Source organism: Camelus bactrianus, chromosome 4, assembly GCF_048773025.1.
Source record: "Camelus bactrianus isolate YW-2024 breed Bactrian camel chromosome 4, ASM4877302v1, whole genome shotgun sequence".
NCBI classification, from domain to species: Eukaryota; Metazoa; Chordata; class Mammalia; order Artiodactyla; family Camelidae; genus Camelus; species Camelus bactrianus.
Window position 1 is genome coordinate 4135500 of NC_133542.1, and position 288358 is coordinate 4423857.

Sequence of the window (288358 nt, forward strand, 5' to 3'; positions counted from 1 at the left end):
TCACACTTATCTCTCAGAACTGAGCAAGTGGAGAGACGTTCGTTCATCTAGCACCAAGGGAACGGGTTGCAGGAGACAATTTTTCTCTGCTTTCTCAGTCTGTTTCCTAGTGCCGGTTTGAAGTTCCTGCAGTTTTCACTGTAAAACCGAGTTGGAGCTTCTACCTCCCCATATATATGTATGGATTGGAGTTTGCAACTGAAAAGAAACTTTGTGTTCCCAACAAGCTAGGTGAAGAACGGCTTTCACACACTATTATCTCTCAGAACAGAGCAAGTGGAGAGACGTTCGTTCATCTAGCGCCAAGGGAACGGGTTGCAGGGACACATTTTCTCTGCTTTCTCAGTCTGTTTCCTAGTGCCGGTTTGAAGTTCCTGCAGTTTTCACTGTCAAACAGAGTTGGAGCAAGTACCTACCCCTATATATGTATGGAATGGAGTTTGCAACTGAAAAGAAACTTTGTGTTCTCAACAAGCTAGGTGAAGGACGGAGTTCACACTCACTTATCTCTCAGAACTGAGCAAGTGGAGAGACGTTCGTTCATCTAGCACCAAGGGAACGGGTTGCAGGAGACACTTTTTCTCTGCTTCCTCAGTCTGTTTCCTAGTGCCGGTTTGAAGTTCCTCCAGTTTTCACTTTCAAACCGATTTGGAGCTACTACCTCCCCATATATATGTATGGAATGGAGTTTGCAACTGAAAAGAAACTTTGTGTTCCCAACAAGCTAGGTGAAGGACGGCTTTCACACACACTTATCTCTCAGAACTGAGCAAGTGGAGAGTCGTTCGTTCATCTAGCACAAAGGGAACGGGTTGCAGGAGACACTTTTTCTCTGCTTTCTCAGTCTGTTTCCTAGTGCCGGTTTGAAGTACCTGCAGATTTCACTGTAAAACCGAGTTTGAGCTAGTACCTCCCCATATATATGTATGGAATGGAGTTTGCAACTGAAAAGTAACTTTGTGTTCCCAACAAGCTAGGTGAAGAACGGCTTTCACACACACTTATCTCTCAGAACTGAGCAAGTGGAGAGACGTTCGTTCATCTAGCACCAAGGGAACGGGTTGAAGGAGACAGTTTTTCTCTGCTTTCTCAGTCTGTTTCCTAGTGCCGGTTTGAAGTTCCTGCAGTTTTCACTGTAAAACCGAGTTGGAGCTTCTACCTCCCCATATATATGTATGGAATGGAGTTTGCAACTGAAAAGAAACTTTGTGTTCACAACAAGCTAGGTGAAGTACGGCTTTCACACACACTTATCTCTCAGAACAGAGCAAGTGGAGACACGTTCGTTCATCTAGCACCAAGGGAACGGGTTGCAGGAGACACTTTTTCTCTGCTTTCTCAGTCTGTTTCCTAGTGCCGGTTTGAAGTTCCTGCAGTTTTCACTGTCAAACCGAGTTGGAGCTAGTACCTCCCCATATATATGTATGGAATGGAGTTTGCAACTGAAAAGAAACTTTGTGTTCCCAACAAGCTAGGTGAAGGACGGCTTTCACACACACTTATCTCTCAGAACTGAGCAAGTGGAGAGACGTTCGTTCATCTAGCACCAAGGGAACGGGTTGCAGGAGACACTTTTTCTCTGCTTTCTCAGTCTGTTTCCTAGTGCCGGTTTGAAGTTCGTGCAGTTTTCAATGTAAAACCGAGTTGGAGCTAGTACCTCCCCATATATATGTATGGAATGGAGTTTGCAACTGAAAAGAAACTTTGTGTTCCCAACAAGTTATGTGAAGAACGGCTTTCACACACACTTATCTCTCAGAACTGAGCAAGTGGAGAGACGTTCGTTCATCTAGCACCAAGGGAACGGGTTGCAGGAGACACTTTTTCTCTGCTTCCTCAGTCTGTTTCCTAGTGCCGGTTTGAAGTTCCTGCAGTTTTCACTGTAAAACCGATTTGGAGCTTGTACCTCCCCATATATATGTATGGAATTGAGTTCGCAACTGAAAAGAATCTTTGTGTTCCCAACAAGCTAGGTGAAGGACGGCTTTCACACACACTTATCTCTCAGAACTGAGCAAGTGGAGAGACGTTCGTTCATCTAGCACCAAGGGAACGGGTTGCAGGAGACACTTTTTCTCTGCTTTCTCAGTCTGTTTCCTAGTGCCGGTTTGAAGTTCCTGCAGTTTTCACTGTAAAACCGAGTTGGAGCTTCTACCTCCCCATATATATGTATGGATTGGAGTTTGCAACTGAAAAGAAACTTTGTGTTCCCAACAAGCTAGGTGAAGAACGGCTTTCACACACAATTATCCCTCAGAACAGAGCAAGTGGAGAGACGTTCGTTCATCTAGCGCCAAGGGAACGGGTTGCAGGAGACACTTTTTCTCTGCATTCTCAGTCTGTTTCCTAGTGCCGGTTTGAAGTTCCTGCAGTTTTCACTGTCAAACAGAGTTGGAGCTAGTACCTACCCCTATATATGTATGGAATGGAGTTTGCAACTGAAAAGAAACTTTGTGTTCTCAACAAGCTAGGTGAAGGACGGCGTTCACACACACTTATCTCTCAGAACAGAGCAAGTGGAGACACGTTCGTTCATCTAGCACCAAGGGAACGGGTTGCAGGAGACACTTTTTCTCTGCTTTCTCAGTCTGTTTCCTAGTGCCGGTTTGAAGTTCCTGCTGTTTTCACTGTCAAACAGCGTTGGAGCTAGTACCTACCCCTATATATGTATGGAATGGAGTTTGCAACTGAAAAGAACTTTGTGTTCCCAACAAGCTAGGTGAAGGACGGCGTTCACACACACATATCTCTCAGAACTGAGCAAGTGGAGAGACGTTCGTTCATCTAGCACCAAGGGAACGGGTTGCAGGAGACAGTTTTTCTCTGCTTTCTCAGTCTGTTTCCTAGTGCCGGTTTGAAGTTCCTGCAGTTTTCACTGTCAAACCGAGTTGGAGCTAGTACCTCCCCATATATATGTATGGAATGGAGTTTGCAACTGAAAAGAAACTTTGTGTTCCCAACAAGCTAGGTGAAGGACGGCTTTCACACACACTTATCTCTCAGAACTGAGCAAGTGGAGAGACGTTCGTTCATCTAGCACCAAGGGAACGGGTTGCAGGAGACACTTTTTCTCTGCTTTCTCAGTCTGTTTCCTAGTGCCGGTTTGAAGTTCGTGCAGTTTTCAATGTAAACCCGAGTTGGAGCTAGTACCTCCCCATATATATGTATGGAATGGAGTTTGCAACTGAAAAGAAACTTTGTGTTCCCAACAAGTTATGTGAAGAACGGCTTTAACACACACTTATCTCTCAGAACTGAGCAAGTGGAGAGACGTTCGTTCATCTAGCACCAAGGGAACGGGTTGCAGGAGACACTTTTTCTCTGCTTCCTCAGTCTGTTTCCTAGTGCCGGTTTGAAGTTCCTGCAGTTTTCACTGTAAAACCGATTTGGAGCTTGTACCTCCCCATATATATGTATGGAATTGAGTTCGCAACTGAAAAGAATCTTTGTGTTCCCAACAAGCTAGGTGAAGGACGGCTTTCACACACACTTATCTCTCAGAACTGGGCAAGTGGAGAGACACTCGTTCATCTAGCACCAAGGGAACGGGTTGCAGGAGACACTTTTTCTCTGCTTCCTCAGTCTGTTTCCTAGTGCCGGTTTGAATTTCCTGCAGTTTTCACTTTCAAACCGATTTGGAGCTACTACCTCCCCATATATATTTATGGAATGGAGTTTGCAACTGAAAAGAAACTTTGTGTTCCCAACAAGCTAGGTGAAGGACGGCTTTCACACACACTTATCTCTCAGAACTGAGCAAGTGGAGAGTCGTTCGTTCATCTAGCACAAAGGGAACGGTTTGCAGGAGACACTTTTTCTCTGCTTTCTCAGTCTGTTTCCTAGTGCCGGTTTGAAGTACCTGCAGATTTCACTGTAAAACCGAGTTTGAGCTAGTACCTCCCCATATATATGTATGGAATGGAGTTTGCAACTGAAAAGTAACTTTGTGTTCCCAACAAGCTATGTGAAGGACGGCTTTCACACACACTTATCTCTCAGAACTGAGCAAGTGGAGAGACGTTCGTTCATCTAGCACCAAGGGAACGGGTTGAAGGAGACAGTTTTTCTCTGCTTTCTCAGTCTGTTTCCTAGTGCCGGTTTGAAGTACCTGCAGATTTCACTGTAAAACCGAGTTTGAGCTAGTACCTCCCCATATATATGTATGGAATGGAGTTTGCAACTGAAAAGTAACTTTGTGTTCCCAACAAGCTATGTGAAGGACGGCTTTCACACACACTTATCTCTCAGAACTGAGCAAGTGGAGAGACGTTCGTTCATCTAGCACCAAGGGAACGGGTTGAAGGAGACAGTTTTTCTCTGCTTTCTCAGTCTGTTTCCTAGTGCCGGTTTGAAGTTCCTGCAGTTTTCACTGTAAAACCGAGTTGGAGCTTCTACCTCCCCATATATATGTATGGAATGGAGTTTGCAACTGAAAAGAAACTTTGTGTTCCCAACAAGCTAGTTGAAGGACGGCTTTCACACACACTTATCTCTCAGAACAGAGCAAGTGGAGACACGTTCGTTCATCTAGCACCAAGGGAACGGGTTGCAGGAGACACTTTTTCTCTGCTTTCTCAGTCTGTTTCCTAGTGCCGGTTTGAAGTTCCTGCAGTTTTCACTGTCAAACCGAGTTGGAGCTAGTACGTCCCCATATATATGTATGGAATGGAGTTTGCAACTGAAAAGAAACTTTGTGTTCCCAACAAGCTAGGTGAAGGACGGCTTTCACACACACTTATCTCTCAGAACTGAGCAAGTGGAGAGACGTCCGTTCATCTAGCACCAAGGGAACGGGTTGCAGGAGACACATTTTCTCTGCTTTCTCAGTCTGTTTCCTAGTGCCGGTTTGAAGTTCGTGCAGTTTTCAATGTAAACCCGAGTTGGAGCTAGTACCTCCCCATATATATGTATGGAATGGAGTTTGCAACTGAAAAGAAACTTTGTGTTCCCAACAAGTTATGTGAAGAACGGCTTTAACACACACTTATCTCTCAGAACTGAGCAAGTGGAGAGACGTTCGTTCATCTAGCACCAAGGGAACGGGTTGCAGGAGACACTTTTTCTCTGCTTCCTCAGTCTGTTTCCTAGTGCCGGTTTGAAGTTCCTGCAGTTTTCACTGTAAAACCGATTTGGAGCTTGTACCTCCCCATATATATGTATGGAATTTAGTTCGCAACTGAAAAGAATCTTTGTGTTCCCAACAAGCTAGGTGAAGGACGGCTTTCACACACACTTATCTCTCAGAACTGAGCAAGTGGAGAGACGTTCGTTCATCTAGCACCAAGGGAACGGGTTGCAGGAGACACTTTTTCTCTGCTTTCTCAGTCTGTTTCCTAGTGCCGGTTTGAAGTTCCTGCAGTTTTCACTGTCAAACAGTGTTGGAGCCAATACCTCCCCCTATATATGTATGGAATGGAGTTTGCAACTGAAAAGAAACTTTGTGTTCCCAACAAGCTAGGTGAAGGACGGCTTTCACACACACTTATCTCTCAGAACTGAGCAAGTGGAGAGACGTTCGTTCATCTAGCACCAAGGGAACGGGTTGCAGGAAACACTTTTTCTCTGCTTTCTCAGTCTGTTTCCTAGTGCCGGTTTGAAGTTCCTGCAGTTTTCACTGTCAACCCGATTTGGAGCTAGTACCTCCCCATATATATGTATGGAATGGAGTTTGCAACTGAAAAGAAACTTTGTGTTCCCAACAAGCTAGGTGAAGGACGGCTTTCACACACACTTATCTCTCAGAACTGAGCAAGTGGAGAGACGTTCGTTCATCTAGCACCAAGGGAACGGGTTGCAGGAGACACTTTTTCTCTGCTTTCTCAGTCTGTTTCCTAGTGCCGGTTTGAAGTTCCTGCAATTTTCACTGTAAAACCGAGTTGGAGCTTCTACCTTCCCATATATATGTATGGAATTTAGTTTTCAACTGAAAAGAAACTTTGTGTTCAGAAACAAGCTAGGTGAAGGACGGCTTTCACTCACACTTATCTCTCAGAACAGAGCAAGTGGAGAGACGTTCGTTCATCTAGCACCAAGGGAACGGGTTGCAGGAGACACATTTTCTCTGCTTTCTCAGTCTGTTTCCTAGTGCCGGTTTGAAGTTCCTGCAGTTTTCACTGTCAAACCGAGTTGGAGCTAGTACCTCCCCCTATATATGTATGGAATGGAGTTTGCAACTGAAAAGAAACTTTGTGTTCCCAACAAGCTAGGTGAAGGACGGCTTTCACACACACTTATCTCTCAGAACTGAGCAAGTGGAGAGACGTTCGTTCATCTAGCACCAAGGGAACGGGTTGCAGGAGACACTTTTTCTCTGTTTTCTCAGTCTGTTTCCTAGTGCCTGTTTGAAGTTCCTGCAGTTTTCAATGTAAACCCGAGTTGGAGCTAGTACCTCCCCATATATATGTATGGAATGGAGTTTGCAACTGAAAAGAAACTTTGTGTTCCCAACAAGCTAGGTGAAGGACGGCTTTCACACACACTTATCTCTCAGAACTGAGCAAGTGGAGAGACGTTCGTTCATCTAGCACCAAGGGAACGGGTTGCAGGAGACACTTTTTCTCTGTTTTCTCAGTCTGTTTCCTAGTGCCTGTTTGAAGTTCCTGCAGTTTTCAATGTAAACCCGAGTTGGAGCTAGTACCTCCCCATATATATGTATGGAATGGAGTTTGCAACTGAAAAGAAACTTTGTGTTCCCAACAAGCTAGGTGAAGGACGGCTTTCACACACACTTATCTCTCAGAACTGAGCAAGTGGAGAGACGTTCGTTCATCTAGCACCAAGGGAACGGGTTGCAGGTGACACTTTTCCTCTGATTTCTCAGTCTGTTTCCTAGTGCCGGTTTGAAGTTCCTGCAGTTTTCAATGTAAACCCGAGTTGGAGCTAGTACCTCCCCATATATATGTATGGAATGGAGTTTGCAACTGAAAAGAAACTTTGTGTTCCCAACAAGCTAGGTGAAGGACGGCTTTCACACACACTTATCTCTCAGAACTGAGCAAGTGGAGAGACGTTCGTTCATCTAGCACCAAGGGAACGGGTTGCAGGTGACACTTTTCCTCTGATTTCTCAGTCTGTTTCCTAGTGCCGGTTTGAAGTTCCTGCAGTTTTCACTGTAAAACCGAGTTGGAGCTTGTACCTCCCCATATATATGTATGGAATGGAGTTTGCAACTGAAAAGAAACTTTGTGTTCCCAACAAGGTAGGTGAAGGACGGCTTTCACTCACACTTATCTCTCAGAACTGAGCAAGTGGAGAGACGTTCGTTCATCTAGCACCAGGGGAACGGGTTGCAGGAGACACTTTTTCTCTGCTTTCTCAGTCTGTTTCCTAGTGCCGGTTTGAAGTTCCTGCAGTTTTCACTGTCAAACAGAGGTGGAGCTAGTACCTACCCCTATATATGTATGGAATGGAGTTTGCAACTGAAAAGAAACTTTGTGTTCCCAACAAGCTAGGTGAAGGACGGCGTTCACTCACACTTATCTCTCAGAACTGAGCAAGTGGAGAGACGTTCGTTCATCTAGCACCAAGGGAACGGGTTGCAGGAGACACTTTTTCTCTGCTTTCTCAGTCTGTTTCCTAGTGCCGGTTTGAAGTTCCTGCAGTTTTCACTGTAAAACCGAGTTGGAGCTAGTACCTCCCCATATATATGTATGGAATGGAGTTTGCAAATGAAAAGAAACTTTGTGTTCCCAACAAGCTAGGTGAAGGACGGCTTTCACACACACTTATCTCTCAGAACTGAGCAAGTGGAGAGACGTTCGTTCATCTAGCACCAAGGGAACGGGTTGCAGGAGACACTTTTTCTCTGCTTTCTCAGTCTGTTTCCTAGTGCCGGTTTGAAGTTCGTGCAGTTTTCAATGAAAACCCGAGTTGGAGCTAGTACCTCCCCATATATATGTATGGAATGGAGTTTGCAACTGAAAAGAAACTTTGTGTTCCCAACAAGCTAGGTGAAGGACGGCTTTCACACACACTTATCTCTCAGAACTGAGCAAGTGGAGAGACGTTCGTTCATCTAGCACCAAGGGAACGGGTTGCAGGAGACACTTTTTCTCTGCTTCCTCAGTCTGTTTCCTAGGGCCGGTTTGAAGTTCCTGCAGTTTTCACTGTAAAACCGATTTGGAGCTTGTACCTCCCTATATATATGTATGGAATGGAGTTCGCAACTGAAAAGAAACTTTGTGTTCCCAACAAGCTAGGTGAAGGACGGCTTTCACACACTTATCTCTCAGAACTGAGCAAGTGGAGAGACGTTCGTTCATCTAGCAACAAGGGAACGGGTTGCAGGAGACACTTTTTCTCTGCTTTCTCAGTCTGTTTCCTAGTGCCGGTTTGAAGTTCCTGCAGTTTTCACTGTCAAACAGTGTTGGAGCTAGTACCTCCCCCTATATATGTATGGAATGAAGTTTGCAACTGAAAAGTAACTTTGTGTTCCCAACAAGCTAGGTGAAGGACGGCTTTCACACACACTTATCTCTCAGAACTGAGCAAGTGGAGAGACGTTCGTTCATCTAGCACCAAGGGAAAGGGGTTACAGAAAACACTTTTTCTCTGCTATCTCAGTCTGTTTCCTAGTGCCGGTTTGAAGTTCCTGCAGTTTTCACTGTCAACCCGAGTTGGAGCTAGTACCTCCCCATATATATGTATGGATTGGAGTTGGCAACTGAAAAGAAACTTTGTGTTCCCAACAAGCAAGGTGAAGGACGGCTTTCACACACACTTATCTCTCAGAACTGAGCAAGTGGAGAGACGTTCGTTCATCTAGCACCAAGGGAACGGTTTGCAGGAGACACATTTTCTCTGCTTTCTCAGTCTGTTTCCTAGTGCCGGTTTGAAGTTCCTGCAGTTTTCACTGTAAAACCGAGTTGGAGCTTCTACCTCCACATATATATGTATGGAATGGACTTTGCAACTGAAAAGAAACTTTGTGTTCCCAACAAGCTAGGTGAAGGACGGCTTTCACACACACTTATCTCTCAGAACTGAGCAAGTGGAGAGACGTTCGTTCATCTAGCACCAAGGGAACGGGTTGCAGGAAACACTTTTTCTCTGCTTTCTCAGTCTGTTCCTAGTGCCGGTTTGAAGTTCCTGCAGTTTTCACTGTCAACCCGAGTTGGAGCTAGTACCTCCCCATATATATGTATGGAATGGAGTTTGCAACTGAAAAAAACTTTGTGTTCCCAAAAAGCTAGGTGAAGGACGGCTTTCACACACACTTATCTCTCAGAACTGAGCAAGGGGAGAGACGTTCGTTCATCTAGCACCAAGGGAACGGGTTGCAGGAGACACTTTTTTTCTGCTTTCTCAGTCTGTTTCCTAGTGCCGGATTGAAGTTCCTGCAGTTTTCACTGTAAAACCGAGTTGGAGCTTCTACCTTCCCATATATATGTATGGAATGGGGTTTGAAACTGAAAAGAAACTTTGTGTTCAGAAACAAGCTAGGTGAAGGACGGCTTTCACTCACACATATCTCTCAGAACAGAGCAAGTGGAGAGACGTTCGTTCATCTAGCACCAAGGGAACGGGTTGCAGGAGACACAATTTCTCTGCTTTCTCAGTCTGTTTCCTAGTGCCGGTTTGAAGTTCCTGCAGTTTTCACTGTCAAACCGAGTTGGAGCTAGTACCTCCCCCTATATTTGTATGGAATGGAGTTTGCAACTGAAAAGAAACTTTGTGTTCCCAACAAGCTAGGTGAAGGACGGCTTTCACACACACTTAACTCTCAGAACTGAGCAAGTGGAGAGACGTTCGTTCATCTAGCACCAAGGGAACGGGTTGCAGGAGACACTTTTTCTCTGCTTCCTCAGTCTGTTTCCTAGTGCCGGTTTGAAGTTCCTGCAGTTTTCACTGTAAATCCGATTTGGAGCTTGTACCTCCCCATATATATGTATGGAATGGAGTTCGCAAATGAAAAGAAACTTTGTGTTCCCAACAAGCTAGGTGAAGGACGGCTTTCACACACACTTAACTCTCAGAACTGAGCAAGTGGTGAGACGTTCGTTCATCTAGCACCAAGGGAACGGGTTGCAGGAGACACTTTTTCTCTGCTTTCTCAGTCTGTTTCCTAGTGCCGGTTTGAAGTTCCTGCAGTTTTCACTGTCAAACAGTGTTGGAGCTAGTACCTCCCCCTATATATGTATGGAATGGAGTTTGCAACTGAAAAGAAACTTTGTGTTCCCAACAAGCTAGGTGAAGGACGGCTTTCACACACACTTATCTCTCAGAACTGAGCAAGTGGAGAGACGGTCGTTCATCTAGCACCAAGGGAACGGGTTGCAGGAAACACTTTTTCTCTGCTTTCTCAGTCTGTTTCCGAGTGCCGGTTTGATGTTCCTGCAGTTTTCACTGTCAACCCGAGTTGGAGCTAGTACCTCCCCATATATATGTATGGAATGGAGTTTGCAACTGAAAAGAAACTTTGTGTTCCCAACAAGCTAGGTGAAGGACGGCTTTCACACACACTTATCTCTCAGAACTGAGCAATTGGAGAGACGTTCGTTCATCTAGCACCAAGGGAACGGGTTGCAGGAGACACTTTTTCTCTGCTTTCTCAGTCTGTTTCGTAGTGCCGGTTTGAAGTTCCTGCAGTTTTCACTGTAAAACCGAGTTGGAGCTTGTACCTCCCCATATATATGTATGGAATGGAGTTTGCAACTGAAAAGAAACTTTGTGTTCCCAACAAGCTAGGTGAAGGACGGCTTTCACACACACTTATCTCTCAGAACAGAGCAAGTGGAGAGACGTTCGTTCATCTAGCACCAAGGGAACGGGTTGCAGGAGACACTTTTTCTCTGCTTTCTCAGTCTGTTTCCTAGTGCCGGTTTGAAGATCCTGCAGTTTTCACTGTCAAACCGAGTTGGAGCTAGTACCTCCCCCTATATATGTATGGAATGGAGTTTGCAACTGAAAAGAAACTTTGTGTTCCCAACAAGCTAAATGAAGTACGGCTTTCACACACAATTATCACTCAGAACTGAGCAAGTGGAGAGACGTTTGTTCATCTAGCACCAAGGGAACGGGTTGCAGGAGACACTTTTCCTCTGATTTCTCAGTCTGTTTCCTAGTGCCGGTTTGAAGTTCCTGCAGTTTTCACTGTAAAACCGAGTTGGAGCTTGTACCTCCCCATATATATGTATGGAATGGGGTTTGCAACTGAAAAGAAACTTTGTGTTCCCAACAAGCTAGATGAAGGACCTCTTTCACTCACATTTATCTCTCAGAACTGAACAAGTGGAGAGACGTTCGTTCATCTGGCACCAAGGGAACGGGTTGCAGGAGACACTTTTTCTCTGCTTTCTCAGTCTGTTTCCTATTGCCGGTTTTAAGTTCCTGCAGTTTTCACTGTAAAACCGAGTTGGAGCTTCTACCTCCCCATATATATGTATGGAATGGAGTTTGCAGCTGAAAAGAAACTTTGTGTTCCCAACAAGCTAGGTGAAGGACGACTTTCACACACAATTATCTCTCAGAACTGAGCAAGTGGAGAGACGTTCGTTCATTTAGCACCAAGGGAACGGGTTGCAGCAGACACTTTTTCTCTGCTTTCTCAGTCTGTTTCCTAGTGCCGGTTTGAAGTTCCTGCAGTTTTCACTGTCAAACCTAGTTGGAGATAGTACCTCCCCATATATATGTATGGATTGGAGTTTGCAACTGAAAAGAAACTTTGTGTTCCCAACAAGCTAGGTGAAGTACGGCTTTCAAACACACTTATCTCTCAGAACTGAGCAAGTGGAGAGACGTTCGTTCATCTAGCACCAAGGGAACGGGTTGCAGGAGAAACTTTTTCTCTGCTTTCTCAGTCTGTTTCCTAGTGCCGGTTTGAAGTTCCTGCAGTTTTCACTGTCAAACCGTGTTGGAGCTAGTATCTCCCCATATAAATGTATGGAATGGTGTTTGCAACTGAAAAGAAACTTTGTGTTCCCAACAAGCTAGGTGAAGGACGGCTTTCACACACACATATATCTCAGAACTGAGCAAGTGGAGAGACGTTCGTTCATCTAGCACCAAGGGAACGGGATGCAGGAGACACTTTTTCTCTGCTTTCTCAGTCTGTTTCCTAGTGCCAGTTTGAAGTTCCTGCAGTTTTCACTGTAAATCAGAGTTGGAGCCAGTACCTCCCCATATATATGTATGGAATGGATTTTGCAACTGAAAAGTTGCTTTGTGTTCCCAACAAGCTAGGAGAAGGACGACTTTCACACACAATTATCTCTCAGAACTGAGCAAGTGGAGAGACGTTTGTTCATCTAGCACCTTGGGAACGGGTTGCAGGAGACACATTTTCTCTGCTTTCTCAGTCTGTTTCCTAGTGCCGGTTTGAAGTTCCTGCAGTTTTCACTGTCAAACAGTGTTGGAGCTAGTACCTCCCCCTATATATGTATGGAATGGAGTTTGCAACTGAAAAGAAACTTTGTGTTCCCAACAAGCTAGGTGAAGGACGGCTTTCACACACACTTATCTCTCAGAACTGAGCAAGTGGAGAGACGGTCGTTCATCTAGCACCAAGGGAACGGGTTGCAGGAAACACTTTTTCTCTGCTTTCTCAGTCTTTTTCCGAGTGCCGGTTTGATGTTCCTGCAGTTTTCACTGTCAACCCGAGTTGGAGCTAGTACCTCCCCATATATATGTATGGAATGGAGTTTGCAACTGAAAAGAAACTTTGTGTTCCCAACAAGCTAGGTGAAGGACGGCTTTCACACACACATATCTCTCAGAACTGAGCAATTGGAGAGACGTTCGTTCATCTAGCACCAAGGGAACGGGTTGCAGGAGACACTTTTTCTCTGCTTTCTCAGTCTGTTTCCTAGTGCCGGTTTGAAGTTCCTGCAGTTTTCACTGTAAAACCGAGTTGTAGCTTGTACCTCCCCATATATATGTATGGAATGGAGTTTGCAACTGAAAAGAAACTTTGTGTTCCCAACAAGCTAGGTGAAGGACGGCTTTCACACACACTTATCTCTCAGAACAGAGCAAGTGGAGAGACGTTCGTTCATCTAGCACCAAGGGAACGGGTTGCAGGAGACACTTTTTCTCTGCTTTCTGAGTCTGTTTCCTAGTGCCGGTTTGAAGATCCTGCAGTTTTCACTGTCAAACCGAGTTGGAGCTAGTACCTCCCCCTATATATGTATGGAATGGAGTTTGCAACTGAAAAGAAACTTTGTGTTCCCAACAAGCTAAATGAAGTACGGCTTTCACACACAATTATCACTCAGAACTGAGCAAGTGGAGAGACGTTTGTTCATCTAGCAAAAGGGAACGGGTTGCAGGAGACACTTTTCCTCTGATTTCTCAGTCTGTTTCCTAGTGCCGGTTTGAAGTTCCTGCAGTTTTCACTGTAAAACCGAGTTGGAGCTTGTACCTCCCCATATATATGTATGGAATGGGGTTTGCAACTGAAAAGAAACTTTGTGTTCCCAACAAGCTAGGTGAAGGACCTCTTTCACTCACACTTATCTCTCAGAACTGAGCAAGTGGAGAGACGTTCGTTCATCTGGCACCAAGGGAACGGGTTGCAGGAGACACTTTTTCTCTGCTTTCTCAGTCTGTTTCCTATTGCCGGTTTTAAGTTCCTGCAGTTTTCACTGTAAAACCGAGTTGGAGCTTCTACCTCCCCATATATATGTATGGAATGGAGTTTGCAACTGAAAAGAAACTTTGTGTTCCCAACAAGCTAGGTGAAGGACGACTTTCACACACACATATCTCTCAGAACACAGCAAGTGGAGACACGTTCGTTCATCTAGCACCAAGGGAACGGGTTGCAGGAGACACTTTTTCTCTGCATTCTCAGTCTGTTTCCTAGTGCCGGTTTGAAGTTCCTGCAGTTTTCTCTGTCAAACCGAGTTGGAGCTAGTACCTCCCCATATATATGTATGGAATGGAGTTTGCAACTGAAAAGAAACTTTGTGTTCCCAACAAGCTAGGTGAAGGGCGGCTTTCACACACACTTATCTCTCAGAACTGAGCAAGTGGAGAGACGTTCGTTCATCTAGCACCAAGTGAACGGGTTGCAGGGGACACTTTTTCTCTGCTTTCTCAGTCTGTTTCCTAGTGCCGGTTTGAAGTTCCTGCAGTTTTCACTGTAAATCCGAGTTGGAGCCAGTACCTCCCCATATATATGTAAGGAATGGAGTTTGCAGCTGAAAAGAAACTTTGTGTTCCCTACAAGTTATGTGAAGGACGGCTTTCACACACAATTATCTCTCAGAACTGAGCAAGTGGAGAGACGTTCGTTCATTTAGCACCAAGGGAACGGGTTGCAGCAGACACTTTTTCTCTGCTTTCTCAGTCTGTTTCCTAGTGCCGGTTTGAAGTTCCTGCAGTTTTCACTGTCAAACCTAGTTGGAGATAGTACCTCCCCATATATATGTATGGATTGGAGTTTGCAACTGAAAAGAAACTTTGTGTTCCCAACAAGCTAGGTGAAGTACGGCTTTCAAACACACTTATCTCTCAGAACTGAGCAAGTGGAGAGACGTTCGTTCATCTAGCACCAAGGGAACGGGTTGCAGGAGACACTTTTTCTCTGCTTTCTCAGTCTGTTTCCTAGTGCCGGTTTGAAGTTCCTGCAGTTTTCACTGTCAAACCGTGTTGGAGCTAGTATCTCCCCATATAAATGTATGGAATGTTGTTTGCAACTGAAAAGAAACTTTGTGTTCCCAACAAGCTAGGTGAAGGACGGCTTTCACACACACATATATCTCAGAACTGAGCAAGTGGAGAGACGTTCGTTCATCTAGCACCAAGGGAACGGGATGCAGGAGACACTTTTTCTCTGCTTTCTCAGTCTGTTTCCTAGTGCCGGTTTGAAGTTCCTGCAGTTTTCACTGTAAATCAGAGTTGGAGCCAGTACCTCCCCATATATATGTATGGAATGGATTTTGCAACTGAAAAGTTGCTTTGTGTTCCCAACAAGCTAGGAGAAGGACGGCTTTCACACACACTTATCTCTCAGAACTGAGCAAGTGGAGAGACGTTTGTTCATCTAGCACCTTGGGAACGGGTTGCAGGAGACACTTTTTCTCTGCTTTCTCAGTCTGTTTCCTAGTGCCGGTTTGAAGTTCCTGCAGTTTTCACTGTCAAACAGTGTTGGAGCTAGTACCTCCCCCTATATATGTATGGAATGAAGTTTGCAACTGAAAGAAACTTTGTGTTCCCAACAAGCTAGTTGAAGGACGGCTTTCACACACACTTATCTCTCAGAACTGAGCAAGTGGAGAGACGTTCGTTCATCTAGCACCAAGGGAACGGGTTGCAGGAGACACTTTTTCTCTGCTTTCTCAGTCTGTTTCCTAGTGCCGGTTTGAAGTTCCTGCAGTTTTCACTGTCAACCCGAGTTGGAGCTAGTACCTCCCCATATATATGTATGGAATGGAGTTTGCAACTGAAAAGAAACTTTGTGTTCCCAACAAGCTTGGTGAAGGACGGCTTTCACACACACTTATCTCTCAGAACAGAGCAAGTGGAGAGACGTTCGTTCATCTAGCACCAAGGGAACGGGTTGCAGGAGACACTTTTTCTCTGCTTTCTCAGTCTGTTTCCTAGTGCCTGTTTGAAGTTCCTGCAGTTTTCACTGTCAAACCGAGTTGGAGCTAGTACCTCCCCATATATAAGTATGGAATGGAGTTTGCAACTGAAAAGAAACTTTGTGTTCCCAACAAGCTAGGTGAAGGACGGCTTTCACACACACCTAACTCTCAGAACTGAGCAAGTGGAGAGACGTTCGTTCATCTAGCACCAAGGGAAAGGGTTGCAGGAGACACTTTTCATCTGCTTCCTCAGTCTGTTTCCTAGTGCCGGTTTGAAGTTCCTGCAGTTTTCACTGTAAAACAGATTTGGAGCTTGTACCTCCCCATATATATGTATGGAATGGAGTTCGCAACTGAAAAGAAACTTTGTGTTCCCAACAAGCTAGGTGAAGGACGGCTTTCACACACACTTATCTCTCAGAACTGAGCAAGAGGAGAGACGTTCGTTCATCTAGCACCAAGGGAACGGGTTGCAGGAGACACTTTTTCTCTGCTTTCTCAGTCTGTTTCCTAGTGCCGGTTTGAAGTTCCTGAAGTTTTCACTGTCAAACAGTGTTGGAGCTAGTACCTCCCCCTATATATGTATGGAATGGAGTTTGCAACTGAAAAGAAACTTTGTGTTCCCAACAAGCTAGGTGAAGGACGGCTTTCACACACACTTATCTTTCAGAACTGAGCAAGTGTAGAGACGTTCGTTCATCTAGCACCAAGGGAACGGGTTGCAGGAAAAACTTTTTCTCTGCTTTCTCAATCTGTTTCCTAGTGCCGGTTTGAATTTCCTGCAGTTTTCACTGTCAACCCGATTTGGAGCTAGTACCTCCCCATATATATGTATGGAATGGAGTTTGCAACTGAAAAGAAACTTTGTGTTCCCAACAAGCTAGGTGAAGGACGGCTTTCACACACACTTATCTCTCAGAACTGAGCAAGTGGACAGACGTTCGTTCATCTAGCACCAAGGGAACGGGTTGCAGGAGACACTTTTTCTCTGCTTTCTCAGTCTGTTTCCTAGTGCCGTTTTGAAGTTCCTGCAGTTTTCACTGTAAAACCGAGTTGGAGCTTCTACCTCCCCATATATATGTATGGAATGGAGTTTGCAACTGAAAAGAAACTTTGTGTTCCCAACAAGCTAGGTGAAGTACGGCTTTCACACACACTTATCTCTCAGAACTGAGCAAGTGGAGAGACGTTCGTTCATCTAGCACCAAGGGAACGAATTGCAGGAGACACTTCTTCTCTGCTTTCTCAGTCTGTTTCCTAGTGCCGGTTTGAAGTTCCTGCAGTTTTCACTGTCAAACCGAGTTGGAGCTAGTACCTCCCCCTATATATGTATGGAATGGAGTTTGCCACTGAAAAGAAACTTTGTGTTCCCAACAAGCTAGGTGAAGTACGGCTTTCACACACCCTTATCTCTCAGAACTGAGCAAGTGGAGAGACGTTTGTTCATCTAGCACCAAGGGAACAGTTTGCAGGAGACACTTTTCCTCTGCTTTCTCAGTCTGTTTCCTAGTGCCGTTTTGAAGTTCCTGCAGTTTTCACTGTAAATCCGAGTTGGAGCTAGTACCTCCCCATATATAAGTATGGAATGGAGTTTGCAACTGAAAAGAAACTTTGTGTTCCCAACAAGCTAGGTGAAGGACGGCTTTCACACACACTTATCTCTCAGAACTGAGCAAGTGGAGAGACGTTCGTTCATCTAGCACCAAGGGAACGGGTTGCAGGAGACACTTTTTCTCTGCTTTCTCAGTCTGTTTCCTAGTGCCGGTTTGAAGTTCCTGCAGTTTTCACTGTCAAACCGAGTTGGAGCTAGTACCTCCCCATATATATGTATGGAATGGAGTTTGCAACTGAAAAGAAACTTTGTGTTCCCAACAAGCTAGGTGAAGGACGGCTTTCACACACACTTATCTCTCAGAACTGAGCAAGTGGAGAGACGTTCGTTCATCTAGCACCAAGGGAACGGGTTGCAGGAGATACTTTTTCTCTGTTTCCTCAGTCTGTTTCCTAGTGCCGGTTTGAAGTTCCTGCAGTTTTCACTGTAAAACCGAGTTGGAGCTTGTACCTCCCCATATATATGTATGGATTGGAGTTTGCAACTGAAAAGAAACTTTATGTTCCTAACAAGCTAGGTGAAGAACGGCTTTCACACACAATTATCTCTCAGAACAGAGCAAGTGGAGAGACGTTCGTTCATCTAGCGCCAAGGGAACGGGTTGCAGGAGACTCATTTTCTCTCCTTTCTCAGTCTGTTTCCTAGTGCCGGTTTGAAGTTCCTGCAGTTTTCACTGTCAAACAGAGTTGGAGCTTGTACCTACCCCTATATATGTATGGAATGGAGTTTGCAACTGAAAAGAAACTTTGTGTTCTCAACAAGCTAGGTGAAGGACGGCGTTCACACACACTTATCTCTCAGAACTGAGCAAGTGGAGAGACGTTCGTTCATCTAGCACCAAGGGAACGGGTTGCAGGAGACACTTTTTCTCTGCTTCCTCAGTCTGTTTCCTAGTGCCGGTTTGAATTTCCTGCAGTTTTCACTTTCAAACCGATTTGGAGCTACTACCTCCCCATATATATGTATGGAATGGAGTTTGCAACTGAAAAGAAACTTTGTGTTCCCAACAAGCTAGGTGAAGGACGGCTTTCACACACACTTATCTCTCAGAACTGAGCAAGTGGAGAGTCGTTCGTTCATCTAGCACAAAGGGAACGGGTTGCAGGAGACACTTTTTCTCTGCTTTCTCAGTCTGTTTCCTAGTGCCGGTTTGAAGTACCTGCAGATTTCACTGTAAAACCGAGTTTGAGCTAGTACCTCCCCATATATATGTATGGAATGTAGTTTGCAACTGAAAAGTAACTTTGTGTTCCCAACAAGCTAGGTGAAGGACGGCTTTCACACACACTTATCTCTCAGAACTGAGCAAGTGGAGAGACGTTCGTTCATCTAGCACCAAGGGAACGGGTTGAAGGAGACAGTTTTTCTCTGCTTTCTCAGTCTGTTTCCTAGTGCCGGTTTGAAGTTCCTGCAGTTTTCACTGTAAAATCGAGTTGGAGCTTCTACCTCCCCATATATATGTATGGAATGGAGTTTGCAACTGAAAAGAAACTTTGTGTTCCCAACAAGCTAGGTGAAGGACGGCTTTCACACACACTTATCTCTCAGAACAGAGTAAGTGGAGACACGTTCGTTCATCTAGCACCAAGGGAACGGGTTGCAGGAGACACTTTTTCTCTGCTTTCTCAGTCTGTTTCCTAGTGCCGGTTTGAAGTTCCTGCTGTTTTCACTGTCAAACAGAGTTGGAGCTAGTACCTACCCCTATATATGTATGGAATGGAGTTTGAAACTGAAAAGAAACTTTGTGTTCCCAACAAGCTAGGTGAAGGACGGCTTTCACACACACTTATCTCTCAGAACTGAGCAAGTGGAGAGACGTTCGTTCATCTAGCACCAAGGGAACGGGTTGCAGGAGACACTTTTTCTCTGCTTTCTCAGTATGTTTCCTAGTGCCGGTTTGAAGTTCGTGCAGTTTTCAATGTAAACCCGAGTTGGTGCTAGTACCTCCCCATATATATGTATGGAATGGAGTTTGCAACTGAAAAGAAACTTTGTGTTCCCAATAAGTTATGTGAAGAACGGCTTTCACACACACTTATCTCTCAGAACTGAGCAAGTGGAGAGACGTTCGTTCATCTAGCACCAAGGGAACGGGTTGCAGGAGACACTTTTTCTCTGCTTCCTCAGTCTGTTTCCTAGTGCCGGTTTGAAGTTCCTGCAGTTTTCACTGTAAAACCGATTTGGAGCTTGTACCTCCCCATATATATGTATGGAATTGAGTTCGCAACTGAAAAGAATCTTTGTGTTCCCAACAAGCTAGGTGAAGGACGGCTTTCACACACACTTATCTCTCAGAACTGAGCAAGTGGAGAGACGTTCGTTCATCTAGCACCAAAGGAACGGTTTGCAGGAGACACTTTTTCTCTGCTTTCTCAGTCTGTTTCCTAGTGCCGGTTTGAAGTTCCTGCAGTTTTCACTGTCAAACAGTGTTGGAGCCAATACCTCCCCCTATATATGTATGGAATGGAGTTTGCAACTGAAAAGAAACTTTGTGTTCCCAACAAGCTAGGTGAAGGACGGCTTTCACACACACTTATCTCTCAGAACTGAGCAAGTGGAGAGACGTTCGTTCATCTAGCACCAAGGGAACGGGTTGCAGGAAACACTTATTCTCTGCTTTCTCAGTCTGTTTCATAGTGCCGGTTTGAAGTTCCTGCAGTTTTCACTGTCAACCCGATTTGGAGCTAGTACCTCCCCATATATATGTATGGAATGGAGTTTGCAACTGAAAAGAAACTTTGTGTTCCCAACAAGCTAGGTGAAGGACGGCTTTCACACACACTTATCTCTCAGAACTGAGCAATTGGAGAGACGTTCGTTCATCTAGCACCAAGGGAACGGGTTGCAGGAGACACTTTTTCTCTGCTTTCTCAGTCTGTTTCCTAGTGCCGGTTTGAAGTTCCTGCAGTTTTCACTGTAAAACCGAGTTGGAGCTTCTACCTTCCCATATATATGTATGGAATGGAGTTTGCAACTGAAAAGAAATTTGTGTTCAGAAACAAGCTAGGTGAAGGACGGCTTTCACTCACACTTATCTCTCAGAACAGAGCAAGTGGAGAGACGTTCGTTCATCTAGCACCAAGGGAACGGGTTGCAGGAGACACATTTTCTCTGCTTTCTCAGTCTGTTTCCTAGTGCCTGTTTGAAGTTCCTGCAGTTTTCACTGTCAAACCGAGTTGGAGCTAGTACCTCCCAATATATATGTATGGAATGGAGTTTGCAACTGAAAAGAAACTTTGTGTTCCCAACAAGCTAGGTGAAGTACGGCTTTCACACACACTTATCTCTCAGAACTGAGCAAGTGGAGAGACGTTTTTTCATCTAGCACCAAGGGAACGGGTTGCAGGAGACACTTTTCCTCTGCTTTCTCTGTCTGTTTCCTAGTGCCGGTTTGAAGTTCCTGCAGTTTTCACTGTCAAACCGATTTGGAGCTAGTACCTCCCCATATATATGTATGGAATGGAGTTGGCAACTGAAAAGAAACTTTGTGTTCCCAACAAGCTAGGTGAAGGACGGCTTTCACACACACTTATCTCTCAGAACTGAGCAAGTGGAGAGACGTTCGTTCATCTAGCACCAAGGGAACGGGTTGCAGGAGACACTTTTCTCTGCTTTCTCAGTCTGTTTCCTAGTGCCGGTTTGAAGTTCCTGCAGTTTTCACTGTAAAACCGAGTTGGAGCTTCTACCTCCCCATATATATGTATGGAATGGAGTTTGCAACTGAAAAGAAACTTTGTGTTCCCAACAAGCTAGGTGAAGGACGGCTTTCACACACACTTATCTCTCAGAACTGAGCAAGTGGAGAGACGTTCGTTCATCTAGCACCAAGGGAACGGGTTGCAGGAGACACTTTTTCTCTGTTTCCTCAGTCTGTTTCCTAGTGCCTGTTTGAAGTTCCTGCAGTTTTCAATGTAAACCCGAGTTGGAGCTAGTACCTCCCCATATATATGTATGGAATGGAGTTTGCAACTGAAAAGAAACTTTGTGTTCCCAACAAGCTAGGTCAAGGACGGCTTTCACACACACTTATCTCTCAGAACTGAGCAATTGGAGATACTTTCGTTCATCTAGCACCAAGGGAACGGGTTGCAGGAGACACTTTTGCTCTGCTTCCTCAGTCTGTTTCCTAGTGCCGGTTTGAGGTTCCTGCAGTTTTCACTGTAAATCCGATTTGGAGCTTGTACCTCCCCATATATATGTATGGATTGGAGTTTGCAACTGAAAAGAAACTTTGTGTTCCCAACAAGCTAGGTGAAGGACGGCTTTCACACACACTTATCTCTCAGAACTGAGCAAGTGGTGAGACTTTCGTTCATCTAGCACCAAGGGAACGGGTTGCAGGAGACACTTTTTCTCTGCTTTCTCAGTCTGTTTCCTAGTGCCGGTTTGAAGTTCCTGCAGTTTTCACTGTCAAACAGTGTTTGAGCTAGTACCTCCCCCTATATATGTATGGAATGGAGTTTGCAACTGAAAAGAAACTTTGTGTTCCCAACAATCTAGGTGAAGGACGGCTTTCACACACACTTATCTCTCAGAACTGAGCAAGTGGAGAGACGTTCGTTCATCTAGCACCAAGGGAACGGGTTGCAGGAAACACTTTTTCTCTGCTTTCTCAGTCTGTTTCCTAGTGCCGGTTTGAAGTTCCTGCAGTTTTCACTGTCAAACCGAGTTGGAGCTTCTACCACCCCATATATATGTATGGAATGGAGTTTGCAACTGAAAAGAAACTTTGTGTTCCCAACAAGCTAGGTGAAGGACGGCTTTCACACACACTTATCTCTCAGAAAAAAGCAAGTGAAGAGACGTTCGTTCATCTAGCACCAAGGGAACGGGTTGCAGGTGACACTTTTTCTCTGCTTTCTCAGTCTGTTTCCTAGTGCCGGTTTGAAGATCCTGCAGTTTTCACTGTCAAACCGAGTTGGAGCTAGTACCTCCCCATATATATGTATGGAATGGAGTTTGCAACTGAAAAGAAACTTTGTGTTCCCAACAAGCTAGGTGAAGTACGGCTTTCACACACACTTATCTCTCAGAACTGAGCAAGTGGAGAGACGTTTGTTCATCTAGCACCAAGGGAACGGGTTGCAGGAGACACTTTTCCTCTGATTTCTCAGTCTGTTTCCTAGTGCCGGTTTGAAGTTCCTGCAGTTTTCACTGTAAAACCGAGTTGGAGCTTGTACCTCCCCATATATATGTATGGAATGGAGTTTGCAACTGAAAAGAAACTTTGTGTTCCCAACAAGCTTGTTGAAGGACGGCTTTCACTCACACTTATCTCTCAGAACTGAGCAAGTGGAGAGACGTTCGTTCATCTAGCACCAAGGAAACGGGTTGCAGGAGACACTTTTTCTCTGCTTTCTCAGTCTGTTTCCTAGTGCCGGTTTGAAGTTCCTGCAGTTTTCACTGTAAAACCGAGTTGGAGCTAGAACCTCCCCATATATATGTATGGAATGGAGTTTGCAACTGAAAAGAAACTTTGTGTTCCCAACAAGCTAGGTGAAGGACGACTTTCACACACACTTATCTCTCAGAACAGAGCAAGTGGAGACACGTTCGTTCATCTAGCACCAGGGGAACGGGATGCAGGAGACACTTTTTCTCTGCTTTCTCAGTCTGTTTCCTAGTGCCGGTTTGAAGTTCCTGCAGTTTTCACTGTCAAACCGAGTTGGAGCTAGTACCTCCCCATATATATGTATGGAATGGAGTTTGCAAATGAAAAGAAACTTTGTGTTCCCAACAAGCTAGGTGAAGGATGGCTTTAACACACACTTATCTCTCAGAACTGAGCAAGTGGAGAGACGTTCGTTCATCTAGCACCAAGGGAACGGGTTGCAGGAGACACAATTTCTCTGCTTTCTCAGTCTGTTTCCTAGTGCCTGTTTGAAGTTCCTGCAGTTTTCACTGTCAAACCGAGTTGGAGCTAGTACCTCCCCCTATATATGTATGGAATGGAGTTTGCAACTGAAAAGAAACTTTGTGTTCCCAACAAGCTAGGTGAAGTACGGCTTTCACACACACTTATCTCTCAGAACTGAGCAAGTGGAGAGACGTTTGTTCATCTAGCACCATGGGAACGGGTTGCAGGAGACACTTTTCCTCTGCTTTCTCTGTCTGTTTCCTAGTGCCGGTTTGAAGTTCCTGCAGTTTTCACTGTCAAACCGAGTTGGAGCTAGTACCTCCCCATATATAAGTATGGAATGGAGTTTGCAACTGAAAAGAAACTTTGTGTTCCCAACAAGATAGGTGAAGGACGGCTTTCACACACACTTATCTCTCAGAACAGAGCAAGTGGAGAGACGTTCGTTCATCTAGCACCAAGGGAACGGGTTGCAGGAGACACTTTTTCTCTGCTTTCTCAGTCTGTTTCCTAGTGCCGGTTTGAAGTTACTGCAGTTTTCACTGTCAAACAGAGTTGGAGCTAGTACCTCCCCCTATATATGTATGGAATGGAGTTTGCAACTGAAAGGAAACTTTGTGTTCCCAACAAGCTAGGTGAAGGACGGCGTTCACACACACTTATCTCTCAGAACTGAGCAAGTGGAGAGACGTTCGTTCATCTAGCACCAAGGGAACGGGTTGCAGGAGACACTATTTCTCTGCTTTCTCAGTCTGTTTCCTAGTGCCGGTTTGAAGTTCCTGCAGTTTTCACTGTCAAACCGAGTTGGAGCTAGTACCTCCCCATATATATGTATGGAATTGAGTTTGCAAATGAAAAGAAAATTTGTGTTCCCAACAAGCTAGGTGAAGGACGGCTTTCACACACACTTATCTCTCAGAACTGAGCAAGTGGAGAGACGTTCGTTCATCTAGCACCAAGGGAACGGGTTGCAGGAGACACTTTTTCTCTGCTTTCTCAGTCTGTTTCCTAGTGCCGGTTTGAAGTTCGTGCAGTTTTCAATGTAAACACGAGTTGGAGCTTGTACCTCCCAATATATATGTATGGAATGGAGTTTGCAACTGAAAAGAAACTTTGTGTTCCCAACAAGCTAGGTGAAGTACGGCTTTCACACACACTTATCTCTCAGAACTGAGCAAGTGGAGAGACGTTTTTTCATCTAGCACCAAGGGAACGGGTTGCAGGAGACACTTTTCCTCTGCTTTCTCTGTCTGTTTCCTAGTGCCGGTTTGTAGTTCCTGCAGTTTTCACTGTCAAACCGATTTGGAGCTAGAACCTCCCCATATATATGTATGGAATGGAGTTGGCAACTGAAAAGAAACTTTGTGTTCCCAACAAGCTAGGTGAAGGACGGCTTTCACACACACTTATCTCTCAGAACTGAGCAAGTGGAGAGACGTTCGTTCATCTAGCACCAAGGGAACGGGTTGCAGGAGACACTTTTCTCTGCTTTCTCAGTCTGTTTCCTAGTGCCGGTTTGAAGTTCCTGCAGTTTTCACTGTAAAACCGAGTTTGAGCTTCTACCTCCCCATATATATGTATGGAATGGAGTTTGCAACTGAAAAGAAACTGTGTTCCCAACAAGCTAGGTGAAGGACGGCTTTCACACACACTTATCTCTCAGAACTGAGCAAGTGGAGAGACGTTCGTTCATCTAGCACCAAGGGAACGGGTTGCAGGAGACACTTTTTCTCTGTTTTCTCAGTCTGTTTCCTAGTGCCTGTTTGAAGTTCCTGCAGTTTTCAATGTAAACCCGAGTTGGAGCTAGTACCTCCCCATATATATGTATGGAATGGAGTTTGCAACTGAAAAGATACTTTGTGTTCCCAACAAGCTAGGTCAAGGACGGCTTTCACACACACTTATCTCTCAGAACTGAGCAAGTGGAGATACTTTCGTTCATCTAGCACCAAGGGAACGGGTTGCAGGAGACACTTTTTCTCTGCTTCCTCAGTCTGTTTCCTAGTGCCGGTTTGAGGTTCCTGCAGTTTTCACTGTAAATCCGATTTGGAGCTTGTACCTCCCCATATATATGTATGGAATGGAGTTTGCAACTGAAAAGAAACTTTGTGTTCCCAACAAGCTAGGTGAAGGACGGCTTTCACACACACTTATCTCTCAGAACTGAGCAAGTGGTGAGACTTTCGTTCATCTAGCACCAAGGGAAAGGGTTGCAGGAGACACTTTTTCTCTGCTTTCTCAGTCTATTTCCTAGTGCCGGTTTGAAGTTCCTGCAGTTTTCACTGTCAAACAGTGTTTGAGCTAGTACCTCCCCCTATATATGTATGGAATGGAGTTTGCAACTGAAAAGAAACTTTGTGTTCCCAACAATCTAGGTGAAGGACGGCTTTAACACACACTAATCTCTCAGAACTGAGCAAGTGGAGAGACGTTCGTTCATCTAGCACCAAGGGAACGGGTTGCAGGAAACACTTTTTCTCTGCTTTCTCAGTCTGTTTCCTAGTGCCGGTTTGAAGTTCCTGCAGTTTTCACTGTCAAACCGAGTTGGAGCTTCTACCACCCCATATATATGTATGGAATGGAGTTTGCAACTGAAAAGAAACTTTGTGTTCCCAACAAGCTAGGTGAAGGACGGCTTTCACACACGCTTATCTCTCAGAAAAAAGCAAGTGAAGAGACGTTCGTTCATCTAGCACCAAGGGAACGGGTTGCAGGTGACACTTTTTCTCTGCTTTCTCAGTCTGTTTCCTAGTGCCGGTTTGAAGATCCTGCAGTTTTCACTGTCAAACCGAGTTGGAGCTAGTACCTCCCCCTATATATGTATGGAATGGAGTTTGCAACTGAAAAGAAACTTTGTGTTCCCAACAAGCTAGGTGAAGTACGTCTTTCACACACACTTATCTCTCAGAACTGAGCAAGTGGAGAGACGTTTGTTCATCTAGCACCAAGGGAACGGGTTGCAGGAAACACTTTTCCTCTGATTTCTCAGTCTGTTTCCTAGTGCCGGTTTGAAGTTCCTGCAGTTTTCACTGTAAAACAGAGTTGGAGCTTGTACCTCCCCATATATATGTATGGAATGGAGTTTGCAACTGAAAAGAAACTTTGTGTTCCCAACAAGCTTGTTGAAGCACGGCTTTCACTCACACTTATCTCTCAGAACTGAGCAAGTGGAGAGACGTTCGTTCATCTAGCACCAAGGGAACGGGTTGCAGGAGACACTTTTTCTCTGCTTTCTCAGTCTGTTTCCTAGTGCCGGTTTGAAGTTCCTGCAGTTTTCACTGTAAAACCGAGTTGGAGCTAGAACCTCCCCATATATATGTATGGAATGGAGTTTGCAACTGAAAAGAAACTTTGTGTTCCCAACAAGCTAGGTGAAGGACGACTTTCACACACACATATCTCTCAGAACAGAGCAAGTGGAGACACGTTCGTTCATCTAGCACCAGGGGAACGGGTTGCAGGATACACTTTTTCTCTGCTTTCTCAGTCTGTTTCCTAGTGCCGGTTTGAAGTTCCTGCAGTTTTCACTGTCGAACCGAGTTGGAGCTAGTACCTCCCCATATATATGTATGGAATGGAGTTTGCAAATGAAAACAAACTTTGTGTTCCCAACAAGCTAGGTGAAGGATGGCTTTAACACACACTTATCTCTCAGAACTGAGCAAGTGGAGAGACGTTCGTTCATCTAGCACCAAGGGAACGGGTTGCAGGAGACACTTTTTCTCTGCTTTCTCAGTCTGTTTCCTAGTGCCGGTTTGAAGTTCCTGCAGTTTTCACTGTCAAACCGAGTTGGAGCTAGTACCTCCCCATATATATGTATGGAATGGAGTTTGCAACTGAAAAAAACTTTGTGTTCAGAAACAAGCTAGTTGAAGGACGGCTTTCACTCACACTTATCTCTCAGAACAGAGCAAGTGGAGAGACGTTCGTTCATCTAGCACCAAGGGAACGGGTTGCAGGAGACACAATTTCTCTGCTTTCTCAGTCTGTTTCCTAGTGCCTGTTTGAAGTTCCTGCAATTTTCACTGTCAAACCGAGTTGGAGCTAGAACCTCCCCCTATATATGTATGGAATGGAGTTTGCAACTGAAAAGAAACTTTGTGTTCCCAACAAGCTAGGTGAAGTACGGCTTTCACACACACTTATCTCTCAGAACTGAGCAAGTGGAGAGACGTTTGTTCATCTAGCACCATGGGAACGGGTTGCAGGAGACACTTTTCCTCTGCTTTCTCTGTCTGTTTCCTAGTGCCGGTTTGAAGTTCCTGCAGTTTTCACTGTCAAACCGAGTTGGAGCTAGTACCTCCCCATATATAAGTATGGAATGGAGTTTGCAACTGAAAAGAAACTTTGTGTTCCCAACAAGCTAGGTGAAGGACGGCTTTCACACACACTTATCTCTCAGAACTGAGCAAGTGGAGAGACGTTCGTTCATCTAGCACCAAGGGAACGGGTTGCAGGAGACACTTTTTCTCTGCTTTCTCAGTCTGTTTCCTAGTGCCGGTTTGAAGTTCCTGCAGTTTTCAATGTAAACCCGAGTTGGAGCTAGTACCTCCCCATATATATGATTGGAATGGAGTTTGCAACTGAAAAGAAACTTTGTGTTCCCAACAAGCTAGGTCAAGGACGGCTTTCACACACACTTATCTCTCAGAACTGAGCAAGTGGAGATACTTTCGTTCATCTAGCACCAAGGGAACGGGTTGCAGGAGACACTTTTTCTCTGCTTCCTCAGTGTGTTTCCTAGTGCCGGTTTGAAGTTCCTGCAGTTTTCACTGTAAATCCGATTTGGAGCTTGTACCTCCCCATATATATGTACGGAATGGAGTTTGCAACTGAAAAGAAACTTTGTGTTCCCAACAAGCTAGGTGAAGGACGGCTTTCACACACACTTATCTCTCAGAACTGAGCAAGTGGAGAGACGTTCGTTCATCTAGCACCAAGGGAACGGGTTGCAGGAGACCCTTTTTCTCTGCTTTCTCAGTCTGTTTCCAAGTGCCGGTTTGAAGTTCCTGCAGTTTTCACTGTAAAACCGTGTTGGAGCTTGTACCTCCCCATATATATGTATGGAATGGAGTTTGCAACTGAAAAGAAACTTTGTGTTCCCAACAAGATAGGTGAAGGACGGCTTTCAAACACACTTATCTCTCAGAACAGAGCAAGTGGAGAGACGTTCGTTCATCTAGCACCAAGGGAACGGGTTGCAGGAGACACTTTTTCTCTGCTTTCTCAGTCTGTTTCCTAGTGCCGGTTTGAAGATCCTGCAGTTTTCACTGTCAAACCGAGTTGGAGCTAGTACCTCCCCCTATATATGTATGGAATGGAGTTTGCAACTGAAAAGAAACTTTGTGTTCCCAACAAGCTAAATGAAGTACGGCTTTCACACACAATTATCTCTCAGAACTGAGCAAGTGGAGAGACGTTTGTTCATCTAGCACCAAGGGAACGGGTTGCAGGAGACACTTTTCCTCTGATTTCTCAGTCTGTTTCCTAGTGCCGGTTTGAAGTTCCTGCAGTTTTCACTGTAAAACCGAGTTGGAGCTTGTACCTCCCCATATATATGTATGGAATGGAGTTTGCAACTGAAAAGAAACTTTGTGTTCCCAACAAGCTAGGTGAAGGACGGCTTTCACACACACTTATCTCTCAGAAATGAGCAAGTGGAGAGACGTTCGTTCATCTGGCACCAAGTGAACGGGTTGCAGGGGACACTTTTTCTCTGCTTTCTCAGTCTGTTTCCTAGAGCCGGTTTGAAGTTCCTGCAGTTTTCACTGTAAATCCGAGTTTGAGCCAGTACCTCCCCATATATATGTAAGGAATGGAGTTTGCAGCTGAAAAGAAACTTTGTGTTCCCTACAAGTTAGGTGAAGGACGGCTTTCACACACAATTATCTCTCAGAACTGAGCAAGTGGAGAGACGTTCGTTCATTTAGCACCAAGGGAACGGGTTGCAGCAGACACTTTTTCTCTGCTTTCTCAGTCTGTTTCCTAGTGCCGGTTTGAAGTTCCTGCAGTTTTCACTGTCAAACCTAGTTGGAGCTAGTACCTCCCCATATATATGTATGGATTGGAGTTTGCAACTGAAAAGAAACTTTGTGTTCCCAACAAGCTAGGTGAAGTACGGCTTTCAAACACACTTATCTCTCAGAACTGAGCAAGTGGAGAGACGTTCGTTCATCTAGCACCAAGGGAACGGGTTGCAGGAGACACTTTTTCTCTGTTTTCTCAGTCTGTTTCCTAGTGCCGGTTTGAAGTTTCTGCAGTTTTCACTGTCAAACCGTGTTGGAGCTAGTACCTCCCCATATAAATGTATGGAATGGTGTTTGCAACTGAAAAGAAACTTTGTGTTCCCAACAAGCTAGGTGAAGGACGGCTTTCACACACACATATATCTCAGAACTGAGCAAGTGGAGAGACTTTCGTTCATCTAGAACCAAGGGAACGGGATGCAGGAGACACTTTTTCTCTGCTTTCTCAGTCTGTTTCCTAGTGCCGGTTTGAAGTTCCTGCAGTTTTCACTGTAAATCAGATTTGGAGCCAGTACCTCCCCATATATATGTATGGAATGGATTTTGCAACTGAAAAGTTGCTTTGTGTTCCCAACAAGCTAGGTGAAGGACGGCTTTCACACACACTTATCTCTCAGAACTGAGCAAGTGGAGAGACGTTTGTTCATCTAACACCTTGGGAACGGGTTGCAGGAGACACTTTTTCTCTGCTTTCTCAGTCTGTTTCCTAGTGCCGGTTTGAAGTTCCTGCAGTTTTCACTGTCAAACAGTGTTGGAGCTAGTACCTCCCCCTATATATGTATGGAATGAAGTTTGCAACTGAAAAGAAACTTTGTGTTCCCAACAAGCTAGTTGAAGGACGGCTTTCACACACACTTATCTCTCAGAACTGAGCAAGAGGATAGACGTTCGATCATCTAGCACCAAGGGAAAGGGGTTACAGAAAACACTTTTTCTCTGCTTTCTCAGTCTGTTTCCTAGTGCCGGTTTGAAGTTCCTGCAGTTTTCACTGTAAAACCGAGTTGGAGCTAGTACCTCCCCATATATATGTATGGAATGGAGTTTGCAACTGAAAAGAAACTTTGTGTTCCCAACAAGCTTGGTGAAGGACGGCTTTCACACACACATATCTCTCAGAACAGAGCAAGTGGAGAGACGTTCGTTCATCTAGCACCAAGGGAACGGGTTGCAGGAGACACTTTTTCTCTGCTTTCTCAGTCTGTTTCCTAGTGCCGGTTTGAAGTTCCTGCAGTTTTCACTGTCAAACCGAGTTGGAGCTAGTACCTCCCCCTATATATGTATGCAATGGAGTTTGCAACTGGAAAGAAACTTTGTGTTCCCAACAAGCTAGGTGAAGTACGGCTTTCACACACACTTATCTCTCAGAAGTGAGCAAGTGGAGAGACGTTTGTTCATCTAGCACCAAGGGATCGGGTTGCAGGAGACACTTTTCCTCTGCTTTCTCAGTCTGTTTCCTAGTGCCGGTTTGAAGTTCCTGCAGTTTTCACTGTCAAACCGAGTTGGAGCTAGTACCTCCCCATATATAATTATGGAATGGAGTTTGCAACTGAAAAGAAACTTTGTGTTCCCAACAAGCTAGGTGAAGGACGGCTTTCACACACACTTAACTCTCAGAACTGAGCAAGTGGAGAGACGTTCGTTCATCTAGCACCAAGGGAACGGGTTGCAGGAGACACTTTTCTTCTGCTTTCTCAGTCTGTTTCCTAGTGCCGGTTTGAAGTTCCTGCAGTTTTCACTGTAAAACAGATTTGGAGCTTGTACCTCCCCATATATATGTATGGAATGGAGTTCGCAACTGAAAAGAAACTTTGTGTTCCCAACAAGCTAGGTGAAGTACGGCTTTCACACACACTTATCTCTCAGAACTGAGCAAGTGGAGAGACGTTCGTTCATCTAGCACCAAGGGAACGGTTTGCAGTGGACACTTTTTCTCTGCTTCCTCAGTCTGTTTCCTAGTGCCGGTTTGAAGTTCCTGCAGTTTTCACTGTAAAACCGAGTTGGAGCTTGTACCTCCCCATATATATGTATTTAATGGAGTTTGCAACTGAAAAGAAACTTTGTGTTCCCAACAAGCTAGGTGAAGGCCGGCTTTCACACACATTTAACTCTCAGAACTGAGCAAGTGGAGAGACGTTCGTTCATCTAGAACCAAGAGAACGGTTTGCAGGAGACACATTTTCTCTGCTTTCTCAGTCTGTTTCCTAGTGCCGGTTTGAAGTTCCTGCAGTTTTCAATGTAAACCCGAGTTGGAGATAGTACCTCCCCATATATATGTATGGAATGGAGTATGCAACTGAAAAGAAACTTTGTGTTCCCAACAAGCTAGGTGAAGGACGGCTTTCACACACACTTATCTCTCAGAACTGAGCAAGTGGAGAGACGTTCGTTCATCTAGCACCAAGGGAACGGGTTGCAGGAGACACTTTTTCTCTGCTTTCTCAGTCTGTTTCCTAGTGCCGGTATGAAGTTCCTGCAGTTTTCAATGTAAACCCGAGTTGGAGCTAGTACCTCCCCATATATATGTATGGAATGGAGTATGCAACTGAAAAGAAACTTTGTGTTCCCAACAAGCTAGGTGAAGGACGGCTTTCACACACACTTATCTCTCAGAACTGAGCATGTGGAGAGACGTTCGTTCATCTAGCACCAAGGGAACGGGTTGCAGGAGACACTTTTTCTCTGCTTCCTCAGTCTGTTTCCTAGTGCCGGTTTGAAGTTCCTGCAGTTTTCACTGTAAAACCGAGTTGGAGCTAGTACCTCCCCATATATATGTATGGAATGGAGTTTGCAACTGAAAAGAAACTTTGTGTTCCCAACAATCTAGGTGAAGGGCGGCTTTCACACACACTTATCTCTCAGAACTGAGCAAGTGGAGAGACGTTCGTTCATCTAGCACCAAGGGAACGGGTTGCAGGAGACACTTTTTCTCTGCTTTCTCAGTCTGTTTCCAAGTGCCGGTTTGAAGTTCCTGCAGTTTTCACTGTAAAACCGAGTTGGAGCTAGTACCTCCCTATATATATGTATGGAATGGAGTTTGCAACTGAAAAGAAACTTTGTGTTCCCAACAAGCTAGGTGAAGAACGGCTTTCACACACACTTATCTCTCAGAACTGAGCAAGTGGAGAGACGTTCGTTCATCTAGCACCAAGTGAACGGGTTGCAGGAGACACTTTTTCTCTGCTTTCTCAGTCTGTTTCCTAGTGCCGGTTTGAAGTTCCTGCAGTTTTCACTGTAAAACCGAGTTGGAGCTAGTACCTCCCCATATATATGTATGGAATGGAGTTTGCAACTGAAAAGAAACTTTGTGTTCCCAACAAGCTAGGTGAAGGACGGCTTTCACACACACTTATCTCTCAGAACAGAGCAAGTGGAGAGACGTTCGTATATCTAGCACCAAGGGAACGGGTAGCAGGGGACACTTTTTCTCTGCTTTCTCAGTCTTTTAACTAGTGCCGGTTTGAAGTTCCTGCAGTTTTCACTGTAAAACAGAGTTGGAGCTTCTACCTCCCCATATATATGTATGGAATGGAGTTTGCAACTGAAAAGAAACTTTGTGTTCCCAAAAAGCTAGGTGAAGGCCGGCTTTCACACACACTTATCTCTCAGAACTGAGCAAGTGGAGAGACGTTCGTTCATCTAGCACCAAGGGAACGGGTACCAGGAGACACTTTTTCTCTGCTTCCTCAGTCTGTTTCCTAGTGCCGGTTTGAAGTTCCTGCAGTTTTCACTGTGAAACCGAGTTGGAGCTAGTACCTCCCCATATATATGTATGGAATGGAGTTTGCAACTGAAAAGAAACTTTGTGTTCACAACAAGTTAGGTGAAGTACGGCTTTCACACACACTTATCTCTCAGAACTGAGCAAGTGGAGAGACGTTCGTTCATCTAGCACCAAGGGAACGGGTTGCAGTGGACACTTTTTCTCTGCTTCCTCAGTCTGTTTCCTAGTGCCGGTTTGAAGTTCCTGCAGTTTTCACTGTAAAACCGAGTTGGAGCTTGTACCTCCCCATGTATATGTATTTAATGGAGTTTGCAACTGAAAAGAAACTTTGTGTTCCCAACAAGCTAGGTGAAGGACGGCTTTCACACACATTTATCTCTCAGAACTGAGCAAGTGGAGAGACGTTCGTTCATCTAGAACCAAGAGAACGGGTTGCAGGAGACACTTTTTCTCTGCTTTCTCAGTCTGTTTCCTAGTGCCGGTTTGAAGTTCCTGCAGTTTTCAATGTAAACCCGAGTTGGAGCTAGTACCTCCCCATATATATGTATGGAATGGAGTATGCAACTGAAAAGAAACTTTGTGTTCCCAACAAGCTAGGTGAAGGACGGCTTTCACACACACTTATCTCTCAGAACTGAGCAAGTGGAGAGACGTTCGTTCATCTAGCACCAAGGGAACGGGTTGCAGGAGACACATTTTCTCTGCTTTCTCAGTCTGTTTCTTAGTGCCGGTTTGAAGTTCCTGCAGTTTTCAATGTAAACCCGAGTTGGAGCTAGTACCTCCCCATATATATGTATGGAATGGAGTATGCAACTGAAAAGAAACTTTGTGTTCCCAACAAGCTAGGTGAAGGACGGCTTTCACACACACTTATCTCTCAGAAATCAGCAAGTGGAGAGACGTTCGTTCATCTAGCACCAAGGGAACGGGTTGCAAGAGACACTTTTTCTCTGCTTTCTCAGTCTGTTTCCTAGTGCCGGTTTGAAGTTCCTGCAGTTTTCACTGTAAAACCGAGTTGGAGCTAGTACCTCCCCATATATATGTATGGAATGGAGTTTGCAACTGAAAAGAAACTTTGTGTTCCCAACAATCTAGGTGAAGGGCGGCTTTCACACACACTTATCTCTCAGAACTGAGCAAGTGGAGAGACGTTCGTTCATCTAGCACCAAGGGAACGGGTTGCAGTGGACACTTTTTCTCTGCTTCCTCAGTCTGTTTCCTAGTGCCGGTTTGAAGTTCCTGCAGTTTTCACTGTAAAACCGAGTTGGAGCTTGTACCTCCCCATGTATATGTATTTAATGGAGTTTGCAACTGAAAAGAAACTTTGTGTTCCCAACAAGCTAGGTGAAGGACGGCTTTCACACACATTTATCTCTCAGAACTGAGCAAGTGGAGAGACGTTCGTTCATCTAGAACCAAGAGAACGGGTTGCAGGAGACACTTTTTCTCTGCTTTCTCAGTCTGTTTCCTAGTGCCGGTTTGAAGTTCCTGCAGTTTTCAATGTAAACCCGAGTTGGAGCTAGTACCTCCCCATATATATGTATGGAATGGAGTATGCAACTGAAAAGAAACTTTGTGTTCCCAACAAGCTAGGTGAAGGACGGCTTTCACACACACTTATCTCTCAGAACTGAGCAAGTGGAGAGACGTTCGTTCATCTAGCACCAAGGGAACGGGTTGCAGGAGACACATTTTCTCTGCTTTCTCAGTCTGTTTCTTAGTGCCGGTTTGAAGTTCCTGCAGTTTTCAATGTAAACCCGAGTTGGAGCTAGTACCTCCCCATATATATGTATGGAATGGAGTATGCAACTGAAAAGAAACTTTGTGTTCCCAACAAGCTAGGTGAAGGACGGCTTTCACACACACTTATCTCTCAGAAATCAGCAAGTGGAGAGACGTTCGTTCATCTAGCACCAAGGGAACGGGTTGCAAGAGACACTTTTTCTCTGCTTTCTCAGTCTGTTTCCTAGTGCCGGTTTGAAGTTCCTGCAGTTTTCACTGTAAAACCGAGTTGGAGCTAGTACCTCCCCATATATATGTATGGAATGGAGTTTGCAACTGAAAAGAAACTTTGTGTTCCCAACAATCTAGGTGAAGGGCGGCTTTCACACACACTTATCTCTCAGAACTGAGCAAGTGGAGAGACGTTCGTTCATCTAGCACCAAGGGAACGGGTTGCAGGAGACACTTTTTCTCTGCTTTCTCAGTCTGTTTCCAAGTGCCGGTTTGAAGTTCCTGCAGTTTTCACTGTAAAACCGAGTTGGAGCTAGTACCTCCCTATATATATGTATGGAATGGAGTTTGCAACTGAAAAGTAACTTTGTGTTCCCAACAAGCTAGGTGAAGAACGGCTTTCACACACACTTATCTCTCAGAAATCAGCAAGTGGAGAGACGTTCGTTCATCTAGCACCAAGGGAACGGGTTGCAGGAGACACTATTTCTCTGCTTTCTCAGTCTGTTTCCTAGTGCCGGTTTGAAGTTCCTGCAATTTTCACTGTAAAACCGAGTTGGAGCTTCTACCTCCCCATATATATGTATGGAATGGAGTTTGCAACTGAAAAGAAACTTTGTGTTCCCAACAAGCTAGGTGAAGGACGGCTTTCACACACACTTATCTCTCAGAACTGAGCAAGTGGAGAGACGTTAGTTCATCTAGCACCAAGGGAACGAGTTGCAGGAGACACTTTTTCTCTGCTTTCTCATTCTGTTTCCTAGTGCCGGTTTGAAGTTCCTGCAGTTTTCACTGTAAAACCGAGTTGGAGCTTGTACCTCCCCATATATATGTATGGAATGGAGTTTGCAACTGAAAAGAAACTTTGTGTTCCCAACAAGCTAGGTGAAGGACGGCTTTCACCCACAATTATCTCTCAGAACTGAGCAAGTGGAGAGACGTTCGTTCATCTAGCACCAAGGGAACGGGTTGCAGTGGACACTTTTTCTCTGCTTCCTCAGTCTGTTTCCTAGTGCCGGTTTGAAGTTCCTGCAGTTTTCACTGTAAAACCGAGTTGGAGCTTGTACCTCCCCATGTATATGTATTTAATGGAGTTTGCAACTGAAAAGAAACTTTGTGTTCCCAACAAGCTAGGTGAAGGCCGGCTTTCACACACATTTATCTCTCAGAACTGAGCAAGTGGAGAGACGTTCGTTCATCTAGCACCAAGGGAACGGGTTGCAGGAGACAATTTATCTCTGCTTTCTCAGTCTGTTTCCTAGTGCCGGTTTGAAGTTCCTGCAGTTTTCAATGTAAACCCGAGTTGGAGCTAGTACCTCCCCATATATATGTATGGAATGGAGTATGCAACTGAAAAGAAACTTTGTGTTCCCAACAAGCTAGGTGAAGGACGGCTTTCACACACACTTATCTCTCAGAACTGAGCAAGTGGAGAGACGTTCGTTCATCTAGCACCAAGGGAACGGGTTGCAGGAGACACATTTTCTCTGCTTTCTCAGTCTGTTTCTTAGTGCCGGTTTGAAGTTCCTGCAGTTTTCAATGTAAACTAGAGTTGGAGCTAGTACCTCCCCATATATATGTATGGAATGGAGTATGCAACTGAAAAGAAACTTTGTGTTCCCAACAAGCTAGGTGAAGGACGGCTTTCACACACACTTATCTCTCAAAACTGAGCAAGTGGAGAGACGTTCGTTCATCTAGCACCAAGGGAACGGGTTGCAGGAGACACTTTTTCTCTGCTTCCTCAGTCTGTTTCCTAGTGCCGGTTTGAAGTTCCTGCAGTTTTCACTGTAAAACCGATTTGGAGATTTTACCTCCCCATATATATGTATGGAATGGAGTTCGCAACTGAAAAGAAACTTTGAGTTCCCAACAATCTAGGTGAAGGACGGCTTTCACACACACTTATCTCTCAGAACTGAGCAAGAGGAGAAACGTTCGTTCATCTAGCACCAAGGGAACGGGTTGCAGGAGATACTTTTTCTCTGCTTTCTCAGTCTGTTTCCTAGTGCTGGTTTGAAGCTCATGCAGTTTTCACTGTCAAACAGTGTTGGAGCTAGTACCTCCCCCTATATATGTATGGAATGGAGTTTGCAACTGAAAAGAAACTTTGTGTTCAGAAGAAGCTAGGTGAAGGACGGCTTTCACACACACGTATCTCTCAGAACAGAGCAAGGGGAGAGACGTTCGTTCATCTAGCACCAAGTTAACGGGTTGCAGGAGACACTGTTTCTCTGCTTTCTCAGACTGTTTCCTAGTGCCGGTTTGAAGTTCCTGCAGTTTTCACTGTCAAACCGAGTTGGAGCTAGTACCTCCCCATATATATGTATGGAATGGAGTTTGCAACTGAAAAGAAACTTTGTGTTCCCAACAAGCTAGGTGAAGGACGGCTTTCACACACACTTATCTCTCAGAACTGAGCAAGTGGAGAGACGTTCGTTCATCTAGCACCAAGGGAACGGGTTGCTGGAGACACTTTTCTCTGCTTTCTCAGTCTGTTTCCTAGTGCCGATTTGAAGTTCCTGCAGTTTTCACTCTAAAACCGAGTTGGAGCTTCTACCTCCCCATATATATGTATGGAATGGAGTTTGCAACTGAAAAGAAACTTTGTGTTCCCAACAATCTAGGTGAAGGACGGCTTTCACACACACTTATCTCTCAGAACTGAGCAAGTAGAGAGACGTTCGTTCATCTAGCACCAAGGGAACGGGTTGCAGGAGACACTTTTCTCTGCTTTCTCAGTCTGTTTCCTAGTGCCGGTTTGAAGTTCCTGCAGTTTTCAATGTAAACCCGAGTTGGAGCTAGTACCTCCCCATATATATGTATGGAATGGAGTATGCAACTGAAAAGAAACTTTCTGTTCCCAACAAGCTAGGTGAAGGACGGCTTTCACACACACTTATCTCTCAGAACTGAGCAAGTGGAGAGACGTTCGTTCATCTAGCACCAAGGGAAAGGGTTGCAGGAGACACTTTTTCTCTGCTTCCTCAGTCTGTTTCCTAGTGCCGGTTTGAAGTTCCTGCAATTTTCACTGTAAAACCGAGTTGGAGCTTGTACCTCCCCATATATATGTATGGAATGGAGTTTGCAACTGAAAAGAAACTTTGTGTTCCCAACAAGCTAGGTGAAGGACGGCTTTCACACACACTTATCTCTCAGAACTGAGCAAGAGGAGAAACGTTCGTTCATCTAGCACCAAGGGAACGGGTTGCAGGAGACACTTTTTCTCTGCTTTCTCAGTCTGTTTCCTAGTGCCGGTTTGAATTTCATGCAGTTTTCACTGTCAAACAGTGTTGGAGCTAGTACCTCCCCCTATATATGTATGGAATGGAGTTTGCAACTGAAAAGAAACTTTGTGTTCCCAACAAGCTGGGTGAAGGACGGCTTTCACACACACTTATCTCTCATAAAAGAGCAAGTGGAGAGACGTTCGTTCATCTAGCACCAAGGGAACGGGTTGCAGGAAACACTTTTTCTCTGCTTTCTCAGTCTGTTTCCTAGTGCCGGTTTGAAGTTCCTGCAGTTTTCACTGTCAAACTGAGTTGGAGCTAGTACCTCCCCATATATATGTATGGAATGGAGTTTGCAACTGAAAAGAAACTTTGTGTTCACAACAAGCTAGGTGAAGGACGGCTTTCACACACACTTATGTCTCAGAACTGAGCAAGTGGAGATACGTTCGTTCATCTATCACCAAAGGAACGGGTTGCAGGAGAAACTTTTTCTCTACTTTCTCAGTCAGTTTCCTAGTGCCGGTTTGAAGTTCCTGCAGTTTTCACTGTAAAACCGAGTTGGAGCTTCTACCTCCCCATATATATGTATGGAATGGAGTTTGCAACTGAAAGGAAACTTTGTGTTCCCAACAAGATAGTTGAAGGACGGCTTTCACACACTTATCTCTCAGAACTGAGCAAGGGGAGAGACTTTCGTTCATCTAGCACCAAGGGAACGGTTTGCAGGAGACACTTTTTCTCTGCTTTCTCAGTCTGTTTCCTAGTGCCGGTTTGAAGTTCCTGCAGTTTTCACTGTCAAACCGAGTTGGAGCTAGTACCTCCTCATATATATGTATGGAATGGAGTTTGCAACTGAAAAGAAACTTTGTGTTCCCAACAAGCTGGGTGAAGTACGGCTTTCACACACCCTTATCTCTCAGAACTGAGCAAGTGGAGAGACGTTTGTTCATCTAGCACCAAGGGAACGGTTTGCATGAGACACTTTTCCTCTGCTTTCTCAGTCTGTTTCCTAGTGCCGGTTTGAAGTTCCTGCAGTTTTCACTGTCAAACCGAGTTGGAGCTAGTACCTCCCCATATATAAGTATGGAATGGAGTTTGCAACTGAAAAGAAACTTTGTGTTCCCAACAAGCTATGTGAAGGACGGCTTTCACACACACTTATCTCTCAGAACTGAGCAAGTGGAGAGACGTTCGTTCATCTAGCACCAAGGGAACGGGTTGCAGGAGACACTTTTTCTCTGCTTTCTCAGTCTGTTTCCTAGTGCCGGTTTGAAGTTCCTGCAGTTTTCACTGTCAAACCGAGTTGGAGCTAGTACCTCCCCATATATATGTATGGAATGGTGTTTGCAACTTAAAAGAAACTTTGTGTTCCCAACAAGCTAGGTGAAGGACGGCTTTCACACACACTTATCTCTCAGAACTGAGCAAGTGGAGAGACGTTCGTTCATCTAGCACCAAGGGAACGGGTTGCAGGAGACACTTTTTCTCTGTTTCCTCAGTCTGTTTCCTAGTGCCGGTTATAAGTTCCTGCAGTTTTCACTGTAAAACCGAGTTGGAGCTTGTACCTCCCCATATATATGTATGGAATGGAGTTTGCAACTGAAAAGAAACTTTGTGTTCCCAACAAGCTAGGTGAAGGACGGCTTTCACACACACTTATCTCTCAGAACAGAGCAAGTGGAGAGACGTTCGTACATCTAGCACCAAGGGAACGGGTTGCAGGAGACACTTTTTCTCTGCATTCTCAGTTTGTTTCCTAGTGCCGGTTAGAAGTTCCTGCAGTTTTCACTGTAAAACCGAGTTGGAGCTTCTACCTCCCCTTATATATGTATGGAATGGAGTTTGCAACTGAAAAGAAACTTTGTGTTCCCAAAAAGCTAGGTGAAGGACGGCTTTCACACACACTTATCTCTCAGAAATGAGCAAGTGGAGAGACGTTCGTTCATCTAGCACCAAGGGAACGGGTACCAGGAGACACTTTTTCTCTGCTTCCTCAGACTGTTTCCTAGTGCCGGTTTGAAGTTCCTGCAGTTTTCACTGTAAAACCGAGTTGGAGCTCGTACCTCCCCATATATATGTATGGAATGGAGTTTGCAACTGAAAAGAAACTTTGTGTTCACAACAAGCTAGGTGAAGTACGGCTTTCACACACACTTATCTCTCAGAACTGAGCAAGTGGAGAGACGTTCGTTCATCTAGCACCAAGGGAACGGGTTGCAGGAGACACTTTTTCTCTGCTTTCTCAGTCTGTTTCCTAGTGCCGGTTTGAAGTTCCTGCAGTTTTCAATGTAAACCCGAGTTGGAGCTAGTACCTCCCCATATATATGTATGGAATGGAGTATGCAACTGAAAAGAAACTTTCTGTTCCCAACAAGCTAGGTGAAGGACGGCTTTCACACACACTTATCTCTCAGAACAGAGCAAGTGGAGAGACGTTCGTTCATCTAGCACCAAGGGAACGGGTTGCAGGAAACACTTTTTCTCTGCTTTCTCAGTCTGTTTCCTAGTGCCGGTTTGAAGTTCCTGCAGTTTTCACTGTCAACCCGAGTTGGAGCTAGTACCTCCCCATATATATGTATGGAATGGAGTTTGCAACTGAAAAGAAACTTTGTGTTCACAACAAGCTAGGTGAAGGACGGCTTTCACACACACTTATGTCTCAGAACTGAGCAAGTGGAGATACGTTCGTTCATCTATCACCAAAGGAACGGGTTGCAGGAGAAACTTTTTCTCTACTTTCTCAGTCAGTTTCCTATTGCCGGTTTGAAGTTCCTGCAGTTTTCACTGTAAAACCGAGTTGGAGCTTCTACCTCCCCATATATATGTATGGAATGGAGTTTGCAACTGAAAGGAAACTTTGTGTTCCCAACAAGATAGTTGAAGGACGGCTTTCACACACTTATCTCTCAGAACTGAGCAAGTGGAGAGACGTTCGTTCATCTAGCACCAAGGGAACGGGTTGCAGGAGACACTTTTTCTCTGCTTTCTCAGTCTGTTTCCTAGTGCCGGTTTGAAGTTCCTGCAGTTTTCACTGTCAAACCGAGTTGGAGCTAGTACCTCCCCATATATATGTATGGAATGGAGTTTGCAACTGAAAAGAAACTTTGTGTTCCCAACAAGCTGGGTGAAGTACGGCTTTCACACACCCTTATCTCTCAGAACTGAGCAAGTGGAGAGACGTTTGTTCATCTAGCACCAAGGGAACGGTTTGCATGAGACACTTTTCCTCTGCTTTCTCAGTCTGTTTCCTAGTGCCGTTTTGAAGTTCCTGCAGTTTTCACTGTCAAACCGAGTTGGAGCTAGTACCTCCCCATATATAAGTATGGAATGGAGTTTGCAACTGAAAAGAAACTTTGTGTTCCCAACAAGCTATGTGAAGGACGGCTTTCACACACACTTATCTCTCAGAACTGAGCAAGTGGAGAGACGTTCGTTCATCTAGCACCAAGGGAACGGGTTGCAGGAGACACTTTTTCTCTGCTTTCTCAGTCTGTTTCCTAGTGCCGGTTTGAAGTTCCTGCAGTTTTCACTGTCAAACCGAGTTGGAGCTAGTACCTCCCCATATATATGTATGGAATGGTGTTTGCAACTTAAAAGAAACTTTGTGTTCCCAACAAGCTAGGTAAAGGACGGCTTTCACACACACTTATCTCTCAGAACTGAGCAAGTGGAGAGACGTTCGTTCATCTAGCACCAAGGGAACGGGTTGCAGGAGACACTTTTTCTCTGTTTCCTCAGTCTGTTTCCTAGTGCCGGTTATAAGTTCCTGCAGTTTTCACTGTAAAACCGAGTTGGAGCTTGTACCTCCCCATATATATGTATGGAATGGAGTTTGCAACTGAAAAGAAACTTTGTGTTCCCAACAAGCTAGGTGAAGGACGGCTTTCACACACACTTATCTCTCAGAACAGAGCAAGTGGAGAGACGTTCGTACATCTAGCACCAAGGGAACGGGTTGCAGGAGACACTTTTTCTCTGCATTCTCAGTTTGTTTCCTAGTGCCGGTTAGAAGTTCCTGCAGTTTTCACTGTAAAACCGAGTTGGAGCTTCTACCTCCCCTTATATATGTATGGAATGGATTTTGCAACTGAAAAGAAACTTTGTGTTCCCAAAAAGCTAGGTGAAGGACGGCTTTCACACACACTTATCTCTCAGAAATGAGCAAGTGGAGAGACGTTCGTTCATCTAGCACCAAGGGAACGGGTACCAGGAGACACTTTTTCTCTGCTTCCTCAGACTGTTTCCTAGTGCCGGTTTGAAGTTCCTGCAGTTTTCAATGTAAAACCGAGTTGGAGCTCGTACCTCCCCATATATATGTATGGAATGGAGTTTGCAACTGAAAAGAAACTTTGTGTTCACAATAAGCTAGGTGAAATACGGCTTTCACACACACTTATCTCTCAGAACTGAGCAAGTGGAGAGACGTTCGTTCATCTAGCACCAAGGGAACGGGTTGCAGGAGACACTTTTTCTCTGATTTCTCAGTCTGTTTCCTAGTGCCGGTTTGAAGTTCCTGCAGTTTTCAATGTAAACCCGAGTTGGAGCTAGTACCTCCCCATATATATGTATGGAATGGAGTATGCAACTGAAAAGAAACTTTCTGTTCCCAACAAGCTAGGTGAAGGACGGCTTTCACACACACTTATCTCTCAGAACTGAGCAAGTGGAGAGACGTTCGTTCATCTAGCACCAAGGGAACGGGTTGCAGGAGACACTTTTTCTCTGCTTCCTCAGTCTGTTTCCTAGTGCCGGTTTGAAGTTCCTGCAGTTTTCACTGTAAAACCGAGTTGGAGCTTGTACCTCCCCATATATATGTATGGAATGGAGTTTGCAACTGAAAAGAAACTTTGTGTTCCCAACAAGCTAGGTGAAGGACGGCTTTCACACACACTTATCTCTCAGAACTGAGCAAGAGGAGAAACGTTCGTTCATCTAGCACCAAGGGAACGGGTTGCAGGAGACACTTTTTCTCTGCTTTCTCAGTCTGTTTCCTAGTGCCGGTTTGAAGTTCATGCAGTTTTCACTGTCAAACAGTGTTGGAGCTAGTACCTCCCCCTATATATGTATGGAATGGAGTTTGCAACTGAAAAGAAACTTTGTGTTCCCAACAAGCTAGGTGAAGGACGGCTTTCACACACACTTATCTCTCAGAACAGAGCAAGTGGAGAGACGTTCGTTCATCTAGCACCAAGGGAACGGGTTGCAGGAAACACTTTTTCTCTGCTTTCTCAGTCTGTTTCCTAGTGCCGGTTTGAAGTTCCTGCAGTTTTCACTGTCAACCCGAGTTGGAGCTAGTACCTCCCCATATATATGTATGGAATGGAGTTTGCAACTGAAAAGAAACTTTGTGTTCACAACAAGCTAGTTGAAGGACGGCTTTCACACACACTTATGTCTCAGAACTGAGCAAGTGGAGAGACGTTCGTTCATCTAGCACCAAAGGAACGGGTTGCAGGAGAAACTTTTTCTCTACTTTCTCAGTCAGTTTCCTAGTGCCGGTTTGAAGTTCCTGCAGTTTTCACTGTCAAACCGAGTTGGAGCTTCTACCTCCCCATATATATGTATGGAATGGAGTTTGCAACTGAAAGGAAACTTTGTGTTCCCAACAAGATAGGTGAAGGACGGCTTTCACACACTTATCTCTCAGAACTGAGCAAGTGGAGAGACGTTCGTTCATCTAGCACCAAGGGAACGGGTTGCAGGAGACACTTTTTCTCTGCTTTCTCAGTCTGTTTCCTAGTGCCGGTTTGAAGTTCCTGCAGTTTTCACTGTCAAACCGAGTTGGAGCTAGTACCTCCCCATATATATGTATGGAATGGAGTTTGCAACTGAAAAGAAACTTTGTGTTCCCAACAAGCTGGGTGAAGTACGGCTTTCACACACCCTTATCTCTCAGAACTGAGCAAGTGGAGAGACGTTTGTTCATCTAGCACCAAGGGAACGGTTTGCATGAGACACTTTTCCTCTGCTTTCTCAGTCTGTTTCCTAGTGCCGTTTTGAAGTTCCTGCAGTTTTCACTGTCAAACCGAGTTGGAGCTAGTACCTCCCCATATATAAGTATGGAATGGAGTTTGCAACTGAAAAGAAACTTTGTGTTCCCAACAAGCTATGTGAAGGACGGCTTTCACACACACTTATCTCTCAGAACTGAGCAAGTGGAGAGACGTTCGTTCATCTAGCACCAAGGGAACGGTTTGCAGGAGACACTTTTTCTCTGCTTTCTCAGTCTGTTTCCTAGTGCCGGTTTGAAGTTCCTGCAGTTTTCACTGTCAAACCGAGTTGGAGCTAGTACCTTCCCATATATATGTATGGAATGGAGTTTGCAACTTAAAAGAAACTTTGTGTTCCCAACAAGCTAGGTGAAGGACGGCTTTCACACACACTTATCTCTCAGAACTGAGCAAGTGGAGAGACGTTCGTTCATCTAGCACCAAGGGAACGGGTTGCAGCAGACACTTTTTCTCTGTTTCCTCAGTCTGTTTCCTAGTGCCGGGTATAAGTTCCTGCAGTTTTCACTGTAAACCCGAGTTGGAGCTTGTAGCTCCCCATATATATGTATGGAATGGAGTTTGCAACTGAAAAGAAACTTTGTGTTCCCAACAAGCTAGGTGAAGGACGGCTTTCACACACAATTATCTCTCAGAAATGAGCAAGTGGAGAGACGTTCGTTCATCTAGCACCAAGGGAACGGGTTGCAGGAGACACTTTTTCTCTGCTTCCTCAGACTGTTTCCTAGTGCCGGTTTGAAGTTCCTGCAGTTTTCACTGTAAAACCGAGTTGGAGCTCGTAACTCCCCATATATATGTATGGAATGGAGTTTGCAACTGAAAAGAAACTTTGTGTTCACAACAAGCTAGGTGAAGTATGGCTTTCACACACACTTATCTCTCAGAACTGAGCAAGTGGAGAGACGTTCGTTCATCTAGCACAAAGGGAACGGGTTGCAGGAGACACTTTTTCTCTGCATTCTCAGTCTGTTTCCTAGTGCCGTTTTGAAGTTCCTGCAGTTTTCACTGTAAAACCGAGTTGGAGCTTTTACCTCCCCATATATATGTATGGAATGGAGTTTGCAACTGAAAAGAAACTTTGTGTTCCCAACAAGCTAGGTGAAGGACGGCTTTCACACACACTTATCTCTCAGAACTGAGCAAGAGGAGAGACGTTCGTTCATCTAGCACCAAGGGAACGGGTTGCAGGAGACACTTTTTCTCTGCTTTCTCAGTCTGTTTCCTAGTGCCGGTTTGAAGTTCCTGCAGTTTTCACTGTAAAACCGAGTTGGAGCTTGTACCTCCCCATATATATGTATGGAATGGAGTTTGCAACTGAAAAGAAACTTTGTGTTCCCAACAAGCTAGGTGAAGGACGGCTTTCACACACACTTATATCTCAGAACTGAGCAAGTGGAGAGACGTTCGTTCATCTAGCACCAAGGGAACGGGTTGCAGGAGACACTTTTTCTCTGCTTCCTCAGTCTGTTTCCTAATGCCGGTTTGAAGTTCCTGCAGTTTTCACTGTAAAACAGATTTGGAGCTTGTACCTCCCCATATATATGTATGGAATGGAGTTTGCAACTGAAAAGAAACTTTGTGTTCCCAACAAGCTAGGTGAAGGACGGCTTTCACACACACTTATCTCTCAGAACTGAGCAAGAGGAGAAACGTTCGTTCATCTAGCACCAAGGGAACGGGTTGCAGGAGACACTTTTTCTCTGCTTTCTCAGTCTGTTTCCTAGTGCCGGTTTGAATTTCATGCAGTTTTCACTGTCAAACAGTGTTGGAGCTAGTACCTCCCCCTATATATGTATGGAATGGAGTTTGCAACTGAAAAGAAACTTTGTGTTCCCAACAAGCTGGGTGAAGGACGGCTTTCACACACACTTATCTCTCATAACAGAGCAAGTGGAGAGACGTTCGTTCATCTAGCACCAAGGGAACGGGTTGCAGGAAACACTTTTTCTCTGCTTTCTCAGTCTGTTTCCTAGTGCCGGTTTGAAGTTCCTGCAGTTTTCACTGTCAACCCGAGTTGGAGCTAGTACCTCCCCATATATATGTATGGAATGGAGTTTGCAACTGAAAAGAAACTTTGTGTTCACAACAAGCTAGGTGAAGGACGTCTTTCACACACACTTATGTCTCAGAACTGAGCAAGTGGAGATACGTTCGTTCATCTATCACCAAAGGAACGGGTTGCAGGAGAAACTTTTTCTCTACTTTCTCAGTCAGTTTCCTAGTGCCGGTTTGAAGTTCCTGCAGTTTTCACTGTAAAACCGAGTTGGAGCTTCTACCTCCCCATATATATGTATGGAATGGAGTTTGCAACTGAAAGGAAACTTTGTGTTCCCAACAAGATAGTTGAAGGACGGCTTTCACACACTTATCTCTCAGAACTGAGCAAGTGGAGAGACGTTCGTTCATCTAGCACCAAGGGAACGGGTTGCAGGAGACACTTTTTCTCTGCTTTCTCAGTCTGTTTCCTAGTGCCGGTTTGAAGTTCCTGCAGTTTTCACTGTCAAACCGAGTTGGAGCTAGTACCTCCCCATATATATGTATGGAATGGAGTTTGCAACTGAAAAGAAACTTTGTGTTCCCAACAAGCTGGGTGAAGTACGGCTTTCACACACCCTTATCTCTCAGAACTGAGCAAGTGGAGAGACGTTTGTTCATCTAGCACCAAGGGAACGGTTTGCATGAGACACTTTTCCTCTGCTTTCTCAGTCTGTTTCCTAGTGCCGTTTTGAAGTTCCTGCAGTTTTCACTGTCAAACCGAGTTGGAGCTAGTACCTCCCCATATATAAGTATGGAATGGAGTTTGCAACTGAAAAGAAACTTTGTGTTCCCAACAAGCTATGTGAAGGACGGCTTTCACACACACTTATCTCTCAGAACTGAGCAAGTGGAGAGACGTTCGTTCATCTAGCACCAAGGGAACGGGTTGCAGGAGACACTTTTTCTCTGCTTTCTCAGTCTGTTTCCTAGTGCCGGTTTGAAGTACCTGCAGTTTTCACTGTCAAACCGAGTTGGAGCTTGTACCTCCCCATATATATGTATGGAATGGTGTTTGCAACTTAAAAGAAACTTTGTGTTCCCAACAAGCTAGGTGAAGGACGGCTTTCACACACACTTATCTCTCAGAACTGAGCAAGTGGAGAGACGTTCGTTCATCTAGCACCAAGGGAACGGGTTGCAGGAGACACTTTTTCTCTGTTTCCTCAGTCTGTTTCCTAGTGCCGGTTATAAGTTCCTGCAGTTTTCACTGTAAAACCGAGTTGGAGCTTGTACCTCCCCATATATATGTATGGAATGGAGTTTGCAACTGAAAAGAAACTTTGTGTTCCCAACAAGCTAGGTGAAGGACGGCTTTCACACACACTTATCTCTCAGAACAGAGCAAGTGGAGAGACGTTCGTACATCTAGCACCAAGGGAACGGGTTGCAGGAGACACTTTTTCTCTGCATTCTCAGTTTGTTTCCTAGTGCCGGTTAGAAGTTCCTGCAGTTTTCACTGTAAAACCGAGTTGGAGCTTCTACCTCCCCTTATATATGTATGGAATGGAGTTTGCAACTGAAAAGAAACTTTGTGTTCCCAAAAAGCTAGGTGAAGAACGGCTTTCACACACACTTATCTCTCAGAAATGAGCAAGTGGAGAGACGTTCGTTCATCTAGCACCAAGGGAACGGGTACCAGGAGACACTTTTTCTCTGCTTCCTCAGACTGTTTCCTAGTGCCGGTTTGAAGTTCCTGCAGTTTTCACTGTAAAACCGAGTTGGAGCTCGTACCTCCCCATATATATGTATGGAATGGAGTTTGCAACTGAAAAGAAACTTTGTGTTCACAACAAGCTAGGTGAAGTACGGCTTTCACACACACTTATCTCTCAGAACTGAGCAAGTGGAGAGACGTTCGTTCATCTAGCACCAAGGGAACGGGTTGCAGGAGACACTTTTTCTCTGCTTTCTCAGTCTGTTTCCTAGTGCCGGTTTGAAGTTCCTGCAGTTTTCACTGTCAAACCGAGTTGGAGCTAGTACCTCCCCATATATATGTATGGAATGGAGTTTGCAACTGAAAAGAAACTTTGTGTTCCCAACAAGCTGGGTGAAGTACGGCTTTCACACACCCTTATCTCTCAGAACTGAGCAAGTGGAGAGACGTTTGTTCATCTAGCACCAAGGGAACGGTTTGCATGAGACACTTTTCCTCTGCTTTCTCAGTCTGTTTCCTAGTGCCGTTTTGAAGTTCCTGCAGTTTTCACTGTCAAACCGAGTTGGAGCTAGTACCTCCCCATATATAAGTATGGAATGGGGTTTGCAACTGAAAAGAAACTTTGTGTTCCCAACAAGCTATGTGAAGGACGGCTTTCACACACACTTATCTCTCAGAACTGAGCAAGTGGAGAGACGTTCGTTCATCTAGCACCAAGGGAACGGGTTGCAGGAGACACTTTTTCTCTGCTTTCTCAGTCTGTTTCCTAGTGCCGGTTTGAAGTACCTGCAGTTTTCACTGTCAAACCGAGTTGGAGCTTGTACCTCCCCATATATATGTATGGAATGTTGTTTGCAACTTAAAAGAAACTTTGTGTTCCCAACAAGCTAGGTGAAGGACGGCTTTCACACACACTTATCTCTCAGAACTGAGCAAGTGGAGAGACGTTCGTTCATCTAGCACCAAGGGAACGGGTTGCAGGAGACACTTTTTCTCTGTTTCCTCAGTCTGTTTCCTAGTGCCGGTTATAAGTTCCTGCAGTTTTCACTGTAAAACCGAGTTGGAGCTTGTACCTCCCCATATATATGTATGGAATGGAGTTTGCAACTGAAAAGAAACTTTGTGTTCCCAACAAGCTAGGTGAAGGACGGCTTTCACACACACTTATCTCTCAGAACAGAGCAAGTGGAGAGACGTTCGTACATCTAGCACCAAGGGAACGGGTTGCAGGAGACACTTTTTCTCTGCATTCTCAGTTTGTTTCCTAGTGCCGGTTAGAAGTTCCTGCAGTTTTCACTGTAAAACCGAGTTGGAGCTTCTACCTCCCCTTATATATGTATGGAATGGAGTTTGCAACTGAAAAGAAACTTTGTGTTCCCAAAAAGCTAGGTGAAGGACGGCTTTCACACACACTTATCTCTCAGAAATGAGCAAGTGGAGAGACGTTCGTTCATCTAGCACCAAGGGAACGGGTACCAGGAGACACTTTTTCTCTGCTTCCTCAGACTGTTTCCTAGTGCCGGTTTGAAGTTCCTGCAGTTTTCACTGTAAAACCGAGTTGGAGCTCGTACCTCCCCATATATATGTATGGAATGGAGTTTGCAACTGAAAAGAAACTTTGTGTTCACAACAAGCTAGGTGAAGTACGGCTTTCACACACACTTATCTCTCAGAACTGAGCAAGTGGAGAGACGTTCGTTCATCTAGCACCAAGGGAACGGGTTGCAGGAGACACTTTTTCTCTGCTTTCTCAGTCTGTTTCCTAGTGCCGGTTTGAAGTTCCTGCAGTTTTCAATGTAAACCCGAGTTGGAGCTAGTACCTCCCCATATATATGTATGGAATGGAGTATGCAACTGAAAAGAAACTTTCTGTTCCCAACAAGCTAGGTGAAGGACGGCTTTCACACACACTTATCTCTCAGAACAGAGCAAGTGGAGAGACGTTCGTTCATCTAGCACCAAGGGAACGGGTTGCAGGAAACACTTTTTCTCTGCTTTCTCAGTCTGTTTCCTAGTGCCGGTTTGAAGTTCCTGCAGTTTTCACTGTCAACCCGAGTTGGAGCTAGTACCTCCCCATATATATGTATGGAATGGAGTTTGCAACTGAAAAGAAACTTTGTGTTCACAACAAGCTTGGTGAAGGACGGCTTTCACACACACTTATGTTTCAGAACTGAGCAAGTGGAGATTCGTTCGTTCATCTATCACCAAAAGAACGGGTTGCAGGAGAAACTTTTTCTCTACTTTCTCAGTCAGTTTCCTAGTGCCGGTTTGAAGTTCCTGCAGTTTTCACTGTAAAACCGAGTTGGAGCTTCTACCTCCCCATATATATGTATGGAATGGAGTTTGCAACTGAAAGGAAACTTTGTGTTCCCAACAAGATAGTTGAAGGACGGCTTTCACACACATATCTCTCAGAACTGAGCAAGTGGAGAGACGTTCGTTCATCTAGCACCAAGGGACCGGGTTGCAGGAGACACTTTTTCTCTGCTTTCTCAGTCTGTTTCCTAGTGCCGGTTTGAAGTTCCTGCAGTTTTCACTGTCAAACCGAGTTGGAGCTTGTACCTCCCCATATATATGTATGGAATGGAGTTTGCAACTGAAAAGAAACTTTGTGTTCCCAACAAGCTGGGTGAAGTACGGCTTTCACACACCCTTATCTCACAGAACTGAGCAAGTGGAGAGACGTTTGTTCATCTAGCACCAAGGGAACGGTTTGCATGAGACACTTTTCCTCTGCTTTCTCAGTCTGTTTCCTAGTGCCGTTTTGAAGTTCCTGCAGTTTTCACTGTCAAACCGAGTTGGAGCTAGTACCTCCCCATATATAAGTATGGAATGGAGTTTGCAACTGAAAAGAAACTTTGTGTTCCCAACAAGCTATGTGAAGGACGGCTTTCACACACACTTATCTCTCAGAACTGAGCAAGTGGAGAGACGTTCGTTCATCTAGCACCAAGGGAACGGGTTGCAGGAGACACTTTTTCTCTGCTTTCTCAGTCTGTTTCCTAGTGCCGGTTTGAAGTTCCTGCAGTTTTCACTGTCAAACCGAGTTGGAGCTAGTACCTCCCCATATATATGTATGGAATGGTGTTTGCAACTTAAAAGAAACTTTGTGTTCCCAACAAGCTAGGTGAAGGACGGCTTTCACACACACTTATCTCTCAGAACTGAGCAAGTGGAGAGACGTTCGTTCATCTAGTACCAAGGGAACGGGTTGCAGGAGACACTTTTTCTCTGTTTCCTCAGTCTGTTTCCTAGTGCCGGTTATAAGTTCCTGCAGTTTTCACTGTAAAACCGAGTTGGAGCTTGTACCTCCCCATATATATGTATGGAATGGAGTTTGCAACTGAAAAGAAACTTTGTGTTCCCAACAAGCTAGGTGAAGGACGGCTTTCACACACACTTATCTCTCAGAACAGAGCAAGTGGAGAGACGTTCGTACATCTAGCACCAAGGGAACGGGTTGCAGGAGACACTTTTTCTCTGCATTCTCAGTTTGTTTCCTAGTGCCGGTTAGAAGTTCCTGCAGTTTTCACTGTAAAACCGAGTTGGAGCTTCTACCTCCCCTTATATATGTATGGAATGGAGTTTGCAACTGAAAAGAAACTTTGTGTTCCCAAAAAGCTAGGTGAAGGACGGCTTTCACACACACTTATCTCTCAGAAATGAGCAAGTGGAGAGACGTTCGTTCATCTAGCACCAAGGGAACGGGTACCAGGAGACACTTTTTCTCTGCTTCCTCAGACTGTTTCCTAGTGCCGGTTTGAAGTTCCTGCAGTTTTCACTGTAAAACCGAGTTGGAGCTCGTACCTCCCCATATATATGTATGGAATGGAGTTTGCAACTGAAAAGAAACTTTGTGTTCACAATAAGCTAGGTGAAGTACGGCTTTCACACACACTTATCTCTCAGAACTGAGCAAGTGGAGAGACGTTCGTTCATCTAGCACCAAGGGAACGGGTTGCAGGAGACACTTTTTCTCTGCTTTCTCAGTCTGTTTCCTAGTGCCGGTTTGAAGTTCCTGCAGTTTTCAATGTAAACCCGAGTTGGAGCTAGTACCTCCCCATATATATGTATGGAATGGAGTATGCAACTGAAAAGAAACTTTCTGTTCCCAACAAGCTAGGTGAAGGACGGCTTTCACACACACTTATCTCTCAGAACTGAGCAAGTGGAGAGACGTTCGTTCATCTAGCACCAAGGGAACGGGTTGCAGGAGACACTTTTTCTCTGCTTCCTCAGTCTGTTTCCTAGTGCCGGTTTGAAGTTCCTGCAGTTTTCACTGTAAAACCGAGTTGGAGCTCGTACCTCCCCATATATATGTATGGAATGGAGTTTGCAACTGAAAAGAAACTTTGTGTTCCCAACAAGCTAGGTGAAGGACGGCTTTCACACACACTTATCTCTCAGAACTGAGCAAGAGGAGAAACGTTCGTTCATCTAGCACCAAGGGAACGGGTTGCAGGAGACACTTTTTCTCTGCTTTCTCAGTCTGTTTCCTAGTGCCGGTTTGAAGTTCATGCAGTTTTCACTGTCAAACAGTGTTGGAGGTAGTACCTCCCCCTATATATGTATGGAATGGAGTTTGCAACTGAAAAGAAACTTTGTGTTCCCAACAAGCTAGGTGAAGGACGGCTTTGACACACACTTATCTCTCAGAACAGAGCAAGTGGAGAGACGTTCGTTCATATAGCACCAAGGGAACGGGTTGCAGGAAACACTTTTTCTCTGCTTTCTCAGTCTGTTTCCTAGTGCCGGTTTGAAGTTCCTGCAGTTTTCACTGTCAACCCGAGTTGGAGCTAGTACCTCCCCATATATATGTATGGAATGGATTTTGCAACTGAAAAGAAACTTTGTGTTCACAACAAGCTAGTTGAAGGACGGCTTTCACACACACTTATGTCTCAGAACTGAGCAAGTGGAGAGACGTTCGTTCATCTAGCACCAAAGGAACGGGTTGCAGGAGAAACTTTTTCTCTACTTTCTCAGTCAGTTTCCTAGTGCCGGTTTGAAGTTCCTGCAGTTTTCACTGTCAAACCGAGTTGGAGCTTCTACCTCCCCATATATATGTATGGAATGGAGTTTGCAACTGAAAGGAAACTTTGTGTTCCCAACAAGATAGGTGAAGGACGGCTTTCACACACTTATCTCTCAGAACTGAGCAAGTGGAGAGACGTTCGTTCATCTAGCACCAAGGGAACGGGTTGCAGGAGACACTTTTTCTCTGCTTTCTCAGTCTGTTTCCTAGTGCCGGTTTGAAGTTCCTGCAGTTTTCACTGTCAAACCGAGTTGGAGCTAGTACCTCCCCATATATATGTATGGAATGGAGTTTGCAACTGAAAAGAAACTTTGTGTTCCCAACAAGCTGGGTGAAGTACGGCTTTCACACACCCTTATCTCTCAGAACTGAGCAAGTGGAGAGACGTTTGTTCATCTAGCACCAAGGGAACGGTTTGCATGAGACACTTTTCCTCTGCTTTCTCAGTCTGTTTCCTAGTGCCGTTTTGAAGTTCCTGCAGTTTTCACTGTCAAACCGAGTTGGAGCTAGTACCTCCCCATATATAAGTATGGAATGGAGTTTGCAACTGAAAAGAAACTTTGTGTTCCCAACAAGCTATGTGAAGGACGGCTTTCACACACACTTATCTCTCAGAACTGAGCAAGTGGAGAGACGTTCGTTCATCTAGCACCAAGGGAACGGTTTGCAGGAGACACTTTTTCTCTGCTTTCTCAGTCTGTTTCCTAGTGCCGGTTTGAAGTTCCTGCAGTTTTCACTGTCAAACCGAGTTGGAGCTAGTACCTCCCCATATATATGTATGGAATGGAGTTTGCAACTTAAAAGAAACTTTGTGTTCCCAACAAGCTAGGTGAAGGACGGCTTTCACACACACTTATCTCTCACAACTGAGCAAGTGGAGAGACGTTCGTTCATCTAGCACCAAGGGAACGGGTTGCAGGAGACACTTTTTCTCTGTTTCCTCAGTCTGTTTCCTAGTGCCGGTTATAAGTTCCTGCAGTTTTCACTGTAAAACCGAGTTGGAGCTCGTACCTCCCCATATATATGTATGGAATGGAGTTTGCAACTGAAAAGAAACTTTGTGTTCCCAACAAGCTAGGTGAAGGACGGCTTTCACACACACTTATCTCTCAGAACAGAGCAAGTGGAGAGACGTTCGTTCATCTAGCACCAAGGGAACGCTTGCCGGAGACACTTTTTCTCTGCATTCTCAGTTTGTTTCCTAGTGCCGGTTAGAAGTTCCTGCAGTTTTCACTGTAAAACCGAGTTGGAGCTACTACCTCCCCTTATATATGTATGGAATGGAGTTTGCAACTGAAAAGAAACTTTGTGTTCCCAAAAAGCTAGGTGAAGGACGGCTTTCACACACAATTATCTCTCAGAAATGAACAAGTGGAGAGACGTTCGTTCATCTAGCACCAAGGGAACGGGATGCAGGAGACACTTTTTCTCTGCTTCCTCAGACTGTTTCCTAGTGCCGGTTTGAAGTTCCTGCAGTTTTCACTGTAAAACCGAGTTGGAGCTCGTACCTCCCCATATATATGTATGGAATGGAGTTTGCAACTGAAAAGAAACTTTGTGTTCACAACAAGCTAGGTGAAGGACGGCTTTCACACACACTTATCTCTCAGAACTGAGCAAGAGGAGAGACGTTCGTTCATCTAGCACCAAGGGAACGGGTTGCAGGAGACACTTTTTCTCTGCTTTCTCAGTCTGTTTCCTAGTGCCGGTTTGAAGTTCCTGCAGTTTTCACTGTAAAACCGAGTTGGAGCTTGTACCTCCCCATATATATGTATGGAATGGAGTTTGCAACTGAAAAGAAACTTTGTGTTCCCAACAAGCTAGGTGAAGGACGGCTTTCACACACACTTATATCTCAGAACTGAGCAAGTGGAGAGACGTTCGTTCATCTAGCACCAAGGGAACGGGTTGCAGGAGACACTTTTTCTCTGCTTCCTCAGTCTGTTTCCTAGTGCCGGTTTGAAGTTCCTGCAGTTTTCACTGTAAAACAGATTTGGAGCTTGTACCTCCCCATATATATGTATTTAATGGAGTTTGCAACTGAAAAGAAACTTTGTGTTCCCAACAAGCTAGGTGAAAGCCGGCTTTCACACACATTTATCTCTCAGAACTGAGCAAGTGGAGAGACGTTCTTTCATCTAGAACCAAGGGAACGGGTTGCAGGAGACACTTTTTCTCTGCTTTCTCAGTCTGTTTCCTAGTGCCGGTTTGAAGTTCCTGCAGTTTTCACTGTAAAACCGAGTTGCAGCTAGTACCTCCCCATATATATTTATGGAATTGAGTTTGCAACTGAAAAGAAACTTTGTGTTCCCAACAAGCAAGGTGAAGGACGGCTTTCACACACACTTTTCTCTCAGAACTGAGCAAGTGGAGAGACGTTCGTTCATGTAGCACCAAGGGAACGGGTTGCAGGAGACACTTTTTCTCTGCTTTCTCAGTCTGTTTCCTAGTGCCGGTTTGAAGTTCCTGCAGTTTTCACTGTAAAACTGAGTTGGAGCCTCTACCTCCCCTTATATATGTATGGAATGGAGTTTGCAACTGAAAAGAAACTTTGTGTTCCCAAAAAGCTAGGTGAAGGACGGCTTTCACACACACTAATCTCTCAGAACTGAGCAAGTGGAGAGACGTTCGTTCATCTAGCACCAAGGGAACGGGTACCAGGAGACACTTTTTCTCTGCTTCCTCAGTCTGTTTCCTAGTGCCGGTTTGAAGTTCCTGCAGTTTTCACTGTAAAACCGAGTTGGAGCTAGTACCTCCCCATATATATGTATGGAATGGAGTTTGCAACTGAAAAGAAACTTTGTGTTCACAACAAGCTAGGTGAAGTACGGCTTTCACACACACTTATCTCTCAGAACTGAGCAAGTGGAGAGACGTTCGTTCATCTAGCACCAAGGGAACGGGTTGCAGGAGACACTTTTTCTCTGCTTTCTCAGTCTGTTTCCTAGTGCCGGTTTGAAGTTCCTGCAGTTTTCACTGTCAAACCGTGTTGGAGCTTGTACCTCCCCCTATATATGTATAGAATGGAGTTTGCAACTGAAAAGAAACTTTGTGTTCCCAACAAGCTAGGTGAAGGGCGGCTTTCACACACACTTATCTCTCAGAACTGAGCAAGTGGAGAGACGTTCGTTCATCTAGCACCAAGGGAACGGGTTGCAGGAGACAATTTTTCTCTGCTTTCTCAGTCTGTTTCCTAGTGCCGGTTTGAAGTTCTTGCAGTTTTCACTGTAAAACCGAGTTGGAGCTAGTACCTCCCCATATATATGTATGGAATGGAGTTTGCAACTGAAAAGAAACTTTGTGTTCCCAACAAGCTAGGTGAAGGACGGCTTTCACACACACTTATCTCTCAGAACTGAGCAAGTGGAGAGACGTTCGTTCATCTAGCACCAAGGGAACGGGTTGCAGGAGACACTTTTTCTCTGCTTTCTCAGTCTGTTTCCTAGTGCCGGTTTGAAGTTCCTGCATTTTTCACTGTAAAACCGATTTGGAGTTTGTACCTCCCCATATATATGTATCGAATGGAATTTGCAACTGAAAAGAAATTTGTGTTCCCAACAAGCTAGGTGAAGGACGGCATTCACACACACTTATCTCTCAGAACTGAGCAAGTGGAGAGACGTTCGTTCATCTAGCACCAAGGGAACGGGTTTCAGGAGACACTATTTCTCTGTTTTCTCTGTATGTTTCCTAGTGCCGGTTTGAAGTTCCTTCAGTTTTCAATGTAAAACCGAGTTGGAGCTACTACCTCCCCATATATATGTATGGAATGGAGTTTGCAACTGAAAAGAAACTTTGTGTTCCCAACAAGCAAGTGAAGGACGGCTTTAACACACAATAATCTCTCAGAACTTAGCAAGTGGAGAGACGTTCGTTCATCTAGCACCAATTGAACGGGTTGCAGGAGACACTTTTTCTCTGCTTTCTCAGTATGTTTCCTAGTGCCGGTTTGAAGTTCCTGCAGTTTTCACTGTCAAACCGAGTTGGAGCTAGTACCTCCCCATATATATGTATGGAATGGAGTTTGCAACTGAAAAGAAACTTTGTGTTCCCAACAAGCTAGGTGAAGGACGGCTTTCAAACACACTTATCTCTCAGAACTGAGCAAGTGGAGAGACGTTCGTTCATCTAGAACCAATTGAACGGGATGCAGGAGACACTTTATCTCTGCTTTCTCAGTATGTTTCCTAGTGCCGGTTTGAAGTTCCTGCAGTTTTCACTGTAAAACCGAGTTGGAGCTATTACCTCCCCATATATATGTATGGATAGGAGTTTGCAACTGAAAAGAAACTTTGTGTTCCCAACAAGCTAGGTAAAGTACGGCTTTCACACACACTTATCTCTCAGAACTTAGCAAGTGGAGAGACGTTCGTTCATCTATCACCAAGGGAACGGGTTGCAGGAGACACTTTTTCTCTGCTTTCTCAGTCTGTTTCCTAGTGCCGGTTTGAAGTTCCTGCAGTTTTCACTGTCAAACCGAGTTGGAGCTAGTACCTCCCCATATATATGTATGGAATGGAGTTTGCAACTGAAAAGAAACTTTGTGTTCCCAACAAGCTAGGTGAAGGACGGCTTTCACACACATTTATCTCTCAGAACTGAGCAAGTGGAGAGACGTTCGTTCATCTAGCACCAAGGGAACGGGTTGCAGGAGACACTTTTTCTCTGCTTTCTCAGTCAATTTCCTAGTGCCGGTTTGAAGTTCCTGCAGTTTTCACTGTAAAATCGAATTGGAGCTAGTACCTCCCCATATATATGTATGGAATGGAGTTTGCAACTGAAAAGAAACTTTGTGTTCCCAACAAGCTAGGTGAAGGACGGCTTTCACACACACTTATCTCTCAGAACTGAGCAAGTGTAGAGACGTTCGTTCATCTAGCACCAAGGGAACGGGTTGCAAGAGACACTTTTTCTCTGCTTTCTCAGTCTGTTTCCTAGTGCCGGTTTGAAGTTCCTGCAGTTTTCACTGTCAAACCGAGTTGGAGGTTGTACCTCCCCATATATATGTATGGAATGGAGTTTGCATCTGAAAAGAAACTTTGTGTTCCCAACAACCTAGGTGAAGGACGGCTTTCACACACACTTATCTCTCAGAACAGAGCAAGTGGAGAGACGTTCGTTCATCTAGCACCAAGTGAACCGGTTGCAGGAGACACTTTTTCTCTGCTTTCTCAGTCTGTTTCCTAGTGCCGGTATGAAGTTCCTGCAGTTTTCACTGTAAAACCGATTTGGAGCTTGTACCTCCCCATATATATGTATGGAATGGAGTTTGCAACTGAAAAGAAACTTTGTGTTCCCAACAAGCTAGGTGAAGGACGGCTTTCACACACACTTATCTCTCAGAACTGAGCAAGTGGAGAGACGTTCGTTCATCTAGCACCAAGGGAACGGGTTGCAGGAGACACTTTTCCTCTGCTTTCTCAGTCTGTTTCCTAGTGCCGGTTTGAAGTTCCTGCAGTTTTCAATGTAAACCCGAGTTGGAGCTAGTACCTCCCCATATATATGTATGGAATGGAGTATGCTACTGAAAAGAAACTTTGTGTTCCCACCAAGCTAGGTGAAGGACGGCTTTCACACACACTTATCTCTCAGAACTGAGCAAGTGGAGAGACGTTCGTTCATCTAGCACCAAGGGAACGGGTTGCAGGAGACACTTATTCTCTGCTTCCTCAGTCTTTTTCCTAGTGCCGGTTTGAAGTTCCTGCAGTTTTCACTGTAAAACCGAGTTGGAGCTTGTACCTCCCCATATATATGTATGGAATGGAGTTTGCAACTGAAAAGAAACTTTGTGTTCCCAACAAGCTAGGTGAAGGACGGCTTTCACACACACTTATCTCTCAGAACTGAGCAAGAGGAGAAACGTTCGTTCATCTAGCACCAAGGGAACGGGTTGCAGGAGACACTTTTTCTCTGCTTTCTCAGTCTGTTTCCTAGTGCCTGTTTGAAGTTCATGCAGTTTTCACTGTCAAACAGTGTTGGAGCTAGTACCTCCCCCTATATATGTATGGAATGGAGTTTGCAACTGAAAAGAAACTTTGTGTTCCCAAAAAGCTAGGTGAAGGACGGCTTTCACACACACTTATCTCTCACAACAGAGCAAGTGGAGAGACGTTCGTTCATCTAGCACCAAGGGAACGGGTTGAAGGAAACACTTTTTCTCTGCTTTCTCAGTCTGTTTCCTAGTGCCGGTTTGAAGTTCCTGCAGTTTTCACTGTCAACCCGATTTGGAGCTAGTACCTCCCCATATATATGTATGGAATGGAGTTTGCAACTGAAAAGAAACTTTGTGTTCACAACAAGCTAGGTGAAGGACGGCTTTCACACACACTTATGTCTCAGAACTGAGCAAGTGGAGAGACGTTCGTTCATCTAGCACCAAAGGAACGGGTTGCAGGAGAAACTTTTTCTCTACTTTCTCAGTCAGTTTCCTAGTGCCGGTTTGAAGTTCCTGCAGTTTTCACTGTAAAACCGAGTTGGAGCTTCTACCTCCCCATATATATGTATGGAATGGAGTTTGCAACTGAAAGGAAACTTTGTGTTCCCAACAAGATAGTTGAAGGACGGCTTTCACACACACTTATCTCTCAGAACTGAGCAAGTGGAGAGACGTTCGTTCATCTAGCACAAAGGGAACGGTTTGCAGGAGACACTTTTTCTCTGCTTTCTCAGTCTGTTTCCTAGTGCCGGTTTGAAGTTCCTGCAGTTTTCACTGTCAAACCGAGTTGGAGCTAGTACCTCCCCATATATATGTATGGAATGGAGTTTGCAACTGAAAAGAAACTTTGTGTTCCCAACAAGCTGGGTGAAGTACGGCTTTCACACACCCTTATCTCTCAGAACTGAGCAAGTGGAGAGACGTGTGTTCATCTAGCACCAAGGGAACGGTTTGCATGAGACACTTTTCCTCTGCTTTCTCAGTCTATTTCCTAGTGCCGTTTTGAAGTTCCTGCAGTTTTCACTGTCAAACCGAGTTGGAGCTAGTACACCCCATATATAAGTATGGAATGGAGTTTGCAACTGAAAAGAAACTTTGTGTTCCCAACAAGCTATGTGAAGGACGACTTTCACACACACTTATCTCTCAGAACTGAGCAAGTGGAGAGACGTTCGTTCATCTAGCACCAAGGGAACGGGTTGCAGGAGACACTTTTTCTCTGCTTTCTCAGTCTGTTTCCTAGTGCCGGTTTGAAGTTCCTGCAGTTTTCACTGTCAAACCGAGTTGGAGCTAGTACCTCCCCATATATATGTATGGAATGGAGTTTGCAACTTAAAAGAAACTTTGTGTTCCCAACAAGCTAGGTGAAGGACGGCTTTCACACACACTTATCTCTCAGAACTGAGCAAGTGGAGAGACGTTCGTTCATCTAGCACCAAGGGAACGGGTTGCAGGAGACACTTTTTCTCTGTTTCCTCAGTCTGTTTCCTAGTGCCGGTTAGATGTTCCTGCAGTTTTCACTGTAAAACCGAGTTGGAGCTTGTACCTCCCCTTATATATGTATGGAATGGAGTTTGCAACTGAAAAGAAACTTTGTGTTCCCAACAAGCTAGGTGAAGGACGGCATTCACACACACTTATCTCTCAGAAAAGAGCAAGTGGAGAGACTTTCGTACATCTAGCACCAAGGGAACGGGTTGCAGGAGACACTTTTTCTCTGCATTCTCAGTTTGTTTCCTAGTGCCGGTTAGAAGTTCCTGCAGTTTTCACTGTAAAACCGAGTTGGAGTTTCTACCTCCACTTATATATGTATGGAATGGAGTTTGCAACTGAAAAGAAACTTTGTGTTCCCAAAAAGCTAGGTGAAGGACGGCTTTCACACACACTTATCTCTCAGAAATGAGCAAGTGGAGAGACGTTCGTTCATCTAGCACCAAGGGAACGGGTACCAGGAGACACTTTTTCTCTGCTTCCTCAGACTGTTTCCCAGTGCCGGTTTGAAGTTCCTGCAGTTTTCACTGTAAAACCGAGTTGGAGCTCGTACCTCCCCATATATATGTATGGAATGGAGTTTGCAACTGAAAAGAAACTTTGTGTTCACAACAAGCTAGGTGAAGTACGGCTTTCACACACACTTATCTCTCAGAACTGAGCAAGTGGAGAGACGTTCGTTCATCTAGCACCAAGGGAACGGGTTGCAGGAGACACTATTTCTCTGCTTTCTCAGTCTGTTTCCTAGTGCCGTTTTGAAGTTCCTGCAGTTTTCACTGTAAAACCGAGTTGGAGCTTCTACCTCCCCATATATATGTATGGAATGGAGTTTGCAACTGAAAAGAAACTTTGTGTTCCCAACAAGCTAGGTGAAGGACGGCTTTCACACACACTTATCTCTCAGAACTGAGCAAGAGGAGAGACGTTCGTTCATCTAGCACCAAGGGAACGGGTTGCAGGAGACACTTTTTCTCTGCTTTCTCAGTCTGTTTCCTAGTGCCGGTTTGAAGTTCCTGCAGTTTTCACTGTAAAACCGAGTTGGAGCTTGTACCTCCCCATATATATGTATGGAATGGAGTTTGCAACTGAAAAGAAACTTTGTGTTCCCAACAAGCTAGGTGAAGGACGGCTTTCACACACACTTATATCTCAGAACTGAGCAAGTGGAGAGACGTTCGTTCATCTAGCACCAAGGGAACGGGTTGCAGGAGACAATTGTTCTCTGCTTCCTCAGTCTGTTTCCTAGTGCCGGTTTGAAGTTCCTGCAGTTTTCACTGTAAAACAGATTTGGAGCTTGTACCTCCCCATATATATGTATTTAATGGAGTTTGCAACTGAAAAGAAACTTTGTGTTCCCAAAAAGCTAGGTGAAGGACGGCTTTCACACACACTTATCTCTCAGAACTGAGCAAGTGGAGAGACGTTCGTTCATCTAGCACCAAGGGAACGGGTACCAGGAGACACTTTTTCTCTGCTTCCTCAGTCTGTTGCCTAGTGCCGGTTTGAAGTTCCTGCAGTTTTCACTGTAAAACCGAGTTGGAGCTAGTACCTCCCTATATATATGTATGGAATGGAGTTTGCAACTGAAAAGAAACTTTGTGTTCACAACAAGCTAGGTGAAGTACGGCTTTCACACACACTTATCTCTCAGAACTGAGCAAGTGGAGAGACGTTCGTTCATCTAGCACCAAGGGAACGGGATGCAGGAGACACTTTTTCTCTGCTTTCTCAGTCTGTTTCCTAGCGCCGGTTTGAAGTTCCTGCAGTTTTCACTGTCAAACCGTGTTGGAGCTTGTACCTCCCCCTATATATGTATGGAATGGAGTTTGCAACTGAAAAGAAACTTTGTGTTCCCAACAAGCTAGGTGAAGGACGGCTTTCACACACACTTATCTCTCAGAACTGAGCAAGTGGAGAGACGTTCGTTCATCTAGCACCAAGGGAACGGGTTGCAGGAGACACTTTTTCTCTGCTTTCTCAGTCTGTTTCCTAGTGCCGGTTTGAATTTCTTGCAGTTTTCACTGTAAAACCGAGTTGGAGCTAGTACCTCCCCATATATATGTATGGAATGGAGTTTGCAACTGAAAAGAAACTTTGTGTTCCCAACAAGCTAGGTGAAGGACGGCTTTCACACACACTTATCTCTCAGAACTGAGCAAGTGGAGAGACGTTCGTTCATCTAGAACCAAGGGAACGGGTTGCAGGAGACACATTTTCTCTGCTTTCTCAGTCTGTTTCCTAGTGCCGGTTTGAAGTTCCTGCAGTTTTCACTGTAAAACCGAGTTGGAGCTAGTACCTCCCCATATATATGTATGGAATGGAGTTTGCAACTGAAAAGAAACTTTGTGTTCCCAACAAGCTAGGTGAAGGACGGCTTTCACACACAATTATCTCTCGGAACTGAGCAAGTGGAGAGACGTTTGTTCATCTAGCACCAAGGGAACGGGTTGCAGGAGACACTATTTCTCTGTTTTCTCTGTATGTTTCCTAGTGCCGGTTTGAAGTTCCTTCAGTTTTCAATGTAAAACCGAGTTGGAGCTACTACCTCCCCATATATATGTATGGAATGGAGTTTGCAACTGAAAAGAAACTTTGTGTTCCCAACAAGCAAGTGAAGGACGGCTTTCACACACAATTATCTCTCAGAACTTAGCAAGTGGAGAGACGTTCGTTCATCTAGCACCAATTGAACGGGTTGCAGGAGACACTTTTTCTCTGCTTTCTCAGTATGTTTCCTAGTGCCGGTTTGAAGTTCCTGCAGTTTTCACTGTCAAACCGAGTTGGAGCTAGTACCTCCCCATATATATGTATGGAATGGAGTTTGCAACTGAAAAGAAACTTTGTGTTCCCAACAAGCTAGGTGAAGGACGGCTTTCACACACACTTATCTCTCAGAACTGAGCAAGTGGAGAGACGTTCGTTCATCTAGCACCAATTGAACGGGTTGCAGGAGACACTTTTTCTCTGCTTTCTCAGTCTGTTTCCTAGTGCCGGTTTGAAGTTCCTGCAGTTTTCACTGTCAAACCGAGTTGGAGCTAGTACCACCCCATATATATGTATGGAATGGAGTTTGCAACTGAAAAGAAACTTTGTGTTCCCAACAAGCTAGGTGAAGGACGGCTTTCACACACACTTATCTCTCAGAACTGAGCAAGTGGAGAGACGTTCGTTCATCTAGCACCAATTGAACGGGTTGCAGGAGACAGTTTATCTCTGCTTTCTCAGTATGTTTCCTAGTGCCGGTTTGAAGTTCCTGCAGTTTTCACTGTAAAATCGAGTTGGAGCTATTACCTCCCCATATATATGTATGGATAGGAGTTTGCAACTGAAAAGAAACTTTGTGTTCCCAACAAGCAAGTGAAGGACGGCTTTCACACACAATTATCTCTCAGAACTTAGCAAGTGGAGAGACGTTCGTTCATCTAGCACCAATTGAACGGGTTGCAGGAGACACTTTTTCTCTGCTTTCTCAGTATGTTTCCTAGTGCCGGTTTGAAGTTCCTGCAGTTTTCACTGTCAAACCGAGTTGGAGCTAGTACCTCCCCATATATATGTATGGAATGGAGTTTGCAACTGAAAAGAAACTTTGTGTTCCCAACAAGCTAGGTGAAGGACGGCTTTCACACACACTTATCTCTCAGAACTGAGCAAGTGGAGAGACGTTCGTTCATCTAGCACCAATTGAACGGGTTGCAGGAGACACTTTTTCTCTGCTTTCTCAGTCTGTTTCCTAGTGCCGGTTTGAAGTTCCTGCAGTTTTCACTGTCAAACCGAGTTGGAGCTAGTACCACCCCATATATATGTATGGAATGGAGTTTGCAACTGAAAAGAAACTTTGTGTTCCCAACAAGCTAGGTGAAGGACGGCTTTCACACACACTTATCTCTCAGAACTGAGCAAGTGGAGAGACGTTCGTTCATCTAGCACCAATTGAACGGGTTGCAGGAGACACTTTATCTCTGCTTTCTCAGTCTGTTTCCTAGTGCCGGTTTGAAGTTCCTGCAGTTTTCACTGTAAAATCGAGTTGGAGCTATTACCTCCCCATATATATGTATGGATAGGAGTTTGCAACTGAAAAGAAACTTTGTGTTCCCAACAAGCTAGGTGAAGGACGTCTTTCACACACACTTATCTCTCAGAACTGAGCAAGTGGAGAGACGTTCGTTCATCTAGCACCAAGGGAACGGGTTGCAGAAGACACTTTTTCTCTGCTTTCTCAGTCTGTTTCCTAGTGCCGGTTTGAAGTTCCTGCAGTTTTCACTGTCAACCCGATTTGGAGCTAGTACCTCCCCATATATATGTATGGAATGGAGTTTGCAACTGAAAAGAAACTTTGTGTTCCCAACAAGCTAGGTGAAGGACGGCTTTCACACACACTTACCTCTCAGAACTGAGCAAGTGGAGAGACGTTCGTTCATCTAGCACCAAAGGAACGGGTTGCAGGAGAAACTTTTTCTCTACTTTCTCAGTCAGTTTCCTAGTGCCGGTTTGAAGTTCCTGCAGTTTTCACTGTAAAACCGAGTTGGAGCTTCTACCTCCCCATATATATGTATGGAATGGAGTTTGCAACTGAAAGGAAACTTTGTGTTCCCAACAAGATAGTTGAAGGACGGCTTTCACACACACTTATCTCTCAGAACTGAGCAAGTGGAGAGACGTTCGTTCATCTAGCACAAAGGGAACGGTTTGCAGGAGACACTTTTTCTCTGCTTTCTCAGTCTGTTTCCTAGTGCCGGTTTGAAGTTCCTGCAGTTTTCACTGTCAAACCGATTTGGAGCTAGTACCTTCCCATATATATGTATGGAATGGAGTTTGCAACTGAAAAGAAACTTTGTGTTCCCAACAAGCTGGGTGAAGTACGGCTTTCACACACACTTATCTCTCAGAACTGAGCAAGTGGAGAGACGTTTGTTCATCTAGCACCAAGGGAACGGTTTGCATGAGACACTTTTCCTCTGCTTTCTCAGTCTATTTCCTAGTGCCGTTTTGAAGTTCCTGCAGTTTTCACTGTCAAACCGAGTTGGAGCTAGTACACCCCATATATAAGTATGGAATGGAGTTTGCAACTGAAAAGAAACTTTGTGTTCCCAACAAGGTATGTGAAGGACGGCTTTCACACACACTTATCTCTCAGAACTGAGCAAGTGGAGAGACGTTCGTTCATCTAGCACCAAGGGAACGGGTTGCAGGAGACACTTTTTCTCTGCTTTCTCAGTCTGTTTCCTAGTGCCGGTTTGAAGTTCCTGCAGTTTTCACTGTCAAACCGAGTTGGAGCTAGTACCTCCCCATATATATGTATGGAATGGAGTTTGCAACTTAAAAGAAACTTTGTGTTCCCAACAAGCTAGGTGAAGGACGGCTTTCACACACACTTATCTCTCAGAACTGAGCAAGTGGAGAGACGTTCGTTCATCTAGCACCAAGGGAACGGGTTGCAGGAGACACTTTTTCTCTGTTTCCTCAGTCTGTTTCCTAGTGCCGGTTAGAAGTTCCTGCAGTTTTCACTGTAAAACCGAGTTGGAGCTTGTACCTCCCCATATATATGTATGGAATGGAGTTTGCAACTGAAAAGAAATTTTGTGTTCCCAACAAGCTAGGTGAAGGACGGCTTTCACACACACTTATCTCTCAGAACAGAGCAAGTGGAGAGACGTTCGTACATCTAGCACCAAGGGAACGGGTTGCAGGAGACACTTTTTCTCTGCATTCTCAGTTTGTTTCCTAGTGCCGGTTAGAAGTTCCTGCAGTTTTCACTGTAAAACCGAGTTGGAGCTTCTACCTCCCCTTATATATGTATGGAATGGAGTTTGCAACTGAAAAGAAACTTTGTGTTCCCAAAAAGCTAGGTGAAGGACGGCTTTCACACACACTTATCTCTCAGAAATGAGCAAGTGGAGAGACGTTCGTTCATCTAGCACCAAGGGAACGGGTACCAGGAGACACTTTTTCTCTGCTTCCTCAGACTGTTTCCTAGTGCCGGTTTGAAGTTCCTGCAGTTTTCACTGTAAAACCGAGTTGGAGCTCGTACCTCCCCATATATATGTATGGAATGGAGTTTGCAACTGAAAAGAAACTTTGTGTTCACAACAAGCTAGGTCAAGTACGGCTTTCACACACACTTATCTCTCAGAACTGAGCAAGTGGAGAGACGTTCGTTCATCTAGCACCAAGGGAACGGGTTGCAGGAGACACTATTTCTCTGCTTTCTCAGTCTGTTTCCTAGTGCCGTTGTGAAGTTCCTGCAGTTTTCACTGTAAAACCGAGTTGGAGCTTCTACCTCCCCATATATATGTATGGAATGGAGTTTGCAACTGAAAAGAAACTTTGTGTTCCCAACAAGCTAGGTGAAGGACGGCTTTCACACACACTTATCTCTCAGAACTGAGCAAGAGGAGAGACGTTCGTTCATCTAGCACCAAGGGAACGGGTTGCAGGAGACACTTTTTCTCTGCTTTCTCAGTCTGTTTCCTAGTGCCGGTTTGAAGTTCCTGCAGTTTTCACTGTAAAATCGATTTGGAGCTTGTACCTCCCCATATATATGTATGGAATGGAGTTTGCAACTGAAAAGAAACTTTGTGTTCCCAACAAGCTAGGTGAAGGACGGCTTTCACACACACTTATATCTCAGAACTGAGCAAGTGGAGAGACGTTCGTTCATCTAGCACCAAGGGAACGGGTTGCAGGAGACAATTTTTCTCTGCTTCCTCAGTCTGTTTCCTAGTGCCGGTTTGAAGTTCCTGCAGTTTTCACTGTAAAACAGATTTGGAGCTTGTACCTCCCCATATATATGTATTTAATGGAGTTTGCAACTGAAAAGAAACTTTGTGTTCCCAAAAAGTTAGGTGAAGGACGGCTTTCACACACACTTATCTCTCAGAACTGAGCAAGTGGAGAGACGTTCGTTCATCTAGCACCAAGGGAACGGGTACCAGGAGACACTTTTTCTCTGCTTCCTCAGTCTGTTGCCTAGTGCCGGTTTGAAGTTCCTGCAGTTTTCACTGTAAAACCGAGTTGGAGCTAGTACCTCCCCATATATATGTATGGAATGGAGTTTGCAACTGAAAAGAAACTTTGTGTTCACAACAAGCTAGGTGAAGGACGGCTTTCACACACACTTATCTCTCAGAACTGAGCAAGTGGAGAGACGTTCGTTCATCTAGCACCAAGGGAACGGGTTGCAGGAGACACTTTTTCTCTGCTTTCTCAGTCTGTTTCCTAGCGCCGGTTTGAAGTTCCTGCAGTTTTCACTGTCAAACCGTGTTGGAGCTTGTACCTCCCCCTATATATGTATGGAATGGAGTTTGCAACTGAAAAGAAACTTTGTGTTCCCAACAAGCTAGGTGAAGGACGGCTTTCACACACACTTATCTCTCAGAACTGAGCAAGTGGAGAGACGTTCGTTCATCTAGCACCAAGGGAACGGGTTGCAGGAGACACTTTTTCTCTGCTTTCTCAGTCTGTTTCCTAGTGCCGGTTTGAATTTCTTGCAGTTTTCACTGTAAAACCGAGTTGGAGCTAGTACCTCCCCATATATATGTATGGAATGGAGTTTGCAACTGAAAAGAAACTTTGTGTTCCCAACAAGCTAGGTGAAGGACGGCTTTCACACACACTTATCTCTCAGAACTGAGCAAGTGGAGAGACGTTCGTTCATCTAGAACCAAGGGAACGGGTTGCAGGAGACACTTTTTCTCTGCTTTCTCAGTCTGTTTCCTAGTGCCGGTTTGAAGTTCCTGCAGTTTTCACTGTAAAACCGAGTTGGAGCTAGTACCTCCCCATATATATGTATGGAATGGAGTTTGCAACTGAAAAGAAACTTTGTGTTCCCAACAAGCAAGTGAAGGACGGCTTTAACACACAATTATCTCTCAGAACTTAGCAAGTGGAGAGACGTTCGTTCATCTAGCACCAATTGAACGGGTTGCAGGAGACACTTTTTCTCTGCTTTCTCAGTATGTTTCCTAGTGCCGGTTTGAAGTTCCTGCAGTTTTCACTGTCAAACCGAGTTGGAGCTAGTACCTCCCCATATATATGTATGGAATGGAGTTTGCAACTGAAAAGAAACTTTGTGTTCCCAACAAGCTAGGTGAAGGACGGCTTTCACACACACTTATCTCTCAGAACTGAGCAAGTGGAGAGACGTTCGTTCATCTAGCACCAATTGAACGGGTTGCAGGAGACACTTTTTCTCTGCTTTCTCAGTATGTTTCCTAGTGCCGGTTTGAAGTTCCTGCAGTTTTCACTGTCAAACCGAGTTGGAGCTAGTACCACCCCATATATATGTATGGAATGGAGTTTGCAACTGAAAAGAAACTTTGTGTTCCCAACAAGCTAGGTGAAGGACGGCTTTCACACACACTTATCTCTCAGAACTGAGCAAGTGGAGAGACGTTCGTTCATCTAGCACCAATTGAACGGGTTGCAGGAGACACTTTATCTCTGCTTTCTCAGTATGTTTCCTAGTGCCGGTTTGAAGTTCCTGCAGTTTTCACTGTAAAATCGAGTTGGAGCTATTACCTCCCCCTATATATGTATGGATAGGAGTTTGCAACTGAAAAGAAACTTTGTGTTCCCAAGAAGCTAGGTGAAGGACGTCTTTCACACACACTTATCTCTCAGAACTGAGCAAGTGGAGAGACGTTCGTTCATCTAGCACCAAGGGAACGGGTTGCAGAAGACACTTTTTCTCTGCTTTCTCAGTCTGTTTCCTAGTGCCGGTTTGAAGTTCCTGCAGTTTTCACTGTCAAACCGAGTTGGAGCTAGTACCTCCCCATATATATGTATGGAATGGAGTTTGCAACTGAAAAGAAACTTTGTGTTCCCAACAAGCTAGGTGAAGGACGGCTTTCACACACATTTATCTCTCAGAACTGAGCAAGTGGAGAGACGTTCGTTCATCTAGCACCAAGGGAACGGGTTGCAGGAGACACTTTTTCTCTGCTTTCTCAGTCAATTTCCTAGTGCCGGTTTGAAGTTCCTGCAGTTTTCACTGTAAAATCGAGTTGGAGCTAGTACCTCCCCATATATATGTATGGAATGGAGTTTGCAACTGAAAAGAAACTTTGTGTTCCCAACAAGCTAGGTGAAGGACGGCTTTCACACACACTTATCTCTCAGAACTGAGCAAGTGGAGAGACGTTCGTTCATCTAGCACCAAGGGAACGGGTTGCAAGAGACACTTTTACTCTGCTTTCTCTGTCTGTTTCCTAGTGCCGGTTTGAAGTTCCTGCAGTTTTCACTGTCAAACCGAGTTGGAGGTTGTACCTCCCCATATATATGTATGGAATGGAGTTTGCATCTGAAAAGAAACTTTGTGTTCCCAACAAGCTAGTTGAAGGACGGCTTTCACACACACTTATCTCTCAGAACTGAGCAAGTGGAGAGACGTTCGTTCATCTAGCACCAAGGGAACGGTTTGCAGGAGACACTTTTTCTCTGCTTTCTCAGTCTGTTTCCTAGTGCCGGTTTGAAATTCCTGCAGTTTTCACTGTAAAACCGAGTTGGAGCTAGTACCTCCCCATATATATGTATGGAATGGAGTTTGAAACTGAAAAGAAACTTTGTGTTCCCAACAAGCTAGGTGAAGAACGGCTTTCACAAACAATTATCTCTCAGAACAGAGCAAGTGGAGAGACGTTCGTTCATCTAGCACCAAGGGAACGGGTTGCAGGAGACACTTTTTCTCTGCTTTCTCAGTCTGTTTCCTAGTGCCGGTTTGAAGTTCCTGCAGTTTTCACTGTAAACCCGAGTTGGAGCTTCTCCCTCCCCATATATATGTATGGAATGGAGTTTGCAACTGAAAAGAAACTTTGTGTTCCCAAAAAGCTAGGTGAAGGACGGCTTTCACACACACTTATCTCTCAGAACTGAGCAAGTGGAGAGACGTTCGTTCATCTAGCACCAAGGGAACGGGTTGCAGGAGACACTTTTTCTCTGCTTTCTCAGTCTGTTTCCTACTGCCGGTTTGAAGTTCCTGCAGTTTTCACTGTAAAACCGAGTTGGAGTTTCTACCTCCAAATATATATGTATGGAATGGAGTTTGCAACTGAAAAGAAACTTTGTGTTCCCAACAAGCTAGGTGAAGGACGGCTTTCACACACACTTATCTCTCAGAACAGAGCAAGTGGAGAGACGTTTGTTCATCTAGCACCAAGGGAACGGGTTGCAGGAGACACTTTTTCTCTGCTTTCTCAGTCTGTTTCCAAGTGCCGGTTTGAAGTTCTTGCAGTTTTCACTGTAAAACCGAGTTGGAGCTAGTACCTCCCCATATATATGTATGGAATGGAGTTTGCAACTGAAAAGAAACTTTGTGTTCCCAACAAGCTAGGTGAAGGACGTCTTTCACACACACTTATCTCTCAGAACTGAGCAAGTGGAGAGACGTTCGTTCATCTAGCACCAAGGGAACGGGTTGCAGAAGACACTTTTTCTCTGCTTTCTCAGTCTGTTTCCTAGTGCCGGTTTGAAGTTCCTGCAGTTTTCACTGTCAAAACGAGTTGGAGCTAGTACCTCCCCATATATATGTATGGAATGGAGTTTGCAACTGAAAAGAAACTTTGTGTTCCCAACAAGCTAGGTGAAGGACGGCTTTCACACACATTTATCTCTCAGAACTGAGCAAGTGGAGAGACGTTCGTTCATCTAGCACCAAGGGAACGGGTTGCAGGAGACACTTTTTCTCTGCTTTCTCAGTCTGTTTCCTAGTGCCGGTTTGAAGTTCCTGCAGTTTTCACTGTAAAATCGAGTTGGAGCTAGTACCTCCCCATATATATGTATGGAATGGAGTTTGCAACTGAAAAGAAACTTTGTGTTCCCAACAAGCTAGGTGAAGGACGGCTTTCACACACACTTATCTCTCAGAACTGAGCAAGTGGAGAGACGTTCGTTCATCTAGCACCAAGGGAACGGGTTGCAGGAGACACTTTTTCTCTGCTTTCTCAGTCTGTTTCCTAGTGCCGGTTTGAAGTTCCTGCAGTTTTCACTGTCAAACCGAGTTGGAGCTTGTACCTCCCCATATATATGTATGGAATGGAGTTTGCATCTGAAAAGAAACTTTGTGTTCCCAACAAGCTAGGTGAAGGACGGCTTTCACACACAATTATCTCTCAGAACAGAGCAAGTGGAGAGACGTTCGTTCATCTAGCACCAAGTGAACGGGTTGCAGGAGACACATTTTCTCTGCTTTCTCAGTCTGTTTCCTAGTGCCGGTTTGAAGTTCCTGCAGTTTTCACTGTAAAACCGATTTGGAGCTTGTACCTCCCCATATATATGTATGGAATGGAGTTTGCAACTGAAAAGGATCTTTGTGTTCCCAACAAGCTAGGTGAAGTACGGCTTTCACACACACTTATCTCTCAGAACTGAGCAAGTGGAGAGACGTTCGTTCATCTAGCACCAAGGGAACGGTTTGCAGGAGACACTTTTTCTCCGCTTTCTCAGTCTGTTTCCTAGTGCCGGTTTGAAGTTCCTGCAGTTTTCCCTGTAAAACCGAGTTGGAGCTAGTACCTCCCCATATATATGTATGGAATGGAGTTTGAAACTGAAAAGAAACTTTGTGTTCCCAACAAGCTAGGTGAAGAACGGCTTTCACACACACTTATCTCTCAGAACAGAGCAAGTGGAGAGACGTTTGTTCATCTAGCACCAAGGGAACGGGTTGCAGGAGACACTTTTTCTCTGCTTTCTCAGTCTGTTTCCTAGTGCCGGTTTGAAGTTCCTGCAGTTTTCACTGTAAAACCGAGTTGGAGCTTCTCCCTCCCCATATATATGTATGGAATGGAGTTTGCAACTGAAAAGAAACTTTGTGTTCCCAAGAAGCTAGTTGAAGGACGGCTTTCACACACACGTATCTCTCAGAACAGAGCAAGGGGAGAGACGTTCGTTCATCTAGCACGAAGGGAACGGGTTGCAGGAGACACTGTTTCTCTGCTTTCTCAGACTGTTTCCTAGTGCCGGTTTGAAGTTCCTGCAGTTTTCACTATCAAACCGAGTTGGAGCTAGTACCTCCACATATGTATGTATGGAATGGAGTTTGCAACTGAAAAGAAACTTTGTGTTCCCAACAAGCTAGGTGAAGGACGGCTTTCACACACACTTATCTCTCAGAACTGAGCAAGTGGAGAGACGTTCGTTCATCTAGCACCAAGGGAACGGGTTGCAGGAGACACTTTTCTCTGCTTTCTCAGTCTGTTTCCTAGTGCCGATATGAAGTTCCTGCAGTTTTCACTGTCAAACCGAGTTGGAGCTTCTACCTCCCCATATATATGTATGGAATGGAGTTTGCAACTGAAAAGAAACTTTGTGTTCCCAACAAGCTAGGTGAAGGACGGCTTTCACACACACTTATCTCTCAGAACTGAGCAAGTGGAGAGACGTTCGTTCATCTAGCACCAAGGGAACGGGTACCAGGAGACACTTTTTCTCTGCTTCCTCAGTCTGTTGCCTAGTGCCGGTTTGAAGTTCCTGCAGTTTTCACTGTAAAACCGAGTTGGAGCTAGTACCTCCCCATATATATGTATGGAATGGAGTTTGCAACTGAAAAGAAACTTTGTGTTCACAACAAGCTAGGTGAAGTACGGCTTTCACACACACTTATCTCTCAGAACTGAGCAAGTGGAGAGACGTTCGTTCATCTAGCACCAAGGGAACGGGTTGCAGGAGACACTTTTTCTCTGCTTTCTCAGTCTGTTTCCTAGCGCCGGTTTGAAGTTCCTGCAGTTTTCACTGTCAAACCGTGTTGGAGCTTGTACCTCCCCCTATATATGTATGGAATGGAGTTTGCAACTGAAAAGAAACTTTGTGTTCCCAACAAGCTAGGTGAAGGACGGCTTTCACACACACTTATCTCTCAGAACTGAGCAAGTGGAGAGACGTTCGTTCATCTAGCACCAAGGGAACGGTTTGCAGGAGACACTTTTTCTCCGCTTTCTCAGTCTGTTTCCTAGTGCCGGTTTGAAGTTCCTGCAGTTTTCCCTGTAAAACCGAGTTGGAGCTAGTACCTCCCCATATATATGTATGGAATGGAGTTTGAAACTGAAAAGAAACTTTGTGTTCCCAACAAGCTAGGTGAAGAACGGCTTTCACACACACTTATCTCTCAGAACAGAGCAAGTGGAGAGACGTTCGTTCATCTAGCACCAAGGGAACGGGTTGCAGGAGACACTTTTTCTCTGCTTTCTCAGTCTGTTTCCTAGTGCCGGTTTGAAGTTCCTGCAGTTTTCACTGTAAAACCGAGTTGGAGCTTCTCCCTCCCCATATATATGTATGGAATGGAGTTTGCAACTGAAAAGAAACTTTGTGTTCCCAAGAAGCTAGTTGAAGGACGGCTTTCACACACACGTATCTCTCAGAACAGAGCAAGGGGAGAGACGTTCGTTCATCTAGCACGAAGGGAACGGGTTGCAGGAGACACTGTTTCTCTGCTTTCTCAGACTGTTTCCTAGTGCCGGTTTGAAGTTCCTGCAGTTTTCACTATCAAACCGAGTTGGAGCTAGTACCTCCACATATGTATGTATGGAATGGAGTTTGCAACTGAAAAGAAACTTTGTGTTCCCAACAAGCTAGGTGAAGGACGGCTTTCACACACACTTATCTCTCAGAACTGAGCAAGTGGAGAGACGTTCGTTCATCTAGCACCAAGGGAACGGGTTGCAGGAGACACTTTTCTCTGCTTTCTCAGTCTGTTTCCTAGTGCCGATATGAAGTTCCTGCAGTTTTCACTGTCAAACCGAGTTGGAGCTTCTACCTCCCCATATATATGTATGGAATGGAGTTTGCAACTGAAAAGAAACTTTGTGTTCCCAACAAGCTAGGTGAAGGACGGCTTTCACACACACTTATCTCTCAGAACTGAGCAAGTGGAGAGACGTTCGTTCATCTAGCACCAAGGGAACGGGTACCAGGAGACACTTTTTCTCTGCTTCCTCAGTCTGTTGCCTAGTGCCGGTTTGAAGTTCCTGCAGTTTTCACTGTAAAACCGAGTTGGAGCTAGTACCTCCCCATATATATGTATGGAATGGAGTTTGCAACTGAAAAGAAACTTTGTGTTCACAACAAGCTAGGTGAAGTACGGCTTTCACACACACTTATCTCTCAGAACTGAGCAAGTGGAGAGACGTTCGTTCATCTAGCACCAAGGGAACGGGTTGCAGGAGACACTTTTTCTCTGCTTTCTCAGTCTGTTTCCTAGCGCCGGTTTGAAGTTCCTGCAGTTTTCACTGTCAAACCGTGTTGGAGCTTGTACCTCCCCCTATATATGTATGGAATGGAGTTTGCAACTGAAAAGAAACTTTGTGTTCCCAACAAGCTAGGTGAAGGACGGCTTTCACACACACTTATCTCTCAGAACTGAGCAAGTGGAGAGACGTTCGTTCATCTAGCACCAAGGGAACGGGTTGCAGGAGACACTTTTTCTCTGCTTTCTCAGTCTGTTTCCTAGTGCCGGTTTGAATTTCTTGCAGTTTTCACTGTAAAACCGAGTTGGAGCTAGTACCTCCCCATATATATGTATGGAATGGAGTTTGCAACTGAAAAGAAACTTTGTGTTCCCAACAAGCTAGGTGAAGGACGGCTTTCACACACACTTATCTCTCAGAACTGAGCAAGTGGAGAGACGTTCGTTCATCTAGAACCAAGGGAACGGGTTGCAGGAGACACTTTTTCTCTGCTTTCTCAGTCTGTTTCCTAGTGCCGGTTTGAAGTTCCTGCAGTTTTCACTGTAAAACCGAGTTGGAGCTAGTACCTCCCCATATATATGTATGGAATGGAGTTTGCAACTGAAAAGAAACTTTGTGTTCCCAACAAGCAAGTGAAGGACGGCTTTAACACACAATTATCTCTCAGAACTTAGCAAGTGGAGAGACGTTCGTTCATCTAGCACCAATTGAACGGGTTGCAGGAGACACTTTTTCTCTGCTTTCTCAGTATGTTTCCTAGTGCCGGTTTGAAGTTCCTGCAGTTTTCACTGTCAAACCGAGTTGGAGCTAGTACCTCCCCATATATATGTATGGAATGGAGTTTGCAACTGAAAAGAAACTTTGTGTTCCCAACAAGCTAGGTGAAGGACGGCTTTCACACACACTTATCTCTCAGAACTGAGCAAGTGGAGAGACGTTCGTTCATCTAGCACCAATTGAACGGGTTGCAGGAGACACTTTTTCTCTGCTTTCTCAGTATGTTTCCTAGTGCCGGTTTGAAGTTCCTGCAGTTTTCACTGTCAAACCGAGTTGGAGCTAGTACCACCCCATATATATGTATGGAATGGAGTTTGCAACTGAAAAGAAACTTTGTGTTCCCAACAAGCTAGGTGAAGGACGGCTTTCACACACACTTATCTCTCAGAACTGAGCAAGTGGAGAGACGTTCGTTCATCTAGCACCAATTGAACGGGTTGCAGGAGACACTTTATCTCTGCTTTCTCAGTATGTTTCCTAGTGCCGGTTTGAAGTTCCTGCAGTTTTCACTGTAAAATCGAGTTGGAGCTATTACCTCCCCATATATATGTATGGATAGGAGTTTGCAACTGAAAAGAAACTTTGTGTTCCCAAGAAGCTAGGTGAAGGACGTCTTTCACACACACTTATCTCTCAGAACTGAGCAAGTGGAGAGACGTTCGTTCATCTAGCACCAAGGGAACGGGTTGCAGAAGACACTTTTTCTCTGCTTTCTCAGTCTGTTTCCTAGTGCCGGTTTGAAGTTCCTGCAGTTTTCACTGTCAAACCGAGTTGGAGCTAGTACCTCCCCATATATATGTATGGAATGGAGTTTGCAACTGAAAAGAAACTTTGTGTTCCCAACAAGCTAGGTGAAGGACGGCTTTCACACACATTTATCTCTCAGAACTGAGCAAGTGGAGAGACGTTCGTTCATCTAGCACCAAGGGAACGGGTTGCAGGAGACACTTTTTCTCTGCTTTCTCAGTCAATTTCCTAGTGCCGGTTTGAAGTTCCTGCAGTTTTCACTGTAAAATCGAGTTGGAGCTAGTACCTCCCCATATATATGTATGGAATGGAGTTTGCAACTGAAAAGAAACTTTGTGTTCCCAACAAGCTAGGTGAAGGACGGCTGTCACACACACTTATCTCTCAGAACTGAGCAAGTGGAGAGACGTTCGTTCATCTAGCACCAAGGGAACGGGTTGCAAGTGACACTTTTACTCTGCTTTCTCTGTCTGTTTCCTAGTGCCGGTTTGAAGTTCCTGCAGTTTTCACTGTCAAACCGAGTTGGAGGTTGTACCTCCCCATATATATGTATGGAATGGAGTTTGCATCTGAAAAGAAACTTTGTGTTCCCAACAAGCTAGGTGAAGGACGGCTTTCACACACACTTATCTCTCAGAACTGAGCAAGTGGAGAGACGTTCGTTCATCTAGCACCAAGGGAACGGTTTGCAGGAGACACTTTTTCTCTGCTTTCTCAGTCTGTTTCCTAGTGCCGGTTTGAAATTCCTGCAGTTTTCACTGTAAAACCGAGTTGGAGCTAGTACCTCCCCATATATATGTATGGAATGGAGTTTGAAACTGAAAAGAAACTTTGTGTTCCCAACAAGCTAGGTGAAGAACGGCTTTCACAAACAATTATCTCTCAGAACAGAGCAAGTGGAGAGACGTTCGTTCATCTAGCACCAAGGGAACGGGTTGCAGGAGACACTTTTTCTCTGCTTTCTCAGTCTGTTTCCTAGTGCCGGTTTGAAGTTCCTGCAGTTTTCACTGTAAACCCGAGTTGGAGCTTCTCCCTCCCCATATATATGTATGGAATGGAGTTTGCAACTGAAAAGAAACTTTGTGTTCCCAAAAAGCTAGGTGAAGGACGGCTTTCACACACACTTATCTCTCAGAACTGAGCAAGTGGAGAGACGTTCGTTCATCTAGCACCAAGGGAACGGGATGCAGGAGACACTTTTTCTCTGCTTTCTCAGTCTGTTTCCTACTGCCGGGTTGAAGTTCCTGCAGTTTTCACTGTAAAACCGAGTTGGAGTTTCTACCTCCAAATATATATGTATGGAATGGAGTTTGCAACTGAAAAGAAACTTTGTGTTCCCAACAAGCTAGGTGAAGGACGTCTTTCACACACACTTATCTCTCAGAACTGAGCAAGTGGAGAGACGTTCGTTCATCTAGCACCAAGGGAACGGGTTGCAGAAGACACTTTTTCTCTGCTTTCTCAGTCTGTTTCCTAGTGCCGGTTTGAAGTTCCTGCAGTTTTCACTGTCAAAACGAGTTGGAGCTAGAACCTCCCCATATATATGTATGGAATGGAGTTTGCAACTGAAAAGAAACTTTGTGTTCCCAACAAGCTAGGTGAAGGACGGCTTTCACACACATTTATCTCTCAGAACTGAGCAAGTGGAGAGACGTTCGTTCATCTAGCACCAAGGGAACGGGTTGCAGGAGACACTTTTTCTCTGCTTTCTCAGTCTGTTTCCTAGTGCCGGTTTGAAGTTCCTGCAGTTTTCACTGTAAAATCGATTTGGAGCTAGTACCTCCCCATATATATGTATGGAATGGAGTTTGCAACTGAAAAGAAACTTTGTGTTCCCAACAAGCTAGGTGAAGGACGGCTTTCACACACACTTATCTCTCAGAACTGAGCAAGTGGAGAGACGTTCGTTCATCTAGCACCAAGGGAACGGGTTGCAGGAGACACTTTTTCTCTGCTTTCTCAGTCTGTTTCCTAGTGCCGGTTTGAAGTTCCTGCAGTTTTCACTGTCAAACCGAGTTGGAGCTTGTACCTCCCCATATATATGTATGGAATGGAGTTTGCATCTGAAAAGAAACTTTGTGTTCCCAACAAGCTAGGTGAAGGACGGCTTTCACACACACTTATCTCTCAGAACAGAGCAAGTGGAGAGACGTTCGTTCATCTAGCACCAAGTGAACGGGTTGCAGGAGACACATTTTCTCTGCTTTCTCAGTCTGTTTCCTAGTGCCGGTTTGAAGTTCCTGCAGTTTTCACTGTAAAACCGATTTGGAGCTTGTACCTCCCCATATATATGTATGGAATGGAGTTTGCAACTGAAAAGGATCTTTGTGTTCCCAACAAGCTAGGTGAAGTACGGCTTTCACACACACTTATCTCTCAGAACTGAGCAAGTGGAGAGACGTTCGTTCATCTAGCACCAAGGGAACGGTTTGCAGGAGACACTTTTTCTCCGCTTTCTCAGTCTGTTTCCTAGTGCCGGTTTGAAGTTCCTGCAGTTTTCCCTGTAAAACCGAGTTGGAGCTAGTACCTCCCCATATATATGTATGGAATGGAGTTTGAAACTGAAAAGAAACTTTGTGTTCCCAACAAGCTAGGTGAAGAACGGCTTTCACACACACTTATCTCTCAGAACAGAGCAAGTGGAGAGACGTTCGTTCATCTAGCACCAAGGGAACGGGTTGCAGGAGACACTTTTTCTCTGCTTTCTCAGTCTGTTTCCTAGTGCCGGTTTGAAGTTCCTGCAGTTTTCACTGTAAAACCGAGTTGGAGCTTCTCCCTCCCCATATATATGTATGGAATGGAGTTTGCAACTGAAAAGAAACTTTGTGTTCCCAAAAAGCTAGGTGAAGGACGGCTTTCACACACACTTATCTCTCAGAACTGAGCAAGTGGAGAGACGTTCGTTCATCTAGCACCAAGGGAACGGGTTGCAGGAGACACTTTTCTCTGCTTTCTCAGTCTGTTTCCTTGTGCCGATATGAAGTTCCTGCAGTTTTCACTGTCAAACCGAGTTGGAGCTTCTACCTCCCCATATATATGTATGGAATGGAGTTTGCAACTGAAAAGAAACTTTGTGTTCCCAAGAAGCTAGTTGAAGGACGGCTTTCACACACACGTATCTCTCAGAACAGAGCAAGGGGAGAGACGTTCGTTCATCTAGCACGAAGGGAACGGGTTGCAGGAGACACTGTTTCTCTGCTTTCTCAGACTGTTTCCTAGTGCCGGTTTGAAGTTCCTGCAGTTTTCACTATCAAACCGAGTTGGAGCTAGTACCTCCACATATGTATGTATGGAATGGAGTTTGCAACTGAAAAGAAACTTTGTGTTCCCAACAAGCTAGGTGAAGGACGGCTTTCACACACACTTATCTCTCAGAACTGAGCAAGTGGAGAGACGTTCGTTCATCTAGCACCAAGGGAACGGGTTGCAGGAGACACATTTCTCTGCTTTCTCAGTCTGTTTCCTAGTGCCGATATGAAGTTCCTGCAGTTTTCACTGTCAAACCGAGTTGGAGCTTCTACCTCCCCATATATATGTATGGAATGGAGTTTGCAACTGAAAAGAAACTTTGTGTTCCCAACAAGCTAGGTGAAGGACGGCTTTCACACACACTTATCTCTCAGAACTGAGCAAGTGGAGAGACGTTCGTTCATCTAGCACCAAGGGAACGGGTTGCAGGAGACACTTTTCCTCTGATTTCTCAGTCTGTTTCCTAGTGCCTGTTTGAAGTTCCTGCAGTTTTCACTGTCAAACCGAGTTGGAGCTAGTACCTCCCCCTATATATGTATGGAATGGAGTTTGCAACTGAAAAGAAACTTTGTGTTCCCAACAAGCTAGGTGAAGGACGGTTTTCACACACACTTATCTCTCAGAACTGAGCAAGTGGAGAGACGTTCGTTCATCTAGCACCAAGGAACGGGTTGCAGGATACACTTTTTCTCTGCTTTCTCAGTCTGTTTCCTAGTGCCGGTTTGAAGTTCCTGCAGTTTTCACTGTAAAACCGAGTTGGAGCTTCTACCTCCCCATATATATGTATGGAATGGAGTTTGCAACTGAAAAGAAACTTTGTGTTCCCAACAAGCTAGGTGAAGGACGGCTTTCACACACACTTATCTCTCAGAACTGAGCAAGTGGAGAGACGTTCGTTCATCTAGCATCAAGGGAACTGGTTGCAGGAGACACTTTTTCTCTGCTTTCTCAGTCTGTTTCCTAGTGCCGGTTTGAAGTTCCTGCAGTTTTCACTGTCAAACCGATTTGGAGCTAGTACCTCCCCATATATATGTATGGAATGGAGTTTGCAACTGAAAAGAAACTTTGTGTTCCCAACAAGCTAGGTGAAGGACGGCTTTCACACACACTTATCTCTCAGAACAGAGCAAGTGGAGAGACGTTCGTTCATCTAGCACCAAGGGATCGGGTTGCAGGAGACACTTTTTCTCTGCTTTCTCAGTCTGTTTCCTAGTGCCGGTTTGAAGTTCCTGCAGTTTTCACTGTCAAACCGAGTTGGAGCTAGTACCTCCCCAAATATATGTATGGAATGGAGTTTGCAACTGAAAAGAAACTTTGTGTTCCCAACAAGCTAGGTGAAGGACGGCTTTCACACACACTTATCTCTCAGAACAGAGCAAGTGGAGAGACGTTCGTTCATCTAGCACCAAGGGAACGGGTTGCAGGAGACACTTTTTCTCTGCTTTCTCAGTCTGTTTCCTAGTGCCGGTTTGAAGTTCCTGCAGTTTTCACTGTCAAACCGAGTTGGAGCTAGTACCTCCCCATATATATGTATGGATTGGAGTTTGCAACTGAAAAGAAACTTTGTGTTCCCAACAAGCTAGGTGAAGGACTGCTTTCACACACACTTATCTCTCAGAACTGAGCAAGTGGAGAGACGTTCGTTCATCTAGCACCAAGGGAACGGTTTGCAGGAGACACTATTTCTCTGCTTTCTCAGTGTGTTTCCTAGTGCCGGTTTGAAGTTCCTGCAGTTTTCACTGTAAAACCGAGTTGGAGTTTCTACCTCCAAATATATATGTATGGAATGGAGTTTGCAACTGAAAAGAAACTTTGTGTTCCCAACAAGCTAGTGAAGGACGGCTTTCACACACACTTATCTCTCAGAACAGAGCAAGTGGAGAGACGTTCGTTCATCTAGCAGCAAGGGAACGGGTTGCAGGAGACACTTTTTCTCTGCTTTCTCAGTCTGTTTCCTAGTGCCGGTTTGAAGTTCCTGCAGTTTTCACTGTCAAACCGAGTTGGAGCTAGTACCTATCTATATATATGTATGGAATGGAGTTTGCAACTGAAAAGAATCTTTGTGTTCACAACAAGCTAGGTGAAGGACGGCTTTCACACACACTTATCTCTCAGAACTGAGCAAGTGGAGAGACGTTCGTTCATCTAGCAACAAGGGAACGGGTTGCAGGAGACACTTTTTCTCTGCTTTCTCACTCTGTTTCCTAGTGCCGGTTTGAAGTTCCTGCAGTTTTCACTGTAAAACCGAGTTGGAGCTAGTACCTCCCCATATATATGTATGGAAAGGAGTTTGCAACTGAAAAGAAACTTTGTGTTCCCAACAAGCTAGGTGAAGGACGGCTTTCACACACACTTATCTCTCAGAACTGAGCAAGTGGAGAGACGTTCGTTCATCTAGCACCAATGGAACGGGTTGCAGGAGACACTTTTTCTCTGCTTTCTCAGACTGTTTCCTAGTGCCGGTTTGAAGTTCCTGCAGTTTTCACTGTAAAACCGAGTTGGAGCTAGTACCTCCCCATATATATGTATGGAATGGAGTTTGCAACTGAAAAGAAACTTTGTGTTCCCAAGAAGCTAGGTGAAGGACGGCTTTCACACACACGTATCTCTCAGAACAGAGCAAGGGGAGAGACGTTCGTTCATCTAGCACCAAGGGAACGGGTTGCAGAAGACACTGTTTCTCTGCTTTCTCAGACTGTTTCCCAGTGCCGGTTTGAAGTTCGTGCAGTTTTCACTGTCAAACAGATTTGGAGCTAGTACCTCCCCATATATATGTATGGAATGGAGTTTGCAACTGAAAAGAATCTTTGTGTTCCCAACAAGCTAGTTGAAGGACGGCTTTCACACACACTTATCTCTCAGAACTGAGCAAGTGGAGAGACGTTCGTTCATCTAGCACCAAGGGAACGGGTTTCAGGGGACACTTTTCTCTGCTTTCTCAGTCTGTTTCCTAGTGCCGATTTGAAGTTCCTGCAGTTTTCACTGTAAAACCGAGTTGGAGCTTCTACCTCCCCATATATATGTATGGAATGGAGTTTACAACTGAAAAGAAACTTTGTGTTCCCAACAAGCTATGTGAAGGACGGCTTTCGCACACACTTATCTCTCAGAACTGAGCAAGTGGAGAGACGTTCGTTCATCTAGCACCAAGGAAACGGGTTGCAGGAGACACTTTTTCTCTGCTTTCTCAGTCTGTTTCCTAGTGCCGGTTTGAAGTTCCTGCAGTTTTCACTGTAAAACCGAGATGGAGCTAGAACCTCCCCATATATATGTATGGAATGGAGTTTGCAACTGAAAAGAAACTTTGTGTTCCCAACAAGCTAGGTGAAGTACGGCTTTCACACACACTTATCTCTCAGAACTGAGCAAGTGGAGAGACGTTCGTTCATCTAGCACCAAGGGAACGGGTTGCAGGAGACACTTTTTCTCTGTTTTCTCAGACTGTTTCCTAATGCTGGTTTGAAGTTCCTGCAGTTTTCACTGTAAAACCGAGTTGGAGCTTCTACCTCCCCATATATATGTATGGAATGGAGTTTGCAACTGAAAAGAATCTTTGTGTTCCCAACAAGCTAGGTAAAGGACGGCTTTCACACACACTTATCTCTTAGAAAAGAGCAAGGAGAGAGACGTTCGTTCATCTAGCACCAAGAAATCGGGTTGCAGGAGACACTTTTTCTCTGCTTTCTCAGTCTGTTTCCTAGTGCCGGTTTGAAGTTCCTGCAGTTTTCACTGTCAAACCGAGTTGGAGCTAGTACCTCCCCATATATATGTATCGAATGGAGTTTCCAACTGAAAAGAAACTTTGTGTTCCCAACAAGCTAGGTGAAGGACGGCTTTCACACACACTTATCTCTCAGAACTGAGCAAGTGGAGAGACGTTCGTTCATCTAGCACCAAGGGAACGGGTTGCAGGAGACACTTTTTCTCTGCTTTCTCAGTCTGTTTCCTATTGCCGGTTTGAAGTTCCTGCAGTTTTCACTGTCAAACCGTGTTGTAGCTAGTACCTCCCCATATATATGTATGGAATGGAGGTTGCAACTGAAAAGAAACTTTGTGTTCCCAACAAGCTATGTGAAGGACGGCTTTCACACACACTTATCTCTCAGAACTGAGCAAGTGGAGAGACGTTCGTTCATCTAGCACCAAGGGAACGGGTTGCAGGATACACTTTTTCTCTGCTTTCTCAGTAAGTTTCCTAGTGCCGGTTTGAAGTTCCTGCAGTTTTCACTGTAAAACCGAGTTGGAGCTTCTACCTCCCCATATATATGTATGGAATGGAGTTTGCAACTAAAAAGAAACTTTGTGTTCCCAACAAGCTAGGTGAAGGACGGCTTTCACACACACTTATCTCTCAGAACAGAGCAAGTGGAGAGACGTTCGTTCATCTAGCACCAAGGGAACGGGTTGCAGGAGACACTTTTTCTCTGCTTTCTCAGTCTGTTTCCTAGTGCCGGTTTGATGTTCCTGCAGTTTTCACTGTCAAACCGAGTTGGAGCTTCTACCTCCCCATATATATGTATGGAATGGAGTTTGCAACTGAAAAGAAACTTTGTGTTCACAACAAGCTAGGTGAAGGACGGCTTTCACACACACTTATCTCTCAGAACTGAGCAAGTGGAGAGACGTTCGTTCATCTAGCATCAAGGGAACTGGTTGCAGGAGACACTTTTTCTCTGCTTTCTCAGTCTGTTTCCTAGTGCCGGTTTGAAGTTCCTGCAGTTTTCACTGTCAAACAGATTTGGAGCTAGTACCTCCCCATATATATGTATGGAATGGAGTTTGCAACTGAAAAGAAACTTTGTGTTCACAACAAGCTAGGTGAAGGACGGCTTTCACACACACGTATCTCTCAGAACAGAGCAAGTGGAGAGACGTTCGTTCATCAAGCACCAAGGGATCGGGTGGCAGGAGACACTTTTTCTCTGCTTTCACAGTCTGTTTCCTAGTGCCGGTTTGAAGTTCCTGCAGTTTTCACTGTCAAACCGAGTTGGAGCTAGAACCTCCCCAAATATATGTATGGAATGGAGTTTGCAACTGAAAAGAAACTTTGTGTTCCCAACAAGCTAGTTGAAGGACGGCTTTCACACACACTTATCTCTCAGAACTGAGCAAGTGGAGAGACGTTCGTTCATCTAGCACCAAGGGAACGGGTTGCAGGAGACACTATTTCTCAGCTTTCTCAGTCTGTTTCCTAGTGCCGGTTTGAAGTTCCTGCAGTTTTCACTGTAAAACCGAGTTGGAGCTTGTACCTCCCCATATATATGTATGGAATGGATTTTGCAACTGAAAAGAAACTTTGTGTTCCCAACAAGCTAGGTGAAGGACGGCTTTCACACACACTTATCTCTCAGAACTGAGCAAGTGGAGAGACGTTCGTTCATCTAGCACCAAGGGAACGGGTTGCAGGAGACACTTTTTCTCTGCTTTCTCAGTATGTTTCCTAGTGCCGGTTTGAATTTCCTGCAGTTTTCACTGTAAAACCGAGTTGGAGCTTCTACCTCCCCATATATATGTATGGAATGGAGTTTGCAACTGAAAAGAAACTTTGTGTTCCCAACAAGCTAGGTGAAGGACGTCATTCACACACACTTATCTCTCGGAACAGAGCAAGTGGAGAGACGTTCGTTCATCTAGCACCAGGGGAACGGGTTGAAGGAGACACTTTTTCTCTGCTTTCTCAGTCTGTTTCCTAGTGCCGGTTTGAAGTTCCTGCAGTTTTCACTGTAAAACCGAGTTGGAGCTTGTACCTCCCCATATATATGTATGGAATGGAGTTTGCTACTGAAAAGAAACTTTGTGTTCCCAACAAGCTAGGTGAAGTACGTCTTTCACACACACTTATCTCTCAGAACTGAGCAAGTGGAGAGACGTTCGTTCATCTAGCACCAAGGGAACGGGTTGCAGGAGACACTTTATCTCTTCTTTCTCAGTCTGTTTCCAAGTGCAGGTTTAAAGTTCCTGCAGTTTTCACTGTAAAACCGAGTTGGAGCTTCTACCTCCCCATATATATGTATGGAATGGAGTTTGGAACTGAAAAGAAACTTTGTGTTCCCAACAAGCTAGGTGAAGGACGGCTTTCACACACACTTATCTCTCAGAACTGAGCAAGTGGAGAGACGTTCGTTCATCTAGCACCAAGGGAACGGGTTGTAGGAGACACTTTTTCTCTTCTTTCTCAGTCTGTTTCCTAGTGCCGGTTTGAATTTCCTGCAGTTTTCACTGTAAAACCGAGTTGGAGCTTGTACCTCCCCATATATATGTATGGAATGGAGTTTGCAACTGAAAAGAAACTTTGTGTTCCCAACAAGCTAGGTGAAGGACGGCTTTCACACACACTTATCTCTCAGAACAGAGCAAGTGGAGAGACGATCGTTCATCTAGCACCAAGGGAACGGGTTGCAGGAGACACTTTTTCTCTGCTTTCTCAGTCTGTTTCCTAGAGCCGGTTTGAAGTTCCTGCAGTTTTCACTGTCAAACCGAGTTGGAGCTAGTAACTCCCCATATATATGTATGGAATGGAGTTTGCAACTGAAAAGAAACTTTGTTTTCCCAACAAGCTAGGTGAAGGACGGCTTTCACACACACATAACTCTCAGAACTGAGCAAGTGGGTAGACGTTCGTTCATCTAGCAACAAGGGAACGGGTTGCAGTAGACACATTTTCTCTGCTTTCTCAGTATGTTTCCTAGTGCCGGTTTGAAGTTCCTGCAGTTTTCACTGTAAAACAGGGTTGGAGCTAGTACCTCCCCATATATATGTATGGAATGGAGTTTGCAACTGAAAAGAAACTTTGTGTTCCCAACAAGCTAGGTGAAGGACGGCTTTCACACACACTTATCTCTCAGAACAAAGCAAGAGGTGAGACGTTCGTTCATCTAGCACCAAGGGAACGGGTTGCAGGAGATACTTTTCTCTGCTTTCTCAGTCTGTTTCCTAGTGCCGATTTGAAGTTCCTGCAGTTTTCACTGTAAAACCGTGTTGGAGCTTCTACCTCCCCATATATATGTATGGAATGGAGTTTGCAACTGAAAAGAAACTTTGTGTTCCCAACAAGCTAGGTGAAGGACGGCTTTCACACACACTTATCTCTCAGAACTGAGTAAGTGGAGAGACGTTCGTTCATCTAGCACCAAGGGAACGGGTTGCAGGAGACACTTTTTCTCTGCTTTCTCAGTCTGTTTCCTAGTGCCGGTTTGAAGTTCCTGCAGTTTTCACTGTAAAACCGAGTTGGAGCTAGTACATCCCCATATATATGTATGGAATGGAGTTTGCAACTGAAAAGAAACTTTGTGTTCCCAACAAGCTAGGTGAAGGACGGCTTTCACACACACTTATCTCTCAGAACTGAGCAAGTGGAGAGACGTTCGTTCATCTAGCACCAAGGGAACGGGTTGCAGGAGACACTTTTTCCTGCTTTCTCAGTCTGTTTCCTAATGCCGGTTTGAAGTTCCTGCAGTTTTCACTGTAAAACCGAGTTGGAGCTTCTACCTCCCCATATATATGTATGGAATGGAGTTTGCAACTGAAAAGAAACTTTGTGTTCCCAAGAAGCTAGGTAAAGGACGGCTTTCACACACACTTATCTCTCAGAACAGAGCAAGGTGAGAGACGTTCGTTCATCTAGCACCAAGGGAACGGGTTGAAGGAGACACTTTTCTCTGCTTTCTTAGTCTGTTTCCTAGTGCCGGTTTGAAGTTCCTGCAGTTTTCACTGTCAAACCGAATTGGAGCTAGTACCTCCCCATATATATGTATCGAATGGAGTTTGCAACTGAAAAGAAACTTTGTGTTCCCAACAAGCTAGGTTAAAGACGGCTTTCACACACACTTATCTCTCAGAACTGAGCAAGTGGAGAGACGTTCGTTCATCTAGCACCAAGGGAACGGGTTGCAGGAGACACTTTTTCTCTGCTTTCTCAGTCTGTTTCCTAGTGCCGGTTTGAAGTTCCTGCAGTTTTCACTGTCAAACCGAGTTGGAGCTAGTACCTCCCCATATATATGTATGGAAAGGAGTTTGCAACTGAAAAGAAACTTTGTGTTCACAACAAGCTAGGTGAAGGACGGCTTTCACACACACTTATCTCTCAGAACTGAGCAAGTGGAGAGACGTTCGTTCATCTAGCACCAAGGGAACGGGTTGCAGGAGACACTTTTTCTCTGCTTTCTCAGTCTGTTTCCTAGTGCCGGTTTGAAGTTCCTGCAGTTTTCACTGTAAAACCGAGTTGGAGCTTCTACCTCCCCATATATATGTATGGAATGGAGTTTGCAACTGAAAAGAAACTTTGTGTTCCCAACAAGATAGTTGAAGGACGACTTTCACACACACTTATCTCTCAGAACAGATCAAGAGGAGAGACGTTCGTTCATCTAGCACCAAGGGAACGGGTTGCAGGAGACACTTTTTCTCTGCTTTCTCAGTCTGTTTCCTAGTGCCGGTTTGATGTTCCTGCAGTTTTCACTGTCAAACCGAGTTGGAGCTAGTACCTCCCCATATATATGTATGGAATGGAGTTTGCAACTGAAAAGAAACTTTGTGTTCCCAACAAGCTAGGTGAAGGAAGGCTTTCACACACACTTATCTCTCAGAACTGAGCAAGTGGAGAGACGTTCGTTCATCTAGCACCAAGGGAACTGGTTGCAGGAGACACTTTTTCTCGGCTTTCTCAGTCTGTTTCCTAGTGCCGGTTTGAAGTTCCTGCAGTTTTCACTGTCAAACCGAGTTGGAAGTAGTACCTCCCCATATATATGTATGGAATGGAGTTTGCAACTGAAAAGAAACTTTGTGTTCCCAACAAGTTAGGTGAAGGACGGCTTTCACACACACTTATCTCTCAGAACTGAGCAAGTAGAGAGACGTTCTTTCATCTAGCAACAAGGGAAAGGGTTGCAGGAGACACTTTTTCTCTGCTTTCTCAGTCTGTTTCCTAGTGCCTGTTTGAAGTTCCTGCAGTTTTCACTGTCAACCCGAGTTGGAGCTAGTACCTCTCCATATATATGTATGGAATGGAGTTTGCAACTGAAAAGAAACTTTGTGTTCCCAACAAGCTAGGTGAAGGACGGCTTTCACACACACTTATCTCTCAGAACTGAGCAAGTGGAGAGACGTTCGTTCATCTAGCACCAAGGGAACTGGTTGCAGGAGACACTTTTTCTCTGCTTTCTCAGTCTGTTTCCTAGTGCCGGTTTGAAGTTCCTGCAGTTTTCACTGTCAAACCGAGTTGGACGTAGTACCTCCCCATATATATGTATGGAATGGAGTTTGCAACTGAAAAGAAACTTTGTGTTCCCAACAAGTTAGGTGAAGGACGGCTTTCACACACACTTATCTCTCAGAACTGAGCAAGTGGAGAGACGTTCGTTCATCTAGCACCAAGGGAACGGGTTGCAGGAGACACTTTTTCTCTGCTTTCTCAGTCTGTTTCCTAGTGCCGGTTTGAAGTTCCTGCAGTTTTCACTGTCAACCCGAGTTGGAGCTAGTACCTCCCCATATATATGTATGGAAAGGAGTTTGCAACTGAAAAGAAACTTTGTGTTCACAACAAGCTAGGTGAAGGACGGCTTTCACACACACTTATCTCTCAGAACTGAGCAAGTGGAGAGACGTTCGTTCATCTAGCACCAAGGGAACGGGTTGCAGGAGACACTTTTTCTCTGCTTTCTCAGTCTGTTTCCTAGTGCCGGTTTGAAGTTCCTGCAGTTTTCACTGTAAAACCGAGTTGGAGCTTCTACCTCCCCATATATATGTATGGAATGGAGTTTGCAACTGAAAAGAAACTTTGTGTTCCCAACAAGATAGTTGAAGGACGACTTTCACACACACTTATCTCTCAGAACAGATCAAGAGGAGAGACGTTCGTTCATCTAGCACCAAGGGAACGGGTTGCAGGAGACACTTTTTCTCTGCTTTCTCAGTCTGTTTCCTAGTGCCGGTTTGATGTTCCTGCAGTTTTCACTGTCAAACCGAGTTGGAGCTAGTACCTCCCCATATATATGTATGGAATGGAGTTTGCAACTGAAAAGAAACTTTGTGTTCCCAACAAGCTAGGTGAAGGAAGGCTTTCACACACACTTATCTCTCAGAACTGAGCAAGTGGAGAGACGTTCGTTCATCTAGCACCAAGGGAACTGGTTGCAGGAGACACTTTTTCTCTGCTTTCTCAGTCTGTTTCCTAGTGCCGGTTTGAAGTTCCTGCAGTTTTCACTGTCAAACCGAGTTGGAAGTAGTACCTCCCCATATATATGTATGGAATGGAGTTTGCAACTGAAAAGAAACTTTGTGTTCCCAACAAGTTAGGTGAAGGACGGCTTTCACACACACTTATCTCTCAGAACTGAGCAAGTAGAGAGACGTTCTTTCATCTAGCACCAAGGGAACGGGTTGCAGGAGACACTTTTTCTCTGCTTTCTCAGTCTGTTTCCTAGTGCCGGTTTGAAGTTCCTGCAGTTTTCACTGTCAACCCGAGTTGGAGCTAGTACCTCTCCATATATATGTATGGAATGGAGTTTGCAACTGAAAAGAAACTTTGTGTTCCCAACAAGCTAGGTGAAGGACGGCTTTCACACACACTTATCTCTCAGAACTGAGCAAGTGGAGAGACGTTCGTTCATCTAGCACCAAGGGAACTGGTTGCAGGAGACACTTTTTCTCTGCTTTCTCAGTCTGTTTCCTAGTGCCGGTTTGAAGTTCCTGCAGTTTTCACTGTCAAACCGAGTTGGACGTAGTACCTCCCCATATATATGTATGGAATGGAGTTTGCAACTGAAAAGAAACTTTGTGTTCCCAACAAGTTAGGTGAAGGACGGCTTTCACACACACTTATCTCTCAGAACTGAGCAAGTGGAGAGACGTTCGTTCATCTAGCACCAAGGGAACGGGTTGCAGGAGACACTTTTTCTCTGCTTTCTCAGTCTGTTTCCTAGTGCCGGTTTGAAGTTCCTGCAGTTTTCACTGTCAACCCGAGTTGGAGCTAGTACCTCCCCATATATATGTATGGAATGGAGTTTGCAACTGAAAAGAAACTTTGTGTTCCCAACAAGCTAGGTGAAGGACGGCTTTCACACACACTTATCTCTCAGAACTGAGCAAGTGGAGAGACGTTCGTTCATCTAGCACCAAGGGAACGGGTTGCAGGAGACACTTTTTCTCTGCTTTCTCAGTCTGTTTCCTAGTGCCGGTTTGAAGTTCCTGCAGTTTTCACTGTCAAACCGAGTTGGAGCTAGTACCTCCCCATATATATGTATGGAATGGAGTTTGCAACTGAAAAGAAACTTTGTGTTCCCAACAAGCTAGGTGAAGGACGGCTTTCAAACACACTTATCTCTCAGAACTGAGCAAGTGGAGAGACGTTCGTTCATCTAGCACCAAGGGAACGGGTTGCAGGAGACACTATTTCTCTGCTTTCTCAGTCTGTTTCCTAGTGCCGGTTTGAAGTTCCTGCAGTTTTCACTGTAAAACCGAGTTGGAGCTTGTACCTCCCCATATATATGTATGGAATGGATTTTGCAACTGAAAAGAAATTTGTGTTCCCAACAAGCTAGGTGAAGGACGGCTTTCACACACACTTATCTCTCAGAACTGAGCAGGTGGAGAGACGTTCGTTCATCTAGCACCAAGGGAACGGGTTGCAGGAGACACTTTTTCTCTGCTTTCTCAGTCTGTTTCCTAGTGCCGGTTTGAAGTTCCTGCAGTTTTCACTGTAAAACCGAGTTGGAGCTAGTACCTCCCCATATATATGTATGGAATGCAGTTTGCAACTGAAAAGAAACTTTGTGTTCCCAACAAGCTAGGTGAAGGACGGCTTTCAAACACACTTATCTCTCAGAACTGAGCAAGTGGAGAGACGTTCGTTCATCTAGCACCAAGGGAACGGGTTGCAGGAGACACTATTTCTCTGCTTTCTCAGTCTGTTTCCTAGTGCCGGTTTGAAGTTCCTGCAGTTTTCACTGTAAAACCGAGTTGGAGCTTGTACCCCCCCATATATATGTATGGAATGGATTTTGCAACTGAAAAGAAATTTGTGTTCCCAACAAGCTAGGTGAAGGACGGCTTTCACACACACTTATCTCTCAGAACTGAGCAAGTGGAGAGACGTTCGTTCATCTAGCACCAAGGGAACGGGTTGCAGGAGACACTTTTTCTCTGCATTCTCAGTCTGTTTCCTAGTGCCGTTTTGAAGTTCCTGCAGTTTTCACTGTAAAACCGAGTTGGAGCTTCTACCTCCCCATATATATGTATGGAATGGAGTTTGCAACTGAAAAGAAACTTTGTGTTCCCAACAAGCTAGGTGAAGGACGACATTCACACTCACTTATCTCTCAGAACAGAGCAAGTAGAGAGACGTTCTTTCATCTAGCACCAAGGGAACGGGTTGAAGGAGACACTTTTTCTCTGCTTTCTCAGTCTGTTTCCTAGTGCCGGTTTGAAGTTCCTGCAGTTTTCACTGTAAAACAGAGTTGGAGCTAGTACCTCCCCATATATATGTATTGAATGGAGTTTGCAACTGAAAAGAAACTTTGTGTTCCCAACAAGCTAGGTGAAGGACGGCTTTCACACACACTTATCTTTCAGAACTGAGCAAGTGGAGAGACGTTCGTTCATCTAGCACCAAGGGAACGGGTTGAAGGAGACACTTTTTCTCTTCTTTCTCAGTCTGTTTCTTAGTGCCGGTTTGAAGTTCCTGCAGTTTTCACTGTAAAACCGATTTGGAGCTTCTACCTCCCCATATATATGTATGGAATGGAGTTTGCAACTGAAAAGAAAATTTGTGTTCCCAACAAGCTAGGTGAAGTACGGCTTTCACACACACTTATCTCTCAGAACTGAGCAAGTGGAGAGACGTTCGTTCATCTAGCACGAAGGGAACGGGTTGCTGGAGACACTTTTTCTCTGCTTTCTCAGTCTGTTTCCTAGTGCCGGTTTGAAGTTCCTGCAGTTTTCACTGTAAAACCGAGTTGGAGCTAGTACCTCCCCATATATATGTATGGAATGCAGTTTGCAACTGAAAAGAAACTTTGTGTTCCCAACAATCTAGGTGAAGGACGGCTTTCACACACATTTATTTCTCAGAACTGAGCAAGTGGAGAGACTTTCCTTCATCTAGCACCAAGGGAACGGGTTGCAGGAGACACTTTTTCTCTGCTTTCTCAGTCTGTTTCCTAGTGCCGGTTTGAAGTTCCTGCAGTTTTCACTGTCAAACCGAGTTGGAGCTAGTACCTCCCCATATATATGTATGGAATGGAGTTTGCAACTGAAAAGAAACTTTGTGTTCCCAACAAGCTAGGTGAAGGACGGCTTTCACACACACTTATCTCTCAGAACTGAGCAAGTGGAGAGACGTTCGTTCATCTAGCACCAAGGGAACGGGTTGCAGGAGACACTTTTTCTCTGCTTTCTCAGTCTGTTTCCTAGTGCCGTTTTGAAGTTCCTGCAGTTTTCACTGTAAAACCGAGTTGGAGCTTCTACCTCCCCATATATATGTATGGAATGGAGTTTGCAACTGAAAAGAACTTTGTGTTCCCAACAAGCTAGGTGAAGGACGACATTCACACTCACTTATCTCTCAGAACAGAGCAAGTAGAGAGACGTTCTTTCATCTAGCACCAAGGGAACGGGTTGAAGGAGACACTTTTTCTCTGCTTTCTCAGTCTGTTTCCTAGTGCCGGTTTGAAGTTCCTGCAGTTTTCACTGTAAAACCGAGTTGGAGCTAGTACCTCCCCATATATATGTATGGAATGGAGTTTGCAACTGAAAAGAAACTTTGTGTTCCCAACAAGCTAGGTGAAGGACGGCATTCACACACACTTATCTTTCAGAACTGAGCAAGTGGAGAGACGTTCGTTCATCTAGCACCAAGGGAACGGGTTGAAGGAGACACTTTTTCTCTTCTTTCTCAATCTGTTTCCTAGTGCCGGTTTGAAGTTCCTGCAGTTTTCACTGTAAAACCGATTTGGAGCTTCTACCTCCCCATATATATGTATGGAATGGAGTTTGCAACTGAAAAGAAAATTTGTGTTCCCAACAAGCTAGGTGAAGGACGGCTTTCACACACACTTATCTCTCTGAACTGAGCAAGTGGAGAGACGTTCGTTCATCTAGCACCAAGGGAACGGGTTGCAGGAGAAACTTTGTCTCTGCTTCCTCATTCTGTTTCCTAGTGCCGGTTTTAAGTTCCTGCAGTTTTCACTGTAAAACCGTTTTGGAGCTTGTACCTTCCCATATATATGTATGGAGTGGAGTTTGCAACTGAAAAGAAACTTTGTGTTCCCAACAAGATAAGTGAAGGACGGCTTTCACACACACTTATCTCTCAGAACTGAGCAAGTGGAGAGACGTTCGTTCATCTAGCACCAAGGGAACGGGTTGCAGGAGACACTTTTTCTCTGCTTTCTCAGTCTGTTTCCTAGTGCTGGTTTGAAGTTCCTGCAGTTTTCACTGTCAAACCGAGTTGGAGCTAGTACCTCCCCATATATATGTATGGAATGGAGTTTGCAACTGAAAAGAAACTTTGTGTTCCCAACAAGCTAGGTGAAGGACGGCTTTCACACACATTTATCTCTCAGAACTGAGCAAGTGGAGAGACGTTCGTTCATCTAGCACAAAGGGAACGGGTTGCAGGAGACACTTTTTCTCTGCTTTCTCAGTCGGTTTCCTAGTGCCGGTTTGAAGTTCCTGCAGTTTTCACTGTCAAACCGAGTTGGAGCTAGTACTTCCCCATATATATGTATGGAATGGAGTTTGCAACTGAATAGAAACTTTGTGTTCCCAACAAGCTAGGTGAAGGACGGCTTTCACTCACACTTATCTCTCAGAACTGAGCAAGTGGAGAGACGTTCGTTCATCTAGCACCAAGGGAACGAGTTGCAGGAGACACTTTTTCTCTGCTTTCTCAGTCTGTTTCCTAGTGCCGGTTTGAAGTTCCTGCAGTTTTCACTGTCAAACCGAGTTGGAGCTAGTACCTCCCCATATATATGTATGGAATGGAGTTTGCAACTGAAAAGAAACTTTGTGTTCCCAACAAGATAAGTGAAGGACGGCTTTCACACACACTTATCTCTCAGAACTGAGGAAGTGGAGAGACGTTCGTTCATCTAGCACCAAGTGATCGGTTTGCAGGAGACAATTTTTCTCTGCTTTCTCAGTCTGTTTCCTAGTGCCGGTTTGAAGTTCCTGCAGTTTTCACTGTCAAACAGATTTGGAGCTAGTACCTCCCCATATTTATGTATGGAATGGAGTTTGCAACTGAAAAGAAACTTTCTGTTCCCAACAAGCTAAGTGAAGGACGGCTTTCACACACAATTATCTCTCAGAACTGAGCAAGTGGAGAGACGTTCGTTCATCTAGCACCAAGGGAACGGGTTGCAGGTGACACTTTTTCTCTGTTTTCTCAGCCTCTTTCCTAGTGCCGGTTTGATGTTCCTGCAGTTTTCACTCTAAAACCGAGTTGGAGCTTCTACCTCCCTATATATATGTATGGAATGGAGTTTGCAACTGAAAAGAAACTTTGTGTTCCCAACAAGCTAGGTGAAGGACGGCTTTCACACACACTTATCTCTCAGAACAGAGCAAGTGGAGAGACGATCGTTCATCTAGCACCAAGGGAACGGGTTGCAGGAGACACTTTTTCTCTGCTTTCTCAGTCTGTTTCCTAGTGCCGTTTTGAAGTTCCTGCAGTTTTCACTGTAAAACCGAGTTGGAGCTACTACCTCCCCATATATATGTATGGAATGGAGTTTGCAACTGAAAAGAAACTTTGTGTTCCCAACAAGCTAGGTGAAGGACGGCTTTCACACACAATTATCTCTCAGAACTGAGCAAGTGGAGAGACGATCGTTCATCTAGCACCAAGGGAACGGGTTGCAGGAGACACTTTTTCTCTGCTTTCTCAGTCTGTTTCCTAGTGCCGGTTTGAAGTTCCTGCAGTTTTCACTGTCAAACCGAGATGGAGCTAGTACCTCCCCATATATATGTATGGAATGGAGTTTGCAACTGAAAAGAAACTTTGTGTTCCCAACAAGCTAGGTGAAGGACGGCTTTCAAACACACTTATCTCTCAGAACTGAGCAAGTGGAGAGACGTTCGTTCATCTAGCACAAAGGGAACGGGTTGCAGGAGACACTTTTTCTCTGCTTTCTCAGTCTGTTTCCTAGTGCCGGTTTGAAGTTCCTGCAGTTTTCACTGTCAAAACGAGTTGGAGCTAGTACTTCCCCATATATATGTATGGAATGGAGTTTGCAACTGAATAGAAACATTGTGTTATCAAAAAGCTAGGTGAAGGACGGCTTTCACACACACTTATCTCTCAGAACTTAGCAAGTGGAGAGACGTTCGTTCTTCTAGCACCAAGGGAACGAGTTGCAGGAGACACTATTTCTCTGCTTTCTCAGTCTGTTTCCTAGTGCCGTTTTGAAGTTCCTGCAGTTTTCACTGTAAAACCGAGTTGGAGCTTCTACCTCCCCATATATATGTATGGAATGGAGTTTGCAACTGAAAAGAAAATTTGTGTTCCCAACAAGCTAGGTGAAGTACGGCTTTCACACACACTTATCTCTCAGAACTGAGCAAGTGGAGAGACGTTCGTTCATCTAGCACCAAGTGATCGTGTTGCAGGAGACACATTTTCTCTGCTTTCTCAGTCTGTTTCCTAGTGCCGGTTTGAATGTCCTGCAGTTTTCACTGTCAAACCGAGTTGGAGCTAGTACCTCCCCATATTTATGTATGGAATGGAGTTTGCAACTGAAAAGAAACTTTGTGTTCCCAACAAGCTAAGTGAAGGACGGCTTTCACACACAATTATCTCTGAGAACTGAGCAAGTGGAGAGACGTTCGTTCATCTAGCACCAAGGGAACGGGTTGCAGGTGAAACTTTTTCTCTGCTTTCTCAGTCTCTTTCCTAGTGCCGGTTTGAAGTTCCTGCAGTTTTCACTGTCAATCCGTGTTGGAGCTAGTACCTCCCCATATATATGTAAGGAATGGAGTTTGCAACTGAAAAGAAACTTTGTGTTCCCAACAAGCTAGGTGAAGGACGGCTTTCACACACACTTATCTCTCAGAACTGAGCAAGTGGAGAGACGTTCGTTCATCTAGCACCAAGGGAACGGGTTGCAGGAGACACTTTTTCTCTGCTTTCTCAGACTGTTTCCTAGTGCCGGTTTGAAGTTCCTGCAGTTTTCACTGTCAAACAGAGTTGGAGCTTGTACTTCCCCATATATATGTATGGAATGGAGTTTGCAACTGAAAAGAAACTTTGTGTTCCCAACAAGCTAGGTGAAGGACGGCTTTCACACACACTTATCTTTCAGAACTGAGCATATGGAGAGACATTCTTTCATCTAGCACCAAGGGAACGGGTTGCAGGAGACACTTTTTCTCTGCTTTCTCAGTCTGTTTCCTAGTTCCGGTTTGAAGTTCCTGCAGTTTTCACTGTAAAACCGAGTTGGAGCTAGTACCTCCCCATATATATGTATGGAATGGAGTTTGCAACTGAAAAGAAACTTTGTGTTCCCAACAAGCTAGTTGAAGTACGGTTTTCACACACACATATTTCTCAGAACTGAGCAAGTGGAGAGACGTTCGTTCATCTAGCACCAAGGGAACGGGTTGCAGGAGACACTTTTTCTCTGCTTTCTCAGTATGTTTCCTAGTGCCGGTTTGAAGTTCCTGCAGTTTTCACTCTAAAACCGAGTTGGAGCTTCTACCTCCCTATATATATGTATGGAATGGAGTTTGCAACTGAAAAGAAACTTTGTGTTCCCAACAAGCTAAGTGAAGGACGGCTTTCACACACAATTATCTCTCAGAACTGAGCAAGTGGAGAGACGTTCGTTCATCTAGCACCAAGGGAACGGGTTGCAGGAGACACTTTTTCTCTGCTTTCTCAGTCTGTTTCCTAGTGCCGGTTTGAAGTTCCTGCAGTTTTCACTGTCAAACCGAGATGGAGCTAGTACCTCCCCATATATATGTATGGAATGGAGTTTGCAACTGAAAAGAAACTTTGTGTTCCCAACAAGCTAGGTGAAGGACGGCTTTCACACACACTTATCTCTCAGAACTGAGCAAGTGGAGAGACGTTCGTTCATCTAGCACAAAGGGAACGGGTTGCAGGAGACACTTTTTCTCTGCTTTCTCAGTCTGTTTCCTAGTGCCGGTTTGAAGTTCCTGCAGTTTTCACTGTCAAAACGAGTTGGAGCTAGTACTTCCCCATATATATGTATGGAATGGAGTTTGCAACTGAATAGAAACATTGTGTTATCAAAAAGCTAGGTGAAGGACGGCTTTCACACACACTTATCTCTCAGAACTTAGCAAGTGGAGAGACGTTCGTTCTTCTAGCACCAAGGGAACGAGTTGCAAGAGACACTTTTTCTCTGCTTTCTCAGTCTGTTTCCTAGTGCCGGTTTGAAGTTCCTGCAGTTTTCACTGTAAAACCGAGTTGGAGCTAGTACCTCCCCATATATATGTATGGAATGGAGTTTGCAACTGAAAAGAAACTTTGTGTTCCCAACAAGATAAGTGAAGGACGGTTTTCACACACACTTATCTCTCAGAACTGAGCAAGTGGAGAGACGTTCGTTCATCTAGCACCAAGTGATTGTGTTGCAGGAGACACTTTTTCTCTGCTTTCTCAGTCTGTTTCCTAGTGCCGGTTTGAAGTTCCTGCAGTTTTCACTGTCAAACCGAGTTGGAGCTAGTACCTCCCCATATTTATGTATGGAATGGAGTTTGCAACTGAAAAGAAACTTTGTGTTCCCAACAAGCTAAGTGAAGGACGGCTTTCACACACAATTATCTCTCAGAACTGAGCAAGTGGAGAGACGTTCGTTCATCTAGCACCAAGGGAACGGGTTGCAGGTGAAACTTTTTCTCTGCTTTCTCAGTCTCTTTCCTAGTGCCGGTTTGAAGTTCCTGCAGTTTTCACTGTCAATCCGTGTTGGAGCTAGTACCTCCCCATATATATGTAAGGAATGGAGTTTGCAACTGAAAAGAAACTTTGTGTTCCCAACAATCTAGGTGAAGGACGGCTTTCACACACACTTATCTTTCAGAACTGAGCATGTGGAGAGACATTCGTTCATCTAGCACCAAGGGAACGGGTTGCAGGAGACACTTTTTCTCTGCTTTCTCAGTCTGTTTCCTAGTGCCGGTTTGAAGTTCCTGCAGTTTTCACTGTAAAACCGAGTTGGAGCTAGTACCTCCCCATATATATGTATGGAATGGAGTTTGCAACTGAAAAGAAACTTTGTGTTCCCAACAAGCTAGTTGAAGGACGGTTTTCACACACACATATTTCTCAGAACTGAGCAAGTGGAGAGACGTTCGTTCATCTAGCACCAAGGGAACGGGTTGCAGGAGACACTTTTTCTCTGCTTTCTCAGTATGTTTCCTAGTGCCGGTTTGAAGTTCCTGCAGTTTTCACTCTAAAACCGAGTTGGAGCTTCTACCTCCCTATATATATGTATGGAATGGAGTTTGCAACTGAAAAGAAACTTTGTGTTCCCAACAAGCTAGGTTAAGGACGGCTTTCACACACACTTATCTCTCAGAACAGAGCAAGTGTAGAGACGTTCGTTCATCTAGCACCAAGGGAACGGGTTGCAGGAGACACTTTTTCTCTGCTTTCTCAGTCTGTTTCCTAGTGCCGGTTTGAAGTTCCTGCAGTTTTCACTGTAAAACCGATTTGGAGCTAGTACCTCCCCATATATATGTATGGAATGGAGTTTGCAACTGAAAAGAAACTTTGTGTTCCCAACCAGCTAGGTGAAGGACGGCTTTCACACACAATTATCTCTCAGAACTGAGCAAGTGGAGAGACCTTCGTTCATCTAGCACCAAGGGAACGGGTTGCAGGAGACACTTTTTCTCTGCTTTCTCAGTCTGTTTCCTAGTGCCGGTTTGATGTTCCTGCAGTTTTCACTGTCAAAACGATTTGGAGCTAGTACCTCCCCAAATATATGTATGGAATGGAGTTTGCAACTGAAAAGAAACTTTGTGTTCCCAACAAGATAAGTGAAGGACGGTTTTCACACACACTTATCTCTCAGAACTGAGCAAGTGGAGAGACGTTCGTTCATCTAGCACCAATGGATCTTGTTGCAGGAGACACTTTTTCTCTGCTTTCTCAGTCTGTTTCCTAGTGCCGGTTTGAAGTTCCTGCAGTTTTCACTGTAATACCGAGTTGGAGCTTGTACATCCCCATATATATGTATGGAATGGAGTTTGCAACTGAAAAGAAACTTTGTGTTCCCAACAAGCTAGTTGAAGGACGGTTTTCACACACACATATTTCTCAGAACTGAGCAAGTGGAGAGACGTTCGTTCATCTAGCACCAAGGGAACGGTTTGCAGGAGACACTTTTTCTCTGCTTTCTCAGTATGTTTCCTAGTGCCGGTTTGAAGTTCCTGCAGTTTTCACTCTAAAACCGAGTTGGAGCTTCTACCTCCCTATATATATGTATGGAATGGAGTTTGCAACTGAAAAGAAACTTTGTGTTCCCAACAAGCTAGGTGAAGGACGGCTTTCACACACACTTATCTCTCAGAACAGAGCAAGTGTAGAGACGTTCGTTCATCTAGCACCAAGGGAACGGGTTGCAGGAGACACTTTTTCTCTGCTTTCTCAGTCTGTTTCCTAGTGCCGGTTTGAAGTTCCTGCAGTTTTCACTGTAAAACCGATTTGGAGCTAGTACCTCCCCATATATATGTATGGAATGGAGTTTGCAACTGAAAAGAAACTTTGTGTTCCCAACAAGCTATGTGAAGGACGGCTTTCACACACAATTATCTCTCAGAACAGAGCAAGTGGAGAGACCTTCGTTCATCTAGCACCAAGGGAACGGGTTGCAGGAGACACTTTTTCTCTGCTTTCTCAGTCTGTTTCCTAGTGCCGGTTTGAAGTTCCTGCAGTTTTCACTGTCAAACCGAGTTGGAGCTAGTACCTCCCCAAATATATGTATGGAATGGAGTTTGCAACTGAAAAGAAACTTTGTGTTCCCAACAAGATAAGTGAAGGACGGTTTTCACACACACTTATCCCTCAGAACTGAGCAAGTGGAGAGACGTTCGTTCATCTAGCACCAATGGATCTTGTTGCAGGAGACACTTTTTCTCTGCTTTCTCAGTCTGTTTCCTAGTGCCGGTTTGAAGTTCCTGCATTTTTCACTGTCAAACCGAGTTGGAGCTAGTACCTACCCTTATTTATGTATGGAATGTAGTTTGCAACTGAAAAGAAACTTTGTTTTCCCAACAAGCTAGTTGAAGGACGGCTTTCACACACACTTATCTCTCAGAACTGAGCAAGTGGAGAGACGTTCGTTCATCTAGCACCAAGGGAACGGGTTGCAGGAGACACTTTTTCTCTGCTTTCTCAGTCTGTTTCCTAGTGCCGGTTTGAAGTTCCTGCAGTTTTCACTGTCAATCCGAGTTGGAGCTAGTACCTCCCCATATATATGTAAGGAATGGAGTTTGCAACTGAAAAGAAACTTTGTGTTCCCAACAAGCTAGGTGAAGGAAGGCTTTCACACACACTTATCTCTCAGAACTGAGCAAGTGGAGAGACGTTCGTTCATCTAGCACCAAGGGAACGGGTTGCAGGAGACACTTTTTCTCTGCATTCTCAGTCTGTTTCCTAGTGCCGGTTTGAAGTTCCTGCAGTTTTCACTGTCAAAACGTGTTGGAGCTAGTACCTCCCCATATATATGTATGGAATGGAGTTTGCAACTGAAAAGAAACTTTGTGTTCCCAACAAGCTAGATGAAGGACGGCTTTCACTCACACTTATCTCTCAGAACTGAGCAAGTGGAGAGACGTTCGTTCATCTAGCACAAAGGGAACGGTTTGCAGGAGACACTATTTCTCTGCTTCCTCAGTCTGTTTCCTTCTGCCGGTTTGAAGTTCCTGCAGTTTACTCTGTAAAACCGAGTTGGAGCTTGTACCTCCCCATATATATGTATGGAGTGGAGTTTGCAACTGAAAAGAAACTTTGTGTTCCCAACAAGCTAGGTGAAGGACGGCTTTCACACACACTTATCTCTCAGAACTGAGCAAGTGGAGAGACTTTCGTTCATCTAGCACCAAGGGATCGGGTTGCAGGAGACACCTTTTCTCTTCATTCTCAGTCTGTTTCCTAGTGCCGGTTTGAAGTTCCTGCAGTTTTCACTGTCAAACTGTGTTGGAGCTAGTACCTCCCCACATATATGCATGGAATGGAGTTTGCAACTGAAAAGAAACTTTGTGTTCCCAACAAGCTAGGTGAAGGACGGCTTTCACACACACTTATCTCTCAGAACTGAGCAAGTGGAGAGACGTTCGTTCATCTAGCACCAAGGGAACGGGTTGCAGGAGACACTTTTTCTCTGCTTCCTCAGTCTGTTTTCTACTGCCGGTTTGAAGTTCCTGCAGTTTTCACTGTAATACCGAGTTGGAGCTTGTACATCCCCATATATATGTATGGAATGGAGTTTGCAACTGAAAAGAAACTTTGTGTTCCCAACAAGCTAGGTGAAGGACGGCTTTCACACACACTTAACTCTCAGAAATGAGCAAGTGGAGAGACGTTCGTTCATCTAGCACCAAGGGAACGGGTTGCAGGAGACACTTTTTCTCTGCTTTCTCAGTCTGTTTCCTAGTGCCGGTTTGAAGTTCCTGCAGTTTTCACTGTCAAACCGATTTGGAGCTAGTACCTCCCCATATATATGTATGGAGTGGAGTTTGCAACTGTAAAGAAACTTTGTGTTCCCAACAAGCTAGGTGAAGGACGGCTTTCACACACACTAATCTCTCAGAACTGAGCAAGTGGAGAGACTTTCGTTCATGTAGCACCAAGGGAACGGGTTGCAGGAGACACTTTTTCTCTGCTTTCTCAGTCTGTTTCCTAGTGCCGGTTTGAAGTTCCTGCAGTTTTCACTGTAAAACCGAGTTGGAGCTTCTACCTCCCTATATATATGTATGGAATGGAGTTTGCAACTGAAAAGAAACTTTGTGTTCCCAACAAGCTATGTGAAGGACGGCTTTCACACACAATTATCTCTCAGAACAGAGCAAGTGGAGAGACGTTCGTTCATCCAGCACCAAGGGAACGGGTTGCAGGAGATACTTTTTCTCTGCTTTCTCAGTCTGTTTCCTAGTGCCGGTTTGAAGTTCCTGCAGTTTTCACTGTAAAACCGAGTTGGAGCTTCTACCTCCCCATATATATGTATGGAATGTAGTTTGCAACTGAAAAGAAACTTTGTTTTCACAACAAGCAAGGTGAAGGACGGCTTTCACACACACTTATCTCTCAGAACTGAGCAAGTGGAGAGACGTTCGTTCATCTATCACCAATGGAACGTGTTGCAGGAGACACTTTTTCTCTGATTTCTCAGTCTGTTTCCTAGTGCCGGTTTGAAGTTCCTGCAGTTTTCACTGTCAAACCGATTTGGAGCTAGTACCTCCCCATATATATGTATGGAATGTAGTTTGCAACTGAAAAGAAACTTTGTTTTCACAACAAGCAAGGTGAAGGACGGCTTTCACACACACTTATCTCTCAGAACTGAGCAAGTGGAGAGACGTTCGTTCATCTAGCACCAAGGGAACGGGTTGCAGGAGTCACTTATTCTCTGCTTCTCAGTCTGTTTCCTAGTGCCGGTTTGAAGTTCCTGCAGTTTTCACTGTAAAACCGAGTTGGAGCTAGTACCTCCCCATATATATGTATGGAATGTAGTTTGCAACTGAAAAGAAACTTTGTGTTCCCAACAAGGTAGGTGAAGGACCGCTTTAACACACACTTATCTCTCAGAACTGAGCAAGTGGAGAGACGTTCGTTCATCTAGCACCAAGGGAACGGGTTGCAGGAGACAATTTTTCTCTGCTTCCTCAGTCTGTTTCCTAGTGCCGGTTTGAAGTTCCTGCAGTTTTCACTGTAAAACCGAGTTGGAACTAGTACCTCCCCATATATATGTATGGAATGGAGTTTGCAACTGAAAAGAAACTTTGTGTTCCCAACAAGCTAGGTGAAGGAAGGCTTTCACACACAATAATCTCTCAGAACTGAGCAAGTGGAGAGACGTTCGTTCATCTAGCACCAAGGGAACGGGTTGCAGTAGACACTTTTTCTCTGCTTCTCAGTCTGTTTCCTAGTGCCGGTGTGAAGTTCCTGCAGATTTCCCTGTAAAACCGATTTGGAGCTAGTACCTCCCCATATACATGTATTGAATGGAGTTTGCAACTGAAAAGAAACTTTGTGTTCCTAACAAGCTAGGTGAAGGACGGCTTTCACACACACATATCTCTCAGAACTGAGCAAGTTTAGAGACGTTCGTTCATCTAGCACCAAGGGAACGGGTTGCAGGAGATACTTTTTCTCTGCTTCCTCAGTCTGTTTCCAACTGCCGGTTTGAAGTTCCTGCAGTTTTCACTGTAAAACAGAGTTGGAGCTTGTACCACCCCATATATATGTATGGAGTGGAGTTTGCAACTGAAAAGAAACTTTGTGTTCCCAACAAGCTAGGTGAAGGACGGCTTTCACACACACTTATCTCTCAGAAATGAGCAAGTGGAGAGACGTTCGTTCATGTAGCACCACGGGAACGGGTTGCAGGAGACACTTTTTCTCTGCTTTCTCAGTCTGTTTCCTAGTGCCGGTTTGAAGTTCCTGCAGTTTTCACTGTAAAACCGAGTTGAAGCTTCTAACTCCCTATATATATGTATGGAATGGAGTTTGAAACTGAAAAGAAACTTTGTGTTCCCAACAAGCTATATGAAGGACGGCTTTCACACACAATTATCTCTCAGAACAGAGCAATTGGAGAGACGTTCGTTCATCTAGCACCAAGGGAACGGGTTGCAGGAGATACTTTTTCGCTGCTTTCTCAGTCTGTTTCCTAGTGCCGGTTTAAAGTTCCTGCAGTTTTCACTGTAAAACCGAGTTGGAGCTTCTACCTCCCCATATATATGTATGGAATGGAGTTTGCAACTGAAAAGAAACTTTGTGTTCCCAACAAGCTAGGTGAAGGACGGCTTTCACACACACTTATCTCTCAGAACTGAGCAAGTGGAGAGACGTTCATTCATCTAGCACCAAGGGAACGGGTTGCAGGAGAAACTTATTCTCTGCTTCCTGAGCCTGTTTCCTAGAGCCGGTTTGAAGTTCCTGCAGTTTTCACTGTAAAACCGAGTTGGAGCTTGTACCTCCCCATATATATGTATGGAGTGGAGTTTGCAACTGAAAAGAATCTTTGTGTTCCCAACAAGCTATGTGAAGGACGGCTTTCACACACACTTATCTCTCAGAACTGTGAAAGCGGAGAGACCTTCGTTCATCTAGAACCAACGGAACGGGTTGCAGGAGACACTTTTTCTCTGCTTTCTCAGTCTGTTTCCTAGTGCCGGTTTGAAGTTCCTGCAGTATTCACTGTAAAAGCGAGTTGGAGCTTCTACCTCCCTATATATATGTATGGAATGGAGTTTGCAACTGAAAAGAAACTTTGTGTTCCCAACAAGCTAGGTGAAGGACGGTTTTCACACACACTTATCTCTCAGAACTGAGCAAGTGGAGAGACGTTCGTTCATCTAGCACCAAGGGAACGGGTTGCAGGAGACAATTTTTCTCTGCTTTCTCAGTCTGTTTCCTAGTGCCGGTTTGAAGTTCCTGCAGTTTTCACTGTAAAACCGATTTGGAGCTAGTACCTCCCCATATATATGTATGGAATGGTGTTTGCAACTGAAAAGAAACTTTTGTTCCCAACAAGCTAGGTGAAGGAAGGCTTTCACACACACTTATCTCTCAGAACTGAGCAAGTGGAGAGACGTTCTTTCATCTAGCACCAATGGAACGGGTTGCAGGAGACACTTCTTCTCTGCTTTCTCAGTCTGTTTCCTAGTGCCGGTTTGAAGTTCCTGCAGTTTTCACTGTAAAACCGATTTGGAGCTAGAACCTCCCCATATATATGTATGGAATGGAGTCTGCAACTGAAAAGAAACTTTGTGTTCCCAACAAGCTAGTTGAAGGACCGCTTTCACACACACTTATCTCTCAGAACTGAGCAAGTGGAGAGACGTTCGTTCATCTAGCACCAAGGGAAAGGGTTGCAGGAGACACTTTTTCTCTGCTTTCTCAGTCTGTTTCCTAGTGCCGGTTTGAAGTTCCTGCAGTTTTCAGTGTAAAACCGAGTTGGAACTTGTACATCCCCATATATATGTATGGAATGGAGTTTGCAACTGAAAAGAAACTTTGTGTTCCCAACAAGCTAGGTGAAGGAAGGCTTTCACACACACTTATCTCTCAGAACTGAGCAAGTGGAGAGACGTTCGTTCATCTAGCACCAATGGAACGGGTTGCAGGAGACACTTCTTCTCTGCTTTCTCAGTCTGTTTCCTAGTGCCGGTTTGAAGTTCCTGCAGTTTTCACTGTCAAACCGAGTTGGAGCTAGTACCTCCTCATATATATGTATGGAATGTAGTTGGCAACTTAAAAGAAACTTTGTTTCTCAACAAGCTAGGTGAAGGACGGCTTTCACACACACTTATCTCTCGGAACTGAGCAAGTGGAGAGACGTTCGTTCATCTAGCACCAAGGGAACGGGTTGCAGGAGACACTTTTTCTCTGCTTTCTCAGTCTGTTTCCTAGTGCCGGTTTGAAGTTCCTGCAGTTTTCACTGTAAAACCGAGTTGGAGCTAGTACCTCCCCATATATATGTATGGAATGTAGTTTGCAACTGAAAAGAAACTTTGTTTTCTCAACAAGCTTGGTGAAGAACGGCTTTCACACACACTTATCTATCAGAACTGAGCAAGTGGAGAGACGTTCGTTCATCTAGCACCAAGGGAACGGGTTGCAGGAGACACTTTTTCTCTGATTTCTCATTCTGTTTCCTAGTGCCGGTTTGAAGTCCCTTCAGTTATCACTGTAAAACCGAGTTGGAGCTAGTACCTCCACATATATATGTATGGAATGGAGTTTGCAAGTGAAAAGAAACTTTGTGTTCCCAACAAGCTAGGTGAAGGACGGCTTTCACACACACTTCTCTCTCAGAACTGAGCAAGTGGAGAGACGTTCGTTCATCTAGCACCAAGGGAACGGGATGCAGGAGACACTGTTTCTCTGCTTTCTCAGGCTGTTTCTAGTGCCGGTTTGAAGTTCCTGCAGTTTTCACTGTTAAACCGAGTTGGAGCTTTTACCTCCCCATATATATGTATGGAATGGAGTTTGCAACTGAAAAGAAACTTTGTGTTCCCAACAAGCTAGGTGAAGGAAGGCTTTCACACACAATTATCTCTCAGAACTGAGCAAGTGGAGAGACGTTCGTTCATCTAGCACCAAGGGAACGGGTTGCAGGAGACACTTTTTCTCTGCTTTCTCAGTCTGTTTCCTAGTGCCGGTTTGAAGTTCCTGCAGTTTTCACAGTCAAACCGAGTTGGAGCTAGTACCTCCCCATATATATGTAAGGAATGTAGTTTGCAAGTGAAAAGAAACTTTGTGTTCCCAAAAAGCTAGGTGAAGGACGGCATTCACACACACTTATCTCTCAGAAATGAGCAAGTGGAGAGACGTTCGTTCATCTAGCACCAAGGGAACGGGTTGCAGGAGACACTTTTTCTCTGCTTTCTCAGTCTGTTTCCTAGTGCCGGTTTGAAGTTCCTGCAGTTTTCACTGTCAAACCGATTTGGAGCTAGTACCTCCCCATATATATGTATGGAATGGAGTTTGCAACTGAAAAGAAACTTTGTGTTCCCAACAAGCTAGGTGAAGGACGGCTTTCACACACACTTATCTCTCAGAACTGAGCAAGTGGAGAGACGTTCGTTCATCTAGCACCAAGGGAACGGGTTGCAGGAGACACTTTTTCTCTGCTTCCTCAGTCTGTTTCTTAGTGCCGGTTTGAAGTTCCTGCAGTTTTCACTGTAAAACAGAGTTGGAGCTTGTACCACCCCATATATATGTATGGAGTGGAGTTTGCAACTGTAAAGAAACTTTGTGTTCCCAACAAGCTAGGTGAAGGACGGCTTTCACACACACTAATCTCTCAGAACTGAGCAAGTGGAGAGACTTTCGTTCATGTAGCACCAAGGGAACGGGTTGCAGGAGACACTTTTTCTCTGCTTTCTCAGTCTGTTTCCTAGTGCCGGTTTGAAGTTCCTGCAGTTTTCACTGTAAAACCGAGTTGGAGCTTCTACCTCCCTATATATATGTATGGAATGGAGTTTGCAACTGAAAAGAAACTTTGTGTTCCCAACAAGCTATGTGAAGGACGGCTTTCACACACAATTATCTCTCAGAACAGAGCAAGTGGAGAGACGTTCGTTCATCCAGCACCAAGGGAACGGGTTGCAGGAGATACTTTTTCTCTGCTTTCTCAGTCTGTTTCCTAGTGCCGGTTTGAAGTTCCTGCAGTTTTCACTGTAAAACCGAGTTGGAGCTTCTACCTCCCCATATATATGTATGGAATGGAGTTTGCAACTGAAAAGAAACTTTGTGTTCCCAACAAGCTAGGTGAAGGACGGCTTTCACACACACTTATCGCTCAGAACAGAGCAAGTGGAGAGACGTTCGTTCATCTAGCACCAAGGGAACGGGTTGCAGGAGACACTTTTTCTCTGCTTTCTCAGTCTGTTTCCTAGTGCCGGTTTGAAGTCCCTTCAGTTATCACTGTAAAACCGAGTTGGAGCTAGTACCTCCACATATATATGTATGGAATGGAGTTTGCAAGTGAAAAGAAACTTTGTGTTCCCAACAAGCTAGGTGAAGGACGGCTTTCACACACACTTCTCTCTCAGAACTGAGCAAGTGGAGAGACGTTCGTTCATCTAGCACCAAGGGAACGGGATGCAGGAGACACTGTTTCTCTGCTTTCTCAGGCTGTTTCTAGTGCCGGTTTGAAGTTCCTGCAGTTTTCACTGTTAAACCGAGTTGGAGCTTTTACCTCCCCATATATATGTATGGAATGGAGTTTGCAACTGAAAAGAAACTTTGTGTTCCCAACAAGCTAGGTGAAGGAAGGCTTTCACACACAATTATCTCTCAGAACTGAGCAAGTGGAGAGACGTTCGTTCATCTAGCACCAAGGGAACGGGTTGCAGGAGACACTTTTTCTCTGCTTTCTCAGTCTGTTTCCTAGTGCCGGTTTGAAGTTCCTGCAGTTTTCACAGTCAAACCGAGTTGGAGCTAGTACCTCCCCATATATATGTAAGGAATGTAGTTTGCAAGTGAAAAGAAACTTTGTGTTCCCAAAAAGCTAGGTGAAGGACGGCATTCACACACACATATCTCTCAGAAATGAGCAAGTGGAGAGACGTTCGTTCATCTAGCACCAAGGGAACGGGTTGCAGGAGACACTTTTTCTCTGCTTTCTCAGTCTGTTTCCTAGTGCCGTTTTGAAGTTCCTGCAGTTTTCACAGTCAAACCGATTTGGAGCTAGTACCTCCCCATATATATGTATGGAATGGAGTTTGCAACTGAAAAGAAACTTTGTGTTCCCAACAAGCTAGGTGAAGGACGGCTTTCACACACACTTATCTCTCAGAACTGAGCAAGTGGAGAGACGTTCGTTCATCTAGCACCAAGGGAACGGGTTGCAGGAGACACTTTTTCTCTGCTTCCTCAGTCTGTTTCTTAGTGCCGGTTTGAAGTTCCTGCAGTTTTCACTGTAAAACAGAGTTGGAGCTTGTACCACCCCATATATATGTATGGAGTGGAGTTTGCAACTGTAAAGAAACTTTGTGTTCCCAACAAGCTAGGTGAAGGACGGCTTTCACACACACTAATCTCTCAGAACTGAGCAAGTGGAGAGACTTTCGTTCATGTAGCACCAAGGGAACGGGTTGCAGGAGACACTTTTTCTCTGCTTTCTCAGTCTGTTTCCTAGTGCCGGTTTGAAGTTCCTGCAGTTTTCACTGTAAAACCGAGTTGGAGCTTCTACCTCCCTATATATATGTATGGAATGGAGTTTGCAACTGAAAAGAAACTTTGTGTTCCCAACAAGCTATGTGAAGGACGGCTTTCACACACAATTATCTCTCAGAACAGAGCAAGTGGAGAGACGTTCGTTCATCCAGCACCAAGGGAACGGGTTGCAGGAGATACTTTTTCTCTGCTTTCTCAGTCTGTTTCCTAGTGCCGGTTTGAAGTTCCTGCAGTTTTCACTGTAAAACCGAGTTGGAGCTTCTACCTCCCCATATATATGTATGGAATGGAGTTTGCAACTGAAAAGAAACTTTGTGTTCCCAACAAGCTAGGTGAAGGACGGCTTTCACACACACTTATCGCTCAGAACAGAGCAAGTGGAGAGACGTTCGTTCATCTAGCACCAAGAGAACGGGTTGGAGGAGAAACTTTTTCTCTGCTTCCTCAGTCTGTTTCCTAGAGCCGGTTTGAAGTTCCTGCAGTTTTCACTGTAAAACCGAGTTGGAGCTTGTACCTCCCCATATATATGTATGGATTGGAGTTTGCAACTGAAAAGAATCTTTGTGTTCCCCACAAGCTATGTGAAGGACGGCTTTCACACACAATTATCTCTCAGAACTGAGCAATTGGAGAGACGTTCGTTCATCTAGCACCAACTGAACGGGTTGCAGGAGACACTATTTCTCTGCTTTCTCAGTCTGTTTCCTAGTGCCGGTTTGAAGTTCCTGCAGTATTCACTGTAAAAGCGAGTTTGAGCTTCTACCTCCCTATATATATGTATGGAATGGAGTTTGCAATAAAAGAAACTTTGTGTTCCCAACAAGCTAGGTGAAGGACGGTTTTCACACACACTTATCTCTCAGAACTGTGCAAGTGGAGAGACGTTCGTTCATCTAGCACCAAGGGAACGGGTTGCAGGAGACACTTTTTCTCCGCATTCTCAGTCTGTTTCCTACTGCCGGTTTGAAGTTCCTACAATTTTCACTGTAAAATCCAGCTGGAGCTAGAAACTCCCCATATATATGTATTGAATGGAGTTGGCAACAGAAAAGAAACTTTGTGTTCCCAACATGCTTGGTGAAGGACGGCTTTCACACACACTTATCTCTCGGAACTGAGCAAGTGGAGAGACGTTCGTTCATCTATCACCAATGGAACGTGTTGCAGGAGACACTTTTTCTCTGATTTCTCAGTCTGTTTCCTAGTGCCGGTTTGAAGTTCCTGCAGTTTTCACTGTCAAACCGATTTGGAGCTAGTACCTCCCCATATATATGTATGGAATGTAGTTTGCAACTGAAAAGAAACTTTGTTTTCACAACAAGCAAGGTGAAGGACGGCTTTCACACACACTTATCTCTCAGAACTGAGCAAGTGGAGAGACGTTCGTTCATCTAGCACCAAGGGAACGGGTTGCAGGAGTCACTTATTCTCTGCTTCTCAGTCTGTTTCCTAGTGCCGGTTTGAAGTTCCTGCAGTTTTCACTGTAAAACCGAGTTGGAGCTAGTACCTCCCCATATATATGTATGGAATGTAGTTTGCAAGTGAAAAGAAACTTTGTGTTCCCAACAAGGTAGGTGAAGGACCGCTTTAACACACACTTATCTCTCAGAACTGAGCAAGTGGAGAGACGTTCGTTCATCTAGCACCAAGGGAACGGGTTGCAGGAGACAATTTTTCTCTGCTTCCTCAGTCTGTTTCCTAGTGCCGGTTTGAAGTTCCTGCAGTTTTCACTGTAAAACCGAGTTGGAACTAGTACCTCCCCATATATATGTATGGAATGGAGTTTGCAACTGAAAAGAAACTTTGTGTTCCCAACAAGCTAGGTGAAGGAAGGCTTTCACACACAATAATCTCTCAGAACTGAGCAAGTGGAGAGACGTTCGTTCATCTAGCACCAAGGGAACGGGTTGCAGTAGACACTTTTTCTCTGCTTCTCAGTCTGTTTCCTAGTGCCGGTGTGAAGTTCCTGCAGATTTCCCTGTAAAACCGATTTGGAGCTAGTACCTCCCCATATACATGTATTGAATGGAGTTTGCAACTGAAAAGAAACTTTGTGTTCCTAACAAGCTAGGTGAAGGACGGCTTTCACACACACATATCTCTCAGAACTGAGCAAGTTTAGAGACGTTCGTTCATCTAGCACCAAGGGAACGGGTTGCAGGAGATACTTTTTCTCTGCTTCCTCAGTCTGTTTCCAACTGCCGGTTTGAAGTTCCTGCAGTTTTCACTGTAAAACAGAGTTGGAGCTTGTACCACCCCATATATATGTATGGAGTGGAGTTTGCAACTGAAAAGAAACTTTGTGTTCCCAACAAGCTAGGTGAAGGACGGCTTTCACACACACTTATCTCTCAGAAATGAGCAAGTGGAGAGACGTTCGTTCATGTAGCACCACGGGAACGGGTTGCAGGAGACACTTTTTCTCTGCTTTCTCAGTCTGTTTCCTAGTGCCGGTTTGAAGTTCCTGCAGTTTTCACTGTAAAACCGATTTGGAGCTAGTACCTCCCCATATATATGTATGGAATGGTGTTTGCAACTGAAAAGAAACTTTTGTTCCCAACAAGCTAGGTGAAGGAAGGCTTTCACACACACTTATCTCTCAGAACAGAGCAATTGGAGAGACGTTCGTTCATCTAGCACCAAGGGAACGGGTTGCAGGAGACACTTCTTCTCTGCTTTCTCAGTCTGTTTCCTAGTGCCGGTTTGAAGTTCCTGCAGTTTTCACTGTAAAACCGATTTGGAGCTAGAACCTCCCCATATATATGTATGGAATGGAGTCTGCAACTGAAAAGAAACTTTGTGTTCCCAACAAGCTAGTTGAAGGACCGCTTTCACACACACTTATCTCTCAGAACTGAGCAAGTGGAGAGACGTTCGTTCATCTAGCACCAAGGGAAAGGGTTGCAGGAGACACTTTTTCTCTGCTTTCTCAGTCTGTTTCCTAGTGCCGGTTTGAAGTTCCTGCAGTTTTCAGTGTAAAACCGAGTTGGAACTTGTACATCCCCATATATATGTATGGAATGGAGTTTGCAACTGAAAAGAAACTTTGTGTTCCCAACAAGCTAGGTGAAGGAAGGCTTTCACACACACTTATCTCTCAGAACTGAGCAAGTGGAGAGACGTTCGTTCATCTAGCACCAATGGAACGGGTTGCAGGAGACACTTCTTCTCTGCTTTCTCAGTCTGTTTCCTAGTGCCGGTTTGAAGTTCCTGCAGTTTTCACTGTCAAACCGAGTTGGAGCTAGTACCTCCTCATATATATGTATGGAATGTAGTTGGCAACTTAAAAGAAACTTTGTTTCTCAACAAGCTAGGTGAAGGACGGCTTTCACACACACTTATCTCTCGGAACTGAGCAAGTGGAGAGACGTTCGTTCATCTAGCACCAAGGGAACGGGTTGCAGGAGACACTTTTTCTCTGCTTTCTCAGTCTGTTTCCTAGTGCCGGTTTGAAGTTCCTGCAGTTTTCACTGTAAAACCGAGTTGGAGCTAGTACCTCCCCATATATATGTATGGAATGTAGTTTGCAACTGAAAAGAAACTTTGTTTTCTCAACAAGCTTGGTGAAGAACGGCTTTCACACACACTTATCTCTCAGAACTGAGCAAGTGGAGAGACATTCGTTCATCTAGCACCAAGGGAACGGGTTGCAGGAGACACATTTTCTCTGCTTTCTCAGTCTGTTTCCAAGTGCCGGTTTGAAGTCCCTTCAGTTATCACTGTAAAACCGAGTTGGAGCTAGTACCTCCACATATATATGTATGGAATGGAGTTTGCAAGTGAAAAGAAACTTTGTGTTCCCAACAAGCTAGGTGAAGGACGGCTTTCACACACACTTCTCTCTCAGAACTGAGCAAGTGGAGAGACGTTCGTTCATCTAGCACCAAGGGAACGGGATGCAGGAGACACTGTTTCTCTGCTTTCTCAGGCTGTTTCTAGTGCCGGTTTGAAGTTCCTGCAGTTTTCACTGTTAAACCGAGTTGGAGCTTTTACCTCCCCATATATATGTATGGAATGGAGTTTGCAACTGAAAAGAAACTTTGTGTTCCCAACAAGCTAGGTGAAGGAAGGCTTTCACACACAATTATCTCTCAGAACTGAGCAAGTGGAGAGACGTTCGTTCATCTAGCACCAAGGGAACGGGTTGCAGGAGACACTTTTTCTCTGCTTTCTCAGTCTGTTTCCTAGTGCCGGTTTGAAGTTCCTGCAGTTTTCACAGTCAAACCGAGTTGGAGCTAGTACCTCCCCATATATATGTAAGGAATGTAGTTTGCAAGTGAAAAGAAACTTTGTGTTCCCAAAAAGCTAGGTGAAGGACGGCATTCACACACACATATCTCTCAGAACTGAGCAAGTGGAGAGACGTTCGTTCGTCTAGCACCAAGGGAACGGGTTGCAGGAGACAATTTTTCTCTGCTTCCTCAGTCTGTTTCCTAGTGCCGGTTTGAAGTTCCTGCAGTTTTCACTGTAAAATCGAGTTGGAGCTAGTACCTACCCATATATATGTATGGAATGGAGTTTGCAACTGAAAAGAAACTTTGTGTTCCCAACAAGCTAGGTGAAGGACGGCTTTCCCACACAATTATCTCTCGGAACTGAGCAAGTGGAGAGACGTTCGTTCATCTAGCACTAAGGGAACAGGATGCAGGAGACACATTTTCTCTGCTTTCTCAGTCTGTTTCCTAGTGCCGGTTTGAAGTTCCTTCAGTTATCACTGTAAAACCGAGTTGGAGCTAGTACCTCCCCATATATATGTATGGAATGGAGTTTGCAAGTGAAAAGAAACTTTGTGTTCCCAACAAGTTAGGTGAAGTACGGCTTTCACACACACTTCTCTCTCAGAACTGAGCAAGTGGAGAGACGTTCGTTCATCTAGCACCAAGGGAACGGGTTGCAGGAGACACTTTTTCTCTGCTTTCTGAGGCTGTTTCTAGTGCCGGTTTGAAGTTCCTGCAGTTTTCACTGTAAAACCGAGTTGGAGCTTGTACCTCCCCATATATATGTATGGAATGGAGTTTGCAACTGAAAAGAATCTTTGTGTTCCCAACAAGCTAGGTGAAGGACGGCTTTCCCACACAATTATCTCTCGGAACTGAGCAAGTGGAGAGACGTTCGTTCATCTAGCACTAAGGGAACAGGATGCAGGAGACACATTTTCTCTGCTTTCTCAGTCTGTTTCCTAGTGCCGGTTTGAAGTTCCTGCAGTTTTCACTGTAAAACCGAGTTGGAGCTTGTACCTCCCCATATATATGTATGGAATGGAGTTTACAACTGAAAAGAAACTTTGTGTTCCCAACACGCTAGGTGAAGGACGGCTTTCACACACAATTATCTCTCAGAACTGAGCAAGTGGAGAGACGTTCGTTCATCTAGCACCAAGGGAACGGGTTGAAGGAGACTCTTTTTCTCTGCTTTCTCAGTCTGTTTCCTAGTGCCTGTTTGAAGTTCCTGCAGTTTTCACTGTAAAACCGATTTGGAGCTAGTACCTCCCCATATATATGTATGGATTGGAGTTTGCAACTGAAAAGAAACTTTGTGTTCCCAACAAGCTAGGTGAAGGACGGCTTTCACACACACTTATCTCTCAGAACTGAGCAAGTGGAGAGACGTTCGTTCATCTAGCACCAAGGGAACGGGTTGCAGGAGACACTTTTTCTCTGTTTCTCAGTCTGTTTCCTAGTGCCGGTTTGAAGTTCCTGCAGTTTTCACTGTAAAACCGAGTTGGAGCTAGTACCTCCCCATATATAGGTATGGAATGGAGTTTGCAACTGAAAAGAAGCTTTGTGTTCCCAACAAGCTAGGTGAAGGACGGCTTTCACACACACTTATCTCTCGGAACTGAGCAAGTGGAGGGACGTTCGTTCATCTAGCACCAAGGGAACGTGTTGCAGGAGACACTTGTTCTCTGCTTTCTCAGTCTGTTTCCTAGTGCCGGTTTGAAGTTCCTGCAATTTTCAATGTAAAACCGATTTGGAGCTAGTACCTCCCCATATATATGTATGGAATGGATTTTGCAACTGAAAAGAAACTTTGTGTTCCCAACAAGCTAGGTGAAGGACGGCTTTCACACACACTTATCTCTCGGAACTGAGCAAGTGGAGGGACATTCGTTCATCTAGCAACAAGGGAACGGGTTGCAGGAGATACTTTTTCTCTGCTTTCTCAGTCTGTTTCCTAGTGCCGGTTTGAAGTTCCTGCAGTTTTCAATGTAAAACCGAGTTGGAGCTGGGACCTCCCCATATATATGTATGGAATGGAGTTTGCAACTGAAAAGAAACTTTGTGTTCCCAACAAGCTAGGTTAAGGACGGCTTTCACACACACTTATCTCTCAGAACTGAGCAAGTGGAGAGACGTTCGTTCATCTAGCACCAATGGAACGGGTTGCAGGAGACACTTTTTCTCTGCTTTCTCAGTCTGTTTCCTAATACCGGTTTGAACTTCCTGCAGTATTCACTGTAAAACAGAGTTGGAGCTTGTACTTCCCCATATATATGTATGGATTGGAGTTTGCAACTGAAAAGAAACTTTGTGTTCCCAACAAGCTTGGTGAAGGACGGCTTTCACACACACTTATTTCTCAGAACTGAGCAAGTGGAGAGACGTTCGTTCATGTAGTAACAAGGGAACGGTTTGCAGGAGACACTTTTTCTCTGCTTTCTCAGTCTGTTTCCTAGTGCCGGTTTGAATTTCCTTCCGTTTTCACTGTAAAACTGAGTTGGAGCTAGTACCTCCCCATATATAGGTATGGAATGGAGTTTGCAACTGAAAAGAAACTTTGTGTTCCCAACAAGCTAGGTGAAGGACGGCTTTCACACACACTTATCTCTCAGAACTGAGCTAGTGGAGAGACTTTCGTTCATCTAGCACCAATGGAACGGGTTGCAGGAGACACTTATTCTCTGCTTTCTCAGTCTGTTTCCTAGAGCCGGTTTGAAGTTCCTGGCAGTTTTCACTGTAAAACCGAGTTGGAGCTAGTACCTCCCCATATATATGTATGAATTGGTGTTTGCAACTGAAAAGAAACTTTGTTTTCCCAACAAGCAAGGTGAAGGCGGCTTTCACACACACTTATCTCTCAGAACTGAGCAAGTGCAGAGACGTTCGTTCATCTATCACCAAGGGAACGGGTTGCAGGAGAAACTTTACTCTGGTTTCTCAGTCTGTTTCCTGGTGCCGGTTTGAAGTTCCTTCAGTTATCACTGTAAAACCGAGTTGGAGCTAGTACCTCCCCATATATATGTATGGAATGGAGTTTGCAACTGAAAAGAAACTTTGTGTTCCCAACAAGCTAGGTGAAGGACGGCTTTCACACACACTTATCTATGAGAACTGAGCAAGTGGAGAGACTTTCGTTCATCTAGCACCAAGGGAACGGTTTGCAGGAGACACTTTTTCTCTGCTTTCTCATACTGTTTCCTAGATCCGGATTGAAATTCCTGCAGTTTTCACTGTAAAACCGAGTTGGAGCTTGTACCTCCCCATATATATGTATGGATTGGAGTTTGCAACTGAAAAGAAACTTTGTTTTCCCAAAAAGCAAGGTGAAGGACGTCTTTCACACACACTTATCTCTCAGAACTGAGCAAGTGGGGAGACGTTCGTTCATCTAGCACCAAGGGAACGGGTTGCAGGGGACACAATTTCTCTGCTTTCTTAGTCTGTTTCCTAGTGCCGGTTTGAAATTCCTGCAGTTTTCACTGTAAAACCGATTTGGAGGTAGTACCTACCCATATATATGTATGGAATGGTGTTTGCAACTGAAAAGAAGCTTTGTGTTCCCAACAAGCTAGGTGAAGGACGGCTTTCACACACACTTATCTCTCGGAACTGAGCAAGTGGAGGGACATTCGTTCATCTAGCAAAAAGGGAACGGGTTGCAGGAGATACTTTTTCTCTGCTTTCTCAGTCTGTTTCCTAGTGCCGGTTTGAAGTTCCTGCAGTTTTCAATGTAAAACCGAGTTGGAGCTGGTACCTCCCCATATATATGTATGGAATGGAGTTTGCAACTGAAAAGAAACTTTGTTTTCCCAACAAGCAAGGTGAAGGCGGCTTTCACACACACTTATCTCTCAGAACTGAGCAAGTGCAGAGACGTTCGTTCATCTATCACCAAGGGAACGGGTTGCAGGAGAAACTTTACTCTGGTTTCTCAGTATATTTCCTGGTGCCGGTTTGAAGTTCCTTCAGTTATCACTGTAAAACCGAGTTGGAGCTAGTACCTCCCCATATATATGTATGGAATGGAGTTTGCAACTGAAAAGAAACTTTGTGTTCCCAACAAGCTAGGTGAAGGACGGCTTTCACACACACTTATCTCTCAGAACTGAGCAAGTGGAGAGACTTTCGTTCATCTAGCACCAAGGGAACGGGTTGCAGGAGACACTTTTTCTCTGCTTTCTCATCTGTTTCCTAGATCCGGATTGAAATTCCTGCAGTTTTCACTGTAAAACCGAGTTGGAGCTTGTACCTCCCCATATATATGTATGGATTGGAGTTTGCAACTGAAAAGAATCTTTGTTTTTTCAAAAAGCAAGGTGAAGGAAGTCTTTCACACACACTTATCTATCAGAACTGAGCAAGTGGGGAGACGTTCGTTCATCTAGCACCAAGTGAACTGGTTGGAGGAGACACATTTTCTCTGCTTTCTCAGTCTGTTTCCTAGTGCCGGTATGAAGTTCCTGCAGTTTTCAATGTAAAACCGATTTGGAGCTAGTACCTCCCCATATATATGTATGGAATGGAGTTTGCAACTTAAAAGAAACGTTGTGTTCCCAACAAGCTAGGTGAAGGACGGCTTTCACACACAATTATCTCTCAGAAATGAGCAAGTGGAGAGACGTTCGTTCATCTAGCACCAAGGGAACGGGTTGCAGGAGACACTTTTTCTCTGCTTTCTCAGTATGTTTCCTAGTGCCGGTTTGAAGTTCCTGCAGTTTTCACTGTAAAACCGATTTGGAGCTAGTACCTCCCCATATATATGTATGGAATGGAGTTTGCAACTGAAAAGAAACTTTGTGTTCCCAACAAGCTAGGTGAAGGATGGCTTTCACACACACTTATCTCTCAGAACTGAGCAAGTGGAGAGACGTTCGTTCATCTAGCACCAAGGGAACGGGTTGCAGGAGCCACTTGTTCTCTGCTTTCTCAGTCTGTTTCCTAGTGCCGGTTTGAAGTTCCTGCAGTTTTCACTGTAAAACCGAGTTGGAGCTAGTACCTCCCCATATATATGTATGGAATGGAGTTTGCAACTGAAAAGAAGCTTTGTGTTCCCAACAAGCTAGGTGAAGGACGGCTTTCACACACACTTATCTCTCGGAACTGAGCAAGTGGAGGGACGTTCGTTCATCTAGCACCAAGGGAACGGGTTGCAGGAGACACTTGTTCTCTGCATTCTCAGTCTGTTTCCTAGTGCCGGTTTGAAGTTCCTGCAGTTTTCACTGTAAAACAGATTTGAAGCTAGTACCTCCCCATATATATGTATGGAATGGAGTTTGCAACTGAAAAGAAGCTTTGTATTCCCAACAAGCTAGGTGAAGGACGGCTTTCACACACACTTATCTCTCGGAACTGAGCAAGTGGAGGGACGTTCGTTTATCTAGCAACAAGGGAATGGGTTGCAGGAGACACTTTTTCTCTGCTTTCTCAGTCTGTTTCCTAGTGCCTCTTTGAAGTTCCTGCAGTTTTCACTGTCAAACCGAGTTGGAGCTAGTACTTCCCCATATATATGTATGGAATGGAGTTTGCAACTGAAAAGAAACTTTGTGTTCCCAACAAGCTAGGTGAAGGATGGCTTTCACACACACTTATCTCTCAGAACTGAGCAAGTGGAGAGACGTTCGTTCATCTAGCACCAAGGGAACGGGTTGCAGGAGCCACTTGTTCTCTGCTTTCTCAGTCTGTTTCCTAGTGCCGGTTTGAAGTTCCTGCAGTTTTCACTCTAAAACCGATTTGGAGCTAGTACCTCCCCATATATATGTATGGAATGGAGTTTGCAACTGAAAAGAAGCTTTGTGTTCCCAACAAGCTAGGTGAAGGACGGCTTTCACACACACTTATCTCTCGGAACTGAGCAAGTGGAGGGACGTTCGTTCATCTAGCACCAAGGGAAAGGGTTGCAGGAGACACTTTTTCTCTGCTTTCTCAGTCTGTTTCCTAGTGCCGGTTTGAAGTTCCTGCAGTTTTCACTGTCAAACCGAGTTGGAGCTGGTACCTTCCCATATATATGTATGGATTGGAGTTTGCAACTGAAAAGAAACTTTGTGTTCCCAACAAGCTAGTTTAAGGACGGCTTTCACACACACTTATCTCTCAGAAATGAGCAATTGGAGAGACGTTCGTTCATCTAGCACCAAGGGAACGGGTTGCAGGAGACACTTTTCTCTGCTTTCTCAGTCTGTTTCCTAATACCGGTTTGAAGTTCCTGCAGTATTCACTGTAAAACCGAGTTGGAGCTAGTACTTCCCCATATATATGTATGGATTGGAGTTTGCAACTGAAAAGAAACTTTGTGTTCCCAAAAAGCTTGGTGAAGGACGGCTTTCACACACACTTATCTCTCAGAACTGAGCAAGTGGAGAGACGTTCGTTCATCTAGCACCAAGGGAACGGGTTGCAGGAGACACTTTTTCTCTGCTTTCTCTGTCTGTTTCCTAGTGGCGGTTTGAATTTCCTTCAGTTTTCACTGTAAAACCGAGTTGGAGCTAGTACCTCCCCATATATATGTATGGAATGGAGCTTGCAACTGAAAAGAAACTTTATGTTCCCAACAAGCTAGGTGAAGGACGGCTTTCACACACACTTATCTCTCAGAACTGAGCAAGTGGAGAGACGTTCGTTCATCTAGCACCAATGGAACGGGTTGCCGGGGACACTTTTCTCTGCTTTCTCAGTCTGTTTACTAGAGCCGGTTTGAAGTTCCTGGCAGTTTTCACTGTAAAACCGAGTTGGAGCTAGTACCTCCCCATATATATGTATGGATTGGAGTTTGCAACTGAAAAGAAATTTTGTGTTCCCAACAAGCTAGGTGAAGGCGGCTTTCACACACACTTATCTCTCAGAACTGAGCAAGTGCAGAGACGTTCGTTCATCTATCACCAAGGGAACGGGTTGCAGGAGAAACTTTACTCTGGTTTCTCAGTCTGTTTCCTGGTGCCGGTTTGAAGTTCTTTCAGTTATCACTGTAAAACTGAGTTGGAGCTAGTACCTCCCCATATATATGTAAGGAATGGAGTTTGAAACTGAAAAGAAACTTTGTGTTCCCAACAAGCTAGGTGAAGGACGGCTTTCACACACACTTATCTCTCAGAACTGAGCAAGTGGAGAGACGTTCGTTCATCTTGCACCAATGGAACGGGTTGCCGGGGACACTTTTCTCTGCTTTCTCAGTCTGTTTAATAGTGCCGGTTTGAAGTTCCTGCAGTTTTCACTGTAAAACCGAGTTGGAGATAGTACCTCACCATATATATGTAAGGAATGGAGTTTGCAACTGAAAAGAAACTTTGTGTTCCCAAAAAGTTAGTTGAAGGACGGCTTTCACAGACACTTATCTCTCAGAACTCAGCAAGTGGAGAGACGTTCGTTCATCTAGCACCAAGGGAACGGGTTGCAGGAGACACTTTTTCTCTGTTTTCTCTGTCTGTTTCCTAGTGCCGGTTTGAATTTCCTTCAGTTTTCACTGTAAAACCGAGTTGGAGCTAGTACCTCCCCATATATATGTATGGAATGGAGCTTGCAACTGAAAAGAAACTTTGTGTTCCCAACAAGCTAGGTGAAGGACGGCTTTCACACACACTTATCTCTCAGAACTGAGCAAGTGGAGAGACGTTCGTTCATCTAGCACCAAGGGATCGGGTTGCCGGAGACACTTTTTCTCTGCTTTCTCAGTCTGTTTCCTAGAGCCGGTTTGAAATTCCTGGCAGTTTTCACTGTAAAACCGAGTTGGAGCTAGTACCTCCCCATATATATGTATGGATTGGAGTTTGCAACTGAAAAGAAACTTTGTGTTCCCAACAAGCTAGGTTAAGGACGGCTTTCACACACACTTATCTCTCAGAACTGAGCAATTGGAGAGACGTTCGTTCATCTAGCACCAAGGGAACGGGTTGCAGGAGACACTTTTTCTCTGCTTTCTCAGTCTGTTTCCTAATACCGGTTTGAAGTTCCTGCAGTATTCACTGTAAAACCGTGTTGGAGCTTGTACTTCCCCATATATATGTATGGATTGGAGTTTGCAACTGAAAAGAAACTTTGTGTTCCCAACAAGCTTGGTGAAGGACGGCTTTCACACACACTTATCTCTCAGAACTGAGCAAGTGGAGAGACGTTCGTTCATCTAGCACCAAGGGAATGGGTTTCAGGAGACACTTTTTATCTGATTTCTCTGTCTGTTTCCTAGTGCCGGTATGAATTTCCTTCAGTTTTCACTGTAAAACCGAGTTGGAGATAGTACCTCCCCATATATATGTATGGAATGGAGCTTGCAACTGAAAAGAAACTTTGTGTTCCCAACAAGCTAGGTGAAGGACGGCTTTCACACACACTTATCTCTCAGAACTGAGCAAGTGGAGAGACGTTCGTTCATCTAGCACCAAGGGAACGGGTTGCCGGAGACACTTTTTCTCTGCTTTCTCAGTCTGTTTCCTAGAGCCGGTTTGAAGTTCCTGGCAGTTTTCACTGTAAAACCGAGTTGGAGCTAGTACCTCCCCATATATATGTATGGATTGGAGTTTGCAACTGAAAAGAAACTTTGTGTTCAAAACAAGCTAGGTGAAGGACGGCTTTCACACACACTTATCTCTCAGAACTGAGCAAGTGGAGAGACGTTCGTTCATCTAGCACCAAGGGAACGTGTTGCAGTAGACAATTTTTCTGTGCTTCCTCAGTCTATTTCCTAGTGCCGGTTTGAAGTTCCTGCAGTTTTCACTGTAAAACCGTGTTGGAGCTAGTACCTCCCATATATATGTATGGAATGGAGTTTGCAACTGAAAAGAAACTTTGTGTTCCCAACAAGCTAGGTGAAGGACGGCTTTCCCACACACTTATCTCTCGGAACTGAGCAAGTGGAGAGACGTTCGTTCATCTAGCACCAAGGGAACGGGATGCAGGAGACACTTTTTCTCTGCTTTCTCAGTCTGTTTCCTAGTGCCGGTTTGAAGTTCCTCCAGTTTTCACTGTAAAACCGAGTTGGAGCTAGTACCTCCCCATATATATGTGTGGAATGTAGTTTGCAACTTAAAAGAAACTTTGTGTTCCCAACAAGCTAGGTGAAGGACGGCTTTCACACACACATATCTCTCGGAACTGAGCAAGTGGAGAGACGTTCGTTCATCTAGCTACAAGTGAACGGTTTGCAGGAGACACTATTTCTCTGCTTTCTCAGTCTGTTTAATAGTGCCGGTTTGAAGTTCCGGCAGTTTTCACTGTAAAACCGAGTTGGAGATAGTACCTCCCCATATATATGTAAGGAATGGAGTTTGCAACTGAAAAGAAACTTTGTGTTCCCAACAAGATAGGTGAAGGACGGCTTTCACACACAATTATCTCTCAGAACTGAGCAAGTGGAGAGACGTTCATTCATCTAGCACCAAGGGAACGGGTTGCAGCAGACACTTGTTCTTTGCTTTCTCAGTCTGTTTCGTAGTGCCGGTTTGAAGTTCCTGCAGTTTTCACTGTCAAACCGTGTTGGAGCTTGTACCTCCCCATATACATGTATGGAATGTAGTTTGCAACTGAAAAGAAACTTTGTGTTCCCAACAATCTAGGTGAAGGACGGCTTTCACACACACTTATCTCTCAGAACTGAGCAAGTGGAGAGACGTTCGTTCATCTAGCACCAAGGGAACGGGTTGCAGGAGACAGTTTTTCTCTGCATTATCAGTCTGTTTCCTAGTGCCGGTTTGAAGTTCCTGCAGTTTTCACTGTAAAACCTAGTTGGAGCTTGTAACTCCCCATATATATGTATGGAATGGAGTTTGCAACTGAAAAGAAACTTTGTGTTCCCAACAAGCTAGGTGAAGGAAGGCTTTCACACACAATTATTTCTCAGAACTGAGCATGTGGAGGGACGTTCGTTCATCTAGCAACAAGGGAACGGATTGCAGGAGACACTTTTTCTCTGCTTTCTCAGTCTGTTTCCTAGTGCCGGTTTGAAGTTCCTGCATTTTTCACAGTAAAACAGAGTTGGAGCTTCTACCTCCTCATATATATGGATGGAGTGAAGTTTGCAAGTGAAAAGAAACTTTGTGTTCCCATCAAGCTAGGTGAAGGACAGCTTTCTCACACAATTATCTCTCAGAACTGAGCAAGTGGAGAGACGTTCGTTCATCTAGCACCAATTGAACGGGTTGCAGGGGACACTTTTTCTCTGCTTTCTCAGTCTGTTTCCAAGTGCCGGTTTGAAGTTCCTGCAGTTTTCACTGTAAAATGGAGTTGGAGCTAGTACCTCCCCATATATATGTATGGAATGGAGTTTGCAACTGAAAAGAAACTTTGTGTTCCAACAAGCTAGGTGAAGGACGGCTTTCACACACACTTATCTCTCAGAACTGAGCAAGTGGAGAGACGTTCGTTCATCTAGCACCAATGGAACGGGTTGCAGGAGACACTTTTTCTCTGCTTTCTCAGTCTGTTTCCTAATACCGGTTTGAAGTTCCTGCAGTATTCACTGTAAAACGGAGTTGGAGCTAGTAGTTCCCCATATATATGTATGGATTGTAGTTTGCAACGGAAAAGAAACTTTGTGTTCCCAACAAGCTTGGTGAAGTACGGCTTTCACACACACTTATCTCTCAGAACTGAGCAAGTGGAGAGACGTTCGTTCATCTAGCACCAAGGGAACGGGTTGCAAGAGACACTTTTTCTCTTCTTTCTCAGTCTGCTTCCTAGTGCCTGTTTGAAGTTCCTTCAGTTATCACTGTAAAACCGAGTTGGAGCTTGTACCTCCCCATATATATGTATGGAATGGAGTTTGCACCTGAAAAGAAACTTTGTGTTCCCAACAAGCTAGGTGAAGGACGGCTTTCACACACACTTATCTCTCAGAACTGAGCAAGTGGAGAGACTTTCGTTCATCTAGCACCAAGGGAACGGGTTGCAGGAGACACTTTTTCTCTGCTTTCTCAGTCTGTTTCCTAGTGCCGGTTTGAAGTTCCTGCAGTTTTCACTGTAAAACCGAGTTGGAGCTAGTACCTCCCCATATATATGTATGGAATGGAGTTTGCAACTGAAAATAAACTTTGTGTTCCCAACAAGCTAGGTGAAGGACGGCTTTCACACACACTTATCTCTCGGAACTGAGCAAGTGGAGAGACGTTTGTTCATCTAGCAACAAGGAACGGGTTGAAGGAGACACTTTTTCTCAGCTTTCTAATTCTGTTTCCTAGATCCGGTTTGAAATTCCTGCAGTTTTCACTGTAAAACCGAGTTGGAGCTTGTACCTCCCCATATATATGTATGGATTGGAGTTTGCAACTGAAAAGAAACTTTGTTTTCCCAAAAACCAAGGTGAAGGACGGCTTACACACACAATTATCTCTCAGAACTGAGCAAGTGGAGGGACGTTCGTTCATTTAGCACCAAGGGAACGGGTTGCAGGAGACACATTTTCTCTGCTTTCTCAGTCTGTTTCCTAGTGTCGGTATGAAGTTCCTGAAGTTTTCACTGTAAAACCGAGTTGGAGTTAGTACCTCCCCATATATAAGTATGGAATGGAGTTTGCAACTTAAAAGAAGCTTTGTGTTCCCAACAAGCTAGGTGAACGAAGGCTTTCACACACACATATCTCTCGGAACTGAGCAAGTGGAGAGACGTTCGTTCATCTAGCTCCAAGTGAACGTTTTGCAGGAGACACTTTTCTCTGCATTCTCAGTCTGTTTCCAAGTGCCGGTTTGAAGTTCCTGCAGTTTTCACTGTAAAACCGAGTTGGAGCTAGTACCTCCCCATATATATGTATGGAATGGAGTTTGCAACTGAAAAGAAACTTTGTATTCCCAACAAGTTAGGTGAAGGACTGCTTTCACACACACTTATCTCTCAGAAATCAGCAAGTGGAGAGACGTTCGTTCATCTTGCACCAAGGGAAAGGGTTGCAGGAGACACTTTTTCTCTGCTTTCTCAGTCTGTTTCCTAGTGCCGGTTTGAAGTTCCTGCAGTTTTCACTGTAAATCAGAGTTGGAGCCAGTACCTCCCCATATATATGTAAGGAATGGAGTTTGCAAGTGAAAAGAAACTTTGTGTTCCCAACAAGCTAGTTGAAGGACGGCTTTCACACACACTTATCTCTCAGAACTGAGCAAGTGGAGAGACGTTCGTTCATCCAGCACCAAGGGAACGGGTTGCAGGAGACACTTTTTCTCTGCTTTCTCAGTCTGATTCCTAGTGCCGGTTTGAAGTTCCTGCAGTTTTCACTGTAAAACCGAGTTGGAGCTTGTACCTCCCAATATATATGTATGGAATGGAGTTTGCAACTGAAAAGAAACTTTGTGTTACCAACAAGCTAGGTGAAGGAAGGCTTTCACACACAATTATCTCTCAGAACTGAGCAAGTGGAGAGACGTTCGTTCATCTAGCAATAAGGGAACGGGTTGCAGGAGACACTTTTTCTCTGCTTTCTCAGTCTGTTTCCTAGTGCCGGTTTGAAGTTCCTGCAGTTTTCACTGTAAAACCGATTTGAAGCTAGTACCTCCCCATATATATGTATGGAATGGAGTTTGCAACTGAAAAGAAACTTTGTGTTCCCAACAAGCTAGGTGAAGGACGGCTTTCACACACACTTATCTCTCAGAACTGAGCAAGTGGAGAGACTTTCGTTCATCTAGCACCAAGGGGACGGGTTGCAGGAGACACTTGTTCTCTGCTTTCTCAGTCTGTTTCCGAGTGCCGGTTTGAAGTTCCTGCAGTTTTCAGTGTAAAACCGATTTGGAGCTAGTACCTCCCCATATATATGTATGGAATGGTGTGTGCAACTGAAAAGAAGCTTTGTGTTCCCAACAAGCTTGGTGAAGGACGGCTTTCACACACACTTTTTTCTCGGAACTGAGCAAGTGGAGGGACGTTCGTTCATCTAGCACCAAGGGAACGGGTTGCAGGAGACACTTGTTCTCTGCTTTCTCAGTCTGTTTCCTAGTGCCGGTTTGAAGTTCCTTCAGTTTTCACTGTAAAACCGAGTTGGAGCTGGTACCTCCCCATATATATGTATGGAATGGAGTTTGCAACTGAAAAGAAACTTTGTGTTCCCAACAAGCTAGGTGAAGGACGGCTTTCACACACACATCTCTCCAAGAACTGAGTAAGTGGAGAGACGTTCGTTCATCTAGCACCAAGGGAACGGGTTGCAGGAGACACTTGTTCTCTGCTTTCTCAGTCTGTTTCCTAGGGCCGGTTTGAAGTTCCTGCAGTTTTCACTGTAAAACCGAGTTGGAGCTAGTACCTCACCATATATATGTATGGAATGGAGTTTGCAACTGAAAAGAAACTTTGTGTTCCCAACAAGCTAGGTGAAGGACGGCTTTCCCACACACTTATCTCTCGGAAATGAGCAAGTGGAGAGACGTTCGTTCATCTAGCACCAAGGGAACGGGATGCAGGAGACACTTTTTCTCTGCTTTCTCAGTGTGTTTCCTAGTGCCGGTTTGAAGTTCCTGCAGTTTTCACTGTCAAACCGAGTTGGAGCTTGTACCTCCCCATATATATGTATGGAATGGAGTTTGCAACTGAAAAGAAACTTTGTGTTCCCAACAAGCTAGGTGAAGGAAGGCTTTCACACACAATTATCTCTCAGAACTGAGCAAGTGGAGATACTTTCGTTCATCTAGCACCAAGGGAACGGGTTGCAGGAGACACTTTTTCTCTGCTTTCTCAGTCTGTTTCCTAGTGCCGGTTTGAAGTTCCTGCAGTTTTCACTGTAAAACCGATTTGGAGCTAGTACCTCCCCATATATATGTATGGATTGGAGTTTGCAACTGAAAAGAAACTTTGTGTTCCCAACAAGCTAGGTGAAGGACGGCTTTCACACACACTTATCTCTCAGAACTGAGCAAGTGGAGAGACGTTCGTTCATCTAGCACCAAGGGAACGGGTTGCAGGAGACACTTTTTCTCTGCTTTCTCAGTCTGTTTCCTAGTGCCGGTTTGAAGTTCCTGCAGTTTTCACTGTAAAACCTAGTTGGAGCTAGTACCTCCCCAAATATATGTATGGAATGGAGTTTGCAAGTGAAAAGAATCTTTGTGTTCCCAACAAGCTAGGTGAAGGACGGCTTTCACACACACTTATCTCTCATAACTGAGCAAGTGGAGAGACGTTCGTTCATCTAGCACCAAGGGAACGGGTTGCAGGAGACACTTTTTCTCTGCATTCTCAGTCTGTTTCCTAGTGCCGGTTTGAAGTTCCTGCAGTTTTCACTGTAAAACCGAGTTGGAGCTTGTACCTCCCCATATATATGTATGGAATGGAGTTTGCAACTGAAAAGAAACTTTGTGTTCCCAACAAGCTAGGTGAAGGAAGGCTTTCACACACAATTATCTCTCAGAACTGAGCAAGTGGAGAGACTTTCGTTCATCTAGCACCAAGGGAACGGGTTGCAGGAGACACTTTTTCTCTGCTTTCTCAGTCTGTTTCCTAGTGCCGGTTTGAAGTTCCTGCAGTTTTCACTGTAAAACCTATTTGGAGCTAGGACCTCCCCATATATATGTATGGAATGGAGTTTGCAACTGAAAAGAAACTTTGTGTTCCAAACAAGCTAGGTGAAGGACGGCTTTCACACACACTTATCTCTCAGAACTGAGCAAGTGGAGATACTTTCGTTCATCTAGCACCAAGGGAACGGGTTGCAGGAGACACTTATTCTCTGCTTTCTCAGTCTGTTTCCTAGTGCCGGTTTGAAGTTCCTGCAGTTTTCACTGTAAAACCGATTTGGAGCTAGTACCTCCCCATATATATGTATGGATTGGAGTTTGCAACTGAAAAGAAACTTTGTGTTCCCAACAAGCTAGGTGAAGGACGGCTTTCACACACACTTATCTCTCAGAACTGAGCAAGTGGAGAGACGTTCGTTCATCTAGCACCAAGGGAACGGGTTGCAGGAGACACTTGTTCTTTGCTTTCTCAGTCTGTTTCCTAGTGCCGGTTTGAAGTTCCTGCAGTTTTCACTGTCAAAACGTGTTGGAGCTAGTACCTCCCCATATATATGTATGGAATGTAGTTTGCAACTGAAAAGAAACTTTGTTTTCTCAACAAGCTAGGTGAAGGACGGCTTTCACACACACTTATCTCTGAGAACTGAGCAAGTGGAGAGACGTTCGTTCATCTAGCACCAAGGGAACGGGTTGCAGGAGACACTTTTTCTCTGCTTTCTCAGTCTGTTTCCTAGTGCCGGTTTGAAGTTCCTGCAGTTTTCACTGTAAAACCTAGTTGGAGCTAGTACCTCCCCATATATATGTATGGAATGGAGTTTGCAAGTGAAAAGAATCTTTGTGTTCCCAACAAGCTAGGTGAAGGACGGCTTTCACACACACTTATCTCTCATAACTGAGCAAGTGGAGAGACGTTCGTTCATCTAGCACCAAGGGAACGGGTTGCAGGAGACACTTTTTCTCTGAATTCTCAGTCTGTTTCCTAGTGCCGGTTTGAAGTTCCTGCAGTTTTCACTGTAAAACCGAGTTGGAGCTTGTACCTCCCCATATATATGTATGGAATGGAGTTTGCAACTGAAAAGAACTTTGTGTTCCCAACAAGCTAGGTGAAGGAAGGCTTTCACACACAATTATCTCTCAGAACTGAGCAAGTGGAGAGACTTTCGTTCATCTAGCACCAAGGGAACGGGTTGCAGGAGACACTTTTTCTCTGCTTTCTCAGTCTGTTTCCTAGTGCCGGTTTGAAGTTCCTGCAGTTTTCACTGTAAAACCGATTTGGAGCTTGTACCTCCCCATATATATGTATGGAATTTAGTTTGCAACTGAAAAGAAACTTTGTGTTCCCAACAAGCTAGGTGAAGGACGGCTTTCACACACACCTATCTCTCAGAACTGAGCTAGTGGAGAGACGTTCGTTCATCTAGAACTAAGGAACGGGTTGCAGGAGACAATTGTTCTTTGATTTCTCAGTCTTTTTCCTAGTGCCGGTTTGAAATTCCTGCAGTTTTCATTGTAAAACTGATTTGGAGCTAGTACCTCCCCATATATATGTATGGAATGGAGTTTGCAACTGAAAAGATACTTTGTGTTCCCAACATGCTACGTGAAGGACGGCTTTCACACACACTTAACTCTCGGAACTGAGCAATTGGAGGGACGTTCGTTCATCTAGCAACAAGGGAACGGGTTGCAGGAGACACATTTTCTCTGCTTTCTCAGTCTGTTTCCTAGTGCCGGTTTGAAGTTCCTGCAGTTTTCACTGTAAAACCGAGTTGGAGCTAGTACCTCCCCATATATATGTATGGAATGGTGTTTGCAACTGAAAAGAAACTTTGTGTTCCCAACAAGCTAGGTGAAGGACGGCTTTCACACACACTTATCTCTCAGAACTGAGCAAGTGGAGAGACGTTCGTTCATTTAGCACCAATGGAACGGGATGCAGGAGACACTTTTTCTCTGCTTCCTCAGTCTGTTTTCTAATACCGGTTTGAAGTTCCTGCAGTATTCACTGTAAAACCGAGTTGGAGCTAGTACTTCCCCATATATATGTATGGATTGGAGTTTGCAACTGAAAAGAAACTTTGTGTTCCCAACAAGCTTGGTGAAGGACGGCTTTCACACACACTTATCTCTCAGAACTGAGCAAGTGGAGAGACGTTCGTTCATCTAGCACCAAGGGAACGGGTTGCAGGAGACACTTTTTCTCTGCTTTCTCAGTCTGTTTCCTAGTGCCGGTTTGAAGTTCCTTCAGTTTTCACTGTAAAACCGAGTTGGAGCTACTACCTCCCCATATATATGTATGGAATGGAGTTTGCAACTGAAAAGAAACTTTGTGTTCCCAACAAGCTAGGTTAAGGACGGCTTTCACACACACTTATCTCTCAGAACTGAGCAAGTGGAGAGACGTTCGTTCATCTAGCACCAAGGGATCGGGTTGCAGGAGACACTTTTTCTCTGCTTTCTCAGTCTGTTTCCTAGTGCCGGTTTGAAGTTCCTGCAGTTTTCACTGTAAAACCGATTTGGAGCTAGTACCTCCCCATATATATGTATGGATTGGAGTTTGCAACTGAAAAGAAACTTTGTGTTCCCAACAAGCTATGTGAAGGAAGGCTTTCACACACACTTATCTCTCAGAACTGAGCAAGTGGAGAGACGTTCGTTCATCTAGCACCAAGGGAACGGGTTGCAGGAGACACTTATTCTCTGCTTTCTCAGTCTGTTTCCTAGAGCCGGTTTGAAGTTCCTGGCAGTTTTCACTGTAAGACCGAGTTGGAGCTATTACCTCCCCATATATATGTATGGATTGGGGTTTGCAACTGAAAAGAAACTTTGTTTTCCCAACAAGCAAAGTGAAGGCGGCTTTAACACACACTTATCTCTCAGAACTGACCAAGTGGAGAGACGTTCGTTCATCTAGCACCAAGGGAACGCGTTGCAGGCGACACTTTTTCTCTGGATTCTCAGTCTATTTCCTAGTGCCGGTTTGAAGATCCTGCAGTTTTCACTGTAAGTCCGAGTTGGAGCTAGTACCTCCCCATATATATGTATGGAATGGAGTTTGCAACTGAAAAGAAACTTTGTGTTCCCAACAAGCTAGGTGATAGACGGCTTTCACACACACATATCTCTCGGAAATGAGCAAGTGGAGAGACGTTCGTTCATCTAGCACCTAGTGAACGGTTTGCAGGAGACACTTTTTCTCTGAATTCTAAATCTGTTTCCTAGTGCCGGTTTGAAGTTCCTGCAGTTTTCACTCTAAAACCGAGTTGGAGCTAGTACCTCCCCATATATATGTATGGAATGGAGTTTGCAACTGAAAAGAAACCCTGTGTTCCCAACAAGTTTGGTGAAGGACGGATTTCACACACACTTATCTCTCAGAACTCAGCAAGTGGAGAGACGTTCGTTCATCTATCACCAAGGGAACGGGTTGCAGGGGAAACTTTACTCTGGTTTCTCAGTCTGTTTCCTGGTGCCTGTTTGAACTTCCTGCAGTTTTCTGTGTAAAATCGATTTGGAACTAGTAACACCCCATATATATGTATGGAATGGAGTTTGCAACAGAAAAGAAACTTTGTGTTCCCAACAAGCTAGGTGAAGGACGGCTTTCACACACACTTATCTCTCGGAAATGAGCAAGTGGAGAGACGTTCGTTCATCCAGCACCAAGGGAACGGGTTGCAGGAGACAATTTTTCTCTGCTTTCTCAGTCTGTTTCCAAGTGCCGGTTTGAAGTTCCTGCAGCTTTCACTGTAAAACGGAGTTGGAGCTAGTACTCCCCATATATATGTATGGAATGGAGTTTGCAACTGAAAAGAAACTTTGTGTTCCCAACAATCTAGGTGAAGGACGGCTTTCACACACAGTTATTTCTCAGAACTGAGCAAGTGGAGAGACGTTCGTTCATCTAGCACCAAGGGAACGGGTTGCAGGAGACAATTTTTCTCTGCTTTCTCAGTCTGTTTCCTAGTGCCGGTTTGAAGTTCCTGCAGTTTTCACTGTAAAACCGAGTTGGAGCTTGAACCTCCCCATATATATGTATGGAATGGAGTATGCAACTGAAAAGAAACTTTGTGTTCCAACAAGCTAGGTGAAGGACGGCTTTCACACACACTTATCTCTCAGAACTGAGCAAGTGGAGAGACATTCGTTCATCTAGCACCAATGGAACGGGTTGCAGGAGACACTTTTTCTCTGCTTTCTCAGTCTTTTTCCTAATACCGGTTTGAAGTTCCTGCAGTATTCACTGTAAAACCGAGTTGGAGCTAGTACCTCCCCATATATATGTATGGATTGGGGTTTGCAACTGAAAAGAAACTTTGTTTTCCCTACAAGCAAGGTGAAGGACGGCTTTAACACACACTTATCTCTCAGAAATGAGCAAGTGGAGAGACGTTTGTTCATCTAGCACCAAGGGAACGGTTTGCAGGAGACACTTATTCTCTGCTTTCTCAGTCTGTTTCCTAGAGCCAGTTTGAAGTTCCTGGCAGTTTTCACTTTAAAACCGAGTTGGAGCTAGTACCTCCCCATATATATGTATGGATTGGGGTTTGCAACTGAAAAGAAACTTTGTTTTCCCAACAAGCAAAGTGAAGGCGGCTTTAACACACACTTATCTCTCAGAACTGAGCAAGTGGAGAGACGTTCGTTCATCTAGCACCAAGGGAACGCGTTGCAGGAGACACTTTTTCTCTGGATTCTCAGTCTATTTCCTAGTGCCGGTTTGAAGATCCTGCAGTTTTCACTGTAAGACCGAGTTGGAGCTAGTACCTCCCCATATATATGTATGGAATGGAGTTTGCAACTGAAAAGAAACTTTGTGTTCCCAACAAGCTAGGTGAAGGACGGCTTTCACACACACATATCTCTCGGAACTGAGCAAGTGGAGAGACGTTCGTTCATCTAGCACCTAGTGAACGGTTTGCAGGAGACACTTTTTCTCTGAATGCTAAATCTGTTTCCTAGTGCCGGTTTGAAGTTCCTGCAGTTTTCACTCTAAAACCGAGTTGGAGCTAGTACCTCCCCATATATATGTATGGAATTGAGTTTGCAACTGAAAAGAAACCCTGTGTTCCCAACAAGTTTGGTGAAGGACGGATTTCACACACACTTATCTCTCAGAACTCAGCAAGTGGAGAGAGTTTCGTTCATCTATCACCAAGGGAACGTGTTGCAGGGGAAACTTTACTCTGGTTTCTCAGTCTGTTTCCTGGTGCCTGTTTGAACTTCCTGCAGTTTTCTGTGTAAAATCGATTTGGAACTAGTAACACCCCATATATATGTATGGAATGGAGTTTGCAACAGAAAAGAAACTTTGTGTTCCCTACAAGCTAGGTGAAGGACGGCTTTCACACACACTTATCTCTCGGAAATGAGCAAGTGGAGAGACGTTCGTTCATCCAGCACCAAGGGAACGGGTTGCAGGAGACACTTTTTCTCTGCTTTCTCAGTGTGTTTCCAAGTGCCGGTTTGAAGTTCCTGCAGCTTTCACTGTAAAACGGAGTTGGAGCTAGTACTCCCCATATATATGTATGGAATGGAGTTTGCAACTGAAAAGAAACTTTGTGTTCCCAACAATCTAGGTGAAGGACGGCTTTCACACACACTTATTTCTCAGAACTGAGCAAGTGGAGAGACGTTCGTTCATCTAGCATCAAGGGAACGGGTTGCAGGAGACAATTTTTCTCTGCTTTCTCAGTCTGTTTCCTAATACCGGTTTGAAGTTCCTGCAGTATTCACTGTAAAACCGAGTTGGAGCTAGTACCTCCCCATATATATGTATGGATTGGGGTTTGCAACTGAAAAGAAACTTTGTTTTCCCAACAAGCAAGGTGAAGGACGGCTTTAACACACACTTATCTCTCAGAACTGAGCAAGTGGAGAGACGTTCGTTCATCAAGCACCTAGTGAACGGTTTGCAGGAGACACTTTTTCTCTGAATTCTAAATCTGTTTCCTAGTGCCGGTTTGAAGTTCCTGCAGTTTTCACTCTAAGACCGAGTTGGAGCTAGTACCTCCCCATATATATGTATGGAATGGAGTTTGCAACTGAAAAGAAACCCTGTGTTCCCAACAAGTTTGGTGAAGGACGGATTTCACACACACTTATCTCTCAGAACTCAGCAAGTGGAGAGACGTTTGTTCATCTATCACCAAGGGAACGGGTTGCAGGGGAAACTTTACTCTGGTTTCTCAGTCTGTTTCCTGGTGCCTGTTTGAACTTCCTGCAGTTTTCTGTGTAAAATCGATTTGGAACTAGTAACACCCCATATATATGTATGGAATGGAGTTTGCAACAGAAAAGAAACTTTGTGTTCCCAACAAGCTAGGTGAAGGACGGCTTTAACACACAATTATCTCTCGGAAATGAGCAAGTGGAGAGACGTTCGTTCATCCAGCACCAAGGGAACGGGTTGCAGGAGACACTTTTTCTCTGCTTTCTCAGTCTGTTTCCAAGTGCCGGTTTGAAGTTCCTGCAGCTTTCACTGTAAAACGGAGTTGGAGCTAGTACTCCCCATATATATGTATGGAATGGAGTTTGCAACTGAAAAGAAACTTTGTGTTCCCAACAATCTAGGTGAAGGACGGCTTTCACACACACTTATTTCTCAGAACTGAGCAAGTGGAGAGACGTTCGTTCATCTAGCACCAAGGGAACGGGTTGCAGGAGACAATTTTTCTCTGCTTTCTCAGTCTGTTTCCTAGTGCCGGTTTGAAGTTCCTGCAGTTTTCACTGTAAAACCGAGTTGGAGCTTGAACCTCCCCATATATATGTATGGAATGGAGTATGCAACTGAAAAGAAACTTTGTGTTCCAACAAGCTAGGTGAAGGACGGCTTTCACACACACTTATCTCTCAGAACTGAGCAAGTGGAGAGACATTCGTTCATCTAGCACCAATGGAACGGGTTGCAGGAGACACTTTTTCTCTGCTTTCTCAGTCTTTTTCCTAATACCGGTTTGAAGTTCCTGCAGTATTCACTGTAAAACCGAGTTGGAGCTAGTACCTTCCCATATATATGTATGGATTGGGGATTGCAACTGAAAAGAAACTTTGTTTTCCCAACAAGCAAGGTGAAGGACGGCTTTAACACACACTTATCTCTCAGAACTGAGCAAGTGGAGAGACGTTCGTTCATCTAGCACCAAGGGAACGGGTTGCAGGAGACACTTTTTCTCTGGATTCTCAGTCTATTTCCTAGTGCCGGTTTGAAGATCCTGCAGTTTTCACTGTAATACAGATTTGGAGCTAGTACCTCCCCATATATATGTATGGAATGGAGTTTGCAACTGAAAAAAAACTCTGTGTTCCCAACAAGTTTGTTGAAGGACGGCTTTCACACACACTTATCTCTCAGAACTCAGCAAGTGGAGAGACGTTCGTTCATCTATCACCAAGGGAACGGGTTGCAGGGGAAACTTTCTCTGGTTTCTCAGTCTGTTTCCTGGTGCCTGTTTGAACTTCCTGCAGTTTTCTGTGTAAAATCGATTTGGAACTAGTAACACCCCATATATATGTATGGAATGGAGTTTGCAACAGAAAAGAAACTTTGTGTTCCCAACAAGCTAGGTGAAGGACGGCTTTCACACACACTTATCTCTCGGAAATGAGCAAGTGGAGAGACGTTCGTTCATCTAGCACCAAGGGAACGGGTTGCAGGAGACACTTTTTCTCTGCTTTCTCAGTCTGTTTCCAAGTGCCGGTTTGAAGTTCCTGCAGTTTTCACTGTAAAACGGAGTTGGAGCTAGTACTCCCCATATATATGTATGGAATGGAGTTTGCAACTGAAAAGAAACTTTGTGTTCCCAACAATCTAGGTGAAGGACGGCTTTCACACACACTTATTTCTCAGAACTGAGCAAGTGGAGAGACGTTCGTTCATCTAGCACCAAGGTAACGGGTTGCAGGAGACAATTTTTCTCTGCTTTCTCAGTCTGTTTCCTAGTGCCGGTTTGAAGTTCCTGCAGTTTTCACTGTAAAACCGAGTTGGAGCTTCTACCACCCCATATAAATGTATGGAATGGAGTTTGCAACTGAAAAGAAACTTTGTGTTCACAACAAGCTAGATGAAGGACGGCTTTCACACACACTTATCTCTCGGAACTGAGCAAGTGGAGAGACGTTCGTTCATCTAGCACCAAGGGAACGGGTTGAAGGAGACATTTTTCTCTGCTTTCTCAGTCTGTTTCCTAGTGCCGGTTTGATGTTCCTGCAGTTTTCACTGTAAAACCGAGTTGGAGCTTGTACCTCCCCATATATATGTATGGATTGGAGTTTGCAACTGAATAGAAACTTTGTTTTCCCAACAAGCAAGGTGAAGGACGGCTTTCACACACACTTATCTCTCAGAACTGAGCAAGTGGAGAGACGTTCGTTCATCTAGCACCAATGGAACGGGTTTCAGGAGACACTATTTCTCTGCTTTTTCAGTCTGTTTCCTAATACCGGTTTGAAGTTCCTGCAGTATTCACTGTAAAACCGAGTTGGAGCTAGTACTTCCCCAAATATATGTATGGATTGGAGTTTGCAACTGAAAAGAAACTTTGTGTTCCCAACAAGCTTGGTGAAGGACGGCTTTCACACACACTTATCTCTCAGAACTGAGCAAGTGGAGAGACTTTCGTTCATCTAGCACCAAGGGAACGGGTGGCAGGAGACACTTTTTCTCTGCTTTCTCAGTCTGTTTCCTAGTGCCGGTTTGAAGTTCCTGCAGTTTTCACTGTAAAACCGAGTTGGAGCTACTACCTCCCCATATATATGTATGGAATGGAGTTTGCAACTGAAAAGATACTTTGTGTTCCCAACAAGCTTGGTGAAGGACGGCTTTCACACACACTTATCTCTCAGAACTTAGCAAGTGGAGAGACTTTCGTTCATCTAGCACCAAGGGAACGGGTTGCAGGAGACACTTTTTCTCTGCTTTCTAAGTCTGTTTCCTAGTGCCGGTTTGAAGTTCCTGCAGTTTTCACTGTAAAACCGAGTTGGAGCTACTACCTCCCCATATATATGTATGGAATGGAGTTTGCAACTGAAAAGAAACTTTGTGTTCCCAACAAGCTTGGTGAAGGACGGCTTTCACACACACTTTTCTCTCAGAACTGAGCAAGTGGAGAGACGTTCGTTCATCTAGCACCAAGGGAACGGGTTGCAGGAGACATTTTTCTCTGCTTTCTCAGTCTGTTTCCTATTGCCGGTTTGAAGTTCCTTCAGTTATCACTGTAAAACCGAGTTGGAGCTAGTTACTCCCCATATGTATGTATGGAATGGAGTTTGCAACTGAAAAGAAACTTTGTGTTCCCAACAAGCTAGGTGAAGAGCGGCTTTCACACACACTTATCTCTCAGAACTGAGCAAGTGGAGAGACGTTCGTTCATCTAGCCCCAATGGAACGGGTTGCAGGAGACACTTTTTCTCTGCTTTCTCAGTCTGTTTCCTAGTGCCGGTTTGAAGTTCCTTCAGTTTTCACTGTAAAACCGAGTTGGAGCTTGTACCACCCCATATAAATGTATGGAATGGAGTTTGCAACTGAAAAGAAACTTTGTGTTCACAACAAGCTAGGTGAAGGACGGCTTTCACACACACTTATCTCTCAGAACTCAGCAAGTGGAGAGACGTTCATTCATCTAGCACCAAGGGGACGGGTTGCAGGAGACACTTTTTCGCTGCTTTCTCTGTGTGTTTCCTAGTGCATGTTTTGAAGTTCCTGCTGTTTTCACTGTAAAACCGAGTTGGAGCTAGTACCTCCCCGTATATATGTATGGAATGGGGTTTGCAACTGAAAAGAAACTTTGTGTTCCAACAAGATAATTGAACGACGGCTTTCAAACACATATCTCTCAGAACTGAGCAAGTGGAGAGACGTTCGTTCATCTAGCACCATGGGAACGGGTTGCAGGAGACACTTTTTCTCTGCTTTCTCAGTCTGTTTCCAAGTGCCGGTTTGAAGTTCCTGCAGTTTTCACTGTAAAACGGAGTTGGAGCTAGAACCTCCCCATATAAATGTATGGAATGGAGTTTGCAACTGAAAAGAAACTTTGTGTTCCCAACAATCTAGGTGAAGGACGGCTTTCACACACACTTATCTCTCAGAACTGAGCAAGTGGAGAGAAGTTCGTTCATATAGCACCAAGGGAACGGGTTGCAGGACACACTTTTTCTCTGCTTTCTCAGTCTTTTTCCTAGTGCCGGTTTGAAGTTCCTGCAGTTTTCACTGTAAAACCGAGTTGGAGCTAGTACCTCCCCTTATATATGTATGGAATGGAGTTTGCAACTGAAAAGAAACTTTGTGTTCCCAACAAGCTAGGTGAAGGAAGGCTTTCACACACACTTATCTCTCAGAACTGAGCAAGTGGAGAGACGTTCGTTCATCTAGCACCAAGGGAACGGGTTGCAGGAGACACTTTTTCTCTGCTTTCTCAGTCTGTTTCCTAGTGCCGGTTTGAAGTTCCTGCAGTTTTCTCTGTAAAACCGAGTTGGAGCTAGTACCTCCCCATATATTTGTATGGAATGGTGTTTGCAACTGAAAAGAAACTTTGTGTTCCCAACAAGCTAGCTGAATGTCCGCTTTCACACACATTTATCTCTCAGAACTGAGCAAGTGGAGAGACGTTCGTTCATCTAGCAAAAAGGGAACGGGTTGCAGGTGACACTTTTTCTCTGATTTCTCAGACTGTTTCTTAGTGCCGGTTTGAAGTTCCTGCAGTTTTCAGTGTGAAACCGAGTTGGAGTAGTACCTCCCCTTATATATGTATGGAATGGAGTTTGCAACTGAAAACAAACTTTGTGTTCCCAACAAGCTAGGTGAATGACGGCTTTCACACACACTTATCTCTCGGAACTGAGCAAGTGGAGAGACTTTCGTTCATCTATCACCAAGGGAACGGGTTGCAGGGGACACTTTTTCTCTGCTTTCTCAGTCTGTTTCCAAGTGCCGGTTTGAATTTCCTGCAGTTTTCACTGTCAAAAAGAGTTGGAGCTAGTACCTCCCCATATATATGTATGGATTGGAGTTTGCAACTGAAAAGAAAGTTTGTTTTCCCAACAAGCATGGTGAAGAACGGCTTTCACACACACTTATCTCTCAGAACTGAGCAAGTGGAGAGACTTTCGTTCATCTAGCACCAAGGGAACGGGTTGCAGGAGACACTTTTTCTCTGCTTTCTCAGTCTGTTTCCTAGTGCCGGTTTGAAGTTCCTGCATTTTTCACTGTAAAACCGAGTTGGAGCTACTACCTCCCCATATATATGTATGGAATGGAGTTTGCAACTGAAAAGAAACTTTGTGTTCCCAACAAGGTAGGTGAAGGACGGCTTTCACACACACTTATCTCTCAGAACTCAGCAAGTGGAGAGACGTTCATTCATCTAGCACCAAGAGGACGGGTTGCAGGAGACACTTTTTCTCTGATTTCTCAGTCTGTTTCCAAGTGCCGGTTTGAAGTTCCTGCAGTTTTCACTGTAAAACGGAGTTGGAGCTAGAACCTCCCCATATAAATGTATGGAATGAAGTTTGCAACTGAAAAGAAACTTTGTGTTCCCAACAATCTAGGTGAAGGACGGCTTTCACACACACTTATCTCTCAGAACTGAGCAAGTGGAGAGACGTTCGTTCATCTAGCACCAAGGGAACGGGTTGCAGGAGACACTTTTTCTCTGCTTTCTCAGTCTGTTTCCTAGTGCCGGTTTGAAGTTCCTGCAGTTTTCTCTGTAAAACCGAGTTGGAGCTAGTACCTCCCCATATATATGTATGGAATGGTGTTTGCAACTGAAAAGAAACTTTGTGTTCCCAACAAGCTAGCTGAAGTTCCGCTTTCACACACACTTATCTCTCAGAACTGAGCAGTGGAGAGACGTTCGTTCATCTAGCACCAAGGGAACGGGTTGCAGGAGACACTTTTTCTCTGATTTCTCAGACTGTTTCCTAGTGCCGGTTTGAAGTTCCTGCAGTTTTCAGTGTGAAACCGAGTTGGAGTAGTACCTCCCCTTATATATGTATGGAATGGAGTTTGCAACTGAAAAGAAACTTTGTGTTCCCAACAAGCTAGGTGAAGGACGGCTTTCACACACACTTATCTCTCGGAACTGAGCAAGTGGAGAGAATTTCGTTCATCTATCACCAATGGAACGGGTTGCAGGGGACACTTTTTCTCTGCTTTCTCAGTCTGTTTCCTAGTGCCGGTTTGAATTTCCTGCAGTTTTCACTGTCAAACAGAGTTGGAGCTACTACCTCCCCATATATATGTATGGAATGGAGTTTGCAACTGAAAAGAAACTTTGTGTTCTCAACAAGCTAGGTGAAGGATGGCTTTCACACACACTTATCTCTCAGAACTGAGCAAGTGGAGAGACGTTCGTTCATCTAGCACCAAGGGAACGGGTTGCAGGAGACACTTTTTCTCAGCTTTCTCAGTCTCTTTCCTAGTGCCGGTTTGAAGTTCCTGCAGTTTTCATTGTAAAATCGAGTTGGAGCTAGTACCTCCCCATATATATGTATGGAATGGAGTTGGCAAGTGAAAAGAAACTTTGTGTTCCCAACAAGCTAGGTGAAGTACGGCTTTCACACACACTTATCTCTCAGAACTGAGCAAGTGGAGAGACGTTCGTTCATCTAGCACAAAGGGAACGGGTTGCAGGAGACACTTTTTCTCTGCTTCCTCAGTCTGTTTCCTAGTGCCGGTTTGAAGTTCCTGCAGTTTTCACTGTAAAACCGAGTTGGAGCTAGTACCTACCCATATATATGTATGGAATGGAGTTTGCAACTGAAAAGAAACTTTGTGTTCCCAACAAGATAGGTGAAGGACCGCTTTCACACACACTTATCTCTCAGAACTGAGCAAGTGGAGAGACGTTCGTTCATCTAGCACCAAGGGAACGGGTTGCAGGAGACACTTTTTCTCTGCTATCTCAGTCTTTTTCCTAGTGCCGGTTTGAAGTTCCTGCAGTTTTCACTGACAAACCGAGTTGGAGCTAGTACCTGCCCATATATATGTATGGAATGGAGTTTGCAACTGAAAAGAAACTTTGTGTTCCCAACAAGCTAGGTGAAGGACGGCTTTCACACACACTTATCTCTCGGAACTGAGCAAGTGGAGAGACGTTCGTTCATCTAGCACCAAGGGAACGGGTTGAAGGAGACACTTTTTCTCTGCTTTCTCAGTCTGTTTCCTAGTGCCGGTTTGAAGTTCCTGCAGTTTTCACTGTCAAACCGAGTTGGAGCTAGTACCTGCCCATATATATCTATGGAATGGAGTTTGCAACTGAAAAGAAACTTTGTGTTCCCAACAAGCTAGGTGAAGGTAGGCTTTCACACACACTTATCTCTCAGAACTGAGCAAGTGGAGAGACGTTCGTTCATCTAGCACCAAGGGAACGGGTTGCAGGAGACACTTTTTCTCTGCTTTCTCATTCTGTTTCCTAGTGCCGGTTTGAAGTTCCTGCAGTTTTCACTGTAAAACCGTGTTGGAGCTAGTACCTCCCCATATATATGTATGGAATGGAGTTTGCAACTGAAAAGAAACTTTGTGTTCCCAACAAGCTAGGTGAAGGACGGCTTTCACACACACTTCTCTCTCAGAACTGAGCAAGTGCAGAGACGTTCGTTCCACTAGCACCAAGGGAAAGGGTTGCAGGAGACACTTTTTTTCTGCTTTCTCAGTCTGTTTCCTAGTGCCGGTTTGAAGTTCCTGCAGTTTTCACTGTCAAACCGAGTTGGAGCTAGTACCTCCCCATATATATGTATGGAATGGAGTTTGCAACTGAAAAGAAACTTTGTGTTCCCAACAAGCTAGGTGAAGGACGGCTTTCACACACACTTATCTCTCAGAACTGAGCAAGTGGAGAGACGTTCGTTCATCTAGCACAAAGGGAACGTGTTGCAGGAGAAAATTTTTCTGTGCTTCCTCAGTCTGTTTCCTAGTGCCGGTTTGAATTTCCTTCAGTTATCACTGTAAAACCGAGTTTCAGCTAGTACCTCCCCATATATATATATATGGAATGGAGTTTGCAAATGAAAACAAACTTTGTGTTTCCAACAAGCTAGGTGAAGGACGGCTTTCACACACACTTATCTCTCAGAACTGAGCAAGTGGAGAGACGTTCGTTCATCTAGCACCAAGGGAACGGGTTGCAGGAGACACTTTTTCTCTGCTTTCTCAGTCTGTTTCCTAGTGCCGGTTTGAAGTTCCTGCAGTTTTCACTGTCAAAACGAGTTGGAGCTAGTACCTCCCCATATATATGTATGGAATGGAGTTTGCAACTGAAAAGAAACTTTGTGTTCTCAACAAGCTAGGTGAAGGATGGCTTTCACACACACTTATCTCTCAGAACTGAGCAAGTGGAGAGACGTTCGTTCATCTAGCACCAAGGGAACGGGTGGCAGGAGACAGTTTTTCTCAGATTTCTCAGTCTGTTTCCTAGTGCCGGTTTGAAGTTCCTGCAGTTTTCACTGTAAAATCGAGTTGGAGCTAGTACCTCCCCATATATATGTATGGAATGGATTTTGCAACTTAAAAGAAACTTTGTGTTCCCAACAAGCTAGGTGAAGGACGGCTTTCACACACACTTATCTCTCGGAACTGAGCAATTGGAGAGACGTTCGTTCATCTAGCACCTAGTGAACGTTTTGCAGGAGACAATTTTTCTCTGATTTCTCAATCTGTTTCTTAGTGCCGGTTTGAAGTTCCTGCAGTTTTCACTGTAAAACCGAGTTGGAGCTAGTACCTCCCCATATATATGTATGGAATGGGGTTTGCAACTGAAAAGAAACTCTGTGTTCCCAACAAGTTTGGTGAAGGACGGCTTTCACACACAGTTATCTCTCAGAACTCAGCAAGTGGAGAGACGTTCGTTCATCTATCACCAAGGGAACGGGTTGCAGGGGAAACTTTACTCTGGTTTCTCAGTCTGTTTCCTGGTGCCTGTTTGAACTTCCTGCAGTTTTCTGTGTAAAATCGATTTGGAACTAGTAACACCCCAAATACATGTATGGAATGGAGTTTGCAACAGAAAAGAAACTTTGTGTTCCCAACAAGCTAGGTGAAGGACGGCTTTCACACACAATTATCTCTCAGAACTGAGCAAGTGGAGAGACTTTCGTTCATCTAGCACCAAGGGAACGGGTTGCAGGAGACACTTTTTCTCTGGTTTCTCAGTCTGTTTCCAAGTGCCGTTTTGAAGTTCCTGCAGTTTTCACTGTAAAACGGAGTTGGAGCTAGTACTCCCCATATATATGTATGGAATGGAGTTTGCAACTGAAAAGAAACTTTGTGTTCCCAACAATCTAGGTGAAGGACGGCTTTCACACACACTTAGCTCTCAGAACTGAGCAAGTGGAGAGACGTTCGTTCATCTAGCACCAAGGGAACGTGTTGCAGGAGATATTTTTCTCTGCTTTCTCAGTCTGTTTCCTAGTGCCGGTTTGAAGTTCCTTCAGTTATCACTGTAAAACCGAGTTGGAGCTAGTAACTCCCCATATGTATGTATGGAATGGAGTTTGCAACTGAAAAGAAACTTTGTGTTCCCAACAAGATAGGTGAAGGGCGGCTTTCACACACACTTATCTCTCAGAACTGAGCAAGTGGAGAGACGTTCCTTCATCTAGCACCAAGGGAACGGGTTGCAGGAGACACTTTTTCTCTGCTTTCTCAGTCTGTTTCCTAGTGCCGGTTTGAAGTTCCTTCAGTTTTCACTGTAAAACCGAGTTGGAGCTAGTACCTCCCCATATAAATGTATGGAATGGAGTTAGCACCTGAAAAGAAACTTTGTGTTCACAACAAGCTAGATGAAGGACGGCTTTCACACACACTTATCTCTCGGAACTGAGCAAGTGGAGAGACGTTCGTTCATCTAGCACCAAGGGAACGGGTTGAAGGAGACATTTTTCTCTGCTTTCTCATTCTGTTTCCTAGAGCCGGTTTGAAATTCCTGCAGTTTTCACTGTAAAACCGAGTTGGAGCTTGTACCTCCCCATATATATGTATGGATTGGAGTTTGCAACTGAAAAGAAACTTTGTTTTCCCAACAAGCAAGGTGAAGGACGGCGTTCACACACACTTATCTCTCAGAACTGAGCAAGTGGAGAGACGTTCGTTCATATAGCACCAAGGGAACGGGTTGCAGGAGACACTTTTTCTCTGCTTTCTCAGTCTTTTTCCTAGTGCCGGTTTGAACTTCCTGCAGTTTTCACTGTAAAACCGAGTTGGAGCTAGTACCTCCCCTTATATAAGTATGGAATGGAGTTTGCAACTGAAAAGAAACTTTGTTTTCCCAACAAGCTAGGTGAAGGAAGGCTTTCACACACACTTATCTCTCAGAACTGAGCAAGTGGAGAGACGTTCGTTCATATAGCACCAATGGAACGGGTTGCAGGAGATATTTTTCTCTGCTTTCTCAGTCTGTTTCCTAGTGCCGGTTTGAAGTTCCTTCAGTTATCACTGTAAAACCGAGTTGGAGCTAGTAACTCCCCATATGTATGTATGGAATGGAGTTTGCAACTGAAAAGAAACTTTGTGTTCCCAACAAGCTAGGTGAAGTGCGGCTTTCACACACACTTATCTCTCAGAACTGAGCAAGTGGAGAGACGTTCGTTCATCTAGCCCCAAGGGAACGGGTTGCAGGAGACACTTTTTCTCTGCTTTCTCAGTCTGTTTCCTAGTGCCGTTTTGAAGTTCCTTCAGTTTTCACTGTAAAACCGAGTTGGAGCTAGTACCTCCCCATATAAATGTATGGAATGGAGTTTGCACCTGAAAAGAAACTTTGTGTTCACAACAAGCTAGATGAAGGACGGCTTTCACACACACTTATCTCTCGGAACTGAGCAAGTGGAGAGACTTTCGTTCATCTAGCACCAAGGGAACGGGTTGAAGGAGACATTTTTCTCTGCTTTCTCATTCTGTTTCCTAGAGCCGGTTTGAAATTCCTGCAGTTTTCACTGTAAAACCGAGTTGGAGCTTGTACCTCCCCATATATATTTATGGATTGGAGTTTGCAACTGAAAAGAAACTTTGTTTTCCCAACAAGCAAGGTGAAGGACGGCTTTCACACACACTTATCTCTCAGAACTGAGCAAGTGGAGAGACGTTCGTTCATATAGCACCAAGGGAACGGGATGCAGGAGACACTTTTTCTCTGCTTTCTCAGTCTTTTTCCTAGAGCCGGTTTGAAGTTCCTTCAGTTTTCACTGTAAAACCGAGTTGGAGCTAGTACCTCCCCTTATATATGTATGGAATGGAGTTTGCAACTGAAAAGAAACTTTGTTTTCCCAACAAGCTAGGTGAAGGAAGGCTTTCACACAGACTTATCTCAGAACTGAGCAAGTGGAGAGACTTTCGTTCATCTATCACCAAGGGAACGGGTTGCAGTAGACACTTTTTCTCTGCTTTCTCAGTCTGTTTCCTAGTGCCGGTTTGAAGTTCTTGCAGTTTTCACTGTCAAACAGGGTTGGAGCTAGTACCTCCCCATATATATGTATGGAATGGAGTTTGCAACTGAAAAGAAACTTTGTGTTCTCAACAAGCTAGGTAAAGGATGGCTTTCACACACACTTATCTCTCAGAACTGAGCAAGTGGAGAGACGTTCGTTCATCTAGCACCAAGGGAACGGGTTGCAGGAGACACTTTTTCTCAGCTTTCTCAGTCTGTTTCCTAGTGCCGGTTTGAAGTTCCTGCAGTTTTCACTGTAAAACCGAGTTGGAGCTAGTACCTCCCCATATATATGTATGGAATGGAGTTTGCAAGTGAAAAGAAACTTTGTGTTCCCAACAAGCTAGGTGAAGTACGGCTTTCACACACACTTATCTCTCAGAACTGAGCAAGTGGAGAGACTTTCGTTCATCTAGCACAAAGGGAACGGGTTGCAGGAGACAATTTTTCTCTGGTTCCTCAGTCTGTTTCCTATTGCCGGTTTGTAGTTCCTGCAGTTTTCACTGTAAAACCGAGTTGGAGCTAGTACCTCCCCATATATATGTATGGAATGGAGTTTGCAACTGAAAAGAAACTTTGTGTTCCCAACAATATAGGTGAAGGACCGCTTTCACACACACTTATCTCTCAGAACTGAGCAAGTGGAGAGTCGTTCGTTCATCTAGCACCAAGGGAACGGGTTGCAGGAGACACTTTTTCTCGGCTATCTCAGTCTGTTTCCTAGTGCCGGTTTGAAGTTCCTGCAGTTTTCACTGTCAAACCGAGTTGGAGCTAGTACTCCCCATATATATGTATGGAATGGAGTTTGCAACTGAAAAGAAACTTTGTGTTCCCAAAAATCTAGGTGAAGGACGGCTTTCAACACACACTTATTTCTCAGAACTGAGCAAGTGGAGAGACGTTCGTTCATCTAGCACCAAGGGAACGGGTTGCAGGAGAAAATTTTTCTCTGCTTTCTCAGTCTGTTTCCTAGTGCCGGTTTGAAGTTCCTGCAGTTTTCACTGTAAAACCGAGTTGGAGCTGGTACTTCCCCATATATATGTATGGAATGGAGTATGCAACTGAAAAGAAACTTTGTGTTCCAACAAGCTAGGTGAAGGACGGCTTTCACACACACTTATTTCTCAGAACTGAGCAAGTGGAGAGACATTCGTTCATCTAGCACCAATGGAACGGGTTGCAGGAGACACTTTTTCTCTCTTTTCTAAGTCTGTTTCCTAATATCGGTTTGAAGTTCCTGCAGTATTCACTGTAAAACGAGTTGGAGCTAGTACTTCCCCATATATATGTATGGATTGGAGTTTGCAACTGAAAAGAAACTTTGTGTTCCCAACAAGCTTGGTGAAGGACGGCTTTCACACACACTTAGCTCTCAGAACTGAGCAAGTGGAGAGACGTTCGTTCATCTAGCACCAAGGGAACGTGTTGCAGGAGATATTTTTCTCTGCTTTCTCAGTCTGTTTCCTAGTGCCGGTTTGAAGTTCCTTCAGTTATCACTGTAAAACCGAGTTGGAGCTAGTAACTCCCCATATGTATGTATGGAATGGAGTTTGCAACTGAAAAGAAACTTTGTGTTCCCAACAAGCTAGGTGAAGGGCGGCTTTCACACACACTTATCTCTCAGAACTGAGCAAGTGGAGAGACGTTCCTTCATCTAGCCCCAAGGGAACGGGTTGCAGGAGACACTTTTTCTCTGCTTTCTCAGTCTGTTTCCTAGTGCCGGTTTGAAGTTCCTTCAGTTTTCACTGTAAAACCGAGTTGGAGCTAGTACCTCCCCATATAAATGTATGGAATGGAGTTAGCACCTGAAAAGAAACTTTGTGTTCACAACAAGCTAGATGAAGGACGGCTTTCACACACACTTATCTCTCGGAACTGAGCAAGTGGAGAGACGTTCGTTCATCTAGCACCAAGGGAACGGGTTGAAGGAGACATTTTTCTCTGCTTTCTCATTCTGTTTCCTAGAGCCGGTTTGAAATTCCTGCAGTTTTCACTGTAAAACCGAGTTGGAGCTTGTACCTCCCCATATATATGTATGGATTGGAGTTTGCAACTGAAAAGAAACTTTGTTTTCCCAACAAGCAAGGTGAAGGACGGCTTTCACACACACTTATCTCTCAGAACTGAGCAAGTGGAGAGACGTTCGTTCATATAGCACCAAGGGAACGGGTTGCAGGAGACACTTTTTGTCTGCTTTCTCAGTCTTTTTCCTAGTGCCGGTTTGAACTTCCTGCAGTTTTCACTGTAAAACCGAGTTGGAGCTAGTACCTCCCCTTATATAAGTATGGAATGGAGTTTGCAACTGAAAAGAAACTTTGTTTTCCCAACAAGCTAGGTGAAGGAAGGCTTTCACACACACTTATCTCTCAGAACTGAGCAAGTGGAGAGACGTTCGTTCATCTAGCACCAATGGAACGGGTTGCAGGAGATATTTTTCTCTGCTTTCTCAGTCTGTTTCCTAGTGCCGGTTTGAAGTTCCTTCAGTTATCACTGTAAAACCGAGTTGGAGCTAGTAACTCCCCATATGTATGTATGGAATGGAGTTTGCAACTGAAAAGAAACTTTGTGTTCCCAACAAGCTAGGTGAAGGGCGGCTTTCACACACACTTATCTCTCAGAACTGAGCAAGTGGAGAGACGTTCGTTCATCTAGCCCCAAGGGAACGGGTTGCAGGAGACACTTTTTCTCTGCTTTCTCAGTCTGTTTCCTAGTGCCGGTTTGAAGTTCCTTCAGTTTTCACTGTAAAACAGAGTTGGAGCTAGTACCTCCCCATATAAATGTATGGAATGGAGTTTGCCCCTGAAAAGAAACTTTGTGTTCACAACAAGCTAGATGAAGGACGGCTTTCACACACACTTATCTCTCGGAACTGAGCAAGTGGAGAGACGTTCGTTCATCTAGCACCAAGGGAACGGGTTGAAGGAGACATTTTTCAATGCTTTCTCATTCTGTTTCCTAGAGCCGGTTTGAAATTCCTGCAGTTTTCACTGTAAAACCGAGTTGGAGCTTGTACCTCCCTATATATATGTATGGATTGGAGTTTGCAACTGAAAAGAAACTTTGTTTTCCCAACAAGCAAGGTGAAGGACGGCTTTCACACACACTTATCTCTCAGAACTGAGCAAGTGGAGAGACGTTCGTTCATATAGCACCAAGGGAACGGGATGCAGGAGACACTTTTTCTCTGCTTTCTCAGTCTTTTTCCTAGTGCCGGTTTGAAGTTCCTTCAGTTTTCACTGTAAAACCGAGTTGGAGCTAGTACCTCCCCTTATATATGTATGGAATGGAGTTTGCAACTGAAAAGAAACTTTGTTTTCCCAACAAGCTAGGTGAAGGAAGGCTTTCACACAGACTTATCTCTCAGAACTGAGCAAGTGGAGAGACGTTCGTTCATCTATCACCAAGGGAACGGGTTGCAGTAGACACTTTTTCTCTGCTTTCTCAGTCTGTTTCCTAGTGCCGGTTTGAAGTTCTTGCAGTTTTCACTGTCAAACAGGGTTGGAGCTAGTACCTCCCCATATATATGTATGGAATGGAGTTTGCAACTGAAAAGAAACTTTGTGTTCTCAACAAGCTAGGTAAAGGATGGCTTTCACACACACTTATCTCTCAGAACTGAGCAAGTGGAGAGACGTTCGTTCATCTAGCACCAAGGGAACGGGTTGCAGGAGACACTTTTTCTCAGCTTTCTCAGTCTGTTTCCTAGTGCCGGTTTGAAGTTCCTGCAGTTTTCACTGTAAAACCGAGTTGGAGCTTGTACCTCCCCATATATATGTATGGAATGGAGTTTGCAAGTGAAAAGAAACTTTGTGTTCCCAACAAGCTAGGTGAAGTACGGCTTTCACACACACTTATCTCTCAGAACTGAGCAAGTGGAGAGACGTTCGTTCATCTAGCACAAAGGGAACGGGTTGCAGGAGACAATTTTTCTCTGGTTCCTCAGTCTGTTTCCTATTGCCGGTTTGTAGTTCCTGCAGTTTTCACTGTAAAACCGAGTTGGAGCTAGTACCTCCCCATATATATGTATGGAATGGAGTTTGCAACTGAAAAGAAACTTTGTGTTCCCAACAAGATAGGTGAAGGACCGCTTTCACACACACTTATCTCTCAGAAGTGAGCAAGTGGAGAGACGTTCGTTCATCTAGCACCAAGGGAACGGGTTGCAGGAGACACTTTTTCTCTGCTATCTCAGTCTGTTTCCTAGTGCCGGTTTGAAGTTCCTGCAGTTTTCACTGTCAAACCGAGTTGGAGCTAGTACTCCCCATATATATGTATGGAATGGAGTTTGCAACTGAAAAGAAACTTTGTGTTCCCAACAATCTAGGTGAAGGACGGCTTTCAACACACACTTATTTCTCAGAACTGAGCAAGTGGAGAGACGTTCGTTCATCTAGCCCCAAGGGAACGGGTTGCAGGAGACACTTTTTCTCTGCTTTCTCAGTCTGTTTCCTAGTGCCGGTTTGAAGTTCCTTCAGTTTTCACTGTAAAACCGAGTTGGAGCTAGTACCTCCCCATATAAATGTATGGAATGGAGTTTGCACCTGAAAAGAAACTTTGTGTTCACAACAAGCTAGATGAAGGACGGCTTTCACACACACTTATCTCTCGGAACTGAGCAAGTGGAGAGACGTTCGTTCATCTAGCACCAAGGGAACGGGTTGAAGGAGACATTTTTCTCTGCTTTCTCATCCTGTTTCCTAGAGCCGGTTTGAAATTCCTGCAGTTTTCACTGTAAAACCGAGTTGGAGCTTGTACCTCCCCATATATATGTATGGATTGGAGTTTGCAACTGAAAAGAAACTTTGTTTTCCCAACAAGCAAGGTGAAGGACGGCTTTCACACACACTTATCTCTCAGAACTGAGCAAGTGGAGAGACGTTCGTTCATATAGCACCAAGGGAACGGGATGCAGGAGACAATTTTTCTCTGCTTTCTCAGTCTTTTTCCTAGTGCCGGTTTGAAGTTCCTTCAGTTTTCACTGTAAAACCGAGTTGGAGCTAGTACCTCCCCTTATATATGTATGGAATGGAGTTTGCAACTGAAAAGAAACTTTGTTTTCCCAACAAGCTAGGTGAAGGAAGGCTTTCACACAGACTTATCTCTCAGAACTGAGCAAGTGGAGAGACGTTCGTTCATCTATCACCAAGGGAACGGGTTGCAGTAGACACTTTTTCTCTGCTTTCTCAGTCTGTTTCCTAGTGCCGGTTTGAAGTTCTTGCAGTTTTCACTGTCAAACAAGGTTGGAGCTAGTACCTCCCCATATATATGTATGGAATGGAGTTTGCAACTGAAAAGAAACTTTGTGTTCTCAACAAGCTAGGTAAAGAATGGCTTTCACACACACTTATCTCTCAGAACTGAGCAAGTGGAGAGACGTTCGTTCATCTAGCACCAAGGGAACGGGTTGCAGGAGACACTTTTTCTCAGCTTTCTCAGTCTGTTTCCTAGTGCCGGTTTGAAATTCCTGCAGTTTTCACTGTAAAACCGAGTTGGAGCTTGTACCTCCCCATATATATGTATGGATTGGAGTTTGCAACTGAAAAGAAACTTTGTTTTCCCAACAAGCAAGGTGAAGGACGGCTTTCACACACACTTATCTCTCAGAACTGAGCAAGTGGAGAGACGTTCGTTCATATAGCACCAAGGGAACGGGATGCAGGAGACAATTTTTCTCTGCTTTCTCAGTCTTTTTCCTAGTGCCGGTTTGAAGTTCCTTCAGTTTTCACTGTAAAACCGAGTTGGAGCTAGTACCTCCCCTTATATATGTATGGAATGGAGTTTGCAACTGAAAAGAAACTTTGTTTTCCCAACAAGCTAGGTGAAGGAAGGCTTTCACACAGACTTATCTCTCAGAACTGAGCAAGTGGAGAGACGTTCGTTCATCTATCACCAAGGGAACGGGTTGCAGTAGACACTTTTTCTCTGCTTTCTCAGTCTGTTTCCTAGTGCCGGGTTGAAGTTCTTGCAGTTTTCACTGTCAAACAAGGTTGGAGCTAGTACCTCCCCATATATATGTATGGAATGGAGTTTGCAACTGAAAAGAAACTTTGTGTTCTCAACAAGCTAGGTAAAGAATGGCTTTCACACACACTTATCTCTCAGAACTGAGCAAGTGGAGAGACGTTCGTTCATCTAGCACCAAGGGAACGGGTTGCAGGAGACACTTTTTCTCAGCTTTCTCAGTCTGTTTCCTAGTGCCGGTTTGAAGTTCCTGCTGTTTTCACTGTAAAACCGAGTTGGAGCTAGTACCTCCCCATATATATGTATGGAATGGAGTTTGCAAGTGAAAAGAAACTTTGTGTTCCCAACAAGCTAGGTGAAGTACGGCTTTCACACACACTTATCTCTCAGAACTGAGCAAGTGGAGAGACGTTCGTTCATCTAGCACAAAGGGAACGGGTTGCAGGAGACAATTTTTCTCTGGTTCCTCAGTCTGTTTCCTATTGCCGGTTTGTAGTTCCTGCAGTTTTCACTGTAAAACCGAGTTGGAGCTAGTACCTTCCCATATATATGTATGGAATGGAGTTTGCAACTGAAAAGAAACTTTGTGTTCCCAACAAGATAGGTGAAGGACCGCTTTCACACACACTTATCTCTCAGAACTGAGCAAGTGGAGAGATGTTCGTTCATCTAGCACCAAGGGAACGGGTTGCAGGAGACACTTTTTCTCTGCTATCTCAGTCTGTTTCCTAGTGCCGGTTTGAAGTTCCTGCAGTTTTCACTGTCAAACCGAGTTGGAGCTAGTACCTGCCCATATATATATATGGAATGGAGTTTGCAACTGAAAAGAAACTTTGTGTTCCCAACAAGCTAGGTGAAGGACGGCTTGCACACACACTTATCTCTCGGAACTGAGCAAGTGGAGAGACGTTCGTTCATCTAGCACCAAGGGAACGGGTTGCAGGAGACACTTTTTCTCTGCTTTCTCAGTCTGTTTCCTAGTGCCGGTTTGAAGTTCCTGCAGTTTTCACTGTCAAACCGTGTTGGAGCTAGTACCTGCCCATATATATGTATGGAATGGAGTTTGCAACTTAAAAGAAACTTTGTGTTCCCAACAAGCTAGGTGAAGGATGGCTTTCACACACACTTATCTCTCAGAACTGAGCAAGTGGAGAGAAGTTCGTTCATCTAGCAACAAGGGAACGGGTTGCAGGAGAAAATTTTTCTCTGGTTCCTCAGTCTGTTTCCTAGTGCCGGCTTGAATTTCCTGCAGTTTTCACAGTAAAACCGAGTTGGAGCTACTACCTGCCCATATATATGTATGTAATGGAGTTTGCAACTGAAAAGAAACTTCGTGTTCTCAACAAGCTAGATGAAGGATGGCTTTCACACACACTTATCTCTCAGAACTGAGCAAGTGGAGAGACGTTCGTTCATCTAGCACCAAGGGAACGGGTGGCAGGAGACACTTTTTCTCAGATTTCTCAGTCTGTTTCCTAGTGCCGGTTTGAAGTTCCTGCAGTTTTCACTGTAAAATCGAGTTGGAGCTAGTACCTCCCCATATATATGTATGGAATGGAGTTTGCAAGTGAAAAGAAACTTTGTGTTCCCAACAAGCTAGGTGAAGGACGGCTTTCACACACACATATCTCTCGGAACTGAGCAATTGGAGAGACGTTCGTTCATCTAGCACCTAGTGAACGTTTTGCAGGAGACACTTTTTCTCTGATTTCTCAATCTGTTTCCTAGTGCCGGTTTGAAGTTCCTGCAGTTTTCACTGTAAAACCGAGTTGGAGCTAGTACCTCCCCATATATATGTATGGAATGGAGTTTGCAACTGAAAAGAAACTCTGTGTTCCCAACAAGTTTGGTGAAGGACGGCTTTCACACACAGTTATCTCTCAGAACTCAGCAAGTGGAGAGACGTTCGTTCATATAGCACCAAGGGAACGGGTTGCAGGGGAAACTTTACTCTGGTTTCTCAGTCTCTTTCCTGGTGCCTGTTTGAACTTCTTGCAGTTTTCTGTGTAAAATCGATTTGGAACTAGTAACACCCCAAATATATGTATGGAATGGAGTTTGCAACTGAAAAGAAACTTTGTGTTCCCAACAAGCTACGTGAAGGACGGCTTTCACACACACTTATCTCTCAGAACTGAGCAAGTGGAGAGACGTTCGTTCATCTAGCACCAAGGGAACGGGTTGCAGGAGACACTTTTTCTCTGCTTTCTCAGTCTGTTTCCAAGTGCCGTTTTGAAGTTCCTGCAGTTTTCACTGTAAAACGGTGTTGGAGCTAGTACTCCCCATATATATGTATGGAATGGAGTTTGCAACTGAAAAGAAACTTTGTGTTCCCAACAATCTAGGTGAAGGACGGCTTTCACACACACTTATTTCTCAGAACTGAGCAAGTGGAGAGACGTTCGTTCATCTAGCACCAAGGGAACGGGTTGCAGGAGACAATTTTTCTCTGCTTTCTCAGTCTGTTTCCTAGTGCCGGTTTGAAGTTCCTGCAGTTTTCACTGTAAAACCGAGTTGGAGCTGGTACTTCCCCATATATATGTATGGAATGGAGTATGCAACTGAAAAGAAACTTTGTGTTCCAACAAGCTAGGTGAAGGACGGCTTTCACACACACTTATTTCTCAGAACTGAGCAAGTGGAGAGACATACGTTCATCTAGCACCAATGGAACGGGTTGCAGGAGACACTTTTTCTCTGCTTTCTCAGTCTGTTTCCTAATATCGGTTTGAAGTTCCTGCAGTATTCACTGTAAAACCGAGTTGGAGCTAGTACTTCCCCATATATATGTATGGATTGGAGTTTGCAACTGAAAAGAAACTTTGTGTTCCCAACAAGCTTGGTGAAGGACGGCTTTCACACACACTTAGCTCTCAGAACTGAGCAAGTGGAGAGACGTTCGTTCATCTAGCACCAAGGGAACGGGTTGCAGGAGATATTTTTCTCTGCTTTCTCAGTCTGTTTCCTAGTGCCGGTTTGAAGTTCCTTCAGTTATCACTGTAAAACCGAGTTGGAGCTAGTAACTCCCCATATGTATGTATGGAATGGAGTTTGCAACTGAAAAGAAACTTTGTGTTCCCAACAAGCTAGGTGAAGGGCGGCTTTCACACACACTTATCTCTCAGAACTGAGCAAGTGGAGAGACTTTCGTTCATCTAGCACAAAGGGAACGTTTGCAGGAGACAATTTTTCTCTGGTTCCTCAGTCTGTTTCCTAATGCCGGTTTGTAGTTCCTGCAGTTTTCACTGTAAAACCGAGTTGGAGCTAGTACCTCCCCATATATATGTATGGAATGGAGTTTGCAACTGAAAAGAAACTTTGTGTTCCCAACAAGATAGGTGAAGGACCGCTTTCACACACACTTATCTCTCAGAACTGAGCAAGTGGAGAGACGTTCGTTCATCTAGCACCAAGGGAACGGGTTGCAGGAGACACTTTTTCTCTGCTATCTCAGTCTGTTTCCTAGTGCCGGTTTGAAGTTCCTGCAGTTTTCACTGTCAAACCGAGTTGGAGCAAGTACCTCCCCATATATATCTATGGAATGGAGTTTGCAACTGAAAAGAAACTTTGTGTTCCCAACAAGCTAGGTGAAGGACGGCTTTCACACACACTTATCTCTCAGAACTGAGCAAGTGGAGAGACGTTCGTTCATCTAGCACCAAGGGAACGTGTTGCAGGAGAAACTTTTTCTCTGCTCCCTCAGTCTGTTTCCTAGTGCCGGTTTGAAGTTCCTTCAGTTATCACTGTAAAACCGAGTTGCAGCTAGTACCTCCCAATATATATGTATGGAATGGAGTTTGCAACTGAAAAGAAACTTTGTGTTCCCAACAAGCTAGGTGAAGGACGGCTTTCACACACACTTATCTCTCAGAACTGAGCAAGTGGAGAGACGTTCGTTCATCTATCACCAAGGGAACGGGTTGCAGGAGACACTTTTTCTCGGCTTTCTCAGTCTGTTTCCTAGTGCCGGTTTGAAGTTCCTGCAGTTTTCACTGTCAAAACGAGTTGGAGCTAGTACCTCCCCATATATATGTATGGAATGGAGTTTGCAACTGAAAAGAAACTTTGTGTTCTCAACAAGATAGGTGAAGGATGGCTTTCACACACACTTATCTCTCAGAACTGAGAAAGTGGAGAGACGTTCGTTCATCTAGCAACAAGGGAACGGGTTGCAGGAGACAATTTTTCTCTGGTTCCTCAGTCTGTTTCCTAGTGCCGGTTTGAATTTCCTGCAGTTTTCACAGTAAAACCGAGTTGGAGCTAGTACCTGCCCATATATATGTATGGAATGGAGTTTGCAACTGAAAAGAAACTTTGTGTTCCCAACAAGCTAGGTGAAGTACAGCGTTCACACACACTTATCTCTCGGAACTGAGCAAGTGGAGAGACGTTCGTTCATCTAACACCAAGGGAACGGGTTGCAGGAGACACTTTTTCTCTGCTTTCTCAGTCTGTTTCCTAGTGCCGGTTTGAAGTTCCTGCAGTTTTCACTGTAAAACCGAGTTGGAGCTAGTACCTCCCCATATATATGTATGGAATGGAGTTTGCAACTGAAAAGAAACTTTGTGTTCCCAACAAGCTAGGTGAAGGACGGCTTTCACACACATTTATCTCTCAGAACTGAGCAAGTGGAGAGACGTTCGTTCATCTAGCACCAAGGGAACGTGTTGCAGGAGACACTTTTTCTCTGCTTCCTCAGTCTGTTTCCTAGTGCCGGTTTGAAGTTCCTTCAGTTATCACTGTAAAACCGAGTTGCAGCTAGTACCTCCCCATATATATGTATGGAATTGAGTTTGCAACTTAAAAGAAACTTTGTGTTCTCAACAAGCTAGGTGAAGGATGGCTTTCACACACACTTATCTCTCAGAACTGAGCAAGTGGAGAGACGTTCGTTCATCTAGCACCAAGTGAACGGGTTGCAGGAGACACTTTTTCTCAGCTTTCTCAGTCTGTTTCCTAGTGCCGGTTTGAAGTTCCTGCAGTTTTCACTGTAAAACCGAGTTAGAGCTAGTACCTCCCCATATATATGTATGGAATGGAGTTTACAAGTGAAAAGAAACTTTGTGTTCCCAACAAGCTAGGTAAAGTACGGCTTTCACACACACTTATCTCTCAGAACTGAGCAAGTGGAGAGACGTTCGTTCATCTAGCACAAAGGGAACGGGTTGCAGGAGACAATTTTTCTCTGGTTCCTCAGTCTGTTTCCTAGTGCCGGTTTGAAGTTCCTGCAGTTTTCACTGTAAAACCGAGTTGGAGCTAGTACCTGCCCATATATATGTATGGAATGGAGTTTGCAACTGAAAAGAAACTTTGTGTTCCCAACAAGCTAGGTGAAGGACGGCTTTCACACACATTTATCTCTCAGAACTGAGCAAGTGGAGAGACGTTCGTTCATTTAGCACCAAGGGAACGGGTTGCAGGAGACACTTTTTCTCTGCTTTCTCAGTCTGTTTCCTAGTGCCGGTTTGAATTTCCTGCAGTTTTCACTGTAAAACCGTGTTGGAGCTAGTATACCCCATATATATGTATGGAATGGAGTTTGCAACTTAAAAGAAACTTTGTGTTCCCAACAAGCTTGGTGAAGAACTGCTTTCACACACACTTATCTCTCAGAACTGAGCAAGGGGAGAGACGTTCGTTCATCTAGCACCAAGGGAACGGGTTGCAGGAGACACTTTTTCTCTGCTTTCTCAGTCTGTTTCCTAGTGCCGGTTTGAAGTTCCTTCAGTTTTCACTGTAAAACCGAGTTGGAGCTAGTACCTCCCCATATATATGTATGGAATGGAGTTTGCAACTGAAAAGAAACTTTGTGTTCCCAACAAGCTAGGTTAAGTACGGCTTATCACACACTTATCTCTCAGAACTGAGCAAGTGGAGAGACGTTCGTTCATCTAGCACCAAGGGAACGTGTTGCAGGAGACACTTTTTCTCTGCTTTCTCAGTCTGTTTCCTAGAGCCGGTTTGAAGTTCCTGGCAGTTTTCACTGTAAAACCGAGTTGGAGCTAGTACCTCCCCATATATATGTATGGATTGGGGTTTGCAACTGAAAAGAAACTTAGTTTTCCCAACAAGCATGGTGAAGGCGGCTTTCACACACACTTATCTCTCAGAACTGAGCAAGTGGAGAGACGTTCGTTCATCTATCACCAAGGGAAATGTTTGCTGGAGACACTTTTTCTCTGGATTCTCAGTCTGTTTCCTAGTGCCGATTTGAAGATCCTGCAGTTTTCACTGTAAAACCGAGTTGGAGCTAGTACCTCCCCATATATATGTATGAAATGGAGTTTGCAACTGAAAAGAAACTTTGTGTTCCCAACAAGCTAGGTGAAGGACGGCTTTCACACACACATATCTCTCGGAACTGAGCAAGTGGAGAGACGTTCGTTCATCTAGCACCTAGTGAACGGATTGCAGGAGACACTTTTTCTCTGCTATCTCAGTCTGTTTCCTAGTGCCGGTTTGAAGTTCCTGCAGTTTTCACTCTAAAACCGAGTTGGAGCTAGTACCTCGCCATATATATGTATGGAATGGAGTTTGCAACTGAAAAGAAACTCTGTGTTCCCAACAAGTTTGGTGAAGGACGGCTTTCACACACACTTATCTCTCAGAACTCAGCAAGTGGAGAGACGTTCGTTCATCTAGCACCAAGGGAACGGATTGCAGGAGACACTTTTTCTCTGCTTTCTCAGTCTGTTTCCTAGTGCCGGTTTTGAAGTTCCTGCAGTTTCACTGTAAAACCGAGTTGGAGCTGGTACCTCCTCATATATATGTATGGAATGGGGTTTGCAACTGAAAAGAAACTTTGTGTTCCCAACAAGATAGTTGAAGTACGGCTTTCACACACACATATCTCTCAGAACTGAGCAAGTGGAGAGACTTTCGTTCATCTATCACCAAGGGAACGTGTTGCAGGGGAAACTTTACTCTGTTTTCTCAGTCTGTTTCCTGGTGTCTGTTTGAACTTCCTGCAGTTTTTGTGTAAAATCGATTTGGAACTAGTAACACCCCATATATATATATAGAATGGAGTTTGCAACAGAAAAGGAACTTTGTGTTCCCAACAAGCTAGGTGAAGGACGGCTTTCACACACAATTATCTCTCGGAAATGAGCAAGTGGAGAGACGTTCGTTCATCTAGCACCAAGGGAACGGGTTGCAGGAGATACTTTTTCTCTGCTTTCTCAGTCTGTTTCCTAGTGCCGGTTTGAAGTTCCTGTAGTTTTCACTGTAAAACCGAGTTGGAGCTGGTACCTCCCCATATATATGTATGGAATGGAGTTTGAAACTGAAAAGAAACTTTGTGTTCCCAACAAGCTTGGTGAAGGACGTCTTTCACACACACATAGCTCTCAGAACTGATCAAGTGGAGAGACGTTCGTTCATCTAGCACCAAGGGAACGGGTTGCAGGAGACAATTTTTCTCTGCTTCCTCAGTCTGTTTCCTAGTGCCGGTTTGAAGTTCCTGCAGTTTTCACTGTAAAACCGAGTTGGAGCTAGTACCTCCCCATATATATGTATGGAATGGAGTTTGCAACTGAAAAGAAACTTTGTGTTCCCAACAAGCTAGGTGAAGGACGGCTTTCACACACAATTATCTCTCGGAACTGAGCAAGTGGAGAGACTTTCGTTCATCTAGCACCAATGGAACGGGTTGCAGGAGACACTTTTTCTCTGATTTCTCAGACTGTTTCCTAGTGCCGGTTTGAAGTTCCTGCAGTTTTCACTGTGAAACCGAGTTGGAGTAGTACCTCCCCATTTATATGTATGGAATGGAGTTTGCAAATTAAAAGAAACTTTGTGTTCCCAACAAGCTAGGTGAAAGACGGCTTTCACACACACTTATCTCTCAGAACTGAGCAAGTGGAGAGACTTTCGTTCATCTATCACCAAGGGAACGGGTTGCAGGAGACACTTTTTCTCTGCTTTCTCTGTCTGTTTCCTAGTGCCGGTTTGAAGTTCCTGCAGTTTTCACTGTCAAAAAGAGTTGGAGCTGGTACCTCCCCATATATATGTATGGATTGGAGTTTGCAACTGAAAAGAAACTTTGTGTTCTAAACAAGATACGTGAAGGATGGCTTTCACACACATTTATCTCTCAGAACTGAGCAAGTGGAGAAACGTTCGTTCATCTAGCACCAAGGGAACGGGTTGCAGGAGACACTTTTTCTCTGCTTTCTCAGTCTGTTTCCTAGTGGCGGTTTGAAGTTCCTGCAGTTTTCACTGTAAAACCGAGTTGGAGCTTGTACCTCCCCATATATATGTATGGAATGGAGTTTGCAACTGAAAAGAAACTTTGTGTTCCCAACAAGCAAGGTGAAGGGCAGCTTTCACACACACTTATCTCTCAGAACTGAGCAAGTGCAGAGACGTTCGTTCATCTAGCACCAAGGGAACGGGTTGCAGGAGACACTTTTTCTCTGCTTCCTCATTCTGTTTCCTAGTGCCGGTTTGAAGTTCCTGCAGTTTTCACTGTAAAATCGAGTTGGAGCTAGTACCTCCCCATATATATGTATGGAATTGAGTTTGCAACTGAAAAGAAACTTTGTGTTCCCAACAAGATAGGTGAAGGACCGCTTTCACACACACTTATCTCTCAGAACTGAGCAAGTGGAGAGACGTTCGTTCATCTAGCACCAAGGGAACGGGTTGCAGGAGACACTTTTTCTCTGCTTCCTCAGTCTGTTTCCTAGTGCCGGTTTGAAGTTCCTGCAGTTTTCACTGTAAAACCGAGATGGAGCTTCTACCTCCCCATATATATGTATGGAATGGAGTGTGCAACTGAAAAGAAACTTTGTGTTCCCATCAAGATAGGTGAAGGACCTCTTTCACACACACTTATCTCTCAGAACTGAGCAAGTGGAGAGACGTTCTTTCATATAGCACCAAGGGAACGGGTTGCAGGAGTCACTTTTTCTCTGCTTCCTCAGTCTGTTTCCTAGTGCCGGTTTGAAGTTCCTTCAGTTATCACTGTAAAACCGAGTTGCAGCTAGTACCTCCCCATATATATGTATGGAATGGAGTTTGCATCTGAAAAGAAACTTTGTGTTCCCTACAAGCTAGGTGAAGGACGGCTTTCACAAACACTTATCTCTCAGAACTGAGCAAGTGGAGAGACGTTCGTTCATCTACCACCAAGGGAACGGGTTGCAGGAGACACTTTTTCTCTGCTTTCTAGGTCTGTTTCCTAGTGCCGGTTTGAAGTTCCTGCAGTTTTCACTGTAAAACCGAGTTGGAGCTAGTACCTCCCCATATATATGTATGGAATGGAGTTTGCAACAGAAAAGAAACTTTGTGTTCCCAACAAGCTAGGTGAAGGACGGCTTTCACACACACTTATCTCTCAGAACTGAGCAAGTGGAGAGACTTTCGTTCATCTAGCACCAAGGGAATGGGTTGCAGGAGACACTTATTCTCTGCTTTCTCAGACTGTTTCCTAGTGCCGGTTTGAAGTTCCTGCAGTTTTCACTGTAAAACCGGGTTGGAGCTAGTACCTCCCCATATATATGTATGGAATGGAGTTTGCAACAGAAAAGAAACTTTGTGTTCCCAACAAGCTAGGTGAAGGACGGCTTTCACACACACTTATCTCTCAGAACTGAGCAAGTGGAGAGACTTTCGTTCATCTAGCACCAAGGGAATGGGTTGCAGGAGATACTTATTCTCTGCTTTCTCAGACTGTTTCCTAGTGCCGGTTTGAAGTTCCTGCAGTTTTCACTGTAAAACCGGGTTGGAGCTAGTACCTCCCCATATATATGTATGGAATGGAGTTTGCAACTGAAAAGAAACTTTGTGTTCCCAACAAGCTAGGTGAAGGACGGCTTTCACACACACTTATCTCTCAGAACTGAGCAAGTGGAGAGATGTTCGTTCATCTAGCACCAAGGGAACGGGTTGCAGGAGACAATTTTTCTCTGCTTCCTCAGTCTGTTTCCTAGTGCCGGTTTGAAGTTCCTGCAGTTTTCACTGTAAAACCGAGTTGGAGCTAGTACCTCCCCATATATATGTATGGAATGGAGTTTGCAACTGAAAAGAAACTTTGTGTTCCCAACAAGCTAGGTGAAGGACGGCTTTCACACACACTTATCTCTCGGAACTGAGCAAGTGGAGAGACGTTCGTTCATCTAGCACCAATGGAACGGGTTGCAGGAGACACTTTTTCTCTGATTTCTCAGACTGTTTCCTAGTGCCGGTTTGAAGTTCCTGCAGTTTTCACTGTGAAACCGAGTTGGAGTAGTACCTCCCCATATATATGTATGGAATGGATTTTGCAAAAGAAAAGAAACTATGTGTTCCCAACAAGCTAGGTGAAAGACGGCTTTCACACACACTTATCTCTCGGAACTGAGCAAGTGGAGAGACTTTCGTTCATCTATCACCAAGGGAACGGGTTGCAGGAGACACTTTTTCTCTGCTTTCTCTCTCTGTTTCCTAGTGCCGGTTTGAAGTTCCTGCAGTTTTCACTGTCAAAATGAGTTGGAGCTGGTACCTCCCCATATATATGTATGGATTGGAGTTTGCAACTGAAAAGAAACTTTGTGTTCTAAACAAGATACGTGAAGGATGGCTTTCACACACATTTATCTCTCAGAACTGAGCAAGTGGAGAAACGTTCGTTCATCTAGCACCAAGGGAACGGGTTGCAGGAGACACTTTTTCTCTGCTTTCTCAGTCTGTTTCCTAGTGGCGGTTTGAAGTTCCTGCAGTTTTCACTGTAAAACCGAGTTGGAGCTTGTACCTCCCCATATATATGTATGGAATGGAGTTTGCAACTGAAAAGAAACTTTGTGTTCCCAACAAGCAAGGTGAAGGGCAGCTTTCACACACACTTATCTCTCAGAACTGAGCAAGTGCAGAGACGTTCGTTCATCTAGCACCAAGGGAACGGGTTGCAGGAGACACTTTTTCTCTGCTTCCTCATTCTGTTTCCTAGTGCCGGTTTGAAGTTCCTGCAGTTTTCACTGTAAAATAGTGTTGGAGCTAGTACCTCCCCATATATATGTATGGAATTGAGTTTGCAACTGAAAAGAAACTTTGTGTTCCCAACAAGATAGGTGAAGGACCGCTTTCACACACACTTATCTCTCAGAACTGAGCAAGTGGAGAGACGTTCGTTCATCTAGCACCAAGGGAACGGGTTGCAGGAGACACTTTTTCTCTGCTTCCTCAGTCTGTTTCCTAGTGCCGGTTTGAAGTTCCTGCAGTTTTCACTGTAAAACCGAGATGGAGCTTCTACCTCCCCATATATATGTATGGAATGGAGTGTGCAACTGAAAAGAAACTTTGTGTTCCCATCAAGATAGGTGAAGGACCTCTTTCACACACACTTATCTCTCAGAACTGAGCAAGTGGAGAGACGTTCTTTCATATAGCACCAAGGGAACGGGTTGCAGGAGTCACTTTTTCTCTGCTTCCTCAGTCTGTTTCCTAGTGCCGGTTTGAAGTTCCTTCAGTTATCACTGTAAAACCGAGTTGCAGCTAGTACCTCCCCATATATATGTATGGAATGGAGTTTGCATCTGAAAAGAAACTTTGTGTTCCCTACAAGCTAGGTGAAGGACGGCTTTCACAAACACTTATCTCTCAGAACTGAGCAAGTGGAGAGACGTTCGTTCATCTACCACCAAGGGAACGGGTTGCAGGAGACACTTTTTCTCTGCTTTCTAGGTCTGTTTCCTAGTGCCGGTTTGAAGTTCCTGCAGTTTTCACTGTAAAACCGAGTTGGAGCTAGTACCTCCCCATATATATGTATGGAATGGAGTTTGCAACAGAAAAGAAACTTTGTGTTCCCAACAAGCTAGGTGAAGGACGGCTTTCACACACACTTATCTCTCAGAACTGAGCAAGTGGAGAGACTTTCGTTCATCTAGCACCAAGGGAATGGGTTGCAGGAGACACTTATTCTCTGCTTTCTCAGACTGTTTCCTAGTGCCGGTTTGAAGTTCCTGCAGTTTTCACTGTAAAACCGGGTTGGAGCTAGTACCTCCCCATATATATGTATGGAATGGAGTTTGCAACAGAAAAGAAACTTTGTGTTCCCAACAAGCTAGGTGAAGGACGGCTTTCACACACACTTATCTCTCAGAACTGAGCAAGTGGAGAGACTTTCGTTCATCTAGCACCAAGGGAATGGGTTGCAGGAGATACTTATTCTCTGCTTTCTCAGACTGTTTCCTAGTGCCGGTTTGAAGTTCCTGCAGTTTTCACTGTAAAACCGGGTTGGAGCTAGTACCTCCCCATATATATGTATGGAATGGAGTTTGCAACTGAAAAGAAACTTTGTGTTCCCAACAAGCTAGGTGAAGGACGGCTTTCACACACACTTATCTCTCAGAACTGAGCAAGTGGAGAGATGTTCGTTCATCTAGCACCAAGGGAACGGGTTGCAGGAGACAATTTTTCTCTGCTTCCTCAGTCTGTTTCCTAGTGCCGGTTTGAAGTTCCTGCAGTTTTCACTGTAAAACCGAGTTGGAGCTAGTACCTCCCCATATATATGTATGGAATGGAGTTTGCAACTGAAAAGAAACTTTGTGTTCCCAACAAGCTAGGTGAAGGACGGCTTTCACACACACTTATCTCTCGGAACTGAGCAAGTGGAGAGACGTTCGTTCATCTAGCACCAATGGAACGGGTTGCAGGAGACACTTTTTCTCTGATTTCTCAGACTGTTTCCTAGTGCCGGTTTGAAGTTCCTGCAGTTTTCACTGTGAAACCGAGTTGGAGTAGTACCTCCCCATATATATGTATGGAATGGATTTTGCAAAAGAAAAGAAACTATGTGTTCCCAACAAGCTAGGTGAAAGACGGCTTTCACACACACTTATCTCTCGGAACTGAGCAAGTGGAGAGACTTTCGTTCATCTATCACCAAGGGAACGGGTTGCAGGAGACACTTTTTCTCTGCTTTCTCTGTCTGTTTCCTAGTGCCGGTTTGAAGTTCCTGCAGTTTTCACTGTCAAAAAGAGTTGGAGCTGGTACCTCCCCATATATATGTATGGAATGGAGTTTGCAACTGAAAAGAAACTTTGTGTTCTCAACAAGATAGGTGAAGGATGGCTTTCACACACATTTATCTCTCAGAACTGAGCAAGTGGAGATACGTTCGTTCATCTAGCACCAAGGGAACGGGTTGCAGGAGACACTTTTTCTCTGCTTTCTCAGTCTGTTTCCTAGTGGCGGTTTGAAGTTCCTGCAGTTTTCACTGTAAAACCGAGTTGGAGCTAGTACCTCCCCATATATATGTATGGAATGGAGTTTGCAACTGAAAAGAAACTTTGTGTTCCCAACAACCTAGGTGAAGGACAGCTTTCACACACACTTATCTCTCAGAAATGAGCAAGTGCAGAGACGTTCGTTCATCTAGCACCAAGGGAACGGGTTGCAGGAGACACTTTTTCTCTGCTTCCTCATTCTGTTTCCTAGTGCCGGTTTGAAGTTCCTGCAGTTTTCACTGTAAAATCGAGTTGGAGCTAGTACCTCCCCATATATATGTATGGAATTGAGTTTGCAACTGAAAAGAAACGTTGTGTTCCCAACAAGATAGGTGAAGGACCGCTTTCACACACACTTATCTCTCAGAACTGAGCAAGTGGAGAGACGTTCGTTCATCTAGCACCAAGGGAACGGGTTGCAGGAGACACTTTTTCTCTGCTTCCTCAGTCTGTTTCCTAGTGCCGGTTTGAAGTTCCTGCAGTTTTCACTGTAAAACCGAGATGGAGCTTCTACCTCCCCATATATATGTATGGAATGGATTGTGCAACTGAAAATAAACTTTGTGTTCCCATCAAGATAGGTGAAGGACCTCTTTCACACACACTTATCTCTCAGAACTGAGCAAGTGGAGAGACGTTCGTTCATATAGCACCAAGGGAACGGGTTGCAGGAGTCACTTTTTCTCTGCTTCCTCAGTCTGTTTCCTAGTGCCGGTTTGAAGTTCCTTCAGTTATCACTGTAAAACCGAGTTGCAGCTAGTACCTCCCCATATATATGTATGGAATGGAGTTTGCAACTGAAAAGAAACTTTGTGTTCCCTACAAGCTAGGTGAAGGACGGCTTTCACAAACACTTATCTCTCAGAACTGAGCAAGTGGAGAGACGTTCGTTCATCTACCACCAAGGGAACGGGTTGCAGGAGACACTTTTTCTCTGCTTTCTAGGTCTGTTTCCAAGTGCCGGTTTGAAGTTCCTGCAGTTTTCACTGTAAAACCGAGTTGGAGCTAGTACCTCCCCATATATATGTATGGAATGGAGTTTGCAACAGAAAAGAAACTTTGTGTTCCCAACAAGCTAGGTGAAGGACGGCTTTCACACACACTTATCTCTCGGAACTGAGCAAGTGGAGAGACGTTCGTTCATCTAGCACCAATGGAACGGGTTGCAGGAGACACTTTTTCTCTGATTTCTCAGACTGTTTCCTAGTGCCGGTTTGAAGTTCCTGCAGTTTTCACTGTGAAACCGAGTTGGAGTAGTACCTCCCCATATATATGTATGGAATGGAGTTTGCAAATGAAAAGAAACTTTGTGTTCCCAACAAGCTAGGTGAAAGACGGCTTTCACACACACTTATCTCTCGGAACTGAGCAAGTGGAGAGACTTTCGTTCATCTATCACCAAGGGAACGGGTTGCAGGAGACACTTTTTCTCTGTTTTCTCTGTCTGTTTCCTAGTGCCGGTTTGAAGTTCCTGCAGTTTTCACTGTCAAAATGAGTTGGAGCTGGTACCTCCCCATATATATGTATGGATTGGAGTTTGCACTGAAAAGAAACTTTGTGTTCTCAACAAGATAGTTGAAGGATGGCTTTCACACACATTTATCTCTCAGAACTGAGCAAGTGGAGAGACGTTCGTTCATCTAGCACCAAGGGAACGGGTTGCAGGAGACACTTTTTCTCTGCTTTCTCAGTCTGTTTCCTAGTGGCGGTTTGAAGTTCCTGCAGTTTTCACTGTAAAACCGAGTTGGAGCTAGTACCTCCCCATATATATGTATGGAATGGAGTTTGCAACTGAAAAGAAACTTTGTGTTCCCAACAACCTAGGTGAAGGACACCTTTCACACACAATTATCTCTCAGAACTGAGCAAGTGCAGAGACGTTCGTTCATCTAGCACCAAGGGAACGGGTTGCAGGAGACACTTTTTCTCTGCTTCCTCATTCTGTTTCCTAGTGCCGGTTTGAAGTTCCTGCAGTTTTCACTGTAAAATCGAGTTGGAGCTAGTACCTCCCCATATATATGTATGGAATTGAGTTTGCAACTGAAAAGAAACTTTGTGTTCCCAACAAGATAGGTGAAGGACCGCTTTCACACACACTTATCTCTCAGAACTGAGCAAGTGGAAAGACGTTCGTTCATCTAGCACCAAGGGAACGGGTTGCAGGAGACACTTTTTCTCTGCTTCCTCATTCTGTTTCCTAGTGCCGGTTTGAAGTTCCTGCAGTTTTAACTGTAAAATCGAGTTGGAGCTAGTACCTCCCCATATATATGTATGGAATTGAGTTTGCAACTGAAAAGAAACTTTGTGTTCCCAACAAGATAGGTGAAGGACGGCTTTCACACACACTTATCTCTCAGAACTGAGCAAGTGGAGAGACGTTCGTTCATCTAGCACCAAGGGAACGGGTTGCAGGAGACACTTTTTCTCTGCTTCCTCATTCTGTTTCCTAGTGCCGGTTTGAAGTTCCTGCAGTTTTCACTGTAAAAGCGAGATGTAGCTTCTACCTCCCCATATATATGTATGGAATGGAGTGTGCAACTGAAAAGAAACTTTGTGTTCCCATCAAGATAGGTGAAGGACCTCTTTCACACACACTTATCTCTCAGAACTGAGCAAGTGGAGAGACGTTCGTTCATCTAGCACCAAGGGAACGGGTTGCAGGAGACACTTTTTCTCTGCTTCCTCAGTCTGTTTCCTAGTGCCGGTTTGAAGTTCCTGCAGTTTTCACTGTAAAACCGAGATGGAGCTTCTACCTCCCCATATATATGTATGGAATGGAGTGTGCAACTGAAAAGAAACTTTGTGTTCCCATCAAGATAGGTGAAGGACCTCTTTCACACACACTTATCTCTCAGAACTGAGCAAGTGGAGAGACGTTCGTTCATATAGCACCAAGGGAACGGGTTGCAGGAGTCACTTTTTCTCTGCTTCCTCAGTCTGTTTCCTAGTGCCGGTTTGAAGTTCCTTCAGTTATCACTGTAAAACCGAGTTGCAGCTAGTATCTCCCCATATATATGTATGGAATGGAGTTTGCATCTGAAAAGAAACTTTGTGTTCCCTACAAGCTAGGTGAAGGACGGCTTTCACAAACACTTATCTCTCACAACTGAGCAAGTGGAGAGACGTTCGTTCATCTACCACCAAGGGAACGGGTTGCAGGAGACACTTTTTCTCTGCTTTCTAGGTCTGTTTCCTAGTGCCGGTTTGAAGTTCCTGCAGTTTTCACTGTAAAACCGAGTTGGAGCTAGTACCTCCCCATATATATGTATGGAATGGAGTTTGCAACAGAAAAGAAACTTTGTGTTCCCAACAAGCTAGGTGAAGGACGGCTTTCACACACACTTATCTCTCAGAACTGAGCAAGTGGAGAGACTTTCGTTCATCTAGCACCAAGGGAATGGGTTGCAGGAGATACTTATTCTCTGCTTTCTCAGACTGTTTCCTAGTGCCGGTTTGAAGTTCCTGCAGTTTTCACTGTAAAACCGGGTTGGAGCTAGTACCTCCCCATATATATGTATGGAATGGAGTTTGCAACTGAAAAGAAACTTTGTGTTCCCAACAAGCTAGGTGAAGGACGGCTTTCACACACACTTATCTCTCAGAACTGAGCAAGTGGAGAGATGTTCGTTCATCTAGCACCAAGGGAACGGGTTGCAGGAGACAATTTTTCTCTGCTTCCTCAGTCTGTTTCCTAGTGCCGGTTTGAAGTTCCTGCAGTTTTCACTGTAAAACCGAGTTGGAGCTAGTACCTCCCCATATATATGTATGGAATGGAGTTTGCAACTGAAAAGAAACTTTGTGTTCCCAACAAGCTAGGTGAAGGACTGCTTTCACACACACTTATCTCTCGGAACTGAGCAAGTGGAGAGACGTTCGTTCATCTAGCACCAATGGAACGGGTTGCAGGAGACACTTTTTCTCTGATTTCTCAGACTGTTTCCTAGTGCCGGTTTGAAGTTCCTGCAGTTTTCACTGTGAAACCGAGTTGGAGTAGTACCTCCCCATATATATGTATGGAATGGATTTTGCAAAAGAAAAGAAACTATGTGTTCCCAACAAGCTAGGTGAAAGACGGCTTTCACACACACTTATCTCTCGGAACTGAGCAAGTGGAGAGACTTTCGTTCATCTATCACCAAGGGAACGGGTTGCAGGAGACACTTTTTCTCTGCTTTCTCTGTCTGTTTCCTAGTGCCGGTTTGAAGTTCCTGCAGTTTTCACTGTCAAAATGAGTTGGAGCTGGTACCTCCCCATATATATGTATGGATTGGAGTTTGCAACTGAAAAGAAACTTTGTGTTCTAAACAAGATACGTGAAGGATGGCTTTCACACACATTTATCTCTCAGAACTGAGCAAGTGGAGAAACGTTCGTTCATCTAGCACCAAGGGAACGGGTTGCAGGAGACACTTTTTCTCTGCTTTCTCAGTCTGTTTCCTAGTGGCGGTTTGAAGTTCCTGCAGTTTTCACTGTAAAACCGAGTTGGAGCTTGTACCTCCCCATATATATGTATGGAATGGAGTTTGCAACTGAAAAGAAACTTTGTGTTCCCAACAAGCAAGGTGAAGGGCAGCTTTCACACACACTTATCTCTCAGAACTGAGCAAGTGCAGAGACGTTCGTTCATCTAGCACCAAGGGAACGGGTTGCAGGAGACACTTTTTCTCTGCTTCCTCATTCTGTTTCCTAGTGCCGGTTTGAAGTTCCTGCAGTTTTCACTGTAAAATCGAGTTGGAGCTAGTACCTCCCCATATATATGTATGGAATTGAGTTTGCAACTGAAAAGAAACTTTGTGTTCCCAACAAGATAGGTGAAGGACCGCTTTCACACACACTTATCTCTCAGAACTGAGCAAGTGGAGAGACGTTCGTTCATCTAGCACCAAGGGAACGGGTTGCAGGAGACACTTTTTCTCTGCTTCCTCAGTCTGTTTCCTAGTGCCGGTTTGAAGTTCCTGCAGTTTTCACTGTAAAACCGAGATGGAGCTTCTACCTCCCCATATATATGTATGGAATGGAGTGTGCAACTGAAAAGAAACTTTGTGTTCCCATCAAGATAGGTGAAGGACCTCTTTCACACACACTTATCTCTCAGAACTGAGCAAGTGGAGAGACGTTCTTTCATATAGCACCAAGGGAACGGGTTGCAGGAGACACTTTTTCTCTGCTTCCTCAGTCTGTTTCCTAGTGCCGGTTTGAAGTTCCTTCAGTTATCACTGTAAAACCGAGTTGCAGCTAGTACCTCCCCATATATATGTATGGAATGGAGTTTGCATCTGAAAAGAAACTTTGTGTTCCCTACAAGCTAGGTGAAGGACGGCTTTCACAAACACTTATCTCTCAGAACTGAGCAAGTGGAGAGACGTTCGTTCATCTACCACCAAGGGAACGGGTTGCAGGAGACACTTTTTCTCTGCTTTCTAGGTCTGTTTCCTAGTGCCGGTTTGAAGTTCCTGCAGTTTTCACTGTAAAACCGAGTTGGAGCTAGTACCTCCCCATATATATGTATGGAATGGAGTTTGCAACAGAAAAGAAACTTTGTGTTCCCAACAAGCTAGGTGAAGGACGGCTTTCACACACACTTATCTCTCAGAACTGAGCAAGTGGAGAGACTTTCGTTCATCTAGCACCAAGGGAATGGGTTGCAGGAGACACTTATTCTCTGCTTTCTCAGACTGTTTCCTAGTGCCGGTTTGAAGTTCCTGCAGTTTTCACTGTAAAACCGGGTTGGAGCTAGTACCTCCCCATATATATGTATGGAATGGAGTTTGCAACAGAAAAGAAACTTTGTGTTCCCAACAAGCTAGGTGAAGGACGGCTTTCACACACACTTATCTCTCAGAACTGAGCAAGTGGAGAGACTTTCGTTCATCTAGCACCAAGGGAATGGGTTGCAGGAGATACTTATTCTCTGCTTTCTCAGACTGTTTCCTAGTGCCGGTTTGAAGTTCCTGCAGTTTTCACTGTAAAACCGGGTTGGAGCTAGTACCTCCCCATATATATGTATGGAATGGAGTTTGCAACTGAAAAGAAACTTTGTGTTCCCAACAAGCTAGGTGAAGGACGGCTTTCACACACACTTATCTCTCAGAACTGAGCAAGTGGAGAGATGTTCGTTCATCTAGCACCAAGGGAACGGGTTGCAGGAGACAATTTTTCTCTGCTTCCTCAGTCTGTTTCCTAGTGCCGGTTTGAAGTTCCTGCAGTTTTCACTGTAAAACCGAGTTGGAGCTAGTACCTCCCCATATATATGTATGGAATGGAGTTTGCAACTGAAAAGAAACTTTGTGTTCCCAACAAGCTAGGTGAAGGACGGCTTTCACACACACTTATCTCTCGGAACTGAGCAAGTGGAGAGACGTTCGTTCATCTAGCACCAATGGAACGGGTTGCAGGAGACACTTTTTCTCTGATTTCTCAGACTGTTTCCTAGTGCCGGTTTGAAGTTCCTGCAGTTTTCACTGTGAAACCGAGTTGGAGTAGTACCTCCCCATATATATGTATGGAATGGATTTTGCAAAAGAAAAGAAACTATGTGTTCCCAACAAGCTAGGTGAAAGACGGCTTTCACACACACTTATCTCTCGGAACTGAGCAAGTGGAGAGACTTTCGTTCATCTATCACCAAGGGAACGGGTTGCAGGAGACACTTTTTCTCTGCTTTCTCTGTCTGTTTCCTAGTGCCGGTTTGAAGTTCCTGCAGTTTTCACTGTCAAAAAGAGTTGGAGCTGGTACCTCCCCATATATATGTATGGAATGGAGTTTGCAACTGAAAAGAAACTTTGTGTTCTCAACAAGATAGGTGAAGGATGGCTTTCACACACATTTATCTCTCAGAACTGAGAAAGTGGAGATACGTTCGTTCATCTAGCACCAAGGGAACGGGTTGCAGGAGACACTTTTTCTCTGCTTTCTCAGTCTGTTTCCTAGTGGCGGTTTGAAGTTCCTGCAGTTTTCACTGTAAAACCGAGTTGGAGCTAGTACCTCCCCATATATATGTATGGAATGGAGTTTGCAACTGAAAAGAAACTTTGTGTTCCCAACAACCTAGGTGAAGGACAGCTTTCACACACACTTATCTCTCAGAAATGAGCAAGTGCAGAGACGTTCGTTCATCTAGCACCAAGGGAACGGGTTGCAGGAGACACTTTTTCTCTGCTTCCTCATTCTGTTTCCTAGTGCCGGTTTGAAGTTCCTGCAGTTTTCACTGTAAAATCGAGTTGGAGCTAGTACCTCCCCATATATATGTATGGAATTGAGTTTGCAACTGAAAAGAAACGTTGTGTTCCCAACAAGATAGGTGAAGGACCGCTTTCACACACACTTATCTCTCAGAACTGAGCAAGTGGAGAGACGTTCGTTCATCTAGCACCAAGGGAACGGGTTGCAGGAGACACTTTTTCTCTGCTTCCTCAGTCTGTTTCCTAGTGCCGGTTTGAAGTTCCTGCAGTTTTCACTGTAAAACCGAGATGGAGCTTCTACCTCCCCATATATATGTATGGAATGGATTGTGCAACTGAAAATAAACTTTGTGTTCCCATCAAGATAGGTGAAGGACCTCTTTCACACACACTTATCTCTCAGAACTGAGCAAGTGGAGAGACGTTCGTTCATATAGCACCAAGGGAACGGGTTGCAGGAGTCACTTTTTCTCTGCTTCCTCAGTCTGTTTCCTAGTGCCGGTTTGAAGTTCCTTCAGTTATCACTGTAAAACCGAGTTGCAGCTAGTACCTCCCCATATATATGTATGGAATGGAGTTTGCAACTGAAAAGAAACTTTGTGTTCCCTACAAGCTAGGTGAAGGACGGCTTTCACAAACACTTATCTCTCAGAACTGAGCAAGTGGAGAGACGTTCGTTCATCTACCACCAAGGGAACGGGTTGCAGGAGACACTTTTTCTCTGCTTTCTAGGTCTGTTTCCAAGTGCCGGTTTGAAGTTCCTGCAGTTTTCACTGTAAAACCGAGTTGGAGCTAGTACCTCCCCATATATATGTATGGAATGGAGTTTGCAACAGAAAAGAAACTTTGTGTTCCCAACAAGCTAGGTGAAGGACGGCTTTCACACACACTTATCTCTCGGAACTGAGCAAGTGGAGAGACGTTCGTTCATCTAGCACCAATGGAACGGGTTGCAGGAGACACTTTTTCTCTGATTTCTCAGACTGTTTCCTAGTGCCGGTTTGAAGTTCCTGCAGTTTTCACTGTGAAACCGAGTTGGAGTAGTACCTCCCCATATATATGTATGGAATGGAGTTTGCAAATGAAAAGAAACTTTGTGTTCCCAACAAGCTAGGTGAAAGACGGCTTTCACACACACTTATCTCTCGGAACTGAGCAAGTGGAGAGACTTTCGTTCATCTATCACCAAGGGAACGGGTTGCAGGAGACACTTTTTCTCTGTTTTCCCTGTCTGTTTCCTAGTGCCGGTTTGAAGTTCCTGCAGTTTTCACTGTCAAAATGAGTTGGAGCTGGTACCTCCCCATATATATGTATGGATTGGAGTTTGCACTGAAAAGAAACTTTGTGTTCTCAACAAGATAGTTGAAGGATGGCTTTCACACACATTTATCTCTCAGAACTGAGCAAGTGGAGAGACGTTCGTTCATCTAGCACCAAGGGAACGGGTTGCAGGAGACACTTTTTCTCTGCTTTCTCAGTCTGTTTCCTAGTGGCGGTTTGAAGTTCCTGCAGTTTTCACTGTAAAACCGAGTTGGAGCTAGTACCTCCCCATATATATGTATGGAATGGAGTTTGCAACTGAAAAGAAACTTTGTGTTCCCAACAACCTAGGTGAAGGACACCTTTCACACACAATTATCTCTCAGAACTGAGCAAGTGCAGAGACGTTCGTTCATCTAGCACCAAGGGAACGGGTTGCAGGAGACACTTTTTCTCTGCTTCCTCATTCTGTTTCCTAGTGCCGGTTTGAAGTTCCTGCATTTTTCACTGTAAAATCGAGTTGGAGCTAGTACCTCCCCATATATATGTATGGAATTGAGTTTGCAACTGAAAAGAAACTTTGTGTTCCCAACAAGATAGGTGAAGGACCGCTTTCACACACACTTATCTCTCAGAACTGAGCAAGTGGAAAGACGTTCGTTCATCTAGCACCAAGGGAACGGGTTGCAGGAGACACTTTTTCTCTGCTTCCTCATTCTGTTTCCTAGTGCCGGTTTGAAGTTCCTGCAGTTTTCACTGTAAAAGCGAGATGTAGCTTCTACCTCCCCATATATATGTATGGAATGGAGTGTGCAACTGAAAAGAAACTTTGTGTTCCCATCAAGATAGGTGAAGGACCTCTTTCACACACACTTATCTCTCAGAACTGAGCAAGTGGAGAGACGTTCGTTCATCTAGCACCAAGGGAACGGGTTGCAGGAGACACTTTTTCTCTGCTTCCTCAGTCTGTTTCCTAGTGCCGGTTTGAAGTTCCTGCAGTTTTCACTGTAAAACCGAGATGGAGCTTCTACCTCCCCATATATATGTATGGAATGGAGTGTGCAACTGAAAAGAAACTTTGTGTTCCCATCAAGATAGGTGAAGGACCTCTTTCACACACACTTATCTCTCAGAACTGAGCAAGTGGAGAGACGTTCGTTCATATAGCACCAAGGGAACGGGTTGCAGGAGTCACTTTTTCTCTGCTTCCTCAGTCTGTTTCCTAGTGCCGGTTTGAAGTTCCTTCAGTTATCACTGTAAAACCGAGTTGCAGCTAGTATCTCCCCATATATATGTATGGAATGGAGTTTGCATCTGAAAAGAAACTTTGTGTTCCCTACAAGCTAGGTGAAGGACGGCTTTCACACACACTTATCTCTCAGAACTGAGCAAGTGGAGAGACTTTCGTTCATCTAGCACCAAGGGAATGGGTTGCAGGAGACACTTATTCTCTGCTTTCTCAGACTGTTTCCTAGTGCCGGTTTGAAGTTCCTGCAGTTTTCACTGTAAAACCGGGTTGGAGCTAGTACCTCCCCATATATATGTATGGAATGGAGTTTGCAACAGAAAAGAAACTTTGTGTTCCCAACAAGCTAGGTGAAGGACGGCTTTCACACACACTTATCTCTCAGAACTGAGCAAGTGGAGAGACTTTCGTTCATCTAGCACCAAGGGAATGGGTTGCAGGAGATACTTATTCTCTGCTTTCTCAGACTGTTTCCTAGTGCCGGTTTGAAGTTCCTGCAGTTTTCACTGTAAAACCGGGTTGGAGCTAGTACCTCCCCATATATATGTATGGAATGGAGTTTGCAACTGAAAAGAAACTTTGTGTTCCCAACAAGCTAGGTGAAGGACGGCTTTCACACACACTTATCTCTCAGAACTGAGCAAGTGGAGAGATGTTCGTTCATCTAGCACCAAGGGAACGGGTTGCAGGAGGCAATTTTTCTCTGCTTCCTCAGTCTGTTTCCTAGTGCCGGTTTGAAGTTCCTGCAGTTTTCACTGTAAAACCGAGTTGGAGCTAGTACCTCCCCATATATATGTATGGAATGGAGTTTGCAACTGAAAAGAAACTTTGTGTTCCCAACAAGCTAGGTGAAGGACGGCTTTCACACACACTTATCTCTCGGAACTGAGCAAGTGGAGAGACGTTCGTTCATCTAGCACCAATGGAACGGGTTGCAGGAGACACTTTTTCTCTGATTTCTCAGACTGTTTCCTAGTGCCGGTTTGAAGTTCCTGCAGTTTTCACTGTGAAACCGAGTTGGAGTAGTACCTCCCCATATATATGTATGGAATGGATTTTGCAAAAGAAAAGAAACTATGTGTTCCCAACAAGCTAGGTGAAAGACGGCTTTCACACACACTTATCTCTCGGAACTGAGCAAGTGGAGAGACTTTCGTTCATCTATCACCAAGGGAACGGGTTGCAGGAGACACTTTTTCTCTGCTTTCTCTGTCTGTTTCCTAGTGCCGGTTTGAAGTTCCTGCAGTTTTCACTGTCAAAAAGAGTTGGAGCTGGTACCTCCCCATATATATGTATGGAATGGAGTTTGCAACTGAAAAGAAACTTTGTGTTCTCAACAAGATAGGTGAAGGATGGCTTTCACACACATTTATCTCTCAGAACTGAGAAAGTGGAGATACGTTCGTTCATCTAGCACCAAGGGAACGGGTTGCAGGAGACACTTTTTCTCTGCTTTCTCAGTCTGTTTCCTAGTGGCGGTTTGAAGTTCCTGCAGTTTTCACTGTAAAACCGAGTTGGAGCTAGTACCTCCCCATATATATGTATGGAATGGAGTTTGCAACTGAAAAGAAACTTTGTGTTCCCAACAACCTAGGTGAAGGACAGCTTTCACACACACTTATCTCTCAGAAATGAGCAAGTGCAGAGACGTTCGTTCATCTAGCACCAAGGGAACGGGTTGCAGGAGACACTTTTTCTCTGCTTCCTCATTCTGTTTCCTAGTGCCGGTTTGAAGTTCCTGCAGTTTTCACTGTAAAATCGAGTTGGAGCTAGTACCTCCCCATATATATGTATGGAATTGAGTTTGCAACTGAAAAGAAACGTTGTGTTCCCAACAAGATAGGTGAAGGACCGCTTTCACACACACTTATCTCTCAGAACTGAGCAAGTGGAGAGACGTTCGTTCATCTAGCACCAAGGGAACGGGTTGCAGGAGACACTTTTTCTCTGCTTCCTCAGTCTGTTTCCTAGTGCCGGTTTGAAGTTCCTGCAGTTTTCACTGTAAAACCGAGATGGAGCTTCTACCTCCCCATATATATGTATGGAATGGATTGTGCAACTGAAAATAAACTTTGTGTTCCCATCAAGATAGGTGAAGGACCTCTTTCACACACACTTATCTCTCAGAACTGAGCAAGTGGAGAGACGTTCGTTCATATAGCACCAAGGGAACGGGTTGCAGGAGTCACTTTTTCTCTGCTTCCTCAGTCTGTTTCCTAGTGCCGGTTTGAAGTTCCTTCAGTTATCACTGTAAAACCGAGTTGCAGCTAGTACCTCCCCATATATATGTATGGAATGGAGTTTGCAACTGAAAAGAAACTTTGTGTTCCCTACAAGCTAGGTGAAGGACGGCTTTCACAAACACTTATCTCTCAGAACTGAGCAAGTGGAGAGACGTTCGTTCATCTACCACCAAGGGAACGGGTTGCAGGAGACACTTTTTCTCTGCTTTCTAGGTCTGTTTCCAAGTGCCGGTTTGAAGTTCCTGCAGTTTTCACTGTAAAACCGAGTTGGAGCTAGTACCTCCCCATATATATGTATGGAATGGAGTTTGCAACAGAAAAGAAACTTTGTGTTCCCAACAAGCTAGGTGAAGGACGGCTTTCACACACACTTATCTCTCGGAACTGAGCAAGTGGAGAGACGTTCGTTCATCTAGCACCAATGGAACGGGTTGCAGGAGACACTTTTTCTCTGATTTCTCAGACTGTTTCCTAGTGCCGGTTTGAAGTTCCTGCAGTTTTCACTGTGAAACCGAGTTGGAGTAGTACCTCCCCATATATATGTATGGAATGGAGTTTGCAAATGAAAAGAAACTTTGTGTTCCCAACAAGCTAGGTGAAAGACGGCTTTCACACACACTTATCTCTCGGAACTGAGCAAGTGGAGAGACTTTCGTTCATCTATCACCAAGGGAACGGGTTGCAGGAGACACTTTTTCTCTGTTTTCTCTGTCTGTTTCCTAGTGCCGGTTTGAAGTTCCTGCAGTTTTCACTGTCAAAATGAGTTGGAGCTGGTACCTCCCCATATATATGTATGGATTGGAGTTTGCACTGAAAAGAAACTTTGTGTTCTCAACAAGATAGTTGAAGGATGGCTTTCACACACATTTATCTCTCAGAACTGAGCAAGTGGAGAGACGTTCGTTCATCTAGCACCAAGGGAACGGGTTGCAGGAGACACTTTTTCTCTGCTTTCTCAGTCTGTTTCCTAGTGGCGGTTTGAAGTTCCTGCAGTTTTCACTGTAAAACCGAGTTGGAGCTAGTACCTCCCCATATATATGTATGGAATGGAGTTTGCAACTGAAAAGAAACTTTGTGTTCCCAACAACCTAGGTGAAGGACACCTTTCACACACAATTATCTCTCAGAACTGAGCAAGTGCAGAGACGTTCGTTCATCTAGCACCAAGGGAACGGGTTGCAGGAGACACTTTTTCTCTGCTTCCTCATTCTGTTTCCTAGTGCCGGTTTGAAGTTCCTGCAGTTTTCACTGTAAAATCGAGTTGGAGCTAGTACCTCCCCATATATATGTATGGAATTGAGTTTGCAACTGAAAAGAAACTTTGTGTTCCCAACAAGATAGGTGAAGGACCGCTTTCACACACACTTATCTCTCAGAACTGAGCAAGTGGAAAGACGTTCGTTCATCTAGCACCAAGGGAACGGGTTGCAGGAGACACTTTTTCTCTGCTTCCTCATTCTGTTTCCTAGTGCCGGTTTGAAGTTCCTGCAGTTTTAACTGTAAAATCGAGTTGGAGCTAGTACCTCCCCATATATATGTATGGAATTGAGTTTGCAACTGAAAAGAAACTTTGTGTTCCCAACAAGATAGGTGAAGGACGGCTTTCACACACACTTATCTCTCAGAACTGAGCAAGTGGAGAGACGTTCGTTCATCTAGCACCAAGGGAACGGGTTGCAGGAGACACTTTTTCTCTGCTTCCTCATTCTGTTTCCTAGTGCCGGTTTGAAGTTCCTGCAGTTTTCACTGTAAAAGCGAGATGTAGCTTCTACCTCCCCATATATATGTATGGAATGGAGTGTGCAACTGAAAAGAAACTTTGTGTTCCCATCAAGATAGGTGAAGGACCTCTTTCACACACACTTATCTCTCAGAACTGAGCAAGTGGAGAGACGTTCGTTCATCTAGCACCAAGGGAACGGGTTGCAGGAGACACTTTTTCTCTGCTTCCTCAGTCTGTTTCCTAGTGCCGGTTTGAAGTTCCTGCAGTTTTCACTGTAAAACCGAGATGGAGCTTCTACCTCCCCATATATATGTATGGAATGGAGTGTGCAACTGAAAAGAAACTTTGTGTTCCCATCAAGATAGGTGAAGGACCTCTTTCACACACACTTATCTCTCAGAACTGAGCAAGTGGAGAGACGTTCGTTCATATAGCACCAAGGGAACGGGTTGCAGGAGTCACTTTTTCTCTGCTTCCTCAGTCTGTTTCCTAGTGCCGGTTTGAAGTTCCTTCAGTTATCACTGTAAAACCGAGTTGCAGCTAGTATCTCCCCATATATATGTATGGAATGGAGTTTGCATCTGAAAAGAAACTTTGTGTTCCCTACAAGCTAGGTGAAGGACGGCTTTCACAAACACTTATCTCTCACAACTGAGCAAGTGGAGAGACGTTCGTTCATCTACCACCAAGGGAACGGGTTGCAGGAGACACTTTTTCTCTGCTTTCTAGGTCTGTTTCCTAGTGCCGGTTTGAAGTTCCTGCAGTTTTCACTGTAAAACCGAGTTGGAGCTAGTACCTCCCCATATATATGTATGGAATGGAGTTTGCAACAGAAAAGAAACTTTGTGTTCCCAACAAGCTAGGTGAAGGACGGCTTTCACACACACTTATCTCTCAGAACTGAGCAAGTGGAGAGACTTTCGTTCATCTAGCACCAAGGGAATGGGTTGCAGGAGACACTTATTCTCTGCTTTCTCAGACTGTTTCCTAGTGCCGGTTTGAAGTTCCTGCAGTTTTCACTGTAAAACCGGGTTGGAGCTAGTACCTCCCCATATATATGTATGGAATGGAGTTTGCAACAGAAAAGAAACTTTGTGTTCCCAACAAGCTAGGTGAAGGACGGCTTTCACACACACTTATCTCTCAGAACTGAGCAAGTGGAGAGACTTTCGTTCATCTAGCACCAAGGGAATGGGTTGCAGGAGACACTTATTCTCTGCTTTCTCAGACTGTTTCCTAGTGCCGGTTTGAAGTTCCTGCAGTTTTCACTGTAAAACCGGGTTGGAGCTAGTACCTCCCCATATATATGTATGGAATGGAGTTTGCAACTGAAAAGAAACTTTGTGTTCCCAAGAAGCTAGGTGAAGGACGGCTTTCACACACACTTATCTCTCAGAACTGAGCAAGTGGAGAGATGTTCGTTCATCTAGCACCAAGGGAACTGGTTGCAGGAGACAATTTTTCTCTGCTTCCTCAGTCTGTTTCCTAGTGCCGGTTTGAAGTTCCTGCAGTTTTCACTGTAAAACCGAGTTGGAGCTAGTACCTCCCCATATATATGTATGGAATGGAGTTTGCAACTGAAAAGAAACTTTGTGTTCCCAACAAGCTAGGTGAAGGACGGCTTTCACACACACTTATCTCTCGGAACTGAGCAAGTGGAGAGACGTTCGTTCATCTAGCACCAATGGAACGGGTTGCAGGAGACACTTTGTCTCTGATTTCTCAGACTGTTTCCTAGTGCCGGTTTGAAGTTCCTGCAGTTTTCACTGTGAAACCGAGTTGGAGTAGTACCTCCCCATATATATGTATGGAATGGAGTTTGCAAAAGAAAAGAAACTTTGTGTTCCCAACAAGCTAGGTGAAAGACGGCTTTCACACACACTTATCTCTCGGAACTGAGCAAGTGGAGAGACTTTCGTTCATCTATCACCAAGGGAACGGGTTGCAGGAGACACTTTTTCTCTGCTTTCTCTGTCTGTTTCCTAGTGCCGGTTTGAAGTTCCTGCAGTTTTCACTGTCAAAAAGAGTTGGAGCTGGTACCTCCCCATATATATGTATGGATTGGAGTTTGCAACTGAAAAGAAACTTTGTGTTCTCAACAAGATAGGTGAAGGATGGCTTTCACACACATTTATCTCTCAGAACTGAGCAAGTGGAGAGACGTTCGTTCATCTAGCACCAAGGGAACGGGTTGCAGGAGACACTTTTTCTCTGCTTTCTCAGTCTGTTTCCTAGTGGCGGTTTGAAGTTCCTGCAGTTTTCACTGTAAAACCGAGTTGGAGCTAGTACCTCCCCATATATATGTATGGAATGGAGTTTGCAACTGAAAAGAAACTTTGTGTTCCCAACAACCTAGGTGAAGGACAGCTTTCACACACACTTATCTCTCAGAACTGAGCAAGTGCAGAGACGTTCGTTCATCTAGCACCAAGGGAACGGGTTGCAGGAGACACTTTTTCTCTGCTTCCTCATTCTGTTTCCTAGTGCCGGTTTGAAGTTCCTGCAGTTTTCACTGTAAAATCGAGTTGGAGCTAGTACCTCCCCATATATATGTATGGAATTGAGTTTGCAACTGAAAAGAAACGTTGTGTTCCAAACAAGATAGGTGAAGGACCGCTTTCACACACACTTATCTCTCAGAACTGAGCAAGTGGAGAGACGTTCGTTCATCTAGCACCAAGGGAACGGGTTGCAGGAGACACTTTTTCTCTGCTTCCTCAGTCTGTTTCCTAGTGCCGGTTTGAAGTTCCTGCAGTTTTCACTGTAAAACCGAGATGGAGCTTCTACCTCCCCATATATATGTATGGAATGGAGTAGGCAACTGAAAAGAAACTTTGTGTTCCCATCAAGATAGGTGAAGGACCTCTTTCACACACACTTATCTCTCAGAACTGAGCAAGTGGAGAGACGTTCGTTCATATAGCACCAAGGGAACGGGTTGCAGGTGTCACTTTTTCTCTGCTTCCTCAGTCTGTTTCCTAGTGCCGGTTTGAAGTTCCTTCAGTTATCACTGTAAAACCGAGTTGCAGCTAGTACCTCCCCATATATATGTATGGAATGGAGTTTGCAACTGAAAAGAAACTTTGTGTTCCCTACAAGCTAGGTGAAGGACGGCTTTCACAAACACTTATCTCTCAAAACTGAGCAAGTGGAGAGACGTTCGTTCATCTACCACCAAGGGAACGGGTTGCAGGAGACACTTTTTCTCTGCTTTCTAGGTCTGTTTCCTAGTGCCGGTTTGAAGTTCCTGCAGTTTTCACTGTAAAACCGAGTTGGAGCTAGTACCTCCCCATATATATGTATGGAATGGAGTTTGCAACAGAAAAGAAACTTTGTGTTCCCAACAAGCTAGGTGAAGGACGGCTTTCACACACACTTATCTCTCAGAACTGAGCAAGTGGAGAGACTTTCGTTCATCTAGCACCAAGGGAATGGGTTGCAGGAGACACTTATTCTCTGCTTTCTCAGACTGTTTCCTAGTGCCGGTTTGAAGTTCCTGCAGTTTTCACTGTAAAACCGGGTTGGAGCTAGTACCTCCCCATATATATGTATGGAATGGAGTTTGCAACTGAAAAGAAACTTTGTGTTCCCAACAAGCTAGGTGAAGGACGGCTTTCACACACACTTATCTCTCAGAACTGAGCAAGTGGAGAGACTTTCGTTCATCTAGCACCAAGGGAATGGGTTGCAGGAGACACTTATTCTCTGCTTTCTCAGACTGTTTCCTAGTGCCGGTTTGAAGTTCCTGCAGTTTTCACTGTAAAACCGGGTTGGAGCTAGTACCTCCCCATATATATGTATGGAATGGAGTTTGCAACTGAAAAGAAACTTTGTGTTCCCAACAAGCTAGGTGAAGGACGGCTTTCACACACACTTATCTCTCAGAACTGAGCAAGTGGAGAGATGTTCGTTCATCTAGCACCAAGGGAACGGGTTGCAGGAGACAATTTTTCTCTGCTTCCTCAGTCTGTTTCCTAGTGCCGGTTTGAAGTTCCTGCAGTTTTCACTGTAAAACCGAGTTGGAGCTAGTACCTCCCCATATATATGTATGGAATGGAGTTTGCAACTGAAAAGAAACTTTGTGTTCCCAACAAGCTAGGTGAAGGACGGCTTTCACACACACTTATCTCTCGGAACTGAGCAAGTGGAGAGACGTTCGTTCATCTAGCACCAATGGAACGGGTTGCAGGAGACACTTTTTCTCTGATTTCTCAGACTGTTTCCTATTGCCGGTTTGAACTTCCTGCAGTTTTCACTGTGAACCCGAGTTGGAGTAGTACCTCCCCATATATATGTATGGAATGGAGTTTGCAAATGAAAAGAAACTTTGTGTTCCCAACAAGCTAGGTGAAAGACGGCTTTCACACACACTTATCTCTCGGAACTGAGCAAGTGGAGAGACTTTCGTTCATCTATCACCAAGGGAACGGGTTGCAGGAGACACTTTTTCTCTGCTTTCTCTGTCTGTTTCCTAGTGCCGGTTTGAAGTTCCTGCAGTTTTCACTGTCAAAAAGAGTTGGAGCTGGTACCTCCCCATATATATGTATGGATTGGAGTTTGCAACTGAAAAGAAACTTTGTGTTCTCAACAAGATAGGTGAAGGATGGCTTTCACACACATTTATCTCTCAGAACTGAGCAAGTGGAGAGACGTTCGTTCATCTAGCACCAAGGGAACGGGTTGCAGGAGACACTTTTTCTCTGCTTTCTCAGTCTGTTTCCTAGTGGCGGTTTGAAGTTCCTGCAGTTTTCACTGTAAAACCGAGTTGGAGCTAGTACCTCCCCATATATATGTATGGAATGGAGTTTGCAACTGAAAAGAAACTTTGTGTTCCCAACAACCTAGGTGAAGGACAGCTTTCACACACACTTATCTCTCAGAAATGAGCAAGTGCAGAGACGTTCGTTCATCTAGCACCAAGGGAACGGGTTGCAGGAGACACTTTTTCTCTGCTTCCTCATTCTGTTTCCTAGTGCCGGTTTGAAGTTCCTGCAGTTTTCACTGTAAAATCGAGTTGGAGCTAGTACCTCCCCATATATATGTATGGAATTGAGTTTGCAACTGAAAAGAAACTTTGTGTTCCCAACAAGATAGGTGAAGGACCGCTTTCACACACACTTATCTCTCAGAACTGAGCAAGTGGAGAGACGTTCGTTCATCTAGCACCAAGGGAACGGGTTGCAGGAGACACTTTTTCTCTGCTTCCTCATTCTGTTTCCTAGTGCCGGTTTGAAGTTCCTGCAGTTTTCACTGTAAAATCGAGTTGGAGCTAGTACCTCCCCATATATATGTATGGAATTGAGTTTGCAACTGAAAAGAAACTTTGTGTTCCCAACAAGATAGGTGAAGGACCGCTTTCACACACACTTATCTCTCAGAACTGAGCAAGTGGAGAGACGTTCGTTCATCTAGCACCAAGGGAACGGGTTGCAGGAGACACTTTTTCTCTGCTTCCTCATTCTGTTTCCTAGTGCCGGTTTGAAGTTCCTGCAGTTTTCACTGTAAAACCGAGATATAGCTTCTACCTCCCCATATATATGTATGGAATGGAGTGTGCAACTGAAAAGAAACTTTGTGTTCCCATCAAGATAGGTGAAGGACCTCTTTCACACACACTTATCTCTCAGAACTGAGCAAGTGGAGAGACGTTCGTTCATATAGAACCAAGGGAACGGGTTGCAGGAGTCACTTTTTCTCTGCTTCCTCAGTCTGTTTCCTAGTGCCGGTTTGAAGTTCCTTCAGTTATCACTGTAAAACCGAGTTGCAGCTAGTACCTCCCCATATATATGTATGGAATGGAGTTTGCAACTGAAAAAACTTTGTGTTCCCTACAAGCTAGGTGAAGGACGGCTTTCACAAACACTTATCTCTCAGAACTGAGCAAGTGGAGAGACGTTCGTTCATCTAAGACCAAGGGAACGGGTTGCAGGAGACACTTTTTCTCTGCTTTCTAGGTCTGTTTCCTAGTGCCGGTTTGAAGTTCCTGCAGTTTTCACTGTAAAACCGAGTTGGAGCTAGTACCTCCCCATATATATGTATGGAATGGAGTTTGCAACAGAAAAGAAACTTTGTGTTCCCAACAAGCTAGGTGAAGGACGGCTTTCACACACACTTATCTCTCAGAACTGAGCAAGTGGAGAGACTTTCTTTCATCTAGCACAAAGGGAATGGGTTGCAGGAGACACTTATTCTCTGCTTTCTCAGACTGTTTACTAGTGCCGGTTTGAAGTTTCTGCAGTTTTCACTGTAAAACCGGGTTGGAGCTAGTACCTCCCCATATATATTTATGGAATGGAGTTTGCAACTGAAAAGAAACTTTGTGTTCCCAACAAGCTAGGTGAAGGACGGCTTTCACACACACTTATCTCTCAGAACTGAGCAAGTGGAGAGATGTTCGTTCATCTAGCACCAAGGGAACGGGTTGCAGGAGACAATTTTTCTCTGCTTCCTCAGTCTGTTTCCTAGTGCCGGTTTGAAGTTCCTGCAGTTTTCACTGTAAAACCGATTTAGAACTAGTACCTCCCCATATATATGTAAGGAATGGAGTTTGCAACTGAAAAGAAACTTTGTGTTCCCAACAAGCTAGGTGAAGGACGGCTTTCACACACACTTATCTCTCGGAACTGAGCAAGGGGAGGGACTTTCATTCATCTAGCACCAAGGGAACGGGATGCAGGAGACACTTTTTCTCTGCTTTCTCAGTCTGTTTCCTAGTGCCTGTTTGAAGTTCCTGCAGTTTTCACTGTCAAACCGAGTTGGAGCTAGTACCTCCCCATATATATGTATGGAATGGAGTTTGCAACTGAAAAGAAACTTTGTGTTCCCAACAAGATAGGTGAAGGACCGCTTTCACAGACACTTATCTCTCAGAACTGAGCAAGTGGAGAGACGTTCGTTCATCTAGCACCAAGGGAACGGGTTGCAGGAGACACTTTTTCTCTGCTATCTCTGTCTGTTTCCTAGTGCCGGTTTGAAGTTCCTGCAGTTTTCACTGTAAAACCGAGTTGGAGCTAGTACCTCCCCATATATATGTATGGAATGGAGTTTGCAACTGAAAAGAAACTTTGTGTTCACAACAAGCTAGGTGAAGGACCGCTTTCACACACACTTATCTCTCAGAACTGAGCAAGTGGAGAGACGTTCGTTCATCTAGCACCAAGGGAACGGGTTGCAGGAGACACTTTTTCTCTGCTTTCTCAGACTGTTTCCTAGTGCCGGTTTGAAGTTCCTGCAGTTTTCACTGTCAAACCGAGTTGGAGCTTGTACCTCCCCATATATATGTATGGAATGGAGTTTGCAACTGAAAAGAAACTTTGTGTTCCCAACAAGCTAGGTGAAGGACGGCTTTCACACACACTTATCTCTCAGAACTGAGCAAGTGCAGAGACGTTCGTTCATCTAGCACCAAGGGAACGGGTTGCAGGAGACACTTTTTCTCTGCTTTCTCAGTCTGTTTCCTAGTGCCGGTTTGAAGTTCCTGCAGTTTTCACTGTAAAACCGAGTTGGAGCTAGTACCTCCCCATATATATGTATGGAATGGAGTTTGCAACTGAAAAGAAACTTTGTGTTCCCAACAAGCTAGGTGAAGGACGGCTTTCACACACACTTATCTCTCAGAACTGAGCAAGTGGAGAGACGTTCGTTCATCTAGAACCAAGGGAACGTGTTGCAGGAGACACTTTTTCTCTGCTTCCTCAGTCTGTTTCCTAGTGCCGGTTTGAAGTTCCTTCAGTTATCACTGTAAAACCGAGTTGCAGCTAGTACCTCCACATATATATGTATGGAATGGAGTTTGCAACTTAAAAGAAACTTTGTGTTCCCAACAAGCTAGGTGAAGGACGGCTTTCACACACACTTATTTCTCAGAACTGAGCAAGTGGAGAGACGTTCGTTCATCTAGCACCAAGGGAACGGGTTGCAGGAGACACTTTTTCTCTGCTTTCTCAGTCTGTTTCCTAGTGCCGGTTTGAAGTTCCTGCAGTTTTCACTGTAAAACCGAGTTGGAGCTAGTACCTCCCCATATATATGTATGGAATGGAGTTTGCAACTGAAAAGAAACTTTGTGTTCCCAACAAGCTAGGTGAAGGACGGCTTTCACACACACTTATCTCTCAGAACTGAGCAAGTGGAGAGACGTTCGTTCATCTAGCACCAAGGGAACGGGATACAGGAGACACTTTTTCTCTGCTTTCTCAGTCTGTTTCCTAGTGCCGGTTTGAAGTTCCTGCAGTTTTCACTGTAAAACCGAGTTGGAGCTAGTACCTCCCCATATATATGTACGGAATGGAGTTTGCAAATGAAAAGAAACTTTGTGTTCCCAACAAGCTAGGTGAAGGACGGCTTTCACACACAATTATCTCTCAGAACTGAGCAAGTGGAGAGACGTTCGTTCATCTAGCACCAAGGGAACGTGTTGCAGGAGACACTTTTTCTCTGCTTCCTCAGTCTGTTTCCTAGTGCCGGTTTGAAGTTCCTTCAGTTATCACTGTAAAACCGAGTTGCAGCTAGTACCTCCCCATATATATGTATGGAATGGAGTTTGCAACTGAAAAGAAACTTTGTGTTCCCAACAAGCTAGGTGAAGGACGGCTTTCACACACACTTATCTCTCAGAACTGAGCAAGTGGAGAGACGTTCGTTCATCTAGCACCAAGGGAACGGGTTGCAGGAAACACTTATTCTCTGCTTTCTCAGACTGTTTCCTAGTGCCGGTTTGAAGTTCCTGCAGTTTTCACTGTAAATCCGAGTTGGAGCTAGTACCTCCCCATATAAATGTATGGAATGGAGTTTGCAACTGAAAATAAACTTTGTGTTCCCAACAAGCTAGGTGAAGAACGGCTTTCACACACAATTATCTCTCAGAACTGAGCAAGTGGAGAGATGTTCGTTCATCTAGCACCAAGGGAACGGGTTGCAGGAGACAATTTTTCTCTGCTTCCTCAGTCTCTTTCCTAGTGCCGGTATGAAGTTCCTGCAATTTTCTCTGTAAAATCGAGTTAGAGCTAGTACCTCCCCATATATATGTATGGAATGGAGTTTGCAACTGAAAAGAAACTTTGTGTTCCCAACAAGCTAGGTGAAGGACGGCTTTCACACACACTTATCTCTCGGAACTGAGCAAGGGGAGGGACGTTCATTCATCTAGCACCAAGGGAACGGGTTGCAGGAGACACTTTTTCTCTGCTTTCTCAGTCTGTTTCCTATTGCCGGTTTGAAGTTCCTGCAGTTTTCACTGTAAAACCGAGTTGGAGCTATTACCTCCCCATATATATGTATGGAATGGAGTTTGCAACTGAAAAGAAACTTTGTGTTCCCAACAAGATAGGTGAAGGACCGCTTTCACACACACTTATCTCTCGGAACTGAGCAAGTGGAGAGACGTTCGTTCATCTAGCACCAAGGGAACGGGTTGCAGGAGACACTTTTTCTCTGCTATCTCAGTCTGTTTCCTAGTGCCGGTTTGAAGTTCCTGCAGTTTTCACTGTAAAACCGAGTTGGAGCTAGTACCTGCCCATATATATGTATGGAATGGAGTTTGCAACTGAAAAGAAACTTTGTGTTCCCAACAAGCTAGGTGAAGTACGGCTTTCAAACACACTTATCTCTCGGAACTGAGCAAGTGGAGAGACGTTCGTTCATCTAGCACCAAGGGAACGGGTTGCAGGAGACACTTTTTCTCTGCTTTCTCAGTCTGTTTCCTAGTGCCTGTTTGAAGTTCCTGCAGTTTTCACTGTCAAACCGAGTTGGAGCTAGTACCTCCCCATATATATGTATGGAATGGAGTTTGCAACTGAAAAGAAACTTTGTGTTCCCAACAAGATAGGTGAAGGACGGCTTTCACACACACTTATCTCTCAGAACTGAGCAAGTGGAGAGACGTTCGTTCACCTAGCACCAAGGGAACGGCTTGCAGGAGACACTTTTTCTCTGCTTTCTCAGTCTGTTTCCTAGTGCCGGTTTGAAGTTCCTGCAGTTTTCACTGTAAAACCTAGTTGGAGCTAGTACCTCCCCATATATATGTATGGAATGGAGTTTGCAACTGAAAAGAAACTTTGTGTTCCCAACAAGCTAGGTTAAGGACGGCTTTCACACACACTTATCTCTCAGAACTGAGCAAGTGGAGAGACGTTCGTTCATCTAGCACCAAGGGAACGTGTTGCAGGAGACACTTTTTCTCTGCTTCCTCAGTCTGTTTCCTAGTGCCGGTTTGATGTTCCTTCAGTTATCACTGTAAAACCGAGTTGCAGCTAGTACCTCCCCATATATATGTATGGAATGGAGTTTGCAACTGAAAAGAAACTTTGTGTTCCCAAAAAGCTAGGTGAAGGACGGCTTTCACACACACTTATCTCTCGGAACTGAGCAAGTGGAGAGACGTTCGTTCATCTAGCACCAAGGGAATGGGTTGCAGGAGAAACTTATTCTCTGATTTCTCAGACTGTTTCCTACTGCCGGTTTGAAGTTCCTGCAGTTTTCACTGTCAAACAGAGTTGGAGCTAGTACATCCCCATATATATGTATGGAATGGAGTTTGCAACTGAAAAGAAACTTTGTGTTCCCAACAAGCTAGGTGAAGGACGGCTTTCACACACACTTATCTCTCGGAACTGAGCAAGGGGAGGGACGTCCATTCATCTAGCACCAAGGGAACGGGTTGCAGGAGACACTTTTTCTCTGCTTTCTCAGTCTGTTTCCTAGTGCCGGTTTGAAGTTCCTGCAGTTTTCACTGTAAAACCGAGTTGGAGCTATTACCTCCCCATATATATGTATGGAATGGAGTTTGCAACTGAAAAGAAACTTTGTGTTCCCAACAAGATAGGTGAAGGACCGCTTTCACACAAACTTATCTCTCGGAACTGAGCAAGTGGAGAGACGTTCGTTCATGTAGCACCAAGGGAACGGGTTGCAGGAGACACTTTTTCTCTGCTATCTCAGTCTGTTTCCTAGTGCCGGTTTGAAGTTCCTGCATTTTTCACTGTAAAACCGAGTTGGAGCTAGTACCTCCCCATATATATGTATGGAATGGAGTTTGCAACTGAAAAGAAACTTTGTGTTCCCAACAAGCTAGCTGAAGGACCGCTTTCACACACACTTATCTCTCAGAACTGAGCAAGTGGAGAGACGTTCGTTCATCTAGCACCAAGGTAACGGGTTGCAGGAGACACTTTTTCTCTGCTTTCTCTGTCTGTTTCCTAGTGCCGTTTTGAAGTTCCTGCAGTTTTCTCTGTAAAACCGAGTTGGAGCTAGTACCTCCCCATATATATGTATGGAATGGTGTTTGCTACTGAAAAGTAACGTTGTGTTCCCAACAAGCTAGGTGAAGTATGGCTTTCACACACACTTATCCCTCAGAACTGAGCAAGTGGAGAGACGTTCGTTCATCTAGCACCAATGGAACGGTTTGCAGGAGACACTTTTTCTCTGATTTCTCAGACTGTTTCCTAGTGCCGGTTTGAAGTTCCTGCAGTTTTCACTGTGAAACCGAGTTGGAGTAGTACCTCCCCATATATATGTATGGAATGGAGTTTGCAACTGAAAAGAAACTTTGTGTTCCCAACAAGCAAGGTGAAGGACGGCTTTCACACACACTTTTCTCTCGGAACTGAGCAAGTGGAGACTTTCGTTCACCTATCACCAAGGGAACGGGTTGCAGGAGACACTTTTTCTCTGCTTCCTCAGTCTGTTTCCTAGTGCCGGTTTGAAGTTCCTTCAGTTATCACTGTAAAACAGAGTTGCAGCTAGTACCTCCCCATATATATGTATGGAATGGAGTTTGCAACTGAAAAGAAACTTTGTGTTCCCAACAAGCTAGGTGAAGGACGGCTTTCACACACACTTATCTCTCGGAATTTAGCAAGGGGAGGGACGTTCATTCATCTAGCACCAAGGGAACGGGTTGCAGGAGACACATTTTCTCTGCTTTCTCAGTCTGTTTCCTAGTGCCGGTTTGAAGTTCCTGCCGTTTTCACTGTAAAACCGTGTTGGAGCTAGTACCTCCTCATATATATTTATGGAATGGAGTTTGCAACTGAAAAGAAACTTTGTGTTCCCAACAAGCTAGGTGAAGGACGGCTTTCAAACACAATTATCTCTCGGAACTGAGCAAGTGGAGAGAGATTCGTTCATCTAGCACCAAGGGAACGGGTTGCAGGATACACTTTTTCTCTGCTTACTCAGTCTGTTTCCTAGTGCCGGTTTGAAGTTCCTGCAGTTTTCACTGTAAAACCGAGTTGGAGCTATTACCTCCCCATATATATGTATGGAATGGAGTTTGCAACTGAAAAGAAACTTTGTGTTCCCAACAGATAGGTGAAGGACCGCTTTCACACAAACTTATATCTCGGAACTTAGCAAGTGGAGAGACGTTCGTTGATGTAGCACCAAGGGAACGGGTTGCAGGAGACACTTTTTCTCTGCTATCTCAGTCTGTTTCCTAGTGCCGGTTTGAAGTTCCTGCAGTTTTCACTGTAAAACCGAGTTGGAGCTAGTACCTCCCCATATATATGTATGGAATGGAGTTTGCAACTGAAAAGAAACTTTGTGTTCCCAACAAGCTAGCTGAAGGACCGCTTTCACACACACTTATCTCTCAGAACTGAGCAAGTGGAGAGACGTTCGTTCATCTAGCACCAAGGGAACTGGTTGCAGGAGACACTTTTTCTCTGCTTCTCAGTCTGTTTCCTAGTGCCGTTTTGAAGTTCCTGCAGTTTTCTCTGTAAAACCGAGTTGGAGCTAGTACCTCCCCATATATATGTATGGAATGGTGTTTGCAACTGAAAAGAAACTTTGTGTTCCCAACAAGCTAGGTGAAGTATGGCTTTCACACACACTTATCCCTCAGAACTGAGCAAGTGGAGAGACGTTCGTTCATCTAGCACCAATGGAACGGTTTGCAGGAGACACTTTTTCTCTGATTTCTCAGACTGTTTCCTAGTGCCGGTTTGAAGTTCCTGCAGTTTTCACTGTGAAACCGAGTTGGAGTAGTACCTCCCCATATATATGTATGGAATGGAGTTTGCAACTGAAAAGAAACTTTGTGTTCCCAACAAGCTAGTTGAAGGACGGCTTTCACACACACTTTTCTCTCGGAACTGAGCAAGTGGAGAGACTTTCGTTCATCTAGCACCAAGGGAACGGGTTGCAGGAGACACTTTTTCTCTGCTTTCTCAGTCTGTTTCCTAGTGCCGGTTTGAAGTTCCTGCAGTTTTCACTGTAAAACCGAGTTGGAGCTATTACCTCCCCATATATATGTATGGAATGGAGTTTGCAACTGAAAAGAAACTTTGTGTTCCCAACAAGATAGGTGAAGGACCGCTTTCACACACACTTATCTCTCGGAACTGAGCAAGTGGAAAGACGTTCGTTCATCTAGCACCAAGGGAACGGGTTGCAGGAGACACTTTTTCTCTGCTATCTCAGTCTGTTTCCTAGTGCCGGTTTGAGGTTCCTGCAGTTTTCACTGTAAAACCGAGTTGGAGCTAGTACCTCCCCATATATATGTATGGAATGGAGTTTGCAACTGAAAAGAAACTTTGTGTTCCCAACAAGCTAGCTGAAGGACCGCTTTCACACACACTTATCTCTCAGAACTGAGCAAGTGGAGAGACGTTCGTTCATCTAGCACCAATGGAACGGGTTGCAGGAGACACTTATTCTCTGATTTCTCAGTCTGTTTCCTAGTGCCGTTTTGAAGTTCCTGCAGTTTTCTCTGTAAAACCGATTTGGAGCTAGTACCTCCCCATATATATGTATGGAATGGTGTTTGCAACTGAAAAGAAACTTTGTGTTCCCAACAAGCTAGGTGAAGTATGGCTTTCACAAACACTTATCTCTCAGAACTGAGCAAGTGGAGAGACGTTCGTTCATCTAGCACCAATGGAACAGTTTGCAGGAGAAACTTTTTCTCTGATTTCTCAGACTGTTTCCTAGTGCCGGATTGAAGTTCCTGCAGTTTTAACTGTGAAACCGAGTTGGAGTAGTACCTCCCCTATATATGTATGGAATGGAGTTTGCAACTGAAAAGAAACTTTGTGTTCCCAACAAGCTAGGTGAAGGACGGCTTTCACACACACTTATCTCTCGGAACTGAGCAAGTGGAGAGACTTTCGTTCATCTATCACCAAGGGAACGGGTTGCAGGAGACACTTTTTCTCTGCTTTCTCAGTCTGTTTCCTAGTGCCGGTTTGAAGTTCCTGCAGTTTTCTCTGTGAGACCGAGTTGGAGTAGTACCTCCCCATATATATGTATGGAATGGAGTTTGCAACTGAAAAGAAACTTTGTGTTCCCAACAAGCTAGGTGAAGGACGGCTTTCATACACACATATCTCTCGGAACTGAGCAAGTGGAGAGACTTTCGTTCATCTATCACCAAGGGAACGGGTTGCAGGAGACACTTTTTCTCTGCTTTCTCAGTCTGTTTTTTAGTGCCGGTTTGAAGTTCCTGCCGTTTTCACTGTAAAACCGAGTTGGAGCTAGTATCTCCCCATATATATGTATGGAATGGAGTTTGCAACTGAAAAGAAACTTTGTGTTCCCAACAAGCTAGGTGAAGGATGGCTTTCACAGACACTTATCTCTCAGAACTGAGCAAGTGGAGAGAAGTTCGTTCATCTAGCACAAAGGGAACGGGTTGCAAGAGACAATTTTTCTCTGCTTCCTCAGTCTGTTTCCTAGTGCCGGTTTGAAGTTCCTGCAGTTTTCACTGTAAAACCGAGTTGGAGCTAGTACCTCCCCATCTATATGTATGGAATGGAGTTTGCAACTGAAAAGAAACTTTGTGTTCCCAACAAGATAGGTGAAGGACCGCTTTCACACACAATTATCTCTCAGAACTGAGCAAGTGGAGAGATGTTCGTTCATCTAGCACCAAGGGAACGGGTTGCAGGAGACAATTTTTCTCTGCTTCCTCAGTCTCTTTCCTAGTGCCGGTTTGAAGTTCCTGCAGTTTTCTCTGTAAAACCGAGTTAGAGCTAGTACCTCCCCATATATATGTATGGAATGGAGTTTGCAACTGAAAAGAAACTTTGTGTTCCCAACAAGCTAGGTGAAGGACGGCTTTCACACACACTTATCTCTCGGAACTGAGCAAGGGGAGGGACGTTCATTCATCTAGCACCAAGGGAACGGGTTGCAGGAGACACTTTTTCTCTGCTTTCTCAGTCTGTTTCCTAGTGCCGGTTTGAAATTCCTGCAGTTTTCACTGTAAAACCGAGTTGGAGCTATTACCTCCCCATATATATGTATGGAATGGAGTTTGCAACTGAAAAGAAACTTTGTGTTCCCAACAAGATAGGTGAAGGACCGCTTTCACACACACTTATCTCTCGGAACTGAGCAAGTGGAGAGACGTTCGTTCATCTAGCACCAAGGGAACGGGTTGCAGGAGACACTTTTTCTCTGCTATCTCAGTCTGTTTCCTAGTGCCGGTTTGACGTTCCTGCAGTTTTCACTGTAAAACCGAGTTGGAGCTAGTACCTCCCCATATATATGTATGGAATGGAGTTTGCAACTGAAAAGAAACTTTGTGTTCCCAACAAGCTAGCTGAAGGACCGCTTTCACACACACTTATATCTCAGAACTGAGCAAGTGGAGAGACGTTCGTTCATCTAGCACCAATGGAACGGGTTGCAGGAGACACTTTTTCTCTGCTTTCTCAGTCTGTTTCCTAGTGCCGTTTTGAAGTTCCTGCTGTTTTCTCTATAAAACCGATTTGGAGCTAGTACCTCCCCATATATATGTATGGAATGGTGTTTGCAACTGAAAAGAAACTTTGTGTTCCCAACAAGCTAGGTGAAGTATGGCTTTCACAAACACTTATCTCTCAGAACTGAGCAAGTGGAGAGACGTTCGTTCATCTAGCATCAAGGGAACCGGTTGCAGGAGACACTTTTTCTCTGCTTTCTCAGTCTGTTTCCTAGTGCCGGTTTGAAGTTCCTGCAGTTTTCAATGTCAAGCAGAGTTGGAGCTAGTACCTCCCCATATATATGTATGGAATGGAGTTTGCAACTGAAAAGAAACTTTGTGTTCCCAACAAGCTAGGTGAAGGATGGCTTTCACAGACACTTATCTCTCAGAACTGAGCAAGTGGAGAGAAGTTCGTTCATCTAGCACAAAGGGAACGGGTTGCAAGAGACAATTTTTCTCTGCTTCCTCAGTCTGTTTCCTAGTGCCGGTTTGAAGTTCCTGCAGTTTTCACTGTAAAACCGAGTTGGAGCTAGTACCTCCCCATCTATATGTATGGAATGGAGTTTGCAACTGAAAAGAAACTTTGTGTTCCCAACAAGATAGGTGAAGGACCGCTTTCACACACAATTATCTCTCAGAACTGAGCAAGTGGAGAGATGTTCGTTCATCTAGCACCAAGGGAACGGGTTGCAGGAGACAATTTTTCTCTGCTTCCTCAGTCTCTTTCCTAGTGCCGGTTTGAAGTTCCTGCAGTTTTCTCTGTAAAACCGAGTTAGAGCTAGTACCTCCCCATATATATGTATGGAATGGAGTTTGCAACTGAAAAGAAACTTTGTGTTCCCAACAAGCTAGGTGAAGGACGGCTTTCACACACACTTATCTCTCGGAACTGAGCAAGGGGAGGGACGTTCATTCATCTAGCACCAAGGGAACGGGTTGCAGGAGACACTTTTTCTCTGCTTTCTCAGTCTGTTTCCTAGTGCCGGTTTGAAATTCCTGCAGTTTTCACTGTAAAACCGAGTTGGAGCTATTACCTCCCCATATATATGTATGGAATGGAGTTTGCAACTGAAAAGAAACTTTGTGTTCCCAACAAGATAGGTGAAGGACCGCTTTCACACACACATATCTCTCGGAACTGAGCAAGTGGAGAGACGTTCGTTCATCTAGCACCAAGGGAACGGGTTGCAGGAGACACTTTTTCTCTGCTATCTCAGTCTGTTTCCTAGTGCCGGTTTGACGTTCCTGCAGTTTTCACTGTAAAACCGAGTTGGAGCTAGTACCTCCCCATATATATGTATGGAATGGAGTTTGCAACTGAAAAGAAACTTTGTGTTCCCAACAAGCTAGCTGAAGGACCGCTTTCACACACACTTATATCTCAGAACTGAGCAAGTGGAGAGACGTTCGTTCATCTAGCACCAATGGAACGGGTTGCAGGAGACACTTTTTCTCTGCTTTCTCAGTCTGTTTCCTAGTGCCGTTTTGAAGTTCCTGCTGTTTTCTCTATAAAACCGATTTGGAGCTAGTACCTCCCCATATATATGTATGGAATGGTGTTTGCAACTGAAAAGAAACTTTGTGTTCCCAACAAGCTAGGTGAAGTATGGCTTTCACAAACACTTATCTCTCAGAACTGAGCAAGTGGAGAGACGTTCGTTCATCTAGCATCAAGGGAACCGGTTGCAGGAGACACTTTTTCTCTGCTTTCTCAGTCTGTTTCCTAGTGCCGGTTTGAAGTTCCTGCAGTTTTCAATGTCAAGCAGAGTTGGAGCTAGTACCTCCCCATATATATGTATGGAATGGAGTTTGCAACTGAAAAGAAACTTTGTGTTCCCAACAAGCTAGGTGAAGGACGGCTTTCACACACACTTATCTCTCAGAACTGAGCAATTGGAGAGACGTTCGTTCATCTAGCACCAAGGGAACTTGTTGCAGGAGACACTTTTTCTCTGCTTTCTCAGTCTGTTTCCTAGTGCCGGTTTGAAGTTCCTGCAGTTTTCACTGTAAAACTGAGTTGGAGCTAGTACCTCCCCATATATATGTATGGAATGGAGTTTGCAACTGAAAAGAAACTTTGTGTTCCCAACAAGCTAAGTGAAGGACGGCTTTCACACACACTTATCTCTCAGAACTGAGCAAGTGGAGAGACGTTCGTTCATCTAGCACCAAGGGAACGGTTTGCAGGGGACACTTTTTCTCTGCTTTCTCAGTCTGTTTCCTAGTGCCGGTTTGAAGTTCCTGCAGTTTTCACTGTAAAACCGAGTTGGAGCTAGTACCTCCCCATATATATGTATGGAATGGAGTTTGAAACTGAAAAGAAACTTTGTGTTCCCTACAAGATAGGTGAAGGACCGCTTTCACACACACTTATCTCTCAGAACTGAGCAAGTGGAGAGACGTTCGTTCATCTAGCACCAAGGGAACGGGTTGCAGGAGACACTTTTTCTCTGCTATCTCAGTCTGTTTCCTAGTGCCGGTTTGAAGTTCCTCCAGTTTTCACTGTAAAGCCGAGTTGGAGCTAGTACCTGCCCATATATATGTATGGAATGGAGTTTGCAACTGAAAAGAAACTTTGTGTTCCCAACAAGCTAGGTGAAGGACGGCTTTCACACACACTTATCTCTCGGAACTGAGCAAGTGGAGAGACGTTCGTTCATCTAGCACCAAGGGAACCGGTTGAAGGAGACACTTTTTCTCTGCTTTCTCATTCTGTTTCCTAGAGCCGGTTTGAAATTCCTGCAGTTTTCAATGTAAAACCGAGTTGGAGCTTGTACCTCCCCATATATATGTATGGATTGGAGTTTGCAACTGAAAAGAAACTTTGTTTTCCCAACAAGCAAGGTGAAGGATGGCTTTCACACACTCTTATCTCTCAGAACTGAGCAAGTGGAGAGACCTTCGTTCATCCAGCACCAAGGGAACTGGTTGCAGGAGACACTTTTTCTCTGCTTTCTCAGTCTGTTTCCTAGTGCCGGTTTGAAGTTCCTGCAGTTTTCACTGTAAAACCGAGTTGGAGCTAGTACCTCCCCATATATATGTATGGAATGGATTTTGCAACTGAAAGGAAACTTTGTGTTCCCAAGAAGATAGGTGAAGGACGGCTTTCACACACACTTTTCTCTCAGAACTGAGCAAGTGGAGAGACGTTCGTTCATCTAGCACCAAGGGAACGCGTTGCAGGAGACACTTTTTCTCTGCTTCCTCAGTCTGTTTCCTAGTGCCGGTTTGAAGTTCCTTCAGTTATCACTGTAAAACAGAGTTGCAGCTAGTACCTCCCCATATATATGTATGGAATGGAGTTTGCAACTGAAAAGAAACTTTGTGTTCCCAACAAGCTAGGTGAAGGACGGCTTTCACACACACTTATCTCTCGGAAGTTAGCAAGGGGAGGGACGTTCATTCATCTAGCATCAAGGGAACGGGTTGCAGGAGACACTTTCTCTGCTTTCTCAGTCTGTTTCCTAGTGCCGGTTTGAAGTTCCTGCCGTTTTCACTGTAAAACCGTGTTGGAGCTAGTACCTCCTCATATATATTTATGGAATGGAGTTTGCAACTGAAAAGAAACTTTGTGTTCCCAACAAGATAGGTGAAGGACTGCTTTCACACACAATTATCTCTCAGAACTGAGCAAGTGGAGAGACGTTCGTTCATCTAGCACCAAGGGAACGGGTTGCAGGAGACACTTTTTCTCTGCTATCTCAGTCTGTTTCCTAGTGCCGGTTTGAAGTTCCTGCAGTTTTCACTGTAAAACCGAGTTGGAGCTAGTACCTGCCCATATATATGTATGGAATGGAGTTTGCAACTGAAAAGAAACTTTGTGTTCCCAACAAGCTAGGTGAAGGACGGCTTTCAAACACACTTATCTCTCGGAACTGAGCAAGTGGAGAGACGTTCGTTCATCTAGCACCAAGGGAACGGGTTGCAGGAGACACTTTTTCTCTGCTTTCTCAGTCTGTTTCCTAGTGCCTGTTTGAAGTTCCTGCAGTTTTCACTGTCAAACCGAGTTGGAGCTAGTACCTCCCCATATATATGTATGGAATGGAGTTTGCAACTGAAAAGAAACTTTGTGTTCCCAACAAGATAGCTGAAGGACGGCTTTCACACACACTTATCTCTCAAAACTGAGCAAGTGGAGAGACGTTCGTTCACCTAGCACCAAGGGAACGGCTTGCAGGAGACACTTTTTCTCTGCTTTCTCAGTCTGTTTCCTAGTGCCGGTTTGAAGTTCCTGCAGTTTTCATTGTAAAACCTAGTTGGAGCTAGTACCTCTCCATATATATGTATGGAATGGAGTTTGCACCTGAAAAGAAACTTTGTGTTCCCAACAAGCTAGGTTAAGGACGGCTTTCACACACACTTATCTCTCAGAACTGAGCAAGTGGAGAGACGTTCGTTCATCTAGCACCAAGGGAACAGGTTGCAGGAGACACTTTTTCTCTGCTTCCTCAGTCTGTTTCCTAGTGCCGGTTTGATGTTCCTTCAGTTATCACTGTAAAACCGAGTTGCAGCTAGTACCTCCCCATATATATGTATGGAATGGAGTTTGCAACTGAAAAGAAACTTTGTGTTCCCAACAAGCTAGGTGAAGGACGGCTTTCACACACACTTATCTCTCGGAACTGAGCAAGTGGAGAGACGTTCGTTCATCTAGCACCAAGGGAATGGGTTGCAGGAGAAACTTATTCTCTGATTTCTCAGACTGTTTCCTACTGCCGGTTTGAAGTTCCTGCAGTTTTCACTGTCAAACAGAGTTGGAGCTAGTACCTCCCCATATATATGTATGGAATGGAGTTTGCAACTGAAAAGAAACTTTGTGTTCCCAACAAGCTAGGTGAAGGACGGCTTTCACACACAATTATCTCTCGGAACTGAGCAAGGGGAGGGACGTCCATTCATCTAGCACCAAGGGAACGGGTTGCAGGAGACACTTTTTCTCTGCTTTCTCAGTCTGTTTCCTAGTGCCGGTTTGAAGTTCCTGCAGTTTTCACTGTAAAACCGAGTTGGAGCTATTACCTCCCCATATATATGTATGGAATGGAGTTTGCAACTGAAAAGAAACTTTGTGTTCCCAACAAGATAGGTGAAGGACCGCTTTCACACAAACTTATCTCTCGGAACTGAGCAAGTGGAGAGACGTTCGTTCATGTAGCACCAAGGGAACGGGTTGCAGGAGACACTTTTTCTCTGCTATCTCAGTCTGTTTCCTAGTGCCGGTTTGAAGTTCCTGCATTTTTCACTGTAAAACCGAGTTGGAGCTTGTACCTCCCCATATATATGTATGGAATGGAGTTTGCAACTGAAAAGAAACTTTGTGTTCCCAACAAGCTAGCTGAAGGACCGCTTTCACACACACTTATCTCTCAGAACTGAGCAAGTGGAGAGACGTTCGTTCATCTAGCACCACGGGAACGGGTTGCAGGAGACACTTTTTCTCTGCTTTCTCAGTCTGTTTCCTAGTGCCGTTTTGAAGTTCCTGCAGTTTTCTCTGTAAAACCGAGTTGGAGCTAGTACCTCCCCATATATATGTATGGAATGGTGTTTGCTACTGAAAAGTAACGTTGTGTTCCCAACAAGCTAGGTGAAGTATGGCTTTCACACACACTTATCACTCAGAACTGAGCAAGTGGAGAGACGTTCGTTCATCTAGCACCAATGGAACGGTTTGCAGGAGACACTTTTTCTCTGATTTCTCAGACTGTTTCCTAGTGCCGGTTTGAAGTTCCTGCAGTTTTCACTGTGAAACCGAGTTGGAGTAGTACCTCCCCATATATATGTATGGAATGGAGTTTGCAACTGAAAAGAAACTTTGTGTTCCCAACAAGCTAGGTGAAGGACGGCTTTCACACACACTTTTCTCTCGGAACTGAGCAAGTGGAGAGACTTTCGTTCATCTATCACCAAGGGAACGGGTTGCAGGAGACACTTTTTCTCTGCTTCCTCAGTCTGTTTCCTAGTGCCGGTTTGAAGTTCCTTCAGTTATCACTGTAAAACAGAGTTGCAGCTAGTACCTCCCCATATATATGTATGGAATGGAGTTTGCAACTGAAAAGAAACTTTGTGTTCCCAACAAGCTAGGTGAAGGACGGCTTTCACACACACTTATCACTCAGAACTGAGCAAGTGGAGAGACGTTCGTTCATCTAGCACCAATGGAACGGTTTGCAGGAGACACTTTTTCTCTGATTTCTCAGACTGTTTCCTAGTGCCGGTTTGAAGTTCCTGCAGTTTTCACTGTGAAACCGAGTTGGAGTAGTACCTCCCCATATATATGTATGGAATGGAGTTTGCAACTGAAAAGAAACTTTGTGTTCCCAACAAGCTAGCTGAAGGACCGCTTTCACACACACTTATATCTCAGAACTGAGCAAGTGGAGAGACGTTCGTTCATCTAGCACCAATGGAACGGGTTGCAGGAGACACTTTTTCTCTGCTTTCTCAGTCTGTTTCCTAGTGCCGTTTTGAAGTTCCTGCTGTTTTCTCTATAAAACCGATTTGGAGCTAGTACCTCCCCATATATATGTATGGAATGGTGTTTGCAACTGAAAAGAAACTTTGTGTTCCCAACAAGCTAGGTGAAGTATGGCTTTCACAAACACTTATCTCTCAGAACTGAGCAAGTGGAGAGACGTTCGTTCATCTAGCATCAAGGGAACCGGTTGCAGGAGACACTTTTTCTCTGCTTTCTCAGTCTGTTTCCTAGTGCCGGTTTGAAGTTCCTGCAGTTTTCAATGTCAAGCAGAGTTGGAGCTAGTACCTCCCCATATATATGTATGGAATGGAGTTTGCAACTGAAAAGAAACTTTGTGTTCCCAACAAGCTAGGTGAAGGACGGCTTTCACACACACTTATCTCTCAGAACTGAGCAATTGGAGAGACGTTCGTTCATCTAGCACCAAGGGAACTTGTTGCAGGAGACACTTTTTCTCTGCTTTCTCAGTCTGTTTCCTAGTGCCGGTTTGAAGTTCCTGCAGTTTTCACTGTAAAACTGAGTTGGAGCTAGTACCTCCCCATATATATGTATGGAATGGAGTTTGCAACTGAAAAGAAACTTTGTGTTCCCAACAAGCTAAGTGAAGGACGGCTTTCACACACACTTATCTCTCAGAACTGAGCAAGTGGAGAGACGTTCGTTCATCTAGCACCAAGGGAACGGTTTGCAGGGGACACTTTTTCTCTGCTTTCTCAGTCTGTTTCCTAGTGCCGGTTTGAAGTTCCTGCAGTTTTCACTGTAAAACCGAGTTGGAGCTAGTACCTCCCCATATATATGTATGGAATGGAGTTTGAAACTGAAAAGAAACTTTGTGTTCCCTACAAGATAGGTGAAGGACCGCTTTCACACACACTTATCTCTCAGAACTGAGCAAGTGGAGAGACGTTCGTTCATCTAGCACCAAGGGAACGGGTTGCAGGAGACACTTTTTCTCTGCTATCTCAGTCTGTTTCCTAGTGCCGGTTTGAAGTTCCTCCAGTTTTCACTGTAAAGCCGAGTTGGAGCTAGTACCTGCCCATATATATGTATGGAATGGAGTTTGCAACTGAAAAGAAACTTTGTGTTCCCAACAAGCTAGGTGAAGGACGGCTTTCACACACACTTATCTCTCGGAACTGAGCAAGTGGAGAGACGTTCGTTCATCTAGCACCAAGGGAACCGGTTGAAGGAGACACTTTTTCTCTGCTTTCTCATTCTGTTTCCTAGAGCCGGTTTGAAATTCCTGCAGTTTTCAATGTAAAACCGAGTTGGAGCTTGTACCTCCCCATATATATGTATGGATTGGAGTTTGCAACTGAAAAGAAACTTTGTTTTCCCAACAAGCAAGGTGAAGGATGGCTTTCACACACTCTTATCTCTCAGAACTGAGCAAGTGGAGAGACCTTCGTTCATCCAGCACCAAGGGAACTGGTTGCAGGAGACACTTTTTCTCTGCTTTCTCAGTCTGTTTCCTAGTGCCGGTTTGAAGTTCCTGCAGTTTTCACTGTAAAACCGAGTTGGAGCTAGTACCTCCCCATATATATGTATGGAATGGATTTTGCAACTGAAAGGAAACTTTGTGTTCCCAAGAAGATAGGTGAAGGACGGCTTTCACACACACTTTTCTCTCAGAACTGAGCAAGTGGAGAGACGTTCGTTCATCTAGCACCAAGGGAACGTGTTGCAGGAGACACTTTTTCTCTGCTTCCTCAGTCTGTTTCCTAGTGCCGGTTTGAAGTTCCTTCAGTTATCACTGTAAAACAGAGTTGCAGCTAGTACCTCCCCATATATATGTATGGAATGGAGTTTGCAACTGAAAAGAAACTTTGTGTTCCCAACAAGCTAGGTGAAGGACGGCTTTCACACACACTTATCTCTCGGAAGTTAGCAAGGGGAGGGACGTTCATTCATCTAGCATCAAGGGAACGGGTTGCAGGAGACACTTTCTCTGCTTTCTCAGTCTGTTTCCTAGTGCCGGTTTGAAGTTCCTGCCGTTTTCACTGTAAAACCGTGTTGGAGCTAGTACCTCCTCATATATATTTATGGAATGGAGTTTGCAACTGAAAAGAAACTTTGTGTTCCCAACAAGATAGGTGAAGGACTGCTTTCACACACAATTATCTCTCAGAACTGAGCAAGTGGAGAGACGTTCGTTCATCTAGCACCAAGGGAACGGGTTGCAGGAGACACTTTTTCTCTGCTATCTCAGTCTGTTTCCTAGTGCCGGTTTGAAGTTCCTGCAGTTTTCACTGTAAAACCGAGTTGGAGCTAGTACCTGCCCATATATATGTATGGAATGGAGTTTGCAACTGAAAAGAAACTTTGTGTTCCCAACAAGCTAGGTGAAGGACGGCTTTCAAACACACTTATCTCTCGGAACTGAGCAAGTGGAGAGACGTTCGTTCATCTAGCACCAAGGGAACGGGTTGCAGGAGACACTTTTTCTCTGCTTTCTCAGTCTGTTTCCTAGTGCCTGTTTGAAGTTCCTGCAGTTTTCACTGTCAAACCGAGTTGGAGCTAGTACCTCCCCATATATATGTATGGAATGGAGTTTGCAACTGAAAAGAAACTTTGTGTTCCCAACAAGATAGCTGAAGGACGGCTTTCACACACACTTATCTCTCAGAACTGAGCAAGTGGAGAGACGTTCGTTCACCTAGCACCAAGGGAACGGCTTGCAGGAGACACTTTTTCTCTGCTTTCTCAGTCTGTTTCCTAGTGCCGGTTTGAAGTTCCTGCAGTTTTCATTGTAAAACCTAGTTGGAGCTAGTACCTCTCCATATATATGTATGGAATGGAGTTTGCACCTGAAAAGAAACTTTGTGTTCCCAACAAGCTAGGTTAAGGACGGCTTTCACACACACTTATCTCTCAGAACTGAGCAAGTGGAGAGACGTTCGTTCATCTAGCACCAAGGGAACGTGTTGCAGGAGACACTTTTTCTCTGCTTCCTCAGTCTGTTTCCTAGTGCCGGTTTGATGTTCCTTCAGTTATCACTGTAAAACCGAGTTGCAGCTAGTACCTCCCCATATATATGTATGGAATGGAGTTTGCAACTGAAAAGAAACTTTGTGTTCCCAACAAGCTAGGTGAAGGACGGCTTTCACACACACTTATCTCTCGGAACTGAGCAAGTGGAGAGACGTTCGTTCATCTAGCACCAAGGGAATGGGTTGCAGGAGAAACTTATTCTCTGATTTCTCAGACTGTTTCCTACTGCCGGTTTGAAGTTCCTGCAGTTTTCACTGTCAAAGAGAGTTGGAGCTAGTACCTCCCCATATATATGTATGGAATGGAGTTTGCAACTGAAAAGAAACTTTGTGTTCCCAACAAGCTAGGTGAAGGACGGCTTTCACACACAATTATCTCTCGGAACTGAGCAAGGGGAGGGACGTCCATTCATCTAGCACCAAGGGAACGGGTTGCAGGAGACACTTTTTCTCTGCTTTCTCAGTCTGTTTCCTAGTGCCGGTTTGAAGTTCCTGCAGTTTTCACTGTAAAACCGAGTTGGAGCTATTACCTCCCCATATATATGTATGGAATGGAGTTTGCAACTGAAAAGAAACTTTGTGTTCCCAACAAGATAGGTGAAGGACCGCTTTCACACAAACTTATCTCTCGGAACTGAGCAAGTGGAGAGACGTTCGTTCATGTAGCACCAAGGGAACGGGTTGCAGGAGACACTTTTTCTCTGCTATCTCAGTCTGTTTCCTAGTGCCGGTTTGAAGTTCCTGCATTTTTCACTGTAAAACCGAGTTGGAGCTTGTACCTCCCCATATATATGTATGGAATGGAGTTTGCAACTGAAAAGAAACTTTGTGTTCCCAACAAGCTAGCTGAAGGACCGCTTTCACACACACTTATCTCTCAGAACTGAGCAAGTGGAGAGACGTTCGTTCATCTAGCACCAAGGGAACGGGTTGCAGGAGACACTTTTTCTCTGCTTTCTCAGTCTGTTTCCTAGTGCCGTTTTGAAGTTCCTGCAGTTTTCTCTGTAAAACCGAGTTGGAGCTAGTACCTCCCCATATATATGTATGGAATGGTGTTTGCTACTGAAAAGTAACGTTGTGTTCCCAACAAGCTAGGTGAAGTATGGCTTTCACACACACTTATCACTCAGAACTGAGCAAGTGGAGAGACGTTCGTTCATCTAGCACCAATGGAACGGTTTGCAGGAGACACTTTTTCTCTGATTTCTCAGACTGTTTCCTAGTGCCGGTTTGAAGTTCCTGCAGTTTTCACTGTGAAACCGAGTTGGAGTAGTACCTCCCCATATATATGTATGGAATGGAGTTTGCAACTGAAAAGAAACTTTGTGTTCCCAACAAGCTAGGTGAAGGACGGCTTTCACACACACTTTTCTCTCGGAACTGAGCAAGTGGAGAGACTTTCGTTCATCTATCACCAAGGGAACGGGTTGCAGGAGACACTTTTTCTCTGCTTCCTCAGTCTGTTTCCTAGTGCCGGTTTGAAGTTCCTTCAGTTATCACTGTAAAACAGAGTTGCAGCTAGTACCTCCCCATATATATGTATGGAATGGAGTTTGCAACTGAAAAGAAACTTTGTGTTCCCAACAAGCTAGGTGAAGGACGGCTTTCACACACACTTATCACTCAGAACTGAGCAAGTGGAGAGACGTTCGTTCATCTAGCACCAATGGAACGGTTTGCAGGAGACACTTTTTCTCTGATTTCTCAGACTGTTTCCTAGTGCCGGTTTGAAGTTCCTGCAGTTTTCACTGTGAAACCGAGTTGGAGTAGTACCTCCCCATATATATGTATGGAATGGAGTTTGCAACTGAAAAGAAACTTTGTGTTCCCAACAAGCTAGGTGAAGGACGGCTTTCACACACACTTTTCTCTCGGAACTGAGCAAGTGGAGAGACTTTCGTTCATCTATCACCAAGGGAACGGGTTGCAGGAGACACTTTTTCTCTGCTTCCTCAGTCTGTTTCCTAGTGCCGGTTTGAAGTTCCTTCAGTTATCACTGTAAAACAGAGTTGCAGCTAGTACCTCCCCATATATATGTATGGAATGGAGTTTGCAACTGAAAAGAAACTTTGTGTTCCCAACAAGATAGGTGAATGACCGCTTTCACACACACTTATCTCTCAGAACTGAGCAAGTGGAGAGACGTTCGTTCATCTAGCACCAAGGGAACGGGTTGCAGGAGACACTTTTTCTCTGCTTTCTCAGTCTGTTTCCTAGTGCCGTTTTGAAGTTCCTGCAGTTTTCTCTGTAAAACCGAGTTGGAGCTAGTACCTCCCCATATATATGTATGGAATGGTGTTTGCAACTGAAAAGAAACTTTGTGTTCCCAACAAGCTAGGTGAAGTATGGCTTTCACACACACTTATCCCTCAGAACTGAGCAAGTGGAGAGACGTTCGTTCATCTAGCACCAATGGAACGGTTTGCAGGAGACACTTTTTCTCTGATTTCTCAGACTGTTTCCTAGTGCCGGTTTGAAGTTCCTGCAGTTTTCACTGTGAAACCGAGTTGGAGTAGTACCTCCCCATATATATGTATGGAATGGAGTTTGCAACTGAAAAGAAACTTTGTGTTCCCAACAAGCTAGGTGAAGGACGGCTTTCACACACACTTTTCTCTCGGAACTGAGCAAGTGGAGAGACTTTCGTTCATCTAGCACCAAGGGAACGGGTTGCAGGAGACACTTTTTCTCTGGTTCCTCAGTCTGTTTCCTAGTGCCGGTTTGAAGTTCCTTCAGTTTTCACTGTAAAACCGAGTTAGAGCTAGTACCTCCCCATATATATGTATAGAATGGAGTTTGAAACTGAAAAGAAACTTTGTGTTCCCAACAAGCTAGGTGAAGGACGGCTTTCACACACACTTATCTCTCAGAACTGAGCAAGTGGAGAGACGTTCGTTCATCTAGCACCAAGGGAACGGGTTGCAGGAGACAATTTTTCTCTGCTTCCTCAGTCTGTTTCCTAGTGCCGGTTTGAAGTTCCTGCAGTTTTCACTGTAAAACCGAGTTAGAGCTAGTACCTCCCCTTATATATGTATGGAATGGAGTTTGCAACTGAAAAGAAACTTTGTGTTCCCAACAAGCTAGGTAAACGACGGCTTTCACACACACATATCTCTCGGAACTGAGCAAGGGGAGGGACGTTCATTCATCTAGCACCAAGGGAACGGGTTGCAGGAGACACTTTTTCTCTGCTTTCTCAGTCTGTTTCCTAGTGCCGGTTTGAAGTTCCTGCAGTTTTCACTGTAAAACCGAGTTGGAGCCAGTACCTCCCCATATATATGTATGGAATGGAGTTTGCAACTGAAAAGAAACTTTGTGTTCCCAACAAGCTAGCTGAAGGACCGCTTTCACACACACTTATCTCTCAGAACTGAGCAAGTGGAGAGACGTTCGTTCATCTAGCACCAAGGGAACGGGTTGCAAGAGACACTATTTCTCTGCTTTCTCAGTCTGTTTCCTAGTGCCGGTTTGAAGTTCCTGCAGTTTTCTCTGTAAAACCGAGTTGGAGCTTCTACCTCCCCATATATATGTATGGAATGGAGTTTGCAACTGAAAAGAAACTTTGTGTTCCCAACAAGCTAGGTGAAGGACGGCTTTCACACACACTTATCTCTCGGAACTGAGTAAGTGGAGAGACTTTCTTTCATCTATCACCAAGGGAACGGGTTGCAGGAGACACTTTTTCTCTTCTTTCTCAGTCTGTTTCCTAGTGCCGGTTTGAATTTCCTGCAGTTTTCACTGTCAAAACGAGTTGGAGCTTGTACCTCCCCATATATATGTATGGAATGGAGTTTGCAACTGAAAAGAAACTTTGTGTTCCCAACAAGCTAGGTGAAGGACGGCTTTCACACACACTTATCTCTCAGAACTGAGCAAGTGGAGAGATGTTCGTTCATCTAGCACCAAGGGAACGGGTTGCAGGAGACAATTTTTCTCTGATTCCTCAGGCTGTTTCCTAGTGCCGGTTTGAAGTTCCTGCAGTTTTCACTGTAAAACCGATTTAGAGTTAGTACCTCCCCATATATATGTATGGAATGGAGTTTGCAACTGAAAAGAAACTTTGTGTTCCCAACAAGCTAGGTGAAGGACGGCTTTCACACACACTTATCTCTCGGAACTGAGCAAGTGGAGAGACTTTCGTTCATCTAGCACCAAGGGAATGGGTTGCAGGAGAAACTTATTCTCTGATTTCTCAGACTGTTTCCTACTGCCGGTTTGAAGTTCCTGCAGTTTTCACTGTCAAACTGAGTTGGAGCTAGTACCTCCCCATATATATGTATGGAATGGAGTTTGCAACTGAAAAGAAACTTTGTGTTCCCAACAAGCTAGGTGAAGAACGGCTTTCACACACACTTATCTCTCGGAACTGAGCAAGGGGAGGGACGTCCATTCATCTAGCACCAAGGGAACGGGTTGCAGGAGACACTTTTTCTCTGCTTTCTCAGTCTGTTTCCTAGTGCCTGTTTGAAGTTCCTGCAGTTTTCACTGTAAAACCGAGTTGGAGCTATTACCTCCCCATATATATGTATGGAATGGAGTTTGCAACTGAAAAGAAACTTTGTGTTCCCAACAAGATAGGTGAAGGACCGCTTTCACACAAACTTATCTCTCGGAACTGAGCAAGTGGAGAGACGTTCGTTCATGTAGCACCAAGGGAACGGGTTGCAGGAGACACTTTTTCTCTGCTATCTCAGTCTGTTTCCTAGTGCCGGTTAGAAGTTCCTGCATTTTTCACTGTAAAACCGAGTTGGAGCTAGTACCTCCCCATATATATGTATGGAATGGAGTTTGCAACTGAAAAGAAACTTTGTGTTCCCAACAAGCTAGCTGAAGGACCGCTTTCACACACACTTATCTCTCAGAAATGAGCAAGTGGAGAGACGTTCGTTCATCTAGCACCAAGGGAACGGGTTGCAGGAGACACTTTTTCTCTGCTTTCTCAGTCTGTTTCCTAGTGCCGTTTTGAAGTTCCTGCAGTTTTCTCTGTAAAACCGAGTTGGAGCTAGTACCTCCCCATATATATGTATGGAATGGTGTTTGCTACTGAAAAGTAACGTTCTGTTCCCAACAAGCTAGGTGAAGTATGGCTTTCACACACACTTATCCCTCAGAACTGAGCAAGTGGAGAGACGTTCGTTCATCTAGCACCAATGGAACGGTTTGCAGGAGACACTTTTTCTCTGATTTCTCAGACTGTTTCCTAGTGCCGGTTTGAAGTTCCTGCAGTTTTCACTGTGAAACCGAGTTGGAGTAGTACCTCCCCATATATATGTATGGAATGGAGTTTGCAACTGAAAAGAAACTTTGTGTTCCCAACAAGCTAGGTGAAGGACGGCTTTCACACACACTTTTCTCTCGGAACTGAGCAAGTGGAGAGACTTTCGTTCATCTATCACCAAGGGAACGGGTTGCAGGAGACACTTTTTCTCTGCTTCCTCAGTCTGTTTCCTAGTGCCGGTTTGAAGTTCCTTCAGTTATCACTGTAAAACAGAGTTGCAGCTAGTACCTCCCCATATATATGTATGGAATGGAGTTTGCAACTGAAAAGAAACTTTGTGTTCCCAACAAGCTAGGTGAAGGACGGCTTTCACACACACTTATCTCTCGGAATTTAGCAAGGGGAGGGACGTTCATTCATCTAGCACCAAGGGAACGGGTTGCAGGAGACACATTTTCTCTGCTTTCTCAGTCTGTTTCCTAGTGCCGGTTTGAAGTTCCTGCCGTTTTCACTGTAAAACCGAGTTAGAGCTAGTACCTCCCCTTATATATGTATGGAATGGAGTTTGCAACTGAAAAGAAACTTTGTGTTCCCAACAAGCTAGGTAAACGACGGCTTTCACACACACATATCTCTCGGAACTGAGCAAGGGGAGGGACGTTCATTCATCTAGCACCAAGGGAACGGGTTGCAGGAGACACTTTTTCTCTGCTTTCTCAGTCTGTTTCCTAGTGCCGGTTTGAAGTTCCTGCAGTTTTCACTGTAAAACCGAGTTGGAGCTAGTACCTCCCCATATATATGTATGGAATGGAGTTTGCAACTGAAAAGAAACTTTGTGTTCCCAACAAGCTAGCTGAAGGACCGCTTTCACACACACTTATCTCTCAGAAATGAGCAAGTGGAGAGACGTTCGTTCATCTAGCACCAAGGGAACGGGTTGCAAGAGACACTATTTCTCTGCTTTCTCAGTCTGTTTCCTAGTGCCGTTTTGAAGTTCCTGCAGTTTTCTCTGTAAAACCGAGTTGGAGCTTCTACCTCCCCATATATATGTATGGAATGGAGTTTGCAACTGAAAAGAAACTTTGTGTTCCCAACAAGCTAGGTGAAGGACGGCTTTCACACACACTTATCTCTCGGAACTGAGCAAGTGGAGAGACTTTCTTTCATCTATCACCAAGGGAACGGGTTGCAGGAGACACTTTTTCTCTTCTTTCTCAGTCTGTTTCCTAGTGCCGGTTTGAATTTCCTGCAGTTTTCACTGTCAAAACGAGTTGGAGCTTGTACCTCCCCATATATATGTATGGAATGGAGTTTGCAACTGAAAAGAAACTTTGTGTTCCCAACAAGCTAGGTGAAGGACGGCTTTCACACACACTTATCTCTCAGAACTGAGCAAGTGGAGAGATGTTCGTTCATCTAGCACCAAGGGAACGGGTTGCAGGAGACACTTTTTCTCTGATTCCTCAGGCTGTTTCCTAGTGCCGGTTTGAAGTTCCTGCAGTTTTCACTGTAAAACCGATTTAGAGTTAGTACCTCCCCATATATATGTATGGAATGGAGTTTGCAACTGAAAAGAAACTTTGTGTTCCCAACAAGCTAGGTGAAGGACGGCTTTCACACACACTTATCTCTCGGAACTGAGCAAGTGGAGAGACTTTCGTTCATCTAGCACCAAGGGAATGGGTTGCAGGAGAAACTTATTCTCTGATTTCTCAGACTGTTTCCTACTGCCGGTTTGAAGTTCCTGCAGTTTTCACTGTCAAACAGAGTTGGAGCTAGTACCTCCCCATATATATGTATGGAATGGAGTTTGCAACTGAAAAGAAACTTTGTGTTCCCAACAAGCTAGGTGAAGAACGGCTTTCACACACACTTATCTCTCGGAACTGAGCAAGGGGAGGGACGTCCATTCATCTAGCACCAAGGGAACGGGTTGCAGGAGACACTTTTTCTCTGCTTTCTCAGTCTGTTTCCTAGTGCCTGTTTGAAGTTCCTGCAGTTTTCACTGTAAAACCGAGTTGGAGCTATTACCTCCCCATATATATGTATGGAATGGAGTTTGCAACTGAAAAGAAACTTTGTGTTCCCAACAAGATAGTTGAAGGACCGCTTTCACACAAACTTATCTCTCGGAACTGAGCAAGTGGAGAGACGTTCGTTCATGTAGCACCAAGGGAACGGGTTGCAGGAGACACTTTTTCTCTGCTATCTCAGTCTGTTTCCTAGTGCCGGTTAGAAGTTCCTGCATTTTTCACTGTAAAACCGAGTTGGAGCTAGTACCTCCCCATATATATGTATGGAATGGAGTTTGCAACTGAAAAGAAACTTTGTGTTCCCAACAAGCTAGCTGAAGGACCGCTTTCACACACACTTATCTCTCAGAAATGAGCAAGTGGAGAGACGTTCGTTCATCTAGCACCAAGGGAACGGGTTGCAGGAGACACTTTTTCTCTGCTTTCTCAGTCTGTTTCCTAGTGCCGTTTTGAAGTTCCTGCAGTTTTCTCTGTAAAACCGAGTTGGAGCTAGTACCTCCCCATATATATGTATGGAATGGTGTTTGCTACTGAAAAGTAACGTTCTGTTCCCAACAAGCTAGGTGAAGTATGGCTTTCACACACACTTATCCCTCAAAACTGAGCAAGTGGAGAGACGTTCGTTCATCTAGCACCAATGGAACGGTTTGCAGGAGACACTTTTTCTCTGATTTCTCAGACTGTTTCCTAGTGCCGGTTTGAAGTTCCTGCAGTTTTCACTGTGAAACCGAGTTGGAGTAGTACCTCCCCATATATATGTATGGAATGGAGTTTGCAACTGAAAAGAAACTTTGTGTTCCCAACAAGCTAGGTGAAGGACGGCTTTCACACACACTTTTCTCTCGGAACTGAGCAAGTGGAGAGACTTTCGTTCATCTATCACCAAGGGAACGGGTTGCAGGAGACACTTTTTCTCTGCTTCCTCAGTCTGTTTCCTAGTGCCGGTTTGAAGTTCCTTCAGTTATCACTGTAAAACAGAGTTGCAGCTAGTACCTCCCCATATATATGTATGGAATGGAGTTTGCAACTGAAAAGAAACTTTGTGTTCCCAACAAGCTAGGTGAAGGACGGCTTTCACACACACTTATCTCTCGGAATTTAGCAAGGGGAGGGACGTTCATTCATCTAGCACCAAGGGAACGGGTTGCAGGAGACACATTTTCTCTGCTTTCTGAGTCTGTTTCCTAGTGCCGGTTTGAAGTTCCTGCCGTTTTCACTGTAAAACCGTGTTGGAGCTAGTACCTCCTCATATATATTTATGGAATGGAGTTTGCAACTGAAAAGAAACTTTGTGTTCCCAACAAGCTAGGTGAAGAACGGCTTTCAAACACAATTATCTCTCGGAACTGAGCAAGTGGAGAGAGGTTCGTTCATCTAGCACCAAGGGAACGGGTTGCAGGAGACACTTTTTCTCTGCTTACTCAGTCTGTTTCCTAGTGCCGGTTTGAAGTTCCTGCAGTTTTCACTGTAAAACCGAGTTGGAGCTATTACCTCCCCATATATATGTATGGAATGGAGTTTGCAACTGAAAAGAAACTTTGTGTTCCCAACAAGATAGGTGAAGGACCGCTTTCACACAAACTTATATCTCGGAACTGAGCAAGTGGAGAGACGTTCGTTGATGTAGCACCAAGGGAACGGGTTGCAGGAGACACTTTTTCTCTGCTATCTCAGTCTGTTTCCTAGTGCCGGTTTGAAGTTCCTGCAGTTTTCACTGTAAAAACGAGTTGGAGCTAGTACCTCCCCATATATATGTATGGAATGGAATTTGCAACTGAAAAGAAACTTTGTGTTCCCAACAAGCTAGCTAAAGGACCGCTTTCACACACACTTATCTCTCAGAACTGAGCAAGTGGAGAGACGTTCGTTCATCTAGCACCAAGGGAACGGGTTGCAGGAGACACTTTTTCTCTGCTTTCTCAGTCTGTTTCCTAGTGCCGTTTTGAAGTTCCTGCAGTTTTCTCTGTAAAACCGAGTTGGAGCTAGTACCTCCCCATATATATGTATGGAATGGTGTTTGCAACTGAAAAGAAACTTTGTGTTCCCAACAAGCTAGGTGAAGTATGGCTTTCACACACACTTATCCCTCAGAACTGAGCAAGTGGAGAGACGTTCGTTCATCTAGCACCAATGGAACGGTTTGCAGGAGACACTTTTTCTCTGATTTCTCAGACTGTTTCCTAGTGCCGGTTTGAAGTTCCTGCAGTTTTCACTGTGAAACCGAGTTGGAGTAGTACCTCCCCGTATATATGTATGGAATGGAGTTTGCAACTGAAAAGAAACTTTGTGTTCCCAACAAGCTAGGTGAAGGACGGCTTTCACACACACTTTTCTCTCGGAACTGAGCAAGTGGAGAGACTTTCGTTCATCTAGCACCAAGGGAACGGGTTGCAGGAGACACTTTTTCTCTGGTTCCTCAGTCTGTTTCCTAGTGCCGGTTTGAAGTTCCTTCAGTTTTCACTGTAAAACCGAGTTAGAGCTAGTACCTCCCCATATATATGTATAGAATGGAGTTTGAAACTGAAAAGAAACTTTGTGTTCCCAACAAGCTAGGTGAAGGACGGCTTTCACACACACTTATCTCTCAGAACTGAGCAAGTGGAGAGACGTTCGTTCATCTAGCACCAAGGGAACGGGTTGCAGGAGACAATTTTTCTCTGCTTCCTCAGTCTGTTTCCTAGTGCCGGTTTGAAGTTCCTGCAGTTTTCACTGTAAAACCGAGTTAGAGCTAGTACCTCCCCTTATATATGTATGGAATGGAGTTTGCAACTGAAAAGAAACTTTGTGTTCCCAACAAGCTAGGTAAAGGACGGCTTTCACACACACATATCTCTCGGAACTGAGCAAGGGGAGGGACGTTCATTCATCTAGCACCAAGGGAACGGGTTGCAGGAGACACTTTTTCTCTGCTTTCTCAGTCTGTTTCCTAGTGCCGGTTTGAAGTTCCTGCAGTTTTCACTGTGAAACCGAGTTGGAGTAGTACCTCCCCATATATATGTATAGAATGGAGTTTGAAACTGAAAAGAAACTTTGTGTTCCCAACAAGCTAGGTGAAGGACGGCTTTCACACACACTTTTCTCTCGGAACTGAGCAAGTGGAGAGACTTTCGTTCATCTAGCACCAAGGGAACGGGTTGCAGGAGACACTTTTTCTCTGGTTCCTCAGTCTGTTTCCTAGTGCCGGTTTGAAGTTCCTTCAGTTTTCACTGTAAAACCGAGTTAGAGCTAGTACCTCCCCATATATATGTATAGAATGGAGTTTGAAACTGAAAAGAAACTTTGTGTTCCCAACAAGCTAGGTGAAGGACGGCTTTCACACACACTTATCTCTCAGAACTGAGCAAGTGGAGAGACGTTCGTTCATCTAGCACCAAGGGAACGGGTTGCAGGAGACAATTTTTCTCTGCTTCCTCAGTCTGTTTCCTAGTGCCGGTTTGAAGTTCCTGCAGTTTTCACTGTAAAACCGAGTTAGAGCTAGTACCTCCCCTTATATATGTATGGAATGGAGTTTGCAACTGAAAAGAAACTTTGTGTTCCCAACAAGCTAGGTAAAGGACGGCTTTCACACACACATATCTCTCGGAACTGAGCAAGGGGAGGGACGTTCATTCATCTAGCACCAAGGGAACGGGTTGCAGGAGACACTTTTTCTCTGCTTTCTCAGTCTGTTTCCTAGTGCCGGTTTGAAGTTCCTGCAGTTTTCACTTTAAAACCGTGTTGGAGCTAGTACCTCCCCATATATATGTATGGAATGTAGTTTGCAACTGAAACGAAACTTTGTTTTCCCAACAAGCTAGCTGAAGGACCGCTTTCACACACACTTATCTCTCAGAACTGAGCAAGTGGAGAGACGTTCGTTCATCTAGCACCAAGGGAACGGGTTGCAAGAGACACTATTTCTCTGCTTTCTCAGTCTGTTTCCTAGTGCCGTTTTGAAGTTCCTGCAGTTTTCTCTGTAAAACCGTGTTGGAGCTTCTACCTCCCCATATATATGTATGGAATGGAGTTTGCAACTGAAAAGAAACTTTGTGTTCCCAACAAGCTAGGTGAAGGACGGCTTTCACACACACTTATCTCTCGGAACTGAGCAAGTGGAGAGACTTTCTTTCATCTATCACCAAGGGAACGGGTTGCAGGAGACACTTTTTCTCTGATTTCTCAGACTCTTTCCTAGTGCCGGTTTGAAGTTCCTGCAGTTTTCACTGTGAAACCGAGTTGGAGTAGTACCTCCCCTTATATATGTATGGAATGGAGTTTGCAACTGAAAAGAAACTTTGTGTTCCCAACAAGCTAGGTGAAGGACGGCTTTCACACACAATTTTCTCTCGGAACTGAGCAAGTGGAGAGACTTTCGTTCATCTAGCACCAAGGGAACGGGTTGCAGGAGACACTTTTTCTCTGGTTCCTCAGTCTGTTTCCTAGTGCCGGTTTGAAGTTCCTTCAGTTTTCACTGTAAAACCGAGTTAGAGCTAGTACCTCCCCATATATATGTATAGAATGGAGTTTGAAACTGAAAAGAAACTTTGTGTTCCCAACAAGCTAGGTGAAGGACGGCTTTCACACACACTTATCTCTCAGAACTGAGCAAGTGGAGAGACGTTCGTTCATCTAGCACCAAGGGAACGGGTTGCAGGAGACAATTTTTCTCTGCTTCCTCAGTCTGTTTCCTAGTGCCGGTTTGAAGTTCCTGCAGTTTTCACTGTAAAACCGAGTTAGAGCTAGTACCTCCCCTTATATATGTATGGAATGGAGTTTGCAACTGAAAAGAAACTTTGTGTTCCCAACAAGCTAGGTAAAGGACGGCTTTCACACACACATATCTCTCGGAACTGAGCAAGGGGAGGGACGTTCATTCATCTAGCACCAAGGGAACGGGTTGCAGGAGACACTTTTTCTCTGCTTTCTCAGTCTGTTTCCTAGTGCCGGTTTGAAGTTCCTGCAGTTTTCACTTTAAAACCGTGTTGGAGCTAGTACCTCCCCATATATATGTATGGAATGTAGTTTGCAACTGAAACGAAACTTTGTTTTCCCAACAAGCTAGCTGAAGGACGGCTTTCACACACACTTATCTCTCAGAACTGAGCAAGTGGAGAGACGTTCGTTCATCTAGCACCAAGGGAACGGGTTGCAAGAGACACTATTTCTCTGCTTTCTCAGTCTGTTTCCTAGTGCCGTTTTGAAGTTCCTGCAGTTTTCTCTGTAAAACCGTGTTGGAGCTTCTACCTCCCCATATATATGTATGGAATGGAGTTTGCAACTGAAAAGAAACTTTGTGTTCCCAACAAGCTAGGTGAAGGACGGCTTTCACACACACTTATCTCTCGGAACTGAGCAAGTGGAGAGACTTTCTTTCATCTATCACCAAGGGAACGGGTTGCAGGAGACACTTTTTCTCTGATTTCTCAGACTCTTTCCTAGTGCCGGTTTGAAGTTCCTGCAGTTTTCACTGTGAAACCGAGTTGGAGTAGTACCTCCCCATATATATGTATGGAATGGAGTTTGCAACTGAAAAGAAACTTTGTGTTCCCAACAAGCTAGGTGAAGGACGGCTTTCACACACACTTTTCTCTCAGAACTGAGCAAGTGGAGAGACTTTCGTTCATCTAGCACCAAGGGAACGGGTTGCAGGAGACACTTTTTCTCTGGTTCCTCAGTCTGTTTCCTAGTGCCGCTTTGAAGTTCCTTCAGTTTTCACTGTAAAACCGAGTTAGAGCTAGTACCTCCCCATATATATGTATAGAATGGAGTTTGAAACTGAAAAGAAACTTTGTGTTCCCAACAAGCTAGGTGAAGGACGGCTTTCACACACACTTATCTCTCAGAACTGAGCAAGTGAAGAGACGTTCGTTCATCTAGCACCAAGGGAACGGGTTGCAGGAGACAATTTTTCTCTGCTTCCTCAGTCTGTTTCCTAGTGCCGGTTTGAAGTTCCTGCAGTTTTCACTGTAAAACCGAGTTAGAGCTAGTACCTCCCCTTATATATGTATGGAATGGAGTTTGCAACTGAAAAGAAACTTTGTGTTCCCAACAAGCTAGGTAAAGGACGGCTTTCACACACACATATCTCTCGGAACTGAGCAAGGGGAGGGACGTTCATTCATCTAGCACCAAGGGAACGGGTTGCAGGAGACACTTTTTCTCTGCTTTCTCAGTCTGTTTCCTAGTGCCGGTTTGAAGTTCCTGCAGTTTTCACTTTAAAACCGAGTTGGAGCTAGTACCTCCCCATATATATGTATGGAATGTAGTTTGCAACTGAAACGAAACTTTGTTTTCCCAACAAGCTAGCTGAAGGACCGCTTTCACACACACTTATCTCTCAGAACTGAGCAAGTGGAGAGACGTTCGTTCATCTAGCACCAAGGGAACGGGTTGGAAGAGACACTATTTCTCTGCTTTCTCAGTCTGTTTCCTAGTGCCGTTTTGAAGTTCCTGCAGTTTTCTCTGTAAAACCGAGTTGGAGCTTCTACCTCCCCATATATATGTATGGAATGGAGTTTGCAACTGAAAAGAAACTTTGTGTTCCCAACAAGCTAGGTGAAGGACGGCTTTCACACACACTTATCTCTCGGAACTGAGCAAGTGGAGAGACTTTCTTTCATCTATCACCAAGGGAACGGGTTGCAGGAGACACTATTTCTCTGCTTTCTCAGTCTGTTTCCTAGTGCCGGTTTGAAGTTCCTGCAGTTTTCACTGTCAAAAGGAGTTGGAGCTTGTACCTCCCCATATATATGTATGGAATGGAGTTTGCAACTGAAAAGAAACTTTGTGTTCCCAACAAGCTAGGTGAAGGACGGCTTTCACACACACTTATCTCTCAGAACTGAGCAAGTGGAGAGATGTTCGTTCATCTAGCACCAAGGGAACGGGTTGCAGGAGACAATTTTTCTCTGCTTCCTCAGGCTGTTTCCTAGTGCCGGTTTGAAGTTCCTGCAGTTTTCACTGTAAAACCGATTTAGAGTTAGTACCTCCCCATATATATGTATGGAATGGAGTTTGCAACTGAAAAGAAACTTTGTGTTCCCAACAAGCTAGGTAAAGGACGGCTTTCACACACACATATCTCTCGGAACTGAGCAAGGGGAGGGACGTTCATTCATCTAGCACCAAGGGAACAGGTTGCAGGAGACACTATTTCTCTGCTTTCTCAGTCTGTTTCCTAGTGCCGGTTTGAAGTTCCTGCAGTTTTCACTGTAAAACCGAGTTGGAGCTATTACCTCCCCATATATATGTATGGAATGGAGTTTGCAACTGAAAAGAAACTTTGTGTTCCCAACAAGATAGGTGAAGGACTGCTTTCACACAAACTTAACTCTCGGAACTGAGCAAGTGGAGAGACGTTCGTTCATGTAGCACCAAGGGAACGGGTTGCAGGAGACACTTTTTCTCTGCTATCTCAGTCTGTTTCCTAGTGCCGGTTTGAAGTTCCTGCAGTTTTCACTGTAAAACCGAGTTGGAGCTAGTACCTCCCCATATATATGTATGGAATGGTGTTTGCAACTGAAAAGAAACTTTGTGTTCCCAACAAGCTAGCTGAAGGACCGCTTTCACACACACTTATCTCTCAGAACTGAGCAAGTGGAGAGACGTTCGTTCATCTAGCACCAATGGAACGGTTTGCAGGAGACACTTTTTCTCTGATTTCTCAGACTGTTTCCTAGTGCCGGTTTGAAGTTCCTGCAGTTTTCACTGTGAAACCGAGTTGGAGTAGTACCTCCCCATATATATGTATGGAATGGAGTTTGCAACTGAAAAGAAACTTTGTGTTCCCAACAAGCTAGGTGAAGGACTGCTTTCACACAAACTTATCTCTAGGAACTGAGCAAGTGGAGAGACGTTCGTTCATGTAGCACCAAGGGAACTGGTTGCAGGAGACACTTTTTCTCTGCTATCTCAGTCTGTTTCCTAGTGCCGGTTTGAAGTTCCTGCAGTTTTCACTGTAAAACCGAGTTGGAGCTAGTACCTCCCCATATATATGTATGGAATGGAGTTTGCAACTGAAAAGAAACTTTGTGTTCCCAACAAGCTAGCTGAAGGACCGCTTTCACACACACTTATCTCTCAGAAATGAACAAGTGGAGAGACGTTCGTTCATCTAGCACCAATGGAACGGTTTGCAGGAGACACTTATTCTCTGATTTCTCAGACTGTTTCCTAGTGCCGGTTTGAAGTTCCTGCAGTTTTCACTGTGAAACCGAGTTGGAGTAGTACCTCCCCATATATATGTATGGAATGGAGTTTGCAACTGAAAAGAAACTTTGTGTTCCCAACAAGCTAGGTGAAGGACGGCTTTCACACACAATTATCTCTCGGAACTGAGCAAGAGGAGAGACTTTCGTTCATCTATCACCAAGGGAACGGGTTGCAGGAGACACTTTTTCTCTGCTTTCTCAGTCTGTTTCCTAGTGCCGGTTTGAAGTTCCTGCAGTTTTCACTGTCAAAACGAGTTGGAGCTTGTACCTCCCCATATATATGTATGGAATGGAGTTTGCAACTGAAAAGAATCTTTGTGTTCTCAACAAGCTAGGTGAAGGATGGCTTTCACAACACAATTATCTCTCAGAACTGAGCAAGTGGAGAGACGTTCGTTCATCTAGCACCAAGGGAACGTGTTGCAGGAGACACTTTTTCTCTGCTTCCTCAGTCTGTTTCCTAGTGCCGGTTTGAAGTTCCTTCAGTTATCACTGTAAAACCGAGTTGCAGCTAGTACCTGCCCATATATATGTATGGAATGGAGTTTGCAACTGAAAAGAAACTTTGTGTTCCCAAGAAGCTAGGTGAAGAACGGCATTCACACACACTTATCTCTCAGAACTGAGCAAGTGGAGAGACGTTCGTTCATCTAGCACCAAGGGAACGGGTTGCAGGAGACACTTTTTCTCTGCTTTCTCAGTCTGTTTCCTAGTGCCGGTTTGAAGTTCCTGCAGTTTTCACTGTAAAACCGAGTTGGAGCTAGTACCTCCCCATATATATGTATGGAATGGAGTTTGCAACTTAAAAGAAACTTTGTGTTCCCAACAAGCTAGGTGATGGACGGCTTTCACACACACTTATCTCTCAGAACTGAGCAAGTGGAGAGACGTTCGTTCATCTAGCACCAAGGGAACGGGTTGCAGGAGACAATTTTTCTCTGCTTCCTCAGTCTGTTTCCTAGTGCCGGTTTGAAGTTCCTTCAGTTATCACTGTAAAACCGAGTTGCAGCTAGTACCTCCCCATATATATGTATGGAATGGAGTTTGCAACAGAAAAGAAACTTTGTGTTCCCAACAAGCTAGGTGAAGGACGGCTTTCACACACAAATATCTCTCAGAACTGAGCAAGTGGAGAGACGTTCGTTCATCTAGCTCCAAGGGAACGGTTTGCAGGAGACACTTTTTCTCTGCTTTCTCAGTCTGTTTCCTAGTGCTGGTTTGAAGTTCCTGCAGTTTTCACTGTAAAACCGAGTTGGAGCTAGTACCTCCCCATATATATGTATGGAATGGAGTTTGCAACTGAAAAGAAACTTTGTGTTCGCAACAAGCTAGTTGAAGGACGGCTTTCACACACACTTATCTCTCAGAATTGAGCAAGTGGAGAGACGTTCGTTCATCTAGCACCAAGGGAAAGGGTTGAAGGAGACAATTTTTCTCTGCTTCCTCAGTCTGTTTCCTAGTGCCGGTTTGAAGTTCCTGCAGTTTTCACTGTAAAACCGAGTTGGAGCTAGTACCTCCCCATATATATGTATGGAATGGAATTTGCAACTGAAAAGAAACTTTGTGTTCCCAAAAAGCTAGGTGAAGGACGGCTTTCACACACACTTATCTCTCGGAAGTGAGCAAGGGGAAGGACGTTCATTCATCTAGCACCAAGGGAACGGGTTGCAGGAGACACTTTTTCTCTGCTTTCTCAGTCTGTTTCCTAGTGCCGGTTTGAAGTTCCTGCAGTTTTCACTGTAAAACCGAGTTGGAGCTAGTACCTCCCCATATATATGTATGGAATGGAGTTTGCAACTTAAAAGAAACTTTGTATTCCCAACAAGATAGGTGAAGGACCGCTTTCACACACACTTATCTCTCAGAACAGAGCAAGTGGAGAGACGTTCGTTCATCTATCACCAAGGGAACGGGTTGCAGGAGACACTTTTTCTCTGCTATCTCAGTCTGTTTCCTAGGGCCGGTTTGAAGTTCCTGCAGTTTTCACTGTAAAACCGAGTTGGAGCTAGTACCTGCCCATATATATGTATGGAATGGAGTATGCAACTGAAAAGAACTTTGTGTTCCCAACAAGCTAGGTGAAGTACGGCTTTCACACACACTTATCTCTCAGAACTGAGCAAGTGGAGAGACGTTCGTTCATCTAGCACCAAGGGAACGGGATGCAGGAGACACTTTTCTCTGCTTTCTCAGTCGGTTTCCTAGTGCCGGTTTGAAGTTCCTGCAGTTTTCACTGTAAACCGAGTTGGAGCTAGTACCTCCCCATATATATGTATGGAATGGAGTTTGCAACTGAAAAGAAACTTTGTGTTCCCAACAAGATATGTGAAGGACGGCTTTCACACACACTTTTCTCTCAGAACTGAGCAAGTGGAGAGACGTTCGTTCATCTAGCACCAAGGGAACGTGTTGCAGGAGACACTTTTTATCTGCTTCCTCAGTCTGTTTCCTAGTGCCGGTTTGAAGTTCCTTCAGTTATCACTGTAAAACAGAGTTGCAGCTAGTACCTCCCCATATATATGTATGGAATGGAGTTTGCAACTGAAAACAAACTTTGTGTTCCCAACAAGCTAGGTGAAGGACGGCTTTCACACACAATTATCTCTCAGAACTGAGCAAGTGGAGAGACGTTCGTTCATCTAGCACCAAGGGAACGGGTTGCAGGAGACACTTTTTCTCTGCTTTCTCAGTCTGTTTCCTAGTGCCGGTTTGAAATTCCTGCAGTTTTCACTGTAAAACAGAGTTGGAGCTAGTACCTCCCCATATATATGTATGGAATGGAGTTTGCAACTGAAAAGAAACTTTGTGTTCCCAACAAGCTAGGTGAAGAATGGCTTTCACACACACTTATCTCTTAGAACTGAGCAAGTGGAGAGACGTTCGTTCATCTAGCACCAAGGGAACGGGTTGCAGGAGACACTTTTTCTCTGCTTTCTCAGTCTGTTTCCTAGTGCCGGTTTGAAGTTCCTGCAGTTTTCACTGTAAAACCGAGTTGGAGCTAGTACCTCCCCATATATATGTATGGAATGGAGTTTGCAACTGAAAAAAAACTCTGTGTTCCCAACAAGTTTGTTGAAGGACGGCTTTCACACACACTTATCTCTCAGAACTCAGCAAGTGGAGAGACGTTCGTTCATCTATCACCAAGGGAACGGGTTGCAGGGGAAACTTTACTCTGGTTTCTCAGTCTGTTTCCTGGTGCCTGTTTGAACTTCCTGCAGTTTTCTGTGTAAAATCGATTTGGAACTAGTAACACCCCATATATATGTATGGAATGGAGTTTGCAACAGAAAAGAAACTTTGTGTTCCCAACAAGCTAGGTGAAGGACGGCTTTCACACACACTTATCTCTCGGAAATGAGCAAGTGGAGAGACGTTCGTTCATCTAGCACCAAGGGAACGGGTTGCAGGAGACACTTTTTCTCTGCTTTCTCAGTCTGTTTCCAAGTGCCGGTTTGAAGTTCCTGCAGTTTTCACTGTAAAACCGAGTTGGAGCTAGTACCTCCCCATATATATTTATGGAATGGAGTTTGCAACTGAAAAGAAATTTTGTGTTCCCAACAAGCTAGGTGAAGGACGGCTTTCACACACACTTATCTCTCAGAACTGAGCAAGTGGAGAGACGTTCGTTCATCTAGCACCAAGGGAACGGGTTGCAGGAGACACTTTTTCTCTGCTTTCTCAGTCTGTTTCCTAGTGCCGGTTTGAAGTTCCTGCAGTTTTCACTGTAAAACCGAGTTGGAGCTAGTACCTCCCCATATATATGTATGGAATGGAGTTTGCAACTGAAAAGAAACTTTCTGTTCTCAACAAGATAGGTGAAGGACCGCTTTCACACACACTTATCTCTCAGAACTGAGCAAGTGGAGAGACGTTCGTTCATCTAGCACCAAAGGAACGGGTTGCAGGAGACACTTATTCTCTGCTATCTCAGTCTGTTTCCTAGTGCCGGTTTGAATTTCCTGCAGTTTTCACTGTGAAACCGAGTTGGAGCTAGTACCTGCCCATATATATGTATGGAATGGAGTTTGCAACTGAAAAGAAACTTTGTGTTCCCAACAAGCTAGGTGAAGGACGGCTTTCACACACATTTATCTCTCGGAACTGAGCAAGTGGAGAGACGTTCGTTCATCTAGCACCAAGGGAACGGGTTGCAGGGGACACTTTTTCTCTGATTTCTCATTCTGTTTCCTAGTGCCGGTTTGAAGTTCCTGCAGTTTTCACTGTCAAACCGAGTTGGAGCTAGTACCTCCCCATATATATGTATGGAATGGAGTTTGCAACTGAAAAGAAACTTTGTGTTCCCAACAAGCTAGGTGAAGGACGGCTTTCACACACAATTATCTCTCAGAACTGAGCAAGTGGAGAGACGTTCGTTCACCTAGCACCAAGGGAACTTGTTGCAGGAGACACTTTTTCTCTGCTTTCTCAGTCTGTTTCCTAGTGCCGGTTTGAAATTCCTGCAGTTTTCACTGTAAAACAGAGTTGGAGCTAGTACCTCCCCATATATATGTATGGAATGGAGTTTGCAACTGAAAAGAAACTTTGTGTTCCCAACAAGCTAAGTGAAGGATGGCTTTCACACACACTTATCTCTTAGAACTGAGCAAGTGGAGAGACGTTCGTTCATCTAGCACCAAGGGAACGGGTTGCAGGAGACACTTTTTCTCTGCTTTCTCAGTCTGTTTCCTAGTGCCGGTTTGAAGTTCCTGCAGTTTTCACTGTAAAACCGAGTTGGAGCTTGTACCTCCCCATATACATCTATGGAATGGAGTTTGCAACTGAAAAGAGACTTTGTGTTCCCAACAAGCTAAGTGAAGGTCGGCTTTCACACACACTTATCTCTCGGAACTGAGCAAGTGGAGAGACTTTCGTTCATCTAGCACCAAGGGAACCGGTTGAAGGAGACACTTTTTCTCTGCTTTCTCATTCTGTTTCCTAGAGCGGGTTTGAAATTCCTGCAGTTTTCACTGTAAAACAGAGTTGGAGCTTGTACCTCCCCATTTATATGTATGGATTGGAGTTAGCAACTGAAAAGAAACTTTGTTTTCCCAACATGCAAGGTGAAGGACGGCTTTCACACACACTTATCTCTCAGAACTGAGCAAGTGGAGAGACGTTCGTTCATCTAGCACCAAGGGAACAGGTTGCAGGAGACACTTTTTCTCTGCTTTCTCAGTCTGTTTCCTGGTGCCGGTATGAAGTTCCTGCAGTTTTCACTGTAAAATCGAGTTGGAGCTAGTACCTCCCCATATATATGTATGGAATGGGGTTTGCAACTTAAAAGAAACTTTGTGTTCCCAACAAGCTAGGTGAAGTACGGCTTTCACACACACATATCTCTCGGAACTGAGCAAGTGGAGAGACGTTCGTTCATCTAGCTCCAAGTGAACGGTTTGCAGGAGACACTTTTTCTCTGCTTTCTCAGTCTGTTTCCTAGTGCCGGTTTGAAGTTCCTGCAGTTTTCACTGTAAAACCGAGTTGGAGCTTGTACCTGCCCATATATATGTATGGAATGGAGTTTGCAACTGAAAAGAACTTTGTGTTCCCAACAAGCTAGGTGAAGTACGGCTTTCACACACACTTATCTCTCGGAACTGAGGAAGTGGAGAGAGGTTCGTTCATCTAGCACCAAGGGAACGTGTTGCAGGAGACACTTTTTCTCTGCTTTCTCAGTCTGTTTCCTAGTGCCGGTTTGAAGTTCCTGCAGTTTTCACTGTAAAATCGAGTTGGAGCTAGTACCTCCCCATATATATGTATGGAATGGAGTTTGCAACTGAAAAGAAACTTTGTGTTCCCAACAAGCTAGGTGAAGGACGGCTTTCACACACACTTATCTCTCAGAACTGAGCAAGTGGAGAGACGTTCGTTCATCTAGCACCAAGGGAACGGGTTGCAGGAGACAATTTTTCTCTGCTTTCTCAGTCTGTTTCCTAGTGCCGGTTTGAAGTTCCTGCAGTTTTCAGTGTAAAACCGTGTTGGAGCTTCTACCTCCCCATATATATGTATGGAATGGAGTTTGCAACTGAAAAGAAACTTTGTGTTCCCAACAAGTTAGTTGAAGTACGGCTTGCACACACAATTATCTCTCGGAACTGAGCAAGTGGAGAGACGTTCGTTCATCTAGCACCAAGGGAACGGGTTGCAGGAGACAATTTTTCTCTGCTTTCTCAGTCTGTTTCCTAGTGCCGGTTTGAAGTTCCTGCAGTTTTCAGTGTAAAACCGTGTTGGAGCTTCTACGTCCCCATATATATGTATGGAATGGAGTTTGCAACTGAAAAGGAACTTTGTGTTCCCAACAAGCTAGGTGAAGTACGGCTTTCACACACACTTATCTCTCAGAACTGAGCAAGTGGAGAGACGTTCGTTCATCTAGCACCATGGGAACGGGTTGCAGGAGACACTTTTTCTCTGCTTTCTCAGTCTGTTTCCTAGTGCCGGTTTGAAGTTCCTACAGTTTTCACTGTAAAACCGTGTTTGAGCTTCTACCTCCCCATATAAATGTATGGAATGGAGTTTGCAACTAAAAAGAAACTTTGTGCTCCCAACAAGCTAGGTGAAGGACGGCTTTCACACACGCTTATCTCTCAGAATTGAGCAAGTGGAGAGACGTTCGTTCATCTAGCACCAAGGGAACGGTTAGCAGGAGACACTTTTTCTCTGCTTTCTCAGTCTGTTTCCTTGTGCCGGTTTGAAGTTCCTGCAGTTTTCACTGTAAAACCGAGTTGGAGCTTCTACCTCCCCATATATATGTATGGAATGGAGTTTGCAACTGAAAAGAAACTTTGTGTTCCCAACAAGCTAGTTGAAGTACGGCTTACACACACACTTATCTCTCGGAACTGAGCAAGTGGAGAGACTTTCGTTCATCTAGCACCAAGGGAACGGGTTGCAGGCGACACTTTTCCACTGCTTTCTCAGTCTGTTTCCTAGTGCCGGTTTGAAGTTCCTGCAGTTTTCACTGTAAAACCGAGTTGGAGCTTGTACCTCCCCATATACATGTATGGAAAGGAGTTTGCAACTGAAAAGAAATTTTGTTTTCCCAACAAGCTAGTTGAAGGACGGCTTACACACACACTTATCTCTCGGAACTGAGCAAGTGGAGAGTCGTTCGATCATCTAGCACCAAGGGAACGGGTTGCAGGAGACACTTTTTCTCTGCTTTCTCAGTCTGTTTCCTAGTGCCGGTATGAATTTCTGCAGTTTTCACTGTAAAATCGCGTTGGAGCTATTACCTCCTCATATATATGTATGGAATGGAGTTTGCAACTGAAAAGAAACTTTGTGTTCCCAACAAGCTAGGTGAAGGACGGCTTACACACACACTTATCTCTCGGAACTGAGCAAGTGGAGAGACGTTCGTTCATCTAGCACCAAGGGAACGGGATGCAGGAGACACTTTTCTCTGCTTTCTCAGTCGGTTTCCTAGTGCCGGTTTGAAGTTCCTGCAGTTTTCACTGTAAACCGAGTTGGAGCTAGTACCTCCCCATATATATGTATGGAATGGAGTTTGCAACTGAAAAGAAACTTTGTGTTCCCAACAAGATATGTGAAGGACGGCTTTCACACACACTTTTCTCTCAGAACTGAGCAAGTGGAGAGACGTTCGTTCATCTAGCACCAAGGGAACGTGTTGCAGGAGACACTTTTTATCTGCTTCCTCAGTCTGTTTCCTAGTGCCGGTTTGAAGTTCCTTCAGTTATCACTGTAAAACAGAGTTGCAGCTAGTACCTCCCCATATATATGTATGGAATGGAGTTTGCAACTGAAAACAAACTTTGTGTTCCCAACAAGCTAGGTGAAGGACGGCTTTCACACACAATTATCTCTCAGAACTGAGCAAGTGGAGAGACGTTCGTTCATCTAGCACCAAGGGAACGGGTTGCAGGAGACACTTTTTCTCTGCTTTCTCAGTCTGTTTCCTAGTGCCGGTTTGAAATTCCTGCAGTTTTCACTGTAAAACAGAGTTGGAGCTAGTACCTCCCCATATATATGTATGGAATAGAGTTTGCAACTGAAAAGAAACTTTGTGTTCCCAACAAGCTAGGTGAAGAATGGCTTTCACACACACTTATCTCTTAGAACTGAGCAAGTGGAGAGACGTTCGTTCATCTAGCACCAAGGGAACGGGTTGCAGGAGACACTTTTTCTCTGCTTTCTCAGTCTGTTTCCTAGTGCCGGTTTGAAGTTCCTGCAGTTTTCACTGTAAAACCGAGTTGGAGCTAGTACCTCCCCATATATATGTATGGAATGGAGTTTGCAACTGAAAAAAAACTCTGTGTTCCCAACAAGTTTGTTGAAGGACGGCTTTCACACACACTTATCTCTCAGAACTCAGCAAGTGGAGAGACGTTCGTTCATCTATCACCAAGGGAACGGGTTGCAGGGGAAACTTTACTCTGGTTTCTCAGTCTGTTTCCTGGTGCCTGTTTGAACTTCCTGCAGTTTTCTGTGTAAAATCGATTTGGAACTAGTAACACCCCATATATATGTATGGAATGGAGTTTGCAACAGAAAAGAAACTTTGTGTTCCCAACAAGCTAGGTGAAGGACGGCTTTCACACACACTTATCTCTCGGAAATGAGCAAGTGGAGAGACGTTCGTTCATCTAGCACCAAGGGAACGGGTTGCAGGAGACACTGTTTCTCTGCTTTCTCAGTCTGTTTCCAAGTGCCGGTTTGAAGTTCCTGCAGTTTTCACTGTAAAACCGAGTTGGAGCTAGTACCTCCCCATATATATGTATGGAATGGAGTTTGCAACTGAAAAGAAACTTTGTGTTCCCAACAAGCTAGGTGAAGGACGGCTTTCACACACACTTATCTCTCAGAACTGAGCAAGTGGAGAGACGTTCGTTCATCTAGCACCAAGGGAACGGGTTGCAGGAGACACTTTTTCTCTGCTTTCTCAGTCTGTTTCCTAGTGCCGGTTTGAAGTTCCTGCAGTTTTCACTGTAAAACCGAGTTGGAGCTAGTACCTCCCCATATATATGTATGGAATGGAGTTTGCAACTGAAAAGAAACTTTCTGTTCTCAACAAGATAGGTGAAGGACCGCTTTCACACACACTTATCTCTCAGAACTGAGCAAGTGGAGAGACGTTCGTTCATCTAGCACCAAAGGAACGGGTTGCAGGAGACACTTATTCTCTGCTATCTCAGTCTGTTTCCTAGTGCCGGTTTGAATTTCCTGCAGTTTTCACTGTGAAACCGAGTTGGAGCTAGTACCTGCCCATATATATGTATGGAATGGAGTTTGCAACTGAAAAGAAACTTTGTGTTCCCAACAAGCTAGGTGAAGGACGGCTTTCACACACATTTATCTCTCGGAACTGAGCAAGTGGAGAGACGTTCGTTCATCTAGCACCAAGGGAACGGGTTGCAGGGGACACTTTTTCTCTGATTTCTCATTCTGTTTCCTAGTGCCGGTTTGAAGTTCCTGCAGTTTTCACTGTCAAACCGAGTTGGAGCTAGTACCTCCCCATATATATGTATGGAATGGAGTTTGCAACTGAAAAGAAACTTTGTGTTCCCAACAAGCTAGGTGAAGGACGGCTTTCACACACAATTATCTCTCAGAACTGAGCAAGTGGAGAGACGTTCGTTCACCTAGCACCAAGGGAACGGGTTGCAGGAGACACTTTTTCTCTGCTTTCTCAGTCTGTTTCCTAGTGCCGGTTTGAAATTCCTGCAGTTTTCACTGTAAAACAGAGTTGGAGCTAGTACCTCCCCATATATATGTATGGAATGGAGTTTGCAACTGAAAAGAAACTTTGTGTTCCCAACAAGCTAAGTGAAGGATGGCTTTCACACACACTTATCTCTTAGAACTGAGCAAGTGGAGAGACGTTCGTTCATCTAGCACCAAGGGAACGGGTTGCAGGAGACACTTTTTCTCTGCTTTCTCAGTCTGTTTCCTAGTGCCGGTTTGAAGTTCCTGCAGTTTTCACTGTAAAACCGAGTTGGAGCTTGTACCTCCCCATATACATCTATGGAATGGAGTTTGCAACTGAAAAGAGACTTTGTGTTCCCAACAAGCTAAGTGAAGGTCGGCTTTCACACACACTTATCTCTCGGAACTGAGCAAGTGGAGAGACTTTCGTTCATCTAGCACCAAGGGAACCGGTTGAAGGAGACACTTTTTCTCTGCTTTCTCATTCTGTTTCCTAGAGCGGGTTTGAAATTCCTGCAGTTTTCACTGTAAAACAGAGTTGGAGCTTGTACCTCCCCATTTATATGTATGGATTGGAGTTAGCAACTGAAAAGAAACTTTGTTTTCCCAACATGCAAGGTGAAGGACGGCTTTCACACACACTTATCTCTCAGAACTGAGCAAGTGGAGAGACGTTCGTTCATCTAGCACCAAGGGAACAGGTTGCAGGAGACACTTTTTCTCTGCTTTCTCAGTCTGTTTCCTGGTGCCGGTATGAAGTTCCTGCAGTTTTCACTGTAAAATCGAGTTGGAGCTAGTACCTCCCCATATATATGTATGGAATGGGGTTTGCAACTTAAAAGAAACTTTGTGTTCCCAACAAGCTAGGTGAAGTACGGCTTTCACACACACATATCTCTCGGAACTGAGCAAGTGGAGAGACGTTCGTTCATTTAGCTCCAAGTGAACGGTTTGCAGGAGACACTTTTTCTCTGCTTTCTCAGTCTGTTTCCTAGTGCCGGTTTGAAGTTCCTGCAGTTTTCACTGTAAAACCGAGTTGGAGCTTGTACCTGCCCATATATATGTATGGAATGGAGTTTGCAACTGAAAAGAACTTTGTGTTCCCAACAAGCTAGGTGAAGTACGGCTTTCACACACACTTATCTCTCGGAACTGAGGAAGTGGAGAGAGGTTCGTTCATCTAGCACCAAGGGAACGTGTTGCAGGAGACACTTTTTCTCTGCTTTCTCAGTCTGTTTCCTAGTGCCGGTTTGAAGTTCCTGCAGTTTTCACTGTAAAATCGAGTTGGAGCTAGTACCTCCCCATATATATGTATGGAATGGAGTTTGCAACTGAAAAGAAACTTTGTGTTCCCAACAAGCTAGGTGAAGGACGGCTTTCACACACACTTATCTCTCAGAACTGAGGAAGTGGAGAGAGGTTCGTTCATCTAGCACCAAGGGAACGTGTTGCAGGAGACACTTTTTCTCTGCTTTCTCAGTCTGTTTCCTAGTGCCGGTTTGAAGTTCCTGCAGTTTTCACTGTAAAATCGAGTTGGAGCTAGTACCTCCCCATATATATGTATGGAATGGAGTTTGCAACTGAAAAGAAACTTTGTGTTCCCAACAAGTTAGTTGAAGTACGGCTTGCACACACAATTATCTCTCGGAACTGAGCAAGTGGAGAGACGTTCGTTCATCTAGCACCAAGGGAACGGGTTGCAGGAGACAATTTTTCTCTGCTTTCTCAGTCTGTTTCCTAGTGCCGGTTTGAAGTTCCTGCAGTTTTCAGTGTAAAACCGTGTTGGAGCTTCTACCTCCCCATATATATGTATGGAATGGAGTTTGCAACTGAAAAGGAACTTTGTGTTCCCAACAAGCTAGGTGAAGTACGGCTTTCACACACACTTATCTCTCAGAACTGAGCAAGTGGAGAGACGTTCGTTCATCTAGCACCATGGGAACGGGTTCCAGGAGACACTTTTTCTCTGCTTTCTCAGTCTGTTTCCTAGTGCCGGTTTGAAGTTCCTACAGTTTTCACTGTAAAACCGTGTTGGAGCTTCTACCTCCCCATATAAATGTATGGAATGGAGTTTGCAACTAAAAAGAAACTTTGTGCTCCCAACAAGCTAGGTGAAGGACGGCTTTCACACACGCTTATCTCTCAGAATTGAGCAAGTGGAGAGACGTTCGTTCATCTAGCACCAAGGGAACGGTTAGCAGGAGACACTTTTTCTCTGCTTTCTCAGTCTGTTTCCTTGTGCCGGTTTGAAGTTCCTGCAGTTTTCACTGTAAAACCGAGTTGGAGCTTCTACCTCCCCATATATATGTATGGAATGGAGTTTGCAACTGAAAAGAAACTTTGTGTTCCCAACAAGCTAGTTGAAGTACGGCTTACACACACACTTATCTCTCGGAACTGAGCAAGTGGAGAGACTTTCGTTCATCTAGCACCAAGGGAACGGGTTGCAGGCAACACTTTTCCACTGCTTTCTCAGTCTGTTTCCTAGTGCCGGTTTGAAGTTCCTGCAGTTTTCACTGTAAAACCGAGTTGGAGCTTGTACCTCCCCATATACATGTATGGAAAGGAGTTTGCAACTGAAAAGAAATTTTGTGTTCCCAACAAGCTAGTTGAAGGACGGCTTACACACACACATATCTCTCGGAACTGAGCAAGTGGAGAGTCGTTCGATCATCTAGCACCATGGGAACGGGTTGCAGGAGACACTTTTTCTCTGCTTTCTCAGTCTGTTTCCTAGTGCCGGTATGAATTTCTGCAGTTTTCACTGTAAAATCGCGTTGGAGCTATTACCTCCTCATATATATGTATGGAATGGAGTTTGCAACTGAAAAGAAACTTTGTGTTCCCAACAAGCTAGGTGAAGGACGGCTTACACACACACTTATCTCTCGGAACTGAGCAAGTGGAGAGACGTTCGTTCATCTAGCACCAAGGGAACGGGTTGCAGGAGACACTTTTTCTCTGCATTCTCAGTCTGTTTCCTTGCCGGTTTGAAGTTCCTGCAGTTTTCACTGTAAAACCGAGTTGGAGCTTCTACATCCCCATATATATGTATGGAATGGAGTTTGCAACTGAAAAGAAACATTGTGTTCCCAACAAGCTAGGTGAAGAACGGCTTTCACACACACTTATCTCTCAGAACTGAGCAAGTGGAGAGACGTTCGTTCATGTAGCACCAAGGGAATGGGTTCCAGGAGACACTTTTTCTCTGCTTTCTCAGTCTGTTTCCTAGTGCCGGTTTGAAGTTCCTGCAGTTTTCACTGTAAAACCGAGTTGGAGTTAGTACCTCCCCATATATATGTATGGAATGGAGTTTGCAACTGAAAAGAAACTTTGTGTTCCCAACAAGCTAGTTGAAGGACGGCTTACACACACACTTATCTCTCGGAACTGAGCAAGTGGAGAGACTTTCGTTCATCTAGCACCAAGGGAACGGGTTGCAGGAGACACTTTTTCTCTTCTTTCTCAGTCTGTTTCCTAGTGCCGGTTTGAAGTTCCTGCAGTTTTCAGTGTAAAACCGAGTTGGAGCTTCTACCTCCCCTTATATATGTATGGATTGGGGTTTGCAACTGAAAAGAAACTTTGTGTTCCCAACAAGCTATGTGAAGGACGGCTTTCACACACACTTATCTCTCAGAACTGAGCAAGTGGAGAGACTTTCGTTCATCTAGCACCAAGAAAACGGGTTCCAGGAGACACTATTTCTCTGCTTTCTCAGTCTTTTTCCTAGTGCCGGTTTGAAGTTCCTGCAGTTTTCAGTGTAAAACCGAGTTGGAGCTAGTACCTCCCCATATATATGTATGGAATGGAGTTTGCAACTGAAAAGAAACTTTGTGTTCCCAACAAGCTAGGTGAAGGACGGCTTACACACACACTTATCTCTCGGAACTGAGCAAGTGGAGAGACGTTCGTTCATCTAGCACCAAGGGAACGGGTTGCAGGAGACACTTTTTCTCTGGTTTCTCATTCTGTTTCCTAGTGCCGGTTTGAAGTTCCTGCAGTTTTCAGTGTAAAACCGAGTTGGAGCTTCTACCTCCCCTTATATATGTATGGATTGGAGTTTGCAACTGAAAAGAAACTTTGTGTTCCCAACAAGCTAGGTGAAGGACGGCTTTCACTCACAATTATCTCTCAGAAATGAGCAAGTGGAGAGACGATCGTTCATCTAGCACCAAGGGAACGGGTTCAAGGAGACACTTTTTTTCTGCTTTGTCAGTCTGTTTCCTAGTGCCGGTTTGAAGCTCCTGCAGTTTTCACTGTAAAACCGAGTTGGAGCTAGTACCTCCCCATATATATGTATGGAATGGAGTTTGCAACTGAAAAGAAACTTTGTGTTCCCAACAAGCTAGTTGAAGGACGGCTTACACACACATTTATCTCTCGGAACTGAGCAAGTGGAGAGACGTTCGTTCAGCTAGCACCAAGGGAACGGGTTGCAGGAGACACTTTTTCTCTGCATTCTCAGTCTGTTTCCTTGCCGGTTTGAAGTTCCTGCAGTTTTCACTGTAAAACCGAGTTGGAGCTTCTACATCCCCATATATATGTATGGAATGGAGTTTGCAACTGAAAAGAAACATTGTGTTCCCAACAATCAAGGTGAAGGACGGCTTTCACACACACTTATCTCTCAGAACTGAGCAAGTGGAGAGACGTTCGTTCATGTAGCACCAAGGGAATGGGTTCCAGGAGACACTTTTTCTCTGCTTTCTCAGTCTGTTTCCTAGTGCCGGGTTGAAGTTCCTGCAGTTTTCACTGTAAAACCTAGTTGGAGCTAGTACCTCCCCATATATATGTATGGAATGGAGTTTGCAACTGAAAAGAAACTTTGTGTTCCCAACAAGCTAGGTGAAGGACGGCTTACACACACACTTATCGCTCGGAACTGAGCAAGTGGAGAGACGTTCGTTCACCTAGCACCAAGTGAACGGGTTGCAGGAGACACTTTTTCTCTGCTTTCTCAGTCTGTTTCCTAGTGCCGGTTTGAAGTTCCTGCAGTTTTCAGTGTAAAACCGTGTTTGAGCTTCTACCTCCCCTTATATATGTATGGATTGGAGTTTGCAACTGAAAAGAAACTTTGTGTTCCCAAGAAGCTAGGTGAAGGACGGCTTTAACACACAATTATCTCTCAGAAATGAGCAAGTTGAGAGACGATCGTTCATCTAGCACCAAGGGAACGGGTTCCAGGAGACACTTTTTCTCTGCTTTCTCAGTCTGTTTCCTAGTGCCGGTTTGAAGTTCCTGCAGTTTTCACTGTAAAACCGAGTTGCAGCTAGTACCTACCCATATATATGTATGGAATGGAGTTTGCAACTGAAAAGAAATTTTGTGTTCCCAACAAGCTAGTTGAAGGACGGCTTACACACACAATTATCTCTCGGAACTGAGCAAGTGGAGAGACGTTCGTTCATCTAGCACCAAGGGAACGGGTTGCAGGAGAAACTTTTTCTCTGCTTTCTCAGTCTGTTTCCTTGCCGGTTTGAAGTTCCTGCAGTTTTCAGTGTAAAACCGAGTTGGAGCTTCTACCTACCCTTATATATGTATGGATTGGAGTTTGCAACTGAAAAGAAACTTTGTGTTCCCAACAAGCTACGTGAAGGACGGCTTTCACACACACTTATCTCTCAGAACTAAGCAAGTGGAGAGACGTTCGTTCATCTAGCACCAAGGGAACGGGTTGCAGGAGACACTTTTTCTCTGCATTCTCAGTCTGTTTCCTAGTGCCGGTTTGAAGTTCCTGCAGTTTTCACTGTAAAACCGAGTTGGAGCTTCTACCTCACCATATATATGTATGGAATGGAGTTTGCAACTGAAAAGAAACATTGTGTTCCCAACAAGCTAGGTGAAGGACGGCTTTCACACACACTTATCTCTCAGAACTGAGCAAGTGGAGAGACGTTCGTTCACGTAGCACCAAGGGAATGGGTTCCAGGAGACACTTTTTCTCTGCTTTCTCAGTCTGTTTCCTAGTGCCGGTTTGAAGTTCCTGCAGTTTTCACTGTAAAACCGAGTTGGAGCTTGTACCTCCCCATATATATGTATGGAATGGAGTTAGCAACTGAAAAGAAACTTTGTGTTCCCAACAAGCTAGTTGAAGGACGGCTTACACACACACTTATCTCTCGGAACTGAGCAAGTGTAGAGACGTTCGTTCATCTAGCACCAAGGGAACGGGTTGCAGGAGACACTTTTTCTCTTTTTCTCAGTCTGTTTCCTAGTGCCGGTTTGAAGTTCCTGCAGTTTTCAGTGTAAAACCGAGTTGGAGCTTCTACCTCCCCTTATATATGTATGGATTGGAGTTTGCAACTGAAAAGAAACTTTGTGTTCCCAACAAGCTATGTGAAGGACGGCTTTCACACACACTTAACCCTCAGAACTGAGCAAGTGGAGAGACGTTCGTTCATCTAGCACCAATGGAACGGGTTCCAGGAGACACTTTTTTTCTGCTTTGTCAGTCTGTTTCCTAGTGCCGGTTTGAAGCTCCTGCAGTTTTCACTGTAAAACCGAGTTGGAGCTAGTACCTCCCCATATATATGTATGGAATGGAGTTTGCAACTGAAAAGAAACTTTGTGTTCCCAACAAGCTAGTTGAAGGACGGCTTACACACACATTTATCTCTCGGAACTGAGCAAGTGGAGAGACGTTCGTTCAGCTAGCACCAAGGGAACGGGTTGCAGGAGACACTTTTTCTCTGCATTCTCAGTCTGTTTCCTTGCCGGTTTGAAGTTCCTGCAGTTTTCACTGTAAAACCGAGTTGGAGCTTCTACATCCCCATATATATGTATGGAATGGAGTTTGCAACTGAAAAGAAACATTGTGTTCCCAACAATCAAGGTGAAGGACGGCTTTCACACACACTTATCTCTCAGAACTGAGCAAGTGGAGAGACGTTCGTTCATGTAGCACCAAGGGAATGGGTTCCAGGAGACACTTTTTCTCTGCTTTCTCAGTCTGTTTCCTAGTGCCGGGTTGAAGTTCCTGCAGTTTTCACTGTAAAACCTAGTTGGAGCTAGTACCTCCCCATATATATGTATGGAATGGAGTTTGCAACTGAAAAGAAACTTTGTGTTCCCAACAAGCTAGGTGAAGGACGGCTTACACACACACTTATCTCTCGGAACTGAGCAAGTGGAGAGACGTTCGTTCACCTAGCACCAAGTGAACGGGTTGCAGGAGACACTTTTTCTCTGCTTTCTCAGTCTGTTTCCTAGTGCCGGTTTGAAGTTCCTGCAGTTTTCAGTGTAAAACCGTGTTGGAGCTTCTACCTCCCCTTATATATGTATGGATTGGAGTTTGCAACTGAAAAGAAACTTTGTGTTCCCAAGAAGCTAGGTGAAGGACGGCTTTAACACACAATTATCTCTCAGAAATGAGCAAGTTGAGAGACGATCGTTCATCTAGCACCAAGGGAACGGGTTCCAGGAGACACTTTTTCTCTGCTTTCTCAGTCTGTTTCCTAGTGCCGGTTTGAAGTTCCTGCAGTTTTCACTGTAAAACCGAGTTGCAGCTAGTACCTACCCATATATATGTATGGAATGGAGTTTGCAACTGAAAAGAAATTTTGTGTTCCCAACAAGCTAGTTGAAGGACGGCTTACACACACAATTATCTCTCGGAACTGAGCAAGTGGAGAGACGTTCGTTCATCTAGCACCAAGGGAACGGGTTGCAGGAGAAACTTTTTCTCTGCTTTCTCAGTCTGTTTCCTTGCCGGTTTGAAGTTCCTAAAGTTTTCAGTGTAAAACCGAGTTGGAGCTTCTACCTACCCTTATATATGTATGGATTGGAGTTTGCAACTGAAAAGAAACTTTGTGTTCCCAACAAGCTACGTGAAGGACGGCTTTCACACACACTTATCTCTCAGAACTAAGCAAGTGGAGAGACGTTCGTTCATCTAGCACCAAGGGAACGGGTTGCAGGAGACACTTTTTCTCTGCATTCTCAGTCTGTTTCCTAGTGCCGGTTTGAAGTTCCTGCAGTTTTCACTGTAAAACCGAGTTGGAGCTTCTACCTCACCATATATATGTATGGAATGGAGTTAGCAACTGAAAAGAAACTTTGTGTTCCCAACAAGCTAGTTGAAGGACGGCTTACACACACACTTATCTCTCGGAACTGAGCAAGTGTAGAGACGTTCGTTCATCTAGCACCAAGGGAACGGGTTGCAGGAGACACTTTTTCTCTTTTTCTCAGTCTATTTCCTAGTGCCGGTTTGAAGTTCCTGCAGTTTTCAGTGTAAAACCGAGTTGGAGCTTCTACCTCCCCTTATATATGTATGGATTGGAGTTTGCAACTGAAAAGAAACTTTGTGTTCCCAACAAGCTATGTGAAGGACGGCTTTCACACACACTTAACCCTCAGAACTGAGCAAGTGGAGAGACGTTCGTTCATCTAGCACCAATGGAACGGGTTGCTGGAGACACTTTTTCTCTGCTTTCTCAGTCTGTTTCCTAGTGCCGTTTTGAAGTTCCTGCAGTTTTCACTGTAAAACCGGGTTGGAGCTAGTACCTCCCCATATATATGTATGGAATGGAGTTTGCAACTGAAAAGAAACTTTGTGTTCCCAACAAGCTAGTTGAAGGACGGCTTACACACACACTTATCTCTCGGAACTGAGCAAGTGGAGAGACGTTCGTTCATCTAGCACCAAGGGAACGGGTTGCAGGAGACACTTTTTCTCTGCTTTCTCAGTCTGTTTCCTAGTGCCGGTTGGAAGTTCCTGCAGTTTTCACTGTAAAACCGAGTTGTAGCTAGTACCTCCCCATATATATGTATGGAATGGAGTTTGGAACTGAAAAGAAACTTTGTGTTCCCAACAAGCTAGTTGAAGTACGGCTTACACACACACTTATCTCTCGGAACTGAGCAAGTGGAGAGACGTTCGTTCATCTAGCACCAAGGGAACGGGTTGCAGGAGACACTTTTTCTCTGCTTTCTCAGTCTGTTTCCTAGTGCCGGTTGGAAGTTCCTGCAGTTTTCACTGTAAAACCGGGTTGGAGCTAGTACCTCCCCATATATATGTATGGAATGGAGTTTGCAACTGAAAAGAAACTTTGTGTTCCCAACAAGCTAGTTGAAGTACGGCTTACACACACACTTATCTCTCGGAACTGAGCAAGTGGAGAGACGTTCGTTCATCTAGCACCAAGGGAACGGCTTGCAGGAGACACTTTTTCTCTGCTTTCTCAGTCTGTTTCCTAGTGCCGGTTTGAAGTTCCTGCAGTTTTCACTGTAAAACCGAGTTGGAGCTTCTACCTCCCCTTATATATGTATGGAATGGAGTTTGCAACTGAAAAGAAACTTTGTGTTCCCAACAAGCTAGTTGAAGTACGGCTTACACACACAATTATCCCTCGGAACTGAGCAAGTGGAGAGACGTTCGTTCATCTAGCACCAAGGGAACGGGTTGCAGGAGACACTTTTTCTCTGCATTCTCAGTCTGTTTCCTAGTGCCGGTTTGAAGTTCCTGCAGTTTTCACTGTAAAACCGAGTTGGAGCTTGTACCTCCCCATATATATGTATGGAATGGCGTTTGCAACTGAAAAGAAACTTTGTGTTTCCAACAAGTTAGTTGAAGTACGGCTTGCACACACACTTATCTCTCGGAACTGAGCAAGTGGAGAGACGTTCGTTCATCTAGCACCAAGGGAACGGGTTGCAGGAGACAATTTTTCTCTGCTTTCTCAGTATGTTTCCTACTGCCGGTTTGAATTTCCTGCAGTTTTCAGTGTAAAACCGTGTTGGAGCTTCTACCTCCCCATATATATGTATGGAATGGAGTTTGCAACTGAAAAGAAACTTTGTGTTCCCAACAAGCTAGGTGAAGGACGGCTTTCACACACACTTATCTCTCAGGACTGAGCAAGTGGAGAGACGTTCGTTCATCTAGCACCAAGGGAACGGGTTGCAGGAGACACTTTTTCTCTGCTTTCTCAGTCTGTTTCCTAGTGCCGGTTTGAAGTTCCTACAGTTTTCACTGTAAAACCTAGTTGGAGCTTCTACCTCCCCATATATATGTATGGAATGGAGTTTGCAACTAAAAAGAAACTTTGTGCTCCCAACAAGCTAGGTGAAGGACGGCTTTCACACACGCTTATCTCTCAGAACTGAGCAAGTGGAGAGACGTTCGTTCATGTAGCACCAAGGGAACGGTTTGCAGGAGACACTTTTTCTCTGGTTTCTCATTCTGTTTCCTAGTGCCGGTTTGAAGTTCCTGCAGTTTTCACTATAAAACAGAGTTGGAGCTTGTACCTCCCCATATATATGTATGGAATGGAGTTTGCAACTGAAAAGAAACTTTGTGTTCCCAACAACTAGTTGAAGTACGGCTTACACACACTCTTATCTCTCGGAACTGAGCAAATGGAGAGACGTTCGTTCATCTAGCACCAAGGGAACGGGTTGCAGGAGACACTTTTTCTCTGCTTTCTCAGTCTGTTTCCTAGTGCCGTTTTGAAGTTCCTGCAGTTTTCAGTGTAAAACAGTGTTGGAGCTTCTACCTCCCCATATATATGTATGGAATGGAGTTTGCAACTGAAAAGAAACTTTGTGTTCCCAACAAGCTAGGTGAAGTACGGCTTTCACACACACTTATCTCTCAGAACTGAGCAAGTGGAGAGACGTTCGTTCATCTAGCACCAAGGGAACAGGTTGCAGGAGACAATATTTCTCTACTTTCTCAGTCTGTTTCCTAGTGCCGGTTTGAATTTCCTACATTTTTCACTGTAAAACCGAGTTGGAGCTTCTACCTCCCCATATATATGTATGGAATGGAGTTTGCAACTGAAAAGAAACATTGTGTTCCCAACAAGCAAGGTGAAGGACGGCTTTCACACACACTTATCTCTCAGAACTGAGCAAGTGGAGAGACGTTCGTTCATGTAGCACCAAGGGAATGGGTTCCAGGAGACACTTTTTCTCTGCTTTCTCAGTCTGTTTCCTAGTGCCGGTTTGAAGTTCCTGCAGTTTTCACTGTAAAATCGAGTTGGAGCTAGTACCTCCCCATATATATGTATGGAATGGGGTTTGCAACTGAAAATAAACTTTGTGTTCCCAACAAGCTAGTTGAAGGACGGCTTACACACACACTTATCTCTCGGAACTAAGCAAGTGGAGAGACTTTCGTTCATCTAGCACCAAGGGAACGGGTTCCAGGAGACACTTTTTCTCTGCTTTCTCAGTCTTTTTCCTAGTGCCGGTTTGAAGTTGCTGCAGTTTTCACTGTAAAAACGAGTTGGAGCTAGTACCTCCCCATATATATGTATGGAATGGAGTTTGCAACTGAAAAGAAACTATGTGTTCCCAACAAGCTAGGTGAAGGACGGCTTACACACACACATATCTCTCGGAACTGAGCAAGTGGAGAGACGTTCGTTCATCTAGCACCAAGGGAACGGGTTGCAGGAGACACTTTTTCTCTGCTTTCTCAGTCTGTTTCCTAGTGCCGGTTTGAAGTTCCTGCAGTTTTCACTGTAAAACCGAGTTGGAGCTTCTACCTCCCCTTATATATGTATGGATTGGAGTTTGCAACTGAAAAGAAACTTTGTGTTCCCAACAAGCTAGGTGAAGGACGGCTTTCACACACACTTATCTCTCAGAAATGAGCAAGTGGAGAGACGATCGTTCATCTAGCACCAAGGGAACGGGTTACAGGAGACACTTTTTCTCTGCTTTGTCAGTCTGTTTCCTAGTGCCGGTTTGAAGTTCCTGCAGTTTTCACTGTAAAACCGAGTTGCAGCTAGTACCTCCCCATATATAAGTATGGAATGGAGTTTGCAACTGAAAAGAAACTTTGTGTTTCCAACAAGCTAGTTGAAGGACGGCTTACACACACAATTATCTCTCGGAACTGAGCAAGTGGAGAGACGTTCGTTCATCTAGCACCAAGGGAACGGGTTGCAGGAGACACTTTTTTCTGCTTTCTCAGTCTGTTTCCTTGCCGGTTTGAAGTTCCTGCAGTTTTCAGTGTAAAACCGAGTTGGAGCTTCTACCTACCCATATATATGTATGGATTGGAGTTTGCAACTGAAAAGAAACTTTGTGTTCCCAACAAGCTATTTGAAGGACGGCTTTCACACACACTTATCTCTCAGAACTGAGCATGTGGAGAGACGTTCTTTCATCTAGCACCAAGGGAACGGGTTGCAGGAGACACTTTTTGTCTGCATTCTCAGTCTGTTTCCTAGTGCCGGTTTGAAGTTCCTGCAGATTTCACTGTAAAACCGAGTTGGAGCTTCTACCTCCCCATATATATGTATGGAATGGAGTTTGCAACTGAAAAGAAACATTGTGTTCCCAACAAGCTAGGTGAATGACGGCTTTCACTCACACTTATCTCTCAGAACTGAGCAAGTGGAGAGACGTTCGTTCATGTAGCACCAAGGGAATGGTTTCCTGGAGACACTTTTTCTCTGCTTTTTCATTCTGTTTCCTAGTGCCGATTTGAAGTTCCTGCAGTTTTCACTGTAAAACCGATTTGGAGCTAGTACCTCCCCATATATATGTATGGAATGGTGTTTGCAACTGAAAAGAAACTTTGTGTTCCCAACAAGCTAGTTGAAGGACGGCTTACACACACACTTATCTCTCGGAACTGAGCAAGTGGAGAGACGTTCGTTCATCTAGCACCAAGGGAACGGGTTGCAGGAGACACTCTTTCTCTTCTTTCTCAGTCTGTTTCCTATTGCCGGTTTGAAGTTCCTGCAGTTTTCAGTGTAAAACCGAGTTGGAGCTTCTACCTCCCCTTATATATGTATGGATTGGAGTTTGCAACTGAAAAGAAAGTTTGTGTTCCCAACAAGCTATGTGAAGGACGGCTTTCACACACACTTATCTCTCAGAACTGAGCAAGTGGAGAGACGTTCGTTCATCTAGCACCAATGGAACGGGTTGCAGGAGACACTTTTTCTCTGCTTTCTCAGTCTGTTTCCTAGTGCCGTTTTGAAGTTCCTGCAGTTTTCACTGTAAAACCGGGTTGGAGCTAGTATATCCCCATATATATGTATGGAATGTAGTTTGCAACTGAAAAGAACCTTTGTGTTCCCAACAAGCTAGTTGAAGGACGGCTTACACACACACTTATTTTTCAGAACTGAGCAAGTGGAGAGACGTTCGTTCATCTAGCACCAAGGGAACGGGTTGCAGGAGACACTTTTTCTCTGCTTTCTCAGTCTGTTTCCTAGTGCCGGTTTGAAGTTCCTGCAGTTTTCACTGTAAAACCGAGTTGGAGATTCTACCTCCCCATATATATGTATGGAATGGATTTTGCAACTGAAAAGAAACTTTGTGTTCCCAATAAGCTATTTGAAGTACGGCTTAAACACACAATTATCCCTCGGAACTGAGCAAGTGGAGAGACGTTCGTTCTTCTAGCACCAAGGGAACGGGTTGCAGGAGACACTTTTTCTCTGCATTCTCAGTCTGTTTCCTAGTGCCGGTTTGAAGTTCCTGCAGTTTTCACTGTAAAACCGAGTTGGAGCTAGTACCTCCCCTTATATATGTATGGAATGGAGTTTGCAACTGAAAAGAAACTTTGTGTTTCCAACAAGTTAGTTAAAGTACGGATTGCACACACACTTATCTCTCGGAACTGAGCAAGTGGAGAGACGTTCGTTCATCTAGCACCAAGGGAACGGGTTGCAGGAGACAATTTTTCTCTGCTTTCTCAGTCTGTTTCCTAGTGCCGGTTTGAATGTCCTGCAGTTTTCAGTGTAAAACCGTGTTGGAGCTTCTACCTCCCCATATATATGTATGGAATGGAGTTTGCAACTGAAAAGAAGCTTTGTGTTCCCAACAAGCTAGGTGAAGTACGGCTTTCACACACACTTATCTCTCAGGACTGAGCAAGTGGAGAGACGTTCGTTCATCTAGCACCAAGGGAACGGGTTGCTGGAGACACTTTTTCTCTGCTTTCTCAGTCTGTTTCCTAGTGCCGGTTTGAAGTTCCTGCAGTTTTCACTGTAAAATCGAGTTGGAGCTAGTACCTACCCATATATATGTATGGAATGGAGTTTTCAACTGAAAAGAATCTTTGTGTTTCCAACAAGTTAGTTGAAGTACGGCTTGCACACACACTTATCTCTCGGAACTGAGCAAGTGGAGAGACGTTCGTTCATCTAGCACCAAGGGAACGGGTTGCAGGAGACAATTTTTCTCTGCATTCTCAGTCTGTTTCCTAGTGCCGGTTTGAATTTCCTGCAGTTTTCAGTGTAAAACCGTGTTGGAGCTTCTACCTCCCCATATATATGTATGGAATGGAGTTTGTAACTGAAAAGAAACTTTGTGTTCCCAACAAGCTAGGTGAAGTACGGCTTTCACACACACTTATCTCTCAGGACTGAGCAAGTGGAGAGACGTTCGTTCATCTACCACCAAGGGAACGGGTTGCTGGAGACACTTTTTCTCTGCTTTCTCAGTCTGTTTCCTAGTGCCGGTTTGAAGTTCCTACAGTTTTCACTGTAAAACCTAGTTGGAGCTTCTACCTCCCCATATAAATGTATGGAATGGAGTTTGCAACTAAAAAGAAACTTTGTGCTCCCAACAAGCTAGGTGAAGCACGGCTTTCACACATGCTTATCTCTCAGAACTGAGCAAGTGGAGAGACGTTCGTTCATCTAGCACCAAGGGAACGGTTTGCAGGAGACACTTTTTCTCTGCTTTCTCAGTCTGTTTCCTAGTGCCGGTTTGAAGTTCCTGCAGTTTTCACTGTAAAACAGAGTTGGAGCTTCTACCTCCCCATATATATGTATGGAATGGAGTTTGCAACTGAAAAGAAACATTGTGTTCCCAACAAGCTAGGTGAAGGACGGCTTTCACACACACTTATCTCTCAGAACTGAGCAAGTGGAGAGACGTTCGTTCATGTAGCACCAAGGGAATGGGTTCCAGGAGACACTTTTTCTCTGCTTTCTCAGTCTGTTTCCTAGTGCCGGTTTGAAGTTCCTGCAGTTTTCACTGTAAAACCGAGTTGCAGCTTGTACCTCCCCATATATATGTATGGAATGCGGTTTGCAACTGAAAAGAAACTTTGTGTTCCCAACAAGCTAGTTGAAGGACGGCTTACACACACACTTATCTCTCGGAACTAAGCAAGTGGAGAGACGTTCGTTCATCTAGCACCAAGGGAACGGGTTGCAGGAGACACTTTTTCTCTTCTTTCTCAGTCTGTTTCCTAGTGCCGGTTTGAAGTTCCTGCAGTTTTCAGTGTAAAACCGAGTTGGAGCTTCTACCTCCCCTTATATATGTATGGATTGGAGTTTGCAACTGAAAAGAATCTTTGTGTTCCCAACAAGCTATGTGAAGGACGGCTTTCACACACACTTATCTCTCAGAACTGAGCAAGTGGAGAGACGTTCGTTCATCTAGCACCAATGGAACGGGTTGCAGGAGACACTTTTTCTCTGCTTTCTCAGTCTGTTTCCTAGTGCCGGTTTGAAGTTCCTGCAGTTTTCACTGTAAAATCGAGTTGGAGCTTCTTCCTCCCCATATATATGTATGGAATGGAGTTTGCAAATGAAAAGAAACATTGTGTTCCCAACAAGCTAGGTGAAGGACGGCTTTCACACACACTTATCTCTCAGAACTGAGCAAGTGGAGAGACGTTCGTTCATCTAGCACCAAGGGAACGGGTTCCAGGAGTCACTTTTTCTCTGCTTTCTCAGTCTTTTTCCTAGTGCCGGTTTGAAGTTGCTGCAGTTTTCACTGTAAAACCGAGTTGGAGCTAGTACCTCCCCATATATATGTATGGAATGGAGTTTGCAACTGAAAAGAAACTTTGTGTTCCCAACAAGCTAAGTGAAGGACGGCTTACACACACACATATCTCTCGGAACTGAGCAAGTGGAGAGACGTTCGTTCATCTAGCACCAAGGGAACGGGTTGCCGGAGACACTTTTTCTCTGCTTTCTCAGTCTGTTTCCTAGTGCCGGTTTGAAGGTCCTGCAGTTTTCACTGTAAAACCGAGTTGCAGCTAGTACCTCCCCATATATAAGTATGGAATGGAGTTTGCAACTGAAAAGAAACTTTGTGTTCCCAACAAGCTAGTTGAAGGACTGCTTACACACACACATATCTCTCGGAATTGAACAAGTGGAGAGACGTTCGTTCATCTACCACCAAGGGAACGGGTTGCAGGAGACACTTTTTCTCTGCTTTCTCAGTCTGTTTCCTAGTGCCGGTTTGAAGTTCCTGCAGTTTTCACTGTAAAACCGAGTTGCAGCTAGTACCTCCCCATATATAAGTATGGAATGGAGTTTGCAACTGAAAAGAAACTTTGTGTTCCCAACAAGCTAGTTGAAGGACGGCTTACACACACAATTATCTCTCGGATCTGAGCAAGTGGAGAGACGTTCGTTCATCTAGCACCAAGGGAACGGGTTGCAGGAGACACTTTTTCTCTGCTTTCTCAGTCTGTTTCCTAGTGCCGTTTTGAAGTTCCTGCAGTTTTCACTGTAAAACCGGGTTGGAGCTAGTACCTCCCCATATATATGTATGGAATGTAGTTTGCAACTGAAAAGAAACATTGTGTTCCCAACAAGCTAGTTGAAGGACGGCTTACACACACACTTATCTCTCGGAACTCAGCAAGTTGAGAGACGTTCGTTCATCTAGCACCAAGGGAACGGGTTGCAGGAGACACTTTTTCTCTGCTTTCTCAGTCTGTTTCCTAGTGCCGGTTTGAAGTTCCTGCAGTTTTCACCTTAAAACCGAGTTGGAGCTTCTACCTCCCCATATATATGTATGGAATGGAGTTTGCAACTGAAAAGAAACATTGTGTTCCCAACAAGCTAGGTGAAGCACGGCTTTCACACATGCTTATCTCTCAGAACTGAGCAAGTGGAGAGACGTTCGTTCATCTAGCACCAAGGGAACGGTTTGCAGGAGACACTTTTTCTCTGCTTTCTCAGTCTGTTTCCTAGTGCCGGTTTGAAGTTCCTGCAGTTTTCACTGTAAAACAGAGTTGGAGCTTCTACCTCCCCATATATATGGATGGAATGGAGTTTGCAACTGAAAAGAAACATTGTGTTCCCAACAAGCTAGGTGAAGGACGGCTTTCACACACACTTATCTCTCAGAACTGAGCAAGTGGAGAGACGTTCGTTCATGTAGCACCAAGGGAATGGGTTCCAGGAGACACTTTTTCTCTGCATTCTCAGTCTGTTTCCTAGTGCCGGTTTGAAGTTCCTGCAGTTTTCACTGTAAAACCGAGTTGCAGCTTGTACCTCCCCATATATATGTATGGAATGCGGTTTGCAACTGAAAAGAAACTTTGTGTTCCCAACAAGCTAGTTGAAGGACGGCTTACACACACACTTATCTCTCGGAACTAAGCAAGTGGAGAGACGTTCGTTCATCTAGCACCAAGGGAACGGGTTGCAGGAGACACTTTTTCTCTTCTTTCTCAGTCTGTTTCCTACTGCCGGTTTGAAGTTCCTGCAGTTTTCAGTGTAAAACCGAGTTGGAGCTTCTACCTCCCCTTATATATGTATGGATTGGAGTATGCAACTGAAAAGAATCTTTGTGTTCCCAACAAGCTATGTGAAGGACGGCTTTCACACACACTTATCTCTCAGAACTGAGCAAGTGGAGAGACGTTCGTTCATCTAGCACCAATGGAACGGGTTGCAGGAGACACATTTTCTCTGCTTTCTCAGTCTGTTTCCTAGTGCCGGTTTGAAGTTCCTGCAGTTTTCACTGTAAAATCGAGTTGGAGCTTCTACCTCCCCATATATATGTATGGAATGGAGTTTGCAAATGAAAAGAAACATTGTGTTCCCAACAAGCTAGGTGAAGGACGGCTTTCACACACACTTATCTCTCAGAACTGAGCAAGTGGAGAGACGTTCGTTCATCTAGCACCAAGGGAACGGGTTCCAGGAGTCACTTTTTCTCTGCTTTCTCAGTCTTTTTCCTAGTGCCGGTTTGAATTTGCTGCAGTTTTCACTTTAAACCGAGTTGGAGCTAGTACCTCCCCATATATATGTATGCAATGGAGTTTGCAACTGAAAAGAAACTTTGTGTTCCCAACAAGCTAGGTGAAGGACGGCTTACACACACACATATCTCTCGGAACTGAGCAAGTGGAGAGACGTTCGTTCATCTAGCACCAAGGGAACGGGTTGCCGGAGACACTTTTTCTCTGCTTTCTCAGTCTGTTTCCTAGTGCCGGTTTGAAGTTCCTGCAGTTTTCACTGTAAAACCGAGTTGCAGCTAGTACCTCCCCATATATAAGTATGGAATGGAGTTTGCAACTGATAAGAAACTTTGTGTTCCCAACAAGCTAGTTGAAGGACGGCTTACACACACACATATCTCTCGGAACTGAACAAGTGGAGAGACGTTCGTTCATCTAGCACCAAGGGAACGGGTTGCAGGAGACACTTTTTCTCTGCTTTCTCAGTCTGTTTCCTAGTGCCGGTTTGAAGTTCCTGCAGTTTTCACTGTAAAACCGAGTTGCAGCTAGTACCTCCCCATATATAAGTATGGAATGGAGTTTGCAACTGAAAAGAAACTTTGTGTTCCCAACAAGCTAGGTGAAGGACGGCTTTCACACACACTTATCTCTCAGAAATGAGCAAGTGGAGAGACGATCGTTCATCTAGCACCAAGGGAACGGGTTACAGGAGACACTTTTTCTCTGCTTTGTCAGTCTGTTTCCTAGTGCCGGTTTGAAGTTCCTGCAGTTTTCACTGTAAAACCGAGTTGCAGCTAGTACCTCCCCATATATAAGTATGGAATGGAGTTTGCAACTGAAAAGAAACTTTGTGTTTCCAACAAGCTAGTTGAAGGACGGCTTACACACACAATTATCTCTCGGAACTGAGCAAGTGGAGAGACGTTCGTTCATCTAGCACCAAGGGAACGGGTTGCAGGAGACACTTTTTTCTGCTTTCTCAGTCTGTTTCCTTGCCGGTTTGAAGTTCCTGTAGTTTTCAGTGTAAAACCGAGTTGGAGCTTCTACCTACCCATATATATGTATGGATTGGAGTTTGCAACTGAAAAGAAACTTTGTGTTCCCAACAAGCTATTTGAAGGACGGCTTTCACACACACTTATCTCTCAGAACTGAGCATGTGGAGAGACGTTCTTTCATCTAGCACCAAGGGAACGGGTTGCAGGAGACACTTTTTGTCTGCATTCTCAGTCTGTTTCCTAGTGCCGGTTTGAAGTTCCTGCAGATTTCACTGTAAAACCGAGTTGGAGCTTCTACCTCCCCATATATATGTATGGAATGGAGTTTGCAACTGAAAAGAAACATTGTGTTCCCAACAAGCTAGGTGAATGACGGCTTTCACTCACACTTATCTCTCAGAACTGAGCAAGTGGAGAGACGTTCGTTCATGTAGCACCAAGGGAATGGTTTCCTGGAGACACTTTTTCTCTGCTTTTTCATTCTGTTTCCTAGTGCCGATTTGAAGTTCCTGCAGTTTTCACTGTAAAACCGATTTGGAGCTAGTACCTCCCCATATATATGTATGGAATGGTGTTTGCAACTGAAAAGAAACTTTGTGTTCCCAACAAGCTAGTTGAAGGACGGCTTACACACACACTTATCTCTCGGAACTGAGCAAGTGGAGAGACGTTCGTTCATCTAGCACCAAGGGAACGGGTTGCAGGAGACACTCTTTCTCTTCTTTCTCAGTCTGTTTCCTATTGCCGGTTTGAAGTTCCTGCAGTTTTCAGTGTAAAACCGAGTTGGAGCTTCTACCTCCCCTTATATATGTATGGATTGGAGTTTGCAACTGAAAAGAAAGTTTGTGTTCCCAACAAGCTATGTGAAGGACGGCTTTCACACACACTTATCTCTCAGAACTGAGCAAGTGGAGAGACGTTCGTTCATCTAGCACCAATGGAACGGGTTGCAGGAGACACTTTTTCTCTGCTTTCTCAGTCTGTTTCCTAGTGCCGTTTTGAAGTTCCTGCAGTTTTCACTGTAAAACCGGGTTGGAGCTAGTATATCCCCATATATATGTATGGAATGTAGTTTGCAACTGAAAAGAACCTTTGTGTTCCCAACAAGCTAGTTGAAGGACGGCTTACACACACACTTATTTTTCAGAACTGAGCAAGTGGAGAGACGTTCGTTCATCTAGCACCAAGGGAACGGGTTGCAGGAGACACTTTTTCTCTGCTTTCTCAGTCTGTTTCCTAGTGCCGGTTTGAAGTTCCTGCAGTTTTCACTGTAAAACCGAGTTGGAGATTCTACCTCCCCATATATATGTATGGAATGGATTTTGCAACTGAAAAGAAACTTTGTGTTCCCAATAAGCTATTTGAAGTACGGCTTAAACACACAATTATCCCTCGGAACTGAGCAAGTGGAGAGACGTTCGTTCTTCTAGCACCAAGGGAACGGGTTGCAGGAGACACTTTTTCTCTGCATTCTCAGTCTGTTTCCTAGTGCCGGTTTGAAGTTCCTGCAGTTTTCACTGTAAAACCGAGTTGGAGCTAGTACCTCCCCTTATATATGTATGGAATGGAGTTTGCAACTGAAAAGAAACTTTGTGTTTCCAACAAGTTAGTTAAAGTACGGATTGCACACACACTTATCTCTCGGAACTGAGCAAGTGGAGAGACGTTCGTTCATCTAGCACCAAGGGAACGGGTTGCAGGAGACAATTTTTCTCTGCTTTCTCAGTCTGTTTCCTAGTGCCGGTTTGAATGTCCTGCAGTTTTCAGTGTAAAACCGTGTTGGAGCTTCTACCTCCCCATATATATGTATGGAATGGAGTTTGCAACTGAAAAGAAGCTTTGTGTTCCCAACAAGCTAGGTGAAGTACGGCTTTCACACACACTTATCTCTCAGGACTGAGCAAGTGGAGAGACGTTCGTTCATCTAGCACCAAGGGAACGGGTTGCTGGAGACACTTTTTCTCTGCTTTCTCAGTCTGTTTCCTAGTGCCGGTTTGAAGTTCCTGCAGTTTTCACTGTAAAATCGAGTTGGAGCTAGTACCTACCCATATATATGTATGGAATGGAGTTTTCAACTGAAAAGAATCTTTGTGTTTCCAACAAGTTAGTTGAAGTACGGCTTGCACACACACTTATCTCTCGGAACTGAGCAAGTGGAGAGACGTTCGTTCATCTAGCACCAAGGGAACGGGTTGCAGGAGACAATTTTTCTCTGCATTCTCAGTCTGTTTCCTAGTGCCGGTTTGAATTTCCTGCAGTTTTCAGTGTAAAACCGTGTTGGAGCTTCTACCTCCCCATATATATGTATGGAATGGAGTTTGTAACTGAAAAGAAACTTTGTGTTCCCAACAAGCTAGGTGAAGTACGGCTTTCACACACACTTATCTCTCAGGACTGAGCAAGTGGAGAGACGTTCGTTCATCTACCACCAAGGGAACGGGTTGCTGGAGACACTTTTTCTCTGCTTTCTCAGTCTGTTTCCTAGTGCCGGTTTGAAGTTCCTACAGTTTTCACTGTAAAACCTAGTTGGAGCTTCTACCTCCCCATATAAATGTATGGAATGGAGTTTGCAACTAAAAAGAAACTTTGTGCTCCCAACAAGCTAGGTGAAGCACGGCTTTCACACATGCTTATCTCTCAGAACTGAGCAAGTGGAGAGACGTTCGTTCATCTAGCACCAAGGGAACGGTTTGCAGGAGACACTTTTTCTCTGCTTTCTCAGTCTGTTTCCTAGTGCCGGTTTGAAGTTCCTGCAGTTTTCACTGTAAAACAGAGTTGGAGCTTCTACCTCCCCATATATATGTATGGAATGGAGTTTGCAACTGAAAAGAAACATTGTGTTCCCAACAAGCTAGGTGAAGGACGGCTTTCACACACACTTATCTCTCAGAACTGAGCAAGTGGAGAGACGTTCGTTCATGTAGCACCAAGGGAATGGGTTCCAGGAGACACTTTTTCTCTGCTTTCTCAGTCTGTTTCCTAGTGCCGGTTTGAAGTTCCTGCAGTTTTCACTGTAAAACCGAGTTGCAGCTTGTACCTCCCCATATATATGTATGGAATGCGGTTTGCAACTGAAAAGAAACTTTGTGTTCCCAACAAGCTAGTTGAAGGACGGCTTACACACACACTTATCTCTCGGAACTAAGCAAGTGGAGAGACGTTCGTTCATCTAGCACCAAGGGAACGGGTTGCAGGAGACACTTTTTCTCTTCTTTCTCAGTCTGTTTCCTAGTGCCGGTTTGAAGTTCCTGCAGTTTTCAGTGTAAAACCGAGTTGGAGCTTCTACCTCCCCTTATATATGTATGGATTGGAGTTTGCAACTGAAAAGAATCTTTGTGTTCCCAACAAGCTATGTGAAGGACGGCTTTCACACACACTTATCTCTCAGAACTGAGCAAGTGGAGAGACGTTCGTTCATCTAGCACCAATGGAACGGGTTGCAGGAGACACTTTTTCTCTGCTTTCTCAGTCTGTTTCCTAGTGCCGGTTTGAAGTTCCTGCAGTTTTCACTGTAAAATCGAGTTGGAGCTTCTTCCTCCCCATATATATGTATGGAATGGAGTTTGCAAATGAAAAGAAACATTGTGTTCCCAACAAGCTAGGTGAAGGACGGCTTTCACACACACTTATCTCTCAGAACTGAGCAAGTGGAGAGACGTTCGTTCATCTAGCACCAAGGGAACGGGTTCCAGGAGTCACTTTTTCTCTGCTTTCTCAGTCTTTTTCCTAGTGCCGGTTTGAAGTTGCTGCAGTTTTCACTGTAAAACCGAGTTGGAGCTAGTACCTCCCCATATATATGTATGGAATGGAGTTTGCAACTGAAAAGAAACTTTGTGTTCCCAACAAGCTAAGTGAAGGACGGCTTACACACACACATATCTCTCGGAACTGAGCAAGTGGAGAGACGTTCGTTCATCTAGCACCAAGGGAACGGGTTGCCGGAGACACTTTTTCTCTGCTTTCTCAGTCTGTTTCCTAGTGCCGGTTTGAAGGTCCTGCAGTTTTCACTGTAAAACCGAGTTGCAGCTAGTACCTCCCCATATATAAGTATGGAATGGAGTTTGCAACTGAAAAGAAACTTTGTGTTCCCAACAAGCTAGTTGAAGGACTGCTTACACACACACATATCTCTCGGAATTGAACAAGTGGAGAGACGTTCGTTCATCTACCACCAAGGGAACGGGTTGCAGGAGACACTTTTTCTCTGCTTTCTCAGTCTGTTTCCTAGTGCCGGTTTGAAGTTCCTGCAGTTTTCACTGTAAAACCGAGTTGCAGCTAGTACCTCCCCATATATAAGTATGGAATGGAGTTTGCAACTGAAAAGAAACTTTGTGTTCCCAACAAGCTAGTTGAAGGACGGCTTACACACACAATTATCTCTCGGATCTGAGCAAGTGGAGAGACGTTCGTTCATCTAGCACCAAGGGAACGGGTTGCAGGAGACACTTTTTCTCTGCTTTCTCAGTCTGTTTCCTAGTGCCGTTTTGAAGTTCCTGCAGTTTTCACTGTAAAACCGGGTTGGAGCTAGTACCTCCCCATATATATGTATGGAATGTAGTTTGCAACTGAAAAGAAACATTGTGTTCCCAACAAGCTAGTTGAAGGACGGCTTACACACACACTTATCTCTCGGAACTCAGCAAGTTGAGAGACGTTCGTTCATCTAGCACCAAGGGAACGGGTTGCAGGAGACACTTTTTCTCTGCTTTCTCAGTCTGTTTCCTAGTGCCGGTTTGAAGTTCCTGCAGTTTTCACCTTAAAACCGAGTTGGAGCTTCTACCTCCCCATATATATGTATGGAATGGAGTTTGCAACTGAAAAGAAACATTGTGTTCCCAACAAGCTAGGTGAAGCACGGCTTTCACACATGCTTATCTCTCAGAACTGAGCAAGTGGAGAGACGTTCGTTCATCTAGCACCAAGGGAACGGTTTGCAGGAGACACTTTTTCTCTGCTTTCTCAGTCTGTTTCCTAGTGCCGGTTTGAAGTTCCTGCAGTTTTCACTGTAAAACAGAGTTGGAGCTTCTACCTCCCCATATATATGGATGGAATGGAGTTTGCAACTGAAAAGAAACATTGTGTTCCCAACAAGCTAGGTGAAGGACGGCTTTCACACACACTTATCTCTCAGAACTGAGCAAGTGGAGAGACGTTCGTTCATGTAGCACCAAGGGAATGGGTTCCAGGAGACACTTTTTCTCTGCATTCTCAGTCTGTTTCCTAGTGCCGGTTTGAAGTTCCTGCAGTTTTCACTGTAAAACCGAGTTGCAGCTTGTACCTCCCCATATATATGTATGGAATGCGGTTTGCAACTGAAAAGAAACTTTGTGTTCCCAACAAGCTAGTTGAAGGACGGCTTACACACACACTTATCTCTCGGAACTAAGCAAGTGGAGAGACGTTCGTTCATCTAGCACCAAGGGAACGGGTTGCAGGAGACACTTTTTCTCTTCTTTCTCAGTCTGTTTCCTACTGCCGGTTTGAAGTTCCTGCAGTTTTCAGTGTAAAACCGAGTTGGAGCTTCTACCTCCCCTTATATATGTATGGATTGGAGTATGCAACTGAAAAGAATCTTTGTGTTCCCAACAAGCTATGTGAAGGACGGCTTTCACACACACTTATCTCTCAGAACTGAGCAAGTGGAGAGACGTTCGTTCATCTAGCACCAATGGAACGGGTTGCAGGAGACACATTTTCTCTGCTTTCTCAGTCTGTTTCCTAGTGCCGGTTTGAAGTTCCTGCAGTTTTCACTGTAAAATCGAGTTGGAGCTTCTACCTCCCCATATATATGTATGGAATGGAGTTTGCAAATGAAAAGAAACATTGTGTTCCCAACAAGCTAGGTGAAGGACGGCTTTCACACACACTTATCTCTCAGAACTGAGCAAGTGGAGAGACGTTCGTTCATCTAGCACCAAGGGAACGGGTTCCAGGAGTCACTTTTTCTCTGCTTTCTCAGTCTTTTTCCTAGTGCCGGTTTGAATTTGCTGCAGTTTTCACTTTAAACCGAGTTGGAGCTAGTACCTCCCCATATATATGTATGCAATGGAGTTTGCAACTGAAAAGAAACTTTGTGTTCCCAACAAGCTAGGTGAAGGACGGCTTACACACACACATATCTCTCGGAACTGAGCAAGTGGAGAGACGTTCGTTCATCTAGCACCAAGGGAACGGGTTGCCGGAGACACTTTTTCTCTGCTTTCTCAGTCTGTTTCCTAGTGCCGGTTTGAAGTTCCTGCAGTTTTCACTGTAAAACCGAGTTGCAGCTAGTACCTCCCCATATATAAGTATGGAATGGAGTTTGCAACTGATAAGAAACTTTGTGTTCCCAACAAGCTAGTTGAAGGACGGCTTACACACACACATATCTCTCGGAACTGAACAAGTGGAGAGACGTTCGTTCATCTAGCACCAAGGGAACGGGTTGCAGGAGACACTTTTTCTCTGCTTTCTCAGTCTGTTTCCTAGTGCCGGTTTGAAGTTCCTGCAGTTTTCACTGTAAAACCGAGTTGCAGCTAGTACCTCCCCATATATAAGTATGGAATGGAGTTTGCAACTGAAAAGAAACTTTGTGTTCCCAACAAGCTATGTGAAGGACGGCTTACACACACAATTATCTCTCGGAACTGAGCAAGTGGAGAGACGTTCGTTCATCTAGCACCAAGGGAACGGGTTGCAGGAGACACTTTTTCTCTGCTTTCTCAGTCTGTTTCCTTGCCGGTTTGAAGTTCCTGCAGTTTTCAGTGTAAAACCGAGTTGGAGCTTCTACCTACCCATATATATGTATGGATTGGAGTTTGCAACTGAAAAGAAACTTTGTGTTCCCAACAAGCGAGGTGAAGGACGGCTTTCACACACACTTATCTCTCAGAACTGAGCAAGTGGAGAGACGTTCTTTCATCTAGCACCAAGGGAACGGGTTGCAGGAGACACTTTTTCTCTGCATTCTCAGTCTGTTTCCTAGTGCCGGTTTGAAGTTCCTGCAGTTTTCACTGTAAAACCGAGTTGGAGCTTCTACCTCCCCATATATATGTATGGAATGGAGTTTGCAACTGAAAAGAAACATTGTGTTCCCAACAAGCTAGGTGAAGGACGGCTTTCACACACACTTATCTCTCAGAACTGAGCAAGTGGAGAGACGTTCGTTCATGTAGCACCAAGGGAATGGGTTCCTGGAGACACTTTTTCTCTGCTTTCTCATTCTGTTTCCTAGTGCCGGTTTGAAGTTCCTGCAGTTTTCACTGTAAAACCGAGTTGGAGTAGTACCTCCCCATATATATGTATGGATTGGAGTTTGCAACTGAAAAGAAACTTTGTGTTCCCAACAAGCTATGTGAAGGACGGCTTACACACACACTTATCTCTCGGAACTGAGCAAGTGGAGAGACGTTCGTTCATCTAGCACCAAGGGAACGGGTTGCAGGAGACACTTTTTCTCTTCTTTCTCAGTCTGTTTCCTAGTGCCGGTTTGAAGTTCCTGCAATTTTCAGTGTAAAACCGAGTTGGAGCTTCTACCTCCCCTTATATATGTATGGATTGGAGTTTGCAACTGAAAAGAAACTTTGTGTTCCCAACAAGCTATGTGAAGGAAGGCTTTCACACACACTTATCTCTCAGAACTGAGCAAGTGGAGAGACGTTCGTTCATCTAGCACCAATGGAACGGGTTGCAGGAGACACTTTTTCTCTGCTTTCTCAGTCTGTTTCCTAGTGCCGTTTTGAAGTTCCTGCAGTTTTCACTGTAAAACCGGGTTGGAGCTAGTACCTCCCCATATATATGTATGGAATGTAGTTTGCAACTGAAAAGAAACATTGTGTTCCCAACAAGCTAGTTGAAGGACGGCTTACACACACACTTATCTCTCGGAACTCAGCAAGTGGAGAGACGTTCGTTCATCTAGCACCAAGGGAACGGGTTGCAGGAGACACTTTTTCTCTGCTTTCTCAGTCTGTTTCCTAGTGCCGGTTTGAAGTTCCTGCAGTTTTCACTGTAAAACCGAGTTGCAGCTAGTACCTCCCCATATATAAGTATGGAATGGAGTTTGCAACTGAAAAGAAACTTTGTGTTCCCAACAAGCTAGTTGAAGGACGGCTTACACACACAAATATCTCTCGGAACTGAGCAAGTGGAGAGACGTTCGTTCATCTAGCACCAAGGGAACGGGTTGCAGGAGACACTTTTTCTCTGCTTTCTCAGTCTGTTTCCTTGCCGGTTTGAAGTTCCTGCAGTTTTCAGTGTAAAACCGAGTTGGAGCTTCTACCTACCCATATATATGTATGGATTGGAGTTTGCAACTGAAAAGAAACTTTGTGTTCCCAACAAGCGAGGTGAAGGACGGCTTTCACACACACTTATCTCTCAGAAATGAGCAAGTGGAGAGACGTTCTTTCATCTAGCACCAAGGGAACGGGTTGCCGGAGACACTTTTTCTCTGCTTTCTCAGTCTGTTTCCTAGTGCCGGTTTGAAGGTCCTGCAGTTTTCACTGTAAAACCGAGTTGCAGCTAGTACCTCCCCATATATAAGTATGGAATGGAGTTTGCAACTGAAAAGAAACTTTGTGTTCCCAACAAGCTAGTTGAAGGACTGCTTACACACACACATATCTCTCGGAATTGAACAAGTGGAGAGACGTTCGTTCATCTACCACCAAGGGAACGGGTTGCAGGAGACACTTTTTCTCTGCTTTCTCAGTCTGTTTCCTAGTGCCGGTTTGAAGTTCCTGCAGTTTTCACTGTAAAACCGAGTTGCAGCTAGTACCTCCCCATATATAAGTATGGAATGGAGTTTGCAACTGAAAAGAAACTTTGTGTTCCCAACAAGCTAGTTGAAGGACGGCTTACACACACAATTATCTCTCGGATCTGAGCAAGTGGAGAGACGTTCGTTCATCTAGCACCAAGGGAACGGGTTGCAGGAGACACTTTTTCTCTGCTTTCTCAGTCTGTTTCCTAGTGCCGTTTTGAAGTTCCTGCAGTTTTCACTGTAAAACCGGGTTGGAGCTAGTACCTCCCCATATATATGTATGGAATGTAGTTTGCAACTGAAAAGAAACATTGTGTTCCCAACAAGCTAGTTGAAGGACGGCTTACACACACACTTATCTCTCGGAACTCAGCAAGTTGAGAGACGTTCGTTCATCTAGCACCAAGGGAACGGGTTGCAGGAGACACTTTTTCTCTGCTTTCTCAGTCTGTTTCCTAGTGCCGGTTTGAAGTTCCTGCAGTTTTCACCTTAAAACCGAGTTGGAGCTTCTACCTCCCCATATATATGTATGGAATGGAGTTTGCAACTGAAAAGAAACATTGTGTTCCCAACAAGCTAGGTGAAGCACGGCTTTCACACATGCTTATCTCTCAGAACTGAGCAAGTGGAGAGACGTTCGTTCATCTAGCACCAAGGGAACGGTTTGCAGGAGACACTTTTTCTCTGCTTTCTCAGTCTGTTTCCTAGTGCCGGTTTGAAGTTCCTGCAGTTTTCACTGTAAAACAGAGTTGGAGCTTCTACCTCCCCATATATATGGATGGAATGGAGTTTGCAACTGAAGAGAAACATTGTGTTCCCAACAAGCTAGGTGAAGGACGGCTTTCACACACACTTATCTCTCAGAACTGAGCAAGTGGAGAGACGTTCGTTCATGTAGCACCAAGGGAATGGGTTCCAGGAGACACTTTTTCTCTGCATTCTCAGTCTGTTTCCTAGTGCCGGTTTGAAGTTCCTGCAGTTTTCACTGTAAAACCGAGTTGCAGCTTGTACCTCCCCATATATATGTATGGAATGCGGTTTGCAACTGAAAAGAAACTTTGTGTTCCCAACAATCTAGTTGAAGGACGGCTTACACACACACTTATCTCTCGGAACTAAGCAAGTGGAGAGACGTTCGTTCATCTAGCACCAAGGGAACGGGTTGCAGGAGACACTTTTTCTCTTCTTTCTCAGTCTGTTTCCTACTGCCGGTTTGAAGTTCCTGCAGTTTTCAGTGTAAAACCGAGTTGGAGCTTCTACCTCCCCTTATATATGTATGGATTGGAGTATGCAACTGAAAAGAATCTTTGTGTTCCCAACAAGCTATGTGAAGGACGGCTTTCACACACACTTATCTCTCAGAACTGAGCAAGTGGAGAGACGTTCGTTCATCTAGCACCAATGGAACGGGTTGCAGGAGACACATTTTCTCTGCTTTCTCAGTCTGTTTCCTAGTGCCGGTTTGAAGTTCCTGCAGTTTTCACTGTAAAATCGAGTTGGAGCTTCTACCTCCCCATATATATGTATGGAATGGAGTTTGCAAATGAAAAGAAACATTGTGTTCCCAACAAGCTAGGTGAAGGACGGCTTTCACACACACTTATCTCTCAGAACTGAGCAAGTGGAGAGACGTTCGTTCATCTAGCACCAAGGGAACGGGTTCCAGGAGTCACTTTTTCTCTGCTTTCTCAGTCTTTTTCCTAGTGCCGGTTTGAATTTGCTGCAGTTTTCACTTTAAACCGAGTTGGAGCTAGTATCTCCCCATATATATGTATGCAATGGAGTTTGCAACTGAAAAGAAACTTTGTGTTCCCAACAAGCTAGGTGAAGGACGGCTTACACACACACATATCTCTCGGAACTGAGCAAGTGGAGAGACGTTCGTTCATCTAGCACCAAGGGAACGGGTTGCCGGAGACACTTTTTCTCTGCTTTCTCAGTCTGTTTCCTAGTGCCGGTTTGAAGTTCCTGCAGTTTTCACTGTAAAACCGAGTTGCAGCTAGTACCTCCCCATATATAAGTATGGAATGGAGTTTGCAACTGATAAGAAACTTTGTGTTCCCAACAAGCTAGTTGAAGGACGGCTTACACACACACATATCTCTCGGAACTGAACAAGTGGAGAGACGTTCGTTCATCTAGCACCAAGGGAACGGGTTGCAGGAGACACTTTTTCTCTGCTTTCTCAGTCTGTTTCCTAGTGCCGGTTTGAAGTTCCTGCAGTTTTCACTGTAAAACCGAGTTGCAGCTAGTACCTCCCCATATATAAGTATGGAATGGAGTTTGCAACTGAAAAGAAACTTTGTGTTCCCAACAAGCTATGTGAAGGACGGCTTACACACACAATTATCTCTCGGAACTGAGCAAGTGGAGAGACGTTCGTTCATCTAGCACCAAGGGAACGGGTTGCAGGAGACACTTTTTCTCTGCTTTCTCAGTCTGTTTCCTTGCCGGTTTGAAGTTCCTGCAGTTTTCAGTGTAAAACCGAGTTGGAGCTTCTACCTACCCATATATATGTATGGATTGGAGTTTGCAACTGAAAAGAAACTTTGTGTTCCCAACAAGCGAGGTGAAGGACGGCTTTCACACACACTTATCTCTCAGAACTGAGCAAGTGGAGAGACGTTCTTTCATCTAGCACCAAGGGAACGGGTTGCAGGAGACACTTTTTCTCTGCATTCTCAGTCTGTTTCCTAGTGCCGGTTTGAAGTTCCTGCAGTTTTCACTGTAAAACCGAGTTGGAGCTTCTACCTCCCCATATATATGTATGGAATGGAGTTTGCAACTGAAAAGAAACATTGTGTTCCCAACAAGCTAGGTGAAGGACGGCTTTCACACACACTTATCTCTCAGAACTGAGCAAGTGGAGAGACGTTCGTTCATGTAGCACCAAGGGAATGGGTTCCTGGAGACACTTTTTCTCTGCTTTCTCATTCTGTTTCCTAGTGCCGGTTTGAAGTTCCTGCAGTTTTCACTGTAAAACCGAGTTGGAGTAGTACCTCCCCATATATATGTATGGATTGGAGTTTGCAACTGAAAAGAAACTTTGTGTTCCCAACAAGCTATGTGAAGGACGGCTTACACACACACTTATCTCTCGGAACTGAGCAAGTGGAGAGACGTTCGTTCATCTAGCACCAAGGGAACGGGTTGCAGGAGACACTTTTTCTCTTCTTTCTCAGTCTGTTTCCTAGTGCCGGTTTGAAGTTCCTGCAATTTTCAGTGTAAAACCGAGTTGGAGCTTCTACCTCCCCTTATATATGTATGGATTGGAGTTTGCAACTGAAAAGAAACTTTGTGTTCCCAACAAGCTATGTGAAGGAAGGCTTTCACACACACTTATCTCTCAGAACTGAGCAAGTGGAGAGACGTTCGTTCATCTAGCACCAATGGAACGGGTTGCAGGAGACACTTTTTCTCTGCTTTCTCAGTCTGTTTCCTAGTGCCGTTTTGAAGTTCCTGCAGTTTTCACTGTAAAACCGGGTTGGAGCTAGTACCTCCCCATATATATGTATGGAATGTAGTTTGCAACTGAAAAGAAACATTGTGTTCCCAACAAGCTAGTTGAAGGACGGCTTACACACACACTTATCTCTCGGAACTCAGCAAGTGGAGAGACGTTCGTTCATCTAGCACCAAGGGAACGGGTTGCAGGAGACACTTTTTCTCTGCTTTCTCAGTCTGTTTCCTAGTGCCGGTTTGAAGTTCCTGCAGTTTTCACTGTAAAACCGAGTTGCAGCTAGTACCTCCCCATATATAAGTATGGAATGGAGTTTGCAACTGAAAAGAAACTTTGTGTTCCCAACAAGCTAGTTGAAGGACGGCTTACACACACAATTATCTCTCGGAACTGAGCAAGTGGAGAGACGTTCGTTCATCTAGCACCAAGGGAACGGGTTGCAGGAGACACTTTTTCTCTGCTTTCTCAGTCTGTTTCCTTGCCGGTTTGAAGTTCCTGCAGTTTTCAGTGTAAAACCGAGTTGGAGCTTCTACCTACCCATATATATGTATGGATTGGAGTTTGCAACTGAAAAGAAACTTTGTGTTCCCAACAAGCGAGGTGAAGGACGGCTTTCACACACACTTATCTCTCAGAAATGAGCAAGTGGAGAGACGTTCTTTCATCTAGCACCAAGGGAACGGGTTGCAGGAGACACTTTTTCTCTGCATTCTCAGTCTGTTTCCTAGTGCCGGTTTGAAGTTCCTGCAGTTTTCACTGTAAAACCGAGTTGGAGCTTCTACCTCCCCATATATATGTATGGAATGGAGTTTGCAACTGAAAAGAAACATTGTGTTCCCAACAAGCTAGGTGAAGGACGGCTTTCACACACACTTATCTCTCAGAACTGAGCAAGTGGAGAGACGTTCGTTCATGTAGCACCAAGGGAATGGGTTCCTGGAGACACTTTTTCTCTGCTTTCTCATTCTGTTTCCTAGTGCCGGTTTGAAGTTCCTGCAGTTTTCACTGTAAAACCGAGTTGGAGTAGTACCTCCCCATATATATGTATGGATTGGAGTTTGCAACTGAAAAGAAACTTTGTGTTCCCAACAAGCTATGTGAAGGACGGCTTACACACACACTTATCTCTCGGAACTGAGCAAGTGGAGAGACGTTCGTTCATCTAGCACCAAGGGAACGGGTTGCAGGAGACAGTTTTTCTCTTCTTTCTCAGTCTGTTTCCTAGTGCCGGTTTGAAGTTCCTGCAGTTTTCAGTGTAAAACCGAGTTGGAGCTTCTACCTCCCCTTATATATGTATGGATTGGAGTTTGCAACTGAAAAGAAACTTTGTGTTCCCAACAAGCTATGTGAAGGAAGGCTTTCACACACACTTATCTCTCAGAACTGAGCAAGTGGAGAGACGTTCGTTCATCTAGCACCAATGGAACGGGTTGCAGGAGACACTTTTTCTCTGCTTTCTCAGTCTGTTTCCTAGTGCCGTTTTGAAGTTCCTGCAGTTTTCACTGTAAAACCGGGTTGGAGCTAGTACCTCCCCATATATATGTATGGAATGTAGTTTGCAACTGAAAAGAAACATTGTGTTCCCAACAAGCTAGTTGAAGGACGGCTTACACACACACTTATCTCTCGGAACTCAGCAAGTGGAGAGACGTTCGTTCATCTAGCACCAAGGGAACGGGTTGCAGGAGACACTTTTTCTCTGCTTTCTCAGTCTGTTTCCTAGTGCCGGTTTGAAGTTCCTGCAGTTTTCACTGTAAAACCGAGTTGGAGCTAGTACCTCCCCTTATATATGTATGGATTGGAGTTTGCAACTGAAAAGAAACTTTGTGTTCCCAACAAGCTAGTTGAAGGACGGCTTACACACACACTTATCTCTCGGAACTGAGCAAGTGGAGAGACGTTCGTTCATCTAGCACCAACGGAATGGGTTGCAGGAGACACTTTTTCTCTTCTTTCTCAGTCTGTTTCCTAGTGCCGGTTTGAAGTTCCTGCAGTTTTCAGTGTAAAACCGAGTTGGAGCTTCTACCTCCCCTTATATATGTATGGATTGGAGTTTGCAACTGAAAAGAAACTTTGTGTTCCCAACAAGCTATGTGAAGGAAGGCTTTCACACACACTTATCTCTCAGAACTGAGCAAGTGGAGAGACGTTCGTTCATCTAGCACCAATGGAACGGGTTGCAGGAGACACTTTTTCTCTGCTTTCTCAGTCTGTTTCCTAGTGCCGTTTTGAAGTTCCTGCAGTTTTCACTGTAAAACCGGGTTGGAGCTAGTACCTCCCCATATATATGTATGGAATGTAGTTTGCAACTGAAAAGAAACATTGTGTTCCCAACAAGCTAGTTGAAGGACGGCTTACACACACACTTATCTCTCGGAACTCAGCAAGTGGAGAGACGTTCGTTCATCTGGCACCAAGGGAACGGGTTGCAGGAGACACTTTTTCTCTGCTTTCTCAGTCTGTTTCCTAGTGCCGGTTTGAAGTTCCTGCAGTTTTCACTGTAAAACCGAGTTGGAGCTTCTACCTCCCCTTATATATGTATGGATTGGAGTTTGCAACTGAAAAGAATCTTTGTGTTCCCAACAAGCTATGTGAAGGACGGCTTTCACACACACTTATCTCTCAGAACTGAGCAAGTGGAGAGACGTTCGTTCATCTAGCACCAAGGGAACGGGTTGCAGGAGACACTTTTTCTCTGCTTTCTCAGTCTGTTTCCTAGTGCCGGTTTGAATTTGCTGCAGTTTTCACTGTAAAACCGAGTTGGAGCTAGTACCTCCCCATATATATGTATGGAATGGAGTTTGCAACTGAAAAGAAACTTTGTGTTCCCAACAAGCTAGGTGAAGGACGGCTTACACACACACATATCTCTCGGAAATGAGCAAGTGGAGAGACGTTCGTTCATCTAGCACCAAGGGAACGGGTTGCAGGATACACTTTTTCTCTGCTTTCTCAGTCTGTTTCCTAGTGCCGGTTTGAAGTTCCTGCAGTTTTCACTGTAAAACCGAGTTGCAGCTAGTACCTCCCCATATATAAGTATGGAATGGAGTTTGCAACTGATAAGAAACTTTGTGTTCCCAACAAGCTAGTTGAAGGACGGCTTACACACACACATATCTCTCGGAACTGAACAAGTGGAGAGACGTTCGTTCATCTAGCACCAAGGGAACGGGTTGCAGGAGACACTTTTTCTCTGCTTTCTCAGTCTGTTTCCTAGTGCCGGTTTGAAGTTCCTGCAGTTTTCACTGTAAAACCGAGTTGCAGCTAGTACCTCCCCATATATAAGTATGGAATGGAGTTTGCAACTGAAAAGAAACTTTGTGTTCCCAACAAGCTAGTTGAAGGACGGCTTACACACACACATATCTCTCGGAACTGAACAAGTGGAGAGACGTTCGTTCATCTAGCACCAAGGGAACGGGTTGCAGGAGACACTTTTTCTCTGCTTTCTCAGTCTGTTTCCTAGTGCCGGTTTGAAGTTCCTGCAGTTTTCACTGTAAAACCGAGTTACAGCTAGTTCCTCCCCATATATAAGTATGGAATGGAGTTTGCAACTGAAAAGAAACATTGTGTTCCCAACAAGCTAGGTGAAGGACGGCTTTCACACACACTTATCTCTCAGAACTGAGCAAGTGGAGAGACGTTCGTTCATGTAGCACCAAGGGAATGGGTTCCAGGAGACACTTTTTCTCTGCTTTCTCAGTCTGTTTCCTAGTGCCGGTTTGAAGTTCCTGCAGTTTTCACTGTAAAACCGAGTTGCAGCTTGTACCTCCCCATATATATGTATGGAATGCGGTTTGCAACTGAAAAGAAACTTTGTGTTCCCAACAAGCTAGTTGAAGGACGGCTTACACACACACTTATCTCTCGGAACTAAGCAAGTGGAGAGACGTTCGTTCATCTAGCACCAAGGGAACGGGTTGCAGGAGACACTTTTTCTCTTCTTTCTCAGTCTGTTTCCTAGTGCCGGTTTGAAGTTCCTGCAGTTTTCAGTGTAAAACCGAGTTGGAGCTTCTACCTCCCCTTATATATGTATGGATTGGAGTTTGCAACTGAAAAGAATCTTTGTGTTCCCAACAAGCTATGTGAAGGACGGCTTTCACACACACTTATCTCTCAGAACTGAGCAAGTGGAGAGACGTTCGTTCATCTAGCACCAAGGGAACGGGTTGCAGGAGACACTTTTTCTCTGCTTTCTCAGTCTGTTTCCTAGTGCCGGTTTGAATTTGCTGCAGTTTTCACTGTAAAACCGAGTTGGAGCTAGTACCTCCCCATATATATGTATGGAATGGAGTTTGCAACTGAAAAGAAACTTTGTGTTCCCAACAAGCTAGGTGAAGGACGGCTTACACACACACATATCTCTCGGAAATGAGCAAGTGGAGAGACGTTCGTTCATCTAGCACCAAGGGAACGGGTTGCCGGAGACACTTTTTCTCTGCTTTCTCAGTCTGTTTCCTAGTGCCGGTTTGAAGTTCCTGCAGTTTTCACTGTAAAACCGAGTTGCAGCTAGTACTTCCCCATATATAAGTATGGAATGGAGTTTGCAACTGATAAGAAACTTTGTGTTCCCAACAAGCTAGTTGAAGGACGGCTTACACACACACATATCTCTCGGAACTGAACAAGTGGAGAGACGTTCGTTCATCTAGCACCAAGGGAACGGGTTGCAGGAGACACTTTTTCTCTGCTTTCTCAGTCTGTTTCCTAGTGCCGGTTTGAAGTTCCTGCAGTTTTCACTGTAAAACCGAGTTGCAGCTAGTACCTCCCCATATATAAGTATGGAATGGAGTTTGCAACTGAAAAGAAACTTTGTGTTCCCAACAAGCTAGTTGAAGGACGGCTTACACACACACATATCTCTCGGAACTGAACAAGTGGAGAGACGTTCGTTCATCTAGCACCAAGGGAACGGGTTGCAGGAGACACTTTTTCTCTGCTTTCTCAGTCTGTTTCCTAGTGCCGGTTTGAAGTTCCTGCAGTTTTCAGTGTAAAACCGAGTTGCAGCTAGTTCCTCCCCATATATAAGTATGGAATGGAGTTTGCAACTGAAAAGAAACTTTGTGTTCCCAACAAGCTAGTTGAAGGACGGCTTACACACACAATTATCTCTCGGAACTGAGCAAGTGGAGAGACGTTCGTTCATCTAGCACCAAGGGAACGGGTTGCAGGAGACACTTTTTCTCTGCTTTCTCAGTGTGTTTCCTTGCCGGTTTGAAGTTCCTGCAGTTTTCAGTGTAAAACCGAGTTGGAGCTTCTACCTCCCCATATATATGTATGGAATGTAGTTTGCAACTGAAAAGAAACATTGTGTTCCCAACAAGCTAGGTGAAGGACGGCTTTCACACACACTTATCTCTCAGAACTGAGCAAGTGGAGAGACGTTCGTTCATGTAGCACCAAGGGAATGGGTTCCTGGAGACACTTTTTCTCTGCTTTCTCAGTCTGTTTCCTAGTGCCGGTTTGAAGTTCCTGCAGTTTTCACTGTAAAACCGAGTTGGAGCTAGTACCTCCCCATATATATGTATGGAATGGAGTTTGCAACTGAAAAGAAACTTTGTGTTCCCAACAAGCTAGTTGAAGGACGGCTTACACACACACTTATCTCTCGGAACTGAGCAAGTGGAGAGACGTTCGTTCATCTAGCACCAATGGAACGTGTTGCAGGAGACACTTTTTCTCTGCTTTCTCAGTGTGTTTCCTAGTGCCGGTTTGAAGTTCCTGCAGTTTTCAGTGTAAAACCGAGTTGGAGCTTCTACCTCCTCTTATATATGTATGGATTGGAGTTTGCAACTGAAAAGAAACTTTGTGTTCCCAACAAGCTATGTGAAGGACGGCTTTCACACACACTTATCTCTCAGAACTGAGCAAGTGGAGAGACGTTCGTTCATCTAGCACCAATGGAACGGGTTGCAGGAGACACTTTTTCTCTGCTTTCTCAGTCTGTTTCCTAGTGCCGTTTTGAAGTTCCTGCAGTTTTCACTGTAAAACCGGGTTGGAGCTAGTACCTCCCCATATATATGTATGGAATGGAGTTTGCAACTGAAAAGAAACATTGTGTTCACAACAAGATAGTTGAAGGACGGCTTACACACACACTTATCTCTCGGAACTGAGCAAGTGGAGAGACGTTCGTTCATCTAGCACCCAGGGTACGGGTTGCAGGAGACACTTTTTCTCTGCTTTCTCAGTCTGTTTCCTAGTGCCGGTTTGAAGTTCCTGCAGTTTTCACTGTAAAACCGAGTTGGAGCTTCTACCTCCCCATATATATGTATGGAATGGAGTTTGCAACTGAAAAGAAACATTGTGTTCCCAACAAGATAGGTGAAGGACGGCTTTCACACACACTTATCTCTCAGAACTGAGCAAGTGGAGAGACGTTCGTTCATGTAGCACCAAGGGAATGGGTTCCTGGAGACACTTTTTCTCTGCTTTCTCAGTCAGTTTCCTAGTGCCGGTTTGAAGTTCCTGCAGTTTTCACTGTAAAACCGATTTGGAGCTAGTACCTCCCCATATATATGTATGGAATGGAGTTTGCAACTGAAAAGAAACTTTGTGTTCCCAACAAGCTAGTTGAAGGACGGCTTACACACACACTTATCTCTCGGAACTGAGCAAGTGGAGAGACGTTCGTTCATCTAGCACCAAGGGAACGGGTTGCAGGAGACACTTTTTCTCTTCTTTCTCAGTATGTTTCCTAGTGCCTGTTTGAAGTTCCTGCAGTTTTCAGTGTAAAACCGAGTTGGAGCTTCTACCTCCCCTTATATATGTATGGATTGGAGTTTGCAACTGAAAAGAAACTTTGTGTTCCCAACAATCGAGGTGAAGGACGGCTTTCACACACACTTATCTCTCAGAACTGAGCAAGTGGAGAGACGTTCTTTCATCTAGCACCAAGGGAACGGGTTGCAGGAGACACTTTTTCTCTGCATTCTCAGTCTGTTTCCTAGTGCCGGTTTGAAGATCCTGCAGTTTTCACTGTAAAACCGAGTTGGAGCTTCTACCTCCCCATATATATGTATGGAATGGAGTTAGCAACTGAAAAGAAACTTTGTGTTCCCAACAAGCTAGTTGAAGTACGGCTTACACACACACTTATCTCTCGGAACTGAGCAAATGGAGAGACGTTCGTTCATCTAGCACCAAGGGAACGGGTTGCAGGAGACACTTTTTCTCCTCTTTCTCAGTCTGTTTCCTAGTGCCGGTTTGAAGTTCCTGCAGTTTTCAGTGTAAAATCGAGTTGGAGCTTCTACCTCCCCTTATATATGTATGGATTGGAGTTTGCAACTGAAAAGAAACTTTGTGTTCCCAACAAGCTATGTGAAGGAAGGCTTTCACACACACTTATCTCTCAGAACTGAGCAAGTGGAGAGATGTTCGTTCATCTAGCACCAATGGAACGGGTTGCAGGAGACACTTTTTCTCTGCTTTCTCAGTCTGTTTCCTAGTGCCGTTTTGAAGTTCCTGCAGTTTTCACTGTAAAACCGGGTTGGAGCTAGTACCTCCCCATATATATGTATGGAATGTAGTTTGCAACTGAAAAGAAACATTGTGTTCCCAACAAGATAGTTGAAGGACGGCTTACACACACACTTATCTCTCGGAATTCAGCAAGTGGAGAGACGTTCGTTCATCTAGCACCAAGGGAACGGGTTGCAGTAGACCCTTTTTCTCTGCTTTCTCAGTCTGTTTCCTAGTGCCGGTTTGAAGTTCCTGCAGTTTTCACTGTAAAACCGAGTTGGAGCTAGTACCTCCCCATATATATGTATGGATTGGAGTTTGCAACTGAAAAGAAACTTTGTGTTCCCAACAAGCTAGTTGAAGGACGGCTTACACACACACTTATCTCTCGGAACTGAGCAAGTGGAGAGACGTTCGTTCATCTAGCACCAACGGAACGGGTTGCAGGAGACACTTTTTCTCTTCTTTCTGAGTCTGTTTCCTAGTGCCGGTTTGAAGTTCCTGCAGTTTTCAGTGTAAAACCGAGTTGGAGCTTCTACCTCCCCTTATATATGTATGGATTGGAGTTTGCAACTGAAAAGAAACTTTGTGTTCCCAACAAGCTATGTGAAGGACGGCTTTCACACACACTTATCTCTCAGAACTGAGCAAGTGGAGAGACGTTCGTTCATCTAGCACCAATGGAACGGGTTGCAGGAGACACTTTTTCTCTGCTTTCTCAGTGTGTTTCCTAGTGCCGTTTTGAAGTTCCTGCAGTTTTCACTGTAAAACCGGGTTGGAGCTAGTACCTCCCCATATATATGTATGGAATGTAGTTTGCAACTGAAAAGAAACATTGTGTTCCCAACAAGCTAGTTGAAGGACGGCTTACACACACACTTATCTCTCGGAACTCAGCAAGTGGAGAGACGTTCGTTCATCTGGCACCAAGGGAACGGGTTGCAGGAGACACTTTTTCTCTGTTTTCTCAGTCTGTTTCCTAGTGCCGGTTTGAAGTTCCTTCAGTTTTCACTGTAAAACCGAGTTGGAGCTTCTACCTCCCCATATATATGTATGGAATCGAGTTTGCAACTGAAAAGAAACATTGTGTTCCCAACAAGCTAGGTGAAGGACGGCTTTCACACACACTTATCTCTCAGAACTGAGCAAGTGGAGAGACGTTCGTTCATGTAGCACCAAGGGAACGGTTTGCAGGAGACACTTTTTCTCTGCTTTCTCAGTCTGTTTCCTAGTGCCGGTTTGAAGTTCCTGCAGTTTTCACTGTAAAACAGAGTTGGAGCTTGTACCTCCCCATATATATGTATGGAATGGAGTTTGCAACTGAAAAGAAACTTTGTGTTCCCAACAAGCTAGTTGAAGTACGGCTTACACACACACTTATCTCTCGGAACTGAGCAAATGGAGAGACGTTCGTTCATCTAGCACCAAGGGAACGGGTTGCAGGAGACACTTTTTTTCTCTGCTCTCTCAGTCTGTTTCCTAGTGCCGGTTTGAAGTTCCTGCAGTTTTCAGTGTAAAACCGTGTTGGAGCTTCTACCTCCCCATATATATGTATGGAATGGAGTTTGCAACTGAAAAGAAACTTTGTGTTCCCAACAAGCTAGGTGAAGTACGGCTTTCACACACACTTATCTCTCAGAACTGAGCAAGTGGAGAGACGTTCGTTCATCTAGCACCAAGGGAACAGTTTGCAGGTGACACTATTTCTATACTTTCTCAGTCTGTTTCCTAGTGCCGGTTTGAAGTTCCTACAGTTTTCACTGTAAAACCGAGTTGGAGCTTCTACCTCCCCATATATATGTATGGAATGGAGTTTGCAACTGAAAAGAAACATTGTGTTCTCAACAAGCTAGGTGAAAGACGGCTTTCACACACACTTATCTCTCAGAACTGAGCAAGAGGAGAGACGTTCGTTCATGTAGCACCAAGGGAATGGGTTCCAGGAGACACTTTTTCTCTGCTTTCTCAGTCTGTTTCCTAGTGCCGGTTTGAAGTTGCTGCAGTTTTCACTGTAAAACCGAGTTGGAGCTTCTACCTCCCCATATATATGTATGGAATGGAGTTTGCAACTGAAAAGAAACTTTGTGTTCCCAGCAAGCTAGGTGAAGGACGGCTTACACACACACATATCTCTCGGAAGTGAGCAAGTGGAGAGACGTTCGTTCATCTAGCACCAAGGGAACGGGTTGCAGGAGACACTTTTTCTCTGCTTTCTCAGTCTGTTTCCTAGTGCCGGTTTGAAGTTCCTGCAGTTTTCACTGTAAAACCGAGTTGCAGCTAGTACCTCCCCATATATAAGTATGGAATGGAGTTTGCAACTGAAAAGAAACTTTGTGTTCCCAACAAGCTAGTTGAAGGACGGCTTACACACACACATATCTCTCGGAACTGAGCAAGTGGAGAGACGTTCGTTCATCTAGCACCAAGGGAACGGTTTGCAGGAGACACTTTTTCTCTGCTTTCTCAGTCTGTTTCCTCGTGCCGGTTTGAAGTTCCTGCAGTTTTCACTGTAAAACCGAGTTGCAGCTAGTACCTCCCCATATATAAGTATGGAATGGAGTTTGCAACTGAAAAGAAACTTTGTGTTCCCAACAAGCTAGTTGAAGGACGGCTTACACACACAATTATCTCTCGGAACTGAGCAAGTGGAGAGACGTTCGTTCATCTAGCACCAAGGGAACGGGTTGCAGGAGACACTTTTTCTCTGCTTTCTCAGTCTGTTTCCTTACCGGTTTGAAGTTCCTGCAGTTTTCAGTGTAAAACCGAGTTGGAGCTTCTACCTACCCATATATATGTATGGATTGGAGTTTGCAACTGAAAAGAAACTTTGTGTTCCCAACAAGCGAGGTGAAGGACGGCTTTCACACACACTTATCTCTCAGAACTGAGCAAGTGGAGAGACGTTCTTTCATCTAGCACCAAGGGAACGGGTTGCAGGAGACACTTTTTCTCTGCATTCTCAGTCTGTTTCCTAGTGCCGGTTTGAAGTTCCTGCAGTTTTCACTGTAAAACCGAGTTGGAGCTTCTACCTCCCCATATATATGTATGGAATGGAGTTTGCAACTGAAAAGAAACATTGTGTTCACAACAAGATAGTTGAAGGACGGCTTACACACACACTTATCTCTCGGAACTGAGCAAGTGGAGAGACGTTCGTTCATCTAGCACCCAGGGTACGGGTTGCAGGAGACACTTTTTCTCTGCTTTCTCAGTCTGTTTCCTAGTGCCGGTTTGAAGTTCCTGCAGTTTTCACTGTAAAACCGAGTTGGAGCTTCTACCTCCCCATATATATGTATGGAATGGAGTTTGCAACTGAAAAGAAACATTGTGTTCCCAACAAGATAGGTGAAGGACGGCTTTCACACACACTTATCTCTCAGAACTGAGCAAGTGGAGAGACGTTCGTTCATGTAGCACCAAGGGAATGGGTTCCTGGAGACACTTTTTCTCTGCTTTCTCAGTCTGTTTCCTAGTGCCGGTTTGAAGTTCCTGCAGTTTTCACTGTAAAACCGATTTGGAGCTAGTACCTCCCCATATATATGTATGGAATGGAGTTTGCAACTGAAAAGAAACTTTGTGTTCCCAACAAGCTAGTTGAAGGACGGCTTACACACACACTTATCTCTCGGAACTGAGCAAGTGGAGAGACGTTCGTTCATCTAGCACCAAGGGAACGGGTTGCAGGAGACACTTTTTCTCTTCTTTCTCAGTATGTTTCCTAGTGCCTGTTTGAAGTTCCTGCAGTTTTCAGTGTAAAACCGAGTTGGAGCTTCTACCTCCCCTTATATATGTATGGATTGGAGTTTGCAACTGAAAAGAAACTTTGTGTTCCCAACAATCGAGGTGAAGGACGGCTTTCACACACACTTATCTCTCAGAACTGAGCAAGTGGAGAGACGTTCTTTCATCTAGCACCAAGGGAACGGGTTGCAGGAGACACTTTTTCTCTGCATTCTCAGTCTGTTTCCTAGTGCCGGTTTGAAGATCCTGCAGTTTTCACTGTAAAACCGAGTTGGAGCTTCTACCTCCCCATATATATGTATGGAATGGAGTTAGCAACTGAAAAGAAACTTTGTGTTCCCAACAAGCTAGTTGAAGTACGGCTTACACACACACTTATCTCTCGGAACTGAGCAAATGGAGAGACGTTCGTTCATCTAGCACCAAGGGAACGGGTTGCAGGAGACACTTTTTCTCCTCTTTCTCAGTCTGTTTCCTAGTGCCGGTTTGAAGTTCCTGCAGTTTTCAGTGTAAAATCGAGTTGGAGCTTCTACCTCCCCTTATATATGTATGGATTGGAGTTTGCAACTGAAAAGAAACTTTGTGTTCCCAACAAGCTATGTGAAGGAAGGCTTTCACACACACTTATCTCTCAGAACTGAGCAAGTGGAGAGATGTTCGTTCATCTAGCACCAATGGAACGGGTTGCAGGAGACACTTTTTCTCTGCTTTCTCAGTCTGTTTCCTAGTGCCGTTTTGAAGTTCCTGCAGTTTTCACTGTAAAACCGGGTTGGAGCTAGTACCTCCCCATATATATGTATGGAATGTAGTTTGCAACTGAAAAGAAACATTGTGTTCCCAACAAGATAGTTGAAGGACGGCTTACACACACACTTATCTCTCGGAATTCAGCAAGTGGAGAGACGTTCGTTCATCTAGCACCAAGGGAACGGGTTGCAGTAGACCCTTTTTCTCTGCTTTCTCAGTCTGTTTCCTAGTGCCGGTTTGAAGTTCCTGCAGTTTTCACTGTAAAACCGAGTTGGAGCTAGTACCTCCCCATATATATGTATGGATTGGAGTTTGCAACTGAAAAGAAACTTTGTGTTCCCAACAAGCTAGTTGAAGGACGGCTTACACACACACTTATCTCTCGGAACTGAGCAAGTGGAGAGACGTTCGTTCATCTAGCACCAACGGAACGGGTTGCAGGAGACACTTTTTCTCTTCTTTCTGAGTCTGTTTCCTAGTGCCGGTTTGAAGTTCCTGCAGTTTTCAGTGTAAAACCGAGTTGGAGCTTCTACCTCCCCTTATATATGTATGGATTGGAGTTTGCAACTGAAAAGAAACTTTGTGTTCCCAACAAGCTATGTGAAGGACGGCTTTCACACACACTTATCTCTCAGAACTGAGCAAGTGGAGAGACGTTCGTTCATCTAGCACCAATGGAACGGGTTGCAGGAGACACTTTTTCTCTGCTTTCTCAGTGTGTTTCCTAGTGCCGTTTTGAAGTTCCTGCAGTTTTCACTGTAAAACCGGGTTGGAGCTAGTACCTCCCCATATATATGTATGGAATGTAGTTTGCAACTGAAAAGAAACATTGTGTTCCCAACAAGCTAGTTGAAGGACGGCTTACACACACACTTATCTCTCGGAACTCAGCAAGTGGAGAGACGTTCGTTCATCTGGCACCAAGGGAACGGGTTGCAGGAGACACTTTTTCTCTGTTTTCTCAGTCTGTTTCCTAGTGCCGGTTTGAAGTTCCTTCAGTTTTCACTGTAAAACCGAGTTGGAGCTTCTACCTCCCCATATATATGTATGGAATCGAGTTTGCAACTGAAAAGAAACATTGTGTTCCCAACAAGCTAGGTGAAGGACGGCTTTCACACACACTTATCTCTCAGAACTGAGCAAGTGGAGAGACGTTCGTTCATGTAGCACCAAGGGAACGGTTTGCAGGAGACACTTTTTCTCTGCTTTCTCAGTCTGTTTCCTAGTGCCGGTTTGAAGTTCCTGCAGTTTTCACTGTAAAACAGAGTTGGAGCTTGTACCTCCCCATATATATGTATGGAATGGAGTTTGCAACTGAAAAGAAACTTTGTGTTCCCAACAAGCTAGTTGAAGTACGGCTTACACACACACTTATCTCTCGGAACTGAGCAAATGGAGAGACGTTCGTTCATCTAGCACCAAGGGAACGGGTTGCAGGAGACACTTTTTTTCTCTGCTCTCTCAGTCTGTTTCCTAGTGCCGGTTTGAAGTTCCTGCAGTTTTCAGTGTAAAACCGTGTTGGAGCTTCTACCTCCCCATATATATGTATGGAATGGAGTTTGCAACTGAAAAGAAACTTTGTGTTCCCAACAAGCTAGGTGAAGTACGGCTTTCACACACACTTATCTCTCAGAACTGAGCAAGTGGAGAGACGTTCGTTCATCTAGCACCAAGGGAACAGTTTGCAGGTGACACTATTTCTATACTTTCTCAGTCTGTTTCCTAGTGCCGGTTTGAAGTTCCTACAGTTTTCACTGTAAAACCGAGTTGGAGCTTCTACCTCCCCATATATATGTATGGAATGGAGTTTGCAACTGAAAAGAAACATTGTGTTCTCAACAAGCTAGGTGAAAGACGGCTTTCACACACACTTATCTCTCAGAACTGAGCAAGAGGAGAGACGTTCGTTCATGTAGCACCAAGGGAATGGGTTCCAGGAGACACTTTTTCTCTGCTTTCTCAGTCTGTTTCCTAGTGCCGGTTTGAAGTTGCTGCAGTTTTCACTGTAAAACCGAGTTGGAGCTTCTACCTCCCCATATATATGTATGGAATGGAGTTTGCAACTGAAAAGAAACTTTGTGTTCCCAGCAAGCTAGGTGAAGGACGGCTTACACACACACATATCTCTCGGAAGTGAGCAAGTGGAGAGACGTTCGTTCATCTAGCACCAAGGGAACGGGTTGCAGGAGACACTTTTTCTCTGCTTTCTCAGTCTGTTTCCTAGTGCCGGTTTGAAGTTCCTGCAGTTTTCACTGTAAAACCGAGTTGCAGCTAGTACCTCCCCATATATAAGTATGGAATGGAGTTTGCAACTGAAAAGAAACTTTGTGTTCCCAACAAGCTAGTTGAAGGACGGCTTACACACACACATATCTCTCGGAACTGAGCAAGTGGAGAGACGTTCGTTCATCTAGCACCAAGGGAACGGTTTGCAGGAGACACTTTTTCTCTGCTTTCTCAGTCTGTTTCCTCGTGCCGGTTTGAAGTTCCTGCAGTTTTCACTGTAAAACCGAGTTGCAGCTAGTACCTCCCCATATATAAGTATGGAATGGAGTTTGCAACTGAAAAGAAACTTTGTGTTCCCAACAAGCTAGTTGAAGGACGGCTTACACACACAATTATCTCTCGGAACTGAGCAAGTGGAGAGACGTTCGTTCATCTAGCACCAAGGGAACGGGTTGCAGGAGACACTTTTTCTCTGCTTTCTCAGTCTGTTTCCTTACCGGTTTGAAGTTCCTGCAGTTTTCAGTGTAAAACCGAGTTGGAGCTTCTACCTACCCATATATATGTATGGATTGGAGTTTGCAACTGAAAAGAAACTTTGTGTTCCCAACAAGCGAGGTGAAGGACGGCTTTCACACACACTTATCTCTCAGAACTGAGCAAGTGGAGAGACGTTCTTTCATCTAGCACCAAGGGAACGGGTTGCAGGAGACACTTTTTCTCTGCATTCTCAGTCTGTTTCCTAGTGCCGGTTTGAAGTTCCTGCAGTTTTCACTGTAAAACCGAGTTGGAGCTTCTACCTCCCCATATATATGTATGGAATGGAGTTTGCAACTGAAAAGAAACATTGTGTTCCCAACAAGCTAGGTGAAGGACGGCTTTCACACACACTTATCTCTCAGAACTGAGCAAGTGGAGAGACGTTCGTTCATGTAGCACCAAGGGAATGGGTTCCTGGAGACACTTTTTCTCTGATTTCTCAGTCTGTTTCCTAGTGCCGGTTTGAAGTTCCTGCAGTTTTCACTGTAAAACCGAGTTGGAGCTAGTACCTCCCCATATATATGTATGGATTGGAGTTTGCAAATGAAAAGAAACTTTGTGTTCCCAACAAGCTAGTTGAAGGACGGCTTACACACACACTTATCTCTCGGAACTGAGCAAGTGGAGAGACGTTCGTTCATGTAGCACCAAGGGAACGGGTTGCAGGAGACACATTTTCTCTTCTTTCTCAGTCTGTTTCCTAGTGCCGGTTTGAAGTTCCTGCAGTTTTCAGTGTAAAACCGAGTTGGAGCTTCTACCTCCCCTTATATATGTATGGATTGGAGTTTGCAACTGAAAAGAAACTTTGTGTTCCCAACAAGCTATGTGAAGGACGGCTTTCACACACACTTATCTCTCAGAACTGAGCAAGTGGAGAGACGTTCGTTCATCTAGCACCAATGGAACGGGTTGCAGGAGACACTTTTTCTCTGCTTTCTCAGTCTGTTTCCTAGTGCCGTTTTGACGTTCCTGCAGTTTTCACTGTAAAACCGGGTTGGAGCTAGTACCTCCCCATATATATGAATGGAATGGAGTTTGCAACTGAAAAGAAACATTGTGTTCCCAACAAGCTAGTTGAAGGACGGCTTACACACACACTTATCTCTCGGAACTGAGCAAGTGGAGAGACGTTCGTTCATCTAGCACCAAGGGAACGGGTTGCAGGAGACACTTTTTCTCTGCTTTCTCAGTCTGTTTCCTAGTGCCGGTTTGAAGTTCCTGCAGTTTTCACTGTAAAACCGAGTTGGAGCTTCTACCTCCCCATATATATGTATGGAATGGAGTTTGCAACTGAAAAGAAACATTGTGTTCCCAACAAGCTAGGTGAAGGACGGCTTTCACACACACTTATCTCTCAGAACTGAGCAAGTGGAGAGACGTTCGTTCATGTAGCACCAAGGGAATGGGTTCCTGGAGACACTTTTTCTCTGCTTTCTCAGTCTGTTTCCTAGTGCCGGTTTGAAGTTCCTGCAGTTTTCACTGTAAAACCGAGTTGGAGCTAGTACCTCCCCATATATATGTATGGAATGGAGTTTGCAACTGAAAAGAAACTTTGTGTTCCCAACAAGCTAGTTGAAGGACGGCTTACACACACACTTATCTCTCGGAACTGAGCAAGTGGAGAGACGTTCGTTCATCTAGCACCAATGGAACGGTTTGCAGGAGACACTTGTCCTCTTCTTTCTCAGTATGTTTCCTAGTGCCGGTTTGAAGTTCCTGCAGTTTTCAGTGTAAAACCGAGTTGGAGCTTCTACCTCCCCTTATATATGTATGGATTGGAGTTTGCAACTGAAAAGAAACTTTGTGTTCCCAACTAGCTATGTGAAGGACGGCTTTCACACACACTTATCTCTCAGAACTGAGCAAGTGGAGAGACGTTCGTTCATCTAGCACCAATGGAACGGGTTGCAGGAGACACTTTTTCTCTTCTTTCTCAGTCTGTTTCCTAGTGCCGTTTTCAAGTTCCTGCAGTTTTCACTGTAAAACCGGGTTGGAGCTAGTACCTCCCCATATATATGTATGGAATGGAGTTTGCAACTGAAAAGAAACTTTGTGTTCCCAACAAGCTAGTTGAAGGACGGCTTACACACACACTTATCTCTCGGAACTGAGCAAGTGGAGAGACGTTCGTTCATCTAGCACCAAGGGAACGGGTTGCAGGAGACACTTTTTCTCTGCTTTCTCAGTCTGTTTCCTAGTGCCTTTTTGAATTTCCTGCAGTTTTCACTGTAAAACCGAGTTGGAGCTAGTACCTCCCCATATATATGTATGGAATGGAGTTTGCAACTGAAAAGAAACATTGTGTTCCCAACAAGATAGGTGAAGTACGGCTTTCACACACAATTATCTCTCAGAAATGAGCAAGTGGAGAGACGTTCGTTCATCTTGCACCAAGGGATCGGGTTCCAGGAGACACTTTTTCTCTGCTTTCTCAGTCTGTTTCCTAGTGCCGGTTTGAAGTTCCTGCAGTTTTCAGTGTAAAACCGAGTTGGAGCTTCTACCTCCCCTTATATATGTATGGATTGGTGTTTGCAACTGAAAAGAAACTTTGTGTTCCCAACAAGCTAGGTGAAGGACGGCTTACACACACACATATCTCTCGGAACTGAGCAAGTGGAGAGACGTTCGTTCATCTAGCACCAAGGGAACGGGTTGCAGGAGACTCTTTTTCTCTGCTTTCTCAGTCTGTTTCCTAGTGCCAGTTTGAAGTTCCTGCAGTTTTCACTGTAAAACCGAGTTGCAGCTAGTACCTCCCCATATATAAGTATGGAATGGAGTTTGCAACTGAAAAGAAACTTTGTGTTCCCAACAAGTTAGTTGAAGGACGGCTTACACACACACATATCTCTCGGAACTGAGCAAGTGGAGAGACGTTCGTTCATCTAGCACCAAGGGAACGGGTTGCAGGAGACACTTTTTCTCTGCTTTCTCAGTCTGTTTCCTAGTGCCGGTTTGAAGTTCCTGCAGTTTTCACTGTAAAACCGAGTTGCAGCTAGTACCTCCCCATATATAAGTATGGAATGGAGTTTGCAACTGAAAAGAAACTTTGTGTTCCCAACAAGCTAGTTGAAGGACGGCTTACACACACAATTATCTCTCGGAACTGAGCAAGTGGAGAGACGTTCTTTCATCTAGCACCAAGGGAACGGGTTGCAGGAGACACTTTTTCTCTGCTTTCTCAGTCTGTTTCCTTACCGGTTTGAAGTTCCTGCAGATTTCAGTGTAAAACCGAGTTGGAGCTTCTACCTACCCATATATATGTATGGATTGGAGTTTGCAACTGAAAAGAAACTTTGTGTTCCCAACAAGCGAGGTGAAGGACGGCTTTCACACACACTTATCTCTCAGAACTGAGCAAGTGGAGAGACGTTCTTTCATCTAGCACCAAGGGAACGGGTTGCAGGAGACACTTTTCTCTGCATTCTCAGTCTGTTTCCTAGTGCCGGTTTGAAGTTCCTGCAGTTTTCACTGTAAAACCGAGTTGGAGCTTCTACCTCCCCTTATATATGTATGGATTGGAGTTTGCAACTGAAAAGAAACTTTGTGTTCCCAACAAGCTATGTGAAGGACGGCTTTCACACACACTTATCTCTCAGAACTGAGCAAGTGGAGAGACGTTCGTTCATCTAGCACCAATGGAACGGGTTGCAGGAGACACTTTTTCTCTGCTTTCTCAGTCTGTTTCCTAGTGCCGTTTTGAAGTTCCTGCAGTTTTCACTGTAAAACCGGGTTGGAGCTAGTACCTCCCCATATATATGAATGGAATGGAGTTTGCAACTGAAAAGAAACATTGTGTTCCCAACAAGCTAGTTGAAGGACGGCTTACACACACACTTATCTCTCGGAACTGAGCAAGTGGAGAGACGTTCGTTCATCTAGCACCAAGGGAACGGGTTGCAGGAGACACTTTTTCTCTGCTTTCTCAGTCTGTGTCCTAGTGCCGGTTTGAAGTTCCTGCAGTTTTCACTGTAAAACCGATTTGGAGCTTCTACCTCCCCATATATATGTATGGAATGGAGTTTGCAACTGAAAAGAAACATTGTGTTCCCAACAAGCTAGGTGAAGGACGGCTTTCACACACACTTATCTCTCAGAACTGAGCAAGTGGAGAGACGTTCGTTCATGTAGCACCAAGGGAATGGGTTCCTGGAGACACTTTTTCTCTGCTTTCTCAGTCTGTTTCCTAGTGCCGGTTTGAAGTTCCTGCAGTTTTCACTGTAAAACCGAGTTGGAGCTTCTACCTCCCCTTATATATGTATGGATTGGAGTTTGCAACTGAAAAGAAACTTTGTGTTCCCAACTAGCTATGTGAAGGACGGCTTTCACACACACTTATCTCTCAGAACTGAGCAAGTGGAGAGACGTTCGTTCATCTAGCACCAATGGAACGGGTTGCAGGAGACACTTTTTCTCTTCTTTCTCAGTCTGTTTCCTAGTGCCGTTTTGAAGTTCCTGCAGTTTTCACTGTAAAACCGGGTTGGAGCTAGTACCTCCCCATATATATGTATGGAATGGAGTTTGCAACTGAAAAGAAACTTTGTGTTCCCAACAAGCTAGTTGAAGGACGGCTTACACACACACTTATCTCTCGGAACTGAGCAAGTGGAGAGACGTTCGTTCATCTAGCACCAAGGGAACGGGTTGCAGGAGACACTTTTTCTCTGCTTTCTCAGTCTGTTTCCTAGTGCCTTTTTGAAGTTCCTGCAGTTTTCACTGTAAAACCGAGTTGGAGCTAGTACCTCCCCATATATATGTATGGAATGGAGTTTGCAACTGAAAAGAAACATTGTGTTCCCAACAAGATAGGTGAAGTACGGCTTTCACACACACTTATCTCTCAGAAATGAGCAAGTGGAGAGACGTTCGTTCATCTTGCACCAAGGGATCGGGTTCCAGGAGACACTTTTTCTCTGCTTTCTCAGTCTGTTTCCTAGTGCCGGTTTGAAGTTCCTGCAGTTTTCAGTGTAAAACCGAGTTGGAGCTTCTACCTCCCCTTATATATGTATGGATTGGTGTTTGCAACTGAAAAGAAACTTTGTGTTCCCAACAAGCTAGGTGAAGGGCGGCTTACACACACACATATCTCTCGGAACTGAGCAAGTGGAGAGACGTTCGTTCATCTAGCACCAAGGGAACGGGTTGCAGGAGACACTTTTTCTCTGCTTTCTCAGTCTGTTTCCTAGTGCCGGTTTGAAGTTCCTGCAGTTTTCACTGTAAAACCGAGTTGCAGCTAGTACCTCCCCATATATAAGTATGGAATGGAGTTTGCAACTGAAAAGAAACTTTGTGTTCCCAACAAGCTAGTTGAAGGACGGCTTACACACACACATATCTCTCGGAACTGAGCAAGTGGAGAGACGTTCGTTCATCTAGCACCAAGGGAACGGGTTGCAGGAGACACTTTTTCTCTGCTTTCTCAGTCTGTTTCCTAGTGCCGGTTTGAAGTTCCTGCAGTTTTCACTGTAAAACCGAGTTGCAGCTAGTACCTCCCCATATATAAGTATGGAATGGAGTTTGCAACTGAAAAGAAACTTTGTGTTCCCAACAAGCTAGTTGAAGGACGGCTTACACACACAATTATCTCTCGGAACTGAGCAAGTGGAGAGACGTTCGTTCATCTAGCACCAAGGGAACGGGTTGCAGGAGACACTTTTTCTCTGCTTTCTCAGTCTGTTTCCTTACCGGTTTGAAGTTCCTGCAGTTTTCAGTGTAAAACCGAGTTGGAGCTTCTACCTACCCATATATATTTATGGATTGGAGTTTGCAACTGAAAAGAAACTTTGTGTTCCCAACAAGCGAGGTGAAGGACGGCTTTCACACACACTTATCTCTCAGAACTGAGCAAGTGGAGAGACGTTCTTTCATCTAGCACCAAGGGAACGGGTTGCAGGAGACACTTTTCTCTGCATTCTCAGTCTGTTTCCTAGTGCCGGTTTGAAGTTCCTGCAGTTTTCACTGTAAAACCGAGTTGGAGCTTCTACCTCCCCATATATATGTATGGAATGGAGTTTGCAACTGAAAAGAAACTTTGTGTTCCCAACAAGCTAGGTGAAGGACGGCTTTCACACACACTTATCTCTCAGAACTGAGCAAGTGGAGAGACGTTCGTTCATGTAGCACCAAGGGAATGGGTTCCTGGAGACACTTTTTCTCTGCTTTCTCAGTCTGTTTCCTAGTGCCGGTTTGAAGTTCCTGCAGTTTTCACTGTAAAACCGAGTTGGAGCTAGTACCTCCCCATATATATGTATGGATTGGAGTTTGCAAATGAAAAGAAACTTTGTGTTCCCAACAAGCTAGTTGAAGGACGGCTTACACACACACTTATCTCTCGGAACTGAGCAAGTGGAGAGACGTTCGTTCATGTAGCACCAAGGGAACGGGTTGCAGGAGACACTTTTTCTCTTCTTTCTCAGTCTGTTTCCTAGTGCCGGTTTGAAGTTCCTGCAGTTTTCAGTGTAAAACCGAGTTGGAGCTTCTACCTCCCCTTATATATGTATGGATTGGAGTTTGCAACTGAAAAGAAACTTTGTGTTCCCAACAAGCTATGTGAAGGACGGCTTTCACACACACTTATCTCTCAGAACTGAGCAAGTGGAGAGACGTTCGTTCATCTAGCACCAATGGAACGGGTTGCAGGAGACACTTTTTCTCTGCTTTCTCAGTCTGTTTCCTAGTGCCGTTTTGACGTTCCTGCAGTTTTCACTGTAAAACCGGGTTGGAGCTAGTACCTCCCCATATATATGTATGGAATGTAGTTTGCAACTGAAAAGAAACATTGTGTTCCCAACAAGCTAGTTGAAGGACGGCTTACACACACACTTATCTCTCGGAACTGAGCAAGTGGAGAGACGTTCGTTCATCTAGCACCAAGGGAACGGGTTGCAGGAGACACTTTTTCTCTGCTTTCTCAGTCTGTTTCCTAGTGCCGGTTTGAAGTTCCTGCAGTTTTCACTGTAAAACCGAGTTGGAGCTTCTACCTCCCCATATATATGTATGGAATGGAGTTTGCAACTGAAAAGAAACATTGTGTTCCCAACAAGCTAGGTGAAGGACGGCTTTCACACACATTTATCTCTCAGAACTGAGCAAGTGGAGAGACGTTCGTTCATGTAGCACCAAGGGTATGGGTTCCTGGAGACACTTTTTCTCTGCTTTCTCAGTCTGTTTCCTAGTGCCGGTTTGAAGTTCCTGCAGTTTTCAGTGTAAAACCGAGTTGGAGCTTCTACCTCCCCTTATATATGTATGGATTGGAGTTTGCAACTGAAAAGAAACTTTGTGTTCCCAACAAGCTATGTGAAGGACGGCTTTCACACACACTTATCTCTCAGAACTGAGCAAGTGGAGAGACGTTCGTTCATCTAGCACCAATGGAACGGGTTGCAGGAGACACTTTTTCTCTGCTTTCTCAGTCTGTTTCCTAGTGCCGTTTTGAAGTTCCTGCAGTTTTCACTGTAAAACCGGGTTGGAGCTAGTACCTCCCCATATATATGAATGGAATGGAGTTTGCAACTGAAAAGAAACATTGTGTTCCCAACAAGCTAGTTGAAGGACGGCTTACACACACACTTATCTCTCGGAACTGAGCAAATGGAGAGACGTTCGTTCATCTAGAACCAAGGGAACGGGTTGCAGGAGACACTTTTTCTCTGCTTTCTCAGTCTGTTTCCTAGTGCCGGTTTGAAGTTCCTGCAGTTTTCACTGTAAAACCGAGTTGGAGCTTCTACCTCCCCATATATATGTATGGAATGGAGTTTGCAACTGAAAAGAAACATTGTGTTCCCAACAAGCTAGGTGAAGGACGGCTTTCACACACACTTATCTCTCAGAACTGAGCAAGTGGAGAGACGTTCGTTCATGTAGCACCAAGGGAATGGGTTCCTGGAGACACTTTTTCTCTGCTTTCTCAGTCTGTTTCCTAGTGCCGGTTTGAAGTTCCTGCAGTTTTCACTGTAAAACCGAGTTGGAGCTAGTACCTCCCCATATATATGTATGGAATGGAGTTTGCAACTGAAAAGAAACTTTGTGTTCCCAACAAGCTAGTTGAAGGACGGCTTACACACACACTTATCTCTCGGAACTGAGCAAGTGGAGAGACGTTCGTTCATCTAGCACCAATGGAACGGGTTGCAGGAGACACTTTTTCTCTTCTTTCTCAGTATGTTTCCTAGTGCCGGTTTGAAGTTCCTGCAGTTTTCAGTGTAAAACCGAGTTGGAGCTTCTACCTCCCCTTATATATGTATGGATTGGAGTTTGCAACTGAAAAGAAACTTTGTGTTCCCAACTAGCTATGTGAAGGACGGCTTTCACACACACTTATCTCTCAGAACTGAGCAAGTGGAGAGACGTTCGTTCATCTAGCACCAATGGAACGGGTTGCAGGAGACACTTTTTCTCTTCTTTCTCAATCTGTTTCCTAGTGCCGTTTTGAAGTTCCTGCAGTTTTCACTGTAAAACCGGGTTGGAGCTAGTACCTCCCCATATATATGTATGGAATGGAGTTTGCAACTGAAAAGAAACTTTGTGTTCCCAACAAGCTAGTTGAAGGACGGCTTACACACACACTTATATCTCGGAACTGAGCAAGTGGAGAGACGTTCGTTCATCTAGCACCAAGGGAACGGGTTGCAGGAGACACTTTTTCTCTGCTTTCTCAGTCTGTTTCCTAGTGCCTTTTTGAAGTTCCTGCAGTTTTCACTGTAAAACAGAGTTGGAGCTAGTACCTCCCCATATATATGTATGGAATGGAGTTTGCAACTGAAAAGAAACATTGTGTTCCCAACAAGATAGGTGAAGTACGGCTTTCACACACACTTATCTCTCAGAAATGAGCAAGTGGAGAGACGTTCGTTCATCTTGCACCAAGGGATCGGGTTCCAGGAGACACTTTTTCTCTGCTTTCTCAGTCTGTTTACTAGTGCCGGTTTGAAGTTCCTGCAGTTTTCAGTGTAAAACCGAGTTGGAGCTTCTACCTCCCCTTATATATGTATGGATTGGTGTTTGCAACTGAAAAGAAACTTTGTGTTCCCAACAAGCTAGGTGAAGGACGGCTTACACACACACATATCTCTCGGAACTGAGCAAGTGGAGAGACGTTCGTTCATCTAGCACCAAGGGAACGGGTTGCAGGAGACACTTTTTCTCTGCTTTCTCAGTCTGTTTCCTAGTGCCAGTTTGAAGTTCCTGCAGTTTTCACTGTAAAACCGAGTTGCAGCTAGTACCTCCCCATATATAAGTATGGAATGGAGTTTGCAACTGAAAAGAAACTTTGTGTTCCCAACAAGCTAGTTGAAGGACGGCTTACACACACACATATCTCTCGGAACTGAGCAAGTGGAGAGACGTTCGTTCATCTAGCACCAAGGGAACGGGTTGCAGGAGACACTTTTTCTCTGCTTTCTCAGTCTGTTTCCTAGTGCCGGTTTGAAGTTCCTGCAGTTTTCACTGTAAAACCGAGTTGCAGCTAGTACCTCCCCATATATAAGTATGGAATGGAGTTTGCAACTGAAAAGAAACTTTGTGTTCCCAACAAGCTAGTTGAAGGACGGCTTACACACACAATTATCTCTCGGAACTGAGCAAGTGGAGAGACGTTCGTTCATCTAGCACCAAGGGAACGGGTTGCAGGAGACACTTTTTCTCTCCTTTCTCAGTCTGTTTCCTTACCGGTTTGAAGTTCCTGCAGTTTTCAGTGTAAAACCGAGTTGGAGCTTCTACCTACCCATATATATGTATGGATTGGAGTTTGCAACTGAAAAGAAACTTTGTGTTCCCAACAAGCTAGGTGAAGGACGGCTTTCACACACACTTATCTCTCAGAACTGAGCAAGTGGAGAGACGTTCTTTCATCTAGCACCAAGGGATGGGTTGCAGAAGACACTTTTTCTCTGCATTCTCAGTCTGTTTCCTAGTGCCGGTTTGAAGTTCCTGCAGTTTTCAGTGTAAAATCGAGTTGGAGTTTCTACCTCCCCTTATATATGTATGGATTGGAGTTTGCAACTGAAAAGAAACTTTGTGTTCCCAACAAGCTATGTGAAGGACGGCTTTCACACACACTTATCTCTCAGAACTGAGCAAGTGGAGAGACGTTCGTTCATCTAGCACCAATGGAACGGGTTGCAGGAGACACTTTTTCTCTGCTTTCTCAGTCTGTTTCCTAGTGCCGTTTTGAAGTTCCTGCAGTTTTCACGGTAAAACCGGGTTGGAGATAGTACCTCCCCATATATATGTATGGAATGTAGTTTGCAACTGAAAAGAAACATTGTGTTCCCAACAAGCTAGTTGAAGGACGGCTTACACACACACTTATCTCTCGGAACTGAGCAAGTGGAGAGACGTTCGTTCATCTAGCACCAAGGGAACGGGTTGCAGGAGACACTTTTTCTCTGCTTTCTCAGTCTGTTTCCTAGTGCCGGTTTGAAGTTCCTGCAGTTTTCACTGTAAAACCGAGTTGGAGCTTCTACCTCCCCATATATATGTATGGAATGGAGTTTGCAACTGAAAAGAAACATTGTGTTCCCAACAAGCTAGGTGAAGGACGGCTTTCACACACATTTATCTCTCAGAACTGAGCAAGTGGAGAGACGTTCGTTCATGTAGCACCAAGGGAATGGGTTCCTGGAGACACTTTTTCTCTGCTTTCTCAGTCTGTTTCCTAGTGCCGGTTTGAAGTTCCTGCAGTTTTCAGTGTAAAACCGAGTTGGAGCTTCTACCTCCCCTTATATATGCATGGAATGGAGTTTGCAACTGAAAAGAAACTTTGTGTTCCCAAAAAGCTATGTGAAGGACGGCTTTCACACACACTTATCTCTCAGAACTGAGCAAGTGGAGAGACGTTCGTTCATCTAGCACCAATGGAACGGGTTGCAGGAGACACTTTTTCTCTGCTTTCTCAGTCTGTTTCCTAGTGCCGTTTTGAAGTTCCTGCAGTTTTCACTGTAAAACCGGGTTGGAGCTAGTACCTCCCCATATATATGAATGGAATGGAGTTTGCAACTGAAAAGAAACATTGTGTTCCCAACAAGCTAGTTGAAGGACGGCTTACACACACACTTATCTCTCGGAACTCAGCAAGTGGAGAGACGTTCGTTCATCTAGCACCAAGGGAACGGGTTGCAGGAGACACTTTTTCTCTGCTTTCTCAGTCTGTTTCCTAGTGCCGGTTTGAAGTTCCTGCAGTTTTCACTGTAAAACCGAGTTGGAGCTTCTACCTCCCCATATATATGTATGGAATGGAGTTTGCAACTGAAAAGAAACATTGTGTTCCCAACAAGCTAGGTGAAGGACGGCTTTCACACACACTTATCTCTCAGAACTGAGCAAGTGGAGAGACGTTCGTTCATGTAGCACCAAGGGAATGGGTTCCTGGAGACACTTTTTCTCTGCTTTCTCAGTCTGTTTCCTAGTGCCGGTTTGAAGTTCCTGCAGTTTTCACTGTAAAACCGAGTTGGAGCTAGTACCTCCCCATATATATGTATGGAATGGAGTTTGCAACTGAAAAGAAACTTTGTGTTCCCAACAAGCTAGTTGAAGGACGGCTTACACACACACTTATCTCTCGGAACTGAGCAAGTGGAGAGACGTTCGTTCATCTAGCACCAATGGAACGGGTTGCAGGAGACACTTTTTCTCTTCTTTCTCAGTATGTTTCCTAGTGCCGGTTTGATGTTCCTGCAGTTTTCAGTGTAAAACCGAGTTGGAGCTTCTACCTCCCCTTATATATGTATGGATTGGAGTTTGCAACTGAAAAGAAACTTTGTGTTCCCAACTAGCTATGTGAAGGACGGCTTTCACACACACTTATCTCTCAGAACTGAGCAAGTGGAGAAACGTTCGTTCATCTAGCACCAATGGAACGGGTTGCAGGAGACACTTTTTCTCTTCTTTCTCAGTCTGTTTCCTAGTGCCGTTTTGAAGTTCCTGCAGTTTTCACAGTAAAACCGGGTTGGAGCTAGTACCTCCCCATATATATGTATGGAATGGAGTTTGCAACTGAAAAGAAACTTTGTGTTCCCAACAAGCTAGTTGAAGGACGGCTTACACACACACTTATCTCTCGGAACTGAGCAAGTGGAGAGACGTTCGTTCATCTAGCACCAAGGGAACGGGTTGCAGGAGACACTTTTTCTCTGCTTTCTCACTCTGTTTCCTAGTGCCTTTTTGAAGTTCCTGCAGTTTTCACTGTAAAACCGAGTTGGAGCTAGTACCTCCCCATATATATGTATGGAATGGAGTTTGCAACTGAAAAGAAACATTGTGTTCCCAACAAGATAGGTGAAGTACGGCTTTCACACACACTTATCTCTCAGAAATGAGCAAGTGGAGAGACGTTCGTTCATCTTGCACCAAGGGATCGGGTTCCAGGAGACACTTTTTCTCTGCTTTCTCAGTCTGTTTACTAGTGCCGGTTTGAAGTTCCTGCAGTTTTCACTGTAAAACCGAGTTGGAGCTTCTACCTCCCCTTATATATGTATGGATTGGTGTTTGCAACTGAAAAGAAACTTTGTGTTCCCAACAAGCTAGGTGAAGGACGGCTTACACACACACATATCTCTCGGAACTGAGCAAGTGGAGAGACGTTCGTTCATCTAGCACCAAGGGAACGGGTTGCAGGAGACACTTTTTCTCTGCTTTCTCAGTCTGTTTCCTAGTGCCAGTTTGAAGTTCCTGCAGTTTTCACTGTAAAACCGAGTTGCAGCTAGTACCTCACCATATATAAGTATGGAATGGAGTTTGCAACTGAAAAGAAACTTTGTGTTCCCAACAAGCTAGTTGAAGGACGGCTTACACACACACATATCTCTCGGAACTGAGCAAGTGGAGAGACGTTCGTTCATCTAGCACCAAGGGAACGGGTTGCAGGAGACACTTTTTCTCTGCTTTCTCAGTCTGTTTCCTAGTGCCGGTTTGAAGTTCCTGCAGTTTTCACTGTAAAACCGAGTTGCAGCTAGTACCTCCCCATATATAAGTATGGAATGGAGTTTGCAACTGAAAAGAAACTTTGTGTTCCCAACAAGCTAGTTGAATTACGGCTTACACACACCATTATCTCTCGGAACTGAGCAAGTGGAGAGACGTTCGTTCATCTAGCACCAAGGGAACGGTTTGCAGGAGACACTTTTTCTCTGCTTTCTCAGTCTGTTTCCTTGCCGGTTTGAAGTTCCTGCAGTTTTCAGTGTAAAACCGAGGTGGAGCTTCTACTTACCCATATATATGTATGGATTGGAGTTTGCAACTGAAAAGAAACTTTGTGTTCCCAACAAGCGAGGTGAAGGACGGCTTTCACACACATTTATCTCTCAGAACTGAGCAAGTGGAGAGACGTTCTTTCATCTAGCACCAAGGGAACGGGTTGCAGGAGACACTTTTTCTCTGCATTCTCAGTCTGTTTCCTAGTGCCGGTTTGAAGTTCCTGCAGTTTTCACTGTAAAACCGAGTTGGAGCTTCTACCTCCCCATATATATGTATGGAATGGAGTTTGCAACTGAAAAGAAACATTGTGTTCCCAACAAGCTAGGTGAATGACGGCTTTCACACACACTTATCTCTCAGAACTGAGCAAGTGGAGAGACGTTCGTTCATGTAGCACCAAGGGAATGGGTTCCTGGAGACACTTTTTCTCTGCTTTTTCAGTCTGTTTCCTAGTGCCGGTTTGAAGTTCCTGCAGTTTTCACTGTAAAACGGATTTGGAGCTAGTACCTCCCCATATAAATGTATGGAATGGAGTTTGCAACTGAAAAGAAACTTTGTGTTCCCAACAAGCTAGTTGAAGGACGGCTTACACACACACTTATCTCTCGGAACTGAGCAAGTGGAGAGACGTTCATTCATCTAGCACCAAGGGAACGGGCTGCAGGAGACAATTTTTCTCTTCTTTCTCAGTCTGTTTCCTATTGCCGGTTTGAAGTTCCTGCAGTTTTCAGTGTAAAACCGAGTTGGAGCTTCTACCTCCCCTTATATATGTATGGATTGGAGTTTGCAACTGAAAAGAAACTTTGTGTTCCCAACAAGCTATGTGAAGGACGGCTTTCACACACACTTATCTCTCAGAACTGAGCAAGTGGAGAGACGTTCGTTCATCTAGCACCAATGGAACGGGTTGCAGGAGACACTTTTTCTCTGCTTTCTCAGTCTGTTTCCTATTGCCGTTTTGAAGTTCCTGCAGTTTTCACTGTAAAACCGTGTTGGAGCTAGTACCTCCCCATATATATGTATGGAATGGAGTTTGCAACTGAAAAGAAACATTGTGTTCCCAACAAGCTAGTTGAAGGACGGCTTACACACACACTTATCTCTCGGAACTGAGCAAGTGGAGAGACGTTCGTTCATCTAGCACCAAGGGAACGGGTTGCAGGAGACACTTTTTCTCTGCTTTCTCAGTCTGTTTCCTAGTGCCGGTTTGAAGTTCCTGCAGTTTTCAGTGTAAAACCGAGTTGGAGCTTCTACCTCCCCTTATATATGTATGGATTGGTGTTTGCAACTGAAAAGAAACTTTGTGTTCCCAACA